This window comes from Pithys albifrons, chromosome 4 (genome assembly GCF_047495875.1).
Source record: "Pithys albifrons albifrons isolate INPA30051 chromosome 4, PitAlb_v1, whole genome shotgun sequence".
Lineage (NCBI taxonomy): Eukaryota > Metazoa > Chordata > Aves > Passeriformes > Thamnophilidae > Pithys > Pithys albifrons.
The window spans coordinates 82,872,525-83,150,216 of NC_092461.1; the positions used below are offsets into that span (position 1 = coordinate 82,872,525).

Below are 277,692 nucleotides of genomic sequence, written 5' to 3' on the forward strand. Positions count from 1 at the left end.
ATAAAGAGGTTCATGAATGTAGTCAATGTTACTGAAGTAAGGGACTCTACATTATGCTGAGGTACATGGCAGTCGTAATAGTGAACACACGATATGACCTTTGCTTTTAGAGAGATGCTGTTTAATCCAGCAGCCACGTGCCACTGGAAAAGGATTGCTGAGATCATGAAGAACATAGAGATGGATGAAGCAGAAGTAGAGCCTATTTGAGACACATTCCAAGTAACCTGAATTTGTCCAGGACTTCTTGTGAGAAGCGCTGTCACTGCCCTGCCACTGGCTCACTCCCAAGCACCAGCCTTCCCTCCACATCCCACAGCAGCACGCTGCTGGAGTACTACGGCTGCCAACGCTGACTGAGACAGCAAGCAAACCCCAACATTCCCTATTATTTTCTGCTACCGTCGCACCCAAAGCCTTCCTCCCACGGCATCCTTAGTCAGCGCGTGGGCGAGGAGCCGCGTGTGTGCTCAGGGGCTGGAAGCCGTGTTGTAACTGTGAGGATGCCGAGGCTGGCGGGGGCTGCCTCGGCCTCTCCGGGGCCACTGGCACCACTTGGGTCCCTCTCTGTGAGAGGCCTCGGCCTCGGCTTCTCCTCCAGGAATGCCGGCGGAGAGGATGTCTGTCAGTCTGTCCGTCAGGGGCTAAACCCTGAGGGGGGTGTGTGCGGCTGCCGGGGCTCACACAGGCGACACGGCGGCCTTTCCAGGAGGGAGGAAACTAGGAGGGAAGGAGGAAAGAAGGAGGGCTGGTGGTGTAGGCAGTGAGGGGACGAGAGTGTCCCAATCCGGGCGCGGAGCGGGAGTGCCGGGAGACCCTGGCTCGGGGGCGAGGTGCGGGGGGTGGCGGAAGGACAGGCGGGGAGGGGGCTGCGGACGTGTGCGCGCCTGTGTGCGCGCCCCCGCCCTTCCCGGCGGCGCTGCGCGGTGGGCTGGCGCTGGGGTATTTACGGTAACGCGGACCCGGCGGTGGCAGCTCGGCCGCTGTCAGGTGATCGGCGCCGAGGAGCCGCCGCCGCCCGGGAGGAAGATGCAAGATGGCCCAGCGGGGCCGTGAGGGGCTCCGCGGCGCCCCTTCCCCGCCCGCCGCCTCCCCGGCCGGCGGGAAGCGCTGAGGCCAGCCCCGCCGAGCTACAGCCCGTCCCCGGTGGCGGCACCGAGCCATGGGGCTCTGCTACAGCCTGCGCCCGAGGCTCTTCGGCGACGCCGGCGGCGGCGGCTCCATCTCCAGCGCCGGCGCCGCCTCGGAGCCCGAAGCGCCGGCGGAGCCTCACGCCGCCCCGCAGCCGCAGCCTCTCGGCGCCCCGCTCCGGCCCGGCGGGAAGCCCGGCGGGGAGGCGGACGGGCCGCCGCCGCTGCTGCTGCAGAACGGCGGCGGCGGCAACGGGGCGGCCCTCGAGAGGCAGCCGGCGCTGCCCAAGGCCGGCGGCCCCGGCCTGGGCGGCGGGGGGAAGGCGGCGCGGCAGCAGGCGCTGCACCAGCCGCCGGCGCTGCAGAGGACCTGGGAGAAGCTGCGCCTGGAGGAGCGGGAGGCGGAGAAGGAGGCGAGGAAAGTCAGCAAGAGCATCGACCGGGCGCTCAAGGAGCAGAAGCGGGAGTACAAACAGACGCACCGGCTGCTGCTGCTCGGTACGTGTATGTGTGTGTGTGGTTGTGTGTGTGCGGGAGTGTGTGCGGGAGTGTGCTGGGGCGGGCAGGTGCCCCGCGGGGCTCCCCAGCAGCGCCCCCTCCGCGGCTTCCCCTGCTTTCCATGGGCATCCTCCATCCATCCCTCCTTTGTCTCCTCGCTGCCCACCCCCGGCCCGGCCCTGCCCTCCCGCCCCCCCGGCCGTGGCCGACCCCGGGCTCTCCCCCAGACAGGTTTACACCTTCTTTACCCTTCCTCCTCTCCCTCGCCTCTCCTCCTCGCCTCTCGCCCTGACAGTGGTTCTGCAATGGAGAACACGATCGGCGCTTGTCCTGCGAGGGCGAGCAGCTCCACCCAGGCCGGAGGGCGGGAGCAATGCGGAGGGGCAGCAGCGGGATCTTCCCGGGCAGAGGAGCCCGGGCCGGGCGGGGAGTGCCTCCATCGCCTGCGGGGCGGGAAGTTCCCCCGGGAACATTAACCAAGAAAAAACACGGTAGAAAGGAGGAAAAATGACCATTCACGATGTGTGCATCCTGTGGATGGTCCTCCTCTGCCGCGTGTAAGCAGCGATGGTTTAATGAGCAGTACTGTGGGCTTGAGGCTCCTAAGTGAGAGGAGTGCTGATGAGCTATAGGCTCCTTATTTAAAGAAGCAGTGAGTGGAGTAAGGGAAAATAAACGGGTGTAGGTATGTACGTTCCTCAGGCATCGCCTCTACTACAAGATGTGTTCTTCAGCTGTGGCTCTCAGATTTTTTAGAGATGATTTTTCAGCTTTTGTCCCCTCTTTTGCGAGGTGCTACGTGCAGTCTGCTATTGTCACTGCTCTTTCTAAGCATTAGTTAATAGTCGTCTCCAGAGGATTTGTACCAGCTGATACATTTACAGTATGAAAACCACAGGGGTATCTAATACAAGCATCTCATTTCCTGCAGGAAACAGAACAGTCATACTGCAGGGCTTTTTTTGTTTTATGGTCTAAGCATAGGGCTTATTTGGCCTCTTAGCTGTGGTCGTAAATCTGTTTTCTGTTAGCGTGAAAATACTGATTTGCTTTTGCTTTAGCTTGCGTTGCATATTTTTGTAAAGTTGCGTGATACAGAGTTTTGGTCCTTACCTCTGTGCGTTCCAGATTCAGGGTAATCTTTATTTCCTTCTTTGTAAAGCTCTGTTTTCGTGTTAATGGACTCCTTCATTCCTGTTTGTGGGTAAGGGGAGGAGAAAATATGAAATACAGCAGTGCATAAAAGGTATAAGCAATATTCACCAGAACTGTAGCGCTCCATTTCCAAAAAGCAAATCACAGGCTTTATTATTTCCTATAAAGTATCAGCCTGTAGGATACTAGTAGAGCCAGTAAAAGGGAAGAGGAAGAAGATGTAATTTATACTCCATGAAATTAATCATATTGTTTGTAAAATGTATCTTCTGATTTTTTAACTAATACAGTAATTGACTCTTTAAAATATGCCTTTTTAAATGGAGTATTTAAAAATGTAATGTTTTTTCCTTCTGTAACATCTGAAAGTCTGTTGTTACTAGTATGGCTACAAGAAGGCAGAGGTACTAGTTGGTGGCCTTCCTCTAGAGAGCATTGTAATTGCTTGAACAAAAGGATTCTAACAAACAGATACTATGTGTAGTCGGTAACAGGGGTGGTTGTCATAGTAAACTAGAGAGTAAACACCTGTTCAGAAGCAATGCCATTTGAAAAATAAACCATCTTTGACCCTTGGCACCCTGAAAGAAACTCAACATTCCTAAGACTGTCTGTGTTAAATTTTGTATTAAATCTGTGTCATAATAATAAAAAAAATTCTTGATCTCCATATCCCTGGGAGGAAATGTTATATTATGTTTCAGCCCTGGCAGATCATGGCCTGATATAAATGTTTGATTTGGATATAGGGAGAGCTGCAGGTGCTTTGTGTTGCTGTTTGAAAGAAGTGGAAATGCTGCTCTAGATAAGAGGAAATTATTTAGAATGGGGAAAGGTTTATTTGTCAGAGAAAGTGTAAAGCAAAATTACATTTCACAAAGTAATCTTTTTCAGTCTTGCACAGAAGAAAAGACTTAGGATGTGTACAAGGGCCTTTTAGAATAAAGAATATTATCAGCCTGGTATTTTATAGCATTTCAGGTGGTAAAGAACTGGATCTCTGTCGCTAAGGTCTTCTTGGCAGAATGAACCTGAAAAGCAAACCTTTGCTAGAGAGAGGAGGAATAATTTTGTAGATCAACATGGAGGAAATGTGTAGCAGAGGCGAAATGGTGAATGCAGTGACAGCAGAGCACTGTCACAGAACAAAGTTGAGCAACAGTGTTGGCATGGGCTTTGTGTTTCTTTTTTTAAACACAAATTTGTAAATAATAGCCTCATGTTTGTTTTCCCTTGTATATCTTCTGCACTAACTGAGGCAAGTTTAGTGGATGGTACTGAAATTTTTGAGAAAAACAGTATATTTTAAGGAGCTACTACTAGATATCAAAGGGGTATGCAAATAAATGCACTAATGTGAAAGACGGAGACTCTCTGGAGTCTAAATAAGTGGTAAATTAGAAGAGAAGCTTCTATAAATGTTTGAAAGTGACCTTTCCTTAAAAGCACACTCATTTTGTTCTGTCAAATGAAAACAATCAGCTTTGTGATGAGCTGTGCATATACGTTACCAAGATATTATGAAGTCTCGGCTTTTTTTTAGTGTATGTTGATGAATGTCTCAAAGAGCCTGTTCTTGCCTATCACAGCTTCCCCCCAACTAATGTCTTGTGCTGCACATGATGTTTTGATGCTCTCCTCTAACCTACATGGGAAACAATGTGTTTTGTCATAACCAGTAATTGCGAAAGGGAGGGTGTGCAGTAAGTCCTCAAGATCAACTCTGTCTGTGCCTGCCACATGAATAGATGTGTATGTATCAGGTGGCTGTAAAGGTGATGTGGAGGCTTTACTGCTGTACTGGAATAACAACAAATGCCGTTTGGGTCTATTTGTTGTTCTGCTAGAACAAAACCCTACATAAAATGGAAACCAGCTTTCCACCACAGTTGGCTGTTTCTTGCTTAATGTCCACTTAAAAAATAAGAAATTGATTGATCATTGATTTGATTATTGTGCACTTGTATTACTTGTGGGGTTTTTATTCCATTTTCTTTTTGTAAGTGAAAATGCTCACCTGTGCAGAATTCTTAGGATGCTTCTACTAACCCTGGGATGAGGATTTTTCTTAGGTGTACATATAGCGCAGATTTACAGGGCTTGATCAGAGTCTTGCAGCTTTGGTTTCTGTCTTTTCTGTTTGGTCTGTTTTTCCAGAGGGTTGAAATCGCTCTCTTCTGCAGGGCTGTTTTAGCTGCTGATTTCCTAGAAACCGTAGAAACATTACAAATCACTTGCTTTATAGAAGCAATTTACATTCTCATTTCCAGCCTGATATTTTAACCTGTTTTGTGGGTAAGTGGGGTGAAGGGAATTGACTTTAAACAAAGTGTTAACCACTGTGATATAATTAAGGCTCATGTAATGTTGAAATAAACCATAAGCAGAATTTTTTTTCCTAGATAGCTGTTGTCTTTTAACTCTGGGTCCTATTTTTTCCATTTCCCCTGATGCCTCGTTGCTGTCCTAACTTTATATGACTTTCTCAAGCAGAAAACATTCTTTTACACCTCCCTACTAAACTGAAACTGAAAGTGTTCTGAGTAAAAGCTTTCCTATTCAGCGGAAACTGAAAGTAATGATACAGGGATTGAGAGAGGGAAACCAGAGATAATAATTTTCTTCACTTAAAAGATACTGTAACTGTTTACATTATATTGACTTGATAGTGAAATGTGGATATGTTTGGTACAAAAGTATATAAAACATACCCAGAAACATAGCTCCCCTGAGCTGATGGAAATCAAACATAAGAATGCCTTGTCAAGCTTGGGAAACTCCTAACCAGGATATGTCAGAAAGCTCAGAAGTGTATAACAAAAGTATAATTTTTTTTCTTTTACTGACTATACACCTAACAACTATTGTCAGAAATAAACTTCGTTGCAAAGGGGATTTCTGATCTTAGAGAGGCTTTTAGACTAAAATTGTAGTCTCCTTCTGCGTCAGCAAATCCTGAAGTCTATCATCCATCCACAAGCCAATTTTGTCGTCAAATGAAACCTAATAGATTTTATTTTAAAATAAAAGTTAATGTTAACTTGTATGTAGTGTCAACTCATGCTTTTTGATAAATGTCTGAATTTCATTTAGCTTGAAGTGCTGATGCTTTCCCTGTGCCTGCATAAGGCTGTGTGCTGTTGCCACCAGAGATGATGCCCTCCCTTGTCTGTAAGTGAGCTTGACAGATTTAGGATCCCTACAGCCAGGTAGTCCTAACATGGAGATAATGGACATGTAATTGGTAGAAACAGGTATTTTCAGGACTTTGGTCAGTGTTTGCAGCCTGTTATTTCAATGTAATAAAGTAAATGGGTTTTATAATCCCTAATCCTTAGCATCATTTGCATGTCTTTCTAAATGCTCTTCTGTTTTTGTTGTAATTTACAGCATCACAGGAAGTGATATGTGCACTCTTGCAGGTGAGGAAACCAGTAGGCAGAAGTCACCAGAATGTGTTGGGGTTGTCTTTAATCACTTAATATTTAAGAAAAGAACCATTTTGTTTTTTCCCCTGTTAAGTGTAAGCAGTGCTGCGAGGCTTTACCTGCTGTGCAAGGGTGGGCTCTGCAGCTGCTTCTTAAGCAGTGTGAGTTTTCAGCTAGTAGGCAAGTTTTATGTATTCACGAGTATTCCACAAATACGTATTATAATGTAATGTTTTAATTAAGTAAACGATGCTGGTATGTTCTTTGCCACTTTAAGGTTCCATTACCATTGAAACTTCTTGACTGCAGAAGTTTAAAGAGTATCTAAAACTCCTGGATTTGAATATGTGTTTTCCCTTTCTCCATGTCTTTTTTTCCCCCTCTGATTTAGAAGAAATACAGTTTGAAACATCGTTCCCATGTTCATCCCTTTTCACTGCCCAACTCACATACACAACTGTATTTGTTCCATTTTATTTTCTTTGCCACAGTGAAACTACAAATTTGGTAAAATATTTACTGCTGGGGTTTTTTGTGTATTTTTTTCCCTAAAGTAATGGCTTCCTTCAACCTACTTTTTCAAGTCAGATACCATTTAAGTTTAGGAATTTGAATTTTTTTTTAAGTGGCTCTTTTCTTTTTAATCCAGCAGCCTGCCTGAGCTGTGGCAGAAACCTGGCCTGCCTTCTGCTTACCAAGTTTAACTTATTTGACAGTGAAACCTGTTCTAGAAACATTTTCTTTTCGATGAATGGTGTAGAAGTGGTTCCTCTCCATGGATTTTTGAATAGTAGTAGAGAAACAAAATGGTATAAATAAGATAACAGAGCTGTTGCTTACCCCCCTGAAGAAGGGATAAAAACTTCTGTGTCACCATTTTGCATTGGAGATGTCTTCACCATACCTTTCAGTGTTTTCTTAAATTTTGTGTGGTTTGGATCTCTTGTAAGTGTCCAATAAGAGGCTCTTCTTAAAGTAGATGCTTGATTGATTGAACAGATTAGTAAAGCAAAGCACTGAGCAGGAGTTATCCAGCCCATATACTGGTGATCGAGTCCAAAAAAGTCCTAAAGTGGCCTTTCATTGAAGGTACAGATCTGTTTTTTAGAGATTGAAATATATTTCACTAGTTACTACTTACTATAGTCTTAATAAAAAACCGCTTTTTTGGATAGTTAAAATCAGTGGGTTATGGTTAAGATTTGCAGCCTCGAGTGATCATTCAGCCCTGTGAGATACATGTGGGGTGCAGCCACCAGCACAGCTTTCACTTCATGGGCAGAAGCTTTGTCTTCCTGTGCCATTACTTAACAACTGTCTGACATAACTGTTCTAGGTGTTTTCTTAATTCTTTGGATGTTTTCTTTTGACTGATAAGAAGTCGGTAAGGTGATGTGGTTGGTAGGTTTGTGTGCTTTTAAATATCCAGGAGTACAGGATCTGGAAGAAATGCAGCCTCTTGTCTGGCCTATGCACATCATATTTATGCTTTTTCCAAGAGTGGATGAGCATGTTCAGCACACTGCCCAGTGGTATTTCATACTATCCCTGTAGCACTGCGTAGCTCTGTGTGAAACTCCTGTGCCTTGTAATTTGTCTGCACGTGAATATTGAGTAAGTTTAAGAACTTAAAGCCTTGTTGAATAAGCTGTATGAAGAAGGAAACACTTGCTGCTTGGAACTAGAAAAAGTAGAAGCTACTTAAGAAAGTATTTAATATTTTCTGTTGTTCATGTGTGGAAGATCAAAAAAATCCAAGAAAAAAGCTGCCAATTAATGTCTGTAACATCAATCACTTGTAGTGGAAGATCTTGGGTGATAAGATCACTTTGAAGTCAAACTTGAATTGCTTCCTCATAATCTGGTATTTTACATTTGTTTGTTTTTAAACTTAAGTTTGAAGAATTATAAATTCCACTTACATTTAAAGTAATGTTGAATTTAAGAATAACAAATGGTTCTTTCTGAAAATACTGTTACTCTAGTAAGTCAGATCTAGGTAGAATTTTAAATTTTATGCTATTATCTTTAACTTGATTTTAGGAAAGAATTTACATTGTGTGGGAACAACATGTATTTTTGAGCTTAAAAGCTCTTTAGAAGTAGAAGTATTCCCCCCCCCCCCCAAGTATTTAAACTAATATTAAAAAAAAATTAAAAACCTCCGACTTTTTCTATGATGGGCAATAGTTTTGACAGTTTCTTTTAAGAATATTTCATTCTTTTAAGGGTCAAAAAGGAAGCTCTTCTCAGCAGTCAGTTCAAGCAAATTGTCTAGTTGGTCTTCAGAAGCTGCAGAACAGGAGAACATTGCTTCTCTGATTTGGGTTAGTGCATGCAGTGGAGATAAGTAGCAGGCTGAAAAATGTCTGTAATAGAAACCTGTCAATAAATTGAGTCCTCGCTCTCTGTGGGTATTGCTTCCTCACTCCCAGCCTCTTTTTTTAATTTGAAAATACATACTTTTTGATACATGTAATATGCTCTCTATTTCACTTGCCATATGTGGATTAAAATGGATAGAAGGAGTTGTATTTTTCCACCATGAAGAATTAAGGCTATGTTAAACTGCCAAAAGTATGGATGAATGTGGATCATCCTCAGTGTTGTGTACAAATGTAATTTATATTAAGCAACTTATTCACAACAGTTTTCAATAAAAGATTGTTGCTGGAGCCGTTACCACCTCTTTTATGTTACGGTTCTCTTAATTATGGAGAATTAGTCATTCTGCATATTGAAGAAAAATGTAGAATGGTGTAAGGCAGTGCCTTCTTTGTAATCATCTTTATTTTTCTGAACACCTCACATCATAGAATATGTTGAGTTGCAAGGGACCCACAAAGATCATAGAGTACAACTCCTGGCCCTGCACAGGACCATCCCCAAGAGTCACACCATATGCCTGAGAGCACCATCCAAATGCTTCTACAACTCTGTCAGGTTTGGTGCTGTGACCACTTCCCTGGGGAGCCTCTTCCAGTGCCCAGTCACCCTCTGTGTGAAGAACCTTTTTCTAATTTTCAACCCAAACCTCCCCTGACACAACTTCAGGCCAGTCCCTCAGGTCCTGTCACTTGTCACCACAGAGAAGAGATCTGTGTCTGCCCCTCCTCTTCCCCTCACAATGAAGTTGTAACTGCAATGAGGTCTCCCCTCAGTCTCCCCTTCTCCAGGCTGAACAGACCAAGTGCCCTCCTCTGCTGCTTTTATTACTTCCCCTCTAGACCCTTCACCATGTTCATAGCCCTCCTTTGGATGCTCTCTTAACAGCTCAATGTCTCTCTTAGATTGCAGAAGACTAAGCTAGAACAAAAGCAAATTTCTTAGGTAAAAGCACTCATTCCTAGTTCGTGTGTTGGAATTAATTTCACGTTGATTGTAGAATAATTTTCTATTTGAAATTATATTTTTTCAGACAGAGATGCACATGTGTGTCTGTGTATACCCACACCTGGCCAGTGATGTTCTTGCAAAATGTGGTCGATTGCTCTGAGGACTCCAGGCGACTTAAAGAAGCTTTCAGGAGTCTGTGGTTGGATTAATCCTGGCGTATCTTGTAGGCTTAAATCTTCATAAGAGCAGGCCAAGTGTAATGGATTCTGTAATAAGATTGCGTTTTTTCATCCTTTGACTCACTGGATGTTTGAATTACAAATAGACTTAGTGTGTTATCTACTGTCTGTTCTGAGCTTCCTGTACTTGTCTAATTCACTGTCTAGGGGAGATATGAACAAGATATTAAGCACTTTTAACATGTACCAGCCTTCGCAAAGATACATTTCTTTTTTTGTGTTCTTATACGAACTGTAAATGTAAGGTGCTGAAGAATATAATAATTTGTATAAAAACATATGCAGAAAATAACAGTTCATAATCTAAAAAGATATGTTTATAAAGTTTACTGGAGCTTATGGGGGGTTTGGTTTGTCGTTTGGGGGTTTCTTTAAATTAAAATTTAATTTTAATTTAGTTTAAAAAAAACACCTCTTTTCCTTTCTAAGTAGCAAGATGCTGTGAAAGATATTTATGTCTCGTAATGTGTCCATTTTCCCTCGGTCATTTAATCACCTATTTTTAAAAACTGAACAGATTAAAAAACTTCTTGATGCATATGAGATATTTTTCTGTTTCAGCTTGCTTAAGAACCTCTTAGTATACTGAAGGTCTGCTGTGTTACATGTGGTGCTGTGCAACCTGGTCACGTATAAACACGCAGGAAAACTGCATGAAGGATAGACTATAACTTTAGATTACTTCCAGACCCTTTTATTCAATGGGTCTGCTGACTTGTGAGCATGGCTTAATGCAGAAGAGTAACTGTTCAAACTGTTTTGCTTTTATCCCTTGAAAATATTTCCGTGAAAGAAACCAGATGGGAAGTACAGGTCAGTAGTTTTGGTTTAGATTGAGTAGTTGATCTTCCTTTGACTTAACATTTTGAAAGAAAAACAGAAATCTCATTCTTTAGAGTGTTTTCTTACACTTGGGATGGGGTGAGGGAAGCAAAAAAACCCCAACGAACAAACCACCCATCTTTGATGTAAATTCTGATGGTGTTCTTTTGTTTAACAGAATTGTACTTCAAGTTCATATTAATCTGAATTGGCCCTATAGATGAAACAGCACTGAGAGGGAAACACAAGCCTTTGGCATTTGGAGAAAGATTGGATAACAAACTGCATTTAAATAACTGCCATGCATTGTTCCTTTTAGTAAATACATTTCTCTTCTTACTTTCTGTGATTCTTCAGTGCTCTAAAGCATTTATTTTCTCTTGATGGAAGACCAATACAGAAGCAGTGGAGTTCAGCACGATGTAGTACTTCTGACATCTTCCTTTCAGACCAGGTGCAGTAGCAATCCCTCTGCCATGACATTCCAGGTGTACCCAGAGTGTTCCAAACTCTATTGCTGCTTCCTCAGGTTTTCTTAATTCTACTTAACATCTGGATTCAAGAACTTGTGCATTCAGTGGTGTCTTTCCAACTTGATTATTATTGAAACAGTGCAGTTTGTGTCTTACTTTTTCTGGGGTTTGCATTTGTTGGGAGTTTTTTGTTGTTTTTTTTGTTTTGTTTTGTTTTTTGCTGGGGCAACTACAGTAATATTTTGTGGAGCAACATGTTCAGTCAAAGGGCCTTCTACTTCTTAACTCTATACAATTATATAGAGGTGTATATAGAGGTGAGGATGCTGGCTCAGCAGATGTGGGAGGGAAAAGAACAAAAAACTGCCTACAGTGGGGTTTGGCTTGTGATATGCAGAACTCTCTTCTGTCAGGGTATTCTGGCTCCAGGTGTATGTCAGCTATGTCTTTGAACTGCCAGAGGTGGAAGGAAAACTGTTTCATGAAAAAGCTGAAATGGAGAGAATGATTTTATGATACTTGAAGTTGCTCATAATTTAATGCCAAAAGGATCACCTGAAGAGCAGTCGACTCCAAATTGGCTATCATTTGGCAGTAGTCCTTGTCTAATTAAAGCAGATTGATAGATAGGTGATCTGTCTGCCAGAGACAGACTAGTGCTTCCTCTGAAATGGAATGAGCAGATGTTTCACACTTGGTCTACCTTCCTATACAATGCTTAAGTACAGGTACATGTTAATACTTCGTTCTGCTCTAGGGGAGACCATGTTAACAGAACAGTTTCTTGGGGGTTTGTGCATTGGTTGTGTGAGCAGTGACACAGCCTGCCAAGGTTCTGCAGCACCTCCTGTTCTGGCACATGTAGATTGTGTGCCGGACAAAACAAATACATAACCTTCTCAAGTATAAACAGCATAACATCAGTACATCCTACTGTGTTGACTGCCACTGGAATGGAACCATTTTTTAGTTTCTTAGTGGAACCTTTTCTTTGTCTTAAGATAAAGATGACTGAATGAGTATGGGAGCAAAAGTTTTGGTTTGGTTTTTTTTCCCCTTCCTATCTTTACTCTTAAAATAAGAACTTCTGCTGTTTTGAGATTGTTGGTTTCTGGTTTGTTCTCCCCTATGTATTCTGTATCATGATACCCTGATAAAAGGATAATTAGACAATTGATACAAGAATAATTAGAAACTTAAATGAACTGCCTGTTCACATGATGTGCAAAAAAATGCTGAATTAATCTTTCTTAATCTTGTGTTAGAAAAAAAGCAGTTTGTAGATACTGAGTGCTATATAAACAAATAGACAACAACTTTTGAGTTTAGTCCTTTATTCCCTAATGCAGTTCTCTCTAAAGTTAGCAGTCAGAGAATGGAGCAGATTTTAGGAATTTATGAATAAGTAGACTGAAAGTCCAGAAGTGACTAGTAAGATTTTTCCATTTGACTGTCTGTGTAATCAAGAAATCATTTCACTTCCTCATAGTCTCTGTGCTCTAAACTAATAAATTGCTTGAATTTTAACCTGCATATTACACTATTACTTCATACGAAGTGTTCAAGCCGTAACATTGTTTGGGGACCTATTTCAGAATAGGACACACACTGTCCCACTCACCAACTCCATTTTTTGCTGGGTTGGAATTCATACTACACTTGCTTTCTCCAGCTCATTTGTAGCTACAACTCACATAGTTATTTCATTCCTTGAAAGAAAACAGTCTGGAAGGTAGCCCTTAAAAGCTAAATGTGTTCACCACCACTTGCCCCTGTCTGACTGTTTTTCTAACATGTCAGAAGTCAGCAGTGTCTACTTTAATGGTGTTTTATTTGTATTTATTTTCTGGAGGATTAGTTTTTGGCCTCGTTCATCAGACAATTCGTAATTAGTATATATCCAAGTCTTTCTGAAATTGGCCTATAAAAATCTTTGTTCTCTGCCTCTGCTGATTCCAGAGATACAACCTTGCAGTGGCTCGATATTATATGAATGTACCATGCTCATCAGAGTGCTGGTCTGCAACGCTGATGCTCATCCACACTTCAGTCTTTTGATAAGCTAGCATTATTCACAGTGGTGTCTTTAATCAGTGACTAAAGGTTTACTGTAACCAGTTGATGATTCACAATTAGTTCTTGAAATCTATCTATTATCTGATTCCTGAGTCACTTAAACTGTGTTGTGTTGATAGTTTGCAGAATAACATCAGGCATGTATGTGCTACTTATTTATAATATCAGGTGTCTTATATTGACATAAGCCTTCAACTTAATCAACTAATGAACTGTTTGCTATCAATATCCTTCAAATATTTATTTTTAATTAAGCAAATACTTATTACTGATTCATTGACTTCAGATAGCAGATACCAGTCCTGTGTTTAATGGACTGCGTTTTTTCTCAAAATGTGTGTAATTTAAAACAGGATCTCATACCTGAAAATAACTTTATTTTCTGAGGCCCTGAGGTTATTTCATAGAGTAACAGTAAATGTGATTGACATTCTGTTTTCTGTGGTGATTTGCAGGACATGTGTGGATCCTTCCTGTCAGGAGTTCTCCTGTAAATATTAAGGAAAGAACTATTTAGATAACGTTGTGAAGAAAGATGGCAAGAATCTCTTTTTAAAGGATTAACTTGTGTTGACGCACAGGGCGGTATTTTTTGTTACTGTTTCAAGGTAAAGAGTGTACCCTGACATTTCTGGGTGAATGTTTTTGTTAAACAATGAGGCTGGTTAACCATGCCTAGTATGGTGTAGAAGAGCATGGTGCTGTTATACTTTCTTGCAAAAAAATTAATTTTATTAACTTGAGATACTTTGGAAACAGCAGTATTTTGCTTGGACCTGTTCATCTCTATAGAGTATAGTCTGGGCTTTGGGTGGTTGAAACTGTCCCCTTCCCCCTCCTTTTCTTAAAAAAGAAATAAACTGCTCATTTAAATTGATAGTTTCAACAAGCTGAAAGGTGCTTTATCAAAATGAAATGTTAAGCCAATTGAATGTTTACTGCTACTACAGACCAGCACAGAAGAAAAAGATTATCTCATGATGTTGTGTTTTCTTGTTTTCTTTTATTTTTTTAGTGGCTGTAGTCCAGAAGTGTCCTCTGTACTATGTTAGATCTTACAAGCAGTTGCTTGGACCTTTTATGAACTCTGTCTTTCAAATCAGCTGACTCTTGTTACTTTTTGCCTTCTTTGTTTAAGGCTGGAAAGTTACTTATCACTCAGGTTTTGAAACAATCTTTAGGACAAAAGAGCCTAACTCAAAATTTAAAACTCTTAAATCCAAATACTTCATAAATTAACACATTTATTTTGGGTCAGCTGTTCAGTGGCTGTTTTTTGGGGGAATTTTTATAGCAGTTAGGAGGGGTAACATCTGTTAAAAACTGCTTATTGTCAGAATTGTTGTGTGTGTTACATGCTGGAAATCAACTCTTATTCTAACCTTTTACTAACATAAAGGAGAAGTTCTTACCTTCATAGTCCTCCTCTTTATTAATAGGTATTTGACTGAAGAATTAGATGTCTGTGAACACATTGGGGTATTCTTATTCTTTATTTCATGCTAAATGTGCACTAACAATTATCTCAATTTACAAAGTACTTGACTGAGTCTGTCATCCCATAATAAACAGTCTGGGTTTTGATTCTGAGGTGTATATATTTTTTTCAGAGCCTCAGATGGCTGGAAAAATCTTTATAGACCCCCATCTGAGGTTGACGGTGTATTTAACATTTAAAAGGACAGCCCTTCCTGTGTGGGCTTCCTCTGTAGGTGTTCTGATAAATGCTCTAACTGGAAGCAGGTCTTCTAGTACTTTAATTAACTCTCCACACAGGGACCCTTCCTGTGGAGAAAACATGCATTTTCTTTTAATCAAATTTCCAAAATAGATTGTGAGCATAAACTGTGGAGGAGTAAAAATGACTTTTAGGTATAGGGGCAGTTGTGTTACTGATTTTGCTGTAGTATATAAAGATCTGAAATTCTAACTTGGTGTAATGTACAAGTATGTAAAACACATGCTTGCATTGACAGCACAGTAAGTCTTGCTGTGACTGCAGGAATCCCAAGTGTGAACTTCATTCTGCAGTGTCATCAGTCTGGAATTTACTGCACAAGTTGGAAGAGGGAGCTGAGTCCCAGAGGCATGGCAGAAAACTATTTTCTTGAATGTCTGATTTTTCAGCTTGATTATGATACATGTCTTCAAAAGTGCTTCAGAAGTACCGAGTGGTTTCATCTTCTTCCAACTTCACTTAGAGTCAGATGGACGGCATTGACAAAGGCACACAGAAGTGTTGTGTTCACAGTCTGAATATTCTTTCAAGAACAATATTCTTTATTTTTATTTTAGTGGTATTTATAACACTCGGTACCTAATTCAGTCCTTGGATATGCATTTAAGTGATAGTAATAATTAATTTGTGTATTTTATTTGAGTTAATTTTACATTTTTTAAGGGCAATTTCATTCTGAGCCTTAAAACTGAAAATGCAATTTCTTTCATAAAGTCTGTGAAATGCAATATGCAACCCCTGAGTCATGGTAGGATGCTGAAAAAAATAAGGTAGCGTCTTAGTCTTAAAAAGAAACTAATGTCTGTCAAGGGAAGTGAGGAATTCTTCTGGACTGGAATAGGGGTCTCTCCTCAAACTACTACAGCCTTTCAAGAGACTTTAATCAGAAAATGTAGAGAAGAGGATAGCAGTTCTTTATTACAAATATGTATATATTTATGTATAACCAAAGACAGAACAGAGCAAACAGCAACACCATAACCAAAACTTTCAAACAAATCCAGTCCCATCTCTGTGCAGTTGTATTTGCAGACAGCAGGGGCGCTGTCGGGCCCCAGCGAGGCAAAGGCACCGCCAAGGGAGCGGTGCCGATCCCAGAGCTCACCTGGGAATGGTGGGCACAGGGCCGGGCTGGAACCTTTCCCGTGGGCAGTGCAAGGACCCTCCCGCTGTCTTTTGTCCGAAAGTGTTGGCAGGGGTGGTTAGCATCTTCTCTGCAGGCGGCACCGGCCCCTTGATGACTCGGTAGTGAATGCAGGCAATGGTGGGTTTGCTCTCAGAAGAACGGCACAGCGCGTACAGAGTTGGAGGGTGAGCCAGGAGCCCCCTTTCAGTGCTGCCATCAGCCCAGCAAGCAGCTGCTGGGCACCCAAGCACACAGAGGACAAAAGTGTACCTGCAAAAAAAAACCCAACAACTGAGCACTGAGAAACCTCTTTCTCACCACCTCCTAAGCCAGGGAAAAAGTGGGGTCCTCCCCTCAGAAAAAGGAGGACACCTCTCCCAGTCCTCTCCCCAGCCATCACACTGAAATGCAAAACCATCAGGCATCCCTTTGTTTAGGCTTTAGACAGCTGGCTCCAGGAACAGGTAGTGAGAGAGCTGGGCTTCAACAAGCCATCTTGTTCTGGCTTCCAACACCCAAACTGCTGTGTTGACCAGGGACAAAAACAAAAACAAAAAAATTCCATGAAAGACTTTGAAATTATGACAAGTAGATATCAAAGCAGCAGGCTACTTAAAATATTGACAGAAGCACTTGCTTGTTTTCTTAATTTTCCTTTCTGATCATAAATGTCCATTGGTATTCATCACGGAAAACTTCAGGCTGAGAGGTTAAAACATAAGAAAATCAGCTGAGTAGTGCCATACAATAAAAATCATTAGGAAGACTCAACAATAGCAATCCGCAGGGTTTGCTTCTTCCAACTTTAGTCAAACTGTCAAATACACATGTAAAAATTAGGCATTCCAGCATGAAGGGTATCTGTTCAAACTTTGGGACATATGCTTTATTTCAACATGTGTTCTGTTGTCTTTGATTAAATTACTGTCTGTGCTTCCTTTCTGCATTCCTCATAGGTCTGTGCCTGCCTTGCAGTATATACAGTATAGAATAAATAATAGCAAATTAATGACTCGTTGACTGCATGTCATCCTTTTTTTTTTTTTTTTTTGTGGACTAATTCTTGCACTGTATACAGAAGTCTTTTAGTGTCTTGTGTGGATTTTCCCAAGGATATGGTTCCTCTTGTTCAGGTGGAAAATCTAAGTAGAAGTGGATCATGTCCAAATTTATATACCTAATTTTCAATTATTAGTTTAGATGTCTACAGCCTGGTCTACTTCTAAAATTATTTAAGAGACCTGTTACAAGAAGCTACTACCTTAGGTGTCCAAATTATTTTGTTACGTTTACTAGAATTTCTGAAAACAGCTTCTCCAATTAAATAGTCTTGGAAGTGGGGAAGCATAACAATAATGCTGCAGCTGTATGGCCTCCTCTGATGGCTACGCATACAAGATGTGAAAACTCAGCTGTGAAGATACTGAACTTTTATATCCCAATGCCAGCCTAATGATCTGGGCCACTCAGATACTGGTCAGACAGGTTCCCTGTCTTCACATCATGAGAAGGTCTTCAAGTCCTAGAAGTATGCTGTTCCTGGCTTTCCTGGGTGTGATGTCCATTTCTAGTCCAGTGAAAAATGATGACTTGTGGCAGCTGTTGATATCCCTTCATCTCACTTCAGATAAGCATGAGAGGCACTATAGTGGAGGGTGTCTTGGCAGCAGCATGCCATGTTGGGATAACTGCCCCATGTTGTAAAGATGATCAGACTGCATTGCTACTGCAGATTTTGAGAACTGAAAAGTCTCCATCTGACCAGCTTTGGGAGCAAGAGGATAAACAAAGAATAATAAGAGTCCCTCACTGCACCAAGCAAAGGTCTCTGACAGAGGGACAGACATATTCCTGTGAGAGAAAACTTTATCCCTGCTCCTTGCTAATGCATGACAAGAATGCATGGACAAAGAAGGAAGAAACAGCTCGTTCTTGCAGTCAGTAATCTGATTTACCCCAAGCTGAAGCAGATTACTAGTTAATGAATTGGCTGTTACTGGGATTTTCTTGTAGAGTCGAGCTTCTTCACAGTACTTACCACTTTGATTTACCACTGGGGATAGAACTGTTCATGTAGCGGAACAATTTTTAGCATAGACCTTCTATATAAATATTAGGTCTGCCTTTTTTCCTTAGAAAATGTGTGACTGTAAAAACAACACAAATGTTTCTGTGAGCAGTACAAGTAATTGAACATCTCATCAGTGGCCTTCATAACAGTGTAGACTGGAAATCTTGCATTCTTTTTTTTTTGAATGAACTGGGATCCAAAACCCATTCAAAACATGATGCAATTTTATCTTATTATTTTAGATTTCACATCTATTCTGTTGCCCAGTGCTTGTCTTGTATCTGTGGCACTATGCCAGAACTAATGAATCCTGTGGGATCTTATCTAAGGTGAGGTCAGTGTTGGATAAACCATATCAGTAATTCAGAAATAACTGAATCACAGACTGTTGTGATTTCTGGGTATTGCTGGTTGCTCTTAAAAAGCCAGAGGAATTAGGAATGAAATTCAATGACTTTTCTGCAAATATGGAAATAAATTTAGGCAGAATTTGAATTATTATCTGAGCAGATGTGTAGTCAAAAAGAAGCTGTGATGTGACTGCAGCTGGAGTGGAAGGCCTGCATCATTAAGGCGCCAAAAGACTTCTGTGGTAGCACTCGAAGCTTTTTCTGCCTGTGTTCTCACTTACCTGCTAGTTCAGGTAAATTTCTCTGTGGCCAAAAAGACATACAGTTCCTATTTCTTCAAGAAAACTGTAACAGCCTCTTTGCTGTGCTAAATGTCTTTCTTTACACCAGTTTCGCCAGTTGGTAGGTAGCACTGTGTCACCTCTATTTGCTCTTTACTCATGGTTTGCTTTGCCCTGAAGGAAGCAGGATTCTGTAGCTAAACTGCCATGCCGTATCTCACAGCATAATTAAAACTGTTAATGCTAGGTTTGCAATTTGGTGACTTGGAAGTAAACTTGAAAAGAAAACTCGTGTTGATGTTATTATAAAGGCAGCATGGATGTTTATTTTTTTTAAACACAGGGGGTGCATGGTAGTTAATTTCAAGATCAGCTCATGAAATACCGTATTCTGATGAAACTTCTGAACAAGGCAGAGTCTAGTCTAGCATTTTTGTAATAGTACCCACTGTTTTTATTTCACACTGAAGTAAATTCTCAGCTTCCTGATGGTTCTTTAATAAAGAATTGAAACATTCACATGACTTAGTAGGTGTTCTTTATTAGTTTCTCCGTCTTGCCTAAGAATAAGAATGTGCCAAAGTTGGCTTTAGTTTATAGGTGTTTATTTTTCAGGCTCTTGCATTTTTGATCATTTTCTGAGGTAAGTTAAAAGTTCTGCAAGACGTTCTCCCTATTAACGATTGGGAGTTGTTTTGGAAGGCCAAATGAAAAAGAGCACTTTGATGGAATGAGGTGCACTGGATTGGCACTAATACATCACGCCATATTACAGTATATGCAGATGATAGAATGCCGTGGACTTCCCCTAGAAAAAATGATGCAATATTCATAGGTCCCAGAATGTGAAGGCATGTGTCTAGGACCCTGTGTCTGATAGTATTTCACTGTGTAGCACTCACATATTGACTGTTAACTCCTTAAATATTTCTTGAGCTATTCTGTGACAACCTGTGAGGAAGATTGCTTCTATCAACAGCCCAAGTCACAGATAAACCTGTTGCCACTAAAACAGTAATTGCAAAGACCACTGTGGATAGCCTTGGTGGAGTTGTATTCTACAGGTTGCATTCAGGCTTTGTAGTTCAGTGATGGTAACTGGTCAGCTGTAGACATGGAAACAGCAACTCCGAAGATATTTGTCAAATAGCTTTTGTTTTCCTTTTCTTCAATTTCCCTCTCACACCATACACCCCTCCAGTTTACACCACATTTCAGAAGAAATGCATACACTTCCGTATTGATTGTGAAATTATATTAGTTGTTTGGGTAGCAGATAACAGTAATGCAATTCACTTCCTTCCTGTCTCACAGTTTCTCCAACTTGACCATTTTTAGCAACCTGTTTTAAAGAGAATCTTTTCTCCTTAAATATAGATACTGAAGACATTAGTAGCTTTAAAGGCAATTCATGTACCCCTCTTGTTTTCTACAACTGCTGTTCCTGAAGCCATATGGGAAAGAAGAAATGTGGGTGACTGACTGTGCTGGTTTAAAGGTAAACAAAGGAGAACTGAACCCGGCTCAAGAGAGATTACAAGTCACAGTTACCACTTACTTAAAAAGATTACAATAAATACAATGATACAGAGAAAATTGAGTTTAACCCACAAAAGCCAGAGGCATAACCCAGCACCCTGGGCACAAACAAACCGTTGTGCTAAGCACCATGTGATTACCCTGAGTACAAAGTGAAAGGAGAGGAAAACCTGTTGATGAGGATGATGGTCACAGTTTGGTCGAGAGTGGCAGTGACAGTTGCAGTCCTGTCAAGATTCTGGTCCTCCTTGATCCAACAAGTGGCACCCCAAGTCCCAAAAATTATATAGGCTCAGGTTCAGGTCAGAATGCCCAATACCTTCCCCCAGGGCAGGGAGTTTCATAATGACTGATTTAACTCTGTGAGTCATGGGATGTTTTTAGACTCTTTAATGGCCCAGTAGCAGACATGACCCCTCAGGCTGGATGTGAAGGTGCTAATGACTCCCCAGAGGGGAGTTATCACACCTGAGTCATTGGTGTGAAGACAGAAACACTCTTCTGTCTCCCAGAGTTCTCTAACCCCCAGCTTGTAGCCTGAAGGGTCAGATGTGCCCTGAGCAGCTGCTGCAAATGATCCATTATTAACAGTTGAGCAGAAATGACAAAGAGAGTGTAGAATACACAGTTTTGGGTACACCTACACAGTGATAAGCTGGTCCCAGCCACAGTAACTAGGACAGTGTCCTTGACTTAGTGGAAATGCGTGGAATGGTGGAAGTATCCAGTGTTATTCAGATTTATAACTGCCTTACTCTGTTTTTATGAAGCAGTATGTCTAACCAACGTTGTCTTCTTAGACAAGATTGGTGTTGATTCAAAGTGCATCTTATTCCTCTTTTGCAAGCTGTTCACCTTCATGTTTTGGGCTTTCCTCTGATTTTTGGGTTGCTGAATGCATCAGACACATAGGTGAGATCACCGTTACTCATCTAGAAAGTTAGTTGATCAAGCAAACAGACCCTTCTGGTGGCTGGTGCCTGAACTTCCCTTCTGATACCCTGATTTGAACCTCATACCATCACAAGTGAGGGAATTCATTGAAGGAATTATCCATTCTTTAGAGATGGAGAGATTTTCATCTGTTAAATTTTGTGTTGCAGTAAACACAGGATGTGGTAGCCGGCATGTGGTAGGTGTGATCACATTACTTTTCAGGACACATGGCTTTGTATGTGTAATGCCTTACGCCTGTCACTGCCCTGCAGAAAAGGAGGAAGGACCGAGGTTAGGTAGTTTCTGATGTGATTGCTGTGTAGGTTCAGGGGATTTTCTCCCATCAGCTGTTCATCAAGCTGTGAAACAGTCCTGTTGGTTTTCAAGAAGTACACTCTCTTTTGGGTGTGGAGCTCACCTAAGCAGTTTTGTTATGCAGAGATTATTATCTTGGGAAGAAATGAAGCTTCACACTGGCTTTTTGAGCCATTCAAAGGCCACACAAAACACTGTGTGTTCACTTTCCCCTCTCTTGGTCATTGTTTCTCCTTGTGTGCTTTGCAGGATTTACTCTTCTGTAAGTGTGTTGAGCTTGAGGAAGGCTTGAGTACAAGTGTTCCTGTAGGTTTCTGTCTTTGTGTTTGAGCAGTACAATTTCACATTTGCAGTACTGATGTGCATATTAACTGCAGACATCAGTCATTTGAAACTCGATAATCATAACTAAAACACTTGCAGATCTTCAGTGTAGTGGAGTATGTTCCTAACTTCATGAAATCTCCCTGAAGAGTTTTCTTTAAACATGGTTTTGCCTTAACTTTTGAGACAGAAGTAACTCAAACTGAAAAAGGGATGTCAAGTTTTGAGAAGTAAAGCTGAGAAACTTTTTTGTTTTCTGATGCAGAAGGGATAGCATATTATAACTGATCCTCAAATACAAATACATAAGGGGGTGTCATGTTTCCCTAGAGATGCTGGGAAAGCAGTGATCTGCCTTGGTCTTGTTTTGAGTGAATGAATATTTCCATTACAAGTTATTTTTCTCCTCAAGGGAGAATACATCCTTGACTACTACAGTTTTGTGTATATCATTTTACCACCACTATAATTAGTGTTCAGATGCAGACTTGTTCTCCTACCAAGAGAGAAGTCTGTCTGCCCTGGTAATCCGTAAAATTACCAGTGCATTGATGTTCTGATTTAAAAAAGTAAGATGTGATTCTTTTGTTATATTTGGAGCAAACTGAATAATCAGTTACTCGAGACTTTTTTGTTGTTGTTGTTGTACCTTTGTGAATAGATTTGTTTATCAAAACAGCACGCATGGCACTTTAATGTTGTGGTGTTAATGAAGTAGTACTACTGTCATTAGGGATACTGAACTCTTTACGAAAGTTTTATGGTTGTGTGGACTAGTAAGATGATTAGAAGGAGGCCTTCTTTTTCAGTAAAACGTAGATGTATAAAATAAAGTATAAGTATGGCAGGAGGGATGAGAGCGGTGTGGAATCTTGGCTGTATACTCTCAGCATAGAACATCCTTAGCCAGTTTCCCTGCTTGACTTGTCACTGACTTCTCCCTACTTTCACCCTTTCAAGGCTTTCAGAGCGGACTAGGAGCAATAGTCTGGCAGGTGGTCCCCTGAAGTGGGACTGACCAGAGAAAAGTTTTGCAGTTGAGTGTTACTCTTCATGAGGTGTCTTGAGGAATTCCTGTATTCTTTGCGTTTTGTCCTTGATCCTCGTGGTGGCAGCACACGCCAAGAGAAAGGGAGCCAGCCTATTGCAGCTGAGCTAGGTTTCAACTACACTTAAAATTAATGTGCTCGTACTTATATGTTTAGATTTTGTTTCCAGTGAAGCAGCTCAAAAACGGGTGGTTAAAACTTCAACATCTGTGATTTCAGTTTGTATCAACCACTGAGAGCCATTTAGTTGGGAGAAATATTTCGTCTCTTCCTCCCCAACCCTACACCAGTAGGTAGAGGTAGCGTTTGTGAAGATCCTCAGCTGTTGAGAAAACTTACAGGATAGGGTTAGAGTTTTAGTTGTCCAAAATGTTATCCAAAGACTGTTGTAGCTGTTGAATGGTGAGGGTTTTTTGTTAACCACAGCTCAGATGCCAGGACTCTTGTTCTAGGCACTGCACCACCATAGCCTTCCCTAAATTTGCTGATGAAGTCAGGGTCTGTCTGAAGTACACCAGTTGGAAGCAGGGAGACAGTATCAGCTTCAGTGATCAATAGAGATGTAATTTTTCAAATTTGTAGGTCAGGTATTCAGTGAAACCTATCAACACCAGGCAAATAAATAAATGCCAAATGTTAGTAATAAGGTACTGATAACCCAATAACTGAAAAGAGCAATCACTAATACATTGAAAAGTTGGCTGCTTATTTAGTACTGTGCTAATTAAAGAAGACAGAACTACATTTCGGTATCTGAAACAGCGTTTTCCAAAGTATCTTCTCTTGATTTGATCATAGGCAGTCAAATTTCTCTTGCATTAGTCTTATTTGTTCATATGTGAGTGAACAGTGATTTCAGGATAGTAATGTTGGTTTGTAAACCAGCACAGGGATGGGTTCATTTCATGTCATCTCCTGACCTCAGAATCACACATCAGTTTTTTGAGATATTGCCCTGACCAAAGTTGCCAGTTCCTTGTTCTGTCTTCTGTGTTTCATTGGTTTACTGTGAAGCTGTCATCATATATCAAACTATTAACATTGAAGCCAATACTGTTGAAGTACCAAGGGAAATAACATAGGAAAGCAAACAACAGTTTACATGGAAAATGGGTAAATGTAGTCTGTGTACACTTTTTGCAGGACTGCTTCTGTATCTGAACTTAATTGGTTTAAAAATAGTTCAGGTATCACTCACGCAAGTAAAGATGAAAATATGCTCTGTCTGCACTGTATTCCAGTTAGAAGACTCAAGAAGTGGGAGATGGATCAGAAATATTTAAATATTTATGTCAAGAGTTCGACAGGCAGTGATGAGTTCATAAAGCTTTGATTGTTCCGAGGACACTTATAACTAATAACGTCATAATAATACAGGTGGGATTAGAAGTCTTTGCATTTTTGTCTCACCCCCTTTCACGTTACAAGTTATTTCCTGTATTTTGGAAGTGGTCTAAAATGCCAATTTAATGTCTCTACCTTCCTGAACTGCTTAGGATAGGATACATTTAAAAGGTTAAAAAAAATAGAAAGGATAGCTTGCTGTGCCTCTAGACATCTTCTGCTTTACCCATGAGTCTTTATTGTAGTTGTTTGAAGTCTTTTTTTTTTTCAAATAAATTTGAGAGCTCAAGATGGAAATCTCTGCAGAATTAGTTACAGGACCAAGGTAAATTGTTACTGTATGAGAACCAAGAGAAGGATTTTTCTCTCTTTGTTCCATAAAGAGCTTTAAAATACTAGGGGAAAATTTTGTACATTCTCCATATTCATGTTGGTCCTACAAGGACCATCAAGCCCAACTCAACTAGAACAGGAGTGTACTTTCTAATATGACATAACTTGTGTATTAGCTCAGGCTGATGCATCCTGAAGAGGACAGGCTGATGTGTGCAGCTTTTTGTTTGCAGTTGTGCAAGTTTAAGATCTAAGCCAGCAATTCTCCAGAAAATCACAGTGTTAGATCTTAAAACACAGTGTTATTCAACAACTTGGCAGATCTCCTTACCGTTTTCGTAATACTTATTTTGCCTTCTTGCCACTGTCATGTTCAAAGAAATTTTTTAAGCTCAATAGTCCTGGTTGATGTCGTTAAATGTGGTAGATTTACGAACTTCCATTCCCCAAATCACTACTTGTGTTGTAAGTGTTAATGGTGGGATTTCCCTTTCATGTACATAGAGATACAATACAGTCTACTGACCTTCACTGCTGAAAAAGCACTATTTGATGCAGTGTGGTTCTAGAACAGAGTACAAATAAAGTACTCTTTCTTTCTTGGTGACCAAGATGGATATTCTTTTCTGTTGTTCACCATGTTAATTACGCAGAGTAAAACAAGTCAGCGGGAAGAGAACATATATTACACCAGTCAGTATAGTTGGAAATGGGCAAACTGTTGTGTAAATAAGGTTTTGTGTGTTTTGTGGTCAGGGCATTGCTTTCCTTCTACAACCCCATCGATTGCAAAAGCTGAACCACCTTTTAAAGAATGCAAGAATGTGGCTAGTTTTTTCTGTATGATCAGAGAAGGGGGAATTATTTGATGTTGGGTTTTGTTTTTCTTTGTGTAGGTTGTTTGTTTGTGGTTTTGGGGTTTTTTTCTCTTTTCTTTTTTTGCTGAGAATTTTGGAAAAGTAGGATTCTACCTGCAGGGCAACCTAGGTTTGTATTCAAGAACAGAGCTGGTAATAGAAGATGCCAAGGAATATCTGGCATGCAGTGTCCTAGACTGAAAATTCAGAGGGGAACTGACAAGATGTAGGAATTCAGAAGAGTAAGTAGTTCTTAGATTTTGGGGGAATTCACTTCTCTGTGAAGCAGCTTGGTAGGTACACTGAAATGGGTTACTTATTTCGTAAAAGAGGCTGCTGCTTTGTAGTTGGGGTGAAAGGGAATGGTGTGCACTTGTGCATTCATTAAAACTAGGCCAGCAGTCTGTGCATTTATCAAATACTGGGAGTTTTCATGCATGTTTGATGTTGCATGAAAAATTGAAAGGTGCAGAAAATAAGATGTAATTGCTGCAGTCACTCATAGGTACTTGTGTCTGTATAGTCTTTGGAACCTGTGTGGTTTCTGCAGATGGGCCAAAGCACTTCAGCCTTCTATATGAAATTACTTACTTCTGGTGACTAGCTTACCTCAAAATGTGACTTTATTGCCCTTTGGTACTTTTATGTTAAGATTGTGCTACATAAGTAACTGCTAATTGTTGGATGACACTGATTCTCAGTATTTATAACATGGATCATATAAAAAATAATTCCCAAGTACTGTAGGTGTATGCTACACAAAGAGTAATTGCTTAAGAACCAGGCTGGTTGCTTTAGCTGTTACATATTTTGCATTTAAAACTTTGTGGTTTCCAAACCATGATGTTTCAGTGATATTGGCAACATTCAAAGACTAATATTGCTCATGGGTGGAGTCAAAAAGATTTCTGTACAAAATATTGGCAGCTGAGATTGGCAAGATTTATTTCCCAGACTTAATAAGCAAATCCATATTAATTGGCACATGATGTTATGTCTTCCGTGGCTTATAGAGTACATTACTGAACAGTTAAGGGCAAATGCAATGGTTCCCTGCTTTGTTACTAAATAGTAACAAAGTATACAATAAAGTGAATATGGATACTTTAATCTCCCTGTGTCCAAAAATAAATTTTTTAACTTACTCTCCTTTCTGATACCACCTTTCATGGAGAGGGAATCTGTTGAACCTTCCCTCTGCTGTTCAGCTGTTTTAGAGTTTTGTAGGTGCATCTGCATGCAGCATGTCTGTCACTAAGTAGAAAATGTTTACCTCTACCCATTTGACACCATCTGCATAAAGATCTCTATCACTTTCTTAGGATATTCCTGTGGAAAGGATGAGTTTATGAGTAAACAAAGGCTTTGGGTCTATTTTGAAATCTCTTTGTAAACATACGGTCTTCTGTGTCTTTAAGATTCTTTGAGGCATAAGTCAGGACTTTAAGAAATTAAAATATTTTTATTAGATGGGAGTGATTCAAACTGGAGTAGTTTTTTGTCTATAGCACTGATAAATTCTGTTTGTATATGCATAAAAGATGTATATGTGTAAACATACTGGGTGCAGCAAACTGTTTTCTGTTTAAAAATATAGTGAAAATCCATAAGAGGCCCTCTAGCTGCATCATTACTGAAGGGCAAAAAAAAATACAGACTAACATTAAGGAATCTGTTTTAGGTTATCTGTGTCACAGTCACTGAGCTCATGTCCTTTCCCCTTCCTTCTTGTTAATCATTCCCTCATGAGCTCCAGTCATCCATTTGGTTCCAGGGGAGATTGGTCAATTCTCCAAGTTAAAATTTTGGATCTATAAACTTCTGTTCTTAACTTGTCTGTCTTGCATCCAGACTTTTGAGACTGTTCCTTGTGGAAGAAAGAGGTTTCCTAAACCCCCCCTGACTGAAGAGTCTTTCTAAGGCACAGCTTTGTCTGTTACAAAGAAAAAAAATCTTAGAGAATGTCTTTTTAAAACCATGAACATACCTACAAGTCTGCTTGTCTCTTTTCTGGATTGGAGAGGTTAAAATATCTCGCTTTTGCAGCCCTATCCTTCCATGCTAGTCTGTTGGGGTTTTTTACAACCAACATCCATCATCCTGTTTTCTTTTTTATTCTTTTTTTTTTATTATTTCAATTTTCCTACAGAGGAACTTCTCAGCTCCAGACTGTGCTTTCTAATCCTTTTTGCAAGAGTGCCCTTTGCAAATCCACATGGTGCGTTGCTGGAGGTGGAGCAGGGGTTTACTGAACTCTGCAGCTTCCTTGGCACTCCTTCTCCTGTGTTGGAATATTAGTGTTTAGTAAGCCATTTTGTTAGTCTCATGAACAGACTACAGCATTAGAGCATAAGAGGCTGTGAGCTAAATCAGTAGAATCAGCTGTAAGGATGATTTGAGTAATCCGTCTAAATTTACAGAAGCTTTACCGTTTAGGGGATTACATGCACTATTCCTAAAAATATTGTGTTTTGGTGTTTTTCAGTTATGACAGTACTAAAGCAGTCAGTCTAGTTGTATTTCTCATTAAGGTTGAGTCATCTCTTATAATAATAGGTGTTTGTTTAGAATTTCCTCAGATTTTTCACTTCCTAAAGAAAGCATGAGGTAGGTGAATTAATTTTTACATTGATTATATGGCTGTGGACCTCAGATAAATTTTTTAGATAAAGCATATGTGTTATGAGAATGCTGTATTTTTCTTATGTAATCATGAAGTTGCTATTAGTGCTTGTTACAAAAAAGTATTTTTAAAGAGTTGATGTCTGTAGAATGTACACGCAAATAATGACATAAAAAACACTGCAGGTGCAGTTTGGTAAAATGTGAAACTCTGATGAAATGGTACCATTTTAATTTTTTCTGGGTAAATTTTTCAGAAGATGCCTCCTTTCTCTTTTCTTTTTTTGACACCTCCACTCTCTTCCCCTCTCCCCAATATTATAGCACATGCATTTCAACTTTTTTTGGATCCTTATAATTTGTGAACACTTGCACTATTCACACTTCCCACACTTGTCAATCTTCAGTAAAAACGCCTTCATAAGGTAGATATTATACAATTTAAAACATAAAAATCCCCTTTACAATTATTTGTTATACCCAGCTTCACCAGGGTAGTAGCTGTGAAGTATTTCCCCCTTACTGATTTCTCATTGTAGGGTTCTAACAGTAACAAAATCCCCAAGACCAGATTTGACATGGATGGCTGGGACCAGGAGAGATGGAGAGGAGGAAGATGTCCAAGGAGCACCTGGGCCTGTAGGAGACAGCAGTGTTTCTTCGGTTGGTTGATGGGGTGCTGCTTTTTTTTTGGTCTTGCAAGAACCCAGGATTCACAGTAAATAAAATGATGGTAGGGGAGACAGTGAACTGAGAGCAACATAGGTAATATTAAAAGCAGGGAAAGCCAGTCTTGCCTTTTTTTCCAAGGTATTGCTTTGTTCCTATTTCTTCACATAATGAGAAGGAGGTGAACTTTATCTGGAGAAATCTCTTCTGCCTAAAAATGGTTGATTAAAAATCCTGGTTGGCAACCCTTGAATTCACTGTAGTTAATAGAAAACATCCTCACTGGTGTTGGTAAAGTGAGCTCTTTTTTCTGCTATAGCCTGAGCCTTTTCTTGTGCTCACCAGAAATGTGACACTCATTCTAATGACGTGACTAAGTGAACTAATCTCTTTAATCAACTAGTCGGATGAAATCCTGCCTTACTTAGGGCTTTTGGCAGAATAGTATGTGCTGAAGCCTGTTTGTGATCGTGCAAAAAGATGTGGTTTATAGTGCTTTTCTTCATTAAAATCCATGCCAGTAAATGCAGGTGGTGTTACCCAACTTCTTCCTCCTGTCATGTGCAGCTGAGCAGCGTGTGTTTTTAGTAACAAGGGTAGTGCTGTAACCGGCACTGTGGGAATTCAGGCTGTGGATCAGTTTTCCCTTCCAGACTTAATGACAGTTAAATGCACTTTCTTGAAATCTTAGTGGTGTCTTATCATAGCTCCAGGTTGTTCTTTTTTTTTTAGTTTGTGTGTGTGTGTGTGTACACCCCCTTCTTTTAAATACACTCCCATACCATTTTACTTTGCTTTCTCTACTATTACAGCCCACCTCAGGTGGATTTCCAGAACCAGGTTTCATTTGTACCTCCAAGATCTTCTGGCATTTACTGCTGCAAGAGAACTGGCAATGATGATTCTTAGGGAGCTTAAAGGCAGTCTTGAAGCTGAAGGGGAAGTAGGTTTATTATCAGAATAGCTTAAATGTTGCAAGAAGATCCTGAAACCATTTTTATATTCTGGAGCACTCAGCACCAATGATGCAAAACTGAAGGTTTAAGGACTGCAACAGCTTTGGTGGGAATAGTATGTATGGATAGGTATTAAGAAGATTTGTAAAAGGTCATGGGAGACCCGAGGCAGCCCATCAAACAGTAGTGACTAAGGACTGCTGAGAACCCTCCTGTGAAGCTACTGCCTCAGACAGCTTTTCTTAAATGCTTTGCTTTCTATCCCAAGTTCCCTAAGAGAGTTCAAGATGAGCTGTTAGGAGCAAAGTTATTCCAATGCTTTGGTAATTAATAATTCTTGACTGTGTGTAAGTGCCTGGGGATGCAGCAGGAACAACCAAAAACGGCAGTAAGTCATCAGGATTTCGTAAGTGGGTATTTTGTGAGGTGCCTCACAGTCAGGAGGGGTGGGCATCAAAACTGCCTCTAAGAAAGGCACTAGCCTGTGCTAAACTAGAAAACCAGCTTACATTGTGCTGCATGACATATGCCATGATTTGGGAATGCTGGTCTGTGATTAAGCTGAAACAAAGACTTTCTGGCTACTCAAGAATATTTCAGTTCTGCCACAAATTAGTATTGTAATCTATAATAAATGTTCATTTGCACAATATGTGATACTTGGGTGGTATCCTTCCATGAATTACATGAAGAAAGTTATTATTAGTACTATTACTGTATTCAAGTTTTGAAAATAAGTCTAGGAGTCGTGTCCAGTTAGCAGCATGATCGTAAATTTTCTGTTTATGAAGGACATTTCTCTTGTACCATTCTTGCACCATACTCTTAAAAGGTGGCTGGAAATCTCTTATGGAAATAATATGAAAATTAATATTATTAAAGCTGGAATTTGCATTTTCAGAAACAGTGTGTGTTTTCAGGGCCCTGCATAAATACATAATAGGTTTAGTGCTATGTTGTCAGATTATAAACATATGGTATTGGTAGTGGCTAACATTCCTTTTCAATAGGAAATAAAATTACCTTTGATATACATTTCTACTGTGACGGGTTCATCTTTGTAGTCTCACATGGTGTCACTTAGAAAAGTAGTAATTTATATAAAGACGAAATCATTCCAAAATTTATGGTCATTTTGCAAAGGAGGAGTTTCTAATAGTCCTCCAAGTTAATAGCTGGGGTTAATGTGTATTTTTTTAATGGGACAGATTTATTTTCATCAGAGCCAAAGTTCTTTCTTGCTCAGACTGTGAATTCCATAAGGGAATAGTAAGGAGTTAAGAAGGAAACATGATGAAATGTTGGTCTTTGCATCCAAAAGAGGATTTGAGTCATGAACTCCTGACCTTGTGATCCTCAATTACTTATCCCGGGTGAGGGAAATCTGTTCTACTTAAATGTTTTTATTAATGTGACTTGGAATGAATGCAGGCATTCTTTTCTCTTAGAATGTGTTTAAAGAAAATAACTCTGGATTAAAAAATACTAGATCTTTTAATTTTTAATCCAAGCGGTTTTTTTATATAGTCAGTTTCTAACAGAAAAAAAAGTTCTTAGACAAGATTGGTTGTTGTTTTACAGGGTATGAGGAACCTTGACCGTGGTATGCTGAGAGCTGATGACCAAGGATATTAGAGTATTACCTAATAATTAATATATTTAGGTCACTGTTATATCTTCTCCACGGGCACCATGAAGGTTCAGTGCAAGGGTTTTAGCCAGTGGCTGCACTGACCCATCTTCTGCACTTACAGCAAACCATCCAAACACACCACCGATTTTTAACAGATTTCCTACAGAAAATAGGTTTTGTCTTTGTTTCTAATGTATCTTCCCTTTTACAAAAAAACAGGGAAAAACAAGACTCTTGGTTTATGTTCCTAAATGTCTTTCTTTTAACCATTTTTAAACACCAGAGCTGTTTCCCCTATTGTGTCGTGGTTGCCTTTATTATTTGAAACGTGGGAAATTTCTGTGAAGAGGTGAAGTGTAGGAAAAGCAGTGCAGGTATGTTTATGCAGCTGCAAATTAGTCCCCACTTCAGAGAACTCATTTGTAGGTCTCAGAGCTCAGAGCTTCTTTAGTAAAATGTGAACTCACATGAGGGTGGAAGAAGACAAATGAAAATAAGTGCTAGAGCAATATGCTTTAGTATCACTGAAAGCTTAGTCCTGACCTAGAAAAGCACTCAATTTATAAATCTGGTTTTTAAAATTATTAATCCTGTTGTTGTAAAAGCCAAATACAGTTTTTGGTGTGCTGTAGCTTAAGGTCTGCTTTAAGTTAAGGTTACTTAACTTGTCATTCTGAATGCTTGTGTAATGTTTCATTAAATGTTTTAGAATCAGAAAGCATCATATGCATTTTCTCTACAGAGCTATGAAAATCTCTGCAGGAAAATAAGAGAGAATAGGAAAGGAAATTGTCAGACCCTGGGATCTGACCTGATATGACCGATCGGCAGTTCCGTTGATCAGGTTGCAGACAGGGTGTGTAAGGCAGACTACTGGATTTTTGCTGTAAACGGAGAATCTCATATTTTTGTGTCTAAGATATCAAAGAATTCTTGTGTTTGGATTCTTCGTTTCATAATATTAATGCAGTAGATTTCCCTGTATTTTAGCAAATATCACTGGTCTGAAAGCTATTTTTGTCAAATGTTGAAAATGTGTTTTAACAGTTCCCAAAGAATGCTTTAGAAATTTATATAGGCTGTCATAACTCACATGTCAGTTAACAATTTAACATCCTCAAAGTCTTTCTTTAATCATTTTTGTGTGAGAAACTTAAATTTCATGAACAGAAATAAGTAAAATTGTTCTCATCTGGAAAGTCAAATGAACAGAAGCATGAGAAACAACTCCCTGAGAGGCAGCACATCTCTAGCAGAAGAGTACCAGTGTGTTGCTGTGAATACTTATAGCAGTGATAAGCTCTTCTTAACTCATTTTCATATGCATAAATTGAACTTAATGACATTTTCTCACTTTTTTAAAGCAAAATCAAAGTGTTAGGTCATTCATAACCATTAATATTGTGAGCACAGAACCAGTGCTTGCTTAAAATACATGAAGACTGTTCTTCATGTTTTCCTGTCTGAAGTGTGTAAGGTCACTTATTTCATGCATTGGGATAAGCAGCCTGTGTCCTGCAGGCCTGCTAGTGAATCCACTCATAGCTGCACTTTGAACAGCAAGCTCCTTACAAGCTCTCTGTATGTCTCCAGTTCTGGTGTCTGTTCCTCAGGCATTGTCTTTTGTGGGGGATCTCTGGCATGAACCAGGGCTGACTTAGTATGAGCTCTTCTCTGACTTTGGCCAGCATTGTTTGCACAGATTTCAGAGGTGAAAGGTGATAAACACATGCAATAATCTTGGTTGTATGGTGAGGAAAGTTGTTACATGACCTTCATGACTGGAAGGCTGGACTATGGTGCTATGAACTGTTTAAAATGTTTTGAGGGCTGAATTGTAGTTCTGAGGCTTCTTAGAGTACTCACCACCACTATGTATGTGTATTTCAGGAATACCAATAAACTGGTGTGTGTAAGACCTAATTGAGAGGAGAATTTAGTAGCACAGGCACCTGGAAACTGAGTCTCACAGCCCTCAAAAAATACGTTCTCTAATTATCAATTTTTTTGTTGTTTATCTGGGGTATGGGTTGGGTTTGGGGCAGGGGTTTTAGGCAGGGTATATTTTTCTAGGGCTCCTAAATTTTTTCATGCTTTCTGGAAAGCACCTTGAATTTTATGTTACATTTTATGTATTAAGCACACGATACTTGTATATTAATGGCATAGCTGCCAAGTCCAGCATCTGGGAAACAAAACAAAACAAAAACCCAGACAAGCAGACAAAGGTGAGATGAATGCTCGACTTAAACTACTTGCCTAAATTCACGGTCAAGTCCTATGAAATTAGAAGTGGGAATGTTTTTCATATTCTGTTTTGTTTTGAAGAAATGTTGAATTGCTTTAGTGACTATTGCAGGTCATGAACTCATTTGCTACAGCTTTGCAAGAGAGGAGTCAAGAGTCCTAGAAACAAGTATCTCTTACAGCATAACACTTGCTCATTCCCAGAGGAAGTCAGTTTTGTACTTAGCATGAGGAAGGAATCCTACTGGGAAAACCAGGACATGGCCATTTAATTGGATGTTGCATCATAAAACAGACTCATGAGGAAGGCTGGCATGGAGGGACTTAGAGTTGCACATGTAGCCTTAGTTTGAAAGAGTCTGCCTCTTAGTAGTTCTTGTGTTTGTTTTAAAATAAGCTTATGAGACATTGTAGGTGATCTTACATCAGCTTCACATGAGCCATCAGAAAGGGTCTTGATCTGTTGTGCATCCTGTGCACACTTGAACATCTAAAGGCCAAGTGGGTGAGGCTCTGAACAACATGGTCTGGTGTGGCCCCATGGCAGGGGCTTGGAACTAGATGATCTTTAAGGTCCCTTCCAACCCAAATGACTCTGTGATTCTATTATTCCAAATTGCTATTAGAGGTGGAATGTTATCCACCCTGTCGATAGCACTTGGGGCTGCAGAGAAGATACTTGGCATTAGCTGTAGAGGAGTTGCAGGAATCTGACTGTCGGCTAAGGTAGATGGCAATGAGCATAGCCAGTTCCTCATGATTCATCCCTTGCCACATCTTCTGCTCCTGCATTACCAGTTTAACCATGTTTTGTTCTTTTTTTCCCATTCTGGTCTAAAGCACAGTCACATCAGTGTGACTGTAATGCCTTCTGTTTTCACTTCTCTAACCTCCTCCCCTGTTGTGGTGTCTGTGTTTGCCACAAATTAATTCATTCTCACAGCACTCTCTGAGCTGATGTTCGGTGCTTATCAAGACACTAATCAGTCTCAGGTCCATAGTTTGTTGATTCATTTCCACTCACTTTTTTGTTAGTCTCTGTCTCCTTCCAGAAACAGTTCATCTTTTTCTTTGGCCAAGTTCTCAGGTGGCAGACATCACTCCTACCTCATCTGTTCTCTACAGTTACCAGTTCTAGGTTCTTTCTACCCTTTTTGACTAGTCTGAAGTCCCAGTAACTTTTCTTTTAGCAGATGAAGCTCCTGTTCTTCATTTTCACAATGCCACTTATAACTCCATGATGCTTGAACCTTGCACAGGAGACCTGGGGAGAATATCTTTGTTTTACACTTTCCTTGTCTCAAATCAAGGGCAACTGCAGATTTGGGAATACAGAATTTCTTGTGGGTTAAAACATTCCATCTAGGGAAAGAAAACATGTACCAAGCAGGTGCAAGATTCTTCTCCTCCTTGACTCCACTTGAAAAAGAAAAAGCCTGGAAAATTGACTAATTTTGGCAGATTTTACATGGATAGCAGATGGGTCCCATTATCTTAAAGTTTACATTGCCCTGCAGACTTCCAAATCTTAACTCAAAGCATATGGATGCTCAGATTTGATTATATGGTGTATAATGGAAATTGTCAGACAATGTTATTAATAGGCAAGCATGGAAACACTGCTGCTGATCCATCTAAAGACCTTTTCAGTTTGAGGTGCCCAGGTGTTTTCTACCCCAAAGACTGACTGTTACTCTAAACCAATATGATTCCACAGCACAAAGTTATTCTGTGTAAGGAGAAAGGTATAAGAAGCTCTGACACTGTAGCTACTGCACCTTTGACTCCAAATGTGAAACTAATGTCACTCTGTCCCTCAGAGCTCAAGGCTTCAAATAAATTACTCCAAGTTCACACTATTAACTAATTGAGAAAAGGAGTTTGGATTTACTATAGTTTCCATGTTAATTGGTAAGAAAGCTGCAGTGTCAGTAAGAAACATCCCCTCTCTTGGCAGTGCGCAATGCCATCTTGCAGTTGACAATAAAAGGAAGAGTCTTGTGGAAGTGTTGCCAGCCATTTTCTTGTTGTGAATGTCTCCAGTTTTGTACATGTCCTCCTATGAACTATCATTTCTGTAATCAGTTGAAAAAATAATTATTTAAACTACTGTTTAATCCTTTTATTTTGGGTTAGTATACCTGTCTTTAGTTTGTCATTCATATACCCGGTATCTAAGAGTCATGAGATGTACATAATGTTGATTTTGTTTCTCTGCTCCCCCCCCCCCCCAAAGGCACAACTACAATTTTCAAAATTTTTAATCATATGCAAACACATGACTGGAACAATAAATAGCTTTCTATAAAACTGAGGTAGCTAGTCATTGATGGTAATCACTGAACTACATAGTTACATTGCTTATGCTTATGTGTAATGCATTTGTCTACCTTTTTTTTATCATTTTTTTAATACCTCAGCATTGGTAAAATTTCATTGACAGACCAAGGACTGCAAAAGTTTAGAAGCTGCTTTTAAATGTTTGCTATTAGGCGGTTCACTGAAAATTTGAAATTGTTTTTTGTAGTTTGGTGATGGATGTGTTTCATGCAATACTGTTAGGAAGTCTGCATTAAAAAGGAGACATTGTATTTGGGTTGAGATGTCAGCTGTAACTACTCAATGATGCTGACAGCCTGCATATCCTCCTTAGTCTAGGAACCATAGTCTGAGCTGTTTTAAGGCAGGACAGAAGCTCCTGTTTGCAGGGAAGTTTGGTCCTGGAAAATTTCAGGTGTTTGTCAGTATTTAAACTAACCATCATAATAAACTTGAACCTGTGCTTACATTTGTCAAAAAAAAGATCAGGTTTGTTGTTGGAGCAATGCAGATTAGGCTTGTGATGATGAGCTCTCTTGATTAACTGTTGAAAAGCTCCATTTTGTTGACATGTTCCATATACTATTATGAAATTCAAACTATGCTCTGCAAAGGCATTTGATTTGCCATGGTTGAACTTAGAGAAAAATAAGGTGTACCTTAACATGATAAAAACACTTGGTCTTGACAGTTCTTCAGTGTTAAAGATTTTTGTGATGTCCTGAGTAAACCTGTTGCAGTGCTTACTTGATTCTTGTAAATAAGGCTTTTCCTGATATTAAACTGAATTCTCTCTTGCTACAAATTAAGGTAAATATTTCTTACTTTCTCTCACTGAACTGATCAGTATCCTCTTTGTAGTACTCTTCTGTATCTTAATAAGTATTTTGTATCTATTTCAGGTTAATCTCTTCTGTTTTAATCACAATTCTTTCAGTCTTCCTTCACAGATAAGGCTTTTTATACATCATGTAGTTCTTGGACACTCCATTATTGATTTGAGAAAATCCCATCCATTCATGTTAGTAATTCCTGTACAGTGTATTAAAGAAATATGGCCTCTACCTAATACTGGAATATTCTCCTCTACTGAAAATCTGTATTTAACACTCAGGATTAAAACTTTGTAGTCAAACAGGTGGGGTAGTGACCGATCAATAACAGCCATTTTGGTATTGCTTAGATCATCCAAATGCTGTGTAAACCTGTTGACCCTTAACATTGTGAGTCTTAATTTTTGACTGGCATGTTAGAGAAATTGTAAGTGGCCTGATCAAAGCAAATGCAGACTAGAAACTGGAAGCTTCTTATCCACCTGAACAGTGTTGACTGGAACAACAGTCTAGTTTGCTTGAATTACTTTACTTTATCAAGTTTGCACAAAACAGTTTACGATGAATTAGGAAATTCCTATGAGGAAAAACCTCCTATCTGTGATATGGATCCTTATCTGTGTTGACATACCCAATGAGTATTGAAAGGCAGTGACACTGTTCATTTGTTTACTTTATAGTCTTTATATTTATCTGACATTAATTCAGTTTCAGTATTCCTGACTATGTAGGGGATCATGGGAAACTTCTCTTTCCTTTTTTTTAATTACACTTAGTGCATAACTGGAGTTCAGGCATGTAATTTTGTCTTTTAAAGAGATATTCATGATTATGCAGAAGAATTGGTTAGAGACAAAATCTAAATGTCTAATATGCTGCTGTTTGTGGTTTATTGCCTTTCTCTAGGTAGGTTTAGTGCAGCTGGTGTGTGCTGCTTGCAAGTTCATTAACACATTTCCTGCCATTGCAGAAACCTCGGGCACTAGCGGTGCCTTTGACCTTGCTGTTCTTCCTGGAACATTTTAGAGTTAGGACTTTTGCTCTATTGTGACCTGCTCGCGTAGATCAGTGTGTCATGTTTGTGGCCTGTGAAGCAGAGAAAGGGCTACCATTGATCTAGCTGCCTATTGCATGATTGTCTGTGATTGCATGAGCTTGTAACTTTGTTCATGTCTTGCCATTCTCTGCTTCTTGAGGGACCATGAGATTCTGTCTAATCTTCCATCTTGAAGTACTCCTGCAGGTGGTTTTATCTGGATTTTTTTGTTTTCTTCTAGAGCTGTGCCTTTTTTTCCCTAGAGACACTCCTTTCTTCGTCTTGAAAATTCACTTATTCAGAACATTTTTGATATACCACTAGTTCATTCCAGTTCAAAGATAAAAACAAAAAACAGAAACACAAAAACCTCCCTCCTAAAAAGAATCTGAAACTTTCAATGTTCTTTTAGTGTTCTAACTGAAATGGAAATAGTCCACCATATTTAAACACAAGCAAGATTTAAATTGTTTTCTTTAACTGAGTAGTGATTTCCTTTATGAATGGACTTGTTTCACAAAACAACATTCAGGAGTCTAGCCATAGCTGCTGCTTGAAACTGCTTAGAAACTTGGCATTGTTCCCTTCTTATTCATATTCCTTGAAAACCGTTTTCTCTCCAACTGATAATGCAGAGAAGTGAAATGCCATTCAGAGGACTGAAGTCAAGAGTCTACTTTAGATACCAATTTAGACCGTCAAAACATAGCACTGTCCTTTCATAGTAGGGCCAGATCTTGAGATTCCAAGTCTCAGAAATGGTCAAGTGTATGTGTTGTAGCTTTAGGCATTTTATGCAGAAGATTGTACATACTTGTCCTAGGCTCTTTTTCTTTCAGCCATTTATTAACAGACTTTATTTAAATAGCACACTTTTAGAAAGTATATATTCTAAATTACTGTGGATGGTCTTATTGAGTTTAAAAAAAAACCCCAGAAGTCATTAAACCATGAGTCCACATATATGCAGTGCTCTAATCTTGCCCTTTGTGAAACAACACATGGATGTTCTTGCTGCAAATGCAACAGTGCTGCCCTTGCATAATGTCAATACATTGTCTAGAAGTACAATCTTATTTAAATTTGTGTGGTTTTTTCTCTTTCCTGCAGTGTCACCCGCATTCAAATTGAATACTGCTTCCAAGTTTAATAACAGCCTTAGAACTTGGATTCCTGGATGTATTATGAACTGTACTTCCTACTAAGGTGTAATGTGTGAAACTGTCCAAGATACTTCAGCACTGCAGGTTTAGGCTAAATCAATTCAAAAGTAAACTTAAATCCAGAACAGGCTATTCTTAGTCATGCCTTTGAAATTTGTTTCAGTCCAGACTGTGTTTACAATGTGAATTTCCATCATGAAGGGGCAGCAGACTTTGAAAGGCTCCTGTCCTTTCTGGCTGTAATTCATTTGGAGGATCATGTGGCTTTAGAAGAGATTTTTTTTTGTTTGCTTTTAATTTGGTGGAAAACACTAACCATGTTTTTGTCTGTTTTTAAAAGAACCTATAAGTATGTCCAAAATACCACAATGAAGAAATATTGAGTATGTATAATAGGTTTTAACTGTATTTAGCATATGGCAAAAAGGGAGCCTGAAAAGATTTGTACAAGGACATACTAAATTAAAGCAGAAATATATTTAATTCCTTAAAATGGGTAACACTGAAAGTACTTTCTAGTTATTTTTCCAAACCACAGTGAGTAACTTGGTGAAAAATATATTTTGCTTGAACAAAACTCTAGAACTTTAGAGAATGAGCTCCTCATCAAGCCTAGAAAGAACAGGCTTCTTAGTAATCATGTAAGTTACCTGTTCTTACAGCCCTTTAAAATTAAAATCCACAGAGTTAAAAACATTAGAAATATTAAGGCATGAGTGGCAAAAGGTGCAACTATAATGCTTGGATTATTAGAAAACAGCTTTTTTGTCCATTAAAGTTACTTTTCAATAGAACAAAGTTAATTCCTAAGAAGGAATTAAAATTGAGAGTGAGTTTAGTCTTTCACAGTTTTCATTTTGAAGGATTATCATTATGCAAAATACTGAAAATCTAAGAAACTACAACTGAAAACTGAGAATAAAGACAACAATAAATGTGGAATAATAAACTGTATTAGAGTAGAAAAACTTAGTTCTAGTTTCTAAGAACTTTGTGAGGTCAGATGAGGTTAAGGTTTTTTAAGATGCATGATAAAGAGGCAAAGCAGTTTCCATAATTTTGCCACAATTTATCGAACTTTAATGAGTTCTTTTAGTATCCAAAACAGATTTAATCTTCCAAATGTACTCATGTCAAGTTGTAGTGTTTGATATTAAAAAAAAAGACAGTAAATATATGGAAAAGGAAGAACTTTAATATTCAGTGCAGTGAAATTTCTACTGAAGAATACCTGTGGGCAGACAATTGAACCAGCAAGACAAGAAAAAGAAAATAATAAAACATTGCATAGATGTCTGTCTCCAGAAAAACTACTGTAAATGTATTAACAGAACTAGTTTTACATAATTAGTGATGAAATAATAAATGGAATGTATTCTGATGCCTGATTTTAGGCTGTTACAATATGATTTAACTATCTGACCATAAAACAACAGTTTCTGTGGAGCAACTGAAGTGGATGCCTGAAAGCAGTAAATGTTTCAGCAATGTAAGTTTAATTTTCCTATGTCACTCTTTCCCTTTCTGCATTATCTCAGGAGAAATTTCACTCTTTCCTGCCAAGAGAGGAAACATGGAGAATCACCACGTACTCTGGGTGCCAGAACAGTCCTGCCAACTGGTCTGAATGTAGGACCTTTCCTCAGACAATCTGTGTATATACTTTCATTTCCTGTTGCTTTTACCCATAAATGTGTGATCATTTTTCTGATAGTGTGGCCTGAAAAAAGCAGTGTTGGGAATTTAAGCAGAAACTTACTTTTATGTTTCCTAAACTTATTTTATTACAAATATTTTCATATAGTATGGGATGGATTTGCACTTCTTCCTTAGAGGTTTACTAAATACCGCTTATAATAATGCACTTTATGTAACTTTCCTACAAAATCAAAATTATGTATATGAATAAGAAAAGTATACCATCTTCAAACTCAGTCTAACTTTTTCAAATACCTAAGAATAGATTTTGGCAGCTGCTGATCCTCTGAGGGTTTCAAATCACTTCAGAGACAGTGTGAAGTCCTGTTCGCTGTAGGAGACATTTCATTTGTCCTCTATGTTTGTTCTGGGGCTGGATGGTCAGAGAGAAATTGCTTTTTTTGCAATTGAAGGCTTTGCTGTGTAATTATGTTAACATGCCTGGTATTGTCATCTTGAACTCTTCCCCATGTAGAAATTATGCCTTTGGGCTAAAGGATGGATGTGGAATTTCCAGACCCAGTTTGCTTAGCTGCTGCTCTCAGCAGCAACAACTATGCACTCGTACCTGACTCTGACAATGTTTTCAGGCATAAAGCAGGCTCTTAAGTTTCTCTTAAGGATTTCCAAGCTTTTGGAAGCTTGTTGAAGCTATGATACAGTGCCTCTAATCAGGCTGCCATAAACTGAAAAATCCTGGGCATTTCTATGCATGGGTGTAAATCAGCTGTAGGTTCAGATGAGTATGACTGGAGGAGGAGGAAAAGCCACATGCATTTATTTCTGTCCAGGAAATCCCAGATAAGGATGGTAGCCCAGCATACTCATGCAGTCTCTCTCTTCCAAAGTAGAAACTGATCCTCCTCAGATTCCCCTTCATCTCCCAGATCCCGAGTGCCCATGTCAGCATCCTGAGCCCCCCGCTTTCTCACCTCTGGCTTCTCCAGATTTGAACACCAGATCGTGCTCTATTACACAAGCTAATCTAACCTTATGCTCTCTCTCCCTTCCCACTGGAGGTCCTGCTGTCACCCAAGCAAAGCACAATCCTTCATTTTTCCTCCCCTTTCCCACTCCCATCTAATGTGTGCAAATAAGGTCCCCAGCACAATTTCTCCATTCACCTGGGGCACAGCCTCATGCCCTGTAGCCCCTGGAGCAGCCTCCTGACCTACAGCACTGCCACATGACAGCTCCCTCCTGTCTGTGGAGTCCGAAATGCAGATCCCCAGGCAGGCTAGTTTGGCCTGGCCAGGTGGTTGCAGGCAGCCTCGGACTTTGGGCAGCTTCTCAGAGCAGGAAGTTTTGTTTGGAGGAAGGTTGGCCAAATAATGATGGTTATCTCACTGCTCCTGTAAAGGCTGAGCCTGGGAGGCACCACCCTGGCTCAGTGCCCTTACTGCAGACACGGGATGGGTAGTACAGCGCAGGGCACCCACAAAGAGCCCTCTCAGGCACCAGGGTGATGAGCTCCTAAAATCACATTGTGGTAAATTTGAGTATTTGGCACTAGCTGAGAAATTACTATGTTAAGCTGACGTTATTTCACCTGCTAAATTATTTCAGTTGTGGAGAACTGCTTATTTCTCTTCTTTTGTTGCAGAAAGTGGGGAAAGAATGGTGGATTTGCTGTTCGAGCTACGTTACCTTTTTATTTCTGGATTTTTGTTTCTCTGTGCTTTGCAACAAATATTTTGCAAATATGTATCACAAGACATCACTGTGTCACCCCATCTTGCTCACCATGTAGTTCAGCCTGAAGTGATCTGTGAAATGATTCCTGTTTAAGGAAACAGACTTAAAAAAAAAAAAAAAAGAAAGTGAAAATGGACATTTGAAATACAACATGAAAGCAGGTGCCAGGCCATTAATTTTGGCAAGTGGGGAAACCCTCAACAAGTTGATTTGTTGAGTCATGGGTTTGAAGATTGCCTTGTCTGCTCTAACTGTGACAAGAGGCAAACTTTGTTTCTTCATCTTTAAAAAAAGTAAAAAACATAAGAGCTCTCAAATGTTTTCTGCCAGTGAAATATAATTAAATTCAGCAAATAGTAGAATAGAATTTTTACGTGGTAAAATTGTTCTTGGTGCACTTTGCAGTATGTTGCTTTCTCAGAGGAGTGGTGAGTTGTATTTTTTGCTTTGTCTCCCACCACTGCCTGGTATTTTCTTTTCCCATCCCTCAAATAACACTCAAGCCTCTTTAAATTTTCCGTTCCATTAGCTTCAAGTAAAGAGATGACAGTGAATGAATTTTCTGAAAGTAATCTTACGATGGAAATGCACATCTTGATTGAAATATTTTGAAAAACAAACTGTTCTTATGGTAGAAATCCATAAGAAAGGTTTTTCTTGAAGGCTGTAATATCAGAGACATACTTAATATAATTTCTTAAATAAGATATATGGTTTTTTCACTAAAGAAAATTTTTCTCAGAAATGTTCTAAAGCTCGAAGGGACTTGGATCAAATACTCACTCATTTGAGTCTGAAAACAGACCTAAAATAGAGTTCAAACTCCATATTTAAATTTAAAAATGCTAAATTGAGTAACTTCTTTTTATAGAAGATACAATACCTGGTGCTTAAGTTAAACTTTGCCCTTTTTATTGCAGTGAAAGCTGCCCTTACCTTACCGTGGTCTAACCATGTTAATACATTAGGCCAAATCTAAAAATACTGAAAAGAGAAGGTAGTTTGGCACACTTTATGCTTTACATGACTTGCTATATTTATTAACTATATATATAACTTCTAAATAAGTCAAAACATGTAAAAAGCAAAGGTTAAGCAGACCTAAATTCCTTGGGGATGTGATTCCAAGGAGAAAAAGATACTCTTCAAATCTCTGTTCATAAAAGTAAATACTCACTAAATATGCAGAAGTGAGGCATAGTTGACCCATATGTCTACTCTCTCAAGTTTCATGAGACTCTTTGAGCCTGGATTTTCCATGCTGGCACATAAGCTAGCAAAACTGTATGTTTAGGCTTGGTTTCCCCTTGCCTGGGAAACGGAGGAGTTATTATTAGCTATTAGTACTAAAACGATATGTGATTTCAGGCCATATCAAATGTGTTGCTGTCTTCCTGCTGCACTGCATGAGGGACCAAAGCATAGGCAGCACTCAGAACCTGCTGCTGCAGAGGCTGCCAGATGTTTGTCAGTTGCCAAATTTTAAACAATTACAAAATTTCCACCATATCTTCAGAGCACAGCTTCCTTCCCTGCCCCCTCGGCCAACTTTCCCTCCCTCCCCCCTCCTCTTCTCTTGGCTTCACTCGTAGCTGTGAGCGCTTGCTGTTCCCGCGATCACAGGCACTGGTTTCTGCTGACTGCAAACATTTATTTACGTTAAGACGTTTTGCAATGTTAGGTCTACAAGTGCAAGCCACTGAATGGTGGGGTTTTTTAAAGAATTTAACTAAAGCCTCTGAGAGAGAGAAATAATTTAGACCTTGAGAATGAGTGAAATGTATGTGTAACAATGGAATAGAAAGTTCATGGTTCTCAATAATGAATAGACACACATTTCAAATCATGGCAATTTCAGTGTTCTTGGGAGATGAGAGTTAAGTTCAGCTGTGCTTTGTAAAACAATTTCAGATCACTGTGGTTCTGGTGATATACAACACAAAAGAAGTGATCAAAAGAAGTCACACTGTGTAAGGTGCATGACCTTACATGAGGTTTTAAATGCATTAACATTTTTTCATGAATGAGATAATTTAGGGTTCAATTAGAGCTAATATCCAGTGAAGAGGGAAGAGGCTTCTAGTTACAGAGCCAGGAGGTGGTTGTATAGTACAAGAATTAATAACTGCTAATTTTCTTTGCAAATTTAGTGTTTTAATAATAGAGCAAATGTTTAGATGCTATCTCTAAATTCAGAACCTACCAAACAGGTATTCAGACAGTCTATTTTTATGTAAGTGTCACTGTTTCTCAATTGAGGCATCCATCCAATGCCAAAATTACAATGGGATTTAGAGATGAGGATAGACTCCAGTTCACCAAAACAATGTTCAAATACTTGAAATAAGAGAAGGGTTTTTTGTCTCTCTGGAGTCCTGCTCTTGTCCACCTGTTAGCTTGTATTATTTGACCAGGAACTAGCTTTGTAGCCTTTTCCTTGCTGCTGTCCCTGTTTTATATGGATGCACTTCAACACAGCTTCTGCGAAGGTGAAGCAGGACTCAGAAAACAGTCTAACTTTGCCCTGAATCACACTGAAAGCAGCTGGCTTGCTCACTGAAAGAGTTAGATGACCTACGGAAAAGTTGATACACCAATCTTCAGTTACAGTCTCAGATCTTCCTGTCCACGCAAAGGACCAAAATAAGATTGTTTTATAATCCTTATTTGTTGTTTAGCAGAGTCCATAGTTATTATCTAAGTATAGTTCTTGCATTTTAATAGTCATCTCTGATGTCCAAAGACTGTTTTGTCTGGGACAACAAATTAAACATTTTGTAGGAAAAGTGGAAGCATATGTACAAATTGCAAGTTACTGTACTGTATCAAATTTTTTAGGTGCACAGCTATCAGTTATGTAGTTTTGGTTTTCTTATCCATGAACTGTAAAGATTTTCAAAAGCCTGGCTTTTGTTAAGACCTGAAATCACCTTTTGAAAAGTATTGGTATCTCATTCCACCATATGTTGGCTGGTTTAGGGTATTTTGTTCCTATTCTAGCACCTTAAATTGAATTATTCCAGTACATTGCCCTCCCATTAAACCTTTGTATTTCCCCCAAGGTATTGTACACTCTCAAATAAGATTTTTTTCTGTAATTGTGAGTTCTCATGGTATAAATCTTCTTTGGAAGATACTTCCATGACTTTTAGCATCTGTTTTGAAACAAGCTTTGAAGCACATGAGGAATATCTCACAGAGCTTTAGCTGTATAGTTTCATGGTACAGACCTCCCAAATGTTAACTTTGAAATAAAAGTAGACATTATCAACACTATCTGAAAAATAACTACCTGTCAGCTTGCACTGTTACCAAAATCCTGAGATTCCAATGTAGAAATCCTTTGGCTTCCAGGAGTTAGGCTTGCTTGCGGCTGGTACTTGTTGATGTCTTCTCTGTCACCAAGTACTGTACGTCGAGGTGTCCCAAGAAACTCTTTCCTAGAGCTCGACTCTTCTTGACTCTGTACTTGGGCAACAGCAAATCCTCTTTTCAAAACCGCCTCTGAAATAGTCTCGATACACTGAGAGACAGCAGTGGATGGTAACTCTTGGTATGGTGAATCTTCTGATCTTCTCAACAACTGTTTTGCAGCAACTACCAGTTGACATGATGTTGCTCTTTTCCTTCAAGAACATGGGTGTGAGAGCAGTGCTTCCTTAGTCAGAGAAACTCTAAAAATAAAAGTGACAAAAAGAAAAAATGGTTTTTTTCTTTTCCTCTCTTTTGCCCTCTTTTTGGCACTTATGATACAAACCACAATTTTCCTCCCTTTTTTGAGTTTCAGCAGTTATCATACAAAAGCAGAAAACAGAACAGGTAAAAGGACAAGGTATTTGGGGATCTTAAATAAGTATATTTTTCAGAAGCTATAATTATTAATTGCACACATTACTTGAAAGGATGTTATGAGTGTTAATGTTTTGCCTTTTTCTTGGAATCTAACCAAGAGCTTGAAGTTGTAAGGTTTTATAACTATTCCTTTCTAATTCAGTTGTTGATAATTATGTTTGCTAGAGTATAACTATTTTTCTGAAAAATGAAAATGTACACCTTATTAAATAATAAATTGTGATCACTTGAGCAAACGTCTAAGAAATGTGAGGCTGAGTAAGTTAGTAATATTTAAGTATTCTATTTCTATTACATGAGGTTTTCTCACACTTTTAGTTTTGTGAAATTAGTGTGTAGTTCCTTAGTGACTACCAAAGCAATGCTTTTTTGTGTGTTGATTTTAATGTAAATTTTTCATTCTTTAACAGTCATAATGCACATTTGGAGCCTTGCTGCTGCAGATTCAGGCTTCTGTGTAAGATCCCTTCGCTTTTTAAGTCAGTCTACACTAGGTACAGCACAGATGCCCGTGGGACTTAATTTTAACTCAAAGACCACTGAGTTACTCAGTGACTGTGGCTTTTAGAGGTGCAGTGCTACGTGTATATGGCAGAGCACCAATAACTGTGCACAGATGAGAAATTCTTAATTTAACAGTTCCTCTAATTTTGGTGTATGTAAAGGTTAAAATAACGTGCTCATTCGTATTATTGTTAATCCAGAGACAGTTAAACTTGATCTCCTAGTAACCTGGTGGTAGTAGGGAAGAAGGTCAGAGTAGAACCACTTCAAAAATACACTGGTTGCCCAAGTTGAACCCATGTTGACATTTAAATAGGGTGTCATGTTCCACAACAGATGAGAAACAATGCTTGGCAAGAAGACCATTTCAAGAAGTGTACAGGAAAATGGGTCTACTTTCTCTTTTCCCAGTGGTGGAGGAGCTATTTTGGTGCTGGAAACTGTTCCTGTGTGAAGCGTATGGGAAAGAAATAACAAAAGTACACTCAACCTGGAGAAAGAAAAGTTACTTCACAGAGCGAAGCTCAGAACAACCTTAGGGACGCACTTTTACGTGGGGAAACCAGAACCTGGCCATGTGGCAGGAAGCAGCTTTGGGGAAGACTAGTGGCTAAAATCTTAAAAAGACTGGGCTTTAGGAAAGAACTCACTTGGAGGAAGCAGGAACAGTAAAAGCAGTAGCTGCACTAACTTTTCCTTCTGCAGGAGTGCTGGTGGTATTCCACAGCCAAGTCATTGGCAGTAGTAGAAATTGCAGGGGTTAATCGTTAACTGGTTTGCCTTTTGTTTGATTTTAATGTGCTGCTGCCAGAGCAATGAAGTATATTATGAATAACATAACAAAGCAAATATTTGTAATATTTTTACTGCTAGCCCAGGTATATAAATACAGCTATTCTATTACCTGCATGTGGAACATAACACTTTAAAACTATATAATTAGCCTATCACTTTAAGTAAGAGCTTGAGATCCAAGCTGCTGCTTTGCTTAGATTACCTTAGATACTCAGTCAAGAGACTAAACTTAAAACTTGATTTTCAAAACATATTATTTTCTCAATAGATGAGAGTAATGAGTAGTAAGAGTAAAATCTTGGGCACATTGTGGTCAGTAGAAGCTTTCCTTTGTCTTGGGGTATAGATCCTATTTATCTAAGCATAAGATAAGTCTGAGCAAGCTATGGGAAAAACTGACTGGAGTGTCCATTTTCTAGCTTTCTGTGACAGGAATACTTTAATCTTCTTGCTGTTGTATCCTGTGATGTAAGAAAGCAGAATCATAAGAGTCAGGAAAAGTTCCCTGAGTTTTAAGTGTAAGGATTTAGTCTTCAGTGATTTAGGAATTCTTTTAATGGGTTGTAACTCATTCCTTTATGTTTCAAAATTACACAACTTCATACCAAGGAGGGCAAGAAGCTGATGTTCAGGTGATGAATCCATATCCTTGGTAGAGCATCTGTCGTAACACCTGGGTACTGTGTAAGGCTGATCTCTTTCAGGAGGAATCAGTTTGAGTTTGTCACAGAAGCAGGAGCTGCCTGAGTTCAGCTCAATAACCACACTGGGCTGTTTGTAACAAGGTTTAGCAACTTTGACAGGAACAGGTAGAGGATAAATCAGTGAAACATCCAAGAGCAGGGCTGTAAGTATGGCAAAATTGCTGGATTGTGAGAACATGAGTTCTAGTTGGCCTGTGGTAAGAGGAACTGTTTTCATACTGCTGCTTTTAAAAGCTGCCTGATCTGAAGTTATTTCCACTATCAATGACTTCTGGGGTTTTTTGCAATCCTAGCTTTGGACAATGTTTTCTGTGCATCCCCTATACACGTGTTGCTTCAAGTGTTGATGAGCATGTTGATTTAATTTTCAGTTCTTATCCTTCTTTTTTTTAAAGAGTTTATAACCTCAGGAAAAAACCCCTTCTTTTGAATGTGTATTTTTCATATTTTCTCAGCCCTGAATAAGGGGTAATGTTAGGATAAAAAGGAGGAGATCATGCAAAAGAAGTTCAGTAATTTGAAATCCCCATGTTGTAAGAGTTTGCTTGGTTTCTTTTGAAAGCCAGTCCAATCAAATTAAAAGCAGGCAAAACTAAATTTGGTTCAAAGTTGGCTCACCTCAGTTTTCAGCAGGAGCTGTGAAAGCCAAGTTTAAATTGGGACAGGAAGGGAGGGAATGTGGTCAATAGCCTTAAAGTTGAGCATTTTAAATAGGAAATCTGTTTATGCCTCCCATAGCACTTGCTGTTCTGATTTGTTTAGAAAAGCTAAAACAATTCAGAACAGTTGAGTTGCTTGAGGCTTTTCTGGCTGGGGTTGAACTAAACTTTGTTGGAAATTTAAGCTCATCTCCAGGCTTTGATTCATCCAGTTAAGTGCTGTAAGTGATTCCAGTCTTGATTAAGGCTCCATCTTGCCATTATTTTCTTCATTTTACAATATTGAGCAAAGTGTCAATATTTCCCAGTGTACATTATATAACTTTCCTTATGTGCTTTTCTTAAGAGTAGTTCTGATTTTATCATAAATATGAAAATACTGTTTAAAGGCAGTATTAATTAGTGTAATATGGGATCACAAAACGTAAGAATCACAAGAGGCTTTTTAGAGGGAAATATACTGATATTGCTCAGTGCTGAAATGTGGCAGGGTTAGTTTGGCTTATTTTTGATAGGACAACCAGAAGAAAGAGTGATCACTCAGAAAGGTGAAAACTAAAGAGAATATAATTGCTAGATCAACATTTTTGTCTGGGATAAGCACCCTCTCCCTCCAAAAACTTGCACTGAATTTTCTGTAAGCAAGGCCTATGCATTATTTATTATATTTATTTTCATTCTTTAGCTTAGCCTCCTTCTTCTTCCCTCATTCTTACATCTCTTTTTCCCCTGCCCCCACTCCAAAATGCCAAGGTTTTCAACAGGGCAGTTCTCACAGCAATCTGCAGAACGATGGAAGTGCTACTGACTTACAGCATCATCTTTGCGGGTTCACTAATGCTCCTGGCTGGCTAGTTCATTGGTATATATAATGCATCGTGTTTATAGATGTACAATTTATATAATTTGTGCAGTACACTGTATTAATATAATTCAGATAAATGATGGGGACAGGAATTCTGTTCAAAATTACTGCATTAGAAATTCAGGGGCTGCTGGTGTGGAAGAAAACAGCCACATCCTTCTCTCATAAAGCAAAACCAAATCTGCAACAAACAAATTTGGCAGAAAGAATACATGCATATGCCATTGGGATTGATACATCCTTAATTTAGTTCATACCAACTTGAATTTCATACTTTTACTACGTGTGATGCTCTCAATCCAAACCAGATCTTGCATCTTTGGGGTCACTTGGCAAATTACTGATTAGAATAGTTTAGGTATCTTTAATATAATCATAAACAAATCTCGAGACTCAGCACTTCTTTCTAATCTGACAGCTATAACTAGAAGATGTGCTACGTGTTAGGAGTCATAGCCCAGAATTTGCAGTCCAGATGTGGAGCAATCAGAGGACTTGTGATGGTAGTTCATGGGTTTCCAGAATGGTGAGTTTTATAAGAGTCAGTGACAAACATGAGACACATACACATGCCACCTTTGCTCTGTCCCCAGTAAATGCCAGCAGCAGTTTGGACATCTTTGTGGCAATACTGCAGCCATCCTCCAGCTAATTGAGTGGTGTGGGGAACAACTGGAGTAAATTGGCAGAGCTCAAATTTTAATGTATGAAGAAGATCATGCATATGTTATGAAAAAGATGTGATTTCATAAATCTGTCAGCAGTGAAGGGGAGGTGATGGTGGTTTGTAGGCTTAATGACACGTTAGTGAAAAGTGTATTGTTAGTGGTGTAAGAGTGAAGAAACTGTGAAATTTGTCAGGTGTTTCATTGTACAGGGAAGAACACTGTACATATTGACAGTATTTAGATTTGTAATCCCTGAGTACCAGGACTGTCGCACCAGGATTTTCTTTGAGTTTGCCCTAGATCAGGAAACATGTGTCAGTCGGGGAAGGGATTAAACTATGCAAGGGTTAAAGCTTTTCTAAAGGATAGCCAAGTCCCTTATATTCCCTCTCCCCACCATAGCCACCAGCCCTGCTCCCTTTCCTCGTTTTAGCAGTAACAGTCTGTGACACACATTTGAGGAGCAGCAAGGGTGATCCTAAGGAAACTTAAAAGGAAACTTAAGCGAAAGGGTTACTCCAATCTTGCATTCAAGGGAAGGGAATATGGAGCTGACAAGCATTCCTCCCACTAATATTCCTCTTCTGTCAAATACCTGTGTTATTTTCTTTGTCATCTGGATTCTCTTCATCTGGATAAGGATCTTCTCTCTTCTCCTTTCTTCCTCCACCTGCACTAAATTTGACTGCAGCTGAGCATCACCCTTTCATTCCCACCATTTTTCACTGCAGCTCCAATCCCCTTTTATTAGCTCTTTTCTTCACTCTTTATATTCCTAACCCTGCAAGCATACATTCATGTATGCAGTTTTTCTTTTCAAAAGTAATTTGATTCTTAAGAATTCTGTCATGTTCTGCTAACTTTTCTTCAAAATAAAAGTATACAAATGCCAATTGTAGCATTTTTCTTATTGTTTTTCAGTTTTCTGCCAGTCATGTTATACAAACTGATACTGATTGAGCACATTTCAAATTCAGTGCTCAGCCTGTCTCTTCCATCCACTCTGCTCAAGTGAAAACTGTTAAGCTAGAAATTCATTTGGATGTATAGTTTTTGCAGATGCACTGTCTTGTGAGCATAAATCCTGTGCCTGAGCTAACATTTGGACTTGAAACCTTGCTTTCTCTTTGCTTTTCTGTCTGTACAGTGAATGCTATAATCTAAATCCGGGGGAACGTGTTGAGATAAAGAACATTTTCACAGTCTGAGCCATGGTTTGAAATGTCACCTTCTTATTGCAGGAAAAAAAAAGCAACATTTAGAAGAATTAAATTTGGGAGGAGAAAGAAAAATTTAGTTGTATCACAGATTTCCATATGCATTTAATTACAGATGCTCAAGTTAAGAACATTAATGTTAGCAGTTTCCTTTCCCTCCCCTTGCCCTGGTTCCCAGTAAATGTGCCAACTTTGGAGCAATCCAAAAAAACCCATATATTTTGTTTTATTTTCTAATCTCTTGGAGAAGTACCCTTTTACATAGAAGAACATATCACTGTGGAAATTTGACTTTATGGAGACAATGAGGAGATATTTTCATTTTGGGGGGTTGTCAACTGCTAAATGTGTGAAAACATTCTTAGTTCTAACCAAGAACAGTCTCCAAAGTTTCTCTTTGTGTAACAGAGTTAATGATGCTTTTGGTCTTTCTGGTCAAGCAATAAACACAGACAAAGCCCAGCTTGGATGCACTGGTCTGCTCCTCTGGAAGAGGCAAGGGCTCATTTTGGGAGCACAGTTTCTGCAAAGGGAAGTAATGTCTCACTCATTTTCTAGCATTCTTTGAATGTGTTTGGAGAGTAGCGATGCAAAGGTCATCAGCAGGCAATTTCTTCCTGTTTCAAAGGCCTTTCACGAGTTTTGAGGGGCGGGTCAACTAAGTACTGAAACAGTCACATGGAGACTGACAGATTATTCTTATTATATGAATAATTTTATTTGTTTATCTGTTTTAACAATGGATTTACAAGAAAGTTTTATGTCTTTATACATAGTAGGCAAAGAAGGTATTTTGGCTACACAAATCAAGAAAAGCGTGAAGAACTTGGAAAGGGACCAAGCTAGGGGAATCAGCTGGAGGAGTTCTGCATTTTTGTCATCGAAGAGCCTGTAATTTTGGCACAGTTACAAATAAAAAGTATTGGGGGGTTTTGCTTTTGAGACATGTAGTGGTATACTTGCATTTCCCTTTTTTTTATTAGTACAGAATTTTCTCTTTATTGTGTCCAAAAAAAACTGTGATCACATTTTAAGCTCTCCTCTCAAGAACTCCTTTTGCTTTTTACAGCTCTTCATAGGTTTGCTTTGGACAGGTCTCAGCCTTGTTTGTCTATGCTGGTCATCACTTGAATAATTTTAACTTTGATATGTGTGGCCCATGGCATTTCAGCTACTGTCTCTCAAGAGTGTTCACGCTGCTGCTTGTTCAGCATCTCACTTGTTGCATGTCTTCCCCAATTGCTGCAGTTCTGAGCTCTGGCCAGGCATGTATTTCTTCAGTCTCGGTTCCTCTTGATGGTTTGCATTAAACTTCCCTCCATCTCACAGTTATCTCTCTTACCTACTTAGCTACCAAAGCTTTTTGGAATTAAAATTTTGCCTCAAATTCTGATATTAATAGTTGCCTTCATACCTGTGCTGTTCAGTTACATACAAGCTAGAGCTGAAACAAAGAATCAGTAAATAGAGATGCCTCTTAAAATGTCAGTTGTTTAAAATTCTATACATACGCATCTATAGATTGAGAGAGAAAATTTGGACCCTTCCTTTGATGTCAGTACTAAAGATTCTAGAGATGGTATTTGTAAAGACTATTTTGGAAGAGATCAAAAGAATGTTGAAATTAAATATTAATGAAATCAGGAGGTATCTAGGAAAAATTCTGCCACCTCCAACCTCAATAATTGTCAGGTATTCTTCAGAGATCAAGAAAAAATGTGGTGGCTGATGAATGGTTTCATTTTTTTAAAATTATAAAACATTGATTGATTGCCATGTTGGTTGTCTCCTTATGACCTAATTTACCTTTCCTCTTTTCTAATTCAGATCTTAGTCAGAATTGCGTAATTGACTAAGTACTGCAAATATAGATACAAAATAAATTCCTGGGTGGGCTAGTTATGTCTCTAAAAGAGAGAAGGAGAGATGCACTACATCAGGAACAAGGCAAGAGGACACAGACTCATGCTGTGCCAGGGAAAGTTCAAGCTGGACATCAGGAAGAATTTCTTCACTGAAAGAGTGGTCAGGCATTGGAACAGGCTGTTCAGGGTGGAATCATCGTCCCCGGAGGTTTCAGGAAATGACTGGACATGGCAGTGTCATGATCTAGTTGACAGGGTGGTGATCAGTCAAAGATTGGACGGGATGATCTTGGAGGTCGTTTCTAACCTTAATGAGTCCATATTTATATTAACTTGTCTTCCTCAGGTCTGCGTGAACTTCTTCTATGCTGTCTTAAGTCATCTCTTAAGTTCTTTCCCCTTCTGCAATCTCGTGCTTTTTAATGCCTTGTTGTTTGAAAGGAAGTCGCCTGGAGCAGTGGATCATAACCTGTTTTTCAGTAGCTGAACATCAGCCAAGAAAATTACCACCTTTGTTCCTTTGGGGCATTTGGGCTTTTTTACTCACAGAAGGACACTGCAGGCGACCTGACTAAATTCAAAGCAGTTAAATGAACCATATTTATCTTTGTAAAGGGAAGTCTGTACCTACCTGTTATCTCCCAGTTGGCCAAGTCATTGCATCATTGGAGACTCGGGTGATACTGGAGATAAAGGATGAACCCTAAGATGTGCAGCATGTTGGTAGAAACATTGATGACAGATATACTGTGCAGGAAATGGATTTGTGGGAGATGAATAAGTTGATGTTGAGGTTAGATGACTTCTCTGCAAAGCAGAAGAAACTGGAAATAGAGAAACAGCAGCAGGGGGACAGGAGAAGTAGCTTCCTTAAGAAGGGTATATGTGGCTGCAGTAGCGGTGTAGTAGGGTAATGGGGACACCTACCAGTTTTGTGCTGCTGTAATGAATGGTTAGCTAGTGAACTACTGCTTACTGCAAGTTCAAGCATGCAGATTTAGTGGGTGAGGTCTGTATTCACAGAAGTCATTGTCTTAAAGTTATATACCTCAGCTTAATCACACCAGAACTTCAGCTGCCACCACTGTTATGTCCAGGTGACCATAGTAAACCAGAACTAACTAAATGCTGGGCATCAAGAACTCCAAAGTCTTGCAGTTTTGAAGTGGGCTGTTGAAGTCTTTGCCTTGGTGAAAAGAGTTTGAATGTGTAAATACAGCTCCAAGATGAAAAGTTACAATTCTCACACTGTACAACATTGCATTCTTCACCTTATAGGATGTCTGGTATCCACCTTGCACTACAGGTGGTGACTAAATCCCCCAAATTAACTGATGATTTATTATTTTTCCCTTTCATTTTGACAGAGAGTTAGGGAACAACTGTTGTGGAAATCAATCCTTTTTTACATTTGAGAACACCCAATGGACAGCACTAAGAGCAATGATTTGCTGCTCTCCAGTTTTTTGCATAGTATTGAGCTTTACTGTTATAACTGAAGAAGTTACTTTTAAGCAGGAGAAAATTGAACAAGAAAAAAACATTGCATGCAACTTGAGATGCCAGGGGTTTTGATGTAATCTATAGCTTGAAGCCCTTTTCATGCTTTCTGCAGAATTCTCACTGCTGTGAATGGGGATGCTCATTTTCCAGCTAGAATAAGCCACATGTCCTGAAGTGTCTGTGGAAGTCTTGGACAGCATAATCGCTCTCCATCGAAGGACCAAGTACGTGTCCTCTGTGGCCAAAGTGCAGACTCTTGCATCTCAAACTAGGTATGCCTTTGGTCCTTGAAGGAAACATATACCAGCTTGTTGTCTGGTAACCAAAGCGTGCCAAACATATGGTGGGAGAATATTTTTGGACCCATAAGGCATGTGGCGCTGGGGTCACTGTGAAGGAAGAAGGTAGAGAACTGCACCGAAGGGGTGACTGTAGCAGGTCCTCTGTGTTTCACTCCTTACTCCCATGTAGGGGAAAAGGGAAGGGCTTCAAGGCTGATGCTGTCTCATGTCTTGTACTAGACTTTTAGAGGGGAAACCCCTTTGATGTGCTTTGCCAGCAACTCAGCAATCACATTCGTATTAGTATGACTTCACTGAAACCTGTATTTTAGGGCACCTTTAGAGGTACCTAATGTTGCTCTGATCTGAAGGCCCCTGTTAATTTTTATCAGAAGTAATGCTTTAAGAGAATGATTGATACATTCTGTTTTATGGACCTGTAACATGATTGTTGATGCCATTTTGGCAACGGCTTTTTGTGTGCTAATTTGGAGGGCTTTGTCATCTTCTTGCTACTGTTCTGAGGCTTGAAACTGTAAAGAATAACACAGCTAGTGATCTGCAGTAAAATTCAGGTTGGTCTTTCCTTCTTTACAGAAATGATTTATAAATGTCCTTGTTGCCAAGCACTTTATAACTATATAAGTGGGAGAACCTCTCAGTGACATACCTTAATAGCAGAATTAATGATGTTTGAACTTAAGTCTGTTTGTTAAGACTTCATTAGCTTTTCAGCTGAGAAAGTGAGTGAGGGAAAATGCACTCCAAACACATGAGTTATGCACTGGGGCACATCAGGAGACAAGCAGCCAGCCAAGGCCCCCATAGCACTGCTTTCTCACTATTAAACTGCTGTTGTTTCTGTCATGAGTTACGTATCTTGTGTGTTCCTTTCACCTTTTATTTTATGTCTGGACTGGATATTTTTGTTGTTTTAAAGTCTACATGTGTCTGACTACCACAGAAAAGTGTTTGTGTGTGTGTGTGTGTGTGTGTGTGTGTGTACACCTTTTTTCAGGGTTCTGTAATGTGTTTTCATGACTGAGGATAAAACATGAGCTATTTTTACACAGCGATGAATACTTAGAAAATCCTGTTTAAGGTTTGGTTTTGATTTTGGTTTCAAACTGTCTTTTTCCTAAACAGTGAAATGTGAGTGACTTGGAAGCCTGCTAACCATTTCACTGTGTTGATGAAGAGTAGTCCCTATATTAAACTTTTTAATATCCTGCAGAAATTTTTTTCATTTTTTTAGGACAAGAGTGGAATTCATTGCTGTGTACTACAGTACTGGGTTTTATTTGCAGGAGAACCCCCTTTTAATGAGAGTAAATTCCTAGTGCTAAGAGACAAAAAGTCATGGTTTGCTGTTTTTACTATTTGGCATGTCCTCAGACAATTTGTTTGTTGTGCTGGATCATCACGGGGTCTGTTAGATCATCTAACTGAAAAAAAAGGGAGTTTGTTGTCCTGGAACATCTCCAGGAGTTGTTTGTTCCACAGCCAAGCCCCTCCTATGCTCTAACTCTGAGGTCATCACCATAAGTCATGTTTATTATGTTAAATTTATTTCCCTGTTACACACTTGGAATCTAAAAATTTGTAATGAAATCTACGATGCAAAGTGTATTTTAAAAATAACAATGTAAATGTGTCTCTAAGGGTAGTCACCTGGCCTTCAGCCTTAGGTTGAAGGTTACTAGTTCTGTACTTGAACTGAAATGCACTGATAATCATTGCTTCTAAGATACAGATAAGGTACTGAACAATGGGGAAAGTGTTTTAAAATGGATATATACCTGTCCTTGTGGAAAAGAAGATACCAAAAGGCTTTGCTTTTCATGTTTTTGCATGTGAACTTTCAGGAACAGTAGACACCTCACAACATGCTCTGTGTATTAACTTAAGGCTTGCATGGTATATACCTTTGCTTTTGTTCACAGTGTCCCAGTTTCTTCTCTCTGCTGCTTTAATCAAGTTTTTCTTGAAAGTTTATTTTAGGCTAAGGTGTATCTGTGTTTCTGTTGTTCAAGATCATTCAAAACCTAATCTGCCGTTTAAAAGGTGCACTGAGAAATGGGGTTGCTCTTCAGTATTTTGTATACTGATCTATGAGCAGAAGTTTTTCAGGAAACAGGAATCTTACCACTTCTTTTGAGAGAGATTTTTATGCCCCATAAATCACGGAGTTTCAAAGGGCTAGTTCCTATCTTTATGTAATTGCATATTCAGTGCAATCTTCTGAAATGTGTATCAAAAGAGCTGACGGCTCTTATCGCATAAGCATGATAAGTTGGAGGGAGGTGGTTTTAAAGTTGATATTGTTCTTTTATGGTGGTTATAAGTTCTCACACAACTATTTGAAATCATCTGTATGATTTCCTGCAAAACTGATGCTGCTGGCATTGATTGTCGCAGTGGATGGCAGGTATTGAAAAGGCTTCAAGCAAGAATGTACATATCAGAGGTGTGGTTTAGGGGCGAAAAAAGGGAGATATTTATCAAAGAAGGGATCTATAAGCATTAGAGAATGTAATCCTTCATAAAATGATACATTAGTCCTGACAACTAGACTTGGAAAGCAAGTAAAGGAGGCCAGGGCGCAGAAAGAAAAGGAAGGTGGTACTGCACTTCCTATTCTAAAGATAGCTATCTAGATAAAAATGTCAGTGGTATTACATAGTAATTGTAGACCAGGATGTATTCAGTTTGCTCCAGCTGCTGACCTTGCCTGGCTGTTGCCTGAAATGAAACAAGCTGTGTTATGATCAGCACTTTCCCTGGGCTACTGTGGAAGGTTATATGAACATCCATTGGTGTCTCTATAGGTTTTCTGGGCTACTGTACTGAATCCTATTTGCTGCAGGTTTTTCAAGTTCAAAGCAAAACAGTTCTATGTGCCCAGCTCTGCCATGCCTCTCAGAACACCTGGAATCATTTGTATTTGGGCTGTCCAACCTGTCAGGAGCTAAAGATTAAAACTGGAGTGTGGCTGCTGTTCCAGCAAGCAGCCTGGTGAGGGAACAGCATCTTCGTGTAGGTCATCTAATGGTGGCACTGTCATTTTACAGTGTAACCAGTCTTGCTAAATGTACACTGACTCTGAGTTGCTTGAACCTAAGTCTTTTGGCATTTTTGTGTAGAAAATACTGCCTCCCTCTTTCCCCCCAAAAGGCTGTTTCTCAGAGGTCCATTTTGCACACTGAAACTGCATGCCAAAACCTGTAGTAATTCAGGTGGATTCTAATCACTTGCACATATTAATAGATTCTGTGACCTTAACGTTTTGATTTCATGTTTGAAAGTGGTTCCTCATGTATTATCATAAGTTTGGCTACTCTACTGTAAAGGTCTGTCTGTCTTCTGCCTTGCAGGATGTTTGAGGACATGTATGCCTGCTCTGTAGGTAGGTTGATATGGTTTAATACTCTTTAATACAAGCTAAGGAAATTGAAAGCAATGGTGAAGAAGTGGTCAAAAAGAAAAGTAACAAAAATGCAAAATAAAATGGGGGATAGAACAGCAGAGTGATAGGTCAAATTTCATAATGTCCAGTGTAACTCATTGCAGCCCTCTACAGTGACCTTTTGTAAGTTAAACCTGTTGTTTAATCTAAAATAGTTTAGCTTGGGCATATGCATTATCTTATTCACTTTATAGAAATATGTACAGATTGTGAATATTCCTTGTCTTGCATTTTGATGAAAAGTGTGGTCATTTGGAGAAAAAGTGTCTGAAGTATGATCAGGCAGTCTTTATAGGCCTTGGATCCTAAGGTAGTTTCTGGTACATTCATCAGACTTCACAGAAACTCATCCATTGAAGGTCAGTATTTGGGTGGTGGGGAGTCCATGATAAAAACTGATTATGACATTAACTTTAAACAAATTCTCTTAAACATTGCTAGGCTCCCAGAAGAACTTGTAACTCATGCCTGGCTGCTGCCATCATCAAAACACTTCTTAGATCTACACCCCATCCCTGAGTTGCCCTCCTACAAAGCAACTTTGGGCTGGATCAGTCATCCTGCTGCACCACCAGTGCCCATGGCAGTAACAATAAGACTTAATCTCTGAGTTACCCTTCCAGGTCCCTCCAATGAACTGTGTTTAGCTTACTTTTCTGATGAAGTAAAATTATTTTAAAGGCTCAATGTTCATCTTACCATTTAATTTCTTAATTTTAAACTCATGAAGTGATTGCTTCTGGACATGCATGCAATATATGCTGCTGATACACCTCATTCATTCACTCACACGTGGGACAGGCACACAGACAAAGACTTATTTTTGGTGAGGTTTTGGGGGGAGAGAGAGGAGGTGAAGGGAATGACAGAAAGAAAGAATAATCCTAAAAGTATAGAAAAGAGAGCCATAAGAGCTAACTTCATATCACAGGACAGAAAATTTTGAAGTGTATATATTTTGTCAATAACAAACCAATAACATACCTATTACCTTAGATGTTTAGTTGTATACTTCTACATGGAGGAGATGGAAGCTCTTATCTGCTGCTTGCTTTTCATTTTTAGTTTAAGGAAAATTTGGGCTTACCTCAGTGTGTTGATAGGTAAGCGCTAATTTTCATATGTATTGGCATCATTGCAGATGGAACATTTTATTCAAATTGTACTGGCATGTAGTTGTGGTAGAATTTAGAGGGGAGGAGTTTAAAAGGCTACAGTGCCAGCTATTTAAAAAAATAATGTATTGTCACAAGCCCTGTAGTGAATAGATACAGAGTAGTTTACAGTTGAAGCATTTTTCTTCTTCCAACTTTGTGAAGCATCACTGAAGTTGAGGTTGCTTTCATGAAATATAAGAATGTGACTTGCTTGCCCATATGGATTTCGTCATTGCCTGAAGTCACTGGATGGCTCATTGACCATATTGAAGATCACCACACTGAAAGAACTATTCCTTCTAAGTGAAGAAAAGCATTAAAATATATTAGGATTAACTTCTTAAGAAAAAAAGTGAATTCATTAATACCACTAAAAATGATGAATCATCAGCAGAGGTGCTAAACTGCACGCAAAAGTTTGACTGGTCACCAGCTCTGCACCTTTACTTTCCAAGTTATTAACACATAGCTGAGGATATGCTCATTTTGGCTTGGTCCCAGGCAATGCAGTTCCTCAGCTGTATTTCCTGCTAGTAACCTTTCTTCCCTTTCACAGTGATTCCTGGGCACTGATTATTAGATCTCTAGATGAACTCACCTTGAATCCATTTGTAGGCTGTGAAAAGAAATAGGCATTTCAAGGGGGGAATTGATTAGATAATAATCTAATAATTTTTGTAATTAGAATTTAAACATCTACGTTAGAATGAGATGCATTGCACCCCACTTACAAGATTCTTTTTTGCTACAGTTGCTTAGAATTATTGATAAGAGTTTTGCATAATGTGTACCATTTTAACCCTTAGTGGATGTAGCATCATGTCTTTACTATGCATGATTATTGCAGATTTTCTGTGTAGCCCATACAGAGGTTTCTCTTTTTATCACTGATATGGTATTAAACCCCCAAATGTTCAAGTGAGCAGATGTCAAGCATAAACTTGGAATATGTAATAATAACATTTAAATCTGGGGTCAGGGTTTTCATGCACCAAGTAAATAAAAAAAATTAAATTAAAAAAAACAAACCACACTATAGTGTACATTTGGAATAGCTGTCAAAAAGAATTACGTTATTTTGGTACTGTATGTAGATAATATAGCATTGCTTTACTTAGTTTGTAAAAGATCCAAATACTTCCAGAGTATTGCTCATTATAAAGAACAACTTTTTAAGTAACCAACATGATGTCAACAACAGTTATAACAACATCTGCTAAAATTTAGTTCTTAAAATCTGATAGTATAATTTAAAAAAATCCCTTAATAGTTCTATAGCATTGGTTTATATCTGTCAATATTTTGAATTTTTGAAGTGCAGTCTGTCCATTCAGTAATTTGTGAAAAGGCAGAGGAAAGAATCATGGAATGGTTTAGGTTTCAAGGGACCTTAAAGATCATCTAGTTCGAACCCTCTTCCCATGGGCAGGGACGCCTAGACCAGGCTGCCCATGGCCCCAGACACATTTAAGAAGTTCATGGCAGCAACATGCCATAAATGTAAACTCCCAACATTACATAATGTACATTATACACCAACATGAATTCAGGTTTCCATAGGGAATTGAAATTACTGAATTTGCAGGAAGGAAAATAAAAAATTTGGCAGTACCAGAAATACTTTGCCACAGCACCAGTTTTTGGTTAATCTTTGACTGTGTCCTCTGTGCAATTAACCGAAGACAGCCATTGGCTCATGCTATAAATCATGTAAAAGTTTAGAGATAAGATATGGTAAGTAACCAAGCTAAACTTGAAAATTTAGACACCTGACTTGGTGACATCTTTTTCTCTTTTGTACTTATCTTCTTGCAGGTGTAGAGTGAAATAGTCTGACCAGAGAGCTGTAAATAGCTGAGAAGGTAACTTAGGATAGGAAAGCAGTATGGTAAAGGCATGAAGGGAGCCTGAGGAGATTCACAGATTAGCAGGGAGGCTATTGTTTGCTGACACAATAGAAGGAACAGGCTCCAAAAGGTATGTGGACGTCTGCCATCTTCTGCCTTTTTCCCTCCGCTAAATGGGACTTCCACAGCAGAAACAGCAGCTCTCCATGATAAGGTGGAAGCATGACAAAAGGGACCCCAGGTCCCCCCTCTCCTCTTGGACAGTTGGGTTGACTCTCTGAGCTGAACCAGTCTGAATATTCCGTTGTTTTCTGCAGTTGAGCTCTTACCAGAGCCGGGCTCTTCTAGCAGCTCAAAACTCTGATGTTTTTTCCTGTCTCATTTACACATGGCTCACCGTATCTCAAGACAGAATTATTAGTTTAGGTGAAATAGTTCAGATTGTAATATATTAAATTCTTTTATGTAGTCATGGGAAAGCTCTCTTGTACTTCGCTGGAAAGCAATAATGTACCTTTGATTTCTGCCGGTGGCTTTGACCTGCGGTTCTGGATGCAACATTGTCACCAACAGCCTCTGCAGTGTTCTTGCTGTATTGGAAAGCTGCAGCCCTTTGGCCCAGGATGACAAGATATTTTGCCTGGTCTTTACAGGCAACCACAGGGATCCCTGGTCTGATAAATTCTGCTCCTCCTAGTCTCCTTCTCTGATACCAGCCATCCACTCTTGCCTTCTTTGTCCCTGTTCTCTGTACCTCTGCCAGATTGTGTTAATGTCTCTTGAATGGAGGCGGCCCAGTGTCAATTGTGTTTTCCACAAATTCATGTAAGTATAACATTAATACTTTCCTTTATATGAGGAATATCTTATTTGGTATGTTCTGGGCCTCCAGTTTGGGGTATTTTGTGTAAGTGGTGGTTCCTTTTTTTTGGTTTTGTTTTGTTTTCATGATCAGTCTGAGAAATATATCCAGAAATTTAGTTTTCAAAAGGGAGGAGTCTGTAATGGTATACATATGCAGAAGAGCTGTATCTGAGATGTGTAAGCAGCTCAAATTTGGGCTTTTGCTATCTCTTTCTTAGTTTTCGCGGCCTCAATAAAATTATTTTAAAATAAATGGCATAGAATAAACTTCTGTCGTGCACTGTGTGCCTTTTACAGATGTAATCCTTGAATATTTCTGAATGTACAGCTGTTCATTCCCAAACACACTATAAATTGTTGCATGGACCACAAGCATTTGAATGGTACTGAGGAGTTTTCACCTCTTTTAATGTAAGTCATTTACATGTTCAGACAGAGCATCCTTGTGTGTTTCTTCCAAACGCTCTTCTTTGTATAGAGTGTTACAGTGGTTTGTATTTCTGATAAATGTTTGCAGGGTTAGTCTGTTAATAGCTGGCTTTCCCTGCATGAGCAGGCAGCACTCTAAGCTCTCTAAGGTTAAGAACAGATTTGTCAATGAAAACTTAGAGTGGATGATTTTATTTAAATCAAGTGTTCTCAATTAATGTCCATGTAAGGAACTATGTAAAAGAATACAATAGTCATGATGTATCTAATGATCCTTAAGTGGCACATTATGATCATATCTTTATTAGTGGTAGTAATTGTGGTGACAGTGCTATTGACAGGTTAAACCATTTCTAATGACAATAGCTTTTGTGCTGTTGCCATCAGGATCAGAAATGCAGTTCCTGAAGATTTGCATATTGTGAAGAACAGCCTGCAAAGACATGGAAGCATAATCTTGTAATTGTGTTTAGTGATGTGTCTGGCCGATTGCTGTAGCTGATTCTGAGCAGGAAGAGTTTGCATATGGGTATGTTTAGAGGCCTTTAAATGCTTTAGGATTGGTAGGGAAATTGGTTGGCTAGGTAAGTGTTGTTATAAGTTGTTAGATATTCCAAGCAGGTGTAAGCTTTTTAAAACCCTCTCAATGTTTGAAAACATATTGCAGTGTCTGACCAACTGCATTAGCTGAGATTGCTGGATTAGATCCCTTTTGCACTTGTACTATTGTTAACCTCAGACAGTGCTGTGATAGTTCTGCATAGCATTGCACTGCATCTTTTGGACATTAAGATTTAAAATTTTAAGGAGGTTGCAAGGCATTAAGCTGTAATGGTTCTTCTTAAAAAGGGGGGAAAAAACCCAAACCCACAACCAAAAAACAACCAAAATGAAACCCAAGACAAATGTGCCTGTAATTTTGCAGATTGTACATGATGCTGTTGTTGGTCAGGCTGAGACTTTAAACTCAGAGAAAATGTTGCCTTATTTTAGGAAGTTTTCTCACATTATGTATTTTTACTTTAAAAACAAACCTTTTCTTTCCCCAGGTATGTGACAAAATACGGATTCCTCAGTAACTTAATATTAAGTAGTTTGCTCCAAAATGTCTGCACGTTCTGCGGACTTTTCAACCTTTCCCCCTTCTTTTGCACACACCAGTGCTTTTATCACCTTTCATCCTGAGTGAAACAATCCTGTGAGAAATATTTCCTCCAAAGAATCTAATCCATGTTGTACAAACAGCCCAGTAGGTGCTAGAAAAAACTTTTGATTTTATTAAAAAATAAGATTAATAAAATCATATGGGTTTGAATTTCATTAACTCATTCTATCAGAATAGCATTGTAATTTTGAGACTAGCAGGGAATAAAGTGAATAAGAAAACAGACCAAAAAAGAGAAAAAAAAATACACTTGCTTTCCAGGAAATTTTCACCATGTGTTTACAATTGTTTTTCCCCTCTCCCACACAGATATGCAGATGGAATAGTCATCTATATAAGTAATGCATCTGCTGTGTCTTCATATCAATGATTTCATCTGTCCAGAAAAATAAATAAATTCATGTCATGAAAGCATGGAACATTGCAACATAAACCTGGTTTTGGAAAGGACCACTTGGGTCAACAAGCCATGTCTCTTCAATTATGGGCAAACACCTGAGAGCTATTTAATCCAAAGATCATCTGCTTTGTACAAATATACCACAGACATACCAATAGGAAACTTAAGATCTGTATCACAAAAGGCCAAATAGAACATGAGTCAACAGGTATTTGTTAGAGCAGATGTATAAGTTAAAAATGGATGGATGAATAGAAAAATATTGTGTTGTTGTTTATTCAGTAAGTGTTGATATTTTATCTGGATTTGATAGTCATGCAGTCAAGAAAAAGCTGTATTTCTGTGATAAATATTATTGATGTAAATCAGGGTGTGACTGCATGAGGCTACCCACATGTTGGCAACATTGTTTCCTAAGCCAATTTTTCCTGATTGCTCTTGTGTGTAGTTACATGTTGGGATCCTTAAACAGGGTTAGGAAGCAGTTACAAAATTCCTGGATTCATATTAAAGTGGTTGTATGCCATGATCTTTATTGGTAAGAATTTTCTGTTGGGGGATAACCTTGAGCATGCCAGGTACTCATAAGAATTAGAGCATAACTTTGAGTTTGAATGCCACTAACTTAACTATGTAGAGAATTTTTTAAATCAGTCATTTCCTGGGATAGCTAAAGCTTAATTTCTCAAGCAGAGGAGTTAAAACACTAGTGAAGAAACTGAAAAGTTATTGCTACAGACAATAAAGACAGAGGGGTAATAGAAACACAAGTAGATCACAGGTCAGATATGTCTGTGGTGAATGTAGAGACAATCTAGCTTGGCAGTTGTCTAATGACTCGGGGTAGAGGCAGGCATGCTGTGACTGTGAGCGTTTGGCTGAAGTGTGTGCCTTGGAGTTAAAGGTGAGGTTAAGGCACAGCTGACATATGCTCAGTGTCTCACACGTTGGTTTTCTTTCCAATTTTTTATTCCTGTCCAAACAGGGAGGTTTGATAATTGAGCTAAGCATTTACTATTAAATGCAGAATTTTATATGACATACAAAATCTTTTATAGACTGCAGATAAATGATTTGGCTTTGCTGTTACAGCTGTGCAAGGTGTTGATCTGCATGTTGAAGAGAATCCAAGACACATCTCCTGTATAGATTTCCCCATTTTTTGAAAGTGGTAACTTAGCTACAATTCTATCTGACTTCTTTATTTATCAATTCATTTACTTCTAAATTATGGCATTATTAGCATATTTTGCCTGCCTTTATTTGTATCTATTTAATCCTAGGAACCCTTCTTAACAACTGATTAGAACTAATTTCCTACCACCTTAAAATGGGAATGTATTGCTTTGCTCAGTGGGGGAGGCAGGGAAGAAGAGGGGGAAGTGCCCTTAGAGTGTCCAGCCAAGGGAAATTCTCCATTAATTGGGATGCTGTGCCTCCTGTTTTGCCAAAACTGTGAGATATCCTATAACAGAATCTTGCAAATTCATCAAATGAGGTTTTCCTTTTGCTTACTGCAAAAGCATTCGTGTCATTTTGTTTAACAATGTTATTTTGTTGTAATATGTAAGAATATTGAAACCATAGCATGTTACTTAGTCTTTTAAATGCTGTAGGACCTTGCTGGATTTATGTTAGTTTCAATCAGCAGCTTCTGCCACCAGATGGACAGGCGTGGAGAGCTGCCATATGAGTCTCTCTTCATAGATAAGGAATTTCTAGTCATAAAAGGCAAGTTATATTTACCAATAAAGGATCTAACGGGAAACCCTGAGCTGATGGGGATGGCCATAGCAGAAGTACCCTGTTCCCTCTGCTTTCCTGCAGCACATGGATGAGGAATAACTAGCTTGGATAAGGAATAACTAGCTTGAATGAAGGAGGATTGTCCTCTTTCTTTTGTGCAATCATGCTGCAACTCTGCTTTTCACCTGATGCTTTTCCATGCAGACTTCCCCAGAAGCATCTGGCTCCTACTTTGAGCTAATACTCCCCTTCACAAATGCTTTCTCAGTGCAAGAGGCTATCACTGTCATTTCTGTGGGCTGCTGCATGCAGTTTTTTTCTCTGGAAAACTTTTCTCTCTCTTCAGACTCCATTATCTTCAGTCCACAGCCTTCTCCCACATCCCTTCGCTTGCTTTCTCCCTTTTGCTGCTTTTCTGTGCTGCACAGAGATGGGGCAGGTTGTGGTTTGGGGGAGAGGCAAGGTTGGTTTGTCAGGTGAGTTACATGGTGACAGCTGCCAAGTAAAGGAGTATAGCATGGGAACGGGAACAGCAATCTATGTCAGGGAGCTGAGGAACTACTGGGAGCATTGCCATGCCCCTTAGCATTGCCTGACCCTCTTCTGCATCAGTGAATTTGTCCTTAATCCATGGATGTGAAAACAATTCAAGATCAGGTCCACAGTCACTGTGGAAATGCATACCTCACCTTCTCTGGCATCTCTCCTATCCTGCTTCTTAAAACAGATGAGCTCCTCTCAAAATTCTTTTAATGACTTTTTTGAGGTTGTGTGTTTCAACAAAAGGATGAAGGTTAGATTTTTTTAGCATGACATTCACTTCGCTGCAAAGTATGTGCTGTGTATTTTCTGGACCCTTAGTCAGTATTTTTAATACAGTCAGTCACAATTTTTTTGGTTCCCAGTTCATGTATCTTATAAAACTCAAAATGTAGCCTTCCACAGAGTGTGTGCTTTTACTTTTGTGTTAATATTTGACATCTGGAGAGAGACAAACTTACCATGAATGTATTACCAGAGAGAAGGCATTATTTTTCTTGAATACCTATGCAAATAGTGATTTATTTTTCTCTTTTCAGTCCCTGGTTTGATGAGGTGGAGTAAAAAACACAGGTACTAGTGAATTGCATATATTGATTTGCAGTGATGGGCTACATGAAAAAGAGAAGCCAATGAGGAGAAGCAGGTCAGGTCACCACCGTGTTGCCCACCTAGCACAGTGCCCACACTTGAGGATGGTGTCAGCAGAGAGTTCAGAGACCCTGAGGCAGGAAGAGTGTCAAGCAGGAAGAATCTCTTTACCAGTTGCATAGATCCCCCATATGCCTTTGATTACCTCTGTCTTTCCATTTGTTCTTCTTTCGAGAAGCAGAACCAAAGCCACAAAAGAGGCTGTGTAAAGGGAAGATGGTCTGCAAAGGGTCTTCAGGGTTTCTGTAGAGAAACTTTCTCCACCTCTACCTAGTGTTTGTAGGAAAAAGCTCTGCATCAGTCCTGCTCTGGACTGGAGTGGCAAGGAGCAACTGGGTCTCTTGAGCTACATCTATAGGAGTTCTCCATCAATTCTTACTGGGGTTTTGTCCCTCCTTATCCTAAACAGAACAGGCCTAAGAAACAAGACTAACTTTGTGGCAGGGGTGGCCACCCAGTGTGGCTGTTTGCTTGAACTTGGCTTCAGCTCGGCTGTCAATCCTCTTCCACACAAGAATGCAAACATGGCCTCACACAAACAACTTGGGCTCCCCAAGGTTCAGCCTGAGGCTCACTGACAGTGCAGCCTGAAGTGAGAACTTGCAAAGGAAAGCAGGAAATCAAGGTGTCTTTGGTTTCCCTCGAAGAGGGCTTATGATGTATTGCCTGGTTTCATGATGGAACAGCACCAAGATTGAACATGAAGTAGAAAATGAATCTCATGTTTGCACACACCCACTCAGTATTTATATTTTTTTTATATATGCATATATAAATATGTGATGGTCCTGTGGTGTAATGGAGAGCACTCTGAACTCCAAATCCCAAGGTCCTGAGTTCGAGTCTCAGTGGGGACCATCCCCTGGCAGTTCAATGCCTCCCTGCCATCCCATCCTGTCACATCTTGGATGCTCAGCAGGGTCAGCCCCGGTTAGTACCGGGTGCTGTGACAGTCCCGAGGACTTCCCTGTCACTGTCCAAGCTCACTCGGCCGTGGCAGATGGACCTGAGGACTTAAACGGTGGGGCCAGTTCTGTGCACGCTGTGCCTCACCTAAAAATCCACTGCACAGGCTGGAAGGGCACGTGGGGAGAGCCCTTCCCAAATCTGCGTTCACGAAGTCTGGCCATACATATACATACATACACCTATAAATATATGTATGTATGTATGTATATATACATATGTTGCCTGATCTGCAGCAGCAGAGGCAACATAATACCTCCTCATATTCAGGAGGACTAGGAACTAGAGGAGGATCCCACATTGGTTGCCTGGGAAGAAAGGGTAAGAGCAGGAAGAGTCTCCTTTCCTTTCTCGGGGATTTTGTTCTTATTTCTATGTACAATTTGTATTAGAAGCTGGTTTGGTGAAGCAGCACTGCTGAAACCTTTTATAGAGTTTTAGGTTTATCTGTGTGCAGAGGAGATACTCGTGATAGCTGTGATTTCTCTCTTAAAAAAAAAAAAAAAAGCTGTGTCCAAAGGAGGTGAAAAATTCTCTTGTGATTATTATTGCTTCTAGGATTTTATAGTTTGATTATATCGGGATAAGTGCTGTGTTCGGGAAAAGCAAAGGGAGGGTTGGTAATATAATTGCAGCCAAAAGTTCTTTCTGGGCTCAGGTTGCTTGCGCATGTGTCATTCTTGAACTGTGTGATCTTTTCTCAGGAGGAAGAGACCCAAAGGGGTCATGGGGTTTTTGAGGGAGAGAGAGGAAATGAGAAACACTTTCCCTCTTTTGGAGAAAGGTAAAAGCAGGATATACCAGGATCCTGTCAAATTCTATTTACTGGCACTGAGCCATTTCAAAGCTGGGAACAAATTTGCAACAAAAATCCCAATGTTCGTATGTGCAGGAAGAAAACTGCTGAGGAGAGGAGGGGAAGAAACAAGGCAGATTTAGCTCCTAGTTCTGACTGACACTAGCAAGGTTTGGGACCTAGGTCTCAAAGTGAGGTATTTACATAGGACATAAATATGGCTATACACATTTTGTGTATCATAAATTACAGCTTCTAACACTGAAGAACTATCAAAATTCAGACCCAGTTAGTGATTTCTAACCAAGCCAGTTAGTTTTGAGCCCTCATTGTGCTGTGGCAGGATGCAAACATGACTGCTCTTCACAAAAGCTGTTCATCGTATATCCTGTGTCTGACAGCCTCCAAAAACAGCAGTCACCCTGAATTGTATTTCTAAACCTATCTATATCTGAGGTGCTTTTTGCCTCTCCAGACAGGAAAATATCAATAGGAAAAAAGCAGTCTGTCCTAAAAAATGTAACTCAGTAATGCTTAAAAAATGCATATTTCAGCCTGGCAGATCCTGACAATTTTTATTTGTAGTGCGTTATCTTCCCCCCACCACTTCCCCCACCTATGTAAGAAGGAAGAGAAAAATATCTTCTAGAGCCTAGATCAAGCAGTACCAGAAAACCATGTATCTGGCACTTGAATTCCAGTGTCCTGAAATCTCCGTGTACCCGGCCACAGATGGAGCAGTACCTGTTCTTTTCTGGGTCCTGCCCTTTTCACCTTCCTCTGGTGTGCACTTAAAGTAGATAGCACCACTTTCAACACTTCCCACCTAAGCAAGAGAACCATTGAAAAACAACTAAACTAAATCCTTCTGTGTGTAAAACCCAGGGGTTTTTGGCCGCATGCATCCCAAGACTTTTTAGATTAAAATGCTCTTTTGTTTGAAGCTGATGGCAATCTCTCTTTGGTTTTAGTTGGGACCAGGATTTCACACACATAAGTAGCTATCAAAATACCAATTTTTCAGTAATCCGTCTTTGAAAGTATGGGGAAATAATAGTATTTGGAGATAAAAGCTGAAGTATTTTGGGACTTCAGAGTCACATCCATCCTTTTTCTAGTGTTCTTGTACCTCAGTGTATCAAGGATCATGTTTCAGTAGTGCAGGTGGTTTCTACACAGTGGAAGTGTAGGAAGAGCCAGGTGCTGTAGTGCTGCTTTTGCACTGAGATGCCAGCTTGCAAGGCAAGAGATCTGAAGCAAGAAGGAATACCTATAAGGTTGTCTAGCTTAATGTCTCATTTTAGGACCTAAAATGGAGGTAAAGAAAGGAACAAAGATACGGTTTCTTTTCGAGATCTGTTGTTGTGGTGATGCTAGCATGCACTTTATCATTTTCGGATTAAATATTATCGTGAGCTGTTTGAACAGCTTCTTTTTCTGGTTCAGCTGATACAGTTTGGAATATTCAGTGGAAAAAACCGGCCCCTGTGCTGCTGTGACAACTTGTGGACAGGGGCATTTTGTTTGTTGAGAAGGCGAGGCGGAGCGTTTGTGCCTGTGCGTGGCCTGTGGTCTGTCGGGGGACAGGCGGGCAGCCCCCACGGCGCTGGCACGGGCGGGCTGCCGGCGCTGCGCCCCCAGGTCAGTCGCGATGGCAGCCACCACCTGTACCATCCTGGGCTTTCAGACCAGCCCTCGCTGTGTCAGCGGCCGCGCTCTTCCAGTGCCGCCGGGGAACGCGGGGAAGGGTCGGGAACGGCCCCCGCCCCCGGGCGCGGCGCCCGCAACCCGTTCCCCTCCGCAGGCCGCGGGCGGGGCGCGGGGGCGATGCCGGACCGGGGCCGGGCGGGGGCCGGCGCTGCCTGGAGGGGCGGGGGGCTCGTAGCCGCCGGGCCCCGACCCCGCAGGATCCAGGTAGATCCGCCCGGCTTTTACCTTTCTCCTTCGGCTTCCCTCCGCGTAGGGCTGGTAGCGGGGCTGTTTCCTGGTCTCGCAGAGAGAGGCAGTGCTGAGTTAGGAAGACAAAAATAGACCTTTACAGAGAAATATAGGGATTGTGTGCGCGGTGGGGAGGGAGAGCGGAGAGCGGCACCCGGCTGGTTTCCAGGAGGAGTCCTTTTCTCCCCCTCGTTGCATGTTAGGCATTTTTGCCCAGATTTCGCCCCCCACCCCCTCCCCGCCGGGGCAGGGACACCGCTGCCGCCTGCTCTCCGCATCTCTGGTGGGGAGCAAACCAGCCAACTCCGCTGCAATCGGAAAGCGGCCAGAGACCATTTTATGTGAGCGAGCCGGGGGAGAAGAAGAGGAGAGACACCGTCGCAAGGACACACACGGATATAAAGATTTGTCTTCTGCCTCCCCCGCCCCTCTTCCCCTTGTAAATACTAAATCTGTGAAGGTAGCGATTTGACATCCACCCTAAGCAGCGGCTATGGGGTGTTTGGGCAACAGCAAAACGGAGGATCAGCGTATCGATGAGAAAGCGCAGCGAGAAGCCAACAAAAAAATAGAGAAGCAGTTGCAGAAAGAGAGGCTGGCTTATAAAGCGACACACCGCTTGCTGCTGCTGGGTAAGGAGGAAGGGGCAGAGTTGGGGGACGGGGAGAGGAGGGCGAGGAGGGTCCATCTGCCCCAGCCCGCCGGGGCGGCAGGGCGAGCCGAGAGGGGAGATGCGGAGTGCGCCTTAGGTATGAAAAATGTAGGCTGTTGTGTTGAGCAATGAGCGAGGCGTCCACAGCCCGAGCTCAGCGCCTGAGCCACATGGATGCACACATACTGAAATGCTGCCGAGGTGGGAGATGCTGTCGCGTCCAAAAAAACCCCACAGGACTAAAAACCCATTCCAACCCCCCCAGCGTGAACATGTATCACAATGTTCTCCCTTTCCTTCTTTCTCTTTTAGGGGCTGGTGAGTCAGGAAAAAGCACTATTGTGAAACAAATGCGAATCCTTCATGTCAATGGATTTAATTCAGAGTAAGAATTATTGACACTTTGTGACTTATTTTTCCTTAAATGTTGGAAACAGGTTAACACACAGTAGGCTAGGAAATTTCTCCTCCCATCCCCTGTGTTTTGGTGACTTGACACTGCGTTTTGAGAGAGGGAGGGGAGTGAGAATAAGGAAATTGCTGCTATTGTATGTTTGCATTTTCTCCTTCTGGCCCCTTTACTGTATTTTACACTGTTGCTACTGCAGCGCTTGACAGGCCCCTGTGTAGCAACAACATGGCGACTACTTTTTACATAGAAGCAAATAACCAAATATTGCATCTGTCTGTTATACAAAAATACATGTCAAGTCATATTCAGGATGACAGTGTGTGCTGTTTTTCCGGTGTTGGTGTTAGCATAAAACTGAAACTATTTTTGCATATTTGTTAGAAATCATCCTGTTTTGTGAGGCTACATTGTTTTCTCTCTGAAGAACTCTTTGCCCAAAATCATTGTTAATCTATAAAATTAATTTTAGATATTTGCTTGCCTTCAACTACATGTTGTTAATGTAGAGCATGTTTACAGCCTGCTGTAGAAATGAAAGAGTGGTTTCCAGTTCCATCAGAAGAGGCTTTGCAGATGTGGCTATGATTGTCTGATTTTAAAAAATATATCAGAGGCAAATGTGCATTGCTCTTCATACTTACGCAAGATAAAGGGAAATATGTTTGCCTTGCTTTTTTTTCTTTATTTATTAGTATGTTTTAATGATTGAAGAACAGATAAACAAGCAATCAGTGAAAAAATTAAATGCAACTGACTGAACTGCTTTGGAAATAAAAAATCAAAGTGTTAATATTTCTGTTTTAATGCAGAGAAAAGAAACAGAAAATACTGGATATTCGGAAAAATGTTAAAGATGCGATTGTGGTAAGAACACACTTTATACTGTTCTTAAATGCTTGGTTGTACTGGAAATGATAAGGATTGTGCTCTCCAAGACTGTGATGAGAGAAATCCCATTTTGCTGATCAGATTGGATTATCTTCTATTGATCCTGTATCCCGGGTTTATCCGGATTAATGTGTTTGTTTTTTTGTTTTATCCAATTCTAGACTATAGTTTCAGCTATGAGCACTTTAATACCCCCAGTTCCATTGGCCAACCCAGAAAACCAATTTCGAATGGACTACATCAAGAGTATAGCTCCTCTTTCTGACTTTGACTATACACAGGTAAGAATAGAAACCACTGATTTATTCGGCTTCAAGGGGAAACATGTTACTTCACTTTGATTTACTGCAGCACTGAGGTTTTTTAGATTTTGAAAGATGGTCATTGGAAGAGATTATGGCAGCATCACCTCTGGTTAACTTTCTTACAAGACTGTGGTTGTTGCACCTGTTTCGGTGGTGCAAGGTTTAGTTGTTATGGATTTATTTGCTGCTGTTTGTAAGTGCTGCTGTTTCTGTATTTAGTTCTCTCAAATTTTCTGATGCAATCATACATATTGACACATCAAATAAGATTTTGTTGAAAGCTGGTTTCCTACTGGAATTACATGCAGGATATTAGCCTGAGAAGTTACTGTCCACCTACAGGAAAGGATATAAAAGGAAATAAAAGGCTTGAGTGGCCTCAGTGTTGTTTCCCAAACTTAGTGCACTTCAGAGTGGAAACTCACATAATCAGTGGTCAAGTAAGGTGGTTTGCTTCCTCATGTGCTGTAGCTGGCATGAGCAGTGGTTTGCTTGTATGTAAATACCTGTATTCTTTTGATACGGAATCATTAGAAAATTGAGGATTTCTGTGTGGAGGCTACTCTTTTGTGGACAAATGAGAGGTACTTTTCAGATTAACTTGCATAAGCATATAATTTCTGTCTTTTTATGTTATTATTTATAGGAACATGCATAGAATGTTTCAGATTTTGTGCATTATATGAAAGCAAGTGCACAGACATTCTGAATTTTGGTTTTGCAGTAGCACAGTTTTTAATTTGGCTTAAAATGGTACTGAAAGCAATTTGTTACAGTTGCAGTAAGGACTTAAAGAATCTTCATTCATTGGCTAAATGATTGTGAGTTGCACATGTTATCAGTATTACCAAAGAAGCCATTTACAATACAGTGTTATAGCTTCAGGGTGGAAGGGGGAGAAGGGGAAGAGTCCTTTCTTTATTATATGACTCATGTTCTCTGATGTGTGGTTTTGCCTCTGGTAAACCTACCTCTTTGAAGGTTCAAGATAAAGAGAAATTATCAGACATCTTGTACAGCTAGAATTTAACACAGAATGCAGATGTTAAAAAACGACTGCAAGGTACACCCACATATTGCATAATTGCTCAATTGGTGGATGCAAGTGAGAAAAAATGAGAAACTCTTTTTAGAAATGGAATGTGAGCTTGACATGAAGTATTTCTCTTATGCAGGTGTTACAGTTCTGAGGCATTTGTTGCTCTTCTTATGTGGATTTTTTTTGCTTGAATTTTGACCCTTAGATGTTTGAGTAAATTAAGTTGTGGCATTCATACCTTGCAGTTCTCTATAGTCCATCTGTTATTTTGAGTTTCTGGGATAAAAGACAGCTAAACTGGACTTCCCATAGGACTAGAGATATTTTTATTTTTATTGTTTACAAGTTTTCTCCTTCTTGACAGAAGTTGACTATAACTAGTCAAATTTAAGTCACTGATTGATAGATACATTATAGAAAGGAAAATTTAGTCTTTTTGGAGGGGAAAAGAATAGGACCCAATGGACTTTGAAACAATAATTCATTTGAAATCTTCATTCAAAGTCCATTTCAGTTTAAAATAAAAATATTAGTAACTTTTTTAATTAAATGAGTTTTCTGAAAATGCCATCACATTATTGAAAATAGTGTCAATTACTAGTCCTAATTTCAAAAAAAATTAAGAAGTTATTACAAGTTTACAAGAAGAAATCTAGCGCTGGTTTAGAACTAAATATATTTGTCTGTTATTTTTGTATTTTTCCTCTTGTTTACTTCTTAGCTCAATTCATAGGCTTAATAGCTGTACAATGTAAAGAGTGCCTAGATTTTTTTTTGTTTGGTTGGTTTGGTTTTTTGGTGGGTTTTTTTGTTTGTTTGTTTGTTTGTTTTATGGTTTTTGTTTTGTTGTGGGTTTTTTTAAATTTTTCTTGCTTTAGTATGTTAATTATCTCCAGGAAGATTTGTGAGCAGGACAGATTGGGAAAAAAAAGTGCTATTGTGCTTCAGGGCTTGATTATACTCCAGTTTAAGTTAATGATAAAGTAAAATTAAGTTTCCAGCTGAAATAACTTTTGACCCATTTAGTATTTTTGGATAAGGACAAATACAAAAATAAATACTTGGATTGTAGTCAGTTATGCATCCTCTGCTAAGCATTACTGATTCTGTAATTAATAGCTGATATGTGAAATAAGGCCCTCTGAGTCCAAGAAACTGATACGGTATTTAGCAACAGACATTCAAGGTCTAATCATCCTTACTTAAAAACAGTTGTAAAGGAAAAAATGCTGACTTAGGCAACTCTGGGGTAGATTTTGGCACTTTCTAAAATGTGACAAAAGTTACCCTTCTTTCTTTGAAAGAGGGAAGAGGCAGTTTCAGGGTTTTTAACAATGTGCATGGTAATGAGCTGTTGAAGACACTTAGTGTTGCAACATGAATTACAGATGTGTTATTTTTTGCATGACATTACCCATGTGATCGTTGTTATACAAATCAATGTGTGTTAGCTGAAGATGCATTTCAGATATATTGCATGCCAAATATGGGAAAATGACTGCACCTTATCATGAATCTTTAAAGAGAGATCCCCATGAAATGCAAAAACTTCACTGATAGCACAGTAGGATCAACACTCATGGGGAGCTACTTAAATATGTTTGTGACTTACTGTATTTGCTTGGACAGATGTTCTTAAACTGCATACAAATTAACTGGTATACATTTAAGTAAATTGGCCTTTAAAATAAGTAGATATGAAAATACTGATTTCCTATGAGTGAAATCGTGCTCTTAATTGCAATCTATGGCCACAATTCCAAGAACTTTGAGTAAAGACGGGGACTTCACATTTAGACTCTTGATAGGTGTTAGGGGGTTTATCTCTTTTTCATTACATATGTCTCTACAAAATGCAAGCAGAGCACTTTATTTAGTTGTGATAAAAATTTTAAAACAAATGTTTTCTCTCTACAGCCTTCTAACATTACTGTAAGAGTCTGTGAAGTGCCCCCCACAATAGTTTCACTTACTTTTTAAAATTTAATCTGGTTTAGTTGGTGATTCCTTTAGTTGCTATAAAACAAAACCAAAGTTTTCTTGATTTCTTTTATAATTTTTATGTTGTCTTTTATTACTTTTATAAAATTCTGTTCAGTTTTTGCAAAATACTTCCTGGATGACTAATGTTCTAATTCATAAATTATAAGAATCACAGCTAGAGGTTTTACAGAGTTAATAAATATAAGTCAAGTGTCTTCTGTATTTTCTTCCTTGAAGTCATGAAAGGAATCAAAATAAATTTTCATCTGACTAGTTTTGGCATTTTCTTAGCTCAGTAGTCTTGGTAGGATCAGCAGAAGGGCTTTAACACTGAAATTGAAGCATGTGTGCTCCATCAAAAAGAATTTTTTTATTATTTTTGGCAAAGTGTTGATTGATTGTTGCTAAAGTTAACAGGAACTGACCTGCTCCAATTTTAATCCTTTATTGATGGGGATTTATTTTGTCATTTGGGAATCAAAGTGAACATACTAAGGCCATATTATGCTGGTAGCTGTGGAAAAGCATGGTGTATTACGTCAGGGTGTGTTTACTCAAGTTCAGTTGTCTCTATTACAGTATTTGAATTTTGTGGGCACTACAAAGCTGCTTGGTACATAATTCCTTTACCCTTTGACTTCCCCCCAAAACGTAGCCAAATTAAGTTGCTTTGCATAATATGTTTCTTGGATCAGGCTCATCTGATCAGTTGTGTGTAGGTAAATAGCAGGGAATCGTTACCTGCCACCAAGCTGTGTAGTCAGTGTTTGGCCATAGGAACCAGTTACCAGTGCACATGAATCATCTGCTAAAGGGAGAACATGTAAACACTTCACACGGGTTTTAGGGAGCGGGGCGAGTTTTCAAAAGATTCATTTTCCTTTGCAGATAATGTTTTAAAGAGGCAAAGTATTTTGTTGAACTTTATAAAAGAGTGAATTCTGTGGATGTAGCATCTTGTGCTGATTATAGCATGTGAGTTTAAAATGTTATTTTTACAGCTATTTTATTAGTCAGGCAAGGTCTTTAATTTAGCTCCTAAGAATGAAGTGTTAATGTGGACATTGACAGTACTTTTGATTAACCAGGTCTGTGGTTTGCTTTGAATTTCAGGTATTACAGTTTGAGTTCTGTTTGAATAGTTTAATTTTCCTTCATGTTTTCTCCTTTAAAATTAGGACTTTCTATTCATACAAGAAAGAAAGAAAAATATTTTTCCTCAGAATTTGAAGTTAGGTGTACTTTAGTTAGGCATTTCAAATTTTTGCGAGATCAGGTATTCAAATTCAACCTTGTGTTGCCTGGTGATATCTGGTTTTCACAGTGTGTGTCTCAAAGGAACTGCAAATCTTGCTTAAGTGAAGTGTATTGTTGGGCTGTAGAAAATCTTTATGCTGGCTAGATGCTTAAATGAAAGGTTAAAAATGTGGTAAGTATGATTCATATATGCTTAAACTTGCTTGGTGTCTCGGTTTGAGGGGAAAAACCAAAATGTTTTACCCACAAGCAGGGGAGGGGCCTCCTCCACAATAATCACACCACTCTTTATCAAATTTAAGAAAAGGAATTTTAATACAAGAAGGATAACTGATATATATATATATATATATATATATGTAAACAGACTAGTGCAACCCACTTCCCCAACACCATAAGAGAAAAAAAAAAACAACAACAAAACCCAGCAGGTTTTCCTCCGGGAGAAAAGGTTATACTTAAGTGTCCTTGTCACAGCTCGGCTGGCTGCAGAGTGAGTTTCAGTCCCTCTCCAGCGAAACAGACGAGCAGTGGGCTTTCAGATGGACTCAGTCTCTTCCCCCTGTGTTCCCCGTCCAAGAAGCAGAAAAGTACGAGCAACCAGCAGCAAATCCAAGGCAGGCAGCAGCACGGCAGGAAAAGGTGGTCCGAAGTAGGCAGCGGCAAGACAGCCAGGGAAAAACCCCAGCAGTAACCAGCAGGGCAGCCTGCCTCCTTGGAGTCCCCACTCCCCCCTTCCGCCGAGCCAAGACTGAGGAGAATATCCAAAAAAAAAAACCAAAAGAGACAAACCTGCCCCCACCCCAGCGATCACAGTTAACTGCTTCTTTTGTTAACCGCTGGCCTGGGCAGTTAAGTGGCAGGGGAGAGAATTTACATAATAATCCCAAACTACAACACTTGGGTTGTGAAGTTAATGCTGTGACTTTAGTATCCCATTTGTCCACAAATTGTTAAAGTCCTTTTAATATGTACTTGATGTAGCCCAAAGGAGTTACAAAATAGCATCACATACCTTTTTTGATTTTCAAATAATTCACAATGTTTCCATCTTTCTCAGGAGTATGAAAATACACAATGTTTTACATGAAAATGCCATAAAATAGAAGGAAGAATACAGTGAATATTGCCACTCAAGTGGCTTTACTTGATTTCTCTTTATATCTGGATTTTTACTCTAGGGCTTTGTTTAGCATTTTGGGTAGAATGAACACAAGTTTTTATAACTACCTGTGATAGCAGTAGTTAACATTGCTATGGTGAGTCAATATTAACTTATTAAAATCAATTAGACTTTTAATAATTAAGTGATTTACAGATCTGTGTGATATAGGATGCACACTGGTAGTTTTTCATATTTACACGAACATGTATTTTCCTTTTTAAACAAAAAGTATCTGAAAGGCCAGGTAATGATAAAGTTGTGTAGGTCCAACAACATTATTACTACCTTGAATTAATAACACTTGGAGAACTAATGAAGAAGGCTGTCAGAGGAGGGCAGCTGAAAATACGTACGCTATTACAGTTGTTGGCAGCTCCTTACTCTTCATATAAGGGTTAAAACTGTCAAGGGAACTGGTACTGAAAAGTAGTGGATATTAGGCAGAGGTAGTGATCAGGTAACAGGTGAAATGTTTGTTATGATAGCTGGGTTAACATAACAGTTGTTTTCGTGCTGTTCACTATTAATTAACAGCAAATACTGGAGCTGACTCTTTTCATGTTAGGAGTAGATTCTGCTGATGCCCAGGAGTGCCTTTCCTTCTGTATGAAATACCTGTTTGCATACAGATGTAGCATAAGCGTCTCTGCCCTTCATTAAATCGGCAGACTGGGTCCCTAATGTTCTGATTAGTCAATGTTAAAGTTACAAACATTTCATACGTGAGATCAAAAAAATACCTCAGTGTTACATGTTATTTTGTTCTTCCTTCTGTACACATTAAGTTTACTGTTGATGGATCAGTCAATCTAGTAATGCTTTCAGAAATAATCAGGCATTATGTTAACCATGTCGTTTCAAAAGTATAAAGCTAGAACTGGGATGATAGTACAAGTATAGGAAAATTTGGGGCAAAAAAAAAGAAAAAATAAACCAACAAACTATGAAATGTCTCAATTTCTCCAATTTATAATATATAGTGAAACTGTAAAATTATAAAATCATACCATGATTTTCTTTAATTCCATTATTTGAATCCATTAATAAGTACTTAATAATACTACTTAATAAATAATAAATACTTTGCTGAAAACAACTGGACCTTAAAATTGGAATGATTTCTGTAAAGTACAGCTCTCCTGTGAGGCTCAGGATTTCTTGCTTAAAATGCACCATTTGTATTTGGGAAGGTGCTTGCTGTAGTCGAAAGAATTCCTTATGTTCAAGTGTAAAGTCAAGTTTTTGCCTAGTAGAACACTACTCTGTCCAGTAAAAGTGTAACAACGTATTTCTTACTCTCCTTGGTCCACACTCACTGAACCACAACAGTTCATACCAATGATCACTAAATAAATTAATTTGTATCCCAGGAAAGGAGCTTAGGGATCTACTTAGGCCCCCAATAATTAACACTAGAAATACGGGGATTGGGAGCCATAGGATATCCTGTGCATGATCACAAATCCTCTGAAGTTAATAAATAGAAGCTGTATTCAGAAAAAAAAATTAAAATAAGCAGATATTAAATTCTGCATTTGCTTCTAGGCCTTCCTATATCAATGTTTTTAAGAACAGATTCAACTTTGAAATATATGGAAAAACCTTTTTCACATGTAATTTGCCTTTTTTAGAGTATGTTTTTTTCACAGCTTACAGCGTAAAATAAGTAATTTTATTCTGAAAATGTAGTTGTAGAAAGTCCTATGAACAATGCTGCTTATGAAGTAAGTGCAATGTTACATTAAATATTACATCATCATAGTAAAACCAAATTAAATGTTTGCTGTCTTCTACTGTGAATCTGATTTCTCAGGTAGTGAGGTGGTTTCACACTTCATCCAGCCTGCCTATATTATCATCAGACAACACTGAGACTTTCACTGTAAAATTGGGAAGATATTATCATTTTTTGTTACTTCTAACTAAAACTTAAGTTACTTCTGTGGTCTCCAAAACTGTTGACGTTTTCTGATACAACTTTCAAGTTTTGTACCTCTGAGTACAAATTAATTTGAGGGTTTTTAACAGTCACTCCAGCATCCAGTCAACTATTGCAAATTATTAATAATAAATGTTATTTTCTGCCTTTTTTGCTACAATTTTAGCTGAAAACTTCATACACTTCTATTGCATTTTATGAGGATAAAAATATTTTTACATCTAAATTTGGATATTTGATTTGATGACAACAGGAAGACTAATAACTTGAATTACCATTTTAAGTAGGAGTGACTGATTTTCCTCACAGAACCAAAAATGTATTAGAGAATCATTGATGAGCTGTAGAATATATTTGTTCATCAGGTACTTTTCAGTGTACACCCTAATACTGAATTTAAGAAAGGCAGAAGCAATAAGTTAAAGCTTGTATTATCATTGTCTTTGTACTGGCCACAGGTCTGTGAAGAGCACTGAGTTGTTTTAAGCTGTGCTTGCTTTGGGGAGCTGCTGCTTTGAATTTCTTCACAGCTGTGGCTGCTGCTGGGGTGTCTTCTGAAAGTGATTCTGCGAGGTGGGGGTGGCAGCAGCCCTTCGCCATCCCAGACAGTAAGGTTTGGAAAGACAGCTGAAGGAATTGCATCGATCCCTAGTTGGTGCTTGACAGAGATGTAGTAGCCTGGCCAGAATCACAAAGTGATCCTGATTCCCAGGCTTTCTTCAGGGAAGAAACAGAAAATAAATATTTGTAATTTTTACCACTTAGGTTGAGTTGCATTGAAATCTCTGAAGATTTAATTATACCATAGTGTGCAGTTTTTTAAAATTTGACATGCACTTAAAATGTTTGCAAGAAATGCACTTTTTTCTTCCCTTATGTGTAAATCAAGCTGAATAATAATGAAAATAAATGTAAAAAGCTGCAAAAGGTAACCACACTCTTAATGAAGACACATTGTTCCTTTAGTCTGACGATGATGACATTTCAAACATTTACTAGCTGTTTTCAGAAGAAGGGTATTGAATTTTTTTATGAATTGCTATTATTTATAAACTACATTAAAACAGAATTTCCGTCACAACCAAAGAAAACGTAAACATAGCAGGGTATGTTTCCTGATAGTCCTCATAATCAATTAATACTTTTAATCTCCTAAGGCAAGGGTAGCAGGTTGATTTGCTGCTTTTGCCATTTTTGAGTGCTCTGTAAAAGTAGTGTTTACTAGGCAGGGAGCATATTTTGGGGTTTTTTTAACTTCATTGGCCACAATAAAAATGTATAGATCGGGGTAAATAATCACATGTGTGCACCTTGTCATTGAAGCCAGTGGAGACTATGGAACAGAGAATATCACCTACTCAGATAATATTAGTGTCATTATTTAGAGTTCAAACAAGTGAGTGTTCATCTGCACAACAGCAAACAGCTGCATCTCTTTTCTTCACCACCTGGTGAGATCACAGCTTCCCTTTCTGAAGCAGTGTTGAACATTGCCAGCTTAGACCTTTCCTTTTTTCATCATCTCCATAGCTTCATCCATTGCTTGTACTTATTGTCAACATTGGATTATCCTTTTTAATGTCAACATAGTCTGCATCAACAGACAGGATATTCTCTTTGCAGAAGGAAGCAACCTGAGCTGAGGAATAGAGAACAAGCTAAACAGTGAGAACAGAAGACTATGTATACCTTGCATACAGTGAAGTAAATAGGTTGAAACCCAAGAAGTATTATAAACAATTTTTTCCCCTGAGTATCTAAGAAGTTCTTTACAATAAATGTAAACAGGACTCTAAAGCAGATAAGACGCAGGAACAATGCACATTTACAGTTAACTGCTAAAAGTTGTCATAATATGTTTATGGTTTTGTTCTATAACCTATGTCACATAATTTGGTTTTTTTGTAGTTAAAAGAGATTCAATTCAAGTTTTAGGGTCTTGTCTTTAAAAGGAGGCAGGAGAAGAATGTAATTTGTACAACACGGTTTCAAGTTTATATTGCCTTTTACTTTGGAAACTCTTGCAATAATTTCTTGGAACAAAGCTACCTCTGGTTGTAAGCATGCCAGCTATCACTTGAAGCATGCAGATTATAGTTTCTTGCTTTAAATCAGTAGATTAATTTTAGTTGGTTTAAATTGTGTTCTTGTAATTGATCTACTAGTATTTGTTTTAAAAACATATGCTGGGTGTTTTGAAAGGATACTTATCCTTAGACAAGAAGAGTATTGGAATTTTTTCTGTTACGTCGACATTAGAGATGAACTTTGCCTTTTAAATCTTTTAAAAGTAAACATTTTGTGACACTTCTGCCAATTCATTCCATTTGAATTTTCATAGTGCTGTCAGCAGGACTTAAACATATTTTAATGCAAATAATTATCCCACTGTTTTCAGATGTGAAATTATATAGCAAGATAAAATAGGCTAAAGAAATGCAAGCCCTCTTATCTCTCTTAATTCAGTGAATGCTTTTTGATCACGTCCACCCTCACTTCCATAGGATGTTAAGTGACAGAGTGTGCAGATCATTCTTTTCTTAACATACACCCACATACTTTCTTTCATAGCAGCTAAGTAATATCAAATTTAAGAACTGTCAGGTAAGAAAACAAGAATAGGCAAAGAATGATTAACCTCCAACCCTGTGTGCAGACAACTGACTGCCCTTTGCCTGCAGACCTAGAGCTGACCACAAACAGTGGCAGGACTTGGTTGCCAGTCAGCTCCAGAGTGCCTTTGCTGCAGGCAGTGTGCCATGAGGAGTTGTCATCTCCAGGCAAAGGACAAAAAAAGGTTGTAGGAGAATTGTGAATGAAAAAAACTGTGCAATGAATATACAGTCACTCCTGTGTTGTCACTGGCTAGAGGAAGAGATCAGGTATCACCACTTGCTGCTGAAACCATGTCATTACTTAACAGATTTCATGCAGGTATCACAGAAGAGTGAGGCTTCATGGCAAGGTTTGTAGCTTTAAGCATTTCAGTGAAAATATTCTTCCTGGCAGGGAGGTGTCCTCTAGCTTCTCTTTCCATCGGAGGATATCAGTGTGACCTGTTCCTTTTGGGAAGAGAAAACTCACTTATTAGGATAGCATATTTGTAATTCAACAGTACAGCTTTTCCTTCTCCACCACTAGAATTAGCATTTTTAATCACTGTTGTTTTCTGCTAAATTTCTCCCTAGATTTTAACAACAGTAAACTTAACATGCAGACCAACAGCAGAGTGTATATTTTGGACCAAAAGAGTAATTAGTAAGGGAATATATAAATGTGAAATCATTATTAAAAGGTAGTTACATGAACTAAAAATCCTGTCAGTAGAGGAAGATGGCTCTTGACATTTCTGAGAGCCAGCCATTCAAACTGCAGATGATTTTCACTGGATTTTGAAGAAACAGGGAATTAAATTTCATCCTTGGCCTTCAGTTCTACAGAACAGGTTTTGATTCTTCTCACTCATGAATGAAAGCTTGGTAAGAAGTATAATATTCCCTAAATACAGAAGTCATCTTAAGCAGCTGAATTCCCTAGAGTCTAATCTTGCAAAGGCTTAAACTTATGGATATATATGGACCTAAATGCACAGCTAGTACTGCCAGCACAGCATTCATGCAGCTGAGCTTCCGGTTATGCAGAGATATTAATATAAAAATCACAAATAGTTTCAACTGAGAAACAAAACAAGCAAATCATTTTCCCCTGATAATTTTATATTTGGGAGGTCGTTGAGCACTTTTATGGATTTTCTTGGGGGTGGGTAAAGTTGTGTAGGTTAGAGATTGGCACAGAACTTGAAATAAGCAAAATCTTTTTCAGATAAGTGACAGTTCTCTGGATGCTATTAAGCTGTGAACAGTAGGTCTTTTCAATCACTGTGATTCATTTTCATATTGTGTGTTTTTTTAATAATAATATCTTTAAAAGGCTTGCTGAACAGTAGGCTGCACCAGCATAACTTTCTATGCAGAAGAGAAGGTTTAATGCACAGTCTTAGATAATTTACCTTAAATTGATTTGCACAGCTCAATAAAACCACAAGAAAACTGTACCAGCTCAGATCACGAGTTCATTTAGCACCAAATCTTGTCTCCAACCATGACTGCTTGTGAAACAGGAAAGAGTTTAAGAAGGGGGACAAGCAGATAGTAATGTTGCCCACATTGATTGTCCTAGACTGCAGTTTTGTGGCTGAGGCAATTTTTGACTGGGAATGTTATTTCTGTACTTAAGAATTGTGGTGGATTTTTCTTCCAGGAAATTTCCGCCTCCCCCAACCTGTGTGAGCTTTCATTTATGGCAGTGAGTTCTGCAGTTTAAGTATGCATTGTATGAGGAAGTGCCACTTGGTTGATTTGAAGGGTTTAGTTTGTTTTGTTTCATTGTTTTTTTCCTCCAAGGCTGCTGCCCATTGGCCTTCCCTAGTTTCTCTATTAGAAATATTTAATATTTTCTACATTGCCCTTGTCATTGCATATTATATTCCTTGAGGTATTTGTCTTTTTGCTCAAGAGTCTACATAACTGGTTCTCTCCCAGGTCTCATTCTATGTCTTTGGTAATTCTTGTGGCACTTCCATATATCTTCTAGTTTTACTGGACCCTGTTTGTCACAAGAAACCAGAACTACAAACAGTATTCAAGGTGTTATGTTTTCTTTGTCATTATTTAGTCTTTTTTTATTGTGGAAGGGGGTTTTGTTGTTGTTTAATTATTTTATGGGTTTTGAGTTCTTTTGACACTGAGTTGATATCTTTATAGAATTATAGAAGATTATTTTATAATTCCAAGAGAACTTGAACACAGTTGCAGGTAAGAGGAATATGTGTGAAGGTCTCTGTACCAACACTAGCAGAGTTTTTTCAGATCTGTCATACATTTTGACTATTCTGTTCAAAAAATCCATTGCATTCAATTTTTTATTCTTTCATGTGGGTGATATGTCTTCTCATTTGCTATGTTGCCATGTATGACTTATGAAGAAGCATTTTTAAAATTATCTACCATGACTAATATTTTCTTCTATACAGAAGAACACACTTTATTTTTTTTCTTAAAATGGAAAATAAATTGGTCTTGTGCCTGATTTTGGAGAGGCAATGTTTACAGTACCACAAAGGATATTTGTGCTTTCAAATCTGCTCATAATTCCTTAATCGTTCATTACCATTTGCCTGATTTAGCAGAAAAGAAGATCATTGTTTGGAGCCCTTCTTATTAGAGAAATAAAATGTTTAAAAATACCCAAATGCCATTTTTTTTCTTCATAGTTCCTAGTGCTGTGTGTCACTTAGAGAAAATGGTCTGAACTTTTTGGTCTCCCTTGGGGAAACACTGCAAGTAGCAGAATTTTGTTATTTTTATGTCAGTTTAGGTCTTACATGATTCAGCAGTTGTGGTTTGTGGGAAAAAGCATTGTAGATTGTGATTAGAGGAGCAAAAATAGTAAGGAGTGGCTACCAGAGAAGGCATCTTTTTTACTGTTAAAGTACTTGTTTGATCACTTTTGTCATTTTTAAATCTCTACTTCTGTTCATCTTACTTTATCAGTTGTGACTAGTATATTTCAAAGAAAATAATTCTGTTTTCACTTTTCAGGATTTTTTAGGAGTACAAGGAACTAAACAAGTTGCTCTGGGATCTTGGTAGTACTGAATCTGTGCATTTAAGTCTGTCAGACTTGGTTGTCTCCAAGAGGCCAACCAGTCATCCCCTTCTGGAAGCCTCTCAGGAATAAACAGAAAGTCTCTAGGAAAGGGAATGGAAGAGAATACAGGATGCAAAAAAACTGCTTGTAGTGCAGGAAAAAGTCTTTGTTGTAGTAATGGACCACAGCTCATTCTGAGATGCATTAACAAGGCTGTTGTACAAAAAAACGTGAAGTAATTATGCTGTTCCCTTTGGCAATGGTGAATCCTCAGCTGGGATATTGTGTCTAATTTTGGGAACTGAACTTAAAAAGAAGTACACAAATGGAGTCCAGAGGAGAGCATCAAGAGTAAGAGGAGACAAAGAAAACTGAGTATGTTTACTCTTGGAAGGAGAACACTCCAAGTTGAAGGGGAACAAGAGCCAAAGACAATTTTTAGTTTTTAAAAAGCTGTAATTGCATATTCTTTTGTCCGTCTTTTCAGAGGGAGGAAATGAAGTTGAGGAGAGCAGAAAATTCCTCTCTTCTGAGATGTGTGGTAGTCCACATGTCTGGTAGATTTCACAACAGTGAATGTAATGATTACAGCCTAATAAATACACTGAGATTTAACTGCCCTGTTTCAGTCATTTAAGGCTGTATTTTCAGTGACATGAGTCACTTGATGCTGAAGAAGTTAAAAACTTCAGAAAATCTAGAAATCTTTGGAAGATACAAGGTCATGTCAGTTGGTCTTTCACATTTGCCACTTTTCTTGCAGTTCACAGAGGTTCTGTGAGCATATTGATTGAAAGCCCCTGGGATTTTTTTCCAAAACTAAAGCTTCTGTAATCATATTGAATTAATCTAGAGACTTCATTAGTTATCTACCTGATTTGTCATGGCCACATTTTGTAAACAGACAAGTGGTAATTTCTCTTTGCATATGTTCTTCCAGGATGGTATCAGACAGTGTAGCAGACATATAATATAGCATATGCAAAACTGTCTTGTGCTTCCACATGTTGATTGTTTTAAATCTAATTCCTGGCAAGATGCAAAACATTCAGTTCTTCCTGTGGAGAGTTACGCACATATAATTGAACAGGGTCTAACATTTTCTTCCCTGAAATCACAAAAAAAATGTCTGGGGGAGGTAATACGGTCAAGAGTATTATCTCTAAAGGTTCCAATAATCAAAAAGCATGCATTTAAGTGTAAGACTTTTTCTACTTCTGTACAAGGTTCTAATCGATTCAAGAACTAGGACATCTGGTGGCTAACAGTGGGGTGAAAAATGGAGTTCAGAGGCTGGTAGCTGTAGCCCCTCAAGCATGTGGAAATGAAAATAGAGTTTGGAGAATAAAACAAGTTTATCTCCAGTGTGTGGCATCAGTGAGAAAGTTCTCCAGGTGAAGGGTGGCAGATGAGTAGCTTTGAAGGTGACAGCTCTCAGGTACCGCAGCAAGGAAGGGCATGTGAGTCCTGTGGCAAGTGCCACCTTTGGTAGTCTGCAGGCTTTTTGGACATGGGTGTTGTGCTTTTGCTTTCATAACAGGGCTTTGAGAGCAGAGTTAAGACAAAACTGGTGTTTTTGCTAGTGAGAGGTTTAAAGAGCTACAGACAGATCTTAGGAAATCAGGTTTCATTAGCGATCTTGAGTGTGATAGCGAGTTCTGTGGAAAGGAGGAACAACTCCCATCTTGTATTCCTGTTACCGGTAGTTCCTGCTTTCCTAACAAAGTGGGTTTAAGGGGAAAAAATGCTGACAAGCATCTTGGAGTGTTGTTGATCTAAAGGATTATCACACTCAAGGGCATATCTTTCTCTTTTTTTTGGTTCAGTAATTGTTAGGAGTGGTATGATTATTATATTACAAGTACAACCAAATGTCATGCTAACACCATTCTGGATCCACGCTTACATGATAGATGTGACCGTACCTAAATTTTACAAGTTTCAATCCTTGGGAAAATACAGAGATAAAAAGTACACAGTAAATCAAAGTTTTCTTTATTTTTCCCTTTATAAAATACAAACAACAAAGCATTCTTGCAAATAACATAATTAGGTAGGGTTTAAAAAAAAACCCTAGAAAGCATACTGCTTTGCTTAGGAAATTTAAAAGAACGTGTTTATTAATCTTTTTTGAAGGTCTGATCTATGGAATGTGAGAATGTAGTAGCGAGAGAATCCTGACTCTGACTCTTGACAGTCGGCCTGATTTTGGGGAGAATTCCAGGCATTCGCTTCTAGCAAGAGAGAACAGTTTGCTCTGAGCACTCTTTGTTTGCTGTATTTAAGGACCGGCTGTTGTGTCAGTGCATACTCCTTCTGGGCAGGTTTTTCTAGTGTGAAAAGGGTGGGTTCTTATTGGGACCTGATATTTCAAAACTGGAGGATATGTCACTGGCCAAGTGACTTTGGAATTTACTTAGTGTTTTGAAATACTTATTCGCATGTGATACCCTTTTCGTGTATCTACATCAATTATTTTTCTCTCCAGGTTTTATATTTTAAGCAAGTCATCAGTGTTTGAATGATGTCGCTGCTCTGAGAGTGCCTGCTAAGGAGTGCTTACTGTTTAGTTTCATTTGTATTTGTTCCAGCAGTGCTGCCAGGCTAAGCCATCATCCTCCTTCCTCCAACCCTCCCCCATCACTATCTGCTCTGCTTTCCCATTTTTTATGCCTGCACTGTGCCCTCAGCTGTGTCATGGTAAAGCTGTTTGTTTGGCCTCACCAAATGAGGTGGAGGGAGAGGTTATTTTTAGTGCAGATCATTTCCGTGGTTTTAACTGAGGGCGGGTGACACAAAATGGGGCGAAGAAACAGAGGTGGGAACAAGCAGTAGGATGTAATGGGAAGATGATGGCTATCTAAACAAGCAGGCTTGCTTCCTCCACCTCTGTATCTATGCTCAGAGAGTCAGACCAAAAGCCACTGGAAACCTGTGTATCAGAAGAAACCCAGTGCAGTGTGTTGATTTTGCTTCTTCTGATGTGAGGGCTGACATTTCTTGCAGCGGTTAGGTGGTATAAGAACAGGTCTGTCTTGCTCACCCTTGCCCTTTTGGATGAGTAAACACAGCTACATTCACTGCAGTGATTTCTAAACTTAACTTTGTGGACTGGAGTTTTAAGGCTTAGTCTGATGCCTTTCAAAAGCGATCATCTCACGTGAACTTGAGTATACAAAAGACTTACATAGCTGTTTGAGTCTTAGGTCCTACAAGAACTCTTTTCTCTTGGCTTTGTTGTGTAATGACAAGGCAGTTCTGCTCTATTACTCCACTATTTTTACTGAAAATAGGAGAGACAGGTATGCAAAAATCCCATGAGTGATGATTTCGCCACAAAAGACGTGGCTGAGGATGGTACCTCCAGGCATATTCCTTTAAATTCTGTTTATCTGTTCCCATGGTTTGGATCAGCCAGTGTCATAGTGTTCTGTGGATGTAAAGTAAAAAGGAAGCATTGTTCCCGTGCATGCCATGTCAGCGACAGTACCCAGAACCAAAGCTATTTTATAAAGCTCATGTGGCCTTTGGAGGAGATGGGATGAGTTCAGAGTTCATAAAAAAGAAATCAGCTGAGAGCTCCTGAGTAGGCAGAAACGCTGTATGGCTCAGGTACTTGAGAAGTCCTAGAAGATTGTTTAGAGAGAAGTGTTGTTATGCATCCTTGTCCTGAACTTGCCCATCTCTTTTGGGCATCCATTGTTGGAAGTAGGGTAGTGGGCTAGGAAGACCTCTGGTGTAACCTTGCAGAAGCCTTCTTAATTTAAGGTTTAAGAAGTCATTTCCAGAAGAGATTACTTTCCAATATATCCTATATCAGCACTATGCTGATTCATTTTTAAATAGATTAACTAAAAGAACAAATGAATCATAGCTGTTGTTCAGGTGACAGTTTTGCCTTATATGCCAGTGAGACTCCCCTATTAACCCTTATTTAATTATTTCTAGTTGTACTGTAGCAAGCATGAGAGAGCACACTGCCTGTCTTGCCAAGAATGCATGATGGTTTTCTTTCTGGTTTTCTTCTGTAAGCTTGCAGAGGCTTCTACAGAAACAGAAGCATCAACTCATTTCTACCAGCCTGTCCTTGTAAAAGCAGTTGTCTGATAACATGAGAAAGCCTGTGGCTATCCAGAGGGGAAACTGCTCTCAATAGAAGTTACTGAAGGAAGTAAGGTCATTTTACACATACACACACTTAACAGTGAAGCTCCTGAAGTTTCACAACCTCTGAAGTGCTATCAGAGAGGCACACTTGTGTTTAATGCATACATTTAAAGAGCCTGAGGGTCAATTCAGAATTTAGTTAAGCTGAATTGTGTTGTTTAGGAGATGAATTAAGAGCAAATATGATACGATCTAATGTTTTGTCTTCATAAAGTCCAGTGAAGCTTTTCAGTTGAACTTTTCAACTCCTGCTAAAAATGTTAAATACCACCTCTAGTATCTGTGCCTGTAGTAGCTCAGGCATTAAATGATTTCATCTCTTTTCTCATGGATGAAAAAAGAGGAAAAAATAAACTCTCCTTTGCATTTCAACCTGGATTTATGCAACCTGAAAAAATGGAAAAAGAATATATTTTGGAAAAAAACTAACACCATCTTAGCAGAATACTTGAATAACAAGTACTGTGTGGAGGGAAGCTGAATGCTTCTCTCCATCTGGTAGTATTTGTAAGTTGGTTTAAATTGCATTACTGCCATCTTTTACCTTAGTTTCCATGCTCAATTCTCCTTAATCGGAGTGCTCTGTTATCACAAGGAAAACATCCCAGTGATGTTTCCTGAGCATGTAAAGAGGCACATGGAAAGGAAATTCACTTTTTTTTATTATGTGAAGTAAAATATTGGCATAAGCATGCTTGTCACCAGGTTCATTACAAAAAACTAAAAATCAAGCCTCTTTAGACTAGAATAAAATCACCCTCCATCTGTGTCTAAACACAATTTGTCTAAAATATAAATATACAAAAATATGTTCAAAACTAGTACAATACTAAAGCAATAGGAGCTAATATTGTTATTCTTCAAAATGGAAAAAAAAAGAATTTGCATTTAACTCAAAACTAAACACTTAATTAAAGCAAGTTTTGTTACAATGTCTATTTTTTAAGATCATAACAAGTTTGCAAGGTTTACAGAAAGGTAGAAAAGGTGATAGAAAGCTAGCCAATTTAGGATTAACTTCTGCAGCTAACTAGAAATGAAAATTAACAGTAAGTAAGAATAACTAGTTTTGTTTTCTCATTTAGCTGAATAGATGTCAAAAATATGGTAAGAACAAACAGAGTAAAACTTGGAATTGAATCATTAGGACCATTTTTTAAAATATTTTTTAAATGTAGACATTTTAAAGGATAGCTTTGATGCATGGTAGAGCTTTTGTCCTTAAACTTGTGACTCTTCACTTTGCAAGCAGAGAATGCTGAAGAGGTGTAATGCAACTGGTTTGCATCAATTGCAAAAAAGCACGAGTATTTAAGGTTTAATGGATTTATTCTAATTTACCAAGATCTTTGTACCTTGTGTGCATGCATAAAGTGTTTACTCTAAAAATTGCATTTGACCAGTACAGCAAAAGTATAGTAATACCTCAGTATTGGGCCAGTTTTTGAGATGTGGTCTGTTATACTGCTTCTTTCATTTATAGTGTAATTATATTGTCTTTCTCACAGTAGTCTGAAAGAAGTGGCAAAAAATTTCAGTATCAATATCTATTTAGCCACAGGAATCGTGTAGGTCGGGTTTTTTCATGGATACACATAAACAACACTGCATACTTGAATAATTTATCAGAATATGTCCTTAAATAGTGCTTTTCTGTGTCAGAAAGCCTTTCCTGCTCTGCTTTTCCAGTTTTCCATAAGCATGCCAGATGCTCTCTTCTCCTATCTATGGACATCTACTCTGGGATTGTTGAGGTGAAGGAAAGAGGGCGCTGAAGAAGGTGCCCTAGTATGTCTCCTTGTTTCCTGTTCTTTCCTCCCTGTCCCTGACATGTCCTTCCCTTTCCCTGTGGGACCTGGGCAGGAGAGTCCCTCCAGGATGTCTCCTCAGCAGAAGGCCTCTCAGGAATGGCTTGGCTGCTCCTGGTTGTGCCACCTGGGGAGACATCACGAGAGGCCGAGTTATATTTTTACCCGACACGAGATCTCTGACGTGAAAAATGAACTTTTGCCCTACATGTATGTGATGCTGCCCTGTTGAATTGTTCTCTGTCTAAAGTACATATTTCTCAGTGTGGAACACTTTTAGGTAATCAAAATCACTGGATAAATACACTTGAATAAAGGAAAGCATGTTGATAATACAAACTATATGTCAGGTGGTATGTTTAACATCTCTATTTTAAAGCTGATTGTACAAAGTAAGAACAAATAACTACTGATGTTTACATAAAGCCTTTTAATACAGATTATGTAACAGCAAACATCTTAGCAAACACAGTCACTAAAAAATAGGAGATTTTTATTAATTCTTAAAAAATACGGCTTTAAAATCATATGCACTGTCTGGATTGCTAAGCTTTTACTGTCTTCCTTTAAGGCTGAGATTTAATTAAAGGTCAGTGTCACACACATTTGCACAATGCATAGTAAAACCCTAGAATGAAATAAGCCTCGCTTGAACATTTGATTAGACAAGATAATGTATTTCCCCCTGGAGTAGTTTGTTATTCAAAACAAGCTCTTTAGGGAAGGAAGTTCACATCAGTTGGTAACTGTTCCTGTGGATACCAAAGAACTTTGTCCAGTACACACTACAATGAATTGCACTGCAGGTCATTTAGGAGCTGGAAGCATGACCCGTGTCTAAATGTATCAAAATGTATTTTACAAGAAAAAAAAGGTTGCTTAGTAGCAGACAAACAGCAGGCAGTGATACTAGAAAAAAAATAGCACCCACATTTACAAGACAGTCATGCTTCTATCTAGTCAAGAAATTGCACTTTTCTAGTAGATGAATTTTAGAAAGACTGTCAACAGTAAAATATGTTTGCCATGAACTGACACCCTTAGATGTAATACGGTATTGAATAACTTCTGGCTTTAACTTCCCTGTAAATGTAGCTGCAGACTTCAAAATTATTAGCCATTCTGGTCTGTAGATGAGACATGTTGGGTTTTTTATCATTACTCTTTGTCCTTTTTAGTCCTAACTCACTATGTATCTTGAAAATTTTAGTGACTAGTAGCAAGTGGTGGCAGCAAGATATGTTTGTTAGAACTCAACTAAATTTTAACTTCTAACTATTTCTGATTATCCATATGATTGTCTTTAGACAGTAAGCACAAAATTAATGTTCTGTTCTGGACTCTTGAACACTCTAAAACAAAGACTTTTTTTTGTGAAGTGGGAACATTCCATCTAGTTAATAAGTGATTGCTGATGTGAAGGCAGTTTTCAAACATTTTACAGTATAGCAGTAAGTCTAGTACATCTTCAGTGGGTACTTCAGTTTTGAAATCTAATTTAAATCTAATTTTGACTTTATCTTGGACTGCCATGTTGTTTGGGGTTTTGATTAGAGAAGTTTCTGTTAAATAGCCAGCCCAAAGAGTTATTGTGTTCTGAGGTTGCTGAAGCTGCTAACAAAGCTTATAGAAAGTGGTTTGTATCTTAATGGTAGTCATAAAAGTTTCTTAGCTTTGGGGGAAAATTCTGCAAGTCTTACATAGTATATATTATATAATTATATCATATTAAAGAGTCACTCTGCATAGCTATATATGAATATTATACAAGTGAGCTAACATAGTTTTATATTGCCACCCTTGGTACGTAGCATTTGAACTTGAGGCACTAAATAGTTTGTATTTGGAAAAAGAGGCATATTCTGGCAGTCATCTCTAATCTCTTATGCAATTCCAGAAAGTAACTTCAGTCTCATTTCCTTCATTCCTTCTGCCTTTTTTCCTAGCTAAAGCAGAATGGGGGATGTGCTTGGCATAATCTGCTTTTGATCATCACCAAAAGCTCTAAGTGTTGTTTTCAGTCCTATAAAGTGTAATCTCTTCCATAAATAGTGGAGCTAATAAATTCTGATTGCCTCTGGATGCACTGAGAAATATATGCCAGCCTACTTCTTCAGTGAGGATAAATAGCCCGTTTCTCCTTCAGGCCTCCTGTTGCTTGATTTTCCTCACAGTAGTCCTAGTCCCTTTCTAGCTGGCCAAGAGGCAGTGCATGTCAGAGCACTTTTTGGTGAGTAAGTGCTGACTAGTTGGTCAGACCATGTGTATTGGTCAGCAGCTAATCCAGCAAAAACTGGTAGCTTGTTGAGGTCATTCTGTGAACTTCCACTCAGTAAGGAGCTGTTGAACCAGCTCCTTTCTCCAGCCAAAAATGATCTTGTTAGACTCAGTCCTTTTTGGAGTCCTCTGCCTTTTTGTGGCATTTGGTTGGAACTGGCCAATATGTTGCAGAGTTAGGTAGAAGACATGCTTGATTGTCAGACAGTTGATACTACTGCCTAACTTTCCATTCCTTAGGAAACCAGCTGAGGAGACCTCATATCTTGGCAGTAGGGCTGAAACATTTTAGCAAGTTGGGCTACAACTGGAAGTTAAATGTAACATGTACCTTTATGCTTGAGGTCACATTTTATAGCTGATGACCTTTGTCCTTCAATACTGTATGCTTTAAGAACTGTGGAGTGCTGCATAATATTTTTCCTTCTTAAGGAGAATAGAAGATAGGCTGCTAAATAAATGAATTCTTATAAACAGATGGGTGGAATGATAGACCCGGGTACAGAATGTCAGGTGCAGTGTTGCCCCAGTGCATTGATACATGAGTTTGCTTTTGCTTGATGTAGTGTTCTGTATAAGGGTAGATCTTGTGTCATCTTTTTTAATGTATCTTTCTGTTCTTTTCAACAACTTGTAAAATGTTTATATTGACTAGTTTTGCTTTCATTTCAGCCCTTTCATTTTTTTCATATGAACTTTTCTGCCAGCCTTCTTCAGTCAAGCATAACACGGCCTAGATTTCTGTCCTTCTAGGTGTGCACATTGTGCAAGACAATTTTCACATACAAATTGTACATGGCTAATTTGAGATGAAATCGTTTTTAACTATTAAAATAGTTTATATTTTAGATCAGGATGTTAATTTCCCAGAGCACGCAATGGACAAAGATATTTTGCATCCTGTACTTTATCAAAAGGTCCTGTCTTACAGCTTCAGGATCATCAACATAAAGAGTATGATTTGCTGGAGAACAGCATCGGGTTTCGGGCTGAACTGTATTATCTCCAGTGCCAGTGAGATTTAAAGTGACTGCCTCATTTCTAAGGTCTCATCAATACTGAACCATCTTTAGAATATGTTCACTACAGAAAAGAACAACTTTTAAAATAGAAAAATGGCAGCATCCTTAACCAGTTTTACAAATTTATGAATGCCTACATTTTAATTTGGAATCACTTTTAAACATATATTGAAAAGCAAAAGTATGTAGAACGTGTAGCAACTTAAGTTACATTTCCTGGTTTATGCTTTTACCTGCATGTCATTAAGGCCACAGTAAGATAGTTCTTGGCATATACATCCACATGAGAAATGTTCAGTTGAAGGGTGTGCTGCTAGTTAGACATGTTCAATGTTGTTTTTTCTTGTGATTCATAAAATTATTGTAATAGGGAAAGGAGGTAGCTGTTATGAAAAGTTGTTACTACAAAATACAGAAAAAATGAGATCTAATGGTATGTTAAAACAAAAATAACCTTCAACAGCTGTTCTAAATTAAGCAGAGCTTAATGGCTAAACAGATATACTTCAGGTTGTTATTTGTAAGATTATTCAGCTGAGGTGCAGTTCAGCCATTTATGTCTTTTAGTTGGAAGGCTGTGACCAAACTGCCAATGACTTTAGCAGCATCAAGGGCCGATCAATATACGCCAACATACCCAAGCTCTATTTTCATCCAAGAAAGGATACACTATCATAGGACTGTTTCATGTGGTGTGAATTCATCATTGTCCTGGGCTGGGAAGTGATTGTGGGTGGTGCAGAATACAGGGCTGCATAGCCAGCATTTTAACGCTATGCTATTAAAAGTAGGGGAAAGTTGTTGCTGGAGGGAAATTTACAGAAAGAGAGTTCCTGATGGTAGGAACACTTTAAAACTTCCGTCCTTCATGGAACTGATGGTTTGATATTTTTAATGTATTGAATAGTCTTTTAGAACTTGGTTTGATGCCAGAAAAACAATACCTTTTGGTGCATTTTTTTTTATTTTGCAGTGTTAGATTGCTCTTTTGCATGTGAAAGTAAATAGCTATTTCACAAATACAAGTGTAATACGATATCGCTGAGTTTCAGTGAATTACAACAGAGCTCTGCTTTTCGTTGCTGCAGATAAGACACGAGCAGTGTGGTGTTTTTCAGATTACTGAGCACTTAATGAATTTCAAGATGAGATTATTCACTTCATAGCTAGATAGTTTGAAGGTATGCTTTCTTTATTAAAAGTTGCAGGTATAATTTCAATTTTCAAATCATAGTCAAGTTTCTTATGGGCAAAACTTATTTGAAAAAGTTGATTGTATGTAGAAAAGTGAAAATATTAATTGAAAATGTGAGAGAGAGTTGAGAGTGTTTATTCAATACTGTAATTAATTTAATCAAAATCCATTAATATTTGGAGTGATTTACTTTTTCAAGGTGGACAGTGAAATTCAACTAAACTAAGAGATGGAAAAAGGAAAAGTATGGTTTCTATATGCTTGAGCCTTTATACTGTATCAACAGTAAATGGTATTTATTTGTAGTATTATTTTTTTGCACTTCAAAATTACTTCATGAAAGGTGGAGATGGATTTCCACATACACAAAAATCCATTGCACTAGTCTCAGATTAGCAAAGTTGAAAATAGATACATTGAAAGACTCTCATCTTCCTTAATATGATCTTACTATAATGTATACAAAATACATTATCATAAACAGGCTTTATTATGTAAATTCTAAAAGTCCTTTAGAAAAAGAATACTAGCAAGCAGGTGGTTAAATTTTTCATGTGTGTCTCTGGTAACCCCTTAATGATGTTCCTCCTAGCTCATACAGTCTTTTTTTCAGTCCACTGAGTGAATAGTAAAGTACTTTCCCCCTTCCTGTTCCCCTGTCAGCAGGGTTGGTTGAACTGCAAAGCTTCCTAAAACATTCCTAAGTATATCCTGCTATACTTTACCGATCTCTGTGTAAGATGCAGGGATGCAAAACATTGTAAAATACGTAATATCGTGCAAACTCAGGCAGTTGTATGATCACAGTACAAGAAAAGAGGTTTCATTTTATAAGTTTGTGTTATTCTCCCATTGAAATGCTTTCCAAGCAGCAGTCCTTATTTTTATTTTGGAAGTCTAGTGTTGACTTTCCAGGACTCAGTTGAGTTGCTACAGCCTCTGGCTATTTTTATTCCACTTCCTAAGAAACATGAATGTCGACAAAAGCTTTTTTCCAATCTTCACATTGTCTGGAAAATCTTACATGCTACATAAAAGTTAATCTACTTACCTGAAGACCCAACTTCTTCCTGAAATATCTTGGTTCTCTTCCAGCATCAGCAAAGAAAGGTCATAGTTTGGAGCTATCAAATACAGGAGCATTGTTGAAAAAATAACACAGTGTTTAAATTTAAACTTCATTGTTATGTGTTTAGTTATTGACCCATGTAACTGTGAAGAGAAGTGCATTTCTTCCTCTCTCATTCCTTCCTCTCTCTCTTCCTCTCCCTTCCCACTGAGCGAGGTCTGGTCCTCCTGCTACCTTTCTTCCTTTGTCCTGCTCCCCCATTAAAAACAGAGCTCCTCCACTTCATTACCATTTTCCTGAGCAGCTCAGCTCTGGTGCACTCGGTCACAAGATTCACTTTCCACTCTTGCCAGCATCCCACAGTCTTCTTTGTCCTAGATAGCACTTCCCCAGTGAGACACCAGATGACTTAAGGAGATTAGACAAGGTTGACCAGCTCTATGGGAAGAAAGTGGGAGGCCTCTGGGCTCTATTTGTGTGGGAATCCTCCTAGTAGGCTGAAACTTTCTCCTTCCACTATGTTACCACCTATGGAAGAATCCGGCAAAACATTTTCAATGGGGATTGCAGGTTTTTGCTTGCAGCAGAAGTTTTTTTTTTTTATTTGAATTAGAGTTCGGAGTAGTGGTAGTTTTTAGTCATCTGGAGATTTTCTCAAAGAGCTACTGTTCTTCCATGGGAATGGTTTTTTTGTTATTCCCTCATAGGGGTGATTTGACATTACCCCCATGGTAAATTGTCAGTGGAGTTTGGAGGAAAGAAAGCAATTCTAGCAATATATCTAAGAAAGCCCACCTAGTGCTATTAGTCTGAAAGTCTGTGGGCTTCTGAACAGACCTGATTGGTGGTGGAGGGAATCAGCATGTCTTGTGGACATTGATCTGGTTACTCAGTTGCCTCATTCCCTACAGGTGATTAGCTGAAAGATTCACCAAAATGGTAACAAGTTCAGAACTTGAGAGTATTTTATCTTTTTGTCAGCTCAGTTATGGTAGTGAGCATTGGGCTGGGTGTGGGGAATGTCCAATAAGATGTATAGATCTTTCCCTTGCCTGATTGATGTGCTTTTTCTTCTTAAGGGAAAAAAAAAAGAACCTCTTTATTCAGTGAAGAAAGCCATCCAGCTTGTTTTGAAATTCTTTTGGTTTAACTTCCAATTATGTACTACCACCACGGAGATACGTGTCAGCTTTTTGTTAATACAGAGGGCAAACTCAGATTCAAAATAATATTCCAACAGTTAACTCTGAAGTGTTTATTGATAATTTAAATAAAAAGTAATGCTACTAAAATAGGAATAAATATAGACTCTTACTGAAGTATCAGAATTTCCTAGAGATGACAGTAGATTTTTTTTTCTAATTTGTGTATGGGCAAACTGAGCCACCGGAGGTCACAGAGAATAGTTGGCAGAGCCAGAAATAGATCTCAGGCTTTTCTACTTTCAGCTCAGTGTTCTTGTCACTGGATACTACCAGATGGTCTCCAGATTATTCAGTAAATAAGCCTCTGCATCCTCCATAAATACTCCACCAAAGCCAACTGGCTGTGTCTCACGCTTGCTAGTTCCAAGTCTGTGAGAGTGGCTGACTTGGCAGGTAGTGCTGTAGCTGGCCCTGTTGAGCAGTCCTCTCCTCTGCAGGTTCACTAGTAGAATAAGCTCTTCTCTACCACTGCTTTTAGTAATTCTCTGCATCACAAGGAGCTTTTCATTTTTTAGTGTAAAACTTTTCTTTGTGTGCTTGAGGCAAACAATCTGTTTTAAAGAAAAAAAAAACAAACTGATAACTGTCTGCAGATGTCTGAAGTGTCTAGAGAAATATTTTATCTGGTTTTAAAATCTGGATGACTTAATTGTTTCTGTGTGTCTTGAAATTCAGAGGGTAGAAATATATATACATGCACTTGCGGCTCTGTGTGTCTGTGTGTGTGTAGCATAAATACCAGATGGGAGGAGACATCCATGACTACGAAACAAACTGTTTTCTAGTCTCTCTTAATTCATCACTTCCTAGTTTGTAGGCCTTTTTTTTCCTGTGTGTTCTGGTGAGGGTTTTCATGGCTCTTCAGTTTTTCACAATTTTGCCTCTATAATATATGCCTCCTGGAGAAGCATCCGAACTAACCCTTATGTGTCTGCTGTTCTTGTGTTGGCGAGTTTAGTAGCATAAATCTAAATGCTGGCCAATGGCAGCTTTCCTGAGTTCACAGCGCTGCCTTCCTTATGCCACCAGTATTTTGCACAAACTTAGCTTCTTCCAAACTAGACAGTTAGCTACAGGAGCCAAATTCACTGCAGGAGCTGCAGGGTAGGTGAGCCAGACTGGAATGGACATTTGACTGGAATGGATGCTTGACTGGTATTCCCTAAAACTGGGTAAAGCAATTGGCTGGCTACAGGCAGGACTGCCATTCACAGGGACCTTGTTGCTTTCTGCAGGTCTGGGCTACCAGAAACCTCATTGTTCAACAGTGAGAGTTGCTGTGTCAAGCACTTAGGACAAAACAACCTTGAGCATCAGTATGGACAGGAGACCAGCTGGTCAGGTAGCAGCTCCACTAAAAATTATCTTGGAAGTCTGATGAAGACATTACACATGAGTCAGCAGTCTCTTGTGCATACTGAGTTGCATTAGGAAGAGTGTCAGCTAATGAGGAGAAGGGATTGTTCTTCTCTACACAATGCTTACGAGACCATATCTAGGGTGTGTGTCCAATCCTGCACCCATCCAGAAATGTCAGAGAACTTCAAGTCCAGTGGAGGAACCACTAACAAAGTGAGGGGAGTACAGCACATGGCATGTGAAGAGAGGCTAAGGAAGATGTGTGTCTTAACCTGGAAGGAGAAGGCTAAAGCCAGATTTAGGAAAAATCAGCCCCGTTTAAAGGCGATGGGGTGTTACAGAAACAGAGCCATAGTCCTTTCAGAGGTGCATCAGGGTAAAATAAGAGATAACAGACATAACCTGCAAAAAAGGAAGTTCAGACATGAGCAGGTTGCCCAGAAAGGCCTGTGACATCCCCATCCTTTGAGACTTTCAAAACTCAGCTGTAAATTCAATGTGAGCCCTGCTTTGAGCAGGAGGTTAGATTGGATGATCCAGAAACCTCTTCCAGTATAAATTTCTCTGTGATTCTGTGCCTATACCTGATTCCTGGCAGAGACATGAATCCTTGTGGGGTAACAGATTTTGGAGCACATGTAACCAGTGAGAATGGTCTAAAGCAATAAGCAGCCTGCATATATTTTTTGTTTTCACCTAAACTTACAGCTTGAATAACTTGAAGATGGAGCTTGTACTCTGGGTTTATAAATTTTCCTGAACTGGGCAACAGAGAGAACACTTCTGAAACAACTTTCAAAGTATATGGATGGAATCATCAACAAAAAGCATCTAGATTAGCAGCTGATGAACTGTCATAACTTAGCTGTGTAGATCCCAGTTGTTTGAGAGCCAAGTAAACCTGTGAAGAAGTGGCCAGGGGGCTGATGCTACAAGGTGGTAACAGAAAACCAGGGTATTACTTGGTGTCAGACTTGCTCCTCTGTTTCAGGCAGCCTGGATGAAACTCCTACTGCATGTACATTTCTTCTGTCATCCCCACTGTTATGTAGGTGTTGGGCACCATCCTTAACAACCTGAAGTGAGTTTGCCTAGAGGTAAGATGCACAGTTTTACAGGTCCAAACGACAGAGAAATCACATGCCACAGAAGTTACAGGTCCTTCTTCAAGGGACAGTGCATCTAAAATGTAGCATGTAAAGGTGGGAGTGAGAGTCAAGTATTAAATGGCCTGGTTTAACAATTTCTTCATTGGCGGGGTCTTCCCTGTGCCATGTCTCTTCTACTGCAGCCTTTCCAGGAATTCTTGATTTTTGTCTATTGGCTGGTGGTGTCCACAACCACTGTTTTTGTCTTTCTGCAATAGAGTGAAGAAGCCCAGACACTCTGCTGTCAGTTCGTCAATCTCCACAAGCTTTAAGTGAAAATTAGAAGATAGGACAATTTAACTGCCTTTCTCTGTCAAGCTTCAGAGTTCACTTGGTTTAAAAATAAGTCATGAGATGGAGGTCAGCTGTCTTTTCATGCAAATCAATGGCATGGTTTCAACTTAATAATTTTGGTGCTGTGCAAATTGATGCACATTTGTTGCAGTCTGTTCTCAAGTTTCTCTGCCTGACCTCTAGATGCCCCAAAAAGCATATGAAAACTAAAGGGAGGAGAGTAAGGGTAAGAGATGTTTATTGTAAACTCTACTAGGATTTTCAGATTTTACCACTGTTAATTTTGCAATTTTAATGTTTCAATTTTAAAAATTCTTAATAACTGAGTCCACTTAAAATATGAGGACAGCAAGGAGTTTTATGAAACCAAATCAGTTGTTTCTTGCAGTTCTTTGTAGGTACAGACATGTATTGCCATGTTCTATGATTATTTTATATGCTAAATCTGTAGGAACCACAAGAAGAGATTTCCTATGACTGCTGTCAAAACTGATGTTGGAATCTGCTAGGCATCTTGCAATTGGAAAATATAGGCTCAAAGGAATAGGGATAATGTGTTTGTGGAATGCTGTCAAGGTTGCTAGCCTTAAAAGTGAACATTTTGATGCGTGATACACACACCTACCTGACAAATTGTATTGTCCCCCTGCTCTTTTGGTTGTTTCCTGGCATCAGAATCGAAGTGCGATTTAAGACTATTTTGAACTTTTGGAAAAGAGGAGAAAGATACATGAGAGGAGAAAGATAGAACCCTCATCCAATTAGAAGAATGTGACAGAGAAAAGTGTTTACACAGGCTTATGTCATGCTCAGCTGTACACTAAAACAGCTGCTTGCTCTAATTTAAGACTAAGAACATTGACACTGTCCACTAAAAACACTGGACCTATTGTCTTAACAGTGCAGATAAGCAATGGTTGGTATCTAGGCTAGTATTTTCTTCCTAGTTTTTCTCTTTTTTTCTTCCTTTTTGCTGGTTTTCTCCATGATCCTCATTGCAGAGCCTTTCAAAAGCAATTTTCATTTCCATGCTTTTACACAAATACGTACGTGCAAACCCTATTTGCCTCACTTTTCATTGCTCCCAAACATTTTTAACCTGAAGCAGTAAAAAAAGCACTCTATCCACATTGGTTTCTTCCTGCAACATCTACCGAATTAAAAAAAAAAAATTTAAGGATTCTAAATTGTAAGCTTTAGCTTCAAGTATCCTTTGCTTTAAGCACAGATTTTTGGTTTTGATGATTAAATTTAGTGTGAGGTTTTATTTCTAGAGAAACATTAGGAACATAGTTTGAGGTTTTTTCTTCCCCAACTGAAATCCTGTGCCTGAATTTAAGGGGTAAAGAACTACTCCCCTTTACTTGTGTGGTTGTTTTGGTGGCTGAGGCCTCTGCAAAATACACAGACTGGCTTGAAGGGGAACCCTTCATTGAAAATGCTGAGTTCAAAAACTTCTGAGCGGAGGGCACAAAGCTCAAAGTGTTGTTTGTGATAGAGGTCAGCAAGGTCTCCTCAACCTGCTTCTTCAGTTAGGTCTGCCACATTCTTAAATGGCGCTTGCTTCCCTTCCTTGATGGTAATAGTGATAATGCAAAGTCTTTCACATAGTGTCTTCTTTCTTACTGGTCTTCATAGGGTATCTATCTGAAAGTTTCCTTGCACACTGCATGTGAAAACAGACATCTGAGGCATTCCACTGACCAGGCTTCAATAAATAAGGATGGTCTGTCCAAAACTATTAACTCATCATGAGAAACCGAATTATCGTCAGACTGAAAAACAAACTAATTTCCACATCTATCTCATTTAAAATAATAGCATTTTTAAAAACCTTCTTAGAAGTACTTTCCTTTCTCTGTGGGAAGGCAGCAATGGCATGGTACCAACAGTCATCCTAACTTACAAGGATCAGACAGCTTAAAACAAAGGCCCACTTCCCTCATCCCTTTGAAGAACCTCCCTTGCTTTATAGATTAGTGAAAAGAAAATCAGTTGGAGTCATAGTCAATCTCCAACGTTTCCCAGTCAGGGTAATCTCAGGTTCTCATTCCAACTCAAATATCACATTTTTATTTCTGAAGAAACTCAGGAAACAAGGAAAACCAATCTTTTTCATTCCTGAACACATAAAGTAGTCAGGAATACAGGTAAATGATGCCAAATATACAAGTATGTTAGCTTTCATTTCCCTCAAACTTCTGTGGCCTTATATGTATGACTCTTCAGAGAGGGAGGTGAACAACTACAATTTAAACAATTATGTAGAGAAGTGTATGGACAGGACATGGACAGGAAGATACTGTAACAGTATTGCTCAGAAGCAGATCAAATCTTTAGCCATTGTAGCATGATTTATGTTGTCTTAAAAAAAAGTGATGCAAAAATCTCAGTAAAACAGAAAATAAATATAGCTGTTTTTTTCATTTTTGCATAGTGGACTTATTGCACAAGATGCTCTCAAAAGTGTTTTGGAGTTTCTGATTTTTCTAAGTTTTTTGTAGTGTTAGTGATGGGTTTGAAGGATTTTTTCTGTTAAACATCACTTTTTGCTAAGTTATTTTACTTTGCAAGATCTAAGATAGGTGTAAGAAGTTCCAGTTGATGGAGATGATTTGAACAGGAAATGTAAACAAAATCTTTAGGAAAAAATGAAAACCTGTATTATCAAAAGTATCTAAAGAAAAACAATTGTAAATTACAAAAAGCGAGTCAGCAGTCCTTCATCAAACTGTGCTGCAGAAGCAATGAAGAGGGTCTCTGCAGAACCACTCAAGTCTGAGTGAACACTGGGGTGTGTCTGCAACGTTGATGTCTGCCTGAGGTTAAACAGTTGGAAAACAAACTCTATGAGTTTATCTCAATCTGTTCAGGATGCTTCCTGCTATGAGGGGGTAATATGAATGGGATGAAGAGGGAATTCAACAAATTATTTTATTGATCTAGGAGAGAAAATTCCTATTCTAAAATCAAGTGTTGGACAATTGGACCATCTAGAGGCTCTATCCAGTGGAAGAATAGGTGCCCATTAAGACAGCAAATCAGTTTCCAGATTCTTTTTGCAGGCATAGGAAAGCTGTCAGCAGAATATAAAATAAGGTACTCAGAAAAATTTCCCATTACTGTCAGGTCATACGTGAACCTCTTGAGACTATTGCTTAGACAAAACTTAAAAAAACTAGAGATCACCTACAACTGAATATAAAGGAGAAAAATTGAATAATCTAAGACCATTAGTATTTTAGCAATTGTGAAAAAGAAAAGGAATTTCTTGCTTGTGCCCAGATCATAAGGAAATACATAAAGATCAGAGACAACACTTAACAGAAAACTTAGAATGTTTCTGTTTGTTTACTTCTGCATGGTTGTATTTCATTTTATGTTTATACAACCTTGGTGTTTAAAGTCCAGGAACAGTAATCAGATTACCCATATGAACTGCTGGGAAAGGGAACTGCACCTCTCATATAAGCAGTTTTAAAGTATCATATTATTCCATATAGGAAATAAGTGCCAGGCAAAATGTGTTGATGATCATTTAAAGAAAAGTATTTATCGTAGTAGTTATTTATGTTTATCATAATGGTAAATTTCCATTTATTATGAGACATCAACATAGATGCATTTTTTAATCTCTTAGATACCATGAAAAATGAAGATGTATAATGATGATACATGATGAAAAAGACATTGCAGCTACATGGCAGTACAATTGTACATAATAGCACAATAAAAACTTGTTTATCCTGCAAAATTTCCCTTTATGTCTAGAAGACGAAGCTTACGTATTAAAAAAAAGGGGAAAAAAGTGTTAAGTTTCCAGTTTTAAATCTCAGAAAAAAGTAGATGAGGCAGAATCCAGTGGATTGGAAGGGATCAGGCAGTATGCACAGGAAGTGCAGAGCAGATTCCTGAGGAGACCTGCACCTGCAAAATGCTCAGGGATTGTCCGAATAAAGGAGAACAACGGGTTCTTTAAGGGAAAGGTCTTTCCAGTTTGAACCATTTGCTATTACTCGCTGGTTCTGGCATCTGGACAGTGTATCCCTCCCTCATACATTCCTTTCTCACTAGATATATAATTATTTCTTTACATGTTGTCATAGTTTTAAGCTCCTGACTCAGATTTCTTAAATACCGTCTAAGACAACTGTGTATTCCCTTCTCAGAAGCAAAAGTTAAGACCAGTCTGGAAGGAGACACAGTTGCTCTCCAGTCTGCTTTTTCTCCAGGGCTTGCTGCTCTATGCTGAAGTAGACAGAGGTTCCCTTCAAGAGGAGGTTCTCTAAGGGCTTCTTATGATACAAGTTTCTGTTAATAGAAAGATCACTCTTTTGGGCTTCAGTGGCACTTTGCACTGGTCGCACTACCTCTGTGGAATCAGACGGTCACTTCCTTTGATCCAGAATGACACAGTTGGTCCCCAGCTGCATTGTAACCATTACTTCATTCATGTCTGCTGCCACAACGCTCTCAGGCTTTGCAGGACTTGAGAGCAAGCTATTGCCACGTCAAACCTTTTTGCTTCATCTTTGGCATTGCATAATCTGGACTGTTGCGGGCAGCCCTGGTATAGGCAGCGATATGTGAGGGAAGTGGTTATGGACAAGTGTCCCCCATTCAGCTGCGGAAGCAGATGGTGCTGTGCTGGAAAGGGCACACTCCTCACTCCTCAAGAGACTGAATCAGTAATCTACATCTTGTGAGGCAGGTATGCAGGGACACAGCAAAATCCTTTTATGTAGTCACAAGTACATATATCAGTAACAAACACTGTTCATGTTGCTGTGCTGTCTGATACACACGTCTGCACACATAGATGGTGTGAGGTCTCTCAGTTTTCTCTGAGGCTGGAAAGACAGTTGATCTGGTTCTTTGGAGTTCCTGACACAATATGAGCAGTCTTTTATATGCCTATTATTGCCTTTTTGTCTATCAGAGAGCAAGGAAAAGAAAGTAGTTCAAATAAATAGTAAATATACAAACATAACCAGAATAAAAATTTCCTAACATACTTCAATTATCCTAGGGAATTAACCAAATTCAATTCCTGGGAAATCTGATTTTATTTAGTTGTTGTTGTTTTTCTTGTTCTATCCTAGCACCCCTTCCTATTTTTTCTAGCAGCTATGTTTCTGTATCAGGCTTAAGCTAGAATTCTAGAGTTTGAAATTGTGCACCTATGGCATGTCACAGACTCGCAGTTTTTGAGGCTGGAGGGGGCCTCTGGAGGTCACCAGGTCCTGCCCACCTTACTTGTGCAGGACCACCCAGAGCCAGTTTTCCAGGATCGTTTCCAGACATCTTCAGAATATCTCCAAGGACAAAGACTCCATAACCTCCCCAGACAACCAGTGCCAGTGCTCAATTACCTCTTCAGAGAGAACCTTCTGTGTTTCACTGTGTGCCCACTGCCTCTGGTTCTGTCACTGGGCACCACTGAAAAGAGCCTGGCACTGTCCTCTTTGCATTGTATCTTCAGGTATTTGTAGATATTGATGAGGTGATCCTCCTGAGCCTTGCCTTCTCCAGGCTGAGCAGCCCCACCTCCCTCAGCCTTTCCTCACAGGACAGATGCTCCAGTCCATTATCTTTGGGGCCCTTCAGTGGACTCCCTTCAGTATGTCCAATGTCTCTCTTGTACTGGGGAGCCCAGAACTGGACCCAGCACTCCAGCTGTGGCCCCACCAGTGCTGAGCAGAGGGGAAGGATCACCCCTCTCGACCTGCTGGCAACCCTGCACCTAATGCAGCCCAGGATACCACTGGCCTTCTCTGTAAGGGCTCGTTGCTGCACATGGCATCGCTCATAATCATTTAGAAACCTGTTGCTTTTTCTCTCAGTTTGCTTTAAATAATCTGTTTTAAGTTGGTTTTTTCACTATTGGAAGATGAAGTTTTGTGTGTTTTTCATGATTACTAGTTTGTCTTTGAGACAGTGTTTCGAATTTTGCAGCATTTATGTATGCTTTTGATCACTGAAATGACATGTGAAGCCCTTTTCAAGATCTGAAACTTATGATTACATAAACCAGTTAATAGCTCTTCCCTACACATAAAAGTGGACTGTTTACATCCCTGTTTCAAGTGATATTTTCTATACTTAGAGTATGTTCCTGTACAGGAAAGAGAAACTGGAATTGCTGGGGTTTCTTACAAAGGTTTGTGTGGTTAGCGTGAATTTTAATTAGAATTCATTAGAAATCTGAAATGAGAGTTTTGTTTATTTTGAAAGACCATTTCTAGTTGTTCTGTATTAATAATAACATTTGAAAAGGAACATCTTTTTTCTTATTGTTAGCCTTCTTATTAAAAAAAATCCCTGACTGTGGGCCTATGTCTGATATTGTACTTGATAAAGGCTGGTACAGCTGTGGCAAGAGATACTCTGGTCAAGTCTTCCAATAGGAATTGGGCAAGCCTGAGTTGGAGTCATGAATATTGGGAGTGCAACATGTTGGGCAAAGTTTTTGGTAGCATTTCATATCAGGAGGTCTGTGATGCTTTGCTGGGAGCCATGGACATGGAGCTGGTCCTGCTGCTGCCAGATTCAAGAGTTCACCACTGGCATTCGTAGTATGAGGCAAGCAGAGTTTGTGTACTCAGAAATTGCCTAGAGGTTGGCTAGCCAGTTTTGTCATCTGACTTCAAAAGCACCACTGTGCTTGGTTTGGAAGTGTTGCTTTGTTAGTTTTCCCCCTTGAGTACAGGTAAACTTCTTTACAAACTGTTACAAATTGGGTTTCAAGAGTGTTATGCATGTTTTCATTTTGCTTTCCATTTCTTCTGAGAAGAACCATTTCTTGTAGGGTTTGAAAATGAACAGCTGAGAAATTCAGTTGTTTATATACACCTGAAATAATCTTATTTCAGTTGTTTTATGAGTAAATGGGAATAGGTTTCCAAATAAGAGTAAGTCTCCAATGTTCATTTTTTTTGTGGAAAGGTTTTCTTGAATGGTCTGCATAGGTACAGTAATTTTTACTGATTATTTAATGTTGCAGCAACAATTTAAATATTTCCTTCTTTCCTTTTTTAATGTGTTTAGATTTGGTTAAGTAGAGCAAAACTCTCTTAGTTTTCATACTGTTTATTGCAATGTTAATGACAGATCGTAAGTATAGGTATGGTGTAGTCAACTATGAAACTATTTCAGGAACTAAGGAACTAAGCCTCAGGAGGATTAACCTGTGACAATTTGCAGAAGAAAAGATTAAGATTTGAGCATAAATTTTTGCAAGTATAACTTCCCTGGGAGATGGACAACGTCACAAAATCATATTGCTTGCTTGGTATCTCCACAGAAATCCATGGTGTAGTTTGCCTGAAGTGTTTTGTAGGATTATTTGAAAATCAGGTGATGTATTCATGTTGATTAAGACAATCTGTGTTAGAAATCTAAAGGAATTGCAATAATTTCTGTCTTCAGTCTGTTAACTGAAGTTGGATCAGTGAGTTAGATCAGTGAGTGCTTTTTTTTTACTGCTGCATTTATCAGTACAGAGAGGAATTGGATGCGAAGAAGTTTTTAGAAATACTCTTTAGTTTTTCTGAAATACATCAGGTTGTGTGTGTGTGTGTGTGTGTGTGTGTGTGTGTGTGTGTGTGTGTGTGTGTGTAAAACTACTGGGACTTTCCATGGTGCTTCTTTAAATGACTTTTCATTATTTCTTAATAAAGCAGGTAATTGTATCTTTTGTGTGGGTACTGAGTGTTTCTTTTAGACTTGGATGTCACTTAGACTTAGGTGTCACACTTGCGCCTTGCAGACAATGCATGCTCTGAGAATACTTCATAAAATATACCCCTGCGGCTGAAGGACACTTGAAGCCTGAACAGGGGCTATTTAAGTAATAAGGAAACTTTTGTAAGAAAATGTGTCTTTGTGTACTTATATTTGTTTTCAGAAATTCAACTGTTGAAGAAACATTGTACTCTCTTGAGAGGGCAGTCGTATGGGAAAGTGTACATTGATGTTTTCATGTGCCATGACACAGTAGTTTTATTTTTTTTCTTTTCTCTTAACTGAAGTATAAGAAGAAATACATGTATTTGGAGGGTTTTTTCTGTAAAAGCATGGTGGACAGATTATATTTTTGTAGTAGTGTAATCCATGTTTCTGAATATTTTAATATATAACTAATAATATATTTAAAAATTATCTGATAACAGGTGTTTGAGAGATACCAGCTACACTTAACTTAGCTACTATAAGCTGATTTAACTTAGTTTAAAAGGATTAGTGCTGCTTAAGGAATTGGCTTCCTGTGGTAACATCAGAATGCATGTATTATATTCAGTTACAAGTGTACCACGGATTGTGCTTGCCCATGTCCATCTTAGCAATAATAATAAAGTAATACTGTATTGCCTTACTATGTTCTTCACCTAAAGCACCAACCAATTTTCAGATAACTTCTGTGTATAAATGTGAATGGGACTGTAGTGCAATGTTTTATCTGTATGCCCATCATCACTAATTTGGATGTGGTGTTTTGAAATTACCGCATTTTTTCTCCTTGAACTAGTTCTGGCACAAATTGTAGGTTTCATGAGCTGCAAGTGTAGAGAGGGGTGGGTTTTTCATGTTTGGAGGTGTCCATTCTTGCCTGCCAGCTACATTGCCAGTGTGTTGCCTTCTTGCCTAGGCAAATGGGAGCTTTTGCCTGGATCTTCAAAGCAGAAGGATTAATGTTTTAACACAATCCCAGTAGGTCTTCTGACAAGTTATGAATGGCATTCTGAAGTCCACAAAAACTTACATTCAGTCTTCAGTCTCAAATACTTACACAGGCCTTTGAGAATGGTCAGAAAATACTGCTAACCATATACACATTTTATATGTAAAGTGAGAACACTATGAGTAAGCATTGTTTTTTGGATCTCGATGTACAACAGCAACAAGTATATATACTTTTAATAAAGCATTCTAATAATTTAAATCTTTTACAGTTTATCTGTATTTAAACACTACAAAATAAAGATAACAGATTGGTTATTCTATATATACTTTGGTTATTTACCATAGTGGGGTATTGTTTTCTGAGTTTATATTTTGCAGCCATAAGGAAATTACTGATTTCATACTGGAATTGTAATAATCCCATTTTCTCTAATGACACAAATGCATCAACAACATAAAAATGCACATTCTTGAAAGGACAATTTATTTGAATCAGTAAAATTTTAAAGTTCTTAATAACTGACTGATTTAAATCCTAAGCATGTTTGGAGGGAAGGAGGGCATGTTCTAGCAGTCAGGCATTACACAGCTAACTGTTCAGTCAGAACTGCAAAACTGATAAATATAATCTCAGTGGTTATTGCAAATACAGCTACTCAGTAATTTTTCAGTGCAGTGGCCTTTCATCTGGAAATGCTGACTCATTGAAACCAAAAGCTTTTAAGAATCCAAGAAAATTTGGAAAGGCAATCCCTAACAACACTGGCAGCTAAATCCACAGCCAGGGAGTGCTTCCAAGAGAGACAGTCAGAACACTCATATGGGAAATTCAGATTTCTGCTGTGCCTGGTTCTCAGTCAGAGGGCAAAGTGAGTGTTTCTTTTCCCAGAGGACTGACAGGACCACCAACTCGCTGGATTTGCAGGAATTCTCTTTCTCTGTTTTGGATAGTAATTATAGGCTTAACTCTGATGCATGTTGAGATAAAACATACATAACTAGTTTTTTAAGCACATGTATCTTAAAAGATTTTGCTGCTGGAAATGGGAACAAACACAGCAGCTGTTCATGGTGTTGTGTCATGTTACTGTCCAAACAGAAAATGAAGGTTTCTCTATAAGGAAAAATCATGTAAATCCATTAAAAAGCAGACAGTCTGAGCTCACTTGAGCTGATGTTGCTAAAATGCCTATTTCCTCAGAACAAAGAGCCATAACTGGGAAATAACAAGGTCAGATATCATGCTCTTCGTCCCCTTCACTTGCTAGAAAACACTTTCACCCTCAGCTCCTTTCCTTCCAGAATCACAGCCGACACGTCAGGGCCTTTGGTTTGGAAAGGGTGGGGTCTTGGCTCCCGTGCTGCATGGCTGGATGTTGATGTGTTGTGCTGATGTGTAATCATTTACGTGCTGCATACTTCCATACATGATTCCATAGTCTCATATTTTACTGTATTAAGTATTGTAACAACTTGTAAAGGGCGGGGTAGAAAACGACTGTTCTGGACTTCATTCTACCAGAGAAGTTAGAAAATTAAAATAGCAAAAGAGAACATCTCTGCAAGGAGGTAGAGTAGACATGATACATTTCTCAGGGTGAGGCTGTAAGTGTTGGATCTAGGGCACGCTGAGAGGATGATGAGAAAAAATATAAGAGCATTCCTGTGCCTGAATCTCAAGAAAAACATAGCCTTAAATAAAACTACTGAATAAATAAAGTCTCAAGTCTTGTATGAGAAACTGAATAAAAACAAATAAATTATGTTCATATGAAGAATAGTTTAAAAATTCCTTGACCATAGAAAATATTAATTCTTACAAATGGAGTATCTCTTGAGATTTTTGTTGAAGTAAATAGATGCCTAAAATGGGGATTCATATCTTTATTTGACATTTGTACCAGCTCCTCATCAATCCTTTTGGGCAAAGCCAGGATCAAGTTATAAAAGTCAACCTTCTATTTATCTCTGCAGTTTAATCATTTGCAAATTATCATTCTTACTGATAGCATTCATAATAATCTGCTTGTGTGAGCATGTGTACGTTCCACTGAGTGCATTTGTGCATTTTTGCAGTTCTGTGTGTGGTTCATTTAGGATGATTAGGAATTGCTGGGTTAAGTATTCTGTAAAAGTTTATATAAAATGTTTACCTTGCCTTTATGCAAGCATATATAGAAGTCAAGATATTGCTTGCATTCTTCTCATGCAGGTGTGTTGCTAAAGTGAGAAAAATGTCCATTTTAGCTGCAGCTGAATTTTGATTTATGTTGTATTAAATAGTGCTAACTTTTGAAATGGCAAGTCAAAAGGGGAAAATAGTTCTATGGTAAATAATTAAGGAATATATTACAATTAGTATTTCAAAAGTGAGATGAAATTTGGTAGTAGGAAGAAAATTTAGGAAGTACGTTTTGGCTTTTAGGATTAGCAACACTGGCTATTGTGTAAAGTCATTGTCTGTTATCTCTAATGTTACAAAACCAAGGATCATTTTTTAGTTTGACTAATGATGATACAAATTAGAAAGTCTAAAATTACCTTAAAGCCCAGTCAATAAAATGGGGATGGATTATAATATATGAGCAAAGGTGAAATAAAGCTTACTTTCCAAACACATACCACAGGAAGAGAAAAACACTTGTGAGTACGAAATGTTTGTATTTGTTGGCTTTTTTACAGAGAGCACTGTTGGGAGTCGTAGGCAAAAATGAGCATGGATCTTTCAGTCTATCTCAACTAGAGAGCTTTCATTAATAACACCTTTTTCCACCACTTGATTGTAGAAGAACTAGAAAGTCAGGTAACTTTAGCACTAAATCTCTTAAGATCCAACACCTTTTTTCTTGTTACCTGCCATGCTGATTCCAGAGGACCAATGGGCTTATGAGCACTTTTCACTTAGTTACTGTAAGTGTGATGCTTAGAATAGGTGCTGAGGCTGATGTGCAGAACAAAGATTCACTTCCATAATGAATGCTGGAAATCAGGGAATGCTTACAATTCTTTTTCCCATTCTGTTGTACTTTAACTATTGCAAATTTTCTCCTTTCTTTATCCACAAGGAAACAGTTATGACATACTCTACCAAGATTAACTGGATGTACATAAAGTTGTGAAGGAAGAAAGAGAAAAACAGGTTTTCAGTGACTGCATTCACTCCTGACATGTTCTGAGAAGCTTTTGCTTTTCTCTTGCTGTTCTTTTCTCCTCAATACTTTACATTGCTAAAATCTGAAGATAAACAATCATAACCAAGTTTTACATGCTTGTTCCCCCCTTCCCTTTAAATATGCAGAGTAACTGCTGCAAATTTTAAACAAGTTACATGCACTGATAGGGCTGAAGTGAATTTCCACATTAAAGCTCTTTATTGATTGAGAGGTCATTAGTATACCAGAAATTGAATGAAGAAAATAAAGATTTTTGAATGCCAGAGAAAAAGAATTAAAAATCACTCTTTTTATATAATACTTTTTTGGGAAATACTGTAGAAGTCACAAGACAGCATCAGTCAGGGCATTTTTATAGTTGCTATTTGGTCAGCTGTGATGGTTGTTAATTCTTGTAAAATGACCTTTTTTCCTTCAAGTTTCCAAAAGTTCATCGTAAGAATGCTTACTTTTCTTTTAGGTGTATTTTTTTCACCTATTCAGATTATTTTAAATGTTTTATCTCCAGACTCTCTCTCTTCTCCCTCTCCTCTCAGCAGCATAGTGGAATAGATAATCAATTTAGATTAAAAAGCAACCTCCCAACTACTCCTTGTGTTAGAGTAAGCTTTTTTTCAACAGTACATCAATTAAATCATGTGGTAAAGATATGTCTTGCTTGAGAGTTAGCATGATAAGGAGAGGGAGTTCCCCTCCTGAGAAGACTTCCAGTGATTTTTTTTTCTACAGCTTTACTGGAAGGTCAGAGTGTCTTTACTGAGAAATACACACCTGCTTCTCGCCTGGATCCTCACTATCATGGTGTATCCAGCTTTCCCCTGCAGAGCTGCAGAACTTGTTGCACTGAACTGCAGCACTGTGGCAGAGCCCACGTGGTTCTGCACTCCCTGAGGTAGCATTGCTGATTAGTCCATTACAGATTTACCTGTGCTCCCTGCGGAGAGCACGTGGGTCAGCTTCTTGTCTCTCCCTGCTCCGTCAGGCTTTGGGTACCAGACAGGTTGTATCAGCATCCTTAGTGCTGAGATGAGCCTGTGAAGCTCCAGCAGTTGGTACTAATTGTGTGACCCTGCTCCCTAGCTGGTGCAAAAGATCTGTTAAATAAATAGTGGTAGGCTACATCTCATCCATATAGTAGGAGCTTTACAAGTATGAGAGAAATTAAATGTTCTGGAGGTTGAAATATGCTGCTGATTTAAAACTTCAGTGCTGCTCAAGTGTGGAGCCTAAACGCAGTCCTGAGGAGTGTTTCAAGAGTTTCTCAAAATGTGGGGATGTTACATCTGATATAAACTGAAGTATAGTTATGTTCTTCAGGCAATTTCTCAAAAAGAATGCATTAGTAGATATAAGAAAATTTTTCCCCACAACCTGTACTTGGGGGCTGGAGGGAAACCCAAACCTGGACCAAAACAGTCAGTGTACTAAGCAGGTTCCTGCTTTGTTTGCTTTTCCTCTTTGTCACACATGCAACCTACCCTTTTCCTCAAAAATCCAGGGAGAAGCTTTGACCCCTTTCTTCAGACAAATCCCTAGTTAGGCAATCTTCTGCTGCCCTGGATGTTTTGGTCGGAAAAGCCGATTTGGTTTTGGCAATAACTATTTGGTTTTGTTCTAGTACACAATAGTTGAAGTGTTACAATTCTCTTTCATTAGCCTGTTGCCCATAGTTTTAGTGTTTTAGGGAGTCTGGCTCAAATATATATATATGAAGTTCAGTATAAAAATGTTTCATGTTTTCCCAAATCATCTCCAAAACCCATTATTGCTACATTTGAAACTTTCCTAGGTAGTTTCTTAGAGTTATTGCATGGAAATTTGCAGACAAAATCACATTTACTGTGTATTTCATATTTTTTTCATCATTTATATGGCTTTAATTACTTTTTTCAATTTGTATGTTAGTCATCTTGGGATAAATTCCTATACTGAGGCCTAGTAATCCAGCATAGCTGCGATGGGACACCATGTCAGTGCAAGTCTCTCCCTATTGAAAAGCCAAAGCATTTGTGCTTTGGTTGATTGATTTGGGCGTTTGGGAAGATGTTTGTACTCATTTTGGTTGGTCCATTTGTTTTAGAAATACACGCATTTTGCAAGCAGAGTTCAAGGGTTAGTTTGTCAGTGACAAGGTGTGTGGCAGAAATATTCTCAGTTCATATTTGTACTGTTCATGAGTTGCAAAAAATAGCATAACATCTCGTCATATACTTAACCTACTCATGTTGATTATGCCAACAAGGACTTGTATTTTTTGTCCAAAGCGTTATCCAGTTGTTCAGTCCAAATCAGCTCCATGAACAGGTATTTCCAGTAGCATACTATGCTTCTGTACTTTACTTATTACAGTGTTGTTTATGTTAAATACTGCAACAGGAATTTTAGGATAAAAAAACCAAAACAGTTTTTTAAAAAAAATCCTAACAATGGTATGGCAAATTCATAGAATGCGTGGTTCAAAACTGTTCAGAAAACAAAAAAGTAAGGTGAAGCACTGGAACTGATTTCCCTGATAGAATATTTAATAGTTTTCAGCTAACAGATGGAATAGTTAATAAAATTGATAGCAATACACTTGTTTTCCCTCTTTTTATAATTCCTATGGTGATCTGCATAACACTAAGACTGCTTATTTTTGAAAACAATTTATAAACAGAAGTCTCAAAGGCAGAGAAAATGAAACTCTTGAAGAAAAGGCAAAATCATTCTGTATTTCTTTCAGCAAAGAATTAAGTTATATGCTGGCAAAGATGCTTTTGGACTCCATTATATGCTTGCCCTGTCTCATCCCAGAAAAATTTCACCATCTGAAAAGCGAGTGTAATGATTTAGAGCTGTGACATGTTTCAGTTGCAGCTGAAGTAAGTACTTTGTGGCCTGTGCTTGAGTCATGCTTAGAAAGAGCTATGAAAAACACTTGTTTTCCATGGGATATCAGTGTAGAACTTGACTTACTAAACATAGATTTTTTTTTCATACATCTGAAGAATTTCAAGGGATTTTATAAAGCCAGAGAGAATGGGATCTGTTGTCCCATTATTTAGTGATGTGTTGTATCTCTGTTAAAGGTTTTGACTCTAAATGAGATAAAATGGAGTTTATTCATATGTATCAACTCGTGTTTTACTTGGGCACTGTCAGTGCCCACAGAAAGCTCAGGCACCCCATCCCTGTGCTGTCCCTGTCTCTTTCCTGCTTCTCATGCTGCCCCCGGCTGGGCTCCCACCTCAAGACTGAGACAGGGGCTGAGGGTGTCCATGCAAATTGCTGCCTTTTCTGGGCAGTGGCTCTTGGGAAGGGCAGGGAGAGTGCCCATTTTCAGGGAGCTGCTCCATATCGGGAGCGTGTGATTTCTGGGGAAAGCCAGGAGTGGCCTCTCTTTCATCTTCTGGCTCGGGTATCCCGGTGGTTTGACGTGACAGCATAGGAGCCCTGGGTTAGACAAGAGGTGACCAGTCTGTTTTACAAGTGATTAGGGAAGACTCAGTACATCCACAAATCAAGTGCGTACTTTTCTTCAAAGACTTTTTTAAGTTGTTATTGCTGACACTAAATATTCTGGATGTGGGAAAGCAGTTTGGATGTTGATGTGCAAATAGATGTGTTAGTAATGCATGTGCTAACTTTCAAAATATGTTTTATTTCTGATTTTTATTAAGATCTGAGATGAGTAGCAAGATAAGAAAAGGAAACATTTTCAGGTTTCAACACTTTAACTGTTGACTTAATGTTTTAACTAAAGGGCTCAAAGATGGATGTGTCTATATCTGTGTTTTGTGACACATAATCTAATGATGCAGTCATAGAGTGGCCGTTTTCTGTGATGTATGTTACATAATCCGTAGTTTTCTAACTTTATTTCTGAAAATTTCCTCTTTCATTTCACTAAGCACATTGTGAGCAGATAGTGTTAGTTGCTGCTTACAAATAGAATGTGCTATAGCAGTAGATTGCATTTGGAAATTGCTAATGTCACTGTAAATCTGGAGACAAAAAATTTTCAAGTCAGAAGGTTGACTCTGCATTTTAGAATGTACCGGATTTATACTGCACTAATGGAGAGTAATTTTGTATTTACGGAAGAATGTTTTAATTGTTCTAAAAGTTGCAATAAAATACATAGTTCAATAGCATTTAAAAATCGGTAACTGTGGATTATGTTTGAAAAGAGATATATTTTAAGGACTAAAATTTAACAAGGACTAATTGTTTTATATGTGTATATATTAAAAATATATAAATATAAAATAAAAAAGGCAAGATGTAGTACTGGTGTGGGAGCTTGATAAATGTCACCATTTCACAAAAAAAGTTTTAATAACTGCCTGGTCATAGTAACAGGGAGCATAATGTATGAAAATATGATCCCAACTGAATTACATCTCTTAAATTAAATTCATATAGTGTATGAATGGAGTGTATCTGTGTTGATCTATCAAGGTAGCATAGCTGTGTACTCTGACCAAAGTTTTTCCACCATCATAATCATGCTTTCTTCTTGAATGATGCAGTTTAGCTAACAGAAGCTCACTTCTATGAAAAATTTGCACTCACATTAGATTTTTGCCCTTATACTGCTGCTATTTTGGATTTATTAATTTCTCACAAATTATTCAGATATAATTATTCTAGCAAGATTTATGTTATACAACTCATATCTGCCTCTAAGGAAAATAAAAGAAGAAAAAAAACCAAACAAACGAAAGGAAGCCAACCCAGTTCACAAATTTTCTGTAAAAATTCTTGGTGTTTTTTAAAAATATGTAGCAACTCTGTTCTTGTGGCTGTTACCTAACAAAGATATCCATTTAATTTCAAAAACGCCTTTGTAGTCCTCTTCTGTTCCAATTGGCTGTCTACAGTATTTTTAGAAACTTAATGCAGCTTTCCTTTTGGAAATGTTTAGTTCCGTCAGCTTACCTGAAGTCAGACAAGAGCCACTTAGCATTTTTGGTGAACTATACTAAGTTGGTTCAGTTAACTGTTTAATCTTTAGCATCTATTTTAGAATGTTTTTTATAATTTATACAAACAAAGCATGGCAAATACAATAATACATATTCTGGTTGCCTGTTGCCTTAGCAAAAAACCCAAAATTTCTCTTGAATCCTGCTAGCCAGTTTACTTCAGTAGAAGCAAATAGGTTTATCTTGTCACTTGCTTCTAAAGGGGAAACCACTTTTCAGTATTCTCTTGATAATATATAACTTTTAGTTTACCAGATTGTACCATTAGAAGTATATCTAGTAATGAACCAGATAGTAATTGTGCAGCAAGGGACTATCAATGTTGACTTGTAATTTAAAAGTGTTATAATAAACAGGTACGATCATGAACCAATTACTGACAATAGAACTGTGTTTATTTGTGCTATTTGAAGGTTTCCTTGCACACCTAAATTTTATCTTTATGTGTACTGTAGCTGTATGGATCCTGCAGCTATTGTTAGTCAACTGGGGCGGTGTGCTTGCCATCTTGTTTCCACTAAAAATACAGAAAAAGTATTCATAGATGTCCACAGCAGTCACCATCAACAGAAGTACAACTGCTGTTGTACTAAAATGCTGTTTAAGCAGCCAGCATTTTCTCTACAGTTTTAATAATTGTTCAAGAGAGAGCAGCAGCCTCCTGGAGCTCTGTTAAGATAGTTCTACCAACCTGCTCACCAAGATGGTGAAAGCCTTGCTTCATCTGGGATGCCTGAAGCTGCTGATGGCCACTGAATCCTTGCTTAGGATTTACAGATTATGTACTTAAAGAATAAAAGCATTAGAAGGTTCAGATTAACATCAGGGTGCCTGTGGATGCAAAAGCTAAAGGTCCTCTAACCTTGCTGAGATTTGCTTCATGTCTGCAGCCTACATGTGCTCAGTGCATGGTCATTGTATGTGGGAAACCATCCATCACCCAAGGACAGCGATAAATACTCCGCTGTGTGGGTAAACATTAGGAATCTAGAAACTGTACAAATACAGTGCATTGAAGATTCATTAATTAAAATAATTGCATATTCTCTATCAGATTTCAGTATGGTTTCTAAGAAGTCAATTAATGTGTTAGAGAATTAGCCAATTTTTTTATAGTGATTCCTGAGCAACCAAAAATCTGGTTTATATAGGGGACGTGGGTGCCCTTTAGTTTTTAATAGAAAAGTCACAGCACTTTATTTTGTGGATCATTGCTCTCATGTGAAGATCCCTCTGCTTTTTAACCATATTTTATTCTAGTTTCATGTAAAGAAACCTCTGTGAAAACCAAAAGAATAATGGGCAAAAAGGCTTTGTTATTTTATGTGCGGCATAAATGCAGTTTCAAAGTGCAATCCTGTAGAAGGCAAATACTGAAAGCAAAGGTTTTACATTCATTTCCTCATCTTACATACTGAATCCATTATGAGCGTATCTGTATAAATAGCTTCAAAATGTATATCAAATGTTTGTTTAATTAAATTATATTGCATTAAAAATAAACCTCAATCTATAAAAGGAGATAAGAAAGCCACAGCTTGAAAACAGAAACAACTCCATGTGAGGAAAGCATTTATGTTTAACCAAATGTGTCATACACCCAGTGTGACAGATCTAAGAACTGGTTGGAGTCTTGAGTTCTCAAAATCAGTATTTTTTTCCCCCTGGAAATAAAACAGCTTTTCCTTTATACACTTAAAAATTTATTGTTTGCTTTAAATGCAGGTATTCTCCAGATATATGGAACTTGCTACAACTGATAAAGAATTTTACTTCTGGTGTTTACATATATTTTCTGATTTAACTGCCAGAAAAGTCTTTGATGGAAATAGTGAAGAAGGCTCTTTCCCTCACTAGTGCATTTCAACTTGGAAAATGGAAAAAGCTATAGATCAATAAGCAATGTATCAGTGAGCACATTGAGAGGAAGAGACATTTGGGTTGTGTTTGTTTAATTAAAAGTCACTGGTGACTTTACTACCTTCAGTTCTCAAAAGTTTATGGTTGCTTAAAGGCTATTGTCTGCAATGCACCTGCTCCCGGTGTCCTTCAAGGAGACATTAGAGAGTCAGGAATAGCCTGTATGCATTAGTAGCCCAGCCATCTCTTTCAGTCATTCCCAGAAAGCAGGAGATCTGAAAAGACTGTCTGTGGAATGGAAATTCCCTAGAAATTTTGAGTGATTAGAAGCCATTATTTATCTGTTTCATTTTGAAGTCAGTTGGTTGGGATTTGTAACAGAAGGCAACAAAAGCCCTTGTCTGATTTGTCCTTGCATTGTTTCAAGGCCTTGCTCACAATTTGCTCTTATCTATCTGAGGTTTTGTGTCCAGGTCAAGCTGAAATAAGTTAGTTCACCGTGTTCTTCTGCCTGTAACATCCAGTAGGTCATTTTTGCTCATGTACAACCAGTTGTCTTGCATGGAGGCTGCTATGATTGCTGTGGTGGCTCTGTCAGGCTCTACAGCACAAGCAGTATCTGAAGGAAACTGGGAGAGAACATGCAGGGAGGCTCCTTGGGGATTTGCATGGTGGTCTCGTCTCAGTTGTTGCAGGTTGGAGGGGTCCAATATCAATGACTTCAAACTCACTAGCTCTGTGTCTTACTTCAGTTGCAATGCTGCAGTTGGTGGTGGTTTGATTTTAATTAATACAAGGAAATGCATTTCCTACAATTTCTGAGATGACTGTAAGTAATTTCTTTCTGTTTAAGGAGCTCTGGCAATATGTGCCTTTTAACTGAAGGATTTACCTGGTTTTATTATCTCCCTCAATTCAATTATTTTATCTCATATCCTTGCTGAAACATCATGTATTGAGATTCATTAACAGTTCTTTGGCAGTCACAAGACACTAATCATCTGTTTACAATATTGATCAGCAGCTTTCATGTTAGATTGCATTTGAAGTGAGAAATAATCCTGCAGCAAATAGTAAATAGAAAACTGGGAAGAAATGGAAGAAGCGAGCTTAGGCTCTATAAAGGGGGCTTTTTTCAGGTTCTCTGGAAATGTCTGCATTCCAATAAGCTGAATCCCCCTAATGACTTTCAGCTCTGAAATTCCAACAGAATTTTCCATCCACAAGTTATCCATTGTCTCTGGTCATCTGTAATCAGGAGAACAGAGATTTCTATTCCTACAGATAAAGATTTCTGTTGACCTCCAAGCAGTTTCCAAGTTGAAAGAATATTTTTGGGCTAACAAAAACCCACTTACGTTCTGATGCTTCAACAGTTGCGTTTGTTGCTGTGTATACATTCTTTCCATATTATACATAATAGGATATTGTTATCATAGTTCTTTAAAATCATGTACTCCCCAGAATGGAAATTGAGAACCAAATACTAGGAATTAAAAATCTTACTTTTCTGAAGTTGCTAGCTAAATTTCTTCTAAATTAGTCTGAAAATTTGATTTCTATGGCCCTTCAGTACTAGCTTCATGGGACTGGCATTAGAAGAATGTTGAAAATTATATTAATTGTGGCCAAGATTTAATTCTATTTACTACTATTAGTTCTCAGAGCTTTATTAAAACACCTTAGTCTTACTAAATAATAAGATAGAATAGTTCTGTATCCATAAAAGTTGTGAGCACAGCTTCAAACTAGAGAGTTCCTTTAAAATATATTACTTTCAGATGGTCAAAATTACCAGTTCCTGCAGTCATGTCCAGTCATTTCCCAGAATAGCTCGAAAAGACAACAGCTATCAGATAGAAAAAACAAAAAAGTTTTCCCTTTGAAATCCTTATTCATAAACATATATATCTAGACTTATGGTTGTTAATTTAAAAAAAAAATTGTTTGCTGAAACTCAGTTTAGCCACAGAGATTTAATAAAGACTTGTATTTCCTTTTCCTACTGTTATAAATATTTCAGCATGAATAAGTTGGTGTGCTGAAGCTAGTCCAGAGACATCTAAGGACAGGAAAAAGTGTCAAGAGGGGAGAGATAATGTTGAAGAATTTAGATAAAACTTGGGCAGAGGAGTAGGAGGCTAAATAGATCTGGCAGCAGAAGGCTGGCTTTTCCATTACTTTCTGATACAATTATGACAGTTGCTCAAGTTGTGGATGCTGCCCGTTAGTCACATGGTGTTGCCAGCATTTGTTTCTGAATCAGATCTATAAAAGGAAATGAGAGTTCTCTGCTGTTGCAAACCACTTGTCTGGTAGGAAATCACTCACAACTAATAAAGTGCATGTTAGAGCATGAAATAGTTACTTGATGTATGACCTTCAAAACGGGTTTAAGGAAAACCATTGAAACTGTGAGTAGTAGAAACGTTTTGTACTGGCAGAATTACGAACCGTAGGCTTGTGTTTGCACAGCTCACTGGATGGTTGTCTTCACTAAGGAACTGTATTGACAGAAGTGCCAGGGGCTCCCCATGGACAGGGACAGCAGAGCTGCCTGGAGACAGAGAAGACCTGGATCCCCCAGCTTTGTACCCCACTGGTCTGACTTCTTTGACTGTGTCCCCCCCATCTGAGTAATGAATAGAGGCAGACTTGCAAGAAAGGCTGAGAGCACAGCAGGAGTAACTTGAGTAAGGGGTCAGGTTCCCATCATCAAAAGGTGACAAAGTGCACGTTTAGCTTCACCTCTTCAAAGCAGCGGGCAAGGATTAACTTCATGATGTTCACTGCTTGGTGAAATAACAATCCACCGGCAGATCTCAATTTTTTTGTACTGATTTGTGCCAAAGTACATTGTGGCATGGAATACTTGGCTGCCTTACTATACAGCTAATAAAAAATGTGATCTAATACAATACTACTTGAGATTCAAAATTATAGGGGATTCATATCCAATTCTGCCACGCTACAGCATGGAAGTTATTATTAGTGGCCTGTGTTTTGAAAATAAAAATCTTAATAATATTTCCTGCCATGAAATGCCTGAAGTTTACCAATTTATAATAAATGTCTTAGCACTTCTCACTTCCCTAACAGTCCCTTTATCAAGATTTGAAGTGGTTTGTACATATTCACTGACTGGACACTATATTGACTTAAAATTAAATAGTGTTTGCTGCAGAGACCTGGGAGTTAAACGATTGCAGAACCAGAAGCAGTAACAAAACTACTGTGTGTTAATTTGCTCTCCTTTATTCCAAATGGACTCTGTCTAGCCTTGCCTAATCAGATAAAGATTCAAATTTGCCATACAGAATCTGTACACTTTTGTAGTGCCATTATTGCTTTTAATAAAAACCCCAACCATCAGCAAGCAAACATCTCCCAGCACATTTGACACACAGATTATGTTTTTCAGTAATTTTCCAGTTTCAATGCTCTACAAAGACAATTGTGTAAGCAGCATCTTGAAAACAGGGACAAACCACCTGTTCCCAAATTTTGTAGTCATTACATATTTCTCATTCTTTGTGTATCTTGTTCAGCACTTGCAGATTAATCTCATACTTTCTCATCATTTGTTTTCCACAAAAAAATTTCTCCTTGAGGGAGTTATAACAATACTTATATTTTTCTTTTGACAAGTGCTACAGAAATGCAAAGGGCAGCAATGCTGTAGGATGGTGTAATGCACCTGTAATTACTTTCACAAATAATTTGAGAGGTTGTTTTTTTTTTCAAATTGAAAGCGTTATGTACACGCAGAGAGAGGTCCTGACACTCCAAACCCAAAATAACTTCAAGGAAAAGAATGAGCATGAGCTTTGCATCCTCGGCACAACAGATTTTTTAGGCACTACATACACTAAGTAATTTGCTTAAATTATCTCTCCTACTTCCCATAGTTGAGAGCTTGGTGGCCCCCTTAAAATAGCAGGTAGGCAGCAACGTTCAAGGATTTGTGATGGCAGACTGAAAGTTGAAGTACACAATTAAAATGGAAACGAGAAGATTGAATCAGAGGTTTTTGGTTTTAGTCTGATAAAAGTGTCATTGTCTAGCTAAGAAAAAAAGCAATTATTTAATAAGTAGCAAAGTAAAACCGTGGAACTGTTCTTTAATTTATAATGCATTTTTGTCTTTGAAGCCTATGTGATCCATGGTGCAAGCCCCTAAATAATGCAAAAGCATACAATCATGGTTTTATTTTTGTTAGTATGATCTAAAGAACTTTGGGACCTTTTTTTAGTGTTTGACAGATACGAGTTTGAAGCACGTCTTAATGCATTTCTCAGACCTTGCAGATGAGTTCTGTGCTCTACGACAGTTGAACTTGTTGATTCTTTTAAAATAAGATGGCAGAAGGAACGTGTTTCTAGCACGCAGAAATAGAACGCTATGGCAGTGAGGGTGATACCTCAACTGTACACACTTCTTGGAAATGTAGTGTAGAGTAAGAGCTTAAAAGTCAAGTCACAGAAGTAATTCAAGAAAGGGATGTAGAATATATCTGTCGTGGTTGCACTCCTGTTTTTTGAACATTGTTAATATTGTTGATATTTTGTCTAGTAGTGTCACCCTGTGGCATGTGGTGGCCATGTGAAAATGATGCTTTTATACATTTATAAATGCTGTTTATTGCCCTAGCTTCTTTCTTTACACTTGCAAGTCAGATAAGGTACTCCTAGGAGTTAATAAACTAATTTTGTTTTCTTAGAATGTAAGACGCCCCAACACAAGTTACGTTCTGGGAAGGTGGTGTTTTCCATCCTCCCATGTTTGCTTCTATTGAACTGAGGTTACGCTTAGTGTGGACTGATCGTGCTTCAAGGCTCTTTGCTGCCTCCATCCTAGAAAAGGCAAAACAAGTCCAATGAACAGGATTAGAAGGTAGATCTGGATGTATATCCTGTAACTCTCTTTGGAGGAGGGTTAGAGGCCAAACCACTGCTGTGCCTATCAGAATGAGTCACTAACTAGCAAAGTAATTGCATTGATTTTTGCACACCCACAAATTACAACAGAAAATACTTTGCAGGGGGTAGAGGTTGTACTTTTCCTAAAGGTTTCTATAAAATCAATCTACTGTAAGTGCTGCTGCTTTAGAATCATCTGAACCCTCCTATTGAGCATGGTCCTTGCATGCCACTTGACCACTTCTACGTGGTTTCAATGTTTCTCATGCTATTGCTTTGGTGCTGATGAAGGTTTGGACAGCACTGCTGTTGGTACAATTCAAGTAATGTATTCTGCTTTTGTTTTTCAGTTGTAACTGTTTGCCTGTCTTTGTTGCCGCATTAGGAGTTTGAGCAGCTGCATTTTGTATACCTGCTGCAAAACAGCTCCCTTGTTAAGCAGAGCATTTCATACAGAATTAAGAAGGGGAGTTGGCTGAGCCTTAGGGGACACATTTGACTCATAAACAAGAGGCTGATTATCAAGAGACTATACTTGTTTGTGAAAGAGGTAACTGAGCCAAGCTCCTTCTCTCTTGGGTGTCTTACTTGGTACTTCACCACATTATTTCTGCATTAAGTCCATTTAAAATTTTTTGTTGCTACAGCTTACGTTTGCACTCAGTAGATGTTTGGGGATGAAGACCCGCTTAATAGAAAACTTTTACTGTGCTTGTACAAGCAAACCAATAATAACTGGAGTCACTGGGGCAGGTTGGTGCTCACTGTCTCTTTTGGGTTTCTTGTAACTTCAGTTTACAACCACCTCAGTTAAATACTGGGTTAAGATTTGAATTTAAAGTCAGGTTCTCAAAATGAAGGTTGTCCATGCAATGCCTCTATATACAAAATTATGCAGATAGATGTTTACATTGTTTGGATTTTTTTATAACTCTTGTATTCCAGAGGAAACCCCAAACAATAGAAAATAAATACTGTACAAAAAATGGAAGTAAAAGGTTTGTTTGACTTAAATTCATCTCCCTCCTGCATGACTGATACGTTTCATAGTGTCGAAGTACCTTTTCTATTTTCCTCATTGACCCTGAAACTCCAGCTATTATTCCCTTAAGTTTATTCCCTCAGCAAGTTTGCATGATCACTTGTATTAGGTGTTATTTGTGGTATTACTGTACATTCTTAAAACAAAAAGTAGATTATTTATTCTTCTCTACATAGTAAAAAATCTTGCATGTTGAATTATAACATGGTGGGTTGCCATGTGTATCATAGAAAGATAATATGTGATTGAAAATCTTGGAGAGATTAAGAGTACTAGGTATAGCAGTACTATTCTATTTGCAAATTCACGGATGCTTATATAGTTAAGCATAATGGTAGTCCATAGAAACACCCCATGTACTGGGATGTGTCAGTAGCCTCCACAGGGAAAAGTGTTTTTCTTCCTTTGACCAGATTTGTAGCTTGCTGTGTTGTTCATTATGTTTCTAAAACACAGATATTTTTCTCTGGGTGTTTTTTTCCCTTCATTCTTAGCAGTTACATTGTAGAGAAGGTTAAATTCAGAGCAGAACCTAGTCACAACAATATTGGGGAAATGTGTCTGCAATTCCAAATGCGTAAGTCTTGAATTAATGTGAAAATGAATATCAAGAAAAAAACCAGAATTTAATGGATACAGGAGCATTCAGAATCTCTTAAATTTAAATTACCCTCATCTTAGTTGAGTATCCAAGAACTGTTTACAGCAAGTAGATACTGTAGAGGCTTGCAAGGGAATCCTGGAGACACACAAGTAGTTTTTGCTTCATCCTGTTCAATTCCATATTTTACTTGGCTGAAGTATGAAATTTTTTAATTGTCATTTTTCTGTTCCTTTACAAGGCTTATGCCACAAAATCCAACAGAGCAGCAATACACTAATCAGATTTGTGGCATCTGCCAGCATGACAGCAGGAGCCACAAAGTTTTCTGGAGCATGAGGGGAAACTCGGCTGAGCTTCCCTTTACCAGGGGTGCAGTCACTCTGGCCATCCCCTGAGCACCGCATGGAAAAGGGCTTAAAGGACTTCCTCACAGCATTCTGGGAGGTGGAGAAAGTGCTTGGTTAGAGTTCTTGCTCCTGGTCATCTCTCCCACACTGTGTTTGTGTCCATCCTCCCCTGGTAACAGCACAGCATCCTGCTGGTGCTGTTGTGCTCCATGCTCAGTGATTTGGGCTGCAGCTTGATGGATCCAGTTCAGTTTTGACCTTGGATGCTTAGAAGTATGTTGTTTCTATTGCAGTCAAACATGTCACATTTAGAAAACCCTTCAGGTACTTCGCTTATATGCTCTTAATTTGACTCCACTGGGTGTTGTGCTTATGGTATTACCATGTTCCCCATTATCTGTCACTCTTATTCCGCAAAACTTTTCCGTAGTTCAGCGGAAGGGAGATTGGGACTGCCTTTCCACATACACCCTGCACTATGCATTGCAAAGTACAAAGGGGGTACACCTGTTCAGTAGGGAGCCACCTACGTCCCTTCCTGTATGAATTCTTTGGATCATCTTGTGCTGCAGTTGTCATTGGGAGCTGGGGGAGGTGTTAGGTGGAAATTTTTAATGCATTGTGTGATTTCCTTTTTGTTTGGTTAAGTACATGAGAGAAGTAGTAAATAAAATTCAGAACAGAAGTGACGACTTCATTTCACACCCACAATAGCAAAACTATGAAAATGTGTAACATTTGCCACTTCTTTAAGTGGTTTTCAAGTAACCAGACAGGTTTAATATGTGTTTTAGATGAGAAATTGTCTTACAGATCCAAGGCTTAGAAGAACAAGAGCATACATTTTGGCTGTTGTTTCCAGGTTTACAATATATTAACAGAAGAAATATGCGGAATAGAAAATACAGGGGATCCTTCCACATCTCACTTTCTGGGAAAGGTGACATCGGGATAGCTATCAAATGTATTCTACATCTGAAAGGAAGGCAGAAGGGAGTCTTAGTAGAATAAAAATTTTGCCCCTGACCTAACATGAACCTCTGTGGTTTGTAAAGCAGTTAGATGAAAAGTTCTGTTTCCAAAATACGTAAGGATTTGTTCATGAAGATATGTCATTGTTTAATCATCACTAGTATTTATTCCCAATTTAGGCAGCTGAAAGTCCATTTTTTAGCTACTTGAAAATTTTTGTAGGAGTTGTAAGGAGGAGGAGGTTTCTAAGGTAACCTACCAATAAATAAGTCTATTTCCAAAATAAGGAACACTGAATTTCAAGAACATGCTGTAATTTCTAGTAAGTCAAAGTTGGAAAATAGTGCCTTGAGGCTTAACTGTAGTACATCTGTATTTGTTACCTGTAGTGTTTTCTTGGAATGCTTTGTAAGTGAGTGGAAATATTTCTACAAGATCTTTTTAAAATGTAGGAAAAATACAGAATTCTTTACATCAGTGATATGAGCTCAGGGTCTTTCTACATTTATGCACATCTTAGCTTATTTCATTCTGAAAAGAAAAAAGTAATTATAACCTATTTATGGCTCTTCATGATTTTTAGATGATGTGTGAATATTTATGTATAGCAAAAATTATCGGCTAGTGAGAAAGAAGCTCAAGAATGCAGGGCTGAGGTTTTGGATTCTCCCAGGAACAGTGGAAAATTTCCAGATAGTTTTATATTAGTAAATATTGGAGATGTTATGTGTCACATCTTCGCTTTGATCACATCAAAGTATCGCATCAAGGTATTCTATGGTCTAGTGATCCCTATAAATTCTTGGGTAAATGGTGTAAATTAATGCATGCAATGTAAAAAATGCCTGTAATTCATGTGACCTGTAACTTGTGAGACCTGAGTCATTGTCATTTACTTCTTTAATGCTCTAATTAAAATACTACATTAAAAATATTACTTATTTTATCTTATAATGCGTATTAATAGATGCAACTATTTGTATGCCTCTGTCCCTGAGGAAGGGTTTGGGTGAAACAGCTCTGTATTGTTTGATGTTCATAGACGTGTCTTGATGTAGGTGTTTTTCTGCTTTCAAACACAGTACATTATTCGTGGTTCTCCTCAGTGTACTAAATATTTTCAGTAGATTGCGGTCACTTTGTTCCAATAGAGGTGAGCTGCATCTGCTTGTGAATATCATGCATCACATTACCAGAATGATTTACCACGTCCCTCATTTCTCCTGTTCCAGTTGAGGTTTCTTGAAGAACCTGGCTTATGATTTCTAAGAACTTCAGGAAAGCTACTTTCCAAATGTCATGTCTTTAAGAAAATACTAGTTTGGGCATCTCAGAATGTAAGCTACTAAAGCCACAACTTACTCTTAAAAACCTTATTTGTCTTATCCTGACCTTAAGGTAGTTTTGAAGAGTTTAAGCCCATCTTCCTTTGTCATTTGGAGAAAATCAGAATTCTCTGTCCTTTGACTTACCCTGACTCTTCCCCCTGACAGGAATTGCCAACTGTGGCTGCCCCCCCAGGATACTGAAGCCCCAGAGCAGGTGCTGCAGGGCAGGCAGAGCCCAAAGCCCACACCTTTGTGAGCTCACCAGTGCCTGCTTGCCAACGAGGTGGCCATATTGTGGCCTTGGCAGGAGAAGGAGGTGACACTGGGTTCTGTAGGGATTGAGGAGAGGGAGAAGGGATCGGTTGCTAGAAGGCCTGTCAGGCACAAAGGGCTTGGTTGCAGAGGTTGACGCTAACATAGTAACTGCTGTCTGGATGTTGTCCTGCAATGGAGAGGAGTTTGCATCCCAGTCATGTTTGACATGTGTGAGCAGAATCCTCCTCTGTGCTTGGCAATAGGGGCCTTCAGCAGATGAGCAGAAAAAATACTGAAGAACATACAGCAGATGAGAAGGGGGTTAAAAACAACTGTGAAAAGTTGGATCATGGTACTTGGTGTCTTGAAATGAAGCAGGATTTTTCTGGAAGGCTTTAGTCACCTGGGAAGGAAGAATCGAGTCGCTGTGTGGGAGGCAATTTGCAGGCAAGTGTACTCCTCTGCAGTAGATCTGTACATTTTAATGAGGTAAGTATATTTGCTCCATTTTACAGGATTTGCTTTGGACTAGAAGTCTAGAAGACGTTTTAAATAGACTGCTTTGAGATATAATGGTCAGGTAGAACTACTTCAAGTATGTAATACAGAAATCTGGTAACTGCAACATGTTTGTAGGGTCTTAGAAGCTGAGCTGAAAAGATTGTCTCTTTTTTATAAGAGATTTTTCAGAGTAAATAAAGCTTATTCAGAGGATGTATAAACAAAAGTGATGTTTGAAACTACTGTAGCTATGCAACTTCATTTATTTGTTTGCTTATTTACTTACTTACTTACATTTTCAGCTGTCTCTCAATCCATCCCACCCTGCAGGAATGGATGCCTTCACACTGACATCCTCCTCTTCCCCTCCCCTTCCTGAATGCTGTGTGGGGTGAATGGAGACATTTTTTAAATTAGGTTCCACTTAGTGATGGCTTTCCAGATGGTTGGGAATTCTCACTCACTGATAGGGAGGAGGGGAAGGGAGTGCTCAGACCCTGCACCTGCAGCAGCGAGTGCCTGTAGGAGGAAGGGCTGAAGTTGTGCATTGCTGTGCACGCACTCATCAGAGGAGATGGGGGCGTTGGGTCCTTTTGCCATTTCTTTTTTGAGTCCTTTCTATTGAGAAGGCAATGCCTTTCTTTGACTAAGGATGCCAGCGAGATGGATTCAGCTGATGATGCCCTAATCAATCAAGTGTAAACTTCCAAGTTTGAGGAATGTTCCATGCTTTCTGGTATTTATCATTTTGACTTTGCCAGTTCTTTCTTTTTCTTGTAGTCATGTTCTCTGTTATTTGTCTACTGTCTCCTTCTTACTTAGTTTGATATCTTGTCTTTCTTGAGCTTGTTTTTGCTTCCATTCTGCTGTAGGAACAAAGTTTATAATTGCTGTACCATAACCTCAAAAGGTGGATCTGCAGTCTTTAAAACAGTTGTTGCATAAGTCATTAAAATAACAAAGACTAAATAAACATGTCCTCACCAAGGGAAGAAATAAATTCCAAGGGCAGTATAAGCATCTGCCAATCTCTAGTGTTACTTCTCTCTTCTTCCAAGATTTTCCATAAAGGTTTCACACCTGCTTTAATATATTTAATGTTTTGAAAACTTCCTAAAGAACAGGTTTTTTTCTCTCTCTACATTGTGCACAGTATAGTTGGGGGGCCAGGGGCGAGGGCAAAGCCAAAAGCATTTCTAGGATTGTTCAGGACTTGTGTAGCTATGTTCAAAGTCTTACTAAATCTTCCATACTAGTTTGTTCTGAAAATCTTGTGTTTTGTCTCTCCCTGAAAACATCACCAGCAGGTCACAGGCTGTTGTTGATGAGCAAAATGTCACCTTTTGGGACGCATCACAGGGGTGGCATGCAAGGTTGGGAAACCCATACAGAATAAAAGGGAACTCACTGTGCCTTGATCTTTCACTACAAGCTTTGTCTTTTGTGAGAAATTTTTAATTCTAGAAAAAATTGGGGAGAGACTGGCAAGCAATTTCAGAGAGTTTCAGAGTTCAGATGTTTATGCAAAATTTTGACAGGATCATGAAGTGAACAGTGGTATTATGCCCATTTTACACAGAGCCAAATTGAGCTGTGGAAAAGCAATTTGTTAGGTTTCGCAAATTTGTGACTAACCAAAGGGCTCTGGTGATTTCTTAGAAATGTTGAGGTGTTAAGAAAACAAATTCTGTGTCTGAGTTGATGTATTACTTTAACAATTTGGTTTGAGGGAGGGAAGTGTCATATTACAAAGGAAATATTAATTTGTCTAACCAGCCTTCATTTGACTTTAGAACAATGTAACTGGGAAAACTTAGTCACAGTTCACTTACTAGTAATGATATAACATAAAATGGACTCCCAGTTTTAAAACAAGTTGAATCATTGAGTCTCTAGGGCTGGGACTGGAGGAACAAAGAGCCGGCAGGTGAGGTTGGACCTCCCTCTCTGCACGTGTGCATTTTATACAATAGAACTATGGCTTCACTGTCACCAAGGACGGCTTTGATTCCTCTTTCAAATAATTCTGAAAGAAGCTTGCTGGCAGATGTTTCTGGATTGGGTTGCCTGAGATGGCTGCTGGGAAAAGTGCGTCATGCCAGGCGCTGTTTGGAGGAAGTGGTGTTGAGCAAAGACTCTGAAAGTCCTGCAGTCAAATTATTATATTGCATGAGAAAATACCAAGTAGTGGAAAGTTGTGTTTTTCAGGAAAAATTACACAATCTCTTTCAAGTTACAGGCTCATTCTTTTTCTAGGAAGTTAATGTTTATAAGCTGAGCAGCTTTTTGCATCACTTTTATGCCTTTTCCATGACAGAAGCATAAGTTCTGTCAAAAAATAAGTTAACATGCTTCTAGGTAGCTTTTGTACTTACAGTAAATTTTGTACATGGACTGACATGAATTTTGAAGACAGTTTTCATTGTGTATTGTGAAGTGGAAACTCAACAGCCATATATTTGATATATCTTGTTGCAATTTTGCTAATAAATGGTTACAGATTTTCTTCTGTAAGGGTGTAATCTATCATTCTCAAAAATATAAAGCATGAAGATTGGTGGAAGGAACAACACATATAGACTGGGAATTGAAAAAGTAGAGAATTGTTCTCTTACTTGTTGCATTTCTAATTTTTAGGAATTCTTTGAACATGCAAAAAAGCTCTGGGATGATGAAGGTGTAAAGGCATGCTTCGAGAGGTCAAACGAGTACCAGCTGATTGACTGTGCACAGTAGTAAGTATTTCTTTTGATGAAATTTATGGCCAAGGCTGAGATCATCTATAACAAGTTAGAAAATATGTTTATATCAGCAAGATCCAGGAGTTTTGCAGTGCAGTAATGAACATTTTCGTTCTCTATATGGGCGGAGTACATATAGGAAAAGTAATTGATTGTTTCATCATAGTTTGTCATTATTATACAACTACATATTCTGCCTCAAATATTTCACAGCTGATAAAGGCAAGTATGAAAAAATCAAATTAAATTATTTTAAGTATCTTTATTCCACTCAGAATCGATTTATATAAAATCATTTCAGTTGAAACTACCAAGTTTAGAAAATGTAGAACCAATCTAAGGAAAATGCTTTGTTTAAAATTCTTACACCCAGACTGTGCTGAAATTGCTCTGTCTTTCCACATTCAGTGGAATCTTCTGAGCTTTTCACATAACCAGATGCACACCTGCATTGCTAATTCATTTTCTAGGAAGAAAACATTATAAGCAGTATTTCCTAAAGGCAGTAGTACATTTGGTATTCGGTCCTTCATACACATCAAGTGGGATAGATGTGCATAACACAGTCAAAGGTTCAATCTGGTCAGAAATGTTCTGAGAAGATGTGTAGGAGATGGTGAAAGTGCAAGTCATAAATACATAGTACATTGGTGAAAACCTATTAACCAAAAAATAGTCTATTAACATTGCAGGACTACAAACTCAGCAGTCCTCAGTAGTAACACAGGTCTGAATTAGACTTTGACCAAAAAAATATATTTCATGTGAACTGCTATTGTGAAAATATATAGTCTTAGAGTTGCTATGTGATTTTGGGTTTTCAGAGAACACACTCTAGTGTGTTATGATTTGTCTAATTGGCAGTATGGTCAGCAGCAATGCCACAAGTCTGTTCTAGCACTCAGTGTTTTGCTTTTCTGTCATCTCTGCTCTTAGTGCTGAGCCTGAAGCAGAGGAAACGGTCCATGTCACTAAAAAGGACGCGTTGTGCTTCTGCCTCAGCGGGGAATTTCGGTGTGGCAGGTCATAGTCTATTCTCCCTCTTTCCAGGCCATTTTTGGGAAAAAATTACTCATCAGCACATGAAAGTGAGGGAAAATTAGATGTGTGTATGAAGGACCTCATTTGACCTCAGTGGACTGAATTGACCAAAACTTGGGCATTTACTCATGGTCTGAAATGGCTAGAAATTGAAACAGTGGTTGTACACTTAAAATTAGACAGTTGTCCTAAAATGTGTTCAGTGTGTTTCCCCTCTGCCCTCACCCACCACCACCACCATAGTACAGGTCTGAGCTGTGCTTGTTGAAAAGTGCTGACTGTTTATGATATGTGTTAATACACTCAAATAAGACATCAGACCAAGGAAATAGAATAATGACATATATGTAAAATAAATGACTGTAAAGCTTACTTTACTGATCAGTAACAGTCTCCCAATCCTACTTTGAAAAACGGTGCTGAAAGGATCAAACAAACCCAAGAAGATACTGAATTACAGTATTAATGGTATTGTGCTTTGCCTTAAAAAAAATTATGCCTTTCTACAAGATTTGACAAGGAGAAGAATATTAATTCTCCATGTTATGTCCAAAACCAAAACAGAAATGGGGAAAATAATATACTTAGAATTAAGTACACTGTCCTGTAACATGAAACTAAATCCTACTACCTTTTTTCCTAGAAGGTTTTAGGCAGTTTATTAAGGATTTTTAATTAGATCTCTTCCCTCCAAATCTTCTGTCTTGCTTTTGCTTTATTCTGAGATTGCTTTTCATATTAGCAAATACATTTGATTTGCATAATTCTTCACCTCAAAGACCCTTTATGAAGTAGCATTCAATACTTGACTATTCTTTGAGTGTATCTGTGGTTTTTCTTTCAAGATCTACCTAAAAATGTACAACTAAGTCACTTATCAATGATTACATGCCTTCAGTCTTAGGGTAGAGACTTGAAACTCAGGAACAAGCTATGTCATTGATCTAATTAAACAGCCTTTTTCTCACAGGTATTTAGTTAAAACAGTGAGGTGTAATCTTAATAGAAAGAAAGATGCTAAAAGTACAGTCAACTTTTATCTATCATTCCTTGAAAATTGAAATTATACTAATAGAATCAATGAAAAGGACTTTTTAAAGTGACTGTGTTTTTGCTGCATGTGTGTATCTATATATTGCACAACAACAGTGGTTGTTTTATGCAGAAGAACATTTCTGTGCTGGCATCGGATGGAGCTCTTTCAGGGTGGTGGGGTCATGTCCATCCCATAACTGACAGAGCATGTGAGACTGTGTTAAAAGTGCAGTTCTGATGCCCACATATGAATTCTTTTGTACACTTAGAAATACTGAGGGTGAGGGTGCTGTCTTTGTGGCTCAGCAGGAGCTGGTGGGATTTCTCTCAGAACTTGTCTATGGTCACATTTAACTGGTAAAAGAGAAAAAAGGAATGTAATGCTGATACACAGTTACTGTTTCTATTACACTGGCCTTAAGAGAAAGCATCCCACACCAGCAGGAAAATCCTATCTTTTACTTGATAGTCAAGGAAGAACATTGTCAGTGGGTCACCACTTACTTCTCTGCTTAAATAAAAACAAAGCAAACTCCCAAAAATCCTAACTTGTTACTAAATCATTGGATTATAAGTTGAGTGGCTGACTAAAATACTGAAAAGCATTATTAGCAAATTATAATGTCAGTGGCCAAACTTGCTGACTGTTAAATGAATTAAAAATACAGTGTGTTTTGGAATGGTTTAATTTGGCTACAGTACAGAGCTTCTGTATTTTTAAAACTTAACCTAATTTTCTTTATTACTGTGGGAGAAATATTTTGCTGGAATCAGAGGCAGTAGAAAGACACAGAGGCAAATGTTTTATTTACATTATGCCTGGAAGTTGACTTTCCTGGATCTTCAATGCCCTTTTGAATTACCAGGGCACTGTTCCTTAATGAGAATGAGGCCTACTTGTCAGATCATTTGAATATTCGTACTAGAGTCTCTATGTATGTGCAGTTCTTTCTTTGTTAAGGAACACATTCAGTGCACCCATCATGTTGGTGCATCATGTGATAGTTGTAACAAATAGGAATCTGTGACCAAGCCAGTGGTCAGCAAAGACCAGAATTGTTCTTTATCACCAGCTATGAAGACATTTATGTAACTCTTGGAAGGGAAAGTATTGCATGGCCATCAACCATCTTATTCTCTTAATGACCTTCATATATTTCTTCAAGATTAATATCAAAAAGTTGGCAGGTTATTGTTTTCCCTATCTTCTGGTTTAATAGTTCTTTCAAGTTAAATTGAATCTCAAAAATTCGTACTTAGTTTGTAAAGTTGATTTGCTTTAGTTGTGTCCCCATTTGACTTACTCAGATTTCAGCAGGATATATGAAGGTAAATCATACATCTGACTGACTTACCTTGACTTTGTTTGAACTGTGATTTTTGTCTATATTCACATACTTAAAATTCAGCACATTCTAGGTCTATAGGGGATTGCTTTTCAGATTGTTATTTAGTGCTATCTTGGCATTGAAATTGCTAGTACATAAACAATAGACAAAAATATGTTAATTCAAAAATTTCTTGTGATTCTAGGACAGTTTTTCAGAAGTTAAATAGTTTTCTATAGGATGAATACAGCTCCATTTTTAATATTTCTGTTTCTTCATACCAGTTACCAAATGCCCAAATTTTATTGTATCCATGGAAGGGAACTGCAAAGCAAACTTCTATCAATGTAGAACAGATCCACAATATAAAAAAAATATTAAGATCTTAGAGAGCATCCAAAGGAGGTCAGCGAAGATGGTGAAGGGCCTTGAGGGGAAGCTGTATGAGGAGTGGCCAAGGTCACTTGGTCTGTTCAGTCTGGAGAAGAGGAGACTGAGAGGAGACCTCACTGCAGTTACAACTTCCTTATGAGGGGAAGAGGAGGGGCAGACGTTGATCTCTTCTCTGTGGTGACCAGTGAAAGGACCTGAGGGAAAGGACTGAAGTTGTGTCAGTGGAGGATTAGGTTGGATATTAGGAAAAGGTTCTCCACCCAGAAGGTGGTTCAGCACTGGAACAGGCTCCTCGGGCAAATGGTCACAGCACCAAACCTGACAGAGTTCAAGACTCATTTGGATGACAGTCTGGTGCATGTGGTGTGACTCTTGGGGGGGGTCCTGTGCAGGATCAGGAATTAAACTTGATGTTCCTTGTGGGTCCCTTCCAACTCAGCAGATCCTGTGATTCTGTGAAATTAAGAGTTCAGGTATGATGGTCTTCAGTTTAAAAATTACACAGAAATAAAACATTGTTGAGTTGATAATGTCTTTAAAACTTCATAAATTTAAGTAAATTAATGTATGTGGCAATGAAGAGATACAAAATTTCTTTTCAACTAACTACATACCACAAGGTAGCATTATAGGTAGTAACCACCTGTTTGGTGATATACATGAGTTGTTTGGCTTCACTCTAATGCTGGTGAAATGGGTTCTGTAAGATAAGCCACCTTTCTTCACTGGAAACTAATAACATGTGCTAATTGGTGCTGCTCTAGCAATCCCAGATGAGCTGCTGCAGATAGTTTTTCTTAGAAGTCAAACACATGTGCCCAGAGACAGCAGGGCAGTTGAAAACCTTTGCAGAATGCAGTCAGCCTTGGGGGGCTGTCGGGCACCCCCAGCCTGGTGACTTTTGTATGTTGTTTCAATAAAGTGAACATTGAGATAACTTCATTTGGGTTATTCCAATGTCAGTTACTCAGTTGACTTGGTAAAATTAGTTGATTAAAAAAAAAAAGTTGTGAGAATACTTAAAATGCTTAGACATTGTCAGGGAAAGGTGGTAGGCAGTAGTAGAGCAGAAGAGTAGACAAGCAGAACTAGGTACTTTGGAAAGGGGGGAGAAAAAGACTAAAGCAGAACATCCAACTCTCTTTTAAGGTCACACACAGTTGGCAAAATACATTGTTGTTAGAAAAAAAGTAACTACTTGAAGGTGTATTGGAAGTTTCCAGAGTTGACTTTTGTCGCATTGCATTTGTGTGAGATAACACCATGTATGTGTTAGAGTGGCCCTAGCTGGAAGGTTGTATTTCAGCTCACTGAGTTCCTCAGTGTAGGAAGTAGACCAAGGATTTAAAAGAACTCTGCTGTCAGCCAGTACTTTATCCCAGTCTGTCTGTCAGCCCTCTTGCCCTGATAAAATCATCACATCTGATATACTTGCTAGTGAAGGCCTAAATTGGTCTCTATGCAAACATTTGGACTAGTAAAAACTTGATTATGCAAGTTCTCAGGAAAGCAAACACAACAGATATGAGCTTGGCCAAAGAAAATTGATTTTATATTTGAGCTAATATACATAGAAAAGACACATCTTGTGTTCTTTTTCTTTGCAGTTATCTTATCTTGGAGAAGGATTTTGGCCAATTTCTATCCTAGTATTGCGTGGAGTAATTGAAAAAAAAAGTTCTTTGTGTTGTGATCAAAAGATTCAGCTCTTGATGTGAGAAAACAGATAATTGTTTTCTCAACAACAGCACTTCTTGAAACCAAGCATATTTCTAACTTTCCTTGTGCTCTTCTACACATAAGGTTTAATTGCTAGCATGGACATAGATATCCCTAATTTCTCTCTTACAGCTGGAGGTCGGAAAAGCTGCCTTGGAATTATCTGCTTCTTTTGTCTAGTGTAGCATTGCAGTCTTGTGTATTGATATGTTCTTTCTTCATAACTAGTGGTGAAGTAAATCTAGGTGGATTTACAATAAATTAAGCTAAACACTATTATTATTATTGGTGGTGAGGTTGTTGTTATTGCTGTTATTATCCAGAGAATATTTTTTTAAAGCAGTGATGCTTTTAAAATTTGCTAAGTGCTTATTAAATAGACAAATTCTTTTTACTTAGAAAAACAAGAAAGTATTCATTCTAAATGTTTCATGTAGCTAGATTTTAAGAACTACATTTTTATGGCGATACAGAAAATCTGTAATGTGATTTTTCCTCCATCCAAAACTCTGTTCTGTTTCATATATAAACAATTCACTGTGATGATGAAGTTTCTTCATTTTTTCTTTTTAAGATCTCATGCACTGTTATCACTTTCAAGCCTTGAAAATTCATTCCTTAAGTTAGAAGCAAATTTTGTTGGTGAATTCATGAGCAGGTTTTCTCCACTTACCTGCTTTGAACTAGAAACCTTAACCAACCAGTAAATTGTTATTTAATGGTATTAAAAAGAGAGGTTATATATTACAGGGTAATTACTTTAGCCTTATGATGAGTCTTCTAAACAAGAGGTGCTTGCCAGATAGGACAAAAGTCATTCTGCAGTGTGTAATGCTTACATTTTTCACTGTTTACTAACTAATAGACCACACTCTTGAGAAGGAGAATTGTGGTTTCTTAAAATATGCACTGGGAATTCTATGAAATAACCCTTTCGTGTGTTGCTGTGATGTTTTTGTTGGTGTTACCCTTTTTTGCCTCATTTGTGAAAAAAAGAAAAATCATTAGACTCTATCAATTCTATCTTAATTTTGGTAATCAAAATATAACTGTGATGTTATAGTGCTAGTAGTTAGAAATACAAAAATATGGAGAAGCAGCTGAAGAAAGCCCAAAAACACCCTTCACAAACAGCCAGAATGGCATACAGGCATGTACCTGTCTGTTTTAGCCACTTCAGTTCACAAATACTTTCCATACCTAGAGAAGATAATAATACTTCTCAAATTAAAAGAAATATGAGAGAATATAATTTATAAACACAGCACCGTCTCTGCCTTTTAAAAATCAATGTAACAAATACTTATTAGCTAATTACCATTGGCAAAGCCTTTAAACAGCCCTAGATGGGCTGCTCAAACATAAATTTAAACGATAAATTTTCCCACATGCCTCTCTGTGTGTGACTGAGTCTGTTTTCTGAAGCTTTAGAACAAGCAAAGAGTTGTAAGGCAGAAAAATCCAAAATGTTCCTTAATCTCAATTTAAAAGAGTAATAAAGTCTAAAAACCAAACAAAGCTATGACAAATGCATGAAAGTACACTTTGGCTCTTTTTAAGTTTTTTTTTTTTAGACATTTGTAGTTGCCTTTGAAAAATACAGCAAAACTGGCTTTGCTCTGTTGGGGAAAGAGTTCCTTCCTCGCTTGTCAACTCAGTTTCTCCTGAGCACCTGATGAACAGTTTTCTTAATTTTTTTCTTGGTTTTTTGCACACACAGATTAATAAATAATAGGTGCAGGAGAGTGTAACACAGCAACTCATCCTCCTTTGGAAATGTGATCCGTTAAGCAAATTGGAGGATTGCAAGTAGGTCACTCAGCTGAGGTTTTCCGCATTTAGTTTTCTCCTTTAGTATCCTGTATTTAATTTGGAGATACCTTTTTCCATATCTCTTCTGCAGAGGTAAACTTCAGGCTTTTGCAGTTGTACCTGCAATACACACTTCAAGCACTCTTAGAGCCCGAACAAAAGTCTGCTGAAGAATAAAGACACTCATCACTCTCAATATACATGCGCTTAAAGCATCAATATCCTGTGTAACAAAGACAGAGTGTTCTGTTGCATTTATTGCTAAAGGAGAAAAGACTGTGTTTATTTTGCCTCACAGCCATGAGGACAGATGTGAATAGGCACTGGTACAGGGCTGAATCAGTGAACTGGTACAGTGGGCCAGTGTGACAGGAACAACTGGCCAGAATCTGGGATACGGAGCAGCAGGAAGGGAAGACTTCTCTGTGAGACTGGACATCACTGAGGGACATTTTATTTGAATATTGCATATTAAAAATAACACATGGTCTCATTAAAAAGTAGGAATAGAAAAAATTAAAATTAATAAGCAGACTTTGAAAGTTGCCTTGAAAGTTTATGTCTTATCTAGAGTACAGATAACTGCCAATAAGAAGAGAACCCTAAAACTTGTGTGTTCCCTTCTGGCAAGTCAAAGAAAGAGTAAAACTAAGCATCGCTTACAGTAAACATGCTGATACAGCTTAACTCCAGAAATCCTGATTGTGAATCATTGTTCAGCATCAGCCACTCAAAACGTCTTCAAATGAAATAAAACTGACAGTGTTGGTTATCTAGGATCTGCGTGCAGAATTTATGAGTAGCTTTCAGAAGGAAGTTTTAGGTCATTCTGTCAGTTATGGTGTTATTTATATGCTGTTCTTGGTTTAGGACTCTTCCAGTGTACGCGTGGGAGAAAGAGTAAACTATGACCAAAGCCGGCTTCATTATTGCAGGCAATGTCAAGAGTCACTTGTATTTATTCCACTTCTCTGGCTTATATTGATTGATACAGAATTTAGTTCAATCTGTTCATTTACAATTCATTGTCAGCTATGTGTGTGTTCTTGGTGGCAGAGATTAGTTGGTTAAACAATACATTACCTTATTAGTAAGTTTATCATTATGTAACACAAGTGTATTTTAAATTTTTTCAGTGGAATTTCTTTTTTACTGTGCTCTAGAGAAAAATGTGTTCCATATTCTGTTACCTTAAACCTAACCTACTGTGAAATGCTTGTTTACATAATAAATTTAATTTAGCAGCTGTATAATAACTGTAAGTTGAATGCTTAAAAAAGAAAGGAAGTCACTGAAAATTTAATGGCAGGTTATACAGGACACCATCAAATTATTTACACTTGGGATTTGACTTTCCTTAAATGCCACATGCATTTTTTTCAGTTAGAGATGGTCAGCTTTTCTTTTTTCAAGTAGATAGTTTCACATGACAAGATGAAGAAAGGCCAGGAGTCTTGTTTCTTCCTTAAGGAACTACTCACTGGCCAGACTCTGTATACACAGACTCCTCTGCACCCACATGTGTACACAGCCTTGTTTATGTTAGGATCTACAAGAAGCCAGGGTTTGGGTGGTGGTGTTTTTCTAAATTAACACTGCACCAACAGATTTGGAAGAAGAAAGATAGCGGAATGCAGAAGTTAAGAAATAAGAAAATATAATATGGTTTATACAGTGCTAAAAAAGTTTAAAAGCTAAGCAGATATGCTTGAAAAATAAATTTTACACCTCAGACTAAACCAAAATAGAGTCATTGTGTTTGTCAGTTTGGTTATAATCCCAATTTTAAAGCACATCAGACTTAGAGACTAAGCAGTTCAAGGGTGTCTCTCCACTTCTCATAATTAAAGCTAATTTTGTTCATTTTAATGCAAGACAACATTGATGCGACTAGAATTTCTAAAGGATTTATTTGACTTTAGAGACACTGTTTCAGTTATGTCTGTTGTAAAAGTATTCTTTCTGATTTAATTAGAACTGTTTGTTTTATTGTGGCATTTTACACAAAGTTTAATTTCAGCCTAAATTAAGCAGTAGAAAAGTAAATATGTGTAAGATGTAGCAGTAGACACTTTACTGTGTCTAACGGATGCACCAAATAATTGTCTTCCAGAGTAAAATTTGTGGAAGTTCATTTGTTATGAAATTGGTTAAAAAATATTTTTTTCCTCAATTTACTACTGCTCTGACAATTCCTTCATTGGCAATAAATAAAGACAATTTAAGCAGTTTTCACACCTAAATGCTAATACAGTAAAAGGTGAATCTTGAAATCAGTTGTATGGATTTTCTGAGAACAACTTTTAGTTTTAGTTTCCTTTCCTGAACTTTGAAGGGAGGTTGAGAATAGGTTTTTGGGTTTTCATGTACTTAATTACAGAAATAAATAGGACTAAATATGAAAATGTAAGCCTTAAGTGTTTTTTTCTGACCAAAGCATGCTGCTACATTTCTTGACTCTATCTTTGCCTCCTTGGTATTTTTTATCTTTTTTTAAGAAGCTTCACTACCTTTCTTCTGTTTTAGAAGAATGTGTTCAGAGTTGGGAAGATCTGCATCCTTAAAGTGCAATGGTACAGATTTTGAATAATTATTCTTTATTAAGTTTCTTTCCCACTACAGTGTGAAGAAGTTTAATGGTCAGCATGGGTGTAGTTAGTTGGCCTCCACTTAGTTACTGGCACAACTGTATCAGACCTATAATTGCCAACATTACTATAGCAATGATTAAAAAATAGTTCTTTAAAGTGCAGTAGAGTGTTAAGGAGCACTGTTACCACTAGGGTTCATTCCGTTTTTAGGGAGTGTAGAGGTAAGCTTTGCTGGTAAAGGAACTTCTTTGTCTAGTATGACCTATTTTCAACCTCCCTGCAGTTGGTTGTCCTATTACATTACATTGTCAGGGTCTTAGAAAACTTTTTTCCAGTGAGTTTCCCATTAGATTTTCACCACAAACATACTGGGTTATGCTTTGAAAAACTTTTCTCTGAAGAGGCAAATGCCAGTGAACAAATGTTTTGCTACATTCTGCAGAACTGAAGTAGTCATAGTAAATGATTGTTCATTACATCAGCATTGTTACTTTTGTTCAAAGAAAAGGGGTCAAATCTAGACCCTTGTTTTTCATGAGTTTCATTCTCTCTTAACTGTATGAAAGTCTTTATTTTTTGGGGTCTGGTGTTTTGGTTTTTTGCTCTACCTTGTGTTACGCACTGTCTGGTCACCTCTTTCCTCTGTGGTTTGTAGGCAGCTGATGACTGTGGGCTCTGACGTCAAGGTGAGAGGTCCTCCAGAGGAGTTTGTGGTGCAGAGTGGATATTGTTTCCTGTCGGTGCCAACCAACATAGGCAGAATTTAGGGTTTGACCTGATAGTACTCCCAGAGTAATAATCAGCAAATTATGTTATGTAAAAATGACAAAGGTGAGACTTCTATTAAAGTTTATTTATAGGACCTGGTTAACTTACTTATTAAATGCATGATTCTGTACCTCTGTCAGGGAGATCACTATAATATACAGTATGTTGAAAGAATGATCATATTATAATTAAGTTATTTTAGGAATATTTTTACATAAGTTGTAAACAAGTTATACCTATTTGAAAGATGAAAGGAAGATGTAAGAGAAGATTGCAGTTGGGCAAAGATAATAAATATGGGTTCACAAATAAAGCCAAAGTAATGAAACACTAAGTATTTTTGGCAGGAATGCAGTCTCTTATGTCTCTTTAATGAAGGCAAATGTTAAATTTGTGAGATTGCACAATGTCAGGGTGGGTTCACCTGTGTCCTGATGGAAATGAGCAGAATGGATATGGGAGAGCAAAACCCCACCACTTCAGAAGATCCTGGAAACAACAAAAGAATAAACTTTGCTAGTGAGATCTTCTATTTCTACACCGTAAAAAAAATACAGAAAAAAGTAATCTTCTATTTCTCTGTCTGTGGAAGTCTCTGAAAATCTGTGAAAGAGATCATGACTTTCTCAGAGGAGTCAGTGGCTTTCTCTAACCCTGGAAAAATTATGAATTGCTGATATTTCAAAAATTTTCTCTCTTAAAATTGAGTCAGAGTCCTATCTTGCTATCACACTGTTTTGGAGTGATTTCAACATAAAAGCCGCTTGTTTTCTGGAGCTTTTTCACCTTGCATCTATGTAATGGGTTACTGCAACACTGGCTTAAAGTCTTCTGAGCAAAATCCAACCTGTTTGGATTTCAGTTGCATTGTCCCTTTTCCTCTGTTCCCATGCTCAGACCTCTGGTTGTCTTGTGGTATTGATCTAAATTTGATGGCTGACATTTTTGCCTTTTTTCTCTCCACTTACTAGTAATATCTTCAGATCTGTTTCTTTGCTTTACCCTGTTTTGTTTGTTCATTGTTTTATTCCTGACAGATTGATTATTTGCTGTGATGTGGCCTCTGGGCTCTTGAGATAGAAGGTAATATGTCAGTCTGGTCAGTCACAGTGAGGTGTCTTATATATCTACTTGAGTATATAAGGTTGACTTACCTATTACTATTCATAATCCTTCTTTGACCTTTTTCTAATAATTTCATACTTTTCTACTTTGTGTATTGACGTAATCAGACAAAGCATTCCAGCAGGGAAAAGGGGGAGAAATGGGCATTTCTTTCAGAACAGACTTTTTTTTTATAAATGTACTCTTGCTTCATGATTCTTAAATAAAAGGAATCCATCAGAAACTCTCACTGACGTATGCTGGAAATTCACAAATGTTGCAGAGTGTGCATAAATGTTCAAACTACTGACAAATCAAAGATTAAGCTTTATATACACATCTGCTTTTAAATAGTTTAAAAGTAGGTAGGTGACGTATCTCCTTCTCAGACATAATGAGCAGAACCTGACTTCAGAATACAAACTTCTTAGAACCATAAGCCTTTAAAATATTTATTTGTATGAAGTCTTCTTTGTAAGAAACATATTTACTTCTTATGTAAAAGGAGCATTTCTTCCCCAATTATATGGCCTCAGCTGAAATTCTTAAATCTTAGAGTGCCCAGTTGGATGAAGCAATTATGTTCATTTCTGAGTAATGTGAGGAATCTTCATTTATTTCTCTCTTGCCAAGAAGTGAAATAATCAAATCCTAGTTGTTTCTCAGAATGAGAATAGAAGAGGACATTGAAATTAATCTTCTGTTTGTTGTGTGCTGGAGACCAATGGGAGTGTGAAGGAAAGGAAATATATGAAATTGCATTAACGTTCAGCATATTTAAAACTGGAAAAGCAACAAAAATGCTTCCCATTAATAGTGGAAGGTTTTGAGTAACATGGGTTGTGTCAAGAGACTGTGCACAGCACAACCAGGGCAACTGGTTGTGCAGAAAAGGTTCTTCCCTTTATTTGCAGATGTTTCATTCTTTTTTTTTCCATGATGGGGCCCCAGGTTGGGTTGTGCATTTTTTACAGGAGCTGCTCACATCTTTAAACACAAGACCTTTGTCAACGCATCTCTTCTCTGAGTTAAATGTAATACAGTTGCAGGTATCCATTCAGATCAGTGACTCACTTGTTTGCATACCTTGTTCAGTGCTCTGAGATAGAAGTGACTTACCAGTTGCAGTTTTCTGCAGTGAAAATTCCGTATTTTTCTGTGTATGGAGTTATGTGAGCACCAGTGTATGTATTACACATGTGCCAGTAATACAGAATATTTTTCCCCAGAGTCATGACTTCTAGATCTGCTACCAACTTGAGATGGTGAAGGTGTTCTGGAAATAAACTGCTTTCCTTCCTTCCCCCGACTTATCTAGTGCACCAGGTGGGACTCTGCCTCTTAGTTCCTCATCTTGTCTTCCAGTCCCCTATATCGTTTCCCCTATAACATTCTTTCCTCGAGGCACAGTTTAGTCTTCAGTTCATAAATATTTCATGGCTTATTTAGGGAGGATGCCTTTCAGAAGAGTATGCTCAGATGTGAAATAGAGCCAAGTCTGTAGCTTCACACTGTATTCAGATAATTCCAGAGACATTCTGCAGACTTTGAAACAAGGTGTGATGGTTCAGTACTGTGTGTATTCCTAGAATATTGCAAGCAGCGGTGTTTTGCCATTTTTGAAACAGAAATCCTTTCAGGTCACTGCAGGACTCCCTGTTCTTGTGCAAGATTGAATTAGAAGTAAATTGGCTTTGGTTTCTTAGAATGATTGTGTCCATGTTGCATTGTATTTGTTCACAAAGCTCAAGGCTGATTGTTGTTCTGGTGGCGTAAGTTTTCTTAATTATGGTAAGATAAAATGGCATGGAAGCTGTTTTTTCACTCATCTTATTTGCTGGCTTTACAGCAGGCTTGATAAGCCCACTTAGTGAAAGTATATAGGTTTGGGGATCTTTTGGCTCTTTTTTCTAAAGAATGGGATTAAACTGAAAGCATTCCTCCTCTTTTATTTGTTTGGGGTGGTTTGGGTTTTTTTTGAGGGGGGGAGGGGTATCCCCTACTCACTGTCTTTTGGAAATGATGACATTTTGCTTTCTATTTTGCTTTTTGGTGGCTTGAGATAAGTTAGATGGCTTTCTAAGGATCAGTCTGAAACTGAGTGGTACAATGCACAGTGATGTGAATGGCCTGTTGTCAGCACTGGTTAAAGAAGCTGTGATAAATCAGCAGCGGAGATGAAGGGGGGAATTGGTTTCCCTAGCTAGGAAAACTACAATGGCAGTTGTATTGGGCAATCGGTATTCTCTTGGTGTGTATTTTATTGCCCAAATGTCAGTGTTTCTCAATAGCTTGCTCATAGGAAAAGCAGTCCAGGGAATTTTCAGTGTCCAAATCACAGAACATGTGCTATTGTTTGAATTCTCCTCAATTTGTGAACTGCTTGCAGCAGACTTGTAATCATGTATCATGCTGATTTTTGGTATCTGTTATGCATTACTTCAGCTTCTTATGACTTTTGTCTTCCTTATTTGCACAGGAGAAGCAAAAAGGCAAACTAGATCAGGAAAAAGAGCTTTGAGTTGTAGCTTTACTCGGGAATGCATTACCTGGTTTGGCCTTGGATACTTTTTCCATGTCTTTCAGTCTGGCTTTCGGTGGGGGGGAAAAAAGGTAGTGCTTTCTTTAAGACCTTGTAAAAGCTGTTACTGTGTTTGATATTAAAGGTTATTGTGGAGGAGTCATAGGCTTTTTCAGTACAGTGTGATCATAGATAGCAGTTTGTCTTTCTGATTGCTATTAAATAATTGTTGGTGCCTCTCTTTGCCAAATACATCATTATTCTGTCTAAAAAATACCAGTACAGATTCAGTACTTCCTGGAAAGTGTTCAGTGTGATACAGATACAGGTCTAATCCTTCTCAATTCTCTTTGTACAGCACGTCAAATGAACTCTGTTCCATTTCACTACAGCTTTAGATGAGTGCAAATTAAAAGTTTGTAAAAACTGGGATGTGAATACTAATAAATCCAATTTGGTGAAAGTAAAAGGAATGCAGCCAAAATCTTTTAGTTCCACTTTATAATTTAAATGTTTTAAAATTTTGTTTCATATTGCAGATGTTTTCGAGTTTTTTGGAAAATATTTTCATTACCATTAAGAACACAAGTAAAGCAGCATAATTATATTATGTAGTCTGTGATGCGCAGCTTGTTACAAGATCCTCTAAACAAGAGGGGAAAATTTAGAAAATGATTGAGGAACATTTTTCCCTAACCAGCTCAACTCTTTGTCCATACTGATAAAATACACCATGTTGGAAACTGATTAGCCCATAGTTTTGTGTTTAATGTGCATAAGGACCACTGTGTAAAATGTGACCAATTCAAATATCATTAAGAACCATTTTCCTTATCTATAGTAGGAGTAAAGCTGTGTTCAGTAGTCAGTGTGCTTTTACTGTGTGCTAAATGTGGACAGAACCTGAGTTGTTCGTTGTGAAATACAGACACCAAAGAGCTATTTAATGTGATAAGTCTATGACTAACATTAATGCTTATAGAACTGTCAGGAACCATGCAATTTATGTAGATATTTTCCAGCAATGACTTTGAAAAGAATTACTTGCTTTAGACTATGTAAAACAAACAAAGTTCAGATGCAAAGTTCCTCTTGATAGAGTGTCTTCCAAGGAGAATGCTTGAGAGGAGCCAAGCCAGATGATAAGAAAGCACCCAGACATGTTTAACTCACCAAAGAATATTGTCTTTAAAAGGTTACTCAGTAGTTAGTTCAGACTGCATTTCAGAAGCATCAGTGAAGGCAGCAGCCCAGCATGTCCATCACGTCACTTAGAAGAGTTCATGCGTGAGCTGCTTGCTATGGATTTCCAGTGATCCAGCAGCATAGGGAGTAGGTGACCATTTGGGCCTCTGAATTGTTAGATGCAATTATCTCTCTCTAAAATGGATAACCCAATGTAATCTGTAGTTATTGCATTTAGAACAGATACAGGAAGGCATCTCTTCTTTTAATAAATACAGTGCAAGTAGGCAGTGTTTGGCTGGAGTGTCCTTTTGTAGGATTGACTGCAAAGATTATATGTGCTATTTAGTTTCCTGCTGATTAAATTATATTACAGTTTCATCTGCCATCTGTCCATTTTAGGCATGCAAAGCAATAACCTGGGTGGATTGTGCCTTACAAAAAGGCTTGGCTTTTTCTCTGAGGTTTTATTGGAAGAAGAACGTGAGAAGAGTTACACCCTTGATCAACATGGCTGCATTGATGCAAGAGAGTTTTCCATAGAGGCTCGTTCTGTTGCAGACAAGGCCTTGGAGAAGAATACTCAGTAATCTCTCCCACCCACAGGCTAAGGTGGGATGACTTTCTGTGTTTTTAGCAGTGGAACAGCCCCACTGCAATCTCTCTTTATGCAGCCAGTGCAGCCACTCTCCGCTGCTTGCCCCCATCTTGGAGTCAGAGAAGACTTTCGGAAAGAAAAGGGACTTTTCACAAGAGTTGAAAATCCTATCATTAAAGCTCAGATTATTTTCTTTGTTTTGTAGTTCAGAAATATCCTTTTTTAAATTGGCTCAGTCTTCTATTGCTTGATCTGACCTTTTAAAAAAGCGCTTTTGTGTGGCTTTGATTTCTATAGGGGAATCCATTCTGATGTAAGAACACAAACAGTGTAGGGGTTCACTTTCATGTATAATACTTCATCGTCTTAAAATAAATATTTTCTTCCAGTTGCTTTGATTGGTAGTTGAAAACTGCTAGGAAAAGATATGCATATTTTATTTGTGATATGATAGAACTAGGAAGGAAAGCAATTAATAATGATAACTCTAACATAAAATTGTTTTCCACTGGTGAGGCTTATACTGTTTTCTTTGTCATGTAGTGAGTAGTCCCAGCATAACTCATGTCTGTATTTAAGGTTCATGTTTAAACAATTCCCAGAGTTGTCACTGGATTTTCAACCATCCTTGCTATTTTTAATGTGGCTTTGCCAGCTGATATTAGGAGGCTCTGCCCATGTACTGGCTGATCTGTGCATGCATGGCAGCTAGTCCTCCTCAAACAAAAGTGTTTCTGGAAATTCAAAGGTAACTCTACAAGGATAATTTCTGAGGGCTGAAAGTTATAGCACAAATAGTAATATATTTGAATTACGTGGTAGCACTTTATGGGAAGTGCTGATTGCACATTGCTGAGTTGCACCAGCCAACATTTGTAATTCACAAATATGCAATGTCTTTTTTTAATCTCACAGCATTGTAAACTACCACAGTGAATGCTGTATTGGTTTGCTTTTATTTTACTATTTACAATATGTGAACTTGGGAGAGGACAGAAATGACATCCTTAGGCCTGCCTGGTGTATCTACTGAAGCAGCCAGTTTTGTGACCATGTTTCAAGGTGACAGCTCGACCCTACAACTTAATCCCAAAGTTATAGTAAAAAATTGCATTCTCAGTTGAGGAAATTGCAAATCACTTTTAAGGGTTCTTCCTTACACATCCTGGTGCAGGTGATTAGATGAGCCATAACAATCCTCTAAAATGGTATGCCTAGCAAAATTTTTTTCTTTGTTTCTACCCATACTTGAGCCTGAGATAAACCAGGGCATAGAGTTGGTTGATAAACCCTTCTCTGGCCCTGAAGGAGAGGTCATTGAACCTGTCTCTGTATCCCTTTGCTTCATCAACTCCAAGTCTGCAGCAGATGACCAGATGGCCACAGTGCATGTTTTGTAACTACAAGATAAAACTGGTGGCAAACAATTAGGGACACATGTATAAAAATGTAGATTTATTTTCCAGTTAAAAAGAAAAATCCTGAAAACCATCTTCATGAAAAACACTGTTTCATGTGCCAGATGGGAGAGTGTGCTTTCCTCTTTTTAGTGCAGGGCAGCCAAAAATGGTTTGTGGCTCTAAAAAGGTTGTAATGTTTGAGAAAGTGCAGATCCAATCTATTGAATATAAAAGATTAGGATCGTCTTTTTCTTCTGGACTTTGTAAGAGATGTGTAACTTTTGGACAATGCCTTCTGTCTGACCTGAGATGGTGATGGGTGAGAAGTAACAGCCACCCCTCTAAGGAGTTATGAAAAACACTGGCATGTGCAGTTAAACCACTTAGAAATATAATAAGGAAAGACAATGAATAGGATTAGAGAAATGTAGAAGTTTGTGGAACTGATGTCAGTGGTTGACCGCTTACATCCACCAGCGGATCTTGTTCACAGGGGAAGTTGGAAGAAACCTAGTTATTACTAAGACTTTGTTTGCTCTAAAGGAAGAGGGCCCAACAGAAGGGAGCTTCAGATAGCAGTAGTGGGCATTTTGATGTATATTTTTAGTACAGCTAAGATAACATTTCCAGAAGTGTAGCTTATGTTTAAACTCTCATTCAGGGTTCTTGGTTTGTTTCATTTTTTTTTTTTGGGGGGGGGGAGTGGTTTATCAGCACTTTCCATGCATTCTTTCTTTCCTTTCTTCAACTTTTCTAGCTGCTGTTCTGGAGCAGCATGCTTTTGTTTTTAAGGTATTTGTAAACTTTTTAAAAAGCAAGTTTTTAATTGACTAGAAACATACTGTGTTTGATAATTGCTTATCAGTGTGAAGTTGGGTCAATTTGCTTTTATTTTCATGGCCTTTGTTTTCACAGTCCCATGCTTTTATTTTCATTCAATAATAAGACAACAGAAGCAATTGACATTCCTTTAAATGTCTCTCACCTGACCAGGAAAGGTGTACATTAGAAATTGTGTCTGGGTTGTTTCCTGGGATCTTTCATGACTCTGCATATGTGTTTTGTGTAGTGGGATATTTAGATAATGTGTCTGGCAACTTCCATCATAATTATTGTCTGGAATTAAGTTCTCAAAGCCAAGAAGTATAATGGAATTTGTAGCACATTTTTAAAAGTGCATGTAAAAGATATAACCTGTCCTGCGTTGCTGTGCATAGGCTGGAAAATGGTTTTGAAACACTTCTTGTATCGCCAACCATTTTAATGTTCAAAAGCAGGGGAAGAAAAAGGAAATAAAAAGTGTAATCTGGCCATATTTAACATGTTGGCATGTTTATCCTACACATGATGTTAAAGACTAAGTTGTCCTAGAAAAACCAAGAATGCCTTTAAAGGTTGGTATTTCCAGCCAGTTTCTTGTCCTTTGTCACAATCTTAGCATATGAGCTAGGCATCTAAGTAAGCAGTCAGCTGAATATACACATGGCGAGGTTATCTCACTTCTAGCTGCCTTGCTTTGTTTATCAAGCACTTATGTAATGTTCAGAATTATATTAAGGCAGGGCCAAGCTTAGTATTCACATGCTGTTATCCTAGTGCTGATGGGACAGATGAATAGAGCAGGGTGTGAGATGGTTTAAGGGATGGCTGCCTCTGCTCCCTCTCCTGTCCTAAGCCTAAGACCTCAGATCTGGCCCCCATCTCTCGTTGGCTTTCTAGCAATTGCAGTGCAAGGCTGCGGGACTTCGTGTTTCACGCTTCTATCAGCAGCGTAAAGGCACAGAGCAAGGCTGCGAAGGGAACAAGTGCCAGACTGTAAACATTGATTTGAATGCTATCAAACTGATTTGGGGTTAGAGATAGACCAGGAATTTTCGATACATGTTTATAATTAAGAATGTAAACAGAATTTCATGTTTATATGCCCCAGATTAAAAAAAAAAAAAAAAAAAGGAGGCTTTTAAAGCTCTGTTTTGAACTCCTTGAAAATAAAAGAATTCAATAGTTAGGGCAGAAAGGAAAATGACACTCCTGCAAGCATTAAATCATACCATTTCCTTGCTTTCTTCCTCTCCCTCTCCATCACACACGGTTACATACAAAAGCTCTGCTGCAAAGCTGCTGTTTTTTATTCTTCTCTTAGACTGTACCCTTTTTCTGAACATATATGCATGTAACGGGTTTTGTTTGTCCTTTCCTCTCCCCGCCATGGCAGGATGTTAAAAAAAGGGTTTGCCTAAAAAGATTTATTGAAGTCAATAATTGTCTGTGCAGTTAAAGACCTTTTAACAGTAACACAGCACAGTATTTTTTACATAAGTAGGTTGATATAGACTCACTGTGACCATTACTTAGTCATGTAACTCATACGCAGCTAACTGTAGCCAGCCTAAACTGGTTTCAGGATTCTGTTGGAATTTTTTGGTCAATAACTCATAACCCCTCTTGAGACTTAACAAAAATTCCTTTTTAGCTGTGGTAGTTGCTAAGTAATGTCCCTACTTGGATAACAGTTTAGATACCAGTCCTTAAATTGATAGCTTGCAAACAGACTGCTAAATTTATGCAGGGAGACTTTGTGGACAAAGTCAGCCAGTTTATTTGCTGGTTTTTACAGGAGTAAAGCCTTGGAATTGCTTTCTGCTTAAGCTCCTGATAGCCATCTGAATTTTCCTTAACTTAAAAGTTCATATCTAAAAGAAAATCTGAATCCAGATTTCCTTATCACCTTCGTTACGCACTCTAAAAACTTTTAAAACAGGCCTCCCTTTTCAGTTTTGTAATTGTTATTCATTACTTCAGGGTTGCTCTCTTCTTAGATGTAAGCCATTAAACAAATAGTGCATTAATACAGATATCAGGCTTTTGCCATCCCTGTTTCTGATTTGGTTTTCCCTTGAAACTAATTCCAGCTCATCTGGTGACACTCCCAGACGTGGCGCTATGAACGAACATCTGAAAAATTCTGCTTTAGAAAATTTAAACCCTTTCTTTTGTAGAAAGAAATATAACCACTTTCTTGAACCTACTTTGAGTTTTAATTTTAACATAAACTTTGATTTTTTTTCAGTGTAAGGTACATGTTGAATATATGTTGATGCCAAATGTTTCAGACAGAGTCAGGCTTTCTGGCAAAGTTTGTAAAATCAACATTTCTTGAAGGACATACATGATGGCTTTTATGGCCCAATGAAGAAGTATGTGTAGAACATCTGAAAGTTGTTATAGCAGACAGGAGGTTTGTAACTTTACTGTAATTTGTAAACTAATTAAGAAAATCTTTGTGGCACTTTCCCCAAACAAGTGTGGGCAGGAGTAGACCTTTAAAAATTTCTATTCTAAATTCCAGGCATTTTTACCCAGCAGAGTCCAGCTCCCTGACATTTTCATTTAAGTTATCATTAAAGCACCTTAAAAATAAATTAAACATATTAAGCATTTTCTTCTTTCCCCTTAACTACCATTAACTGCAGGCTTAAATTTTAAATTTTCAATGTTACATTTCAGGAGGCCAAGTGAGATCAACAGCACAAGCTGTAGAATCGTACGTCGCTCACCCACTAACAGGGTCCTTTTTTTCTGTGAGTTTCCATAAATTAGATGTGGAGCCAAAGCAAGCGGAAGCTATTTTTAGTGCAGCAGCAGCACTGCAGAAGAGAAGCTGGCAGAATGTCACGTGTGTCAGGCTGAATCAAAGGGAGTATCCCAGCAATGTGCTGTAAACAAAACAAGGGCGCTGTCAAAAAACAAGCTTCAGGTACCCAAAGAACCCAAATCAAAGCCTCACGCGAGAAGCAAATTCACTGACTGTGTTTCTTAGGAGATTTTCCTATTTTGCAAACATGGGAGCCTAATAAGAATTCCGTGTTTTCTGGTGTCCCGTTGTCTCACTCTATGCTGTCTTTGCCATTAGGCATTTTATTTAGAAATGTTCTCTTTTATTTAGTCATTTTCTTTGTGTCTTTTGTCAAGTGTAATTTTTGAAGACACATAGGCATAGCAAAAGCAGATGCAGCTGTCTGCAGAGCCACTGCATAGGGGATGTCCTTGCTGTGAAAGCAATGCTTTACAGCATGTGAGATGTTGCTTTTCAGCAAGCAGAAGACCAATATGAGCAAATACTTCACTCTTACACAGTAATTGGGTTGACATATTCATCTGTGAGGTTTTGCATTCATACTCAGTATTTTTATTATTTCGTTAATTTTTTTGCATGAAATGCATCTGTCCTCATAAATCATATATTAACCCAAGTAAATACTCACTGAATTTTTCAAAGATTAATTTTTACTTCATTTACTTTGGTTTCCATGTGTCCTTATGCTATTGAAGGCACAAATAGATTTTAACTCAGTAATTTCAAAACTATCTATCTGTTACTTAGAATCACTTGCCAAGGCCATATGCCATGAAAGCTTATGGTCAGTCTATATCATCGGCTTATTATTACTCAAGCAGATGAGACACAGCCTTTATGAAAGGTAAAAAAGGTGTTGAAAATTTTAATTTCAATTGGTAGTTTAAAAAAACCCCAAACAAACAGGCTGCTTCCCTTCTTTGTGAAAACCATCTGTCCGGGTAATGCATCCTTTGTTGATCCTGTTTCAGGTGCATGTATTTGAATGAACTGAAGGGCTTGAATTTGTTGAGGTTTCTCTTTCAGGAGCCTGGAAAATGGGAGTGATTGTTGCTCTTACAGTAAATGCAACTAGCTGTGAAAAAGTGACTTGGGGAAAAGGATGTCAGCCTAAGCTGAATAATATGATTTCCCCACAATAGCAGCCTATGGAAAAAAAAGGGTTAGATGAGATTAATACACAATAGGCACATCAAGACAAATTCAAACATCAACGGCAGTTGTGTCAGCACTGGCACAAAAGAACTCTTGAATCCCTCTTGTTACTTCCCTGCTGCTCCTGATGGGATTTTTCCCCTGGGCTGGAAGAAGGGTCACTCAAGCTGACACCTGGGTTTGGAAAGAGCGAGTGATACGAGTGAGCTCTTAGGCACCTCAGACATGGCACAACTGCTGTATAAGTGCTTCTTGAAATTGTGAATATAATAGTAAAAGAGGAGATGTAACCTCATCTGACCCACAGGCTGTACATTTTGGTTTAGTCAATATGTTTTAGGCAAGTTGCAGCCAGGAAAAAAAAACCCAAAACCTAGAATGATAGAATGTAATGTTGGGAGTAGGAAAAGCTAAGAATCCAAGAGTAGAAACAGTAAATTGTTAAAGAATGTTGCATGCATATTAGCTTTTTTTTTAAGAAATGTGTTTGATTTTTTTTTGTGCCAGAATACCTAAGTGTGTTCAACATTCTCTTACTGAAAGATAGCAAAACTATTTTATCTATCGAAATTATCACTTCATATAGAAAGAAAAAAAGCAAAAGATCTGCTGTTGATAGTAAATAAATGTTTTCAAATGCCTGTAGCCAAACAAAGGGAGCATCCAGCTGAAGTCAGAATTCACAGTTGCTGCATGAGTTGAGAATCCAAATGTCTCATGCTGCCTTACCATAAGATACAAGAAAGGTCTGGTCATGTCTATCTCTGAATAAACTACTGAACTTGCTTCTTGTCTCACAGTTCCCTTGCACAGATACACTACCTCCTTATTCCAGTACCCCTCTCTTCCCCCTCAAAATGCAAACTGCAATACATTCTCATATCTGGTTTTGGTAGCATGGCTTCTACCACTGTAACTTCAAAAAATAAGTAAGCTGAAAACACTTTGATTTGAAATAACTATAAATCACAGGAAAGTAGTTTGTCTTCATCTTGAATTCTTAAAGTGTTTTTAGGTGTCAGAAAATCAGAATTTGGAAATTAGGACCTAATTGTGATTTCATCAATGCTATGTTCTGCTTTCTGTAACAAATAAATTGCTGCTTAGTCCCAGCAAAGCTTCCAAACTTAAACCTAAGTTAGTAATCACCTACGTGTTTGTGGCCAAACTAAGTAGCCTTTGCAGTGCTGACACTGCTTATGAAGGGCTGGGAGTTGCGTGTACTGCAACCACCGCATTTCCTGTCCCAGCCCTGGGAGGAAACCAAGGCAGGCAGCAAGGGTGGGGAATCTCCTGCTCACTGGATGTCATGTCAGCCTTTCAAACACACACCTCACTGTTATCAGTAATAAGCAAAATAAATAAATCGGTGTGCCTGCAAGGCATCATGAAGCCACGCTGTACGTCACATCTAGCTCACAAATTACAGCTTCTACAGCTCAGCTCACCACTAAAACATCTATAAAACAGATTTTACTGAATGAAGTGTAGAGCAGAGATGGCACACTTAGGAAGTAATTGCATTGAGCTCTAAGTGATGCAAAAAAATATTGCAAGTTAGAGTAATAGTTGCTGTGAGTTGCTACAGGGGAACTTGGAACAGATGCTACTTCACTAGGATACAATCTTTCAGTGGGTCAGTTATGACGTATGTAAATAAAAAATCTATTAAAAGCCATCATATTAACATATGGCAATATAATTGTAAAGGAAGGAGATTTCTTTAAAATTATGCTGGGTTAACATGTGAGTGTTTAAATTAACTTTGGCATATAAAACTGTTTTAATTATGTAGTAAATTAAATGCAACTAGATCAAGCTTGCATTGTTATATATAGTTGCAAGACCTTTGCAAGGACATAATATTTGTAAACAGCTTGTAGTAGCTGTAATTTTCTTTCTTCACAGTCTCTAGTAAAGAAGCCACTATACATGAGACTTAACTTTGCACTGGTGTATGTATTTCAGAAGTGTTTTTCTGGATTTCTTTTCTTGCCACCTCCTTTTCGGGCTCTGAATCTTTTGTCGCAGACTACAGGTGCAACTGCAGCCTGTCTGGACACACCCATTAACCTAACCAGTCTGGGCACCTGCGCAGAAGAAAAGAAGCTTAAATATAGCCAGGATTTTAAAATACAAGGCTCAAGTGCTAAAGGCTTGACATAGCAGAAATACTGCTGTCTGTAACAGAGCAGCTAATTTAAATTTCAGTATATGTCTGTGGTAGTTCTTTGTATGCCCATGGACTGTGAAGATAATGTCTGAGATGTAATTTTCTCATACACATAGTTTTGCACCTATCCTGTGGATGTCTTTTTTTCTCTCTGCAATGCAAGTTTCATAAGTTCTAGTTCAGCATTTCCACTTCCTTGTTTATCTCTTTTTCTTTTTTCATTTCTAGCAGCCTGATACATTTTGCACCATTATTCTCAACTCTCATAATTCAAAATAATGGTACTGGATTTTAATAATCTTATGTTTCTTTTACTGTTCTTTCCACCATATTTGGAAAGCCCCTCTTACTTGTTCTGCACATGTGATGTATTTAGCAGCCTCCGCACACCTTGGTGAGCTTCAAAGTTAAATTGCAAAGTGTGCTTGATTTCATTTTAAGGAAGATCAGGTTGCTGCGTTAATTTCACTGGGAGCAGAGTAAGTTCATAGCTGCATGTTTAATTAGAATCATAGAATTGTTAAGGTTGGAACAGACCTTTAAGATCACCAAGTTCAACCATCCACCCAGTACTGCCACTGTAACCCCTAAACGACTAAACCGCATCACCCACCACCAGATCCAGATGCCTCTTAAACATCCTCCAGGGGTGGTGACACCATCACTTCCCTGGGCAACCTGTTCCAGTGCCTGACCACTCTAATAAATTACTTAATTCCTCCAGTAGCTGAAACATGGGTAGACACCTGTTTCATAAGCTACACGCAGCACAAAAAGAAGTCAGCCTCTATGGGATTAAACATCAAATAATCTTTGTTACATATACCCAATAGGAAGCAGAAATATCATGGAAAACAATTGGGTGAACCATACAAGTATCCTTCTGCTGTTGTGGATTGTCTTTTGTTTGTTTGAGTCTCCTTTGCATTTTCTCATAAATAAGCAGTTGGTTCAGTAACTTGAAGTAATAGCAGCTGGTTTGCTTTTCATTGTTATGTTCATCATTATATACCTCATGTAGGAAGAATTGCATAGTGTATGCAACATGCAGAAGTTGAGCTGAGAAGGTGATACTATGTGGATTGTCATCATCGGTACAAACTACAGCTCATCTGTACCTTCTTTCCAAGCAAAGCCTGTGCTGTCAGCAGAGCATTATGCAAAGGGTCCCCTCCCACAGCATTGTCATGCTTGTGTCTTACAGAAAAACTGCTCTTGCTGACAACGGGCTTCCTCTTTGGGGTTAGGTTTGACCCATGGTTTTAACCCTTAAATGATGAATTAAAACTAGAGTTTGTATCAGGCAGCTGCCTCTCTCTAAAGGGTTTAATCACTTAATGAGGAATAACATTTTGTGTTATTTACAGTGGTGATTGTCTGAGTGGTGTGTTGGCACTGATACATAGTGATGCATGGCAATGCTTGGCACTGCCAGGTCATCTCCTGCCTCTCAGAAGTGCTTTTTATACTCACTTTCTACCCATTGCTAAGCTGAGATTCAGTCCTTTTTGCACAAATTAAGTAAATGGGATTTTATGTCACAAAGCAAGACAGGAGAGGAAAAACCCCCAGCATTGCCACCCCAGTGTGCATCCCACAGGTAGTGCTTGCCTTGGCTAGTACTTGGCAGGGGGGGTTTGGGGTCCTTGGATTCAACTGAATATCCTTCTCGGCGGTCTCAGCTTAAGGTCTCTGAAGAGGATCTTGCCCTATGACTTGAATGAATTGCATCCTGAAATATACACCTCTCTCAGTTGTTTTTTCCAAGATGACAGAAAGTTACTGAGTTACAAAATTAAGACTGTCTAAGCAAGCAGAGGAATCCTGGCCATTAGTAGAGAAAGAGATACAATCAAACAACATTCTTGATTGCTGGAGTTTTTGTTTGGATAATGAGTGTGGGTTGCAAGGGGGAAATACTGCATTCTAACAAGTTTTACAGCATTGACATAAAATAGTACTTGAGCTAGCAGTGAGAGCTGAGGGCCTTTTTTGAAAGGATTATGAGAGAAGGCATGAATTTAGAACAATAGCATTTTAGAGTAAGACTGTGTAATGTAACTTTGAACTATTTATAACATGCAGAGAGATAGTGCAGGTACTTATGTTTAGTGTAATTATGCTTATGCAATCAGCTTTTTTAGGAAGATAACCATTTGACTAGTTTATTTTTGGAAATGTACTCCAGGGTGCTAAGATCTGTATCTATATATCTGTCTTTATATAATTTTCGGCTTTGGTTCTAAATCTGTTTTCTGTATCTGTCAGGAAATATTCTTCTACCTATAAACTATATGAGGCTGATTAATGACTGATGGCAGAAAAATCTACAAATATCAAGCTTTTGGCAAATAAGTGAAAATGCCTTGTTTTATAAGAGAAGAAAGGGGAGAAATTAATTTCCTGTTTAATTTCTACAAGAAAAAACCCACAGCCTAACCAATGGAATTTCTTTTGTACTATAAATAAGCAAGCCTTTCCTTCTTTCATGGCTTCAATTTTGATATATTTCTATCTAAATTGCTCCTTCCACAATTTTCTTTGGCCTGCTGCATTCAGGGATGTTCCTTCAGATGCTTAGTAGATTATGTAAAAAAACAGAACAAAGCTCTTCAACACTAATACAGATGTGTATCAGCGTCTATCGATAAAATTCCAAACATGCTGTGGGACAGTCCTGATCACTTGAATGTGTATTCTGGGGATAGTTGGACTAAAATACATCTTGCCTATATTTGGTGCTCATCTAAATGGTTCTATTAGCATTCCCAGGGACTGTACACTGTCTAAAAATGATTGGCTATGTCTTTATGTGAAATGCATCTTGTTTCCTTCAAAATGCTACATATGTATTTCATGTCATGTCATAGTTCATTCTCCCAGCTGGGTGTTAGTTTAGCAATATTATTTGTTAATATTAAATCATTGTTTTCTCATTATATCTTTCATTCCATTCCTTATCTTAACAATCTTAGTCATTTTAGTAGAATTTATGACGCCACAATGTACTGGCTGCACTGTAAAACTTTACTTCATATCTCTATGTATTGAATTGTGCTTTCAGTGTCATTCCTGGGCATGTCTTTGACTTTCCATGTCTGTGGGGTATCTGCACTAGATTTTAGTTGTAACCTGCTTATGACCAGATTCCTGTTGCTAGTCAGCATAGTTGTGTTTGAAGGAGTAAATACAGAAAAGTCTAGTTGGGTCACCAGTGCTGTTCGCCTGTGTTCTGCTTCCCAGCACCTTTATCCTATGTCATCTTTAAAGATAATGACCATAGTTACTCAGATTCTCAATGCAAGCAAATTTTATCTTAAAAACACTTTTTTAAAGAATACAGATGAGATGGGGATGTAAAGGAGTGAGTTCTTACAGCATAATTTACTTTCCTGATCCTGTTTTTATTCTCCCCCCATAATTAAGCTGCACATGGGTGCAGCATGATGGCCCATGGCAGTTACCAGACAGACACTTCCTAGAAAGTGACCTAGGTTGATCCTCACAGGATCATCCACATCATAAGGAGGAGACATATTTAAAAGATAACATGCCGCACTAAGAGGTCAAGATGGAGCCCAGCTTGTTCCTGGTGGCTTGATGGAGGATGCAGAGGAGCCTAGTGTACACTGACTGTTCCCTTAGGTCATGTGGAGGTAAAACCACTGTTAGGTAAAGTGATATTCATTGCATTTGTAATCTGTGTTAAGCATGCTACTTGGAAGATATGAGAGGACTAACAGTCTGTTTCTAAAGCTGCTGGGTTTTAGAAAAATTGCAGGTTACTTTTAATAGCAAGATAATTACGCTTGTGGAGAACGACATAGGTGTGATCATTCCCTAGAATAAAACCCCACCTCTGTACTTTCTAAGTATGGGGACATGCCATGCAGTGTCGCATGTTGTTGGACAGTAGTTCTGGAGTGGTTTGGGGTTGGGCTGCAAAGAGTGGGGTCTTCATTTGCTGTGAGAGAAAAACCTTTGTTCAGGCTCCAGACATCCAAAATTTCGCACAGATTGCTGATTTTAAGTGTGTGAGCTGCTGTCCCATTGAATTACAAGACAAAGCTTTTCTTGAACTGCTTAGCCCCTCTATATATCTGAAATATTTAATCACTCTGACAGAAGAAAAACATAGTGCAGGAAATATACAAAGTTGTCTTGTATTCAGAATATCTTCCCATTTGTTTGTGTTTATTTTATGTACATATGTTCTGCAGTTATTAAAATGCCCTCTTACCTGTAGCTTCTGTGCAAAAATGACTCCCCTTGAAGATGGTGTCAGTTTTGAAGAAAAAGTCAGCAGTTTTTCAGTGCACTTTTTGTATGCTTCAGATTAGTTCTAGTCATCATTTCTTTCCTACTGGCATGGGCTGTCAGTCTGTGTAATAGCCATGTCTTGTCTAGAGGGACAGAGGGAGCCCAGGACATCCACAAAGTATCGTGGTGGAGCCCATCATACAACTCTCAGTGCTGAGGTGTGAAGAAACACAAGCAAAAGGCATAAAAATAGGTTTGAAACATCCCCATTTTCTCAGTTCTGTGATTTGGCTTTTGTCCATGTAATGTTTTGACACCAAAGCTTCTCAGAAGTGTGTTGCAGTGCTTGAGCTGAATTTAGGTCAGAGCAGCTTCACACCTGACATGTAACCAGTAAATGAAGATACATGTCTTAAAGACATGGTTGTTTATTACTTACACTTCTTGATTTGTTTTCCATTTGTTGTAGGTTTTCAAGGTATTAGAAATACCTTAAAAATACTGAAATTTAAAAACTATAGTCAAAAATGTTTCCTTTAAATGAGAGTATTATTTTTTCTCACTTTTTGAATGTGAATAGCACTGAGACCTTCTCAAAAGAGCGTCTTACAAAACGGATGAAGTATCAGCATCTGCTGAGTTAAGGAATAGCTTTTGCTTTCAAAATACCATCACAGTTATATTGTAAAGCTGCACTTTTTGGATTTACCTTAATTTTTTGTCAATATGCCCCAAAGCAAAGTAATACCCTGAAAAGCAAAGTAATTATTTTTCTGAAGGAAGTGTAAACTTTAATTGCTTTGACGTCTCATTTGTGATACCCTGTTGCAATACAGACATTTGTTAAGGGCAAGAGATCAGTATTTACAGTACTGGTGTTAGGACTGGATTATGTGTAATCTAATTAAGGAGGTTACTAACAATTTGAAGGGATTATAAGATTAGCAATTATCTGTGTGTTTATTTTATTAAAATAAATGCTTGCAGACTTGGCTGTCATACCTGTGCTTTGGTATACGGGAACAGAAATCTCATTTAATTGGAAGTAGAAAAACCAGATAACAACAAAACTTCATAGTTTCATTCTGTTTCTGTGATGATTGTATTAAAATGTCTAGTCCCCAATTAATCTTCACTCTATAACATACCATTAATTTTAAAATTCAGGTTTTAGCATATGAGACTGTAGTTCTATATGATACTCCTTTGCACAGGGTTGAGGCTTTGTCTGTTAACTTTGCAGTTTAGGTCTGGTGTCACTTAGTGAAGGTTCCTAGATTTATTGTTTGAAGGATGTCCAACTCTGTGTGATTGAGAGTTTCATCTCATTGCAGAGCCAAGATCCCAGAGGTTAGTGAAAGGTTCTTATTCTTCTTCACACCATACTTTGTATCCTTCTGGCTCTACCTCCTGAGGGCACTCACTCTCCCAAGCAATAGTATGAAGAACTTTCATATTAGAATTTGGTTTAATTTGGACTTGCCATGAAAGAAAGTCAGATCCTTCGAGGCCATCACAAAAATTATTCTCACCCTCAGGACAAGTGATGGGAATGCTACTTCTCAGAGCATATCCCAGCATCTGAGCCACAATGTCATACACACATTTTGGTGGGGAAAAGATAACCTGACAAGTGGCTTTGGGTTTCTGATATTTGTGCCTTATTTTTACATTCCTTTTCAGCCTTCTGCAGCTGCTATTACATAAATCTTCCACGTTTTTTCCTCTAACTGTATGGGTGGAGAAGACAAATTGGAAAGTTCAACTTCCTTCTTGGTGCCTGTTGCTTGGAGTTTTAGAAGTTGTCCAGGATTTAAAATTGGTCTCAGTGGATTTGTTTTATAAAATTAGCTTTTATCAAGTTTGTGCCCTTCCTTGCAGATGTGAACATGGTACAAAGCAATAGCTCCTGGGAACTGGCAGGGTGACTTTTCAGCTGTAAAGGCTGAAGTTGTTCTCACAGTAACACCATCGTTTCCTAATGGATGGTGATGGTGGCCACAGTCCTGGCAGCTGCTGGGCTCCCAGGTGGCTCCATGCAGGTCCTCAGGCTGGCTCAGCCACTGCTGCTGTATTGTAGCACAGTGTGTCTGGTGCTGCTCAGCCCCTTCCTTCCCTGGCTGTCCTGCCTCGGGCCCTGGATGCTGTACTGGCACTGTGGGACAGCATCTCAGTGTGGAGTACCCGCAGGGAGCAGCAGGGATTGCCTGTGGTTCCAGATCCTCTGTTAGCCACAAACCAAACCCCCTTTCCTCCAGATTTTTGTAAACCAGACCCCTGAAATTACACCCACCTGTTGGGTACAGGGCAGAGAGATAAAGAACAGAAGGGTAACCTAATCATTAAAGTAACTTGAAGCAGGACATAATCAGGTTGTTGCACAATTATTTTCCTCATTCCTCAAACCCAACTCATTGTATTGTTGTTTTAATAGTACAAATGTGCTGTACACTGAAAAAGTCAGGGAAAGTTGATGGGAATGTAAGGAAACATACAGAGAGTGCAGTGTTAAGAATGCTCTTCACAAAATGCTGTATTAATAGTGAACCGTGTTAACGTGACGTACTGTCAAATGTACAGATAGGAGGGTTGTAGGGCTAGTTTTTAAAGCAAAGTTTTATAACCCCTGTTTTGTTTAAATATCTTATTGCTGTTAAATGGAATTAGGCCATTTATTAGCAAGTTGGACATGGTCACTGCATCCTTCTCCTTTCATTTTAATAGTAGCAATTCATCTTCTGGCTTCAGCTCCATGCCTTCCTCCAGCTACCCAAGGTAATCATTCAGCCAAGCTGTAGGTGGTGTGACCAATTGCTTGAATACATTCAGTGGTTAAATATATCCTGTTCTAAAATGGGCAGGATAATGGTGATATAATGAAAACATCTCAGCAGCAGCATTTGTAAAGGTACAGGAATTTTCTTATGACTGTAATGGTTATGTCTAGCGTTCATATCTGCATTGCTAGCTAGGCCTCTGCTTGAGGTTCCTACTTTTACCTGCTAATTTCTATGGCAGATGATCGTATACAAATATTTTACCTGATACTGTTTCTCATTAGCAGCTCCAAAGTATGTTGTGCATGGGAATAATAAGGATAACCCTTCTGCTCTGGACAACAATTAGGGAAGTCCAAATAAATTCTAGAACATGGCATGAAGAAGTTTGGGAAGAGCAAGTTTTGAGTCCTTCCCATTGAAGGCTAGCAGTTACCGTGTCTCTTTGCTCTGCTAAAGGGAAGGCAACAGGTCTATCTCTGAATGATGAGTGAAGTGGTCTCATTGGGTGTTTGGGGGTTAAATGCTCTGGAAGTGCTGGAAGGATGTCAGTCCTCATCATCCTTCAGTCCTTTAGCTCCTGAGCCATTAATTTTTGCCCTGCTGTGTAAGTTTTGTTGCCTTGTACATTGACAAGGTAATATCCTATTCCCATAACTCTGAGAATATACTGGTGAACCAAAGAGCAGCCCTGCACATCCAAGGGTTGATCATGGAGTTTGTGTCCATCATGACCCTCACCATTTCTGAAGCATGTCCTTCACAGAAGGTAGAGGTGCAGTGTTAGAGCTGGAACAAGGATTAAGGAGTGCAGAAATGATTTGCCACCACACTGCAAAAACTGCAATAAGGAAAAACAAATTGTACCGGGTGTTCTGCAAGGTCAGCATTAACAGTTTCTTTTTTCCCACTGTGCAGGAAGCTGGTCACCTTCCTGAATTTTCTATAGAAAAATGTTTCATTTTAATTAGTTTGCACTCATGGCATAGTTCAGGTTTTATGTGCAATCCTAGAAAGCTTCTTCTCTGGTAGGATGGGTGTGAGAAACCCTCATATTCCTCAAATGGTAGTTACCTATAGGAACTCCAGATCCTGTCTGTGTCTTGGAGCCTCCAAGACATTTTCATGAGACCTGGCCCGGTGATCCAAATGTTAAACTTTGGAACCAGTGCCAGTTCTCCTACTTGACTCGAGCCATATCAGTTCTCTGAGTCATGTCAATGCCTGATAAATACGTGATAGATGAAAGCAAACAGACACACTCTCATTTTCCTCAGGATTTTAACACTGTTGTTTTATTTCTGTGTCACCAAAAATGCACAGATCTGAAAACAGTAATAAAGATGCATGTGTGCTTTTCTTGGCAAGGAGCGGTCACCACCCTGAAGAATTCACTTTTCTTCATCTGGGTTTTCTCGGGGTATTAGCATCCTCTTTTTTGAATCACCTGGTTTGACATTTAGACATGAGAACTCTTGGCAGCAAGTTCTCTTGGACCGGTGCCACAGGTAAACACAAACTTCTCGTGACTTCCTGTTCAGTCTGTGTTTTGTTACCTTTACTTCTCCTGTTTAGGGATTTTCTGCTTTCTCTTTTATCAACCTCCTGTAGAAAACTCCAGTCAAACTGGTTTTTCCTTTCTGGCATTCACCATAACAGACTGATTATTCCAAACCACTTCCACTATATTAAGTGATCTTTAATTTCCAACAACCAGTGCTGTTTCTAACCTAGATTTGGCATTCTTCAGGGCTTACAGCTCTTAGTAGATTTGTGTACATTTAGAGGATATTTACAGTACAATCATTTTTGTAAACAAAACCATCAACCAGAATGTGTAAGTTGCACTGAAATAATTTTTCCATTATGACAGCAAGACAAACTTTAAAGCAACGGAGGAAGCTCTGTTTCCAACATTCAGTGAAAATACATTTTGTTAGCTTTCGACATCCCTTGGCAACCTTGTGGTGTATAGATGGTGCTTGTAAACCTAATGCATTTTGTAGCTTTTTCCCACAGTTCGCCTTTCCTGAACATAAAAGTCCAGGTTATTTTTGCAGAATTCACCAGAAGAGATGGAGATGAGGTCTTCTATGCACTTTAGTTAGTGTAAAATTTAAAACCAGGGTTTTGATGTATCATTCTGTCTAAAGGCACATTCTCCAGGTCCTGATGGGATGACTGCTTTCTACCCATGTGTCTCATGGGATGTTTCTACCATTCCCAGCTTCCCTTCCAGCACCGGTTGTGTAGTTGCTGGAAGATGTTAAACATTGTTTCATTCAGGCAGTGGATAAAGATACCCTAGTTTGCCATACATCAGCTCACAAAGCAGTTGGGATCCAGATCTCTCTGGGTACTGCAATATAAGCTTTCTGTTTTCAGGTTATCTGTTGGTCCTCTGTTTAAAATTGAACTTATAATTGCAGAATGAGCTCTGTGTAGCCTTTACATTGCAGAACTCAAATCTGTGTCTGTATAAACAGTCCATGGGTGTGCCAATATGCGTATAAGGATTGTCTGCCCAGGACTGTCCTCTCACAAGAAAGAATACTGAATTCAATGGATTCAAGCTGATCTAAGTGTAGTCAGAAGGAAGCTCTGCATGTGCCAGTCTAAGTCTCAGATTTTATCAGTGCTTCATTCTTAGTCTGTTTAGCAGCAGCTCCACCACTTGCACCCCTGAGAATAAAACATCTGATCACATACAATAGAAAAATAATGTCCCTTTTAAAATAAGTAAATAAATTACCTTTCTTCTTCTTTTTCTCTTCGCCTGTGTTCTTCCCTCTTCTCAAGATCCCATGTGGCAGAAGTTGCAGATGATGAGTCTCTTTTCTGCTGGAGCCTGTTAACCTTTCTGTGTGAGTGACAGTTTTCCAGATTTAAGTCTTAGTCAGTGTTTATGTTAAGAAGAGGGTTAATGATGATCCCCCTAGGCCTCTCGCTTGGAAAGCAAAAACATCTGCTAAGCCAAAAAGTGGTTAGTTTGCTAAATTTAGAAGGAAGAAATGCATTTCCCAAAATTCACACTGCTTCTTAACAAATTTAGGGAACCAGTGGGGACAAGCAGTTATGGGAGTCATACTGTTTATTCATATTTTAGTTTAGTTTGTGTATTTTCAATTAAAAATGAGATTGCTATTATTAAGCAGAAAGGGAATATTACTCATGGATCTGAAACGTTTAATGCAATTGAACTTTTTGTGCATTTATTTAAGTTAGTAGCTGGACACGTGCCAAAGCCTGTGAAGCTTAGAGATGTTCTGCAGCACATGCTGCATACATACTTAGCAGTGGAGAAAGTGAGGTTAAAATGGATGTCTGCGAGGAAACTCCCTTAACTGAACCCACAGACCAGCAAAACTACAGATTTTAGCCGTCTTTCTTTACCCTCACCAAATGTGCTCCTGATTGCTGCCAGCGGTCTGGATCCTTGGGGGAAAGGGTAGCCTGACGGGTGGTATATGAGCTCTTGGTTGCAACATTGTCACATGTCTTGGCTTTTAATGTCTTGTCCAAAGTTGTCATATTTAAGTAGGGTTTACACTAGAGTTTCCTGCTTTGTGCAATTATTGGGGAGCATTGTTTTGCTGGTACCAGTAAAGCATCACATGATAGCTGCGCTCTTGAGGACTTAGTGGTGTCTGGGCCACAGCTGGCAGCAGCCGTGGCAGGGGGCGACAAATCGAGATGGGTATAAACCTCCCTGTCGAGATGCTCATGCAGCGGCAGGTGGGACGGACAGTGGGACAACAAAGTACCATCGCGTGAATGTGTCGGAGAGACCATCAGTGACCCAAGCAGCAGGGTCAGTGTCTAGTGCTGCTGTGGGGAAGCACATGGCTTTGCCAAAGGTTTTACAGCCCAGGGTGCCATGTCCTGGCTGCATATCGCCTCCAGCTACCGTGTCCCCCCTGCTGGAGCAGAGGGCTGGTCAGATGATGTGTACCACAGATCCTCAGACTTCCCTGCGTGGTTAAGGAGCCGGCGGGTTTCAGGCATGACTGTATTTCCCTCTTGGTCTCCTATTTAACCCTTTCGTCTCCTGACACAACAGGCTCACCTTGCTGGTGAGCTGTGAGTTGTGGATGGGTGTCGGTGCGTTTCTGTAGCTAAATCCCACCGGGTTTTTTTGTCATCCCCACCAGCCCTTTGCCAGCTCTGGGCAGCCACAGCACGAGGTCTGCTGGGGGACGCTGGCAAGCCGTGGGTGAAGTACGAGAGTGAAAACTGAAAAAAAAAGGCTAAGCAAGGGAAGTTCGGGAGATCTTTAGATCTTTGTTAAATTCAAGTTTCACCGGTGTTTGAGCAAAAGCGTCACGGCGAGATCCTGCCGTGGGTCACGCTCCGGGACAATGCTGGGCAGGGAAGGGCGGAGCGGGAGCGGGAACCGGAGCCGTGCCGGGCAGAGGGCTCCCCCTCCCGGCTGTCACCCCCCGCTCCCGCCCGTGTCACCGCCCGAGTCACCGCTCCCGGGGGGTCCGCGGAGCGGCCTCGCGGTGCTGGTGAAGCCGTACGTTCCGAACGCCGGGAGCACACGGGGAACTTGGCAGCTCCAAACCCATATGAGAAGAGCGGCACCGACCCGTGGGTTCCCAGCCCTTCTGAAGGCGGCGCCCAGTTCCAGAAGCATCGCTAATATTTGTGTGCTTGTTGTGGGTGTTTTCTTCCGTATCAGCTTATGCGACAACTGGTGCTTCAAAGCTGTGGCACAGCGTCCGTGAGCCAGAGCGCATCCAAACCAGGCAAGTATGTGCTCCCTTTGCGCTCTGCCCTGCTGTGCCCTCGCACCCGTGCTGGCTCCTGGTGGGAAGCAACTCCAGAGTGGTGTGCAAGGAGAGAAGAGGAGTACTACCCCATCACATGGAAGCTGTATTTCAAATACAGTAATGGTTTAAATTTGACAGGAAAATCCTTAGATGCTAAATTTTGTCAAGTCTTCTGAGGGATTTCTGCTGATATTTTCAGCAAATGACTTGGGAAAATTACTCCTTTAGTGATTAGGATATTACTGGGGGCTTTTTTTATTATGTCTTTCTGTTACCAAAAAATACATCAGAATAGCGCAAGTTTGCTTGAAGCCCAACCTTGGAACCTAAAGTATTGTTGAAACCAGAAATCCATAGTTTCCTATTTCAAATGTTGCAAGAAGAATTAATAGATTTATAAATCCTTAGCTGTTTCAAAAAAGAAAGAAAAGTGTTTTATGGAAAAAAAGTGTGGGGAAATGTTCAGATAATGATATTGTTCCTGAGAACTGGAGCACAAACTGTATTTGAAAAAAAAAGGGGGGGGGGATTTTCCATTTCAGCTCCCTAGGGACTTGGGGTAGGTGTTTTCCATGTGAAATGTCTGCCTCACCTACAACTTCCTGCAATCCAAGGAGAGTGGAATTAAAAGTCCTAGTCCTGAATGGTTACATACACATATATATAGTTTCTGAGCGTGGCTGAGGAGTTTGCAGAGGTCTTAATGGTCCATCCAAATTGTAAAGGTTTGCAGACCCCAGCAACTTACTTGAAATAGTTTTGAGATTCTTCAGTCTGAGAACCTAAAGCCGTAAAGGTTTGACATGTTCCCTTTTCCCTTTTAAGAGACAAGCATTTTGACACAGGTTTGATTTCTTCTTTTCCGCAGCAACTTTTTGATACAAGGCTGTTGAAATGTTAGAGCAAGAGCATTTAAAAATGGTTGAAGTAGACAAAGATTTATTTAGTTTGTTGCATTGACCTGTGGTTTAGCACTTCATCTTTTCAATTCTTTGGATGTCAAAATAGACTTACAAATATAAGCATGGGTTTTCTCTCTATCATATTATTCTCAAGACACGATTTTTCTTTTAATTGTCATTTTGTTTGTGAGGTCAGAATATCTGTAAGATCTGTGTAGTGCTTTATTCAGTGAGAAAAGGATTTTCATGTACAATTACCTCCTCTTTATTTGTACATTTATGAATTCTTTTTTCAGAAATTCTTATATAGCTGCTACTGCTGCTCAAATTGCCACGGTTTTAAAGAGAATAATAATACTTACTGATAGTTCCCACATTCACTTGCAGGCACATCTAAAACCTGTGCTTTTGTGTTCACAGCTTGCATAATATAAAATTTAGAGATTGCTTGTCAAACTAAGTGTCAGCTGAGTTTCCTAGGAAACTCACTGAAGATATTTATAAACCTACAGATCAGCTTAATAATAGATATAATAATGTCAGTAGCTCATGGGGTTTTTTTACTTTATTGGTCCATTTTACTGTGCTTTTATTTGTTGGCAAACCAAACCACTGCATTTCCAAACAGAGCAGTGGAGATCTTCTTTCCAATACCTTGCCTAATTTATTTATTTTTTTAAATGTAGTTTCTGTGTTCCATATAAGGCAATGTAAAACACTATACTGTAAAATTAAGATGAACCTAAGTGTTACACCAATTATCACACTAAATCTTTTATAAATAAAACCGCAATTGTGAAGTAGAAATATCAATATTATATAATATGTTATAGTTTTATTCATGGTTGAGTTGAATGCATGAGTTTGAAGTTCATTGCACATGCATGCAAAACAGTCAATGCACAATTAACATATATCCTGAGTGTGGGTTTCCATAGAAGCTGCATAAATAGAAGACCTGTCAGTATTGTAGAAAGGCATAATTCTATGAAAATAATTATATCCCTGAGCTGTAAAAAACAGGATCTAAAAAGAGACAATAAGTGATACTTGCTGTCCATTTTCATTCATTCTTCTGCTATTGTGTTTTCCTCACACTGATTCTTTGAGTGGAGACATGAACATTGCCACGACTGGGAGATATATTTGTACTTTAAGCTCTTTGAATTGAAATTTTAGTCATTTAACTTCAAAATTTCCTCATGTGTAAATATATATATATATATGTATAAAAGAATTATATTTTCCCAGAACATAATTATTCAAAACACTTAGGATTAGTACAAATTAATGTTCTTTGGAAAGGAATTTAGAAAAGTGATTCCAGTTTTCCCATTTTAATACAGTAAAGCGAATGAAGTTAGTGTATTTAGAAATGAGGCAGTACTGACTCCTTATCTCATCTGGAATCCATTACTTGTACCTACTAAGTACATTTGCCTGTCAGAACTACTTTTTGATGCTGGGCTAATTAGCTAAGTAAGGAGTTCATGTGAAGGATATTCAAGAACTGATTTTCTTTTGAAAAGGTAAGAGTTTAGCTGTCTCTGTTTCGCTGTCTTAGAAATCTCAGTGCATGCTTAATATAGTGCAAAACAAATCTTAGGAAGCCTGTCCCTCAGACACGGAAAAGGTTTATTTTCTGTAAAGCTACAAAATTTATCCAAATCCTAATAGTAGCTGCCTGAAGATTTTTTGGATGCTAGTGATATCATTCCAGCTTGATACAGCAGGTACAACCTTGTAAGTCATTGCATTTATTTTAAAATGGATTACATGTGGACACCAACCTGACAAGTATAAAACTCTACAGCTGCTATATCAAATGATATTTTTAAGCACATGTTATTTGTGAGAGCTGGCTCTCAGCTGCTATGTGGCAGTTTAGGGTGTTTGAAACTTGTCCTTTTACTGTGAGGATGTTGATGGTTTGTAAGTGAAAGATGACTTTAGCGGATAAGTGGGACATCTAATTAGGAGACTTACATCTTTTCCCAACTTGCCATGGATTGTTTATAGTGTAACTCTGCATTACTCCTCACTCCTCTGTTCCTTACCATAATTTGCCTGTTTGGAAAATGCAAGTGCTAGCAACCAATACTCTTCCTGAAGTACTTGTTGTATAGGTGAGAGAGGTGTGAGTTAGCACTAAATATCATGTCTAATACTTCTGGATAAATTCTGCCAGCATAGTCCTGGTATTGTTGAGCCAAGATGTATTGTCTCTGATTTATACCTCAACTTTAGAAGGAATGCTTCTGCAAGAAAAACATGGATTCGTGCTGTCTTGTGAGGTCTGCGATGGAGTTGTACTTGTGCACATTTCACTTCAGTCCACACTCATAACTACATCCCTTTCTGTCAGCCATAGTCCAGTCTTTGAAATGGACTTAGCTGACACACTAAAAGAAAATTACTCTGCATCTAGGAAGTTTTGTCTTGGAGGCATTTTTGATTTGGGGTTTTTTACCTTCTTTTTCCATGTCCTGTGCTGCAAGCATGAGATGAGGTTCTGTTAATGATAGGTGTGCCAGTTAAAAATGCATCGTTCTGCCCTGGTGTCTGCATTAACTTTGGAATTAACTGAAGTTAAGCTGTGCTTGATTAGTCTTCTAATGAAAATCATCTGACCAAAAAGTTCAATCCCAATGCAACTGCTTTCCCATGCTGACTCTAGATGACTATAAAGATGCACTTTTATATCCTTTTATTAAGTTTATGAATCTTTTAGCAGGGGGGAGATTTTGTGAAAAAGAGCTTTTTCTTAAGAGTTTCTTCCATATAGTTTTGTTACAAGGCACCTGTTTTGTGTTGTATTAACCTGATTTTTGTTTTTAAAAGCACTATTCTTAGCCATCACACCTTGATCATCCAGAAGGAAAAGCTGAATAATTCTAACTGTAGATACTGCATTTTGTTTCCTTGCTATAACAGTGGAGGTTCAAGAAGGAAAAATAATAAAAGTAAAGATGTATGCTGCGTATTTCCTTTCCTTTCAGTTTGCATCCATGGGAAAGTGCTATGAGAATTACAAACAGGCTTTTAGGGGAGTATTTTTTTCGACTGGTCAGTGTGTGTGACCCCTGTGTTAGCAGTGAGTCACATTTTAAGTCAAGAGTTCACTGGAGGTTTTTTCCTTTCCCACCACAATTAGGTGGGACATGTTTTCCACATGCACACTCAAGTAAAATTGAGGAAAACTTGCCTTTTGGTTAAGGAATCTAGATACTATTATAGTGGGATGCGTCAGCTGGTGGGATATTCACTGCCAAACACCAAATAACAATGCAGAAATTCAAGAAAGCTTCTAAGTGAAGCAAGGGTAGTCTAAGTCTGGGGAAAATGAGCCAGCTGGGCTCAAAAGAGATCTGAGAAATGGGTGGAAGTGAGAGAGCAGAACATTTTAACAAGAAATGTAAAATCACATTTTTATGTTCTTCAATGCTGCCACTCTAACATGTTTTAGGAAAGAATTAAAGTTTGAAAAAATCTTAAATAATTATAAAGTAGTTCCTGTTTTGTTTTTTTTTCTGGTTCTCTTTTCTCTTGCCCTTCCATTCAGTTGTAAGTCTTTCTTGACTATATGCATCTCACTGAGTTTTTGTGACATAATAAATGAGATTCATTAACATCCACTTCCTCTCAGTTTTGCTCTCCACTTCTTGTGCCTTTGTTGTAGTGTTGGAGGGCAGCATGTCAGTCCAAACCTATTTGTATATACTAACAAGAATTTCTGCTAACGTTACTGGGACCATAACTAACATAACATTGTGCTTGATTAGCATTGTGCTAAATAAAGGCGCCCCTTCACCACGTTTTCTATTTTAAACCCCAAAATCTTTTTTCAGTCTTAACAACCATATGATGTTATGATACATGGTTAGTCATAGTATTTCTTAGTGCACCTCACAAAATTACAACATTTTAACTGCATTTTGAATGCTTGTGGGTACTACATAACAGTAAGTGTAAAAGTGCTGTATTGAAACAGTCTGGGTAGAATGTTTAATTATATACGCTTATAAAATGTAACCTAAAGCAATATAAGGAAATAATCAGGCTCATAACTTTACCATTCAAGTTTTTTTCACTTTGCAGTGGGAGTCTAAACTAGAAAAGGTAGTGAAAAGTCTTCCAACTAGACAGTATTTTACTTATCTAAGTGCATGTTTATTTTTCTTCTAGCTTTTTAGAAAGAATTGACAGCGTCAGCATGGATGACTACACACCCACAGATCAGGTTAGTATAACTAATGGGGTAGGGTCTGAACTAAGACTCCCATTCATCTGGATGCTCTATGTAATTTATTTTAGTCCCAGCTGCAGCTGAAATAGAGCATATGTCAGAATACCAAAATATGGTCTAGCAGTTTAAGTAATGGATATTAAAGAAAAGAAGAGACTTTTTGGTGGTGCAAGCTTGTCTTTTACTGTTGTTATACATAGGCCAGTGATTCCTCTAATAGATCTGTTATTTTTTCTTGCTTCCCATTCTGTGTCCCACAAACAAAGTGAACGGAAGAGAGAACAAAAAGCATAAATGTAAAAGTCTGCTGTTTTCTTCACCAGCCTTTGCCACGCAGCAGTGCTTTACTTCAATGGTAGAGATGATCCCAGAGGAAGACTTCCCATGTCCTTCAGAAGTGTCCTTCAGAGGCAAAAGCTTGCAGTGGGTGTAGTGTCCAAATTCAGGGGAGAGCACCACTGGCAGCAGCAGACTTTGTGAACCTCTCTGCGGATGTGCAGATTCCTTCCTTCCTGCCTCTGCCCATCTTCTATGTGCAGTATAGTTTCAATTTAAGCCTTATTTGCAGGACTAGACACATTTGTTCCCAGATGCCATGATACCTCTTTACAGAGTGCTCCAACACATCACATAAGGCTGAAATGGTTGCAGCGTCGAAGCAGGAAAGAGCTTCACCATGTTGCACATCTTCAGCTGCTTTCCCTGAGCTCAGGGTGTGTTATTTCCTTGGGCAGCATGTCTCTTTGGCAAACATTCCATTATTTTTCAGTGCTGCTATCCCACTGTCATCTAGCAGTCTCAACCAAGATTGTGCATCACATCATGAACTGCGATACAGGTGGCAGAAGAGAATCCCTGCACTGGATAATTCAGTCTAACCATGCAAGGTGTATAACACATGGATGCCCTTAAAAAGAATACAGCTGTCAAATCTCATTGTGCAATCAGGGACTGAAATTCAGAGAAATAGAGCAACTTGACAGAGATCACACAAGGAAGTATGCGGAGCAGAGCCTGTTCCTTCAGACCTGGTTTAGATCTGTAACCACAAGCATGTCCAATTACTCTGACTGTAATCTGGCACAGAAGTCAGTAAAGAAGTAGTTATGTGTTGTATTATAAGGTGAAACTTGTGCGGTTGACTCAATAGAGGATCAATCATTAAAGTCCTCAAGACATTTTCAGACCAAAGCAGTAACCCTGGGAGTCGCTCCATCTAGAACCTCATGGTTTTAGCATTGATGTCACTCAGCTGGAAAGGGAAGTCAGTAAAGCAAGGCCTCATTTTGGCTTTCATGATTTATGTTACTGTTGGCCTGTTTGCTTGTGGGAGACTTTTCTCTTATCTGAAGCAGTCATTCATCATCTAGAAATTTTTCCTAATAATTTCCTTTGGGAAGAAATGTCCTGTGTCTCCAAAGATCAGAAGAGGCTTTTGGTATTTGGCAGGCAGAAAAGTTTTGCTCTAAAGGGGGGATTCTCTTTTGCTTTTGTTTTCATCCTGTTAATGCTGTATCAGTTGTCATGCTGAATTAACTGGTAAAAATCGCTAATTTCCTCTTTTCCCTTGTTTTCTGTAATATTTTTTTCCATCATCCAAAATAACGAGTCCAATAACATAAATGTGAGCAAGTGACAGAAAATGACAATGGCATATAAAATAACTAAAAGAATTAAATAAGTGGCCTTCATCTGAGTACATGTGGCTGTCAAAGCAGCCAAGGTTTGTCAGCTACCAGAGTACTTGAAGCAGTAGGTGGTAGGGTATGGGGGAAAGGTAAGCTGTGCTTGTGCTCTGCACTACTGTGACTGCCTCCTTCAATCCCTGCCTTTGCAGCCACTGCATGGTAAGGGGAGCTAAGCTGGGCTGAGCAGCCCTTCCCTTGCCCCAGGAAGGGGAGTTCTCTGCAGTCAGGCAGCTGTGGCTGCTCAGGGGGGTCCATCCCCCATCAAGCAGCTGGCAGCTTGGTCTGGCCTCTAGTTTTGTTTTACACTCAATCCCCAAGCAGCAGTGCTGGATAGTCAAGGTTGAAAGTTGTGCTGGTGATGACAGTGGCACATGGTGAGCTGGTTGCCTGAGGTATGCATTGTAACTTGCTTTTGCCTACTTTCTTTGAGAATCAAGTAAATTATTATTTTTAATAATTAAAAGAATGTTACTTAAGCTGTAAAGCATTGCTAATTTGAAAAATAAGGAAGAAATGCCCCATTTCTGTACAACCTAAATTCAGTTCCCTTGTGCTTTGTAATAGAGCTTTAATTATTCAGTCACAGGCTATTATTTCAATAGAATTCCTGTCTCATTCAATACAAAAGAGGGCAGAGTTAAGGTTGCCTGGGCAACTGTATCTGGAGTTTTCTAACATTTGACTTTACAATGTGATAACATTTTTCTCAGTTTTATGTAACTTCATAATTCATTATCTGTAACTCATACCAAGTTGTATGACCATCAAGAACAGGTTTCAGTGGGCAGTAAAGAGACTGTATATCAGGTCTCCTGCTTTCTCAGTGTGCCCAAAGCAAATACAGTGATCTACTGTGTCAGTATGGACAAATTTAGATTTACCTACAAGTCTGATTGAACCTAATTAAATGAAACATTTTAGACTTTTCATGAAAAATAATATTCCAAGCTTTAAAAAACAAAATTAGGTTATAAAAAAGCCTTACTAATCAGCTTCTGTGTTCTCATTTCCAGGACCTATTAAGATGCAGAGTGTTGACATCAGGGATTTTTGAAACAAGATTTCAAGTAGATAAAGTAAATTTCCAGTAAGTCCATTAGTAGTAATTTATAAGTATCATACTAATTCTTAACAACTTCATTTAGATGTCTATGCTTATGTGTTCTTGGCATAGTAGGCTTACGGTGGGAGTGGATGGTTTTTGTTTGATTAGTTTGGTTTTATAGCTCTTTCTAGAGGTGCTAGTAAAACTGCCTCATACTTTGAGAAAGAGCTGATATTAGTTATGTATATTAGCAATGCTTTCTTGTGGGGCTGTGTGTTTTTGCTCTTACAAACTGGTTCATTAGTATAGCAATGTAAACTCATACCTTTTGGGATAAGAGCTCACGGAAGTCAATGGGAATCTTCCTTTCTTGCAGAGGGCTGCAAGTTCTGTGTTTGTCAGAGTTTTACGCTGTGTCTCTGTAAGACACCCACTGCCAGGCTGCTTTCCCTCACCACTTCTTGCCCAGAAAGGTGGCAGCGCTGACAGGGCAGAGCTGCCCCCATGTCCTTCTCCTTACAGAGATGCACTCTCCCCACCACCCTTCAAAATATCCTGAAACCAGTCCTTGTTTACAGTACAGTAGGTCCAGCCTTACATGCCATACACACTTCTGTGGACTGGAAAGGCCAACACTTGCCCTTGAAGAGTATATTTCTCATTTTGTGGGTTCAGTAGCCTCCTGGCAGAGTAGGCCAGGTGGAGCTGTGCAGCTGTCTCTGACATGCAGCGAGCATCAGCAGATCTCTCTCCTCTTCAGGCAATATTTTACTTCCTCTGTCCTTGGGGCTGTCAGATTTTTAGCTGAACCCTCATGCTGCATGCTTTGTGTGGTTTTCCTAGTGCACATAAATGATATAACATCCTATGGCTTTTTAACAGCATGTTTGATGTAGGTGGCCAGAGAGATGAGAGAAGAAAATGGATCCAGTGCTTTAATGGTAAGTAAAAATACTCCATGTCTTTATTTTAGACTTCCTTTCTGAGGTGTGAGCAGCTTATTATTCATATTGGAACACACTATCTCACTAGTACGAGGGTCCAGATATTTTCTTCTGGCATTTTTGGCAGATGGGGAGTAATGACAGTGTTATGCTGAGGAGTGTGTGCTGGGATAACAAAGTTGTTCTGTTCTCTCTCTTTTCTTTCTCTCTTTTCTGTGCCCTGCCCAGATGTCACGGCTATCATCTTCGTTGTGGCTTGCAGCAGCTACAACATGGTAATAAGGGAAGACAATAACACAAACAGACTACGGGAATCCCTGGACCTTTTCAAAAGTATCTGGAATAACAGGTAAAAAAAAGCACATTTCCCACCCACCTTCCCCAGTTTAACTACTGTTCAGCTCCTTTTACAAGACAGGACTCCCCTTACTGTGTGCTCAGATTGTTTATTCAGGAAATATCCAGGCTGGGCCAGGTCACAGCATGACCCACATTATGCACCCTCCCTGGCAGGGGCCGTGGCACAAGGATGGTTGGTGCATGTGGCATTTCGCCACTCCTGCCAAAGTGATGCAGTGCATGGGGACAGCTTGGAAAGGGCAAGTTCCCCAGGCTGGCTGCTATGAGGGAAGCTGGGGGGACCCCTCCCTGGCGTCACTGTGCTTCTGGGCCAAGGCAAGAGCATCCTGGGAATAATGTTTGATGTCCTCCTCACACACAGTGGCGGGAGCATCTCGCTGTTAGTGTTGCAGTCGATTCCCTGGCTGTCACTGCACTCGATCCCCCATGGGCAGCCGCTCTTGTGAGGCTCATCTCTGAGAGCACGTGGTGTTTCTGCCTTGTGGGATGATATTTCAGGTCTAAGCTAACTGTAACTGCCATTAAATTGCCATTCTATCACAGTGCATGTGATACCTAATAATGCAGATACCTAACCAAATAGCAATGCAAATAGGGTCCTGATAGAGACCTGTAAAAACAATGCACAGGATAAGGTAATGAAGTTTTCAGTGTATACCTGTGAGGATGCTCTGCACTGAGAAGTGATTGAAGATGCAGTGAGGAAGAATGTTAACAGCAAGTCCCAGAGGCACATCATCACAGTGATGGATTAATTGGGGAAGAAAAGAGAGATTATTTTCTTTTCATACATCAGGTGTCATACAGGCCACCCTACAAGATGGGATATCTGTGAGGATGAGCAATAGTTAAGATAGAGCAGTCTAAGGGATGGCAGCTTTCCAGCCTTTTTCTTTTGCTTCATCAAAACCAAACAAAGCAGACAGTAATATCTTGTTGTGGACTGTGGTGCTTTTAGAAAATGTCATCATTTTTCCAGCTTGATATCTAAAGGATAATTTAGAAAAAAATTTTGTAAACTGCTCCCTTCAGCAATGTCCTCTGCGATTATTATAAATGTAGTTACTGATCCTAGAAATACAGTCACCAGCACAGGTGTAACCTGATCAAAACAATTATCTAGGTCATCTTTTTTTTTTCCTGTTGAAGCATGTTCCACACTACTTCACTCTCTGTCCACACAGGGATAGACCGTAAATTTTCTATTGACAGGATATGTTTTCCTTGATTAACTTGTCAGAGATAACACAAGCATTTGGTTTGTTCTTGACAGGTGGTTACGGACCATTTCTATCATTTTGTTCTTGAATAAACAGGACATGCTGGCTGAAAAAGTCTTGGCAGGGAAATCAAAAATTGAAGATTACTTTCCTGAATATGCGCATTATACTGTACCTGAGGATGGTAAGGTTTCTCACTGTTCTGGGTTTGGACCTGCTGACGTGGCCCAGACCATAGTTCCTTTCTCTTTGTCAGTCTCTGTCTGTCACACACACAAATTCACAAGCGCACACTGTTCCTTAACATGAACTGTTGGTCAGGCAGGGAGAATGCTGGCAGCAGGTAGCTCAGAGGTGCTCCAGCATGGGCAGGGTCTGAGGGAGGGGGCTCTGGCTGCTGTGGGAGGAATGGGGGGGGCTGCCTCCCCCTCTTTGGGAGCAACTCGCAGTCCAGGGAAGGCAAAGCTTCTAGGCATGTCCCACCCCCTGCCAGATGCTTCTGCCTGGGCCTCCCCTGGTGCTGAACTTTTTTAGGGATTCATTAGACTTATTTTGCAGCCATTCTGCAAAATCTGAATTAACCTGGCACCAGTTTTGTATTGCTAAGGGCTTTTGGTAGATATCTATCTCCATCAGCCAAATTTCACTCTCTCAAACATACGTCACATAAACAGACTTTGAGTTCAGCACTCTTTTATAGTAAGCCAGTTGTCAGAATAAAGTAGCTTTTGGTGTTTCTCAGAGGGATTTCACAGTGGATATCTAGAGTGATCCAGAATATTCACATATGAAGCAGCTCTCTATTTTTAACCTGTAGTTGTTCATTTAGTCTTTAATTTCAACTGATATTATTTAAGGGCAGCAGCACAGAATTCCAAGATGTTGTTGATTGTGTTGCTGCTCTTACTTTTACCCCTAGTGCTATAGATAAAAGATATGTTTCTGTATTCTGATAAATTCCAGCCTTTACCACGTTATGTTTATAAGCATCTGATTTGGTGCTTTAGATAAGAAGAGATCACACTGACAGGAAGTGAATCTCTTCAGTGTATTGTTTTTTACACTTACAGTAAATATAGTTGTTGCATGGTGTGGGTGGTGACGACTTCATCTGCCAACAAATAGTTCTGACCAACGAGTCTCCTGCTCAACAACATTCAAAGGCCCCTTGATGGGCAGTGTATCTAAAGTATTCTGCTAACTAGGGGCCTGGAAATAATGTATAGATAGATAGATATCCATATATATATATATATATATATATATATATATATATATATATATATATATATCTCAATCAAAATATCTTTTGGTGCCACTATTTTTTCCAAATGTAGTCTTGGACTAATCATTTTTAAGCCCTAATTCCTGCCTGCAGAAGCTTTTTCCAGGAGGTGCTGTTCTGCTACAGAAACTGAACAGCTCAGCTGCTTTTTCTGAGAAATGCTAAACCCTAACTCCCACTTGTTTTATATCTATATGAACAAACTTGTGGATGTGAGTAAGCCTTTTTGTGATATGACCAATGACATTGTTGCAACGATTTCAGCAATTTTCAGGTTCCTAAAATATGTTGTATGCGTAGTCAGGTTTTACTGTACCCTTGCATTTTACAATTACCTACTGGGAATCTCTTGCAGATATTTAACATTTCAATGTCTGTACTAAAGGGCTACTTCCTCCTTATGAAACCTTTTGTTACAAAAAGTAGATAATTGTTTGCTTTTCATGTTTCTGATGTCATTTGTTTTTAATTGAACAGCAACACCAGATGCAGGAGAAGACCCCAAAGTCACAAGAGCCAAGTTCTTCATCCGGGATGAGTTTTTAGTGAGTAATTTTCATCTTATGTGTGATTCTATCATAGGAAATACTGACAGATGGCATAGTTTATTTAGGGAAAATTGATGGGGTTTTGCAGAAAGCTAGAAGGAGAGGACAACGTCTGGCAAATTCCTAATTCTTTCCAGCTGCCCATCGTGCAGGACCTTCCTCAGCGCTTGCACATTTTTATGCCCGTTTTGTAGAAAGTCACCTGCCGTGCAAAGTGTCACACAGCAAGTGCTAGTGCTCAGAATGGTTATGTACAGTCCATGTGTAAGCAAACAGGCTTTTTATTTTTATCCTACATTCCTCCAAGGTCTGTGGCAGTAGTAAGCTGGCAAGAGGGATTGAAAAAAAAGTAGATTTTATGATTTTATTCTTAAGTAAGATTTCTGGTATGCCAGTTAGGACCAGTGTCACAGCCCTACTGAGGAATCATAAGAAAGTTTCCTTGTCTAGTCACATTTACTCTTGCAATTAAGGTTTCCTCTAAAGCTGGAGCTGACGAGGTGTTTTCGGTGTTTTGAAGATAAAAGCAGTTATCAGGCACATGATCACAGCCCAGCTCTGCTATCAGAAATAGGGTTTAACCTAATTATCACGTAAGGCTTCACTCATACTGAGTTGTTCCCACAGTGCAGAGCAGTAACAGAGACCAGAACCAAAGCTCATCTGTCATGCCATACTGGTAGAATCTATATGTGTGTGTTTGAGATAAACTGATTCATCAGAATTAAGAACTTTAGAGCCATTATGTATTTTACAAGTATTGTTAGGCTTTACAGCTGTTGACACACCAAGAAAGAAAGAAGCAATTGTGTTCACACTTTGGGGATTTCCATTCACCGCCGGATTCCAAGGGAAAGTGTCAGATTTTGCTGTGTTAACGTAAGAGTTACCAAAAACTCACTTCAAGCCAAATCTCTCCCGTGGTAATGCTGAAATACTTTGAAGCAGGTGACAATACCCAGTTTGGACAGAGGGTGATTCTAAGAGATCTGAATTAAGGGAGAACGAGGGGGAACTCCCTACCTTTATCTATTTTCATTATTTTAAAAAAACATTTCAGTGGCAAAGTCCTTAGCTGTCATAACTCACTGGCATTCCAGAAGGAGGCCACCTATGAAGTGGGGAGGGAATGGGGTGTAGGCACTGCAATCACGTAAAATACCACCGTGGGTGCTGGGGGCAGGGGAAGCTTTTGGACTGGGGCCAGCACCTGCCAGGCAGGCCCTGGGGCTCAAACGCGGAGCCAAAACAGCTTTTCCCCAATTTTGTGCAACTGCCAGAGGCTTGGCAGAGAGCATCTCCTCCATAACATGTGTCTCTCTCCAGGGTTTGTGTTTGGTTCCTCAGCATGATGGAACAGAGCACTGCAGTCATCCGGACAGTTGTTTTATACTCTTGGGCTGTTTGAATTGAAAGTCTTGCTGTCAGCCCCTCCCGCAGAGGGTGGTCTGAGCAGGCTGTGTGTGCCCCGAGAAACGGGCCATGTGTGGGGAGGACAAGGTGGGAAAAAGCCAGGTAGAAACAGTCACTTCCAGTTCTATGGCGTCAGGCACAAAAGACTGAGGGTTCAGAACGGGAGTTATAAAAGGGACAGAGGAATAAGCTCAGGGTACATACAGGGGAGTGGTCTGATGGCCTTAGTCAGGTGCCAGGAAAAAAAGGTGCATGTTTTGCTTTATACTTCTTTTCCAAGTCTCTTCTTTCATGACCTTTTCCTTGTCCCACTCTGTTAAATATTCAGGCATGGGATTATTATGCTTTATTGTAATTTTTATCATGGTAGCAGGCCTGCATAAGCCATGGGTACTTGTGAAAAGCACCACCATGGTGCTGCACCCCTTAAAACTCCATCTGGCTGTAGGCAGCGCTACTGGTGAATATAAAGCAGGTAATTTGAAGACTTTTAGAAGGGGGTTAAAACTGACCACATTTACAGTAACTATTGCTACACTGTACTGCATGAGTAGTTGAAAGGCAAAATATGTCATCTCCTGATTTCAGGGTTGGTGTAGGGGCCCATGGCCCCTGGAGGCTTGGGCAGCAGAGATGGGCACTGTGGGATTTCAGTCAGGAGAGCAGAGCATGAGGGCTGGCTGGGCACATGCTCAGCTAGTGCCTGCACTTCAAGGCTGGGCTGACGAGTGCATCTCCCACTCCTGGAAACAGATCTCCTAGGAAATTCTCCGTCCTTCAGCTCAGGCACATCGTTTCTCCTCCCAGTCTATTCAAGGAGGCAACGTGCTTGTGTGCTCCTTGTTGGCACGACTCCCCAGCAGCCCATTTTGGTGTTTTGTACACAGGGCTCTCCAGCTGCTGCTGTTTTGTTTGAATACATCCCCCCCAGTGTGTTAAAATAGTGGCATGGCCCCTCTAGTTCATGCTGGTTTTTAAAAATCTGAATCTGAGAGGTGAAGGAGCTGCTGTTCAAACACACAGACCAGGCTCCCTTGAATCCTGCGTTCGGCTCCTTGCTGGGAACTGCACCCTGAGCCCTGCAGTGTAGGGATGCCGCCATCACCTTCCTCCCTCTTGGAAGCTGAATGTGCTTTCATTGCTGTCACAGGGTTTGTTTCTTTTTGCCCTCTGAACTGGTGCTAAGTAGCACACTACTATTCAAGATGAGTTTTGAGTAGAAACGAACATACTGCATTTATCTTAAATTGAGAGAACTACAGAGCTGTCAGGTGACAAAAATAGACAAACCCTTAATATTTTGAAATGCATCCTTTGGCATGCTGTAGATGTAACCAGGTGTCACCAGAACATTGTGGGCAGCCATGACATTAGTGAAACACAAGGAAACACTTAGAGATATTTTTCCTGAGGGTAAGCCTTGAACTAGGTATTGAGTGCAGCATAGTAAAAAGTAAATAATTTATAGAATACGTCTGGAACACTCCTGTGTAGTCAGTGCAGAATGTCTAATGTTACCCAAATTACCTGCAAAAATCTGCAAATGACCGAATTATGCAAATCATGGCTTCTAAATATCTACAGAATTGCATATCCATAGCTGCATGTCTTTAAAAAATTAAAAATATATAATGTAGCCAGGTTAAGATAAAACATCATCTTTTGTTGTTTAGCTGGTATAATTTTGTAATAGAATTTAGAAAATATTTATAAAAATTATTATATCAAGAACTGACAATGCTTTCATAACATTCCATCTATATTCTGCAAGATAATGATCTGGAATGGATTTATATTTATCAGTCCTGTAGTAATACAGAACAAAGTTAAGGTGTGGTGGTTTTTTGTTTGTTCTTTTTTATTTTATTTTTTAAGATCCTGGGGAATTTTAACAAAATAACCACGGGTGAAGTGATGCTGGAGCTTAAGTTAGAACCTAAAAACTTGTGCAGTAGCCTTGAGAGAATGTAATTCTGCATAGTCTGATGTTTACTGGATTTGTGCATGCTTTATTACTCTGTGGGAACCCAGCCACTCTGGTAATAATTGCACTGAGTTCTGGGCTCAGTGGTGTATTGATAGGTGCTCTAAGTGAAGGTAACTTCAGGGGCCTTTAGCTTCAAGAAGCAAAAGCAGTAGGATGCTGTTCTTTGCCACTGCTGGCTTCACAGCTGGGAGGTTTTTGGTTTTGTGTTGCTGATATTTAAAATGAGTTCAAACATTTGCCACATGATGGCACCAGAAAAAATTAATTCCTAGGACAGCCGCATGGCAGAGTGCACAGCTGTCAGCAGCACAGCTGTAGCTGCACAGTGATGTGCAAATGGTAATAGCTTGTGCAACTGATGATGGCATCAGAGGCTCCCACAAAGTACTTACATACTGACCCTGTAATAGTATCTGTAACTTTTTTTATAATCTTCATTTCAGATTTGTCAATTCATACTGGGCCAGGTCACAACTTTTCTTTCTTTTTATTTACCTACTTTAGTGACTTCTATAGAGAATTTCCCAGGGTTCTTGGCTCTCCGTAAGTCTATAGACTACTGAGATGTGAAACTCTCGTGGCACAGCGCCTGACCCCTTTTGTTTTGCCTCCCTTTTTCCACAGAGGATAAGTACAGCGAGTGGAGACGGCCGACATTATTGCTACCCACACTTTACATGTGCAGTGGACACAGAAAATATCCGCAGAGTGTTCAACGACTGTCGAGACATCATTCAAAGGATGCATCTCCGCCAGTACGAACTCTTGTGAGGGGGATCACCGTGGAACCTGTGGTTTTAAATTCTTTGCTCCTTACTCTTTCTCTTGATACTACCCCACACAGGGTGAAAGAATATACTATAGAAATGTCAGTCTTTTCACTTTGTTTACTTTAATTATTTAACCTTAAAGCTGATTTGAAGCAAGTTTGGGTTATTTTTTCTTCATGCTTTTTGGGACTATTTTTGTGCTTTATTTTGACATGCCACTTCTTCATCATTCCACTAAGCCCCTCGGCTACCTCTGTTCCCTTAGGTTTTGTTTTTTTAAACTGAACGTGACCTGCTAAATTTTTTCCAGCGGGTTAACCTCAGTGCAAACTGGTATGTCAGCTGGATGACACTAAAGTCATACCTATCCCTCTGTGTGGGTTTCCTTTGAACATGACATTGAAGAGTACTTGATGGGTGAAAAAAAGATTAATGCACTTTGTATCAGGTTATTAAATACTGTTGAGGAAGTAGACACACAATGTAGCAGCACCACAATATTTATTACTCTGTCACAGTTTTTAGCATTTCTGAGTTGCAGGTCAACTGATAAAGTGACCTCCTCTTTTAAGCCGTTACTGGCACAGGAAGTAGAGTAGATATGAGAGGAACAGTGAAGACAAAGCAATTTTTCTGGGGTTTTGGAGCGAAGTGTCTCTGCACACCTCAGGCATTTGAATTACAGCTACTTTTCAGCCTGTTGCATCTAGGCAGAAAATTTACCACCCTCACTTATGTTATTTGTGCTGTCCACAAATGATCCTTTTAGTTCTGATCATTCTTGGACAACAGTCCTCTCCCTATATATATTTTTTGTTTTATTGCTGGTTTATTATATTGTACAGACTGTAAAATGTAATATTATTTTGTACAACTTTATTGAAGAAAAATACTTGTAGAAGATCTTTGTGCCTTGATTATGGCTGTACCTGTAAAATGAGCTAAGATGTAAGTATGTTTTTGATTGCGCTGTACAGCTTGATGTCAACCTTACCTGCAGCAGTGACTGGAGGTAAGAACTTTATCTGTAGAGTTTAGGGGTTTTTTTTCTGGTTTATATAAAAATGCTCTTTAGTATAAAAATTATAAATTATGCAAATTAACCACTTACCTTTCTGTAAGGTATTACAGTCACCGGATGTTGCAGCAAACATGCCTTTCTCTTTTGAAGTCTCAGCTTTAAAACATTGGAATTCATTCAAGTGTCCAAATTGCAACCTGGTGTTGTTTTAATGGGAACCAAGGATTTAGGTTTTGGTTTTTTTGTCCTTTATATTTAGAAAATATGTTTGGTAATTCTTTGGTCATTCATAGAACTTCACAATTGCACAGACCGATTGTGAATGTGTAAAGCACCATTATATAGAGCTCTTCAATCTTTGTACCAACAGCGGCTTTCATTGTGCAAGTAAATAGCGAGAAAGAAGATAAGAAAGAAAAAGGTGTATAAACCCTTGTGTCTGGCCTAAGAGAATTACAAGATGACATTTTTATTTCTCTTTTAATAAAGAGACACATTAGAAAATTGTTTTATTTTAAATATTGTAGAATCAAAATGTGTGAATATTTCTCAAACTTGAATAATTTATGCAAATGACATTCTCAAAACAAGTTGTGGTACAGTACAATATATAAAAAGCAAGAATTGCTGTAGCAATAAGGCATGTCCTTTTTAGTAACTATAACACTGCTTTATATTTTATACATAGGTGTTTTATGTCTGTGACTATATACTTTTCCTGTGTCCAAGATAAACTGTACAAATGTCTAAAATTACAGTTGCAATAACAGAAACCTAGAGAAGTGTTAGACTACATTACTTTACTCTTTATAGAGTGTTTTACCACACTTTGGACCATTCCCCCCTCCATTTTAAATTTAAGAAGAGATTAAGAGCTAACACTGTCCCCCCACACTGGCATACAAATCAGCAGGTTTTTTTAACTTTGTACTGTAGTATCTTTATTACAGTTATAAACCCCAATCAGACCTCTTTTTAAATTCAGACTACAGACCAATTGAGAACTTGTTTCTAGTTGAAGATAAAAAAATCCCATTTTAGATAAAATAATATGACCATTTCCCCTTCCCAAAAATGTGTATGTTCAATTCAGTCACATTTCCCAAAAAGTGAAAGGCTGGGTGGAATAAGCTAATAGTAAACGGAATTCCCCAAATTCTCTCACTTCTTTCCCATGCCAAAGAAAGTAACAGAATGAATAACAAAAGATAGTATCTTTTTTAAAACTTAGCCCCAGCCCAGGCCTTCAGGTTAGAGCTCTCAGCCTCTGCAGAAACATCAGCAGGAAAACTGGTCCTGGTGTGAAGTAGTCCCTCTGTTTTTTCCAGGGTGGATGGGGAGCAGCAGTAGGTTTGTCCCACCTTCCCTCGCACAGTGAAGATGCTGAGCTCAGATTTTATCTCCTGCGTGCTGCCCCCTGGGCTGGGGCCTGTGGCACAGCTGGTGGCCTTGGCCTCCCCACAGAGGAGCTCGTGCAGTTCAGAATGTGACACCACCATAAAGTCAACAGAACTTGGCGCCCTGCAGGAATCTAAAATAACACACACTCCTATCCCTGTCTGTCCGTAGACTGAGGGCCAAGGCATGGGATAATGTTACTGTATCTGACCTTCCTTCTTGCAGGAGATCGGCAACTGGAGGGCCCCTCACCACACAGATCTCTGGGATACAATAGGGCCCTCTTTTTTAAGCTCATCATAGCACAGCTTTTTGAAAATAGCAGCTTGAGGTGTCACCCTAATTTTTTTTAAGCAGGTTTCAAGTGTGTACCGGCAAACTGGATCCAGAGGCTTCTTCCCTTTGTTGTTTGGTAGACAATATCTATAGATTGTAGTCAGCTAACAATTTACTGTGTCGGGAACCAGAAGGTCTCGTGTCCTAAACCACAGTCCCTTACATATGACACTCTAAAAAGGTTACAGAAATCTGCATCTCTCAGTGCTGATACATCTAGTCTCTGCCTGACCCTAAAACACAAGCATGACATTAGAAGGGCCATGCAGCAATAAAACAGAGAAACATTTCCAGTTTGCAGGATTCAGCCTCCACCAGGGTAAGACACTAGTGCAGACAAGTGATGAGGCTACAGGATTTACATAATGTACAGTTACACTTTTAATATACATATTTGATACAAAAATTATAGCAGGAAAAGGACTCATTTGATTGTTGAATACAGTATTTTTGTACAGCATGAAACGTTCATTTCAGTTAATTATTTATGCTGTAGTAGTCATATCAGATGTATAGGACTTCTATGGTATGTGTAAATGCAACCTGCCTTCAGACTAGCAATCAAATTAGGTCATTTGCTGGCATGAATATAGTCTGATGTTTGACTGTTCTCAGCTTTGGTATTTCAGTGACTGAATGCAGATGTCTGGCTCTTCATACTGCTTTATGCTTACTGATTAAACGCTGAGCAAAATAAAATGGTGGAGTGAGAAGCTGAACATGAGCTAGTATCAGGATCATAAGCAGAGCACCTGCTGCACAGTATATAGTAAAGACTCTGCTCTCATATGGAAGGAAGCATTTTTGGAGGGAGAAGTCAGTTGGTGTTATGCTGCCCTGGAAAAGAAATGAAGGCTGTCACTTGGCTGTGTTACAGTAGGTTCTGAATCAGGAGTAAACACCACAGCTGGCAGATCTCCGATTTCTAAATCCTATGTTGGGTGGCAAGGGTTGGGGCCAGTTCCCGAGTACCAGTGCCTTCTCCAGGGGGCTGAAGAGTCCATACCTTGCGGTGCTGGGCACTAACTGGAATATTCACCAGGCCAACATTAGCCCAGAGGCCAATCTTCCCTTCTAGTGTAAACAGAGAGCTGGGCTCTTCATCGGATTTGCCTTCAAGAGAAGCCTAACTTTAGCTGCTGTAACTCCACCTGGAAGGAGCCTTTCCGCAAGGAGCCTTTCCAGGCTAAAGTTAGGTTTTGTGAATGTGCCACTCACTCCCCCAAAGCCCTCCTCCTACCCAGTACATGCTGCAAAAAACATGTTGGCTAATCCAAATTACGAGCATGAACTTCAACAACAAAGAACTTCATTGGGTTTTGGCTTGACTTTACAGTTCAAATTAAAGTTTACAATGGACCTCATGAGGCTGAGGAGTTAAAACATAGTGAAGATGATGCAGCTTTAATTAGCCAACCTCTTATTTTGCAGTGAAGATGCACTGTCTGGCATGTGCAGAGAACATGTGTAGTTTGAAGGCAGCTACTCTCAGGAATATGGAATAAACAGAACTACTTTCAACAACAAATATTAACAGTTGCATAAAATGAATTTAAAAGTTTGGGGTTATCTATGTATTAAGCAGCCTAAACTCAACACCAGTAAAAAATACATAAAAGATTTCCCCCCACAAGTCACAGACTACTCTGTAAACAGACTGTAGGTTTTGCTTCTTACTCCAAGTTTCTAGGAATTCTGTTTTGTTTTCGAACTAAGGAACTAACTGATTTACCTCTAAGGATATACTGAGCACTGGAACTGCCTGCACAAGCATAACCAACACACTGTATAAAATGTGAATTGGCAATGAGGAGGCAGATTGTGGGCACGTCACAAACGCTGTCACTGCGTGAAACGGTTCATGCACAACTCTGAAAACCATCAGCACCGTGCAGAAGAGTTTGAGGTGGATACAGTCTTGTTTTCATAGTTGGTAAATCAACCAAGCCAAACTAGTCTTTCTACTGTTCAGTGCACAATACTGATTATTTTTACAAGTCACTAGTTTACAATGCACCCTCTTTATAAGAAAATGTTAGATGCTTGTACCCAGATATTAATTAGGTCTTCAACAGCATTGCTTTGTACCACACAGAACTTGTGGCTCCCACAGATGTACTTTATAAAGTGGATGCAGTGTACTGAGTGGGTTGGGTGGGTAGGCAATTTTTTTTTATTTTGTTTTTACAGGTAGAATCAGTTTTAAAATATAGCTGACTGCCATGTTGATTTATTTACGAAAGTTATCTGACAAAAATAAAAAAAAAATTAAAACTCACCATGATGAAACTAGGATTGTTTCTATTCCTCCAACTGAATGACGGGACGCTGATTTCTGGAATTTTCCCCGCATGCAGCACTTCACAAGCACTGTGTGTGTGCCCACTGAGAATCAAACGAGGGTGAAACCACCATATCAGCTAGAACACAAAACAGTGAAGCACAAAAGTTAAGTCACAGCTAAAAAGAAATTGAGCTTAACACACACACACCCCTTTTTTTTTCTTCAAACAGAATGAAATTATGGTAATTCTAATATTCTTACAAACTCTTTTGTGTTAAGTTCTGTTTTCCCGTAAGAAATGGTTGATATTGCAATAGTAATCACACCCTTTTGGCCCTGATCCCAAATATTGGCCTTTTGGGGGGTTTGGCCACACGGATCGGAAGAACAAAGGCAACAACATGCTATGCTATCACAAATAGAAAATGTTTGGGTTTAGTAAAGCAATGTATTTTCTCGTCTGAGGAAGAATTTTGTACTGACAATTGTAAGTGGAGACATTTATGCAGAAGGGAAAAACTATTGACCATTAGGTTTTTAGGGAATGCTTTATCATTACATTTTCTTGTAGTTACTAATTCAGCAAAAACAATGCTTTCAAAGTTGGAAAACTGTGGTTTTCTACCAGGCTTGTTAATAAGCTACAGAGTACAGAAAGGACAAAATGGTAAAGTGGAGGTAACAGCACCACAGCAGACTTTAGAGTGTAGGGACTTAGAACCCAGTAGGATCAAGGCCATAACTGTGAACCTCAGAGAAGCAGTTCTAACAAGCAGCCTCTCTCAGGCCTCGTTAGAGCAGGAGCAGCTGTGATCAGTTTGTCCCAGCTAACAGCCTTACCACAGTTTTTAAATCTATTTATAGCTACACTGGTGTCCTCCTTTCACTCGCCCACCCACCCACCAATACTCGAGTTGCCAATAAATCAAACCTTTTGTGATGCCTTTTGAGACAGTACATCATATTTTTCCTTAAAAGGAATGTTCTTCTCCTCTGGAGGAGCAGAATCTTCTCCACTACATTCAGCATCACTTTTCCGATAGAGAGGATAATGCTGGGAGTAATTAAAAGACAGAACCAGTTGTTAATGATTCAGCCTTTCTGGAACAGTAACAAACACACAAAAACCCCATGTCAACATGTTGCCTCACCCCACCTCTCACACACCTGTAAAAGGATGGGTTCTGAAGGTGGAAGTTTTTCCACATCACTGCATCTTTTGTTGGAAGGAATCCATTTCTGTGAATAAAATCAGTCCATAGAACGGGTGAAGGTAATTAAGCAATGGGTATGTTTTGAGGGGTTAGAAGGAGGGTGGTTGTTGGCTTGCTCTTCTTTAGGAAAGCACTTTCAGCTAAGAGAACAATGTTTAAATACTATCCACTGTATGAACATCTGAGAATCTCTGCTGTGGACTGATGTAATATCCCATTCTGTACATGCTGTAAATATGACTGTGCTCTTTCTAAATGCAGAAAGCAACAAACAGCAGGATCTCACTGCAAGAACAAGGCAATAGAGTTTGAGGGCAGCCTGAGAGAGACAGTCTGGCAATTTTTCCACTGGGACCTGTTTTCCTGATTGACTGTCAGCCCCATCAGTCATGCTGCCCGCTATGCATCCAGTTCGCCTATGAAAAGGGGAAGAGGAATGAAATACAAGAAGCAAGTGGATTTGATGGAAAAATAATACAATTAAAACATTAGGCTATCAAGATGGGACTGCAGTAGAATCAGGAAACTAAAAGAACAGGCTAGCTGGAAGGCCATAAAACTGAATAATATGGATGAATATAAATGCAGGATTATGTATCCTAAATCAAAGGGAGGGTTACAGAACTGCCTTTCTGCGGAACAGAGGAAATGACACCCTCTGTTTGCAACACTGACAAGGAAATTAACTGCTTAGAGCAAGGCAACACAGTTAAAAGTTAAATAAAAGTGGTAAGAGGGCAATGAGGAGGAGAAAGAGTCGCTAACATGTTGCAATATGAATTGGAGATTTCTTTTTTTCAGGAGAGTTTTGGTTCTATCCTGACTATCGCTCCAGTATCACTATTCCCACTCTGGCAACTGTGAGCAGCAGTGCCCCATGGCTGGCTGTAATCAGATGTGTAATGAACTCTTACCTGCAGGGAGCAATTCAGTCTGTGAGAAAGCGCCACAAGCTTTGCCTCTGAGGCACGGCAGACTGCACAGCCATCACCCTCCATGGCTACGCTGTTCACTAGGACAAAGCTGCAAGATACCAGGGCATGGGGGAAGAGAAGTGGGGAGGACAGGAAAGCATTTGTTGTTCATGCACACATACAGGATAAACTTTATAAGATGCAATTGTTTGAAAGTTGGACACAGCTCAACAAAAGAGCAGAATGGAACAGCTTCTGAAATCCCGTGCTGAAAGTCCTTCTCTGAGTGTCCATACTGTAGCCATTTCTCTGCCTAGGCCTAGTGGGCTGCTTTATAATCAGTTGTTAATTAGGTGGCACAATATACCTTATGTTTCATGTTTACATGTCAAGATTTTTTTATATTTTAATAGGTACTTAAGTGGTATTCTAGTGGAATGTTAGAAGTTTATCACTAAGCTGAATTCTAAGGAAAAGGAGAACTTGCCTCTCTCCCCAGCACACTTTAGACCTCAGAGACAGAATTTTAGACATTGGATTTCTTCAGAACAACTGAGAAGCCAAACAGCACTGCATTTGGCTGGCCACCCTGAACAAATGTATTTTGCTACTTTTTGGTCTCTCACAGAGAAAATGGGATTTTATTTGTAATAGAAGGTTTCCCTGCAGATTTCAAATCACCTCTGAACTTCTGCCACAAGATTCATACCCATTTAGTCACACATTCAGGACTTGAGATATATTCCCAGTTCAATTCACTATGATTTACAGACACAAATGAGCTGAAAGCCTTTGCTTAGCAAATTAAGCTGCTTTTATGCCACAGATTTGTTGTAAAATAGTTTATCTGGGAACTTTTCATTAACAGTGCAGCTCATTTCAGTTAATGAACATGATACCAGACATACAATCTGCAACTGCGCACAAGATTTCTGCTGTTCCATTTTAACAAAGGGGACATGGAGATGGTCCTTAATTATTTTTAACACAGCTGAAATATGTATTCTACAGGACCCCACACCTGCATGATAAACGACAGCTTTACACAGAGCATTCATGAAGCTCATAGATCTCCCTAAAATAGACACAACTATTTCTAGATCTGCTCAGAATATTTTTAACATTTGCCTAATTAGGAAACTGGCATAAACATGAGTGATAACAACCCAAAGGCACACACACTCAACACAGAATAGCAATGGGCCCTCCCTTCAAGTATCTGAGCTTTAAAGATAAACACGTTTCCTCAAACGCACTATTGCTTTCCCTCACTGGGTTCCTGCATGGTATCCAAAGGTAACAGGACACACAGCAGACAACTGCAGGCATGGACACACAACTATGAGAACAAACTAACAAGGTCTACTCCAAGCCAAAACCAGCTTGTGCATCATTGCCCCACCCTGTGGAAAACCATGGAAAAGCAACTAGTATGTTCCCAAATTCCTCAAAAGTTCTGCAGACTAAAGAAGTTATTAAAATTAATGAAACTATTAATTTGTAAACAGAGGGAGTTGGTTTGTGTTTCTTTATTAATCCTTTTGTTATGGCTATCGCCATGGCTCATTACCAGCTGCAAGGAAGTATAAAGGCAAACCAGAGAAATGGGTTCTGATTCCACAGTACTTTTCCATTTAAAAGGAAATTGTTACAATTTACCCAGCTCAAAGTACAGCTTCCAATCCATATCAGACTACAGGTTTGTACAAAGTGTTTCAGGTTTAACATATCGTAAGGTAGATGATTAAACACAAAACGGCTCTAAGTTAAGCATTCCCAAACTATTTAATTGGAAATTCTACTTCTGGTTTTCATCACTGGTCTGCTAGCTCAAGAATCACTGCTCTAAACATTGAAAAAAAATTAATATACTTACTTTATTCCTTTCCGAGTTACTAGTTTTCCAGAAGTCAGGTTGAAAACCTGTTCAAATCGATTTACCTTGTAAGTAGTCATTCTGTGTCACAGAGCAAAAATACAACTGAGGTAAGAAATTGCCATTGGGACTCATCTGCCACAGTTGCTTTACAGGTTCTTGGCCATTCATGCATCTTGCTGCTCCATCATCCAGCTTACACATTCACTCAGCAAACTCACGGGAGTGCTCTGACAGCCCTTGTGTCCTCTGTCCCAGTCCCATCAGTGCAAGGACAGCAGCACAAGGGCACTTACACTCTTCTGTGCCAAGATAACGGGAAAGGAAACAGCTCAGACTAAGCACTTTTCTGACAAGGAGGCCCAACATAAGGAAAAGCAGCTTCAAAGATACCATGCCAACACAGAAAGATCATCTCTGAACAACTTCTCGTATGGTCAGAGAAGCATAAAAGTAGCCTGAAATCCGTTTTGTGCACAGGGGGATGTCTTTTAAGGTCTTACCCTAAATTACAATCCTTTCTAATTTGATTATAATCAAAACATTTCCACATAACCAGACAAAGGTCACTCACACAAAACCAGTTACTGTATGCCTTCTGACATTCACTCTTGGCACTTGTGTACTCTTTTCACTAACAAGACTTACTCATAATGAAAACCAATGTCATGATTCCCAACGATGACCACTAGCTCAGTAGAAACTGGATACCTGAACATTTTCCGAAACCTCCTGACATCATCTGCCCATGCCTGCACAAAAAAACAAAAGGAGGAATTAATGCTGTTCCACAACATCGAAGGGGACCACTAGTACTGCAGTGGGTTTGCACAGCAAGGTTTTGTTACTGGGGAGGCTACAGGGGTGGCTTCTCTGGGAAGCTGTCAGAAGCTTCTCCCATGTCCAACAGAGTCAATGCCAGCTAACTCCAGGACACATCCACCAGTGGCCAAGGCTGAGCCCATCAGCGACAGTGATTACATCTCTGGGATAACAGAGTTAGGAAGGGAAAAAAAGAAAACTGCGCAATTGCAGCCAGAGAGAGGAGTTAGAACATGTGAACACAACAGCCCTGCAGACACCAGAGTCAGTGAAGGAGGGGCAGGACGTGCTCCAGGCACTGGAGCTGAGAGTTCCCTGCAGCCCATGATGAAGACCATGGTGAGGCAGCTGCGCCCCTACAGTCTATGGAGGTCCACAGAGGAGCAGAGATCCACCTGCAGCCTGTGGAGGAGCCCTACACCACAGAAGGTGGATGCCCAAAGGAGGTAGTGACCCTCTGAGAAGCCCACACTGGATTAGGGTCCTGGCAGGACCTGTGGCAAGAAGAGCCCACACCAGAACAGGTTTGCTGGCAGGACTTGTGACACCCTGGAGGGGACCCATGCTGAGCAACCTGCTCCTGAAGAACTGCAGCCTGTGGAAGGGCCTCACATTGGAGAAGTTGGTGGAGCACTGTCTCCCACAGGAGGGACACCACACTGAATAGGGGAAGAGTGTGAGGAGTCCTCCTCCTCCTGAGGAGGAAGGAGCAGCAGAGACAACATGTGATGAACTGATGACAGCCCCCATTCCCTGTGCCCCTGCACTGCTGGGTGGATGAGGTAGAGAAGTGGGAATGTCGCTGAGCCCAGGAAGAAGTAAAGGATGGAGGAAACATGTTTGAAGATTTGTTTTTATTTTCTCAGTAACCTACTCTGTTGATAGCAATAAATTAATTTTCCCCAGGTCTGTTTTGCCTGTGAGGAGAGTTGCTGAGTGATTTCTCCCTGTCCTTATCTCAACTCGCAAGTCTTTCTTGTATTTTCTCTCCCCTCTCCAGCTGAGGAGGGGAGTGATAGAATGGCTTTGGTAGGCACCTGACATCCAGCCAGGGTCAGCTCGTCACAAGTGCATAGGACAGAAGCACACACTGAGGTGTTTACATTTTGCAATTTTTACATGAGGGGCAAAATTGTCACGATACTACCAAAAATGAAGAAGAATCGCAACATTTCAACTCATATTTACAAGACTAGAAACTCCTACCAAAGGACAACCGTAGCAATATTCAACAAAGCCTTGCATATCTAGTCTGCTTGCTTCTGTCATCCATTTCCTTCAAGAAATCCTTATTTTTTGAAACAGAGAGCTGATTATGTCATACCTGAGGTGAGCTCCATTTTCCTTCATCAAAGACATCTCCCAAAATAAAAACAATATCTGGCTGCAGTAACCATAAGGCAGTTTGGAAAGACCTCTCCATTTGCCATTCCCTGAAAGAAAAATCAGAGCCATTTCATCACTGCCTAATTTCTGGATCCTCAGCTTTGCATACACAGACACAGCCTGGCAATGGGAATGGGAAAATGGCCTCCAGACATTGAAATATGAAAATAAAATATGAAATTCAAATTAAATGCTTAGAAATCAGGTTTAAGTACAGTGGGTGCATCCTACTGGGTGGGTAATTCCACCACAATACATTCAAGACCAACACATACAAGAAGTAAGATCAGCTTGTTTAGGTTTTCATTACAATTCCATTAAACAGCAATTAATTAGAACAGTGAATTACTGTCTAATTAGCTACTAGTAAAAACACTGAAACCAGGATAGAAGTTGTTAAAAATGTAATTACCTTCTTAGCTTATCAAACCAATGTCCTTTGATTTCACCAAGTAGGTGAGTATCAGCTAAAATAATGGCCCTTAGGACTGAAGCTGAAGTCTCTTTTTCACTCATGTGAGCTGCACCTTTCACTTCTGGCCATCGGCATTGAAAAATTACCACATAATAAATGAAAAATTCACAAAATATTAACACTGAGCTGACAAAACACACAAGTTTCAGCAGAAAACAGAGCCTCTTCTTCAGAGGAAGATTCTTCACAGTGGTTGAGCTAGATCTCAGCATTGCAGCACCAGCGTAAGACTCAATGGCTCTGTTCTCTTTTAGACGAAAACAGCTTGGACTAGTCAAAGGATCATGTTGGGCTTTCTGTCAGTACAAAATCCCTGTGGAGAAAATACAAAAGAAAATATTTGTTAAGTCAGCATTCCCTGTGAAAAGCTACCAGGCAAGGCCTACAGTGTTAGCTTCTTGTCACCCTGGAAGATTCGGGAACATGTAATGGACCTAAAAAGCAAAGTTTGTCTTCTCCTTCAGGTACACAGACAGCCACACCACTGAGCACAGAACTGCACTCTCCTACCAGGACCAAGGAAACCAGTTTAAAGCCAGCCAGGATCTTGGTGCCTGATGCCGTTTTTAGAACTATACAGTGAAAACTACTGTGATAGGGGTCAAAGGCAGATAAAGACAGAGCTTAGCATGAACAGCAGCAGGAACAAAACAGAAAAGAATCCATTAGGATCCACAGAGACTCGTTTAGGTTGGAAAACCGAGTCCAACCTTTAACCAGCACTGCAAAGTCCACCACTAAATCATGTCCTTAAGTGCCACACTCAAACATCCTTTAAATACCTCCAGTGATGGTGACTCAAACACTTCCCCAGGGAGCCTGTTCCAATACTGGACAACCCTTTCAGTGAAGAAATTGCTCCTAACATCCAGTCTAAACCTCCCCTGGCCCAACTCTTGTCCTGTCACATGTTATTTGGGAGAAGAGACCAACATCCACCTGGCTACAACCTCCTTTCAGGCAGTTATAGAGGGCAATAAGGTCTCCCCTCAGCCTCCTTTTCTCCAGGCTGAACAACTCCCAGGGGACACCATCTGGCACAAGTACATGACTATACCAAATCAATTCCATTACCACTTTTAATATGTCTCGTTGTAACAATCTTGGAGAACCAAGAGCAATTTAGTACCCCAGAACAAGTTTGCAGGAGCTTTCCAGGAACACAGGCACAGGCTAGTACAACAATGCTGCTTCGTTTCTAAGAAGAGGGAAACAAGAAAAACGTAAGCCTCAGAAACAGAAACTGCACTACAGTTATGGAGAAACATGTGTAAATGAGCCCAAATTGGTAAGGTAACTGTATGTACTGCTTTCTTGAGCCTTGGATAGTTACCCCTTTTGAAACTACAGGATTTTTTTCTGCCATGTTAAAGGCTAATCCAAAGCAAATGTCGTAGCTCCAATAAGCCACAATTGTAAGAGGGCTCATTGATTTTTTCCCTTGGCTACAAGCATTTACAAGGAACTCATTATGCCTGGTGTAAGGAGGAAATACCTACTTTCACCATTCTGTGTCTCCTTAGCAGGAGCACTTTTCCAGTGGAAGTACCCACAAGAAACCAGCATTCCATCACAGAGATACAGCCTTTACTTTCAGTAAAATCACTCGGCTTCCATGTGCAGGCTCTTGAGGTCTGTCTGAAGGCCACTGGGTGTCTGAAAGACCCACTCTTTCAAGGTAAACAGTGTACCATGGTCACAGTAAAAGAGCTGCAAAGATGTTACTTCACATGGTCATGAACAAATTTCTAGAGAAATCCACAAAGTCTTGTCCCCCATCCAAGAACAGGATTGCAATTTTGCTTTCTACAACAGAAAAACCCTAACATGGGACTAATATACAGGATGTCAGAAATCACTGAACACACTGCTCAGTGCTTAGCAGCCCACATGCATTTGAACTGACTGAATCTCATTAAGACTGTGAATATTCAGTACTCTGAATATTTAGACCGGAAATATTAGGAACATTAGGACAAAATTGCAGAGCCACAAAATCAGCGGATCTTTCTAAAATCCTGGCCTCAGCTACACGCAGAATACAGAACAAAGGTAAATTGCTTCACTGTCCTATGCACTAGCCCATTTGATTTATGTCTCACAGAAACTGAAAACTGACACATGATTATTATTTGTCCAACCAAAATCTCTGATAATAGCCATTTATTTTCAAACAGAAGCTTCCCATATTACCACTACAAAGTACTTATTTGAGACAAAGAACCATTAGTCTGCATCATGAAACATTTCTAATATGCATTATCCAACATTAGAATGACTAATACTTAATTGCATGCAATTCAGTTCTACCTAAACTTGGTTTAGCTGGAGGAAGCCACTGACCAGATGTCACAATTTCGTAACATTACACATAAAGGCTGATTTAACATTCATCTCATCTGCATTTTTGCTTTAACTAGAAATCAAAATTAGCAACACCTTGTTTGTACATCTCACAAAAAGGCAAGATTAAAGCATAAGTGTCTGTTAATTAACACAGCAACAAGGACAAAAGACAGGTAAATCCTTAACTAAACACACAAATTTATATGGCTTTATTCTGCACAAACTGCACCTACCCCAGAATCTGGAAGTAGACTTTGATAGTCCTAGACAATGTCCTCTTCCAACAAAAATAGTATTAAGATAGGATTAAGCATGTCCTAAATAAATAAATAAATAAATTGCATCTTCAAGTGCAAAATGATCTTATAAAAATTCTTTTTTTAAAAAAGCACCCTGCAATTAGTAGAAAATAAAAATATCTTCAAGGCAAAACTGCCGTTTTCAAAAGTGACAAGCAGGAACTGCCACAATCAAAGCCACAGAGCCGGTCACTTCCACATTCACTCCCTCTCCCATCATTTCTGCTGCTATTCATTACTATCCTGAGAGTTGTGCCACAGATGTGGAAGATGCCAGAGGTCTCCCATTTGTACCCTACGTAGCCACCATAGCCGACAGTGACAGGAAAGGCAGAAAGGGAAATTTAAAAACAAACAAACAAACAAAAAATCACAAAGTCAGGGATGCTGAACGAGCTGAAAGACAACTCTTACTACTGGCGGAGAGAAATCCCTGCCCACCTGGCTCTGTCCCTGCCAGCCCATGGCTGCTCGCTCCCAGCGGAACTGTTTGCTCAGGAATGTGGCTCCGCGCACCCCAGGGAAAGCGGTTTCCTCAGAAACCAAGCACACGCCGCAGGGATCTGAACCTCACACACGAGGACCAGCGAGCTTCTCACATGTCTCTGCAAGGCCACATGTGATGCTGTCAGGCTGCACACACACTGCAAGGTGGAGCTGTGGTTCTGCGTGTCACTGCACAGTGCGCTGCTACCACTCCCCTTGACATGGCTCGTTGTTAAATTAGACTAGAATCTGGTTTCCAAGAGCTTGAGGATTTCAGCTATGAGAAAAGACTGAAGGATTTCTCACTGGTTTTTGCTTTAAATATATGTGAGTGGCCTGATGCAAAAATGATTTTTAGAAGTTTTACAAGCTCATCATAAAGGTGAGATCAGTATTTTCACCATATTAATTATTTTCAATTGTTTGGGCAGAGAACTTATTCTATAATTGAAAAACTCTGATCTTCAGAAGCTGGCAAAAAATAAAATTCTGCTAGTCACAATTTTTTATACAGTCAATGTATACATTCTTTCAGCAGTGGAGAAATAACATTGAGCTTTTCCTCTTCTAGATGTTTTAAGAATGACTCTGCATGACATTCAAAAATCAGACTGTGGACGAGGACAACTACTGATTCATTTAGCAATGAGACCAAAGTTTAAACATGTTAGAAGCACAACTTTACACCACAAAACTGTGGGGGTAAATGCTCCAGTGACTAGCACTGACTCCTTCTCCAGCATTCATGTCTATTTTGCTGATTAACAAACGTTAGAAACACTTTTGCACTTACAATTCTTCCATTATCCTCGCTATTCTTCCTATCTTCTTCCATCAAGTTTACTGGCAATACGGATTGCATCGCTCCTCTTCTCTTTCCCTTTTCCATCTCTGTTCAGAACATTATCCAGCTTTAATTTACCAGCAGGCTAAGAATGAAACAAGGGAACACAGCGCAGTGTAGCCAGAGCAGGAAGCAGAGAGTTATCCTCTCTATCACTTCATGAATATGTAACTCTGAACATCATATGCTTTGAGGCAAATTTCTTTATTAATTTACAGCTACATAAAACTGTCCTAACAAACCAAGTGGGATACAAGAGTTTTAATTCTAATCCCAGTCGTATCCCTCATGAGTGTGCATGTATTTTTATAAAACTAAAGAAGCTGTATTAGCTTACAGGCAAGCTTAGTATTTCTAGCCTTGTGATAGTTTTCACTCAGTCCTCCCATTGCAATGTCACAAAGGCACAGATTTAAAACATTCAGAAAAATAGAGTTCTACAATGTAACTGTGTTAAACTCTTCAATCAAGTAAGAGCTTCTGAAGAATTCTTCTTTGGGTGCTGCAAAACAATTTTCTGACCCATCTTTCTGAATACACTCTTTCCAATTCTGAACCCTAAATCCTTCCGTCATCCACGTATTTTAACTTATTATTGTGATTAAACTCCAAGCAGAGATTCAGCATCTTCGTTTTAAGAAACCCCTTCACAATGATTTAATGAATTAAATTTTGTCTGCATTAGCACATCCTTAGGGCTGAAATTCATAAAGACTACCAAATCTACACATCTTCTTCACTTTTATGCAGCTTACAGAAAAGGATAAATTGGGAAATTCTTCACAATAAAATAGAAAGATTTTATCATGTTCCCATAAACACCCACAATCACTCCTACAGGGAACGTATTTCCTAAGTGTGAAAGAGAAAGTTTTGAAACTTAGTTGAAGTTATACAGACTGCAGTTTATTTAAAAAACATATAAACAAAAAATCAAAGGCACAAAACACAAAAGTATTTCAGGGCAGGTTGTCATACTGAGATCATATTAATGAATCCATAATATTATCATAATGAGGTACCACTTAAGCCATGGTAGGTTTAAATGTTGCAGTAAGTATAAAAAACTATGTGGAAACTCTTCTTGTCATTAAATTAACCAGTAGTTATAAATGTGCTGTAAAGGGAAGTCCATACATTACACTTATGTGTTTCAAGCACTTTTCATACTCATTGTTCAGTTTCAGAGATTCCTGCACAGCATGCTTTAGATCTTCTACCTCTTCAAAAAAATCCTAGAAAAACCCAAAAATAATCACCTTAAACTTTCTTTCAAAGACATTCTCAATACAAGCCAGTCAGCAGTTCAGTTGTTCCACAGTTCAAAGACACCTTCTACATTTGAATTAACATACGGTTGAGTTATGCAAACAGAGCTACCGTGAAATACACCAATCCACCATAACCTCAGGTAATAATGTAAAACTCTACCTGAACACACAGTGCAAGAAGAATTCAACTTATGTTAGAGCCTGGAGTACACATTAATAATAGAAAAAGATTAATGAAAAAAAAAGGAAAAAAGAGTTCACGTATCAGACAGCTACAAAATGACAGTCCAAAATAACAAGGAAATAACGTCTCACTCATATGTGCAAAAATACAGCTGCACCTCTCAAAGTCAACCAGTAGCAGAGAGATTGCCATTAACTTCGAGAATCCAAAAGTTGCAAGGCTGTCAGAAGGGACAATGAGCAAGGAGAGAGATTAGGAGAGTATACTAAAGAACTTAGCATTTGAAAAAAAAGTCATGACCTCAGATTTATATATTTCTCTTCTGGAAGAAGAAGCTTTCAGCCAGAAGCTGTACCTAACACGGTGATCTAGAACTTACCCTGGCTCAATGTTCTACCAGTTTCACATCCAATGAACTATCACTCTCTTTTACTGCTACCCCTGTAATGAAAGCTACCTTAATGTTACTTATCTTATGAGAAAGGACTGAGAGGTAAAAGAGATTCAAAAACAAAAATCCAATAAAGACCTGAGGAATAAGCAAAACACAGTTTAAACAAGTCTGTTGCTGAAAATAAAATCTTATGTCAGTACTGAGCCCTCTATAACTAGATAAGATCTCTTCATCTTCTTATGTAATTTCAAGAATTACCAAATTTTCGCACTTTCACTTTCTATACCTATCGATTTATCACAAAAACTTCAAAGCCTCTGTGCTCCCTGAGCTTGGAGTTCTGTTAGAGGCATAACTGTGGTATCTTTTAAGTTCAAGAGAAAACAGGTTTCCTCTTACTGACATCATGAAGCAATAGAAGCAATCATTCAAAAATTATTTTATTCTCTATGCAAGTACCTGTTGAAAGAAATTAAGGCTGTACCAGCAGCTACAATTTTAATGTCAAAATGACCTGAGGCAAATAATCTCTCATGAAGTAATCAAATTGCCCAAACATTTAAAAAAAATCCACAAGAAAATCCACAGCTATGGACTAAACCCAAAAATAAAACCAAAACCATAAAATTAAAGTTGCATTATTCCTCTTCCTTAGCTAAGCAGCACTGCAGGACATGAATGTTTCCAGGAGCCATTCATTTCCAACTCCCAGAAGGCTACACACTGCCTGTTTATGTATTTTGCTTGGTAACAATATGTGTTCAGTCTAAAGATATTTCAGGCAGAAAAGTTAGTTTTTCAAAAATCACCTACTATTAAACTTGTCTTAAATTAAATTACCTTGTCTAATCCAGCTAATTCATTTTTTAGTGCTCTCTTTTCTGCAGACAACTTTCCATTTTCTTTCTTCAGCTTTTTAATCTCCTTCAACAATAGCTCTATATTCAAATAAAAAAATGGAGACTTAACCAACACAGTCAACCTCCCACTCACATGAATCATATTACAGCTAAAGAGCTGCCTGCCTTTTGTGGTATTAGAAAATTATGGTTCAGCTCTTAAAAGCACCTTTTTCATAAAGTGATTTATTCTTAAGAACTGGCCCAGAACATTCCTAAGTACTATGAAAGATAGCAGGATTTGCCAATTGGATAATCTGAAAGGTTCTTAGAATGTGGGATTATTTTACTTTAAAATCCACAATACACACATCATATGCCTTGATTACCTTTTCCTGACTTACCAGAGGGTCACATTAGCCCTTGCTGACAGCACATTTCCTGAAAATTATGCCCACATTACACGATCTTTTCCATCTCTTTTCCATGCTTTGAAGTAGAACAGGATTGCACCCTGACTTGTAGATTTACTTGTGAGGAAGAATGTGCTGAAACCAGACTAAACCCAGGATCTATTACGTATCAGGGCCTGAAACCCAAAGAATGGTGCAGCAAACATTATGACTAAGAGATCTGCGCAGATACATCTTACCAGAGTAAAGAATAAATAGCACTAAATACAGCCACGCACTCCTACCCATGATTACATCAACGTACCACTTCCAGAAAAAGAAAACAGCAAACATTTAATCACAAACAAATGCAAGGCTGAATCCTAGACAACAAAATGCCATTTTTACATAACAGTTTTTAAAAATGAGAAAAACATTTTAGATACTGCTGGTTGAAGTAGAAGATACAGCCTGGAGTGGCCTCTAGATCAGAAATGAAATGCTTTCTCTCTGTTGGGCATACTAGAAGGAACATCATCACAACTAACCACACCATTACCTAAATATTCACTGCAACAGGATTCCTTCTCTTCAGAAATGTCCCTGTGAGAAGTTATTCTTCTCTCTGAGGTTCGACTTCTTTTTCCAGAAATAGCACTAGTTTTCCAAGAAACCTTTTTACATTCCAGTTGCTCAATTCTTTGCCTCTGCTCTTGAAGATTACGCTCTAGCTCATGAATTTTAATCTGCCAAGAAAAATGTTTTAAAATGCATAGAAAAAACACAGTTCAACACATCCTGAATGCAAACCTAGAGCTTTCAATTGCTGACTTAAAAAATCCAAAGGGTTTGAAAGGAGAAAAAATTAAAAGCTTCATAGGATGTGAAGCTTTGAATACATCAAGTGTTTTAAAAAATCTGCAAGCATATGCTCACAAAATGATCAGAGAACCATAGAAGGGTTTGGGTTGGAAGGGGCCTTAAAGATCTACTTCCAACCTTCCTGCCACAGGCAGGGACACCTTCCACTAGACCAGGTTGCTCAAAGCCCCATCCAAACTGGCCTTGAACACTTCCAGAAATGGGGCATCTACAACTCCTCTGGGCAACCTGTTCCAGTACAATGTAAGTGCACAAAGTGGCAGTAATTCCCAACTCCTAAGAAAAACTACATATAATCCAAATTATAACGAATACTAATTTACAAATAAACAAAGGACAAATGAAGAAATTAAGCTGGTCAACTACAACGCTTGATCAAAGCCCAAGAGGCAATACCCACTTAAGCTTCCTGACCACAAAACCTTCCCTTCATCTCAGTTATAATGTTAGTCTTTTTGCACAGCAAGCCCACAGGTCTTGCTACCTGAAAGAAGACTCTTCGTCTTTATTTGGTTCACTGTTGCTGAATTTCTGAAATAAATCAGCTCTTGACACACACAGAAACACATCAGGGCTGGTACAAGACAGGTTAGAAGACACACATACAATCTGAAGGATGGGTAGGTGGATGAGTAACAAAAAAAGCAAAGGGGAGACAACTTTCTGTTACAGACATACCAGTGACAAGAGTCCACTTTCAAAGGGAACTACAGGCTACTGTCCACTACCTCAATATCATGGGAAACAAAAACACATACAACAAGAAATGCAGGACCTCATTTCACAAATATAAGAAATACTTTTCAGTCTCCCTGAAAGCATATGTTTGGCTATTTGATACCATCTCCTACAAATTCTACTTACAGTGAGATTTTTAATTGCTTCACTTTGCTCCTTATTTGTTTTGCTTTGTTTAATGTAACGTTTCTGTAGCTCATTATACATATGAAGTAGTCTAAAACAGAAGAAATGCATAAATTGCACCAAAACATGAAAGCCAAGAAACATGGATCCTTTATGGTGAAAGTATCAGAGACACCCCACAGAGATCACTTGGGCTGTAGCTGTACTGCAGACTCATAACAGAAACATTTAAAGATGGGGGTGAATGAAGTGTCATTGTCAACACAGAAAGAGAAAGCACCAGAAAATAACAGCAAATCAAGTTAAAAGAATGGTCAGTATGGATGGCAAAGAATTCCTTTCTCTCAGCCAGACTGAGGATCCTGTTTTGTCCAGCACACATGGCCACACTGTGAGCAAACCTCAGGGCAACTCACTCTTTGATGGAAGACCTACACACCAACAACAGGTGGGTGGAATGACTGCAGCATGTCATATAACATCATTCCTCTCCCTGTCAGCACAACACGAATAGCACAAGGACACTCCTAAAGAATTTTAAAACATTTGTCCAGAAACTAATTTCTTGCCACTAATCAAGAACCCATAATGAGGACACATGAGGTAGAGTCTCCAGTTCCCTGTGTTACACAAAACATCTCATTGCTTCCAAGTGTGCCAGTGTGAGGATACAAGTAAGTGAAATCTATGAGAAAATGAGTGTGAGTGGGTAAAATCAAAGTAAAATAAATCAACAGCTTTGGGATGTTATCTTTCTCTTTGATGCCACCTTGCATAGCATTCTGCTACACTAATTTCCTGCCATATTACAGCATTCAGCCTCCATGTATGAGGGTTAGAATATAACTGATGACACTTTTCCTATTTTTTTAGGAATTCAAGTAAGAGCTAGCATTCATACTAAGACATGACTGCACACTACAGGCAGGAAGAGCAATACTGTACTACAGCACAGCTTTGTAAAACAACATACAAACAGATTCTAGAAAAAAGCTAGGTCAGACTAAGTGCATCCTAATATAGAGGAGGTCCACCATTTGATTCTAAGACCAACTTGGACTTCTTCCCAATAAGCATCTAACTAGGTACTCAGTTCCAGTCCAGAGCCAGTCCTCCAGCCTTTCCATGTAGTCTGCAAAGAGAGCCTGGTACACTAGAAAAGGTATTTAAGGGGAAAAAAAAAAGAAGAAGAAAAAATGGGCCTTCTACAGCCACCTAAAGGAAACACTAGAAACAGGGTGCTTGGCCAAAAAGCAGTAAAAGCAGTAGGGACTGCCTCAGTCTGTGTAAGAACCACAGTTCATTTATGTACGTGAACAAAAAGCAGCCTTAGAAGAGATGGATGTTCATCTTACCATCAAGTCACAGAGAGATGGAACAATATTTTATGTAGCTTGCCTAGCTGTTAAAATGTTTCAATATACATTTTATCAAAGAAAAAAAATTACCTTTTGCATCAGAAAATCAGCTACAAGAGTTTAATTCTAGTATTAATTAGAAAATTACAGTAAGTTATGGCTCAACTCTAAAATTAATTAGACTGAAGAGCAGAATCACTTCTCTGGCTTATTTTAGAACAGTACCAACTTATAAACTTTATAGACACATAAAACTGAGCTATAAAATATGAGCTAAGAAGAAGAAACCACAACATTCTACATTAAAAAATCTACAAAAAAGATCACATATGTACACATACACATGAAGGAACTTCCTGGCTCATTAAATTTTTCTCAGTTAAAGGTTTAAGAAAGAAATCAATTTTCTTCTTTGTTTAGCACTATTTTCAAGTTTAACCAGGATTTTCTAAATCCTTTTAAAATGCAAGTGATCTTCCATTGTTTCAAAGGCTGAAAGCCATGCCCATAATGGTTAAAAATGCCACTGCCTTACCCATGAACAACACATTCTGCCCTACAGAAGAAGAAACTTCCATGAACTCACCTGACACTGTCACTGTCTAGAAAAAGATCCTTGCTGTGTCCACCCTTAGGCCATAAATGTGTTTCTGTTTGAACCTGAACACTTAATTGAAACAAACACAACAGTTTAATAAAATCAGATTTCACAATTCAATTGGATCAAAGAAAACATATGAAAAAGGCCAAGTTACTTTTCAGTTTGATTTTACAGTAGAGGTTTCCAAGCAGAATCATGAACACACAAAAATTCAAACTTGGAAGATTTCTGCAGTACTTAAATACTGACAGGACACTTTCCAAACAACTGGCACTACAGTTGTCCACGTCCGAAGGTCTCAGTTTCTAACTCTTTTAAATAGTATTGATGCAATTTAACTATCTGTTGCTGTCTGGTGGTAAAACAGTGTAAAAGTCTTTGAGCACATTGGCTCAGCATGTGTATTATTTTTTGATATTAAAACTGTTTTTCACTACAATAATGAATTTTGTACATGTTGCCCCAGACATCTTTTGTTCCTTTACGTGCCTCAAACATCTTTAGCTCCGCCATCCTATTCACAGATGGCCTCACAAAATACAAAGGCCTAGATCATCTGAAAACATGAAGGCAAAAGTCCTGATATGTTGCACTTTTTCTGATGAAAAAGGAAATGTTTGACAATTCTTACTCTCTGCTTGTGCCACAGGCACACATAAACTGCTGCAGATGCAGTTTTTCTTGGATCTGACCCAGATTCTTTTCTAGCTCCTTATTTTTTATGTATAGTTTTTTCACCTTCTTGACTAACTGTTCATTTTCATCACTGAGCTGAAAAGGAAGAGAAAGAAAAGAAAAGTCAAGGCACATTTTCAGATCGGGTATTAAGTAGGCTGATATCATTTCAGATTAAAATTCTCTCCTGAAAGCTTTACTACATTTATGCTAAACCATACAAACATATAAAGGAAGACAGCAGGAAAAATAATTGCCATCAAATTTTATGGAACTTTGACTAAAATAAAGGTTCTTTCACACACATATTAAAGGTTTCTAGCATTAAGTTTGTAATTCATTAAGGAATGTAGGGAACTGGTTTCACATTTCAAAGTAATCACAAAGGGACAAAACATCAGAGTTTTCAGTTACGGTGCTAAACTACAAACATCAGCTCCACAACTAAGCTCAAGTTTATGTCACTACTAGAGCCAAAAGACTAAACTACAGCCACACCAGCAGAACTTGTTGCGTGCACAGATGCTGAACTTCGCCCAGCAGCATGCAGCCATGTATATGTAACAACATATACAGTATCTATAGTAATATATGAGGTAATATAGAACTATATATATACATTAGATCCAGCAATAACATATATCCACAGTAAGATACATAGCATATGTGTACATACATAGTATATTTATATAGTGTAGCTATAGTACTCATGTGGTGTATATATATTGTACACATATAAATGTATATATGTACATGTATATGTACGTGTGTGTGTGTGTGTGTATGTACCGTGGTGTAATGGAGAGCACTCTGGACTCTGAAACCCAAGGTCCTGAGTTCCAGCCTCAGTGGGGACCGTCCCCTGACAGTTCAATGTCTCCCTGCCATCCCATCCCATCCCATCTCGGATGCTCAGCAGGGTCAGCCCCGGTTAGTACCGAGTGCTGTGACAGTCCCGAGGACTTCACTGTCACTGTCCAAGCTCGCTCGGCCGTGGCATATGGACCTGAGGACTTAAACGGTGGGGCCAGTTCTGTGCACGCTGTGCCTCACCTAAAAAATCCACTGCGCAGGCTGGAAGGGCACGTGGGGAGAGCCCTTCCCAAATCTGCGTTCACAAAGTCTGGCTACACATACATATATATACACATATACATATATATATATATATATATACACACACATAAATATATATATATAACCCTATCACCGTAACCCAGAGAGTATTAAGTAGAAGAGCTGCTATGTGCCAGTGAAAGGCAGCCTGGCCCCGAGCCTGAGCCCTGCCCTCGGCTTTGAACCCTGCCCTAAGCCCGAGCTCTGCCCTAAGCCTGAACTCTGCCCTAAGGGCCTGAGCCCTGCCCCAAGGCCACCGCGGCCGCTCCCGAGCTCTGCCGGGGCTCCAAGTCGGACCCGCGGCTCGGAGGCAACGCCGAGGGCGGCACTCACTTGGAGGCACCTGTGTACGGCGGGCAGGGCCATGGGAAGCGCCGGGAACGCCGGGACAGCGGGCGGGACGCGCTGGCATGGCCCGCCCGGATGTGCTGCGAGCGGGGCACGTCACAGCCGAGCGACCGGTGAGGGCTCCGGGAACGCCCAGCGCCATCCTGCGTCCCCACGGGAACGCCCAGCTGCATCCCCGCGCCCCGGGAACACCTAGCGCCGTCCCTGCGTGCCGGAACACGCAGCCCCATCCCTGCGTCCTCCCGGGAACGCCCAGCGCCATCCCTGCGTCCCCTCTGGGAACGCCCAGCACCATCCCCGCGCCCCCGGGAACGCTCAGTGCCATCCCTGCTTCCTCCCGGGAACGCCCAGCGCCATCCCTGCGTCCCCCCCGGGAACGCCCAGCACCATCCCCGCGCCCCCGGGAACGCTCAGTGCCATCCCTGCTTCCTCCTGGGAACGCCCAGCGCCATCTCTGCTTCCTCCCGCGAACGCCCAACACTGTCCCTGCGTGGGGGAACGCGTAGCGCCATCCCTGCATGTGGAACCGCCCAGTGCCAATCCCTGCTTCCTCCCGGGAACGCGCAGCCCCATTCCTACATGCGGGAATGCCCAGTGCCGTCCCTGCATGGGGGACCGCCCAGCCCCATCCCCGCGCCCCGGGAGCGGAGGCGGGAGGCGCCCGAGCCCTGTCCTTCCCTGCGGGCAGAGCTGTTCCCCCCGGCCAACACCGCCACTCCCGAGCCAGCCGTGCTGTGCCCGCGGCTGTGCCCCTCTGCCCCTGGAGGCGGCGGGAAAGCACCGCCGTCTCAGCATGTCGCTTTTAAAGTGTCATTAGTTTTATTCGCAGTTTCGCTCGGTGGAATTCTTGGGGTGACCTGCGCAGGGCCAGGAGATGATCCCGCTGGGTCCCTTCCAGCTCAGCATATTTTGTGTTTCTGTGACCTTCTGTGACTAACAGGTACCCAGTGGGTGGGATTGAGCCCACAGCCGCCCACGAATACATTTGTACACCAACACAGCCTGAGGGATGCACCTCTGCAAAAGCAGGTCTGCATCTCCCGCCCCCATCACAGCAGGGGCGTGTTCCGTACCATCCACGGAGCAGGAGATAAGGGCGTGCCCGGTAACGCGAGGGAAGTGGCTGTATCCCTGCTGTGTGTGGTACTTGCTATTGCTACTATCTTTGGGTATCACTATCCAGAGGGGGGGTTGTGCCAAGCGGATGGAGGCGGGCACTTCTGCTGCTGCCAAGCAATAGGACAAGAGACAATGGACAGAAACTGATGCACAGGAAGTTCCACCTGGATATAAGGAAGAACTTCCTTACTGTGTGGATGACCGACCACTGGAACAGGTTGCCCAGAGAGACTGTGGAGTCTCCCTCACTGGAGATATTAAAGAACAATTTGGACACAATCCTGTGCCACATGCTCTGGGATGATGCTGCTTAAGGAGGGAGACTGGAGAGCAGATGACCCACTGTGGTCTTTTCCAACCTTACCCATTCTGTGATTTGTTTTTCTTTTATTTTGCTGGTATTTTTGACAGACCAGGTTAGAGGGCATACAGGCAGGACAAAAGCATTCCACCCTCATGACTGGACCTTACAGACACCATACCAACATCAGACACTCACCAGCCATGAGAAGATCACCCTTCACAGTGAGACTGAACTAAAGCAGTGATTATTGACAGCCGGTCTCCCTAGCTTTTGTTATTGACAGATAAAAATGTTTCCTGTTCCTCTCTCATTTGCTAGGTCTCAAATCTAGGTCTTCTTTTGTTCTCTGAATCTGCTGTCTTTGTTCAAAATGTCTTTATACAAAATGTTGCCTCTCTCATTTCTTAAAGTGCATGGACATGTTTCCATCTTTTTTTCTTTCTTGGTGTAAAATGTTGCCACATGCCACCCACCCCTTCATCTTGACCATGTAACCTGACCACGGAGCCTGACAAATCTTGGAAAGAACCATTCATAGATTCATAAAAATCACCTAATCCCAACCCCTCCTGCCATGGGCAAGGACACCTCCCACTAGACCAGCTTCACTCAAGCTCTTATCCAACCTTGGTCACTGCCAGGGTTGGGGCATCCACGACTTCTCTAGGCAACCTGTTCCAGTGCCTCACCATCTTCACAGTAAAGAATTTCATCTATATATATAACCTAAACTTCCTCTCTTTCAGTTTTTACCCATTACTCCTTGTCCTGTCACTACAGTTCCTGATGAAGAGCCCTTCTCTGTCTTCCCTGTAGGCCCCCTTCAGATACTGGAGGGTGCTATGAGGTCTCCATGCAACCTTCTCTTCTCCAGGTTGAACAGCCCCAACTTCCCCAGCCTGTCATGCCTGGGAGGAGAGCAGGGAATGACAGCAGCTCCACACTGCCTACCTGTGAGTCTCCAGTTTACCAAAAACATGGCACATGACAGGTCACATCAGGCTGCGAGTGGGAACTGCAACTGTAATCAGATTAAGGGAGGTGGCACACAGCTCTGCCTCCAGGGCACAACCCCAGCATTTCTCCTCCTCCACTCTCAACCCGGTCACCCATCTGTTCAACTTCCTGAACTTCACACAGGGGTCACAGTGAAAAGTAAAAGCCTCGTCTATATTCAGCTCAGCCTGCACTGTGCTGAGCTAAATGGACATGAGATCATCTCTGAGGTGTCAACAACCTGAGAGCGGATGTGAGGGAAGGACATGCCCAAGGTGTTAACTGCTGCCAGGAATCCTGTTTGTGAAGACTTCTGAGTTGGTTCCACAGTTGCAAAAGTAGCCACCTAAACCTGCTAATTCTTAGGTCCCATGATAAATCACCTTGTCCCCACCAATAGCCTGGCATCAAAGTTGCTACTTTAATCAACAACTAACATTGAATGAATTAGCAACTGACAGTTCATACTGTGGAAACCAGGAGGTCACTTCTTCATGAAAATACAGCTGGATGAAACTGGTAACAGTAGCAATAAGAAAAAATAAAACTGAGAGGGATAGTACCAGCCAGCAGTTTCAATGGTGCTGCAGAGAAAGGGAAGTCCCATTTTCAGATGGAGTAGCAATACCCTGAGATGCAATCACTCAGTTCTATTCTCATCCAGCACAAACAAGATCTCAGGTGAGGTCTTGAGGAGTCTGTAAAACATGAATGAAAATTGCATACAGAAGAAAATACAGTATATCAGGAGGCGTTGAAATCAGAATCATTTTAACTGACTTTATCTTTGGTTACTGTAAAGAACAGTAGTGATTGTTTACCGTGTCCTGTACAGGAGAATGAGCAGAAATAAAGTTACTTTCCAACAAAGATTAGTTCAATTGAGAGGGGAAAACTTCTTGATATCAAAGAAAAAATACACATAGTTCTCCCTCACTAGAAATTTTAATAAACACATCAGAGAATGACCAGGCATTACTTTGAATACAGGTATACCTAATATTCACAGCATAGTGGCATGCAGCAAGTAGACAAAAAGACCATTTTAAAGTCCCTTTTAGGCCAACATTTCAATGATTCTGTGTTACTAATTTAGAAGCAAATGCATTTTTTATATAATAGTGATTCTGATACTTTGCAAAAATTTGTAAAATGGCTACTTCAGAAATATTTTTTCCAGGGATAAAGGGAGGCTGTTGTGCATAAGACAGTGTGGTAGCAAACAATTACAGTGGAATCCAGCACACCCTACATACCAGTGTCTAACTGTACACAGTACAAGTAGGATAAGGCTTTTCCTCAATATTGAGAATGTGACTAGTCATAAGTGCTTTATGCCATACAAGGCAAGACCACTTAAATATCAAGAAATAGTATTTTACAAAGTATGTTCAAGGCTTTCTAGGACTGACATTCCTGTGATACCCAAGTGTTTGGTTTTGGTCTGTGGTTGGTTGGGAATTTTTAATACTATGAGTGTAGCAGTAAAACAAAAAGCCCAGATAGATTAATTCAGGGTTCTGCAGAAGCTAGAGAGGGCACTCAGAGAACAACATAGACAGGTCAGAAGAAGCAGAGAAAACACACGATATGTCTTGGGTCACTTGAAAGCTGAGGGAGTTGGGCCTGTTCAGCCTTGTGAAGAGATGACAGAGGGGACCTCATTAATGTGTATAGATATCTAAAGGGGGTTGCCAAGAGAATGGAGCTGAGCTCTTCTGGGGGGTACCAAGCAATAGGACAAGAGGCAACAGGCAGAAACTGATGCACAGGAAGTTCCACTAGATCATGGGGAAGAACTTCTTTTCTGTGCAAGTGACCTCACACTGAGACATATTGCCCAGAGAGATTGTGGAGTCTCCCTCACTAGACATATTTAAGAACCATCTGGACACAATCCTGCGCCATATGCTCTAGGATGACTCTGCTTGAGCAGGGAGGTTGGACCAGATGACCCACTGTGGTCCCTTCCACCCTGACACATTCTGTGGTTATCATATGTGAAATCTGCAGACCCTATTTCTCTAGCTCTTCTACAAACACAACGAGTTCTGGGCACACTGCCTCTCCCCTGCTTACCCAGGAGTTGACAATGTAGCAGCTATGCACAGTTTTAATACCCAAAACTTTTCAAAACTCAAAAAATTGTTGCCAGTGGTCATCTCTATTCTACAGGAGGGAAAAAGGACACATGGTAAAGTTGAGAAATGAGCCAACTGAGCCAAAAGGGTAACAAGGATTCCTGGTTTCTGACCTAGAAACTGAGCTGTGCAGCCCCCTTCTGTCCTGCTTTTCCATGGCTTTCAGGGGAATTCAGGATAGCCGGAGGAAGCAGATAACAGCCAGGGTTTTTCAACTATGCAGCTAGACCTGCAAGGACTTTGTGTAAGATGCAGATTTTTTAAGCAAGCACTGATCTATACAAATGACACCAAAAACCCCTCTGCTTCTATCTTGAAACTCTTGGAAAAAGCTAAAGCTGAAGCTCTTGTTGGTTTAATCATGCATGTTATGTTCAAACATTTTCAAAAGTGTCCATTCATTTTGAGTGGCTCCACTTCAAAATGAGCATACACTCTTTCAAATTAAAGGTACTCAATCAATTGGAAAAAATGGCCCAAGGATGGTGGGTAGCACTAGATATCAGATTTTGAAGCATCCAAAAATCAAAAGATAATGTTAGCCTACCTGTATACAAAAAAATATAGTTAATACAAATTGTAAAAGACTTCTATGTGCTTGATTGGGAAACATGTTAATTTTCCAAAGATCCTAACACAAGATGATTTTTACAAAACTTCTCTGTGGCAGTGAATGTAAGAAAAGCCACTAAGATACTTTCCATTGTAAACAATTACAGCCGAAACATTTCCCTACACTATTATTGAGCTGGTTTGTTAAACATATTCTTTTTTCCTGGCATTTTTGCTTCCAACATAGTTTGGTATGAACACATTTCATGCTGGTTCACACAAATGAAGATGTCATTGATTCCAGCAGTGCTAAGCCTGCTGCTTGCTGCCAATCTGTAGGAATGTGACCCATAGCACTCTTTTTCAACTACATGTGCAACAAAGTCATTGATTTGACAGAAAATGTGTAAGCACAGGATTACCTGATGCGATCCTACAATAACTCCAAGTGTAGCCTTTTTTCCACATGGATTAAAGTTAACATGTGTCCTTCCAACCCTCGGAAAGAGCAACCATCCTCATCAGATTTTTCAGGAATTAAAATTCTCCAGTGAAAATCTACACACCTTTGTAGAAACTTGTACTAATTTCACCCTAATTTTGCCCCAAATTAATCTCTTCTATTCCATCCAACAGCTGTGTCAGCAATGACTCCTGAATCCCTTTCAGGCTAGAAAATGGCAAAGCATATGTGGTTTTTCTGCCCAACATATTCTTTGGCACAATCAGTGCTGCTAATCTTACAGACAAATGCCTGCTGAAAAATCATGGCACAGCTTGAGCAAAATGGCCAACACTGGAAAAAGTCCCTTTTCCTATCTTGTTTTGATCTCTGGTCACAGAGTAATAATCCCAATGGTATTCAGGAGCCTTCCCCACAAGAGAAGTGGTCTCACTTTCCCAAGTCTTGGCACAACCACAGAGGACAGCTAAATACAGAAGTTCAGAATTCAGTTCAAAACATGAACATTTCCTGCAAATCATGACAAAAAGCACCAAGATGTGATTGGATTTAAGATGAGTGCTTGCAGAATTGGAAGCAAAAAATTTATTCTCTTAATATGTGAGGAAATCAATTGAATCTTAAAGCTGACAAAACAAAACAGAGGTAATATATATTAAACTAAATTAGGTTAGGAGAATTGCTGTCACAGCACACTAACAGAAGTTCTGTATAACTTCAGTGATAGAAATATCAGGTTATAACAGAAGGTTGTTTTCAGTGGATAATGTTCAATGTTTTCAATGGATAATGTTCAAAAAACAATACTGGCATGCATGTGGCAGAGACAATCTGCAGCTTCTCCCTACAAGGCCAGGGGAAAATACCTTATTATTCTACACCCACAGACATGGTCCAGGAAAAACAGTAACAGCTTAGGACTGTATTACCTTGCCCAGAGAACTCCCTACAGAGAAGAAAAACATCTCTCGATATAGAATCAAAGGCACTTGCTCGCCAGGAAAGCTCTCTCAACCATTCCTCCTGGAAGGGAAAATTGCCCAACATGACAGAGCCAGTCTGAAAACTGCAGAAAACAGTGAAGGATGCCATTTTACCAGTAGAGCTGTCTGTCAGACCTTGAAGAAAAAATCTTGATTTCCATGTTAATCAACCCCCAGGGCAGACCTGAAGTGAGAGTCCTGCACTTCATGTGAGCCTGTTGGTTAATTTGTGGCAGGAGAGAGAACACGGACAGTGTCTAAGCAGTGATCCCTGGGCCTTCTGGACCTGAAAAAGAAAGATGGGTCAGAATATGACTCTGCATGGCAGAAAAGGAGCACATGAAACATTAATACACCACTTAGAATGGTGCATTGATCAAGCATTATGTCATACGTGACACGTTAGTGAGCATTGTGAAAAACATCTGCCAGTATTAGGAATTTCTGATTGTCTGATGGAGCAGAAGTGGGATCAGCACAGCAAGAAGAGAAAGCATGTACTTACCGTCTACCTTCTCTTCTTGTAGGCAAAACAGAAATCTGGACCTCACATCCTCTTTTGTCAGCTGCAATATCTCTCACTGCAATATTAGGATTGCACTAAACTACAACATTGTAGCAGTTTACACAAAAAAGTTTCTCATCTGGGTTACCTCTTAAAGGCAGGCTCAAATTGTATGCTTTGTGAGATTCCTGATAAAATCTCCAGGGAAAAGGGCTAGAGACAGTAAACAACAATTTTATATGACTAATCCAATGTAATCCTATGCTGGGTAAAAAAGCCATCTGCATGGATTCCCACTGAAGTGCTTTAATAACAGCGCAGCAAGCCTCTGGCTGTCATGCTGAGGAAACACTCTTTCACACTCAGGCTAATAATTCCAAAAGATTACTTCCTTTTTGTTTTCTTGTCCCCCCCCTCCCCGTTTTTATTAAAGCTGTTAGACGCTTGTTCTCCCATTTAATTCCCTGTTGGGAGATCATCCATCAAACCCATGAAGTGACAATGATCCGCACTGGAGGCCATCTGAGGATTCCAAGCTGATGGCCAGTTAGCTACAGAGAGGTCACCCTCTCTGCAAAACTACAACCTACTTTATTGCGTCACTGCAGCATGCAATTACTGTCCAAGAAGAGAACGCCAAGCTGTCTGCTGAGGTGGAATTAAACCAATTCCAGCTGCAGCAGCTTTCCCCCGAGTGACCTTGGGTTTTGCACCAGTCTGAGCAGCCCTCAGCAGGGATCCCTGTGTGGCAGAGCAGCCACACCGAGGAACGCTGGGCAGTGCTTTGGGGCAGGAAGGGAAGCAGACTGCCACCTCCAGCTGAGCCACACCTAAGGCAATTAGGGCTTCACACCCCGGGAGAGAAAGAAATCCATGACTACTCGCTGTTTTCTGCTCTGAGGTCAGAGAGAACAGGTTTTACCCTCCACTGCGTGTTCATTGTCTCAGGGAAGGAAGTCTAACATCTACACAAAATCTGGCTGTGGCTCAGGAGGATTGAGCAGACAAAGCACTCAAGAAACACTAGTATTTCAGGTTTGTCCAGGATGGGCCTATTCCAAGTGGACGAGATTAAACACGTGGCATGTGTGTAGGTTATGAAAGGCATGTGAGAGGAACTGGCTCACATTTGGGGTTATGAAAGATCAGAGGTTATGAAAGACCTTGGCAGTTATGAAAGTTGAGCCAAAAGTCTGATCCAGCAAGGCAGAGAGCAGCCTCAACCTGCTCAGAGGTGAACGATGTTCAAAATCACCCAGCAGCTCACAGGAGGAAGCTCACACTGCCTGGGCAGGTCTAGGCTAAGAAAGGTTTGAAAAAACTTCAGAAAAGTAATATATAAACAGTTGTCACAGATGAGGAGAATGATGAAGATAAATATTGCCATCTGCTTATAGGCCTTACAGGCAACTCTATTTTTTCGCAAAGTATTTTGAAAGGTCTTAAAATACTAGCTGCTGCCACTGATTTTGTAAGAAGTATTCTTTGCTGGTCTTGTAGTTCTCTTTTTAAACATTTTACCTGCATGAGCCACATAGCTGTGATGGATCTGTAAAAAACAAGGGTTCATTCAGATATTTTAGCCCCTAAAGTTCAGCCTCTGGTGATCCCATTATGAATATTCTACCACCAGAATGAAAAGGTTGGGAAAATTTTACTGGCCAAATGCTTATCTTCCAAATGCCACTTAGATACCACTCAGAAAAAGGACATACTCCTACTTAGAAAAATACTGAGGAGAGCACTTCCCCACCTCTGCAACAATAGTTCTCTATGATAATGATTTTCTGTGGCTACCTTCAGTGAGGGTACTTCTGCACCCTGCCTACTACACTATCATTCACACTGTCCTGCTTTTAAAACAAATGCCCCTATGGCAACCAAATCACAGCAAATCTCCAGGCACTGAGGCAGACCTGAGACACAGGGGAGGAAAGCACCTGCTCTACACCAGAATAGGATCTAGCCCATTTCAGCAAAAGATACGGACTATTTTACTGTTGGTGAATTCAGTAACTAAAACGTCGTCTTTCAAGGAAAAATTATGGTGGTCTGAGATGCTTCCTAGAATGCAAAGCCACAGCTAACTGTACATTTTTTTATTTACCATAGTTAAAGCTGTCTATGCTACGTCTCAGCAGTCCACAAACCACACCAGGAAATACATTCACCCATCTGCCCCTGCGGGGAAGCTCTCCAGGGAAGGTCCTGAAGCCACCTGCAGCCATAAAAAGCAGAGAGTTTCAAAACCTGGAGGAAACTAAGATTAAGGAACAATCCAGAACAATTCTCTTGTATAGTACATTGCATGTTTGTAGGGTTATTGCACTTAAGGAAACTAATCTTACCTAAGGACAAAACAGAAGCATGTTTGGAATGATCAGTCAGCAGAAATCTTGACAAACATTTGGTGAGGATTTCTTAAAAAAATTTCATCATTTCATGTTTTAACCAAACTTCCAAACTTTGTCTATTAGTTAATTCACCTTCTCAGGGTTTGTTAATGTTTTTTTTTCCTGATTTAAAATGATGACTAAAAAATGTTTCACTAAGTAGACTGACAGCCTTGCTGTGTCCATGGTACCCACTGCCAGAGTGCAGCACAGAAATTTAAAGAATGAAGCTGAATTCTTGTGCTACAATCCATGAAGATCAGTCACTTGCTCTAGAAGGAAAAGATCCAAGCATTTTATTTTTAAAAGTGTCCATTATTTTTGTGAACTACATATGGCAGGAGTGTCCTCATCCCAAAGTCATCTGTGTCCTTCAAGATAAACAACACAAGAAAATAGATGGAGGCTGGGGATCTCTTACATTAGATACAATGCCTGCATCAATTTAATTTAGCCTAGTCTCTAGAAAAATACTTTTGTGTTCAGGGATAGTAAGTGGAGGTGTTACACAGTCTTCTTCATGCAAATGTGTTCACCACTATAGTATATCTATTCTAACCCTGAAAATGAAACCCTCAACCACAAAGCAGGTGCTGAAAGACAATAACAGACTTCATGTACTTGATGTACTTAATGCCCCTTTCAAAAAGCTACGCTGACGGACCCAATCCCTGGACTCTCTTTTTTTTCCCATTCTATGCCAAGTGTGCATCAGAACAAGTCATTTGGAAAAACCTCACTGTGACAGATAAAGTCTGTGTGTTCCCAACACTCACTCCGTTTTACATACTAGTCTGGCTGCTCTATTGCATAAGCACACGTGTATTCATTGTGGGTTGTGCTCCTTCTCCAAGCGGATCCAGAATCCCTAGGGCAGCTCCCTGCCCCGGTCCCTACTCTGCCAGCAATTTGGCTCACACGGATACTGGAACTGTGGGTTGGGCACCCTCATCTTCTCATCCTTCATAAATCCAAAATGACACACGAAGATAAGTGAAAAATCTGAAGGGCAATGTATCTCTTACCACACACTCAAACCCTCCAGTGATTTAAAGAAAAACTAGATATTAAGAGTAAAGCAAAATTTTATTATGGTCTGGCCATGGCCAGGGCCATGCAGGGGGCCCATGCCCCAACTATGTGTCCACCGGGTATACAAAATTCAGCCCTTTTTAAGGAATTAGCTCCAAATGTTATCTGTTACAGGCACTCTGCAGATTTACGGTTCTTCACTTCCCCTTATGCCCAGGTTTTGCTTCCCCCCCCCCCACCCCTCTGTGTTAGAAAGCACTTTTCATGTGCTTCGAGCTGCTTCTCCATTTGAGCAAGTCCTCGTATATTGGTTGCACATATTTAAGTCAGCTCTAGCCCTCTTTCTATCTTAATTGCCCACCACTTGGGCTGGTCCCACAGTTACATGACATTCCATTCTGCAAAGTCCCAGCAAATTCAAAACCTAGCAAAAATATAATTAAATTTTAAGCCATATTATTTTGTCTTTGTTTCAATCCTCCCTTTCTCTTATAACTATGTAAATTCTTTTACATCACTTTTGTACAGTCCAGAATACCTCCACCCATGGTGCTGTATTCGCCAAAGATTGATCATCCTCAGGAAAATAGTTGCCAGTGTTGAAATGAAAACCGGGTAGATCAGGAAGTCAAATAGCTGGGACAGTCTTTTGTCACAGGTGTTCACATGTTTTGACCACTTCTGTAATACTTCTGTAATGATGTTTTTAATCTCCATGGGTCATGTTTCACTTGTCACAGCATATGGTGTGAGGTTGCATTCACTCTTCATTCAGATAGGTCATCCTAAAAACTTAATAATACACTCACTCTCCAAGGGAGGTATTAGTTAGTTTTGACAATTGCATATTAAACATTTTTATACTGCCCACCACTTGGGCTGGACCCACAGTTATATGATACTACATTCTGCAAAGTCCCAGCAAATTCAAAACCTAGCAAAAATATAATTAAATTTTAAGCCATATTATTTTGTCTTTGTTTCACCAGCCCTGACAACCTGCTGAACTTTAAAACCCAAACTGCCTTTCCCTTCCAGAGCCGTTTTTCTCCTTCGCTCGGGAGGCGGCCGATGCCCGCCGCCAGGTTCTCCCCGCGCCCCGGCAGCGCTGACAGGCGGGTGCCGCGGCCGGGCTGGGAATGCGGAGCCGGGCAGGGATCCCTCCCGGGAGCGGTAGCTCCTTGTGCGGGGCTGGGAGCGCCCGGCTCGGGCGCCATGTCAGGCGGGGCGCGGGCACGGCCATGGCGGCGCCTGCTGCGCCCGCCCCCGCCCTCAAAGCCCTCGCCTCCCCGGGGCTCACCTAAACCAGCGCCCAGCAGCCAGCCCACCTCACCTTCCCCGCCGGTCGCACCCGCCTCCCTCCCTCCCTGCGCGCCGCTGCGCTGGGCGGGGCGGGGCGGGGCCGGGGCCGGGGCGTGCTGACAGCGCCGAGCATCCCATCCCCATCCCCATCCCCATCCCCATCCCCATCCCCATCCCCATTCCCATCCCCATCCCCATCCCCTGGGCGGGCGCTGCTGGGCGGGCCCCGCGCCCCGCGCCCCGCGCCCCCGGCCCGCTCGGGGAGCGCAGCCGCCGTAATGGAGCCGTGCGAGGAGGAGGACGAGGAAGGACGGGCGGCGGCCGCCGGGGACCCCTGGAAGGAGTGCGCAGAGGTGGCGGTGCAGCTGGCGCGGCGCGCCGGGCAGGTGAGAGCCGGCGTGGGGCTGGGGCCGGCGGGACGCGCTGCCCGGCGCCTGGGGGATCCTCCTCCCGGAGCGCTTTGAGGAAGAGCCGTGGGGGCACAGAGCTGCGCAGAGGGAGCTGGACGGCACGGCTCGGCGCCCGCTCAGCCGGGCCGCCGCCGGAGCCCTCGGCCGGTTCCCTGTGCCACGGGATGGCGGCAGCGGGAGGGAGTCCCATCCCTCGGGAGCCCCATCCCTCGGGGGCCTCCATTCCCTGGGGGGGCCCCCATCCGTCGGGAGCCCCCATCCCCAGGAGGGCTCCATCCCTCGGAGCCGCATCCCTTGGCCCCCCCATCCCTCGCCTCGAGGGCGTTCCATCCCTCGGGAGGCTCCATCTCCCGGGGCCAGCATTTGTTTTTTGAGCAGCCTGTCCAGAGAAAAATAATCGCGTCAGAGAGATTTTGTCTTGTTATATAGAGCAGAGTCTTCAGAGTGACTGAAATTCACTTGCTAGGGACAAACCAGCTGTGTCTTCGGCAAAGATCTATAGCAGCCTCTTTCAGATCCATGTTTTGACACAGCAGAACATTAGTCATCTCAGGACACATCCTGGCCCCAGTGTATACAACAGCAAAACTTCCACCAGGTCTAACAGATTCAAGAAGGAGGGTCGGCAGATTGTTTGGTTGAGAAATTGGATAAAAAACAAACCTTAGCAACATGTATTTCTTTTTTGCTTCCATTCTGCTCTATTTTGAAACACACTTTGTACCCATACGCTGTGATTTAAGGAGGCCTTCCTTCTGTGTTGAATCCAAGGATCCATAACTTTTCCTTAATATGTTATTAAACATATTTTCTCCTTAGAAGAAAACATAGACAAAGATGAACAGAACACCAGAGGAGAGGAGACTTGCTTTAATAATACAGGGACTAAATGGATAATCCAAATCGGGATGACAGGTCATGCACTCACAGACTCTCGAAACAGGAGTTTCTCCAGCATACTCATCCTGCCAGCCATTTCACAAGACAGACTCATGACTTACTCAAGCCTCCACACCTTATTTCTTAAAATATCAATTTGTGAAGACAGCTGTAACCTTCTCCAGGCATTTCACTCACCCAGAAAATCATGGCACCTTTTCCTGGAAGAAATAAACATTCCAGAAGGTCAATCCTTGAATGTTTTTAGTTCACAGTTTGCCATTGCTACCTTGCCAGTGGCAGGAAATAGCTGATTCCTTGGCAGGCTGAATTTAAACCAGGCAATATTTAGTAGGACTTTGGAAACTGGGCTTTTTTGTTTGTTTGTTTGTTTGTTTTTATTTTGTCATGGTAGGGATTCTTTTTTGTTACAAACGGCATCGGAGATCCTTGTAGGGCTTTGTCTTTTATTTTAAGCATCAATCCAGCTATTGGCAAAAGAAGCTAGAGATAAAGACACAAAATGCAATGTAGCATGCATTTGATAGACCTGGATTTTGCTGAAAATTGACTGATAAAAATGAGGGTTATTTTGATCACCAAAAATAGGCAATTCCACTAGTCAAACTGAAGTTTTTCTTCTCTCTCTCTTCCTGTTTCTCAGACATTTCCCCCTTCACCTCCATCCTCAGAAGTCTGCACTGTCTCCCCAGATCCCAGTTCTGTCTCCGTTCCCGCATGAAATTTTGCCACTTCAGCCTTTCTTTTATGGCACTTCATTTCTCAGGTCTGTGGCAGGTTAGGAAGGGTTGGAATCATTAGAAAGTGTCTAGAAGAGCCGTGGTGCAGAGGCCACCCTGAAGAATGGCATGCACTTCGAGATTTTGGATTTCTAGGAAAAGTTAACCAATAATAGAGTTTTCATCTCTCCCCTTTGGGCTTACACAACTGCTTGGTTTATATTAAATTATGTTTCATGAGTATAAGTAAAATATCTCTTCTTTTCAACAGAGAGTCATCTATACTCTGTAAAGTTTCTTCTAAACTTAAAAGGGCAATAAAGTAAGTAATTGCTTGAATATCTGTCAAAAATTATGTTGCTGGATTAACCTCTATTACCAGGTTAAAAATATTTGCCTCTCTTGCCCATCCTGTTACTTAGTTTGATTACTTTTATGAAATATAACAAGCTCTTGTTTAATATATATGGATGTTTCATAATGAGAATGGCCATGGTTTTGCAATCTCTGTAATTGACCTGCTTTAAAATTATGTCTAATTCACTCTATAAGGCCACATGTAACTCTATTTTCAAACTTCTGTTTTGTTTTTTCTCTGAGTAAACTCTGCTTGCTGTGTTCATTTTGAGTACACCTGTAGGTTTAATATGACTTTGCACAGGAAAAGCAGACACAACTAGTCTCTCCATCTTTGGTAGTATTTAAGAGCACTGAGTAAAACTTGCACAGTTCTCTCCAATTGCAGAATTGGAGAAACTTCACCAAAATGGGTAAACATGCATCCAGGTCAAAACAAGAATAAGAACCTGCCACTAAAATATAGCATGTTGAAGTCCACACAAACTACTTTTTTCTTTCTTTTTACTCTTTTTTTTTCTGCTGTAAAATCTCTGCCATCTAGGCATAGCCCATAATACAGTAATAAAGTCTAGTAAAATACATTTAACGCCACATTACAGGATGTTAGTGGCCAATTTCATTGTACAATAGTGATCAGATGCAATCAGCTGTTTCCATTTCATCAGCCTATAGTTCCTTTGGTCTTCTGTTTTCCTGATGCCTGTTACCTAGAGTGAGACTTTGTGGAGCTCCATGCCTGGCTGGAAAGACCAGACAGTTGTAGTTGTATGGCCGGACTTTGTGAACGCAGATTTGGGCAGGGCTCTCCCCACATGCCCTTCCAGCCTGCGCAGTGGATTTTTCAGGTGAGGCACAGCGTGCACAGAACTGGCCCCACCGTTTTAAGTCCTCAGGTCCATCTGCCACGGCCGAGCGAGCTTGGACAGTGACAGGGAAGTCCTCAGGACTGTCACAGCACCCGGTACTAACCGGGGCTGACCCTGCTGAGCATCCGAGATGTGACGGGATGGGATGGCAGGGAGGCATTGAACTGTCAGGGGACGGTCCCACTGAGACTCGAACTCAGGTCCTTGAGATTCAGTCCAGAGTGCTCTCCATTACACCATGGGACTGCCCGCTCAGGCAGTTGTAATAGGTATCTACAAACCTTATTGCAAGGCTTCTGCAAGGAGAGGAGTTGTGAGGGATGCTCTCAAAGTACTCTGAGGCACCAGGTTTTAACACTCTTTGTAGGCAGGTGATTTTTAGGGATTAATCAATGTAAATTGAATTCTTGACTTTGAGCTGTTTGATCATTTTCTAAAGAGTAAAAGTTTTTTCATCAGTTATACAGGAAATGTGATCTTTGTGGGGGATTCTGGCTTGTACTGCATACCTGTACAAGCTTGAGCAAATTCCTGTGACTCCTTTTGTCAGACCCTTCCTAAGAGGCAGGGAATTAGCATAGACCCGTCTATCCTGCCACATCACCTGGTACTGTGGGTAAGACTCTAAAGATGCTGTGTCCTTTTGTGGCTGGTGACCTCAGCCCAGCCTCATGACTTCTCTCCTGCTCTCCTCTTGAGGTTGCACAGGAGGTGAGGAGAAGCAATCCAGTGTAGGGCTGCTAAATGTGTGTTATGACTCCTTGGTGTGGGCCCACAGAGGAGATGAGTGAGAACATCAGCCACCACTTCCTATCGCAAATCACACCCTTGGCTGTTCCCACCTCCAGAGCGACTGTAGCCTCATGCTGGCATGTGCAGACCACCTAGGATGTATTAAAACTGAATAGGAATCAAGAACTTGGCATTGCCATAAGAAGTTAAAATCTTTTTCGAAAGGAGTGCTTTCCTATCTGCTTCACTATGTGAGGTTCTGAGAAGTATAGGAAACACAAAAGTAAAGAAGAGCAATTGAAATAAAAGATACCAGCATAGCAGGTTTTTTTAGAATACACAGCTGAAGTGGCTGGAGTGTTTTGCATTTTGCTTTGGATCGCAGAGAAGCCCAAGGGCCTTCCTGGAGCTGCATTTTCATGCTTCTATGGTAAAACATTCAAGAAAACCACACAGGGCATTGAGGGGAGTAAAAAGATTAAGCGTGGTTAATGTGTTGATATACAATAATGAACTTCAGTAAGACCTCAAACTGAAAAGTATTACCTGCCCTCACAAGCTCAGTAAATAGGCACAACTGATGTTTTACAGCTCACAAAAATGAAACATTGGTACAGATGCCTTCTGGGCTAAGGCAACAATAAGCAAGACCCATTGCTTGTCAGATCAGCACACCCTTCAAAATATTTTATACTATGAAAACCAAGAGCTGAGACTGAAATTTGTGAGCTTCTGGTTCCCTTTCCCATTCATAATGAAGCAGAATTGTTTTCTTTAGTCAAATATTTCTCTATGGTTTTAAATTACTTTGATCAATGGAAATTTAGTTAAACAGTTGACAGGACTTGGGATATTAGTCTTGCTGCTGCTGGGTTTTGATAATGTAATTCTACATATAATAAATGAATATAAATATAATAAATAAGTGGTGCTTAGTTTTTGCTTTGTTTTCCTAATTTCAAATAATTTATCATTTTCACTGGTTAAAAATAAGCTATCTCTTTTTGCATCCTGCCTCTTTCTTTCTAATGAAAAAAAAACAAAGAAAATGGGAAAAATGGGAAAAAAAACCTTCATTAACTGTTCTCCCATATGTGCATTTGCACTTGATGTGGTTTAGTTCAGAATTTGTAACAGTAAAACCCTTGAGAATGAGATCAAGACTTTTCCAGAAGAGAGTCCATGTTTAGATAATTGGTTTCATATCTGGGGAAAAGTCTATGTTTTGTTTTTGTTAAATATATAGCAATTCTTTGGGAACTAGTGGGTGGTCAGTATTTGAAGTTCCAAAAACCCATGATAAAAAATAAACTGTCTTTTTTGGCAAAAAAATCCCAAGCATCAGAAAAATAATGGAATTTGCCTTATTGCATGCCTTTTGAAGTAAGACAGCAGTGGGGTATTAGCCCTGTAAATTAAAAAAAAGCAAAAAGGGAAGAAAAAATCCTGAGCCTCAAGGCTTTTTCATATCTTCTGTGTATTTTTTGTAATTTTCTAAATCATGAGAACTGCTATCCTTTTATTTCCTTAGTTGCATCCCATTCATCAATCCCTTTCTGAACTGTCAAGTGAGGGGTTTGCAGAGCGATTCAAAATGCCTTCTTCCCAAAGAATGCTCATTAGCTCAGAAGGAATTTTCATCAAAAGAATTAGAAAAACCCCTAGTAGAATTAGGCCTACGGCTGTTTTTCAGGATTAGCTATATTTTTCAGTAAATAATTATTTTAGTATGCACAGGCTGAGTGCCAAGCAAATCTGATTTATGAACTTCTGTTTCAGATTATTAGGAAAGCTCTCACAGAGGAAAAACAAGTGTCCACAAAAACATCTGCAGCAGATCTTGTGACAGAAACTGATCATTTTGTGGAAAATTTAATTATTTCAGTTCTAAAAGAGAAGTTTCCCTCCCACAGGTGAGTGCTTAAAGAAAAACTATCAATGACCTTTGTTTGCTCTTCAAAGGGTATTTTAGAAGTCTGTATATCTTTCTTACATATTAACCTACCGCTCTTGAACACTTTCATAGGACTCCTATTTTTAAAACCCATTTCCATATACTTAGTACTTTATATTTTCTAATATGTTTCCCCTGTAGGGACATCATGTGTGAAGGTTTCATATGGATCTCCATGATTTTTCAGACTACTGATCTGTTACTTACACTGTTGGATAAGCATTATGCTAAGGATAGCTATAAAATTACAGCTGAAATATATGATAGCAAGGTCTCAGCCTGCAGACCTTTCCTTCACTTCCTTTTGCTGTCATACATACATGTTTGGCAGGTCAGGACAAGTATCAGACTTAATCACATTTACCTTGAGTTCTGTGGAATCCCCAAATCAGTGAAAAGCAGGAGTTTTTATCATCATCATCATGATTTGATGCCTATACATAAACAGATTATAAATTACTACGTGGGGTGTTAACCCAAGTTTTTAAAAATAGATCAGATTCTTGGCTCCTCTTGAATTATTATGGGCAACTTGAAAATAACAACAGTATATGCACAGATTAGAGAGAGGTTTGTATTAGTTGCCCAGGTTTGGTTTGATGCAGAGACTCTGCAATTGGTTTCTACATTTCTCTTCAGTGGATAAAATGGACCTTCGTGCAGAGCCAGTGCAGAGCCTGAGTGTCCCTTAATTGCTGCATGATCTCCTTCCAACTGGTGGAGGTGGCCCTTGTGCTTGCAGAAATCAACAAAGATGCAAATCTGGAGGGCTCAGCTATTAATCTGATTGTCAATGATGCTTCTGTGCAGAAAAAACACCACCATAAGAAGAAGAAAGAATATTTTATACTAAATACATGTTTTGTGTGGTGGTGTATTGAAGCAGTACTGTACATCATAATGTGTGGTTCTTGGCTGCAGTTTGCAAGAGAGTGCCAGGCTTAACAAGCCTGTTATTTGTGTAATATTCCTTCTACTGTTTCTGGCTGTGCTTTTTCCTCATCTTCCTTCTTACATTAGTTTTTTCCTTGAACAGTCTGGCAGAGAAAGTAAAACACATTTCACGTGAAATGAGAATCACCAGAAACACTCTGGTTATTCAGAATGGGAACTAAAGTTGTATGGTCAACATTGACTTAGGAACTGAAAAGTCCTTAACTCTATCAACTCCTCACAATTAACTTCTGACTTTATAAGCAAATGAAGAAATTGCCAGTTCTTCAAGACTATTATTTTTTGTTGATACTGGCTGTTCATTTTGGATAGAATTTGTTCAGATTAAAACCAAATTTAATTAGACTAGATTAAAACACTTGCAGTGAGGAATCTATGACAGCAGTCAAGGATTAAACTGAATTGCAGTGAAAACATTCAATTTAAATTGTATTTAGTCTTTCCCCTAACCTGGCTGTTGAAAGCAGCACTGAAGATTTCTGTTGTTTCTTTTTCTCCTGAATCATCTTGATTCTTATGTCCTCTGAATCAAAAAAATGAACTTCAGAAGTCAGAATAAAACAAATGTGTGCCATTTGCACTGTGACAGTGATGAGTCTTGACATATTGGAAATGTACTCAGAAGTAAAGAGAAGTATTAAGAAAACCTGTTCAAAAGGTAATTCTGACCCATGTTTCTTTTTTCTTCTCTCTTCTTGGCTAAGTGATATTTATCATCTTCATTCTTGCTTCACTCAAGTTTTTCATCTTTGTTCACTCTAATATGGTCCATGTGAGTCTTTTTGAATGGATACTTTTTTTCTGATAAATCTTTGAGTTGTAGGTAGATACAGCCAGAATACCAGGGGCTACAGGCTGAAGAAGGTTATCCTACCATTTACCAGCGTTACTGTTACACAAGCATCTTTTATATTACTTGATGGTCTTAATTCTGCAAACATTAAACCCAGGACACAGCAGTTAAAGAGGGTGACATCCAGCTGGCTTCCCAGCTTTCTGCCCTCAGACCCCCATAAGGGGACAGGGCAGGGACAGCCCCAGTTTGAACATCCTGCTCTCAACTGGGTATCACCCCTGCTGCAGTTTGTGCTGTGTTACAGTTTCCCTGCTGTTCTAGCAAGGAATTTCAGAGTGGCACCGTGGTATGAACAGATGTACTCTAAGGCTTGGCTAAAATTACTAGACTCATTTTCAGTGGGAGTAAACTGTAATCCAGATTTGAAGAGAGGTTGGCAGAGCTGGCAGGATGTCATATTAAATTAACTGTTTTAATAAGATGGCTACCCCTCCCACTTCTCAAGCTGTTCCTAAGATTTGGTCTCTTCATGCTGAGTGTTTTGCTTAGTTTGTAGATTTTTAGAGGACATAGCAACACATCTGATGTTCACCTTGAGGGACTCTCACAGTTCCGAATACTGTATAGCAGCAAGGACTATTTTTTTAACCTATCAGCCCAGATTTCATAAAATGTGCACCTATTTTGTTCTACATTTTTGAAAAATTGCCCTTGAGCATGGAGGTTTGATCAATGGCACTGCTGTGTCCCAGCTTCATGTTAGCATTTCTGAACTCAGGGACTGCAGCGTCACGTCCACATTGTAAGGGAAAGGCGAGGGACAGGCTTGTGATTCTTAAGGGCAAATAATCTTGGCACAGAAATACTGCTGTTTTTAAAGAGGTTCTCATTTTGCCTTTCTTTGACAAGGCAGTGGTACAGTTGAGGCTGTGGCGTGGGGAGCTGGCAGAGGGCTGGAGCAGAGCTGTGGAAGATGGACAATCTGAAATAGCATGTAAAAGCAGCTTCATCTGCAAATGATGCTCTTCCTCTGCAGTCAGCACTAATTACAGGATTTATAAAAGCCAAAAGCAAAGGATACAGCACCAACAAGACAAAATAATGAAATATTTAGAGCAAGGAGTATGCAAAGTGTTCTGTTTAACCGAGAATTGCAGACATTTGTTCAAGTCTTTCTTGTTTCTCACTTGTACCACAAGCACTTTGTCCTTCAGCTGTTGCCTTTAATGGACATGAAAATAGTAAAAAACATTTCCTAATTCCCTTTCATACCAACTGGGGATCCATAATGCCACCAAAATAGTCTGTTTCTACAGAGACAAAGACAGAGCAACATTTGGAAAATTCAAGAAGTCTCCTCCTATGTTGTCTGAAGAGCATTTTAAATTCATGGCTGCAAGTGTTATCTGTAATCATGCAGTATATGTTGAAGACACAAAAGACAACAGCTGCTACTCTAGTCCTAACGAGGCAACTGTTTCTGCAAAGTGAACATTTTTCTTTTTTCTATCCATTTTTTAGTCTTTGTGCCTTTGAGATAACCTCTTTGTCCTCAGGCATTTGCAGGACCTCTGAATATGATCACCAGTTGTTTTAATGTGAAACCACCAGCAAGATTCATTATTAGCAGCTGGATTCTACAACTCGTGTATATATAGGACTTTATGAAAATCTGTGAAAGTGGCACCTGCATGTCTCTTTATAGAAAGAGGTCCTTAGCAGTTTGTGGGAGAGCAGGGATAATTAAGGTCAACAGGAAATATGCCAGAACTGGATGTTTGTTTCCCAGGAAAAAAGGAGAAAAAAATTACTGAGAGAAACTGGGACAGAACAACAGAAGAGAAGATGACCTCAGATTTCATTTTGTGCCTTGTACATCCAAACAACAAACAAAAAAATAATAATTTGTTGATTTTTTCTGGGTCATGGGAAAAAGAAAGTTCAGCTTTGTAAACCTTTTAATTTCCTGAGCCAGACTACTGTAAAAAATTCAAGTAGAAGAGAGATTGTGGATTTTCTAAGAGTGCATTATTTCCTGCTGGCTGAATTTGACTGCAAAAGAGAAGGAGGTACAGTGTGCACTTTATATTACTTACTGCAAGAGACAGGCCTAACCCACAAAATTACATTCTACATTAAAAAAATCTTCTTAGAGAGTTCAAAGGTTGGCAGTTCAGATCTGTTTCTGCATTTATTTTCCTAACTTTCTTAATGGTATATTGGGAAAGTGAACATAAACAGAGTTCTTCTTTACCATGTATGCTACAGATTTGAGAACTCTCCTTCGAAGTGTCTATGGAAGTTCCCAATTCCTAAATTAAAAAAAGCAATATGTGTGTTTACATTTATACAAAAATGTTATATAGAGAGAAACTATCTTTTAAAAATACAGAAAGATGGAGTTGTACTTTCCAAGTCACATATCTAAGCTAATGTTCTGAGATATTTCTTTTACCCTATGCAAAATGCAGGTTTATTGCAGAAGAATCCACTGCTGCAGGTTCAAAATGTGTCCTCACCGACAGTCCGACCTGGATTATTGACCCTGTTGATGGAACGTGCAACTTTGTGCACAGGTAAATGAACAGGGAACTGTGAAACACATCAAAAAGCAAAATGTAGCTTCTCACCAGTCCACCCTTCCTCTTAGAGGGGCTTTACTATGGTAGGTTTGGTCCTTTAACTCACAAGTAGGAGTCGTTCCTTTGTCTCTTTGCACCTTGCATGGTGTGTGTGAGGGAGGCTGTGTTTGTGCCAGGGAGAGCTCTGCCCTGTTATCTAAAGGGAAGCTGAAGTCTCTGCAGCTTCCCTGATGGCCCAGAGCTCTTGCCTCACAGCTCCTTCATGTATAACCACATGTTGACGTGCAGAGACTAGAGCTGAACCGGAGGAACAAGGCTGTGCTATGATGACACTTGGCCCAGCGCCTTCTGCGGGTTTCACACACTGCTTTTAGGAGTGGTGTTTTCTCCCTTTCAAACACAAATGCTTCATTTTATCCTGGGAAGTACAACCATTTCACGTATGTAGAGTAGCAGAGCTGAAAATGAAGTTGTACAGAGATACTGGTTTTAATTTTTTGAAGTACCTCTGCAAAACAAAATCTACTGCAAAAATGAAGACTTTTAATTCATTATGTGAATGGTAGTTGTAAATTAATGACTGTTCATAATATTTTGAAGTAAAACCCTTCCATATGCTCTGCCTTATAGTTAGTGGCTTAATGTAACTGCAGTTATCATGAAAACAACAAAAGGTGTTTCCTTGACTTTTGGTGCAATTACACACAATTCCAGGGGAGGTGGGGGTGTTATGTTATGATGTTTCATGCAATTAAGTGACATTTCCTCTTTCTAGCAATATTTTCTGGATTTTGGACAGCCTTCTTAAAACATGTTTTTAAGAAATTAATTAATTTAATTCTTTAAAATGCAACCATTATAGCATAGTCAAAGGGACCAAATTAAATACATGATCATCACTTTGAAAAAAGTGAGCTTAGAGGAATTGGTTTCTTTTTATGTTGATATCAGCAACAAGGTATCTCCATGCTACTTAATCACTGCTTGAGATGCGTAACTTGAACAAAATGTGCTCCTAAAAGTGATGACTTGTTATAACACAAGTGATTTCATACTAAATAATTCAATTATACTAAAACAAAAAAACCAGTAAAATATACAATGTTTAGTGTAAAAATCGTGATGTTTTCATGTGTTTATTTCTTGCCTTCTCCAGTGTTAAGTAATATTTTAAAGGAAATGGCAAAGTTACAGAGGCTGACAAAGGAGAAATAGTACAATGTCAAATGCATTTTGACACAAGTAATCTCACAGAGCTCCGTGTGTTGTTTTATTGCATAAGGAGTAAGTTGGGAGATTATTCATCACTTAATACCTCATTTTTATTTTTCACAGATTTCCAACAGTGGCAGTAAGCATTGGATTTGCTGTTAACAAAGAGGTATGAAGTATGTTCTTTAAGATGGGCACCTGAGAGTTGGCTCGAGGCCTCAAAACTGTGTAGGAACTTAAAAAAAAATCAGTCACTACTCAGGTTTTTCCACACTTTTTAAATGTATTTGATCGTACTCCACTCATCTAAAATCTTAGACCTGCAAAACTGACTTATACAAACTGGCAATCAAACGAGAATTCTTATGAGTTATTATAAATATTATAGGATTTATGTGCAGAAAAAGGAAGTACTGGTGTGAGCAAGGTTTTGTTAGACAAAAATCAGAGTAAGTTCAATATAGTGCTGCCTCTTCATAACTGAAACATATCTCCCAGTGTTCTTATGTTAGTATTATTGCTTCTTTTCTGCTATCAGTACCTGTGAAAGCTGACTCCTGCTATGAATCAATTTGGAACTGATTTTATGAAGAGTGCAAAATTATGGGCCTAGTTCATTTAATCTGCCTTTATATTTTTATTAATATAGTAAAATAATATTTACCACATGAGAGCTTGATTATGGTGATGATGGGAAACTACGTGGACTTCATATGTGCCATTTTGAGTTTCCTATCTATACTCATTCGTGCTAGTGCCTTTTCTCCAGATGTTGCCAGTTTGCAGTTTGATATAGAGAGAAAATTGCCAAGGAATGGGCTTCTTTCAGCCTAATTCAACAATCTTAAATATAAATGTAGCTTTAAGTGAAGCCAGCAAGAATTCTGTGCAGGAACAACCTCGTTTTCAGATTTCCTAGTACCTTGTACTGATTTAAACAGAATAATGTTGTGTACTTCTCTGGTTAGACTTTTCAAGCATGAAAACTGCAGGGAAACACTTCCATGCTTTTCTGAAATTTATTCATTCCCAGAGGTCCTTTTGAATGCTACATATTATTACCAGACGGTTTTCTCTAATATTTATGTTTTCTAGAACCACCATCATGATTTTGATGCTGCATATTTTGGGTTATGTAAACTAAACAAAGCTGAAACAAAAATAAAGAATGATGTTAAATCTCCCTCAGTAAACAAATGGGAAAAGCAGAAAAATGTCATAAACTGAAAAGGAGCCAAAGTACACACAAGGGAACTGGCCTGAATATAAGCCTTGAACAGTACTGAAGAAATTCCTGCAGATGTCTTCAGGGAAAGAGTCTATTAATAGTGTGTACCTCAAAAAACCCTTTGGTTTAGGTGGGACCTCAGGATAGGGAGTGAGGACAGTCCATTCCCTTTGGATTGTCCCTGATGAACACCAAGCACAGCAGAAAAAGATTTGGAGTCTAGAACATCTGAGATGTTTTCTTGACCCTGCTGCCAACTTCTGACACCTTGGGCAAGTCACTTAATTTTTGTGTACCTGTCCACCCCTAAATTCAGTAATGCTAATAGAACTTACACTTATCCAGGGGTGATTTTCAGAGCTCACCTTTGGAGTCTGTAAAGTGCTTTAAAATCTTTTGGTGAAACCCATTAAACCAATGGAAATTTTAAATACCAAAAGTCAAATTATGACCTTCTTCTTATTGGTAAACAGAATTTCCCACAAAAATTCCAATGTTGCACATTCTTAAGCTTTCATTGAGGGTCACAGCATTTGCTTTCTGTGTAAACTCCTTCTGTTGTAGTCCTATGACTTCAAGAGATTCTCACTTTTATGTGTAAATAAAAGGATTTTGCAGAGAAATGTTTGAACAAGTGACCAGAGTGCTTTAGTTGAAAAGGCAAGCAAATTAAATGCACCACAGAATTTGAAGTGCATGGGAAAGCATCCACTGCTTATGAACAGTGATTTGGATGCCTGACAGATATTGGGGCTGCAAATCTTTGGGGTACAGCCAAAGTCAGTGGGACTGCTTCAAGGTGTACCTGCAAACCAGTGAAAGCAAAGAATTCAGAATCACACTTTAGAGGACTTGCATATTTTCAGTAAAGACCTACAATTGAATTTGAAATCAACTTAGCATTTAATCAATTCTAATGTGAACAGAAACAAGCTGCAAGTAAGAGTTGAGAGGATCAGGAACACATTGCATTAACTTCTCTTTATAAAGTGAATTTTATATTACCTATATCTCAATATCACTGTAATAGTAAAAATATTCCAGTTTATTAGCATCAGTATAGTCTTTGATTATGTGTACCAATTTAAATATTGCTGATCTTTCTGCCATTAGTAGTTGTTTATATTTCTGATGAGTAATTTGAGTTGCATTCATTTCTTTCCTTTTCAAAATCTTAAAGCTTGAATTTGGTGTAATTTACCACTGCACTGAAGAACGATTATACACTGGTAGAAGAGGTCAAGGGGCATTTTGTAATGACAAAAGGCTTCAGGTATCAAAAGAGACAGGTTGGTCTAGATTTTGTTAGAACTCTAAAAGGAATATGTTAATTTTGTTTCAGAGTTGTTGCAAATCATCATTAGGATAATGAACATCATTATCCTGATGGAAAGTATTTCACCTGCATGATAATTTTGTTTTGTGTTTGTTTTTTTCTGAAAAACCACAACTTTCCTCCTTTTCTTTTTAAAATATATATCTGAATATTAACTATTTATATAATCCTAAATTATTTTGCTTCACAACCATTGTTTTAAAAAAGGACAAATGTGTAGATTCACCAGTTTCATTCCAGCAGTACACTGATGTAACTTTTTATAAGCAAGATGCAATGGGAATGGTGAATCAAATTCCAAGAATTATGGTGGCTGTTATTCACTTACTTTCCAATAAACTTTTATGCCACAAAGTGTATGATGTCTGTAGGCATATGTGCTAACAGTGAACTAAAGGATGCATGCTTTATTAGGGGTTCCTTTACAGCTTGCTCTTGTGTGTGAGGTGTGTTTCAATGTACAAATAGCCAGCAACTCCCCGTCAACATTTTAGTGGAATTCTTTTAGTGGTAAACCACATCACAGATCTGTCTGTTTACCTAATGATAATACATGACAGTAATCTGATGTGCACAGAGAAGTTTTCTTTTAGTCAATCAAACTGCAGAGGAGAGCATAACACTCAATTGTAGGCAGAAGCAGACATATGCCAAAAATGTACATCCTTGTACAGAGGGGGTGGTAAAAATTTCACTCCAAAGAGCTTTAATTAGCTAAACCAAAGTAAATTCAAGCAATTTAACATACAGATTTCTTTAGTACCACAAGCAGATCCCGCATCAAAATTTCCCTGAAATTTGGGAAGTTTGGCTATTCACCTAAATTAATAGTGAGCTGGAGTTCTCCCTGTTTGGAGAGATGGATCAGATTGTAAAGTCACATTTTTGTCAGTGCTCAAATATCTCATATTCCACAAAAGCCATACTGGCAGAGACTATTAGAAGAGCTAGGGGTGCTCCCAGTTGGGCTGGATCATAGAATCATAGAATCAGTTGGGTTGGAAGAGACCTCCGAGATCATCAAGTCCAACCCTTGATCCAACCCCACTTTGATCATGGCACTCAGTGCCACGTCCACTGTTGAAATGGCCTCACTTGCTTTTGCAGTCAGAGAGTTCTGCTTTCCAGTTGAGCAAGGAACAATTTTGGCACATGTCACTTCTGTCTTCCTTTTTCTGGACATCCAGTCTATGTGGGTGTCTAGAACACAGCAAGGGAAGTAGGTCTTCTGCCCTTCCAAATGCTTTGAAATTTTCTTTTGATTTGAGATGCATCATTTGGTGGTGGGAAATTTTCACTGGTGAAGCTGGATCTACTTTAATCTCACTTCTACTGATGTTTTAGGTGGTTTAAATCACAGTTGCTCTGTAAGGGCTGTGTCTTCAGTGAAATAAACAACCCTGGAAGAAAGACTGTTTCCCTGTACACACCACTGGAACTGAAGTGGCCATGATGTGTTTGAGACCTAAGCTGTCATGTTACTTCCTGCCTATTGTTTTCAGGAAATGTGGCTGTTGTAGAACGTTGATCTACATTATACATTCATTGTTCAGATTTAACCATCTGAAATCACAGCCCAGGCAAACATTATTCTTTGTCAGTGCTCAATTTTGTAGAGATCTGGTATAGGAGTCCAAGCAATTAGGATACACTTAAATGAAGGATCCATCTTCTCTTTGATCTTGAGTAATAATTTCTTGTAGTGCTTAGAGTCATGTCAGGCCTTATGTGAGCTAATACTGTAAATGTATTTTCTTTTTTTAATCTTCTGTGGTCAGCAGAATTGGTCTTTTCCTCATAAATCTATCCATATCACTGTTAAATATCTTCTACCAAGCCTGCTTATTTTTTTTACCTCTATCAGAATGAGAAATAGTCAGTAAATTTTGTTGTATCTTGAATTCCTGAAATTCCATCGAGTCTTGTGGTCAGCCAGCTCCTTTTCCTAAGCAGAGACCTCCCTCTTACTTGCCTTAGTCTCCCCATCCACTTTCTACTTGTAGCCTTGAAAAAAATTGAAAAGATCCATTTATGCATTAGAAATATATTTAATAACCCAAAAGAACAACTGTCTTAGTCACAACCTAATTATTACTGGTGTGGTGTGAATGCTTGGTGCATTTCAGCAGTGATGTGTGCATTGAATGTTCTCTAATGATAAATTAGGTCTGTTATGCAAAATAATCTAAGGCAGATTGCTTTCACTATCCAGAGTTTTCAGTAGTGGCTAAACAACAAATACCCTATAATATGCTTGGATTGGTGTTTTTGTATTTTAATGCAGTAATTTAAAAACAGTTGTTAAATCTATGTTCCTATGGTTAAGATTTGTGACACCCTGTAACTTTTAATCTAATTGCATACCTGTTACTCACCAACCATTTTACCACATTGCTTGAATCCATAATGTTCATGTCCAACACTAAATTCATTGGCAGCCTGTTTAATTGAATTATGTCTTCCTCCAGTCTAATTTGCTTTTCAAAACCTCCTTGCTACTTCTGCTGAGAACTTTCAGCTTATGCAATTAGTTGTAATAACCAGGCAGATGTTCCCTATCAGAATGAAGGCCTTACAGTTAGAAGGTGACACCAGACATTGGGCACAGCCCAGTTAGTAAGTAATCAACCACTAAACCTTTGAGTTTTGTCATCTCTTCAATGCCTCCGAGTTCAGCTGGCACAGCAGAAGCAGGGACACTTGGCATTTGATCAACTACCTCCACCTACATGTGGTTGTTCTAGACTGGCAATACTCAGATCTCACATGAGGACCTACTTCAACACCTTTCGAGTTACTGTGAGTCTCTCCTGTGACTGTGTACAGGGCCAATACCTTCGTCTGCTTTAGGTCAGAATTGCCATTGCTGAACACAAGACAAATAGAACATTCTTATATTATTATGAATAAAAATACTGCTTTAGTTTGTGATGAGAAGGGGTTTCTTCAGTCATAAGGTGTCTTCAGTCTTTGAAATGTTGGAATGAGCCGTTACTGGGCGACTGGTGATTTAGGCAGAAACTTTCCTCTTAATGGGTTCCCAAATGTTTATAATTGGTTAACACATTACACTAAAATTTCCTATTTGAGAACCATCCTGTTTTCAAATATAAATAGATTAGCATCATTAGTAGTTACTAGGTCACTGGATTGTTTTTAGTTGACTGCTAATGTTAGTGAATTTGCCAAAAGGTGACCAGACAATGAAATAAAAGAATGTATGGAAAGAGAAAGAATGTAAGAATGCATTCTTGGTTTTAATCTTCCTGTTCTTTTTTTTTAAGTATGTTAAGATCAGACCATTTGATATGAGAAACCTAGTTTTGCTTGAATTTTTGTGCAAAATTGTCACTTATTCTGTGAAAGAGTTTGGGGTAAAAAAAGGGACATGAAAACTATTTTTGTGTGAAAAGTCCATTAGTGCTTAATTTGAAAATGAATTTACAGAACTTACCTGGAAGCTGTTGAATTAATGGAAACATCTCCCTCCCATTGCAGATATCTCGAAGGCTTTAATTTTAACAGAAATTGGTCCAAAACGTGACCCTGCAACTTTGAAACTGTTTCTTGGTAACATTGAGAGATTGCTCAAGGCACAAGCACATGGGTAAGATACTTTATAATGTGTGTCTCACATTTGTGATGAAAAAGTAATTTGAAAAAGGAGTTAGAAAAAAACCCCAAACAAACATGTTGTACGTTTTGTCATCTCAACATATATATTGGAATCAAAGGCATTTTCTTCTTTATGTTACTGTGCCCCCTTCTGATGGGGTTTAGGGTCCGTGTCATTGGGAGCTCGACCCTGGCTCTGTGCCACTTGGCATCTGGTGCTGCAGACGCCTATTACCAGTTTGGATTGCACTGCTGGGACCTGGCAGCAGCAACTGTCATCATTAGAGAGGCAGGTGGCACTGTGATAGACACTTCAGGTGAGCATATCCTTGTTTTCATTGACTTTTGGAGGACTGGGTGGCTTCTTCAGGGCAAATGGTGTTACCTCAGTACAGTCCTTCCCCTGTGGCTCTGCCTCATTCCTAGCAATATTCTGTAGAAACATCTGTACTCTCCACTAGGCTCTGGCTGGTTATTCAGGATACACTCATGCAATTCCAGCCTGGGGTCTCATCACATCGAAGGTCTTCTGAGTCAAACTGTGACTTAAGTAATTCCTTTAAGCATCATATTTACACTGAAGAACCAGACCAGGAGATGGGTAGTTATGCTCAGATTGCTAACACATTTCAACAGAGACAAACTCCCAGGAAAGGAGGGCTCTGAAGTACAAGTCTGAACATACATGACTGAAAACTAGTCAGAGGGAGTAAAGGACAGCAGAGTCTCCAGATTATTACTTTATTAATTTAGATGGTACATGTCTCAGAGTAGTGGTTTACTAGTGACCAGTACCTGGATACTGGGGAAAGATCTGATGGATTAAGAGGAAGAGTATACTGAATGAACTAATTTCTGTTATACCCTTTCCTGCTTCTAAAAGGGACTGTTACATTTATTATTGGATCCTGAACAAATGTAGGCATTCACTGCTTCTCTTGCATACTTTGGCTCTGTATCTAGAATTTTCTAAATTAATTTTTTGCTGGAGATTTCCAGATGGGAGTTGCTGAATTAGGTTGTTCATCCCATCCCAAAAGGAGTTACGTATGAAGTTGTTTCAGTGTTTTTCAATCTATCAAATTACAGCATGGCTTATATTTAAGACAATTCTCATGAATCCTCTTGTCCTCAGGGGGACCTCTGGATCTTATGTCCTGCCGAGTGATTGCTGCTGGCACTAGAGAGATGGCCATGTTCATAGCTCAGGAAATACAAACTATTCACTACAGACGGGATGACGAAAACTAAACACCTACAGCATGGAGTTTGCCCTCTGAACTATGTAACTTTTGCAAGATGGGTGGCTTAAAGGGTATGTGATTTTAGCAGGATGCTTTCTGTGAAGATTTTCTGTGTCAAATATTTTTTATAAATTTATTACAATGTGGGAAGGCATAGGGAGATTTTTAAACCTCTAAGAATCGTTTTTCCTTTTTAATATGTATTTCAGCAGTATCTTTTTTATAAGATAGTGTATTTTACTGGTAGTAAATTAGTCTCAAAATTAAGTTGTAATTTCATATCTGTGGGGCTGATATTTAGTCTTTTGTAACATGCAGCTAAAAATGGAACTTTATTTTTACAGATGCAGATCTCAGGTAAATGAGCTTTAGGACTGTAGTGAAGGACAAGTAGTTAAGATGTGTGCCTATAATACCCTTGTTCTATGATACTTAAGAATGCAATAAAAATGACATTGTTGTTTCCTAACTACATCATAGCTATCCGTATATGTACATGTATGTGTGTCTGTGTGTGTGTACACACATATATATATCTCTATACATGTATATGCATGTATACACACACATACCCATCCATGTGTGTATGTGTATATATATATGGGTATCCTGGATGTTTACAGCAATTTAGAGAATCCATAGAAGAAAGCTAATATTGGAAGTCATTTTCAGGTAGAGTACAGGTTACTTAGTTGATTCTGGTCAGGGCTATCCAAATGGCAAATAGCAGAGGTGATCATGGAAAATGTTAAATTATTTTACAAGCTGTCCAGCTAGTTTTGTTTCCCTTCATCTCTCTGCAAGGGGATAAATCATACTGTCCTCCAGGCCTCTGTAAGATACTCAAACCTGCAAACACTTACTACCACATAGTCATTGTAGTTAAACCCAGGAATATTGAACTCAAACTGAGCTATTCACAGTATTAACTATGACTCACAGTAGGAGGCCAGCAGAATACAGCACAGTGTCAAAGAGTTGTTGATTTTAGAGAAACTTCAAGCAGAACAGCAGGATTTGGCCCCTTATAGGCAAGTTACTAAAAGTATGCATGGAAGATAAGCTTGCAAAAAGTTGTAAATCACATGCCCTTCTTGCACAAAGTTGTAATCACACTTGTGGTCAGAAAAACCTGTAAAATCTCTTACATAGATAACCTAAATACACAGTTGTTCTCTATCCCTGTATCTAGCCAAGGTTATAATTTCTATTTAGATTATGTTTTAAATTATGAGCACAGGGAAAATACAAGTGTGTCCAGAAAAGTAGTTAATATAAAATCACTTCTATTTTTTCTTCAAAAATTTAATTAAAAGGGTTCTTTTTTCCAAGAGTGCAAATTAAATAAAGGAATGAGCCAAAAAAGTTGGTTAAAAATTCTAAACTTTTTTTATACACTGCATGTGTAGACTTTGTAAATGTTTTAAGATATCTGCTTAGAACAAACTAAACAGTATTTTTTAAAAATAACCTCGTGTGTGTTTCTTGCAATGAAAAATGTTTTTCACTGAATATAACAAAAAAATCTGTGTGAATTCTTGATGGTTTTTTTCACAAGAAATACAAGTATTGATTGTGTGAGAATGTCTAAGTCCAACTAAGCATTTAAGAGCTGATGGTTCTTACCAGAAAACCAATGCTTTCTGTCACAGTGATCAATGTTTTCTCACTGCTCCCTTTTACCCTCTCCCTCTCTTTGTACCTCCCCATTCAGAAATGGAGATTGTAAGCCCTGTGGGGCAGGGACTATAGTACTTTGGCTCTGGGTTTTCACAGTGCTAATAGGATAAGATTCCGGTCCACAACTAGGCACTGAGGTGCTATAATAATACAAATAATAAATACTAATAGGCTCATTTGTCTCTTGTTCACTCTCCCCCCACTTTCTGAGCATAGAGGAGATCCGAGTGACAGATGCAGAGCTTGGTGGCACCGCTCTGATCCCAGGGTGCTTAGCCTTGGCAGCCGTGGGAGCAGCTGGAGCTTTACTCAGGCTTGTGCTGTGATTGTAAGCCCTGTAAGGAAGCTTATGCTGGCAGGCAATCAAGTGTGGTGGAAGCTCAGCCCCACTTCATCCTCCCCCCTCCTAACACCGTCCCCCACATTGCTCTGGGAGAGGAGCATGTGTGAGAGGCTGCTTCATGGCTCCAGTGAGGTTTCCCAGCAGCTCAGCCCACTCATACAAAGAAAGGCTCTGACCCAGTTAGGGCTGGTGTGCCTTGGCGTCCCACAGCTCGGCAGAGCAGGGAAACCTGTGCACATGCCAGCCATTTGCGAAGCTGGGAGCCAAGCATTGTGGGAAGGGAGAGGTGCAGAAACCCATTCACAAGTTCTCATTTGTGCCCAGAATGCAGTTTTGGTTTTTATTTGGGCTGTAGTTCAAGTATGTTAAACTGGCAGTGTGTGTGGGGAGCAACAGTCCTGTCTCCCCCACCTCCTCTGTCGCCTGTGTGCCAGGACAAACATTTCTGAACTCTTCCAGAGGACCAGATAAGTGAAGTGATCTGCCTGTAAATTACCCCAGTAAACAAAGAAAGGATTATTTTCCAGGCAGATAATTTTCCCAAGCCAATGCAGCCCCTGGTCACCATGAGAGTGCCTTCAGGCATCACAGTGGGCAGTGAAGGGGCAAGCAGGACGGCTCCCTTCACACATACTGCCACAGTATGCCAGTTCACCGTTTGCATCCAAATGCAGCCTTAAAACTGTTTGACTACTTATACTGACTGAAATAAGTTGTACTGGAGTTTGTCCTCCCCTCCTTTTTTCTTGGTAGCCAAGCTAAACTTTGCTCAGCACTCCCAGCAGCTCTCCCTGTGAGTGCAAGCATTCATTGTGCGGTTAGTGCCGCACGTTAGCCAGAAACTTAAATGCCCCCAAATGCTTAAACATGTGGACTCTTTTCCCTGCCAGCTGTTGTAAAATGCTTTGACTGTATCCCTCTACACACATTACAGAGTACATAATGGATCCAAGACAGATGAATATTTTCTCTGTGGACACCAACATAAAGATGCCTGTGCTCTGAAAAGAGTGCTTCCTCTGAAGGAAGTCATGCTCAGCTTCCTGGACCTATCCCAGTTCAAGTCTGCATTCCTCACCAGCTCACTTCCAGAGAACCTTTTTTACCTCCAGTCTTTCTGATCGGGTCTCAAATGATGCTTTCTGGTACAATAAAGAGCAAAAATAGCTGTAAACACCAGGAAAATGGTCAGTGGCTTGCTCCTTTGCAGTGTGTCTTCTTGAGCTTGTCAGATTTTCCAGAACAAGTGTCAAGCATCCTTCATATGTGCTGAAGAACTGATATTTTGATTATACTAACTAATCTCACAGTGTTAAAAGAAATATGTGTGTATTGGAGCACTTACCTAGGGACCTGCAGGCAGTATTCTCTGTATTTCATCTAGAATTTGGTTGCTGATGGCCGTGGCTTCAGTTAAAGGAACAAAAATATCACTTACCAGTAGCCATTCTACTATTGGTATTAGAGCTATGCTCTTCCCTCTGCAAGGTTGGATGTGTTTAATGTCTGAACAGGAGGTGTGCAAGGGGATCTTTGAATAATGAAGTAAGACTTAAGCCACTATACCAAATTAACACAGACCACATCTTTTTCCTGGTAAACTCCTAGAGCTGCCAAGGGTGTTAAAATTTTTTTTCCTGGTAGGGAAACTGTACAAAAATGTGCTCTGCTGCAGTACTGTGTTGCCAAGACTGAACATGTAGAGAAATCAGAATTATGGTTCCTACAGCAATTTCCATTTTACAGCATGTTAAAGTTAAGCCTTTCATAAAACATCTCCTCAGTACCAAGGAGTGCAACAAATCATGAATCGCAGAAGGAGGAATTTCCATTTTCTTTTAATCCATGCACCAGGCATGACAATAGCACTGTAGGACACCGCATTTAGTAAGCATGCTGTCTTCAAGGAGCAGAAGAACTAATTCTATTCAAAAGAGGAATAACTGTTGACACCAACTCTGGATTTCCATGGGTTTTGCTCCTGAAGTTTTAATTTTAAAATCCATCACAATAGTGCGTTTGTACTTCTGTTCTTTTCATCCCCTTATATTTATACAGTGGATTTTAGAGTAAAATGGACTCAGAGTGTGACCTTTCTCATCACAGAATGGGAAGGTAAGTGTTTCACAAGATGCAGGAGAAGAGTTTGTGTCTCGGCATACCAAATGTTACTATTTCAATGACAAAAGATGATGTGCTGTTTCCCTTGTGTACCACTGTGAAGTCCCTGCACATCAGCAATGTCTTGCAGTGCAGCCTGGTAACAAGAGAGACAGAGAGACCCCCTTCGTACAGGTGGTATGAGAATTGATCAGTGATGAGAAGGCTCTCTAATTGCAGTCGCTTTAGTGCAATTGCTGAAATCCTTTAAATCATGCTGAATACTTCTGTGCATACCCTAATGTACAGCATTTATACATCCCTGCTCTGCACCCTCTTACGCACCCTGCCACTGCATGCTCCAGTAATGCCACAACCCACTACACTATGCTTCTTCAGTTAGCTACTGACTTTTGGTTTTACTAAAAGCTTTTTTTTAGTGCATATTCAGGATTTTATAATATAGTTATTAAAGCTGTTGCTTTCCAACTCACTGCAATAAACAGATTAAAAATTGATGTCTGAGTCTTCCTGTCAACACTGGATGAATTGGATAAATCAGAGGAGTTGTACCTGTTTGCAGGAGAAAAAAAATAGCCAGAATCTTGGCTTGAAGGCAGAATTTTCAATCTGATTACAGGGAGGGAAAACCTCTCGCTCAGCAATGCCTAGTTTGCAGCATGGAACATTAATCAGCTGCAAATCAGAGTGTTTTCCTTCTCCTAGCATTTACTGTCAAAATCAGCAATGATGGATATGTGTCAATATTATTTGAAAAAAAATACTATTCATATACTTCCTACAATCTTATATTTCAAAATTAATCTAATGGTGGAATGATAATATTTATATATTAATAGATACATGATAGATTAAAATTAAGTCCAAAGTAAGTTTTTTACGCACAAATTACTCATGCAAAGACTCATAAAAATTATCTTAAAATTTCTGAGTGTTTGTATCTCCAGCCACCTGTCTCAATCAAATACGAAGTGTTAGTCAGTGAAAAGAAAAACATTTATTCAGAGATGTTTCCTAAGGTAAAAAGGCTCTCAGACACATTCTTTGCACAGGAAGATTAAGTTAGGTATTAAAGAGGTCAGTAGGGAAAGGATAAACTTTACCACATTAAGCTAGAAACCTCTTTAAGTGTGAAAGGTCAGTGTCCTTTAGCAGTGCTTTGCTTTTAGCCAAAAATATGCAATGGTGGTATTTGAATTTAAAGCTATTTGAGAAACCAAACCTACATGTGACAGTGCACTGTCGCCGTACAAGTGATGCAGCAGTCCTTCGAAGTACTGTGACACTAGAGGGTCACTTGCAAGATATATTCATGGTGGAGACACTGGTTTATTCTATTTTGAAATTAATTCAAGCGTTATTAGCCAGGCTGTCAGACAACAGGGAACTAAAATAGAAATTCCAGCACTTTTGTTTGTCCATTGCAATAAGCATCTCTTTGTTTTCCTGAGAAACACAGATACTCTCTTGCCAAGCATTGTTTATTGTTGGTCATGTTGAGCAGTACAGCCAGATGATGCCAGTGAGCCAATCTTTAGTAGCACAAGGGGACACAATTCCAGTAATGTTATGAAGCTCAGGGCACTGCATGACTGTAACTCAGCAAAATTACCACTTGTCTTTGTACCAAAATAACACCTAAGAGTCTTCTGTGATACCGACATGTACATCCATCAAGTGGCACACAGTCAGGGTTTCTGGAGACACTGAGTGGTTCTAAAGTGTTACTTTGTGTGGTCAGCATGCCTCAGGGTCACAATATTTCAAACAACAAATACTTTAATAACTCTTTTACTGTAAAATATAGTCATTACTATACATACATGTAGAAACTTAGAAATTTAATGCTGGTTTGCTCCTGCCTTGCACCTAGTGTAATCATTTGCTATTTGCAAAAGGGATGAGACATGCTATGTTAATAGAGCATTAGTATTTTACATTCACTTTTCAAACATAGAAGTAAATACAACATGCAGGGGCTCACCAGTTTTTAATACACCATTTCCAATGTTGAGGAGGAAATCACTCATCATTTACTGGAAGTTTATTCCTTCAGTTGTACTGTATTGCTGCATTATTTCATCTACACATAAAAAACAGCAGTGGGAGGAAGAATTAGTCTTACAAGATGTAACCTGACTTCAAAAGAGATTAAGGCCACTTAATTACACCAGGATATCTCCCACTGACTTACTAGTCTATAGTAAATCTGAACCTAAGTGTACATCTGGAAACAAACCACAAGACATAAAAGTGTTTCTGACTCATATAGGCTTTCTAATAATAAATACAAAATTTTCTTATCCATAGCTTTTTCTAATAAGTCCTTCTGCAAATATTGTATCAGAAGGTAAGAATAACTACTTTTACATCTTTTATAAAGTCAAAGGAAAGATGGATTTCACATCTGTAACCTACTATGGATCAAGAAACGAAAGACCTTATTAATTCCTCATGTAAGCATGTGCAATTTCAAAGAATGCTCTACACCCACTCGTATCAGTTGAATTTAAGCTCATCTCCATCACACAGAGATTTCATCATGAAAGCATAATTTAAAAATGCAACAATGTCCACATTGCATTCTTGTTTATCTTCTGTGATATTATACTTTGTCCTTTGGATACCAGTATTTTTTACTGTACCATGTGCAGGTTAAAGAGTTTCTCATTGTTTTCTAATGAATGCTGGAAATCAATGATCACAGAAATCAGTAGACCAGTGTGTAAATCAGAAAAAATCTCAAGTATTGTGAAGCTTTCATTTTTAGGTACAAATAAGTTTTATCAGTATTATTATAATAATAATAGTAAAAGAAAGAAAGTCTCTGTTGTTCCATCTGTCATAACTTTCACATTGTACACACCCCTCAGTTTAAGCCAGTTCTGTGAGGAGCACATGAGCTTTAATCAAGCTATTTCTGTTCTCCGCTTTCCAATTCCTGAAGAAGAAACTGAGAAGTAGTAAATCCACTCAGGAGGCAGGATAGTCAAACTTCACACCCCAAAAGGATTCGCTGGTGGGATAAACACTACGTATCAGCTACAGGAAAGTAGAATTTCATTAAAACCTGCAAACTGTGGACAGTTCTTTCCTTCTCCCCACTGACAGAATTAAAAAACTCCAGAGTTTCTTTACTGTTATGCTCCTTTGAATTCCACTTCCCATTTACTCCTGCAAATCAGGCAGCTTATCCTGGTAGCCAGCCTCACAAAATCAGTCAGGACCCTGAGTACACACCCAGGAGTTTGCTGGCCACATCCAAGAGACAAGCTGATATGATCTGTTTGGAAGGAAGATCTGGAAAAGGCTACAATTAGGCTCCCCATGGGAGGTCCTCTAAAGCTGAAGCTCTCCCTCTTGAACCAGACACATAGAAGTCCATGGCACCTGATGGGTTCAACTACAAGTGCAGTGGGAACTGGCTGATGCACTGGGAGAAGTGTTCCCAACAAGTTAAAGAGGGTGGTCTTCCCCCTCTGCTTAGCCTTGGCAAGGCCACCTCTGAATTGCTGGGTCCAGTTCTGGACTCCCCAGTACAAAAGAGAGATGGATATACTGGAGCAAATCCAGTAAAGGGTCCCAAAGATGATTAAGGGCTTGGAGCATCTGACACAGAAGGAGAGGCTCAGAGAGCTGGGATTGTGTAGCCTTTAGCAGAGAAGACTCAGGAGGATCTTACCCAAGTACACAAATACCAGGCAGAAGGAGTAAAGAAGATGGAGCCAGACTCCCCTCAGTGGTGTCCAGTGACAGAAAAAGAGGCAATGGACACAAAATCAATTACAAGACCTTTGTCTGAACCTAAGAAAAAGTTTGTTTGCTTTTTATCTGAAGGGTGACTGAGCACTGGCACTGGTTGCCCTGAGAGGCTATGGAGCCTTCATCCTTGGAGATATCCAAAACCGTCCTGGTCATGGTGCTGAGCAACCTGCTCTAGTTGATTGTGCTTTGAGCAGGTGGGTTGGACTAGGCAATCCCCAGAGCTGCCTTCCAACCTCAGCAATTCTGTGATTCTGCAGTCCCTCCTCAGTGGCTCTTACAGGACCCTTTGAAAACATCTTTTCCAAGACACAAAGGAAAAAAGACGATCCGCACCATCATCATGAAGATGTTAGCAGTAAACAACTGTTCCCTGGGACGCTTTGAGATCTAAGCTGATCTTCATTGTTTTAAATCTTAAAAAGAACAAACTGAACAGCATGTCGTGAGTAGCACCAGTCTGTAACCAAAAGAATAGAAAACTCTTCTTTGCAGTGCAGTGTGACAGTAATGTGATGAGTAGAAACTCTCTGCCATTTCAAATCTGTATTGAAACGTGAGGTACTCAGTGAACCTTAGGAACTTGATTTACTTCTGTGCTCCTTTAAAGTCTTACTTTAGGTTTACCTTAGGTAAATCAATACCTGTAGAATACAAAAAATCAGCAAAAATTGCCCCCTTGACCAGTACTGTTCCTACTGACAAATCATAGGCCCTTATTATCTTCATGCCGGCTTAAAAAATAAAATAGATTGTTTCAAACATTTCTAGTTCTGTGCATACATCAAGAACAGAGTTCACTCTTAGCACAGAGCCACCTGCTGACAGCCAAGTGTATTCATTTCACATTGATTTTGAACTCCTGTCTCGGTTTCCAAGAAAAAAACAGTTCTTGGAAATGTTTTTCTATCTCTATATCAAAGGGCTTTAAGGGAAAGAAGTTAAAAAGCAGGTTATTAAACATAAACATAAACATAACCATGCAGAAACCCTGTTGAATGTTTAAACATTTGCAAATCCACACAGATATGACATATGATATTTGAGAGAGATGCCATTTGGCAGTTACCAAGATGTTTAGATTTCAGTTTTAGTGGTGAGTAAATTTCTGTTTGTCCCAACTCCGTTTGATGGCGAAATGAGCTGCCAAAGCCAGAGAGCAAACAGCATGGTGTGACACAGCATAGCTCTGACCTGTGTCCAGACCAGGAATGCCTGATGGAGTAGCTGTCTTTGAAGGACATATTCAAACTGGCCTGTTTTCAGGCCTATTATTCAATCTGCTCTGCCTCATGCACCCGGAGACGTTTCAGATGTCATCAACTGTGCAGGCCTGAGAGGTCATGAAGAAACACCTGCAGTAGATCTCTTTTCAAAGCAAACAGTCAGTGCATGTGTTGGTGTGTTAAGCGACAAGTGCATATGATGACTTAAGGCCATGAAAAATACAATATTTGCTGCAAATCCTAATGATTGTGTTTGTTTATTTCTGCTTGGTGTTGTAGGAAGGAATGAAGGGGGTGCATACATAAGACCCATCAGTCTGTTTATTTCCCTCTCAATGAGGGCTGTAAGGAAGCAGCCTCCCAAACTCAGATGCAGTTATTGATCTAGCAAACTTTGATCCCTTTCTGCTCTAGTTGTTCTGAAATGTCCCTGGTGTGACTGGCTGGCAGCTGTTGCCTGGGTCTGCACCAAACTGTCTGGCCATCCCACACTACCTTGCAGCTCAGGGATTGTGGAACTATAACTTGCCCTCACTGGAGTCCTGCCATATGCAAAAAACCCCCTTTCCTGGAGGCTGCCTCAGCCAGGCTGGCTTGCCAACAGGGGCAGCTCTACATGGGGATGGGTTTCTGTGCCCATGCACCCAGTTCCGCCTCTGTGCTGCCTGCTGTATGCACACAGGGCATACTGAGTTTCCCCATCTGAGCCAGCCAGAGCAAACGACAGCCTCGCTCTACACCTCTGGCATTGCTGATGTGCTGCAATACAGAAGCACAAGAGAAGCACTTTAAAACCTTCCCCTACAGCTCTCCTTGAGATCCCTGAGAGGCATTAATTTCTGATCATGCATCTCTTTGGTTAATGCTTCAAGCAACACATAGTCACTGCATACTTAATGCCTCTGTGCTTTTAAGAGTATGTGTGTTAAGAGGGAAAAACGGCACACATAATCTCAGACAGAAAAGATTCACTCTAAGGGATCGTGGCTCTACACATACACGTTCTAAGAAGCAAAATGGACATTTGACAACGGTAAGGAGGAGCCAGTGTCACAGAAAGGAATGTGCTACACAAAAAAACCCAATTTAGGTATGAATATAATTAATATGTGAGAACAGGGTGAAGTGCTTTAGTGATATCTGTGGAAATAACATGAAATATAACCAAGCTCCACAAGACTGTCCCAGGAACAGCATCAAGGTTTAGACCAAAATGTCCGATTGGCCTAATTAAGTGTGTCTCAAAGAAGCAAGTAGGCAGTGTCTGGCAGTCTCAACAGGGATGACCAAAGCCTTCACAAGACACCTGCAGCCAAGAGCCTTTGAGAATCCACTCTGAGCAGATCCAAGCTCCCAGGTCTGCACTCAGCTCAAACATAGCTTGCTCCAAGGACCTCTTCCAGAGGATGCAGCTTAGAATCACAGAATGACAGAATTAATTAGGTTGGAAAAGACCTCTGAGATCATCAAGTCCAAACTATGAGCCAACACTACCTTGTCAACTAGACCATGGCACTAAGTGCCACATCCAGTCTCTTCTTAAACACCCCCAGGGGCTGTGACCCCATCGCCTCCATGGGCAGCCTATTCCAATGCCCAATGCCTCTTTCTGTGAGGAATGGAAGGCAGACAGAGCACATATTTCAGACATATCCCTCATCTCTGTGCTTTCCCTAAAAATGAACTTAATTGCCTTAAAACTCATGTCGTTAAAACAGGCTGACCTTTTACCTTGGATATGCTTATGGCAGTATATTGTGCACATAAAAGTATAGCTTGATCTCTCCCCTACTAGTTCCCAAGAGTGACTACATCAGCATTACTTTCAATAAAAACAAACAAAAAAACCCAGCACCAAAACATTCTAAAATGAGGAGTAGGCCAAAGTTTAGCTAAGAAAGTTCATGAGGCCCAGGCCTTGGCTGAGTGCCCATCAAAATCAATAGGAGTCTTTCTGTTTACTTAATGGGTTTTGACTGAGCTCTAAGGGAAGGGGGGGTTGGGAGGTGGCAGAGTCTGTGCCGATTACCCACTAACAAAGAAGTGTTTGAAATAATCTGCTGCCATCTATCTTTGTTTTGCTAACCCTCTCAGCTGGGTCTGAACAGACAACCCATCAGATGAATAGAGAATTAATTATTGAAAGAATGATCCCTTTGCATTTCTCACCTTCTGCGAGATGTACTCCTATTAGCTGCATGGGAGATTTCCTTACATGATTACAACAAACCACCCTGACATTGGGAGCCTATGGCTGCTACATACATACATATACCATGCAAGTTATAAAATTAAGTAGATTTCTCCAGCCTTGGATATCTGCTGTAAGATTTCTGTTGAATCTATTAAGAAGAGAAAGGCTCTGATGTGACCAGGAGATAAGACTGGCAGCCCCAAATCCTCCTCAGCCTGTTCCAAAGTGATGAACAGCAGGATTTCTCAAGAACCATCCGCACTTAGTATCAATGCTCTAGCATCATCATAAGTGAAAGGGTATAGTAACTTTGTGCTCGGGAGTGTTGTGACACACACTGATTGGGTTTGTCAGACGTATTTCCCAACGGTCAGAATCAAACCAGCCCAGCCACATCTGAGGGGTGGACAGGCCAAGTGACAGCTACACAGGCTGGGGCCAGTGGGGGAGGCACAAACAGATAACTGAGGTGGTGAGGTGGGAGATGACAAGGACTTTGGAGCTGAGGTGGCTGAGGGCAGGAGGCTGCAGTTGTGCAGCAGTAGAAATGACAAGTGAATAGCAATGCCCAGTGGTTCAGATCTGAGAACAATCAGCCTTGCAGCATAAAACCATTCTCCTCCTTCTGCAGCCTGATCCACTAAAGGTAGTGAGAGCTGGGGTGTTGGAGTGCACCACAAACCAAGTCCATGGGTAACAACTGCTCCTATTCCTAAGGGATTATAAAAGACAGCTAGATAAATATGGAAACAGTCACAGTGTTAAAAAAAATGAATTAAAAAAGACCTGTTGAAGCCTGAGGGCTGACTGGATATTTTGCAGGGGTGGGTACAGAGGCAAGCCAGCTCTGGTCAGAAGGCATTTAGGTCCTAAGTCAGGTTTAGACTCCAAACTCTATTTTACAGTCACTTGACTTCGAGAGCTCTTGCAGCCTACCAAAAGCCTTTCTGTCCAGAGAGCGAAGTACCTGAACAGAATGTAAAAGCAGTTAGTCACACCAATATTTTTCTCAGTCTGTTTCAATTTGTGATCCTTAAAAATTTCCCAGTGGAGCTGCTTTGGAAATTTCACATACACATGGATTACTGTGTAGCCTCTGCAAATCTAATTCCTGTTTGTGCATCCCTTAAAAACACTGATCAAACTCAGAGATCTATACACCTCAGGCAAAAGAACATGGATTCAAATGCAGTGGGACCATCAGCAAAGTCACCCACAAAGCTGTCTATTATTGCCTTAATGTTTTGGACAAAACCAAAGCACAATAATTGTTATTTTTAATTAAACCTTAAAAGGATGCCACATAAGACATAAACTACAGATACTCCTTGTCCAAGAAGATTTTTTAAATGTAGTTTTTTAATTAATTAGTGCAGCTACCAAGGAAGTGTGAGCCCACAGGTCAGTCTGGGGCTTAGTACTGGTATGCTGCCTGAGGCCTGAAGTTTTTCAAGCTCAGTTATGTAAATCCTAACATTGCTGTGCAGCTATGGGACAATTCCACATGGATAGCCTCTCATTTTGTAGTGAAAAGACTCATAAAAGAAAATTCTAATGTTTATAAAATAAAAATTCTTATTTCTTCTTGAATATTTTTTCCTTCCTGTAGGGATCACCACTAAACCAATAATAAACTGTAAAGGTACTGGAAACAAAGCAAAACAAAACAAACAAATCCAAAAAAAGTGATTTTGTTTTATTTGGATATATTTTTGAAGAGGCAACTTTTGAAATTTAAAATAAGTTACTTTGGCTTATCCTTGGTATGATCAAAATAAATAAATATTAAGTTTCCAGTACATTAGCTTCAATTGTGAATCTCATGGACAACATTTCTGCTTTTCATTACTGCTGTCACACTGATACTCTCAATAAGTCAGCTTTCAGCTAAATGCTGCCCACAAATATTTCCAACTCATTCACACATACAGTATTGCAAAGGGAATAAATGAGGGCAAAGTCTGACCTTCTGATTTTAATATCACTTCTAGCTATAAAATATCTACATGTGAATTTGTGTTGGAAGTATTTCACACCACTGAGAATATGCAAAGTAATTTTTCCCATGTGTACAGCATTTGCCCACACATCAGCACTCACTTGTTACTATTACTAAAATCAGTGAAAACCAAAAAGAATAAAATGAAATACCCACCCAAGAAATCTCATAATAAAGAATATTTTTTTCCTGGGCCAGTGGATTGGCTGCAGCAAAAGGTTAGTTTTTAGTTCAACCAGGGCTTTCAGCATTGGAATCTTTGTTACCACAGAATTATTTCCTGTCAGTTAATCAGTACCAAAAAACGTTTTCAAGCTTCTTCTGCACAGCCTTGCAGAGCAGCCAGATCACCTTTAGGAGGAGCCTCATCCCCTCCAGTACAGCAAATAAAAACACTCCGTGGCTCCTGCAAAGCTGTTAGATATTCTCATGTTCTGAAAAATAGAAACCAACAAAAAACAACCTCATGAGATCTTTTACTCCATAGTCTTTTCTCAAAATAACCAGCAGTATCTAAGCCTCCTGTGATCGATGCATGTCTAATTTGCTCCTAAAAACTTTAAGTGATTGTGCAGTAGTGGTTAACACAAATATTAAGAACGGGCAACCAATTCTTTAACATGAACAGCCTGACAGAAATAAAACAGAATGAGAGGAAGTGAAGATAGAAATCTGCTGAGTAGTAAAAGCAGTTTGGAATATCTTGAGGACACAGTGAAAGATACAAAGGTTTCTCTTTATTGAAGGGATAAGAAATAATTAAATTTATTTAGGGGTGGCCACAAGAGTGGTTCTAACAAAAAACAGGATCAGACCTAAGCAAAAATAGGAAAGGACAGAAAGCTGAACAGAACATTAGCTTTTGCAAATCTCAGCCAACCCTTCTAATCTGTTAGCTTTGTTGCTAACACTGTTGTAAGTACATCTGTTCACTTCTTGCACTCCCCTCTTGGGTCAAAGAAGGCAAGGTAGAATACACTTTATTCTGCATTAATCTTGTTCACGTAATTTGTCACAGCTTTGAGAAATAGAAGGAATGTCCAAACTGACCCTTACTATCCTGAGTTGTCCTTTGTGTCATTAGACCACTGTCCCAAGCAATGTGTGACTTCACATCTTCAGTGGGCAGTTGATCCCAGCCCCTAAGAGCAGTCACCTTGGGGGTGAAATGTTTCTTAATAGATGACTTAATGCTCCTTTCCTATGGGCTAAGCCCCTGTAGGCATAAAGAAAATGTTATTCCATTCCTCTTTACAGAATTCTCTAAAATCATTGAAGCCCATAATTCACATCTACACCCAATCTTCCCATTTCCTAAGCTACACAGCCCATAAACCAAGTTTTTCTGCATGTCTGATCATTCCCATTTTCCTCTCAGTTTGTTCCAATCTGTTGATTTTTTCTTGAAGAGGGATAAGGAAGACTTGGCCCAATACTGCATCCTCACCAATCTGAAGTTGCAAGCAAAACTGCTTCAAGTGCCTCCTATTCCTCCCTGTTACATGTGCCATGTGCAGACTTTAGTTCATAGTAATATGACCCCCGTGAGGAGAGACTTAAGCAAGCTTGTTTAACCTGAACTCCAGTGGAAATGTAACATGTATGAGGCAGTCACTGCACTTAGCAAAGGGACAGGGAGACACTAGTTTAGCAAGTGAGATTAAGACAGTTGCTTATTTAACTCCACCTCTAGTGTTCACTCCTTCAACATCAGCCATGCACTTTGTCCCCTGCATGATTAATGGTTTTGCTGATGACTGAAGCAGATGTTGCTAAGTATTGTGGCCTCCTCACCTCAACCTATGGTTCATTTTCTCTCTCTGTAAAAGAGTGGAGTAATTCCGCCTCTTACAGCTATTGTCTTTATACTGAATGTTACCTTGTCACATCTGTTTTTTCTGAGATGTCATTTTATTGCCCTGGCCTTCCAGATTTGGCTTATGTTACTGTTTTATACTCTGCCTCGGTAGGTTCTGTGCACATGGCATCTGTATTGTCTTGCTGCTGTTAAAAGATACTTCTTTCTGAGATGCCCAGGTACTAAGTCAGTTATTTTACCCATCTGATGATTTTACTTACTCAAGAGAAAAAAAAAAGAGTATTGTGCACAGCTTGTAAAACTACACATAATGCCCTTCTCTCTTTGTAGATCAGAACAGTCTTCAAAAGGACATGTTTTTCCTATTGCTCTTGTACATCTATGTTTGTACCAGTTATGGCAACTGCCATGCAAATTGAAGCATTAGTGCCACTGGAGGAGCAGGTTCTTGCAAAACACACTGTCCCTTGTCTCAGAGATGATAGACCTTGCACCAGGTATGTCACCTTGGTGGCTGCCTAGCAGTGGTCACACTGGTTGGATGTCTCTACTAAGACCTTTGGGAAGAGGCACATGACCAGAGAAAAACTAAGCTTCTGCAAGACCAAAATTTCCGCCTCCTCCAGACATTCATACTCCTGCCTGTTCAGGAAAATCCTTCAGCTGACAAGGGCCCCAAAAGCTGAAGACTGAAGAAGACATCTAGAGGTGTCAGCCTGCCTGCTAAAGAAACCTGGACCCTGAGAGGTACTCTGAGTGGTTCTTGTGTCCTAAACAGGCTGGTTTCAGGAAAAAACAGGTAACAGGTAACTAATCATTCCTGGCCCTGGGGGTAACCTGAATGCTGGCAATAAGGGCCTCTGGAGTCATTCCCTGACCAGCAGTGGCAGGGTTTCCTGGTGCAGATGCTGGCCCTGGGACAGGCTGTTGGCCGAGAGGCAGGTTCCAATGCTCCCAGCTGTTTTCCCCATGCAAAAGTGGTTGGACAGCTGCAAGCAACAAACCAGTTCCAGGGCCCAAAAGAACTGTATTTGCGCCCACAGCCATACATGAATAGGAAATACTGCCTCTGTACTTGTGTAGTAAACAGAATGCACTGTTCCCCTGCCTGTAGGAGTAACAGTAAGCACCCCCACTGAAGCTACTGTACACATTAATCTGAGCTCTAAGCTTATTCACGGGCTCTAAAATCAGACGCAGAGACACTTAATCTGTTGATTTGCTCTAATGCCGAGAGGCTGCAAATGAGATTGGCTCGCTGTTGCTATATTAGCTGTAACTAGCCAACATGTAGCATGCACCTTTCATACACACTGAACAAAATCCCTCCTGCTCCTTTCCCGGGTAAACCATAAGGTACCTGAGGAAATATTGCTTCCCAAAGCGCGCTACCTCCCACCTGTTCCCTCATCCCCGCCGCTGGTGCCGTGGTGTTGCGGACAAGGGTTAAACCCCTCTGGGACTGCCTGGGCAGTGCAGGAAGGGCCGGCAGCGGGAGGGGCAACTCCACCCAGAGGAGGAGCACCGCTCGCTACACTTAAGCACCGTGACCGGTGCTACCCCGCGGCCCGACCGGCCATGGCCGTTGCACGGGATTGCGTGGGATCGCTGCTGCGGTGAGTGCGGGATACCCCCGACCCTAATTCATCCCCGCTGCCCACGCTGATCCCGGCGGCGGGTCCGGCTGCCAGGGACGCCCGGCTCGGAATGGCTCCTTGTCGGCTCCTGCGCCTCGGGAGCAAAGGGCGCCTTGGAGCGCGGGGCGGGCGGGGGATTAAACCTGGTGGGCGCTGGGAGGGGGAAGCAAGTCGGGACTCTCTCCAAATGGAGCTCTGCTGAGAGAAGCGGGACTAGGCGCCTGGCAACCTAAACTGCCTCCTGATCCGAAATGCCCGGGCTGCGCTCACACCCCGGCATCCAAGTGCCGTCTGTGCGCCGGGAGCGGGCGCGGCGGGAGCGCAGCCCCGGTGTCGCCTGGAGCCGCTCGCACTCGGTGACAACATGAACACAATCCTGGCCTATTCTCGCGTGCCAGGCATGCCAGCCACATCCATGGAGGCAGCGCTCTGTACGCTACCCAAAAATGCACCCACTGCTAGCTGCGGGTTTGGTATCTGCCCAGTTCGTGTTTTGTCGGGGAAACCAAGGCTGCAATCTGGTTGAACCATAAGTCTCCTGACTAATTTCTGACCTCTTTTCTTTTTTTACTTCACTGTTACTGACGCTGTCATTTGCCAGTGAACCTTAACCTAAAAATGAAACCGTGCTGTATCCTGGAACCACTCATGTTGTGCAACATTGATTTTTGCGAGCAAAATTGAAGACCATTGCACCACATTCTTATACAAACATATGGGGCATGTTGCAAACAAAGATAAAGAGTGAAATATTTGCACAGAGCTCAAGGCAGGCTTTTAGTCCCTGTGTTCTTCTTTAAAAAAAAGAATTAATCTCCTCCACCAGCTTTGACATTAGAGTGAATGCTTGTGGCAGTGAGTCCCTCTCTAGCAGGTTGTAGTTACCCAAAACAAACTACAGAAGATGCTAGAGTTTGAAGATATTTGATCTTTTAATTAAAAATGTGGTTTTGTTTTCCACAGATGTAGGATTCCTCTTTCCTTTAGGAAAGAGCTAGGACTTGATCCTTTTGACTTCAAGAATAATAAAACAATAGTGGAGTTGTCTGTATCTAGCATGTCACTCAACTTTCTAATAGAACTGCATCTTAGTTTCTTTCCACCTCTTGTTTCCTGACTTAGCTTGATCAGCTTTTAATAGGAAATTATTTTTTGTAATTCCAGTCTAGTAGAGGAATTCTCTGCATCAGAAATTGATTTGTCTGGGGTTTGAGGACAGCTGCAACAAGAAAGGATCTTTCTAGGAGCCCTGAATGTTGGGTGGCCAGTTTGAGTCTATAGTCCTGGAGAGTGACACACAAAAAAACCCCAAGCTTTCAACAAAAGGCCCAGAAATGGGAGGGCTCACATTCTGTTTATCTACCTTTGTTTAATCATACTGGCTTCTGTCTCCTAGTACTTGTGGTTAGCTGAAACCTTAGCCTGCCCTGGAGCTCAGACTCACTGCTTCATAAGTAAGCTTAGTTTAAAGATGATATTGACAGGCTTTGTTGAAATGTAGGTGAAATGTCATGAATGTTAAATAGATTCCTAAGACTGGGACTGAGGAAGGCAATGAAAGTCCTTATTTATTAATCTGATTTTTAAATCTGGTACAACTAGACAGCAGTGTGAGGTGATTGATCTTGAATCCTTTAGGAACTTCCTGCTCAGAGCTTTAAAGTATGGCTTGTATAGTTTGTTGTGCTAATCCCTTGGGTCCTGCCCATGAGCTGTGCCCCTAACCCTTTTCATTCTGTATTGGCATGTATGTTTTGGGTGTTCCCCTTATGCTTTGTTATTTGTGAACAGCAACTCGGCTTAAGTCATGGGAAAGAAAACTTTTCAATGGGACTGGTACTGACTATCCTGGAAAAAAAATGGCAATACTGTCATAGAGGTCACTCAAGTAACTATTCTACATACAAGTTGTCAAATGTTGAGGGTGAATGAGATGTAACTAGTTGTGAAAGCTCCTGAAACCCGAGTGCTGCACTTTCTAATGTGAGGGTGCCCTGTGAAGTGGTGCCACCAGCGCCAAGGTAGGCAAACAGGCTTCCTGTCTGAAGAAGAGACTCAGTGACTCGGAATGCAGGCTGCCCACGGCCCAGTGGGCTGATTGGGGGACTATTAACTTAGTCAGCAAAGAGATTCACAAACAGGTGGTGTCCTAGCAGGTTTCCTTTCTGTGGAGCCTCAATGCCTTTGTCAGCACTACTGTCACCTTGTCCTCCTCCCTGGTCTTGACTCTTCTCCAGGAAGAATAGTGCTTATTTGCTCTTTAATTTAAAATAGTGCTTGTTTCCTGAAAATCATGCCAACTGGTCATCCTCACCAGCTTTGTTACAGCAAGGAGAGAGATTTCCATCACCATGTGTGTATATGTATGCAAAATGTTGAAAGCCAGGGACCTGGTGTGTAGACAGCACTACCAAGAAGGTATTAGCAGGAGCTAGAAGAAAACTGTTGAATATTCTCTTCTTTTAAAAAAATTAAGCTCCAATAATGCTGAAGAGTTTTTGAAGAAGGTAAATTTTGGTGTAAAAGGGAAAGGCAATAGCCTGGAGTAGGGGTTCAGAATGAGAGCAGGAAATTAATTAATTGCTGAAGTCTGAATCTGTTCAGTCACAAAAATGATTTTCTGTGCATTCTAAATGTATGCTTAAAGACCATATAAGAGGTTTGGAAAAGACAGTTATTCTCGGTGGTTGGTGTGGACTTTTGAAAAAGGTGTTACAAGGACATTATTAGTTGAGTAACTTCATACCATTTCATTGTTGATCTAGGAATTCCTGTATTCAGTCTCTGGCTGAAGAAAGAGGCTGCCGTTTCTTTCCTTTACCCTCAGTGAAGGTATCTGAGAATAGATTTTCCTACGTAAACTTGACCTTTTGCACCTATGTGGGAAAACAAAATAGGGGTGCATCCCTTTCTGACCCCTGATCAATTCAGTATTAAGAAGCAAAGGAGGTAAACTCCAGGAGAGTGGCAGACAAAATATTGTCTCCCTTTAAAAGATTTAGAAATCTATTCTTTGCTTCCAGGTGTCAGGCAGAGTGTAATTTTTGGCAAGTTGACTATTGAATTAGCTGATGTCATTAGGCAGAAAAAAACATTACTAAATGTAGAAGAGAGCAGGTCTGTGCCTCAGTGTGGGAGTAGGTAGTTACCAGTGTTGTGTGCTTGGTTTACCAAAGGTAAACAGTCCCTATTAAAACAAGTGATTGCCCAGAAAACTGTAAAACCTCTTTCTGAAAGTTCTTGAATTTTTCCATCCTCTCTGGCAGCCTGCTCCACCACTGAGCGTTTATGTACTTGGATCTTAACGTTCATTTTCTTTGACTGTTTCTGATACATTAGGACAAAAACAGGTCTTTGTTTGTGTTTTTCAAAACTCGATGAAGAGGCTGTAGATAGGATTTACAAGATAAAGGCCTTGGCTGTTGGTAAGTCAAGGATAGCTATATCAAAAAGCTCAGTTGCATTCTGATGCAAGGTGTTTTGAATATGGATAATATATTGGGTCTTCCTAAAGCAAACTGATATCTTAACACACAAGATTACTTTCAACTAATTTTTTATCTCACTGAGTCTTTATCTTGCAGATAAAGAGAATAATCTAAGTGACTAAATGCATTAAGAACTTCTGCCTTTTTAATTCAGTATTAAAACCCATCGGCTTCACTGCAATTGTGACCTTGATGTCAGCTGAGCTAGAGGTGGTCCACATCTACTCGAAATTTGGTTTAATTTTAAAAGTGCTTCCAAGTGGCATGGGCAAAAGAGAAAGTGCAGAGAGGGCATATCTATAGGGCTGTGTAATACTTAGTTTTGAAAGCAAGCTTCACAGGTCTAACATGATCTGTGAATTAGTCGTATAATGTGATTGTGTCATTGAACTCAAGAGTTTCCTCCTCCTTCTTGTAGAACTTGACGTGACTGTTTTCATAACTGTATCAAGTTTTTGTTTGTCTTAGATCTTTGATATCCATGGGAGCATCTGTAGGAGCAGTGACAAAACAGACCCTGTTCCCTCCTCTCATGCCTGCAAGGCGACCTTTCCGTGTGTCCAATGCCTCCCGGAGCAGCCGAAAAGGGATTGTTGCAAGCAGTCTGCAAGAACTCATCAGCAAGGTACAGCACACAGTCCCACTCTGACTGAAACTTACAGAGAAATACAGTATCCCAGGGAGACAACTCAGACTCTGGTTCTTCTAAAAATCATTATAGGAGGTGGGAGGGGAGTTGGGGAGAATATGTCAGATAAACAAGTCTTAATATGGAATTATGGACTCTCTTTAGAATGCTGAAATATGCCGGGTTTTTTCAGACTTTAGATGCCTTCATTATATCTGCTGGAATAATTACACTAGTTTTGGAGGAAGATGGCACGGTCGTGGACACAGAGGAGTTTTTCAAGTCCCTGGATGATAATACACACTTCATGGTTCTAGAAAAAGGACAGAAATGGACACCAGTAAGTCTTGACTGCTTCTTTCTTATTTGAGTAGAAGTGGATGCAAGAATGTTTGTGGCTGCTAAAATTGTTGGAAAGAGGGAAGAAGAGGAAAAAAAATTGCCCCAAACAGGTCAAAAGTATCAACTCTTTGTGGAGCCTTCCTGAATGAAAAATCAAGTTCATATTTTTTATTGTCCCTTGTTTGGACATAGAACTCTTGGCAAAGATCTGCCCGGAATTGAAATAAAATATTGCAACTGAATTGTAGGGGAAATACTCTGCTTTTGGAGAACCTCAGAAATAACTTTGTTCTTGAGCCCTTTTTTAACATAAACAAAATTAGGACTTTGTATTTTTTAACTTCATGGAGTCAATGCCCTTAAAAGTTAGCTTTTAGAGCACAAAGAATGCTCAAATTAAGCAATGTAAAGCAAGTTCTTCCTTGAGAATGTAGTAATAGTTCAGTGAAGCTTAGAAAAATGCCTATGTTTAATTTTGCAAATAGTTAGAAGTTGGCATCAGAATCTAGTGTTAGTCTACAGGTTTCAAGATGTTTTGAGAACTTAAAACTGCCTGCCTTTAGCCTTCTGATCTTATCAACTCAATGTCCAGTTAGTGGTTTTGTGTGGAAATAGTCATGTATACATTAATAACATAGTCAAAGTCCTAACTGTCTTTTCCTTACGTGGTTGTTGCTAGAGAGCTAGCAGCAACATTTTTTCCACCAGGTGCAGGGCTAGCTGTGGAGCTGTAGGCAGGCATACCATTTTTGTGTTTGTACACGTATGGCTGGATTGTGTGGCCCTGTTTTTGCAGTCTCCTCTTGCAGTGTGGGCAGTCTGTATGTTTCCCCCCAAGACAGCTCACTGGCTTATCAACCTGTTGCATCTGGGCCATGAACTCCAAGGGCAAAAAAGAAGTTGTATCCAGGGTGTGATGCCACCTTGCTCTGTTCCCCTCTGTCCTGTCTGGCATGGCAGCAGCACAAGTTTGAATGCAGCCCCTCTTCGGTATGTGCTGAGTGACAGCAGAAGGACTGTCTCAGCATCACAAGTCATCTGCAGTGTAGCAGCAGCTCTGTTGTGCTTTATTGAAATACTCTGGTTACAAGCAGGGAGGGTGTTGGGGGCTAATGATATAGTGCTGTGTTTAACCTTGTCTAACTTATCATGATACTGAGTGCTGGGGTGACAGGTACAAAAAGGCCCAGTCTTACACAACTTCATTGCTTCATTTAGCATGCTAAAAACAACCTGGCAGCTGCCAGGCCATTAACCTTGAGTGGAATGTGCTGAGTGGAGGATCTGGTGTATCCACTAGATGTCTCTGTAAATATGGGTTCTCTTCACTGTTTTCTTTTTGGTTTTCCTTTCTTGAAGTATACTGTTAACCCTGCAGCAGACAAGAGCTGTTTTCAATAAAGGAGGCTGGATTTAAGCTTAAAGATGACTTTCCATGCTCCTTTTCCTTTGCTTTTTCTTTTACAAACTCATTATTAAACCCTATGCCTAATCAGCAGTTGGTCCCTCCCTGTGTCTCCTTTTAGCAGGAAGAAAAAGAAGTGTTATGAGCCAGGGTTTGAAATGAGGATGTGACTTTTCACAGATGTCATCTTTGTAGCTGTCTGTAAGAGTGCTTAACAGTACTATGGTCCTTCCTAAACAGAAGAACCTAATGTCATCCTGGTTATTTGGTGGCCTGCTTCAGTGTGGACTAACTGTGCTGCCTCAGATAGCAACTGGAAAGTACCAGGATAAATAAATGTCAGGAACACTGTCCAGTGTCATTACCTGTGGCTTCAGTATACACTGAAGAAGCTCTACTACAGAAAAGAAATATTCAGAAGGTGCTATGTCACTCAAACTTCTGTGTCTGTTTGAAATAGCTTCAGGATTCTGGTCAGGACTCGAAAAAAATTTCATAAGATACAGACTTGCTTTTCCTTGTGCTAATGCTTTTAATTCAAGTTTAGAATTGACCAAGAGCTAGCCCTAAGACTGGAATAGGCAAAGCTGCTTCTGAAGAGCTGCACTGTTAGCAATTGTCTTGCTGTAGTTTCCTGGGTCGTGGTACAAACTGTCTCTCTCTCTCTTTTCATTAGACAAAAAATGGAGTTGTCGCTGTGAGACAAAAGAAGAAAATGGGAGTAGCTAACATCACATTTGATTTGTACAAGCTGAACCCTAGGGATTTTATTGGCTGCTTAAACATCAAGGCTACCTTCTATGAAATCTACTCTATCTCATATGACATCCAATGCATGGGAGCAAAAAGCATATTGCGGTAAGTATGTTGCCACCACTGATCGAGTGTGTATTTAATGTAAAATCTGTGTTTGCTATTGGTTCTGTGAAGCAGCTGTGTTTATAAAGTTAGTATTTTTATTATTTCTTACATGCTGGCCAGTGTGCTGAATCTTCCTTTGTAAGGTGGATAACTGACTTATAAAAAAGCTTTCTATAGCTTTTAATGGTGGCATCTTAAATTTCCCCCAACACAAAAACCTTATCAACTTGTATTTACTGCAAGGGTGTAAATACAGTCTCTGTTCTGCTGGGAGTACTTCCCCACACTTCTTTGACTTGTTTGAAGAATGCAGAAGACTGAGGAAGAAGCACTTTGAAGGGTGGACTTCACAGGAATGGAATGAGAGGAATTTGAGATCTAATGTTAAAGTTTGCTCAGACTTTGCAATTACTATCTGCCAAATTCACCAACTGAACTACACAGAGGCAAAGGAAAATGGAAGAGATATGACACACTGTCTTAATGTGAATTTATCATTTGTAGTAAGACTCTGTGATGTCACTGTTCTTAAGCCAACCGGCCATGAGGCAGACTAATGGAGCTTATCAATGATCGGTATGTCCTGCAGGACTAATCTGTGATGAGTTGCAGTGTTTGGTAGAACTGGCTGTTGGGAAATGCTGTCTTACTCAGGGGCAAAGTAATACCTGTCCTACCCACTGCTTTCAATAATAAAGTTGCTGCCTTGTCAAAACTAACTTTGTCCTGCCCTGATTCAAGAATTCTTCTGAATTCAGACACCTTCTTCAAACAGATGCCATACTTTGGCCGCTGTTTAAGTCTCTACTTGACTTTCAAATTCTGGTTGAGACACAATAGTGTAGAATTGTTGCATTTTATTACTTGAGGACCTGATTTGACAGACAGAAGTATATGTACTAAGTGAAGTTTTCACTTCTCCTGAGTGACATGTCTTTAGTCTCAACTAGTTAAGTAGTCTGTCCTCTCCTCATGCAAATCAGCTAATTAGCACTATAATGCTAACCTTGTTCCCTATCTCTCAGTCTGGCCTCTCCCACTCTACTTGGGTGGTCCCTTGCTTAATCTTTCAGGATACAGCTGGTGTGACTGTAGAGGAGACTCATGTCCCTGGTCAGGCTGCAGGGATGATCCAGCTCCATCCTACATCCGCCTGTAACACTGGCTTCATTAGGCTTTCTTCAAAGAAAATGTTTGCCCTTGGACAGCTGCACTTCTCCAATTCCTATGTTTGTCAAGTCTCTTGAGCCAAAACAAACTCTAATCTCTGGCTGCCTCCTATGGAGCTGAGTATCAGCACTGGAACTTGCACTGCTACGGAGAGTTTGAAGTGACAATTCTGCCTCCCTGCCAAGACAGGGCAGCTGGTTAGAAAAGAGTGGTGTTGTCAACAGCTGAAATAGCTGTGGAGTTCTTCTGGAAGCACTGTTATGTTACAGAGCGGAGCTGTAAGGGAAGTGCCAGTGGCAAAGTGGGAAAATAGCCTGTTAGCAAAGAACAGGGCTGACAGAAGAGATAACCTTGGTATCCCTGAACACAGTGGTGGGATGGCCTGTTTCAGCTTGCTGTTCAAATAGGAGACAGGTGATGTTAGTTCCCTCTGCTAATGGGTTCCAGATTGCTAATTTTGATGCCCCTCTTCCTGCACCCACTTGCAGAGTGTGAAGGGAAAGGACTTAAAAAATCTACAGTTGTTCCTGAGTGGGAGGGACTGGAAGCCTGCCAGGTCTGATTAGTGCATTTCCTCTAATGGTGTCTCCCCATAGTGTCCGACTGAAGGATCAAATGTCCAGTTCAGCAAATAACTTGATCCATGGCTTAAGTGGCAACTGCTCTTGTGTGCAAGTGACACACTGCAGCTGCTCAAAAGTTCAGTACCAGGTGCAGCTTTCTTTACAACTGTGAAGCAACTTGGCCTGTACTCTGATAGATGAAGAACATGCTGAAACAGCACGTTTCAGGGAAGCACAAGTAAGGGTACTGTGTTCTTTAAAGGCTTCCCAGGCTATAAGTACAGGGTATTCTACTCTTCTGAAGCACTGGATTTCCACTGCAAACCTTGCATCACAGTGGGGATAAAATTAATTTGTAGAAGAAGACTTTGCATTTTCTGCTGAAGATCAAAGGATAAGTGAATAGCAGCAGAGGGTTCACAGCTGCATATTTTCTCAGCCAGGAATTCAGAAAATCTTCCCTGTTTTTTTGCGGAAGAGGAAGGCTAGTCTGGTTTCTGCATCTTCAGAAGCTGATCCCATTTCAGGTTTGGACTGGCTCTAGTCCTTGTGTACCATTTCCCCAATAAGATTCAAACTTGTGAGGGTCTATTTAACTTCTGGGAGATGAGACCCAGATATAGCTCTTAGTACTGATATGTCCACTGTTTCATGAAGAATGGAAGGAAGATGCACCTACAACTAAGAGGAATAAATAACTATTCCCATATGACTATTCCCCTGTGATCCTGTGGTGATCCACATTTTATATTGTAGACATGTGCTGCTTAACTGATGTTAGCTTATGGATCTGTACTCATTCTTACACAATACTATGTATTTGAATACTATGTATGTATTTGAGTACTATGTATGTGAACTAAGAATTCTTAAGACTTGTAGCTTGGACAGCCTTGCTTTGTCTGGCTTCACCTGTTTTCCTGTTGGACGTCCTTTGTAATGTGATTGTTCAGCTTCAAATCTAATCAAGATTGTATTAGTGAATGACCTAAAGGTGAGACATGAAGTGGATCTATGCTGCAGGAATGCTGCTGGGCCCCCAGGCAAAGCTGTCATCTGTGGTGCTCTGGTAGTTTCAGTGGTGGCTTTGCAGAAGGACTGTAAATGTCTTGCAGGATGATTGCCTGCTTTGTTAAATGTGTTCTCTAGTCAGCAGAACCAACCTGTTTTCTGTCAATCGAGTATTTTTGCTAAAGAAGGTATAAAAATGAGCAGCTTCTCAAAAGTGAGAAGGAATGAGAGAGTTTTTAAATGTATCAATTTAGCTCCTTCATAAAGGTGGTGTGGATGGAGAGAAAGGGGTAATGTAACCTAGTTGGTAATTTTTTTCTTAATCAAATGGCTTTTCTTCCAGGAAAGTGCTTCAGCTACTATCCCATGCAGCACAAATAACTGGACAGTTTCTTCTCTACACTGGAACATATATGTTGCAGTTGATGGGTGAATATGATGAAGATGACATGTGTACAAGATCAAGGCGAGAGTAGTGAACGCAGCTGCGCTTCTGATACCGGATCCTTTTGGTGAAGGACCTTCTCTTCTCCAATTTTGATTGTAATAATGTTATAGTAGGGGGATGGCTACTAATGTGAACTAACATTTTTCCCATCTGGGAATGTTTGTAGGCCTTAGTCATAAAATAAGTGTTTGATGTTCACAGGCTTTTAACACCTCGAAAGGATGGGTGCCTAATGTCTGAGAACCTGGCAGAAGGAGAGAGGGCAAGTTTTTGCCCCAGCAACTCAAAAGGGAGAATAGGTCTACTCAGAAACTTACATGCTTTGTAACCAGTCAGAATTTTTTTTCACCAATCCCAACATGGTTTGGTTGTTTTGGGGTTTTATTCATGGCAGTCTACTTGCATTCTGAGCAGACTAGGCTGTGAGGTGAGAGCAAGAGGGCTGTGGCTTTTTTGTTTGTTTGTTTTAATCCTTAACAGTGCTGGTATTAGTGTCAAACCAGCACTGAGGTACAAGGTAAAGTGTACTTATTCACTCCTGCTAGCAATGGAATGACATAATACAACTGCAATCTTAGTTCAGTGACTGACTAACCTCATTAAATCTAATAGGAGATTGCACAACTACTAAGCAGAAGCTTAAAATTTAGCCTTAATTCCCTTAATAAAAACATACTATTACATAAACCCCCTTATATTATTCTTCAGGTGTTTAGGAGGTTCAGGTTAGTAAACCTCATATCAGTTGAAGAGCCTGATATATTTCTTTAAAGAATGTCACGTCTGCCTGAATATTGAATAATTTGCCATGGTTTCATGAATATGGCTCATAAGTAACCTGTTGAAGCTTCCTGCAGAGGTTAAACCATCAGTTCTGTAGTTTTTACGGTTCAGTTACAAGATGACACTATATCTCAGGTTGTGCTGGAGGTGCATGTACGAGATTTTGATGCCCCTGTGTTCAGTGGAGAGCAGCAGGACACTGTATGGTCTTGCATAGCCTTGTATGCTTTAAAGTGAATATTTCTGGTGTTACAGTCTCCCAAGACAAGCTGTATTAAAGAGCAAAGTAATGTTTGCTGAACTATCAGCATGGTCAGCTTTCAGCAAGCTCTTTATCAACAATGTAACAAATTGGAAAGCAAGTAGCCTTAGACATCTTGTGTCAAAATGCAAACTCACACTGGTGAAGGGGAAAAGCCCAGCTTGGGTTGTTCATAGGTGTGGGGTTTTGAGTTTTGTGTTTGCTTGCTCATGAAGAATTTAAGTAAGACTGAAAGCTGTTGAGGAGACAGTAAAGATAGAGGTAAATGTGTCTGATCTGACAGTTGATGTCACCTAGTAAGAGAAGTTCTGACGCAGAGAGAACTAGTGGGCAAGGGAAGAAAGCAGTGGCAGTGAAGGGCAAAAGATCAGTATGGACCCCACAGTGCTTACCATGCCACTGAGAGAGGAATCCATTAACTGTGTGCACCAACCGCATTGATCAGTTGGAAGAAAACCTAATCTGCTAAAAGAGAAGCAGGAGGATGGAAAAAAAATTAAGCATCATGGTTGGTGAGATCTATTCTAACCTCTCAGCTGGGTCTGATCACTTGAAGTGTCACTAACATGTGGGAATATTGCTCACTTTCCTGTGCTTATTTTTACCTTCCCCTTATAGATGTGGCTTAGATAGCTGAAGCTGCATCTTTCAAATCACTGTTGTGATGAAAAGCAGCCTAAATCCAAATGTTAAAGAGACTGATGGACACAAGTTTGGTAGGTCTCTGCCTGTCTCTTCAGCAGTGGTATTACAAATTAATAGACAGCTAAGAAAAACCTTGGGTTTTTTTCCTGATTTCTGTTGTTTCCCATCTACTTCTGAGTGTTTGCTGGAGAAGGAGAGAGGGCATACTGCTCAGATAAGGGGAGGACTTGTTCTTTCCCAGTTTCTCACAGGGAAGAAAGCCTGTAGCTTGCAGCACTGCCAGGTGTCCTTCAGAAGTAAACAATAAACTATTCTGGGAGTAAATAGAAAAAGGTTATATTAAAATGGAAGCTTTATACTTTATCTGTATTGTTCGTGACACCTCCCCCACAGATGATTGTTGCTATGTTAACTATTGGCCAAAATCTTTCTCTCACTGTCAAGGAATTGCACTTAACTGACTTTGCAAAGACTTTGTCATTAATTTTTTCTCAGCTTTTAAGGACCACTTATTCAATTAAAACAAACTCATTTCTTGAAAGCCAATTCTATTAAATGCTTCAAAGACTATTTATGTTGCTAACATTAAAAAAATAAATAAAACAACTTGCATAGTTCATGATTGCTTTGTTTGAGTTGCTTCTTTAACATCTGTAATACAAAAGCTTTGCATGTCTCAACTGTGCAGATCTCTAAATCCAGCCTTCTATGGCCAGAGGCAATTGTTACAGAGCTAACACTCCATGGTTTCCACAGGCATTATCTGGGAACCTAACAGTGATCTGAAATGCTAACTTGGTATGAATTTGCAATGTTTTAAACAGCTGCTGCTTTGGCAGCTTAACACTTTTATAACTTGAGCTGCTGAAGGTCATGTGAGCAGCAGTCTCCACCTCGAAGCATTTGCCTCTAATTCAAAATGCAAACTGCTGAACAAAATAACTCAGCTTTGATAGTTTCTCAAAATGAGAGAAATGTCTTGGAAATTGTATCTGAAATTATTTTGTTGTTTCTGAATCTGGGTCTTTCACAGGCTTATTATTTGGGGGCTAATATTTGCTTCTTTCCTTCCAGAACGAAAGTTTTGGCTTTGGGTCACACTGGAGGAGTTTGTCATTGTCTGAGTTGGAATCAGTTTGAGATTTTTTTATTTGTTTTTTTACAGACTGCTTAGGAAACATAGTTTTTACTTCAACAGTACATGGTACACTGCAAAGAAAAACAACAGCTTTATCTACCTTTCAGAAAACTATATACAAATGCAGTACAATGTTTAGCAACACACAGGAAAACTAAAAGCACAGATTCCTAAAGGCAGGTGTGGAGAATGGAGAAGCTACATTTTCTACTTGACACTTTCAGCTTTAGCATTTCTTTCCATGAACTCAGTTACCCTGCACTTGGAACTGTTGCAGGCAAGGCTGGTAGCAGTGACATGTAGAAGGTGTGAAACATGTTTACTGCCTCCTTGTCTGCGCTGACCCTTTTGGCCTGTTGGTTTGCATCACTTATTAACAATGCACTAAGTCATATTCTCTAGTGACCAAAAAAGGAATTTTCCCTGAAGTACATGGTCTTGTTGACTCAGGCACTGTTCATGTTCTGCAGGCAAAGCAAAGTTGCTCTCTTCATGACCTGAATGAAGAATCTAGTACCTTTATTGTGTATGTAATTTATGATTGTGTATTTCCTTCCTTTCATAAACCCATGAAGTTGATTTCTTGCACCTTTCAGTTCTTTCAGGACAAATAGGATTATGAGCTCTTCTGTCCAGGGAGAAGGGGAAAAGCAGGGTCTAAATTCCTTAGATCATTTTAGGAATATGCTCTAGGAAACATCCTGAACTCCCTCCCTTTCATTCATTTCCAGAGAAGGGAAGGGTAAACAAAAGGAAAATAGGACTTTGAGATAGAAGTTTTTTCAGTGAAGTGATAGTAGAGTGGTGGGTGTTCACGATTTTGGAAATGTTGGTCATTTTGAATATTAACTGTGAAGATAACCACATATGCTAATTTGTAACTGACTAGAATTACAACTTAAATCATTTCAGTTTTTGTCTTCCTGACACAACACTTGAGCTAAGGGCACAATCTTCTTAAGTGAAAAAAGAGTTTAAAACCAAAGTACAAGGTATATTATTTACTTGATTCCTCAGGTTTTACTAGAGGTCTTAATATGATTAACATTCCACTTTGGTTATGTATCTTTGTGGGGCTTAGAGTTTATCACTACTTTCTCTAGCTTGCATCATCATATATGCAGTTAAGATATTTTAAACATGACAATTGCTGTTTTACTAAGGGAAAATATAGTATTTTACCACTTCACAATTTTCAAGCTTAGTGGTTTAACTTGCTATGAAGATTGAGATGGGTGAAAATTGTGTCAGTGATGGCAATATTTTCTGCTGTGTTGTGCCAGTTTTAAGGAACACCATCCATGAATAAATAAAATCACATGGTGGCTTTGGATGTTGTCTCTATTCATTTCCAGAATAACTTATTCCTGAAATAATCATGAATGTTAGTGAATCTGTGGTCTGGCACAGACAATTTCCAAATGCTGGACTGTGGTGGGGAAGTAACTGGAGACCATTATGTGGCTCTGAACTCTTTACTTGCTGATGATGATTTGCTTTCTGCCTCAGAAAACCCGTGCAAACTGTGTTTCCTTTCATACAAAAGGAATGCTTTCTTCCATCTTTTACAAAAGTTGCAAAAGACTACAAAGTAGTGAGCACAGGAGATAGAAGGGCTCAACGATCTCTGGTGTTCACTTAACAATGTTAGGATTAAAGACCTCTTTTAATGATGCCTCACAAAAACTCCCTGCAGTCATTTACCTACAGAAGAGTAGTATACATTTAATTTTGGGGGAAAACCAGATTTAATTTATTGAAATATCATATTTGTCAAGTTCAGGATTAACTTAAGTTTGAGGAGGAATAGCATGCAATTGTGATTTGTCTAGTGTTCTTCATTCTTCTAAGTACCTTTTGTACTCATCTTAAGGCACAGTTTTGCAGAGCTTGACTAATAAGCCATTTCCCTCTTCTGGGAGAAACAAGGTTTGATTTCTTGCTGTGGGAAGCACAAAATAGAACTCTATTTGGTTTAGTGGCAAGGCTTTGGCAGTGAGAAGTGGAGGGATGCTGTAGGGGTGGTCCCTGTGTTGTACAAAGCTGCTTCCATCTAACTCCAAAATGAACCAACCATTGTCCAAAGCTGAGCACTTCAAACCAGTTTGTGGTGTCTCTGTGAAAACACATTTGAGAAAGGGTAAAAAAATTTTGTGTAGCAGCTATGAGAGAACTGAAAAAAAATGTGAGAGATAACCTGCAGACATCAAGGTCAGAAAAGAAGGGGGAGGAGGTGCTACAAGTGCCAGACAGAGCTTCCCTTGCAGCCCATGGGGGAACATGGTGAAAAAGATATCCACCCAGCCCCTTGAGGACCCCCTACCACCACAGGTGGACATGGTCTGAAGGAAGCTCCAGCCTATGGAGACCCCATGCATGAGCAATATTTCTGGCAGGAGTTGTGGCCAGTGGGGCACCCACATTGAAGCACTCTGATCCTGAAGGACTGCACCCTGTGGGAATGGCCCATGCTGGAGCAGAGGAAAAGTGCCAGAAGGAAGGAACAGCAGAGAGGAACTGTTGTGGACTGACCATGATTCCCATTTCTGTGCACTTCTTGGGGACAGGGAAAGGAGATAAAACAGTTGGAAATGAAGTAATGAAGCTGAACTTAAGAAGAGAGTGGAGGTTGGGGAGGGTGTTTTCAGTTTTGTCTTTGTTTCTCACCATCCTGCTCTATTTTTAATTGAAAATAAATTCATCTTCCCTGAGTCATGTCTGTTTCGCTGGTGTCAGTATTTGCTGAGTGATCTCCCTGTGTTTATCTTGACCCACAAACTTTTTCATCTTATTTTCTCCAAATGTCCTGTTGAGGGCATGAAGTGAGAGATCAGCTGGTGGACGCCTGAAAGACAGACAAGTTTAACATACCACAAGCACCAAACACCAGTAGTGAAAATACCCCAAGCTGTCTGTGCTATCAGTTGGAAGCAAATCTTTAGGGGTGGACTGTTTTCTGAATGGCTTTTCACAGCAATATATGCAGAGGCAAAATCCAGTCATACACAGGACGAGGTTAATATTTTCAGTTTATTAATCTCAAGCTCAAGTGTGGTTTTTCTGAGGCCAGCCACCAGTGTGAATCATTCATAGTAGGCCCCACTCCTCATGTGTTCTTGGTGAGGAATATTTATAAATAAATATCCATTACCACTTGAAAAAGAACTTTGAAATAGTACTCTTGGTTGTTTCATAAAACAACTAATGAAAGGTAACACTAGAAATAAAATATGGTTTAATAGACTCCAGAGTCAGTATAATGCATTCCATGCAGTTCCAACATAAAATGTTAATTGATCATCAGTTTTCTAAAAAGTCTGCTTCAATAATCAGCACATGTTATGTATAGATTACGTTTGGGGTTGTATTATGTAATCTACCAGATGTCACAAGTTGTTTGTGATTCTGTTGTGTGCAAAAAAAAAAAAAAGAAAAAGCTTAGATCCACAGACAGCAACTCTATTTAAGAAAACAGTAGCTTAATGATGTGTGTAGTCAGTCTGTTATAGACCCAGAGAAATCTCAGACCTCTAAGAAGTCCTTTAAAGTCTTAAAGATGGGTATAATTATTTTTGACATATTTTTAATTACATCATGAAGTCTATAATCTTTTATGTTAAAAGCATTTCTAATTACAAAGCATCTTCCCTTGCATAGGTACGTGGCTTTGTTTGCTGCTGTCCTTTATTAAGTACTATTTTCAAATGCTCTTCTCCCATCTCAAAAATCAGAAGAGAACATACAAAACAACAGATAATCTTATTTAAGTATAAGGACTACTGATCTATTATTGAGCCAGGCAAACTGAAGTCTACGGTAATCTCTATTTTATTCCTGAGAAGTTAAATTGCAAACACTATCATTTTAGTGATTCTTGTACAAAATGTGCCTAATGTAGCTTCTTTCCCAGCTGCAGCTTTTTTTCCCTCTTGCCCACTTAGGGAAGTTGCCTAGAAAAGCTGCCTTGAACAGTTGCAGCCTATTGGTTTAATTTGCATGGAACTCCCCAGATTATCCTGCTTTCCAAATAAAAGTCACTATCTTCCAGAAAAGCTGATGTCTTTTCAGAGACAACTAATTATTCAACAATAAATCCATTTTAACTGAAATCAGAGAGTACTAAATATTTGCTGCAAATAGCTAACTATTCCAGTTTCCCAGAAAAACCCTTTCATTTCTGAATGGGATGATCAAGCTGGTTTTTCTCCTTATTCTAAACATTTTCTGCAAACTACTTTAGGATCAGTAGTTCATCTAGGTAAGAAAAGTACAGTTAGTTTCTAATAATTTCACCTCTGTGACCAATGAATTTAGTAAACAATCCTCTCCATTCCTCCTAGTCTTATCTGGCCCTGCTACCATGGTATCTGGTACTATGTTCAGTTTTCACAAGAGCTGTGGTCAGTGAAAACAAAGCAGGTTTTGTCACTAGCAGCATCAGCAATGACTAAAAGCAGTAGCAATCTAACAGATAAAATTCACTTTTGTTCCTCTGGCTACTACCTCTCCAAAGGGCTGTTGAGTTGGTTGAGGGGAGTGGGATTGTTGGTTTTGACTTTTGTTTTGGATTTTTGTTTTCTTTCTCTAAAAAATTCCAGATGTTACATTCTAATTTTCTCCTTCTTTGTGCCTGCATTACCTGGATGTCAGCAGCTTCAAGTACTCAGTTCCTTCAGCTACTTTTTATACCTTGCCCTGGTGACCCCTTTATGTAGGGAACCTGTTACGTTGTTTCTCTTGTGGCCCTCCATGGCCTATTCCAGATTCCCTTTGGGCACATTCAAACTAAAAATACTTCATGACTGAGAAGGGAAAGGGTGGGGGTGAGTGTGAGGGGGTGGGCAGGTGTTTAAGCAAATATTACTTTTTAGAGTTGCATCTGTCTTGTTCTAGCTGCAGTTCATGTTAAGTCCCTTTACATAAAATGATCAGCCTCCTTGTTTGTGTAGCACTTTTAGCATAACTGTCTTCCATACTAACCAAGCTGCTGTCCTGAGATAAAAAGCTTCTGATTACTTAGAGCTGTGCCCTGTTTCTGACAGATCATACAGGCTACATGTATCATGAGGTCCCTATTCAGCACAGTCGGCACACCACAATGAAAGCATTTTGCACAACAGAGATGTATGTCTTTGCAAATCTTACATGCACAGGCAACAACTGTGTCTCCACGCCCTTCCCACAAAGCAATGGCATTCAGTTGTGCAGTCCACATACATTGTAACCCCGTATACTCCTGCATTCCGGTACTCTGTTCAACACACTGCCTGTGAAGTGCATTATTCACCAGGCCAGCAGTGGGTTGAGTCCTGGCCATGGGCCAAACTGACCTCTTACATTCTTAGCATTCACAAGCCTTTAAGTCATGAATGTGGTAATGCAGCTAACAGGCTGCAGGCCAAGGCAAGGGGTGTACCCCTCCGTCTCACTGCTGCTGAGTGCTTTGCTAGGAAAAATAAAGTTCGATTCTCTGTGTGTGAATGTTGACTTCCCCTCCTAATTCCTGATCTGTAGCTCTTGGAGTACCCTGCTCAGAGTGGGATGGTTCAGCTGCTTTAGTGCATTGAGTATGAACACATTCCTTCAGTGGCTGGATCCACACACCCTGACAATGCTGAGGACTGTGCTGTTAAAAATAAGCCGGGCTTTGTCCAGTTGTAGCTTGTGCTGTGCTGTTTGTCCTGGGGCTTGGGGACTTGGAAGGAATGGTGCTCTTCTCCTTACAAATGTGATCTGAGAGAATAATTTATGAAACAGGCTAGAAGTGGTATGCTGATTTGGTATGGACACGTGTGACAGATGAGTAGGATGTATGCTGGTGAGAGAAGGGTGGCAGCCAGGAGCCACTCACCACCTGAGAAAAAGGGCAAGGAAGAAAACTCCGACTAAACCCAAGACCTGACTGGCACAATTTATAACTGATTTTAGCTACAAACCTACTCTTACAAGAGAAGTGTTTCTCACAGGTAGATGAATCACTTTTACTTGGAAAGCTACACATTTCATCTCAAATATATGCTTTGCTTAGTAAGTGTTTAATAACTGACTGTCTGAACATGACTCGAGCCCTTTGTATTAGAGGTCTATTGCTTTGCATAAAAAGTTAAAGTTTGTGCAATAAACCCCACACCTATCTTTTCCCCATCCCCTCCTATATGTTGCAGTACCTGTCTCTGTTGCAAGTTGTTTTACTCAAGAGTCTTAAGGAGACTGAGCTGGATGGGGAAAGATATAGGTGTTTCTCTGCTTTAGCAACAAAAGACAAAAAAACCCTAAAGGAGCTCCATTGGTTGTGCCTGAACCTGATCCACTTAATTCTAAATGATCTGAGGGGGGGGGAAAAAGTATTGAACTGGTAAATCTTTTTGATTTTACAAAAGTCTTCAAGGTAGTCACAACTTCTATTAGCTGGACCAAGTTTCAAAAGTATTTAATGATATTCATTTGAATAAACAGTAGCTGAAGAACCTTAATATCCATAACTGCATAATACAGGAAAAAAAAACTCTGTGTTTGCAGGGAAGGGACCTAATTTAGCTGTCACCACTGTCAAAAGACATCTTAGAGGAAGTGTGAATAGTTCAATGACAGAAGAAGCTCAACAGCAACGAAGAGGGGAAAACACAACTATGAGATTTATTTAGAAAATAAAGACCAGAGCAGGAAGCATCGTGTAACACTGCATAAAACAGTGACCATGATTTAAATACTGTTACTCTGATTTCACAGACTGTGCAGTAGAGCAGATAAACATAAAGAGGGGTGATAAACAAA

The 277,692-nt window shown here is 39.5% G+C and overlaps 5 protein-coding genes and 2 long non-coding RNA genes across 14 annotated transcripts; 3 read left to right on the forward strand and 4 right to left on the reverse strand.

Moving 5' to 3' along the window:
• The first annotated feature begins 921 nt into the window (after positions 1–921).
• Positions 922–188,510, forward strand: GNAL (G protein subunit alpha L). Of its 4 annotated transcripts, none has more exons than XM_071554838.1 (12): positions 922–1,628; positions 72,134–72,206; positions 73,043–73,097; positions 73,283–73,402; positions 133,290–133,387; positions 174,750–174,804; positions 177,512–177,585; positions 178,426–178,484; positions 178,716–178,836; positions 180,121–180,251; positions 181,830–181,897; positions 185,925–188,510. In XM_071554838.1, exons 1-12 carry the CDS (start codon positions 1,163–1,165, stop codon positions 186,069–186,071), a joined length of 1,467 nt encoding a protein of 488 aa, XP_071410939.1. In that variant the 5' UTR covers positions 922–1,162; the 3' UTR covers positions 186,072–188,510. The 4 variants fall into 4 exon arrangements, with proteins under 4 accessions (XP_071410939.1, XP_071410942.1, XP_071410943.1 ...); XM_071554841.1 differs by lacking the exon at positions 922–1,628 and adding an exon at positions 28,687–28,705; XM_071554842.1 differs by lacking the exon at positions 922–1,628 and adding an exon at positions 71,127–71,145.
• MPPE1 (metallophosphoesterase 1) lies at positions 187,584–210,769 on the reverse strand. 4 transcript variants are annotated; one of them, XM_071554843.1, is made up of 10 exons: positions 210,681–210,769; positions 197,734–198,109; positions 197,260–197,368; positions 195,762–195,865; positions 195,114–195,194; positions 193,238–193,346; positions 192,277–192,348; positions 192,041–192,163; positions 191,105–191,245; positions 187,584–189,662 (listed from the first exon to the last, which is right to left on the reverse strand). In XM_071554843.1, the coding sequence occupies exons 2-10, from the start codon at positions 198,006–198,008 to the stop codon at positions 189,480–189,482; spliced, it is 1,197 nt and encodes a 398-aa protein (XP_071410944.1). In that variant the 5' UTR covers positions 198,009–198,109; positions 210,681–210,769; the 3' UTR covers positions 187,584–189,479. The 4 variants fall into 4 exon arrangements, with proteins under 4 accessions (XP_071410944.1, XP_071410945.1, XP_071410946.1 ...); XM_071554844.1 differs by lacking the exon at positions 210,681–210,769 and adding an exon at positions 201,721–201,808; XM_071554845.1 differs by lacking the exon at positions 210,681–210,769 and adding an exon at positions 200,883–201,070.
• LOC139671641 (paramyosin-like) lies at positions 202,656–210,783 on the reverse strand. Its single transcript, XM_071554847.1, has 6 exons — positions 210,691–210,783; positions 208,542–208,622; positions 206,598–206,688; positions 205,411–205,597; positions 204,461–204,558; positions 202,656–203,006 (listed from the first exon to the last, which is right to left on the reverse strand). The coding sequence occupies exons 1-6, from the start codon at positions 210,711–210,713 to the stop codon at positions 202,878–202,880; spliced, it is 609 nt and encodes a 202-aa protein (XP_071410948.1). The 5' UTR covers positions 210,714–210,783; the 3' UTR covers positions 202,656–202,877.
• Positions 210,784–213,232: 2,449 nt separating this feature from the next.
• Positions 213,233–219,954, reverse strand: LOC139671642 (uncharacterized). 2 transcript variants are annotated; one of them, XR_011697762.1, is made up of 3 exons: positions 219,866–219,954; positions 217,200–217,539; positions 213,233–213,812 (listed from the first exon to the last, which is right to left on the reverse strand). It is a non-coding gene; the product is annotated as an uncharacterized lncRNA (long non-coding RNA). The 2 variants fall into 2 exon arrangements; XR_011697763.1 differs by lacking the exon at positions 219,866–219,954 and adding an exon at positions 217,759–218,155.
• A 2,673-nt stretch (positions 219,955–222,627) lies between these two features.
• IMPA2 (inositol monophosphatase 2) lies at positions 222,628–243,249 on the forward strand. Its single transcript, XM_071554849.1, has 8 exons — positions 222,628–222,871; positions 228,252–228,385; positions 232,648–232,752; positions 234,094–234,139; positions 236,379–236,487; positions 240,033–240,141; positions 240,315–240,466; positions 241,285–243,249. The coding sequence occupies exons 1-8, from the start codon at positions 222,764–222,766 to the stop codon at positions 241,398–241,400; spliced, it is 879 nt and encodes a 292-aa protein (XP_071410950.1). The 5' UTR covers positions 222,628–222,763; the 3' UTR covers positions 241,401–243,249.
• An 11,227-nt stretch (positions 243,250–254,476) lies between these two features.
• LOC139671645 (uncharacterized) lies at positions 254,477–257,986 on the reverse strand. Its single transcript, XR_011697764.1, has 3 exons — positions 257,898–257,986; positions 255,769–255,934; positions 254,477–255,152 (listed from the first exon to the last, which is right to left on the reverse strand). It is a non-coding gene; the product is annotated as an uncharacterized lncRNA (long non-coding RNA).
• Positions 257,987–258,043: 57 nt separating this feature from the next.
• Positions 258,044–270,402, forward strand: CIDEA (cell death inducing DFFA like effector a). Its single transcript, XM_071554850.1, has 5 exons — positions 258,044–258,153; positions 262,131–262,287; positions 262,484–262,630; positions 264,714–264,895; positions 267,986–270,402. The coding sequence occupies exons 1-5, from the start codon at positions 258,116–258,118 to the stop codon at positions 268,116–268,118; spliced, it is 657 nt and encodes a 218-aa protein (XP_071410951.1). The 5' UTR covers positions 258,044–258,115; the 3' UTR covers positions 268,119–270,402.
• The last annotated feature ends 7,290 nt before the right edge of the window (positions 270,403–277,692 follow it).

What these genes read in the sequence shown, in the direction of transcription:
- GNAL (XM_071554838.1), top strand. Translation starts at nt 1,163, where the DNA reads ATGGGGCTCTGCTACAGCCTGCGCCCGAGGCTCTTCGGCGACGCCGGC. An exon ending in CTGACTTTGACTATACACAG is followed by an intron (nt 73,403 to 133,289) that starts GTAAGAATAGAA and finishes TCTAATTTTTAG; the next exon opens with GAATTCTTTGAACATGCAAA. An exon ending in ACTACACACCCACAGATCAG is followed by an intron (nt 174,805 to 177,511) that starts GTTAGTATAACT and finishes TCTCATTTCCAG; the next exon opens with GACCTATTAAGATGCAGAGT.
- MPPE1 (XM_071554843.1), bottom strand. Translation starts at nt 198,008, where the DNA reads ATGCTGAGATCTAGCTCAACCACTGTGAAGAATCTTCCTCTGAAGAAG. An exon ending in TGGTTTGATAAGCTAAGAAG is followed by an intron (nt 197,369 to 197,733) that starts GTAATTACATTT and finishes TTTTTCTTTCAG; the next exon opens with GGAATGGCAAATGGAGAGGT. An exon ending in CTCAAAAGGCATCACAAAAG is followed by an intron (nt 191,246 to 192,040) that starts GTTTGATTTATT and finishes TTTGTGTTCTAG; the next exon opens with CTGATATGGTGGTTTCACCC.
- LOC139671641 (XM_071554847.1), bottom strand. Translation starts at nt 210,713, where the DNA reads ATGGCCCTGCCCGCCGTACACAG. An exon ending in CTAGACAGTGACAGTGTCAG is followed by an intron (nt 206,689 to 208,541) that starts GTGAGTTCATGG and finishes CTTCTGTTTTAG; the next exon opens with ACTACTTCATATGTATAATG. An exon ending in AATTAGCTGGATTAGACAAG is followed by an intron (nt 203,007 to 204,460) that starts GTAATTTAATTT and finishes GGGTTTTTCTAG; the next exon opens with GATTTTTTTGAAGAGGTAGA.
- IMPA2 (XM_071554849.1), top strand. Translation starts at nt 222,764, where the DNA reads ATGGAGCCGTGCGAGGAGGAGGACGAGGAAGGACGGGCGGCGGCCGCC. An exon ending in GATTTGCTGTTAACAAAGAG is followed by an intron (nt 234,140 to 236,378) that starts GTATGAAGTATG and finishes AAAATCTTAAAG; the next exon opens with CTTGAATTTGGTGTAATTTA. An exon ending in CACTGTGATAGACACTTCAG is followed by an intron (nt 240,467 to 241,284) that starts GTGAGCATATCC and finishes TCTTGTCCTCAG; the next exon opens with GGGGACCTCTGGATCTTATG.
- CIDEA (XM_071554850.1), top strand. Translation starts at nt 258,116, where the DNA reads ATGGCCGTTGCACGGGATTGCGTGGGATCGCTGCTGCG. An exon ending in TGCGTGGGATCGCTGCTGCG is followed by an intron (nt 258,154 to 262,130) that starts GTGAGTGCGGGA and finishes TGTTTGTCTTAG; the next exon opens with ATCTTTGATATCCATGGGAG. An exon ending in TGCAAGAACTCATCAGCAAG is followed by an intron (nt 262,288 to 262,483) that starts GTACAGCACACA and finishes GGGTTTTTTCAG; the next exon opens with ACTTTAGATGCCTTCATTAT.